Genomic DNA, 288,358 nt, shown 5'->3' with positions numbered 1-288,358 from the left:
AGTCAGCCTGGAAGATGAAGATTAAGAGGCATGAAGGACAAATAAGATATTCCACATAAATTTAATAGAAGTTGCAGAAAGAAAAAATGGAGGAAACAATTTTTGAATACAGAAAGGTTGAGAATTTTACAAAATTGATGAAAGATATGAATCTGTAGCTTTAAGAAGCATGACCATTTGCAAACAAGATAAATAACAATAAACCTGCTCTCAGACATATTATATTGAAACTACAGAATATCAGAAAAAGAAAAAGATTTTTAAAAACAACAGGCATGGTTAGCTTTATCTGTTGCTAACCACAATTTTTTTCATTGAAAAACCAGTCGTCTGGTGTTTCTATTGCACTTACATTTGAAATCTGCTATCCAAATACACTGATATCTAAGAATGTCTAGAGTTTGTTACTTTGGGGAAAAAATTAAAAATACCCTGTACTGTCTAACCTTGGATGCAATCTCAGTAATAAGAGCTGAGTAAATACGACAGGCATGTGATCCTGTCTCGCCAAGAACCCAACAAACTGTAAGTCTGCCTTAGTTTCACTCAACTTGCTTTTGCTGCTGTAAACAGCGAATAAATCAAAACTATCATTCCTCCTAGACTGGTCTATGGTAAAAGTTCCTGCTTGGCATGATGATGGCTCAGTGCAAACACCCTTCAGTTAATTTGTTGAGTGCTTAGACGGTACAGATTCAGCCCCACACGTTTCCACCTGGGCTACCAGACTCTGGCTTTGAACTGGGAAAACTGAACTAAGATAGAGAAGGATAATGCAGTTCTTCCCCGCCCCCCCCACCCCCCACCTTTCTTCTGCTTCTTCTTTATATTTCACATCTAGTGGACATGAGGCTTCTTCTCTGAATCAGGCAATCAGTAAAAATTTCAACCATGGGATGATTTACAATGCAAAGCAATGGGCTGAGAATGGGAAGTTCTGTTTCTGACTTCTTACTCTTCTGGAAATCTCTTAAATCTCTGAGTCTTGTTTTTATCTATCTTTAAAATGGTGCAAAAATAAAACCCTATCATACCGTTTATCACAGAGGAAATACAGTTAGTAGCGCTGTATTTCACAAAGGTGTGTATTTCCCATTCTACTCCACTGCAACTAAGCTGTAGGGAAAATGGAAACTGTTCATTTGTTTATTTATTTTTCTATAAACATTTATTAATGTTTCAAGTTAAAAAATGAAAAGACAATCCTTGAGGACTAATTGGAACAATGTGGAAAGATCATCCATCTCTTCCTATTTGAATTCTTGGTGAATGAGTGAGGTATAAGGGGGCATTTTCCTCAGTTGTCCGAAAGCAGGGATGCATACATGGAGCAGGTTCTTAGAGAAAGGGACTCATGCCACAAATCTACTTATAATGCACATTTCCTCATTTTGGGATTTTTATCATTTTCTCACCCTGGATGCCCCCTCTTTTCTTCATACTGTCCATGGCTCTGTTGGACTCTGACAAATATATTTCTTGAAAGGGGCAGATTATGAACTTCCCAGTTCTAAGAGGATGGATAACCAGAATAAACCATGTAGGGAGGAAGCTTGTGTCATCTTTTCCCATGTCAGGATCCTTATGCCCAAGGATGGAAGAGGTTTCCAGGCTGTCCTCTTGATCTGGAATGGAGGTTCTGCTCTGTCACCCAAGGGCCTGAACAAGTGGGTCATATTGATGTCATGCAAAGATGATTCAGTCTCTGGCCAGAGGTCATCTTGTTGTCTTTTTGGGTGAATTTTTAATAAGGAAAGATTTGACCTAATATTCATAATAGAGACATATGCAAGATTTTACTTAATCTTTACACTTACTGGCCCTCAACTCTACTATTTTCTCATCTCTTATCCATTTGCCTACTCTCTCTCTTTCTTCTCTCTCCCTCTCTCTCAAGTTCTTTGTTTTCTCATCATTTACTTAAAGTGCTAAAATCCTTTCAAAAATTGCTGTTAAATAAAAATGATGAGGAAATGAAAAATTGCTGCTGTACTCAGGCTAGGAAATGACTGGAAATTCTGACAATATCAAATAAAGATACATACATTTTACCATCACTATACATCATGCCAGTAAACCACAGCTGGTTAATGCCACACCTGTGTTTGAAAAGTAAATATTGCGGCAATCAATTTCCCAAGATGACATGGAAGTATTTTCATTCCTTACTTTTCCTATACAGACGATATGCATAGAGTTAATATTTCAGTTTTCCAGATAATAAATTATTCTACAGGGTTACATCCTTCATTTACACAAACCTTCAGGTTCTGTTTGTTTCAATACTCCCGGCAGCTGTTACTTAGGTTTTTGCTACAAAATTACTGTTTATTCAAAATCTCTCATTTGTTAGGGGATTTGCTCACAGAGCTCTCACATTCAGCTTTCAAAACATGATGACTCTTATGTTTTCTTCTTTGAGCTAAATGTTGGAGGCAGCTTTTAATCCTAACCAAAATATTTGCACAATGCTAACTACATTCCTGTGGACCATCAAAATAAGGTCTGTAGAAGAAGAAATGAAAAATGTGCATCAAACTTCATAATTGCAATTTCAAATCTTTTGGAACAAAGGATCTTAAAATTGGAGGAAGCACAAATACAGGCACCCTCTAGCTTATCATGAACAGTAATAGGAAAACAGCTGAGGTACTGAGCGCTCGCCATGGGCCAGGCCTGCTCTGAGTGCCTTCCACACTTAATCTTTAAACAACCATACGAGATAGGTAGTATTATCAGCCAGTTTGACAGGTCAGAAAACCAAGACACAGAGAGGTTAAGTCACTTGCACAAGGCCCCTCAGATAGTAGGCAAAGCAGCCTGAATTTAAACCCAGGCATTCTGACTCCAGAGTCCACACCCGAACCACTACACCATACTCTTCCTATGAAAGCTCCTTCTCCACATTAGGATATATATTTTAAGAATTTCAGTGTCAGATGTACTAGACAAAGGAGAAAGGAAAAATGCAGGTCTCCTTGCCCTGCCCTGATCCTGGTCCTCCTTTCAACTCGTCAGCCTCTCATCCCCTCTCCTTCATCCCCTCCACCTTCACAGTAAATGGGAGAAGTCCCCATAGGGCACCCACTCCATAACAGCTGCCTTTTCTATTAAAGTTTATTTAAAAGATCTGGTCTCTGTCTTCTAGAAGTTTATAATCCAAGAAACAATATAAAGAGGCGTATAAAAAAACCATGTAGGGCCAGCCCCACCGGCCTAGTGGTTAACTTTGGCATGCTCCATCTCGGTGGCCCAGGTTTGGTTCCTGGGCGTGGACCCACACCACTCATCTGTCCGTGGCCGAGTTGTGGTGGTGCTCATACACAAAAAGAGGAAGATTGGCAGTGAATGTCAGCTTAGGGTGAAACTTCCTCAGGAAAAAACAAAACAAAAAACTTGTGGGTATGGGTCGAAAAACATGAAAAAAGATTACACAGGGGCCAGCCCAGTGGTTGAGTGGCTAAGTCTGTGCACTCTGCTTGGGTGGCCCAGCATTTCACTGGTTGGGATCCTGGGCGCAGACATGGCACTGCTCATCACGCCATGCTGAGGCGGCGTCCCACATAGCACAACCAGAGGCACTCACAACTAGAATATACAACTAGGTACAGGGGGGCTTTGCGGAGAAAGAAGAAGAAAAAAATTGGCAACAGATGTTAGCTCAGGTGCCAATCTTTAAAAAAAAGAAAAAAACGATTACACAAAGTTTATTCTAAGTTTGACTGTAAAGCAATGAGATTTGCAGTGTGTAACTGATAAGCAGCCTCTGAAGGCAATTCCAAAGCCAAATTCCAAGGTTTCTGCCAACTCGTGGTGACAGCTGTGAAATGGCAGGCCACACTTAAAAGATTTGTGTAAATCTATGTCGTTATTTTACATGTCCACCTTGAATCTCAATTGGCTTTTACCTCTCTCCAGTCAATGTAATGGCTTTCCTACCTCCCCTTCTTCCTTTCATCTCCCCTTCTTCCCTTAGGCCTGCTTTCATTCCTTTTGTCCAGTATTTATGTACAGCTCCCTAAGGAGGACTTGTCTTAGAAGACCCTGTTCCAGGCACTCTGGGGGCTACCAAAAGCTGAAGGCAAAGTCCCCCTTCTCAAGGAGCCTACTTGCTGCAGGAGCATCTTTTAAAAATGTAAATCTGATACTGTACCTAATGCTGAAAACCACCTAATGGCTTTCCTTTGCTCTTATGATAAAGAACGTGGGGTCTCCCTAAAGCCCTGAGTGGATGGCCTTGTCTCCTCTCCAGCCACATCCCACACACTATTCCCTCAGTTCACATCTCTCCAACCTTTTGTCAGCTCCTCAAATGTGCCAATATGGGCTCTCAGTTTTATGATTTGATAGCATCCTCCTGTGCCATTCAGAGCCCTTATCATAAATCGCAGATGCATGCTCCTATGATGACTGATCAGTGTTGACCTCCCCCACTGGACTTTAAATTGCGGGAGTGTGGGGAGGAGGCTAGAGGTCCCCAAAGAGATAAGACAGAAATCTCAGCTGAAGTCAGATTGTCAAGAGTTGCCAAGGTGCCAGACTGAGGAAAGTGGACATTACTTTGTATGCTTTGGGGAGTCATTAATGGTTTTGAACAAGGAAGCAAGGTGACCAGAGGTGTGCTTTAGGAGTAGAGTTGAGTCTAGGAGCAATAAGCAAAATGAGATGGAGAAAAACAGAGCAGGGGCCCATTTAGGAGGCTGCTACTAAAGCCTGAGTAAGAAATATGAGAGGCTTCACAAGGGTGATGGGAAAGAGAAGGAGAGCACAGTTTCAGGAGACTTGGCTAAATCAACATTTGATAATCATTCAAATGTGGGAACTGAAGGATAAGGAGAGTCCAAAAAGACTCCAAGTTTTCCAATCGGGATGTCTTAACAGTTTAAGTGACGTCATGAATAGAAATAGAAAAGTAAGAGGAGGAGGCTCCTTTGAGGAGAAGATGATAGAATCAGTTCTGGAATTGTTCAGCTGGAGATCAGCCTGGGTGTTGGACATACAGGACTGGAACTCAGAAGAAAGGTCATGGCCTGTGAAGAAGATGTGGGCGCCATGTTCACGGAGATGGTCCTCATAAACAGGAGGAGGAGGAGGAGTAAAAGGAACAGAAGCAGCTAGAAAGAAGGACGAGCAGTCGGAGAGAGAGTGGAGAATTAGGGAAGCCAAGGGAGTCAGGGTCTCACGTAGGAGGCCATGATAGTAACGTCAAGTGCTCTCCCAAGAGCTGGAAGAGGATGACATGTGAGAAAACCACTGAGATCATCGGTTCCCGGAGGTCCGAGAGAACAGTTTTCCTGAGTAGCATTTTGAGAGTAAAGCCCCATTGCAGGGATTTTATTAAGACTACATAGGTCATCAAAGATTCCGCTGCCCTCTGCCACTGGGCTTTATTTAATTAAACAGGGCAAACAGCAGTATTGACTTGACCACCTGCCATGAACCGGTGCTGTACGCTATTTTAATTATTTTTCACCACAGTCTTGTGAAGAAGATATCTTCACTCATTTTAGTATGCTAGTATCCATTAGTATATTATTTACAGCTAAAAATGGGACTCAGGGAAGTACTTTAACTTGCCCAAGGACACACAGTGAGTAAAGCCGCCAGACTCTAAGTTCCACAAGGCAGGAAACAGGAATTTTACTCACCACCATCTATGCCTGGATAGCAACGCATGGCATATGGCATGATTTTTCAGATGAATGAATGAATGAACAATTGGTGAAGTTCATCATCAAAATTAGGTCTGTTTAATTCCAAAGTCCATAAGCCTTCCAGATATACACAGCTGCCTCTCACACACTTATTCCAACAGAAGAGATTGTCCTATTGCCAATTTCTTCAAAAATCTCTTCAAAAACAAGCATGAAGAAGTTAACTTTGTGAGAGATGTTATTTCTGAATAAAAAGTTGTGGTTGTAACTCCACTTTGCAAATTACCTGGCTGATAAATCAATCAAACAATCAAGTCAATCAAAGCTAAATTAATCTTTAAGGCAGTTTTGCTTTCTATAGCAAGTGTATGTCAAAGCTTACAAGCAAGTAAATATGTATCAAATTTAAGAAACATGTTTTATGAAGGAAGCACCCCTCGCCCATCCCAAGAGTCAGTCATGGGCCAAATCGTTTCAAATCATAGGAGACAACTTTTCATGTACTTTTCAGAGGAAATGATTTTCCTAAGGTGACTTTCCTTCCTACGTATTTCAGAAGACAATTCCATGGGAAATAGTGATCACATATCTGAAATGAATTATTGGAATTAGAAAGGAAAGAAATTCAAATTTAACTTCTGTAGGATATAATATTTGAGTCTTTTTAATGAAAATACTTGGAAGGGGCATTTCCTAAGAAGGAAGATTTGAACAACAATCTATTTGCTTCTATTATAGGATGCTGGCATCGTACTGATTTTCAGCTCCTTCCATTTAGTCCAAATTCAGCTAGGAGCTGGGAGGCTGGATGGTCCATTAAAAAGCATTATGGATGAAAACAAATTTCAGGTCAGCCTCTAATTAAATGTAGGCTGGATAATCACCTAGACCTTCTAAATAGCAGTTTTCTCATCTGTAAAATGGGATTAAAAGTGCCTGACCTAAAGATAAAATCAGGCAATATAAATATAAAATTGATAAGAAATGACAAAGAACTACACAAAAGCAGTCTCATCATCATTGCCTCTTCCTGAAAAGATGCTTCTAAACCATTCCCATCCAAACAGAAGAACCATCCTCAAGTAGTCACGTTGTTCTTGGGTTTTCTTTGTTTCATCATCTTACGAAAAACAGAATTGAGTGGCTCTTCAAGAATTCTCCAGGCAAGGCTGCCCGCAAGCACCCTGGAAAGAAAACAGTCTTGGCTCATCTTATAAAGCTCTAGAATTGCAGGTGTCTGCCTCCTGGGAGCTCCTAGATGGTCCTGAGATTTTGAATCCTCATGAAGCTTCTAGATCACTTATTCTCTGTAGATTTAACTGTATGATTCTCCAATACTGATGTGGAAAACTCCATTGGTACCTTTCCCAACATAAAACTCAAAGAAACCAATGCCAGGATTAACTTCAGGAGTATCTTTCAAACCAGGAAGGCCTCTGAAACCTGGAGTTTGTTCTGTGACTCCTTTCAGAGGGATGAGCTTAAACTGCCGTGTTCTTTCTCTGGGTCCCACCCTCAGCTAAGGATATGGTTGGAAACAGGCCTGGTTCCCAAGAAGCCAGTTTCCTTCTTACTGGCTGAGCACGGAGGCCGCTGTCTCCCCTGGTGCTAGAAGTCAGTTCTCCAACCTTGGGCTAAAGTGGATAATGATCTCTGATCAGGGCCTCCCCAATCGGGACACCCCCCGGATGGCTCTGAGTGCAAACTTAGACGCTTAGAGGGTGAGAAGGAGAGGAGAGGTAGAGCATAGAGCGCCACTGCAAAGTCCTGGGTGAAGTCCACAGTATTGGGTCCCAGGTTCGAATTTGAGGATTACCAAGAGTACAGTCTCAGGGCAGGGGAAATGTCTGCCAACAAAAATAGTGCTTACCATATGTTTATTCAACACTTCTTGTGTGGCAGGAACTTTCAATACATGATCTCATTTAGTCTTCATAATAGTCATAGTCATACTATGTAGAAACGATAGTACCTTTTTTACAGATGAGTAAACTGAGACATAGAGTTTACACAAAATATTTATTAGCACTTATTATTCTTCAGAAACTGGGAATATAGTGATGAGTACGGCACATTATTGTTGAAGAGCTGCTGGCCGAGAGAAGGTCAAATAACTAGCCCAGTACATTGTCACTGACAGGATTTAAGAGCCAGAATTTGAACATAGATCTGTTTGGCTCAAAGTCTTCCTATTCTGGCATCCAAGACCCCACTGGCTTTAATTCACTCATTTGTTCATTCATTCAGTCAACAGTAAAATATTGAGCACTTATGTTCCAGGCGCTACGCCAGGGGTAGAACAGATAAAAGGATGAGTCAAGTGAGGCAGAGTTGGTTCCCATCTTCATGGACCTTAAACCCTGTCGTGCTGGCGTGGGGACTGCTCACGGGGAAGAGCTGTGGTCCCTCCACCCTCAAGGAGCTATAGCCCTACCACCAGTTTTAGGCTGGTTCTCCAAGGCCCTCGTTTATTCCAGTTACATGAGGCACCACAATGGGGACATTTCTAGCTGATTTTTCTTTCCATTTATGGACAAAAACATTTTCTTTGTTGGAGAAAATGCCGATTCTGGAGAGATGAGATCATTTATAAATGAGAGGAATATAAGGAAATAAATGAAATTAAAGGGACAAATTTCCTGTGTTTTCCAAAGTGGTTACCTCGTGAGCTCCAGCCTCCCGTTCTCCGTGACACAGATCCTCGAGGGCTGAAGGTAGACAAAGGACTGGCTTTGTTCTGGGGCTGCGTCAGAGCCTCCGCTGGACCTGCTCACATCATTGTGCCGTCAGCTGCTTACGCGTTACTTGGGCTGAAATCGTACTTCTCTGAGCACGTTAACAGGATTGTGTGTGGCGTGTGTGTATATATTTTATTAGCGTGTGACTGACGGCGTCGATTCTTGCCGTCAACAGCGGGAAGCCTGTCTCTGCGTAAACGTCCTGCTCCCTGGTGCAACCAAAGGGGTTAGCAGCCCCCCAGCTCCATCTGTTGACTACTTTAGGCAACTGTCATCTCCTCTCCAAGAGCCCTCTTTAGCGTCCCAGAGGCTCTCCTTTTTGTTACACTTTCCTTTAGCTTTTGACTTGAGGATTAATTTTAGGATGAAATTTTGTATGACTAACCCTTCATTGCAGACAGTGTAATTGCATTTTTGTCCTTAGCATCAGAAAGGAAACGACTGATGCCCTTATTTCCTGTTCGTATCAAAGAGGAAAGCTGATGTTTGTGTGATTCAGGCTCCTGGTAGGAAAACTGCAAGCTTATCACATCTATTACTTGTGTCACTTCTGGCTGCTTCTTGTAGTCTGTCGTCCTATCTCCTGACTTTACCCACCCTTCTGGTGTCCCAACAAAGCCTGAATACCTTCCGCCCCCTGATGGCTGCATCTTCCCTCATTTGGGGGATCTGTCTGAGGATGTCTCACCATAGCACTGTGTTCTCTTAGTTGTTTAGCCAACTGTTTTCTGTAGTTCTGCACGCCAGAAACTCTCAAGCCAGTCAAGTATTTTGATGTATGGATGAAAAGATATCTACCCACCTCAGCCACTGCTATTCCACAACAAACAGGTTCCAGTGACGAAGCTGGAAATTTTTTTTAAACTGCTTTCAGATCAAATTGAGCTTTGATAGATTGGGTTGCCAGATTTAGGCCTGATAACACGAGGGAAAATTCTTAGCCTATTTCCTGGCACAAACCAAAATTTAATAAGTGTTTATTTCCTTCCTCCCTTGGAAGAAGGCATCCAGCCTGGACTGTCCAGAGAGTCTCCATTCTTAGATCTGCGTGAGCCTGTACGCATGTAAGGGGAGGCAGGCTCTGTGCGGAGGCATTTCCGCCTTTCCAAAGAGCAGTCTGACAACCCAATATGCGGAATTTGGGGGCTCATAGAATCCGGGAGCTACAACAGCCCTTAGAGAGAATCTCTACTGAGTCTTAGGTGATTCAACAGGCTTTAATTAGATTAGTAAATTTAAAAATAATCAGGCAGCAAGATGATGGTCACTGCTGGAAGATCCATCTTGGCTTTTTCTTGAACACAGTCTCCAGTAAGCTGACTAGACTATATATTGGCTTATTGGGCTACTTCTCCCGAGAAAGGATCCACTTCCCTTGGATTCACCTACTTTGATATATTTGTTGCTTTAAAAAATAGCCACTGACTTAGGGTCGTCCTTAAAGAGACACTGCAAGTCCCTTGGGAGATCCTATAACTTTTCAATTGGGACTACTTCCCTCAGAAGTGACAGCACATCTGAACACAGGTATGCTGAAAAGGAGGCAGCTTGGTGTGGGGTGAAGAGCGCAGGCTTTGGAGTCAGGTACACCTGGGTTTGAATTCGGAGTCTGGCAATTTCTGGTTGTGGGATGTAGTATCCGGGAAGTCATTAGCTTCTCTGACCCTTGCCTTCCTCACCTGCAAGGGACGAATGGTAATACCCATCACTGGAGATTGCCGGAGAAGTTACGTGACTTCATGTATACAATGTGCCTGGCATACGATAAGCACCCAGTACCATTTGTTTGTATTCCTTGTTGCACATTTGAACGTCACTGTATCAAATGGGCTCAAAAGATGTTTTATTAATTACCTGTCACATCATTGAGAGTGCCAAAGGATTCAGTAGAAGGCTTTACTAACAACATTTAAACTAAATTTTTTTCCAGCCTTGTCCACACCCACTGGCAGAAATAGATTTCCTAATAAATGCAATAAAGAAGGCAAAAGAACGACACTTTTAAGTTATCTTAAATGATTGAGTTCCACTTCTGCTGTGCAACTAGATATGCCTTGCCTTCCTCTGTACTGTATCTATACAATATTTTCTCTTTTAATTTGCCATCATCTTTTGAGTACCCATCATGTATTTCATTAGGTGTTTTACATAGATTTTTCTCATTTAAGACTCCTGATAATCCTACGGAGAGAGTGTCATTTTTCAAATATTACAGATGAAGTTCAGTGAAATTAAGCGACTTTGCTGAGATGACACAGGCTTGCATCTCCAGATTTTGGAGGATGTGTGTATGTGTGGGCCTCTGAAATGGGGCATTTTTATGTGCATGTCACTGACTCATGTGTAGCAGGCATGCACTGTGAGTTCTTTTTCCCGTGACGAAGGTGACTGGTACAGGACAGATATTTCTTGGATAAATGAACCTTCTCCTTCTCATCAGACCTTACTTTTAATCAGCAATGTGTCTTTGTGTTATAGCTAGCAAGGTCAGTGGAATGGAATTTCTCCCTCTAGGTGAAGATTTCACTTTCATTTTTGTTGCTAAGCGTGCAGGCTGAACGGAAGGATCATATATATTCGTTTCTTACTTACAAGCTGTATATTGTCTGGCTGTTGACTACTCCTCCAGCCTCCATGATCACTGCTCTCTATTAGGTTCCTTACAATTCTGGCCATCCTGGACTTCTTCTAGTTCTTGGCAGCACCATGCTTCTCCAGCCTTGGGGTCTTCACGTGCTGCTCCATCTGCCTGGAACACCAGCCCCTTTCTAAAGAGTTGAATTCTACCCGCTCTTCAAATCTTAGCTTAAATAGAATTTTCTCCAGGAAACCTCCTTGACCCTCTGTTTTGGTTATCAATTGCTGTATATCAAACCTCCTCAAAATGTGGTGGCTTAGAATAGCCATCAGTCATTTGCTCATAAATCTGTGATGGAATTAGGCTTGGTATGGACAGCTCATTTCTGCTCCAAGTGGCATTGGCCGGACTAGCTTGGCTGAGGCTGGGGGATCCAAGACAGCTTCAATCACATGACTGGCACCTCAGCTGGGATGGCTGACTGGCTCCCACTCTCCCCACAAGATTTCTCCAGCTCGACTTCTTTTCACAGTGGTTGGCTGCCAAGAGGGTAAAAATGGAAGCTGCAAGTCACCTCCAGAATGACGCTTGGCAGTCCCATGGTGTCCCTTCTGCCACATTCTACTGACCAAAGCAAATCACAGGGCCAGCCCAGATCAAGAGGAGGGAAAAGACACCCATCTCTTGGAGTGGCAAGTGCTTAGAGTTGAGAGGAAATGCTGGTGGCCATCTCTTCAACAATCTTTCACACTCTTAGACTAGATTAGTTCTATCATATGGAGCAGCATCCCCTTCTCTGTAAAACTAAGAGAACTTGTAAGTACTTATTCAATGTCTGCCTGCATTCTCCTATCACCTCCCACACCAGCCTGTAAAATCTATTAGAACAGGAATACTGTCTGTCATCTTCGTTGCTAATTATAAATATGGAGCGAAGGAAAGAATGTGTAGGAGCATACTATAGTCCAGGCACACAGTACAAAGCAGTTATCACATATGAAACAAGTGTAGTTTTCCTTTCTTGATGATCATAAGCTTGGCATTTAAAGTCATGTGGCACTTCCTCTCCTCTGGAAATACTGACAAGCATCTCACAAGGATTGAAATTTGATGATCTCTAAGGGCACAGAAAAGCTTACAGTGCTTTACAGAGTTTGGAAAATTCTGATTTCTCTAGGAGGAAGAGGCAATGATCATGTTGTCAGCAATCTTTCTTAAAGTTATTGTGACATGACTTGTTTTGGGTGCCTGGAAAGCTGTTAGTGCCTTAGAATATCTTGTCCTGTTGATGTTTGTCAGAAGTGGCTGTTTTGGAAACATATTGGAAAATCCCTTCCCTGTCCCCATCTGTCTTTTTCATTCTTTATATTAACAAACACCAGAAGGCGATTTCAAGAGAACAGCAAAACCAAACATGGCGATGCAGCGTTCTTGGGAGTTTGTTTTAGAAACTCCCATTTCAAATGCTAAATTAACTGCAGGCTTATGAGGGGAAAAGAGAAACTTCTTAGAACCAGGGGGAAAAAACCGAGTAAGCCAGGCAAATCAATCAATGTGCATTTCTTTTGATGTTCTTTTCCCTGAAAACAGAACAGGATATGAGGCACAGGGAAATTGGGACTTTTTCAGCCAGAGCAAGACTTGAAAAATCTGTTTTTGACCTATGAGTCATTGGATGCACAGATGCCAAATCCGGAGCCTCGTGGGTTCTGCCCATCTCCTTGGCCTTCATCTGCCTGAGCAACTGAGCTGGGCCAAGGTGGATGACAAACAGAAATTGGATTATCAGCCACCCTGGCATTATGTCTCTTACATTCCTCTCTATATTAATTATGTGTAGGTGCCAGGAGTGTTTGCAAGCATTTCTAAGAGTAAATGAATTCCTATTGACAATAATTGTTCATTGTTATTTTTTTAAAGCAGCTTAGTAAGAAAGAACTCTGAGTTGCTTCAAATTCCCGTAAAAAAAGGATGTGTATATATATGTATGTGTGTGTATATATATACACACATATATAATCTTTCTTTTTCAGCAGATTGGAAAGATAGTCTGGAAATAGAAGAATGCAGGCAAGCCTGGACTCATAGCCTCATAGACCAAACACTCAGCATCTCAGAGTTGAGAGTGACATGTTTTCATTTGGATTTCTAGGCCTGAGTTCAGCATTTATTTCTTTATAAATACATATAAACAAAGTCTCTAGGCAACCATCATGAAATAAAAGCAACTAGTTCTGAAAAGCAGAATACTGACTTTTATTTTATTCTTCTTTGCTACTTAGAAAATCTCTCCCACTCTATACCCACCAATTGCCCCACACACATTCCTCCCCCAAAACACCAGTAGTTTACAGATTTTTTCACCACTAAAGAGAGAAAAATTTCTTGAGTCCCAACATAATAAGCATCAGAACCAAATGCCTTCATGAAATTCTGTCAGATAGCATCTTAAATTGATGAGTCTTTCCAACTAAAACATAAATCGAAGAATGCAGGAGTTTCCATTGGCTTCTGGCACCATCTGCCTCAGCACAGATTTCATTGCTACACAGTTGCCTAGCAACCTGCTCCCAGTCAGCCCCACTCCTTCTTGCTCGTTTCTTTACACTGGTCCTCCCAGGTTTTTCTCTCTTTGTTTGCTCTGTAGTAGCAGGATCTGAACACACAATGCTGCAAGGATGGCTCAGAAGTTGTTCAGGATAATATTGTGGCATCCTTCAGTGCTGAGCTGCAGAGTCTCTCCCTCATTTGGGAAGTGATGACGGCCACTCTTATTTTGAAGCAGGGCAGTGACAAGATCAGAGCTAGCTCCTGCTTAGGAAGTTGAGGGATAACGGACCACAGTGATGACTATGGGAATGGAAAAGAGGGTGCAGAGGAGAGCCACAGGCTGCAGTAGAAGCAGTGTCAGGCTGTGAGGGCCTGGAGATATCAAAGGTGCAGGCATAGCTTCAGACCTGGGGCTATCTACAGAAGCAGCGAGTCAGGAAGATATGCGGAGAGAAGTCTAAGTGCCAAGTTGGACACAATGAATCTGAAGTGTCAGAGAAACAGAGAGGCCAAGATGCCCACATTTTCCCCAGAGTTCCTCCAGGAGTCCTGTCACTAGAGGGACTATTCCAGGAGCAGGTGCTTTACTAGGTCACTTCCTTGAAATCACAAAGATACTGTGAGGAAGTGGACACATTGGGACAGCTCTTAGTGACTTCCTCGAAAGCATCACTATGCTACCACCTGCTCACAGAGCCGTCACCCAGGCTGAGGCAAGCATAGCGCCTCCTCCCGTTGGCCCCGTGATTGGTCCGCACCGGGGAGGGGTCTTTGGCTGAGGAATCAAACTCCCTGGAAGTGTCTTCAGTGGAAGTTCAAAGAAAAATTTCTCTATCTGGAAAGACGTAAGTCTAGAACATTCCCTGCCATTGAATGCTGCCCATCTTCAGAAGGAGAGAATGAAATCAATATTCAGAGGTAAGCAAAGATGAGAACTTGACAGAGAGTCCTGCTGGTGATCCAGTCCCTAAATCCAGCCAGCTCCTTTGCTGGGCTACATGAGCTAATCCTAGAGCCCCTTTTTTGGATTAAGCAAGTTCAAGTTGGGTTTCTATCACTTGCAGTTTAAGGAGTCCTGTGTGGTATCATATTGCCATTTTGATTTTACAGACAATATAACTGATGCTCAGAGAAGTTAAGTAAATCCCTTGTGATCACAAGAACACGTGTTAGGGTGGGCATGGCTTTTGAACCTGAGTTTGCCCGGACTGCAAAGCCAGTGTTCCTTATACCAATTTGCCTCCTGACTAGTCCTGCAACGTGAAACTCAAGACACAAATAAACAAACATGTTTTGATTTCTGCACATTGTCCGCAATCTTAGTGAAGCCATCTGTGACATTTTTAAATGCCTGATGCCATGGAAAACAGGAGATATACTCATTTTACAAATGCTCTCCATTCCTCTCCAGATGGTGACTCTTCTGCCTGCTCCAGCTTTACAAGCGAAACACCTACTTTCAACTTGGAAAGAATCGTTGGACAGGCTATTTGCAGCCTGCTACTTAAAGGGAGTGGTAGAGAACTTTGTGCTTTGAGGCAGAAATCCCCACTAAGGACCAGGGGTGGAGATGCGGAAAGGCGCTTTGATTGGGGCAGGCTTCCACCCTCCAGCTTTCGAAGAACAGGAACTGACTCAGAAGTTGAAGAAGGTGTGGCTGGGGATGTGGCTGTTGTCTAAGCTCACAAAACCTTCTCTCTAGAACATTCTTAATAGCATGCCTCAGCTCCAGCAACAGGCAACCTCTGAGCCTGTTCATTCCAAATTTCAGATTCACAGAGGACAGGTACTGCTTGTCACAGCACAGCTCAAGGGACACTTCTAAATTACTCACCACAAAGAGGGCCAGGGTCATAGAGATCACCTGGGGCCATGGGGGCCAGAGGAGGGAGGGTGATGATGAGTCAAGCAGTCATCCCCAGAGATGTCCACTACAGCATGGTGGTGGGCCCTGGAGGTGGTGACAAGATACTGTCACCTAGCTCTGCAGGCAGGGTCATAGGAGGACCAAGAGATCATGGCAGATGTTATGTGTTTGTGAGCAAATGTGGGACAACGTGAGGACCCAGGGGGATGAAGAATGAGGGAGTCAATGTGGTGAAATAACTAGGGATAGTTATCAGTTACTCAGGCACATGTGCATAGTCCTGTCCTAAGCTCTTACTGACACTAACTCATTTAATCCTCACCACCCCCCATACAACAAGCACTACTGCATTGTACAAGTGAGTGAAGCAAGGATGGGCCAAGAGACTGATCAACTCGCCCAAGGTTACATGCAGCGGGGAGCGATGTCTTGGCTCTGAATCCAGACAAGTCAACTCCAGAGGCCGTGTGCCTTACCAATATTTCACTCAGCAAATGAGGCAATGAAGTATGGGTTATTGCTCTTACAGGAGCCCCATTTGCAGCCACAGATTACAGTTAGGCTTCCTGGGGGCATTTGATTTGTGTTTTGTTGTTGTTTCAGATCAGCTTTATTCACCATTTGACAAAATGTATCCAAGGAGTAGTTTAAACTGAATTACTTAGAAATACTTCACTCTTTGGGATCCACATACGTCATTACATATGAAACTATTCACATCCTTGTGGTTAGAACAGCCTTTCTCTATTATAACCGACCCTTTAATAATAACACCAGTCATGTTCCATAACATGCAATCAAATGGTCTGTCCCAAGTATGGATACTTAACTGTGTCATACAGGTGTGAGGCTTGTCCAAAGCACACCGAAGTGTGGATGTCGGCATTCACATAACCACCCCATCCTTTCTAGAGGATGGCTTGGTGTACATCTGTTGATGTTTTGTAGTTATTTAGAAGTTTTCACTATTGTTGCTTTGAGTTCTTACTCTAGCATTCTTCTTCTTAACAGTCCAAATAGCACTTACTTTTGAACTAGACCTTAAGTCATGCTCATGTACACCTGCTAGGGTAATTCCTAAGCCAACAAGTAGGGCTTTTTATACATGCATCCAGAATCAGGAATGGGACCAGAGGGTGAAGCAGCAGCTTGTACAAATAGGTTTTTAAACAGATCAACCACCAGAGGGAGCCAAAAAGAAACGTCTTCCCGGAGTGGAGCAATGCAGGGTGTTTACATTCCACGTGAGTCGATGAATAAAGTCTTCATCCAAGAAGGAATATGGTCTTTGGCTACATTTCTGTCATGAAGATTTGCCGTAGACTTCCTGCATGTTTGGCTAATTGTATTTTCTCAGCTCCCCTTAATTATACAGACCAGATGCTTTGTGACTAGAAATAAATACAAAAAGAGAAAGAGCATCAAAGACAAATTGTCTATGACAAAGAGTCGTAAATTGCAAGAAAGCAACAAATTCAGCAATCTAGTCACTGTCACGCCTCGCTTGCTGCAGCCCATCTTCTCCATTCAATTAGCTTTAGTACTGAGTGTAATGGTGAGCATTTTTGAAAATTGGAGACAAAGTATTTTGGTTGTTTTCTTTTCTTTTCTTTTTTGAGTAAGCAGTAAAGGAAAACATCAATGCTAATTTCCAAATCCTTTAATGGAAAAAATCATCAACTGGAGAATGCGGTACAGAAAATCCTTTGGTAACACTCATTTTTTAAAATTAATTTTTAACTATGCAAGGAATACATGAATATCTTCTCCTTGTTAAAAAAAAAGAAAAGAAATTACAGGTATGGTTCAAGTAACCTTTGAACAACACCCACAGTCTGCCCACAACACTCCATCTCCCCAGAGGTAATCATGATTTCCTATTAGTACGTTTTCTTCCAGACTCTGCTTACTTATGTAGGTGATGATACTCCATCTGGAAAGCATGTTTCCCTTACACTCTTCCAAATAGCCATGCTTATGTGAGGCCTTATCAGAGACTGTAAAGGGCACTGGACTTGGATGTGGTAGGCCTCCACTCAAATCTCCCCTCTGTTCCCTGGTATATGGCTGACCTTCGGTAAGACACATAAATGTTCTGCAGACGGGGTTAGCAAATCCTTCTTCAGACACTGGTTCATTCATTTATGCTACAAATATTTATTGAATTCCTACTAAGTTCCAGGCAACTGACAAAAGCTCTGGTCTAACGTAGCTTGCAAAGAAGGAAACAATTACAATATAGCATGAAAAGGAGCACGTCACAGGAGTACTGGATGCTCTGGGATCACAGCACCCAGGAGTCAGGGATGGCTTCCTAGAGGAGTGATGACTAAGCTGCGATATGAGTGATAAGAAGGAATTAATTGGGCAAATAGAAGTTTAGGGTGTGGGACAATCTGTGGGGCTTTGAGGAGGTAGAAGTAGTTCTCCAGGCAGAGAAAACATTATGTTCAAAAGTTCATTGGCTATAGAGAATGAAATACATTTTAGGTTTTTTTAAAAAGCTCAATAAGCTAAAGTATGGTTGAAACAGAGAATTTGAAGGAGATGTAACTAGAGATGACATGGGAGAGCTGGGCAAGGACCATAAGATACCGTGTGAGGGAGTCGGGGCTGGATCCCGTGGATAAGGGAGAGCCACTCAATGTAACTGTGTGCATGCTGTGTTCAGATTTGTCCTGGAAATTGTAAGTGCTAATAATATTAGCTATCATTAACATATTATATTCCTTTAGCCAACATAGCCTGCACTGTCATCAACAGTGATTTCTATCTAAGAACCAATTTTCAAGAGAAGAAGGAAAAGAAAGAGAACGGTCATTTGGAATCAATACTCCCTCACTAGAACCCTCCATCCCAGGTGTACCTGTGTAGTCCAGCTGTGACTTTCATCTTCTTCCTTCCCTGAAACCAGAGACCTGAGAAATGAGCAAAGGGGAAAAGACAGGGAATTCCACCTAGATGCACAGAATGCAGAGATGCAGGGCTCCAGGTCTTCACTGGTCCTATCCTGTGTGTGAATTTCTGCTGTTTAGCTGACCCCCTGGCAGTGGCATGAATGGGAGCTTTGGGATAGTGAGGCCAGGCTCCCTCAAGCTTTCACCTGATGCCTGGATCCTTGCTGCTCTCAGGATCTGTTTCAGCACAGGAACAGGAAATAGAAGGGAGAAAAGGACTACAATTTGTGCTGTGTGTTCCTGACAAGCCCACTCCTCCTTTCTCCTCATTACCCTCTCCACGTCTATGTCTTCATCGTAAAAGTGTGGGGAGGATGGGAGGGCATGAAGATGATGATGGACATTATCATCTTTTCTAGCTCAAACATTCAATGATTCCCGCATTTGGTAAACCTGCCCAAAAACAGCTTGGTAAGAGCCAGCATCTCTTTGATTTCCTCTGGGAAAATTACTGCTTTTGTAGGCTGTTAGAAAGCTCACTGCACTGGTCCCAGCAAGCTGTCTACCTGGGATGAAGCCACAGAAACAACCAGCAGACAGACAGAGATAAAGTGTCATGGGACCTTTTGAAATATTAATTGATACATTTTCTCTTTTCATCATTAAAACCAGACCTGGCTTACTGTGCTAAGGAAGGGAAGACACAACGGAATCCTAGGAAAACAGTTCCATTCTTGGCTTTGAGTTCTGAGGGTCTTCAAGTCATGGCTTCAATTGCAAGAACCAAGCAATAGGATGGGAGTTGGGGAGGGGTAGATTTTCTTGGATTCAGAAAGCTTAGCTTTAAATATCTGGTGCCAAACCTAGAGGCTTCAGAGCCTAGAACAGAGGTCAATAAACTCTTTCTGTAAAGGGTCCAATAGTCCTCATCTCAATTACTCAACCTGCCATTGTAACAGGTAGCTCACAGAAAATAAATAAACAAATGGGTGTGGTTGTGTTCCAACACTACTTCATTTACAAAAACAGGCTGCAGCCAATTTGCCACATGAACTATAGTTTGCCAACCCTGGCCTAGAGTGTATTTCAAAAACCAGAGAACAGGGAAGAATAAGACCCTTTTGTGGTCTAGGAAAAAGTCTTAGGGTGGATTAGAAAAGGAAATCAAGAAAACTCAAATGTTAGCATTGCATTCATCTTTTCGCCCTCAGCTCAGTGTTGAACCTGGGTGGGAGACAGAGTTGTTAATAAATTTTTGGATAGTCTTGGAGATTTGGGAACATAGAGTCTTGTGCCCAGAACATTCTGCTTAACTGTAGGAGGAGACAGTCCAAAGAACACCCCACATCAACATAGGACAGCCACAGGCAAGTAGGAGAGGCAGTGCAGTGGATTTAGCAGAGGGGATCTGAGTCAGCCCTCCCACAGGACAAAGGGGAAATCTGAACTTTCCACACACCCAAGTAAGGGTGTGGAAGGTGGGTCTGGAGAGTCCTAGGCCAAGAGGATGGTGAGGAATGAGGTGAGCAGACCCTGTAGCAGATCCAGGAGGTGGACAGCACAGAGGGCAATCACCTTGGCTGGAGCCAAGTAGACTCTTGGTCAGCACACCCAGCTCCCAGAGCAGCCCTGAAGACATGTTTTGCCAAGAGAAGGGACAAGTAACATCAGTTGTGGATGTCCAGGGAGAAGAGCCTGCGGAGGACCAATGCCTCTTCCCTGACACCATCGTGTGTATGATGATACACAAACTCTTCACCTTGTATTCCTTCTGGGCGGAAGGGAAGAAGGGAAAAGAGGAATGCAGAGATTTCTGAGTATTGAAGCCAGAGAGATGTGTTCTAAATCAGAAGTGGTGGAATTGGCAAGATTAGCTTTTCTACCACAACCTGAGAATGGGGTCTTTGAGAACTAAGCTAAGTTCAAGTACAGGAAAACAAACTTACATTTGGGAGCATCAGACTTTGTGACTGTGAAATTGAACCCCTCTACTTAGGACAAGAAGAGAGAAATAAAGCAAGAGCATGAAAAAGTGGGCAGCGTTAGAACCTCAGAGACACGTATTTAAGTCTGTCCTGGGTTCAGCTCACATAGACTGTCACCCCAACCCCGTTATTGAGGCTCGATAGCGTTTGAAAAGGGCAGTTTTTGAGCAGAGGGTTGCAAGGTCCCAGAAGCTAAGATGTAGGGTTTTTCCTAAGTCCATGGGTGTGGCTGCCCTACACCTGCAGGTGTGTCTAGCCTATGTCAGTGTCATCTCTTCAAAATAAGCATTGACATCTCAGGGGTAGAGATGCAGGGAAGTCCTGAGTGTCTGTGATCTAGGGGGTCCCAACACATTTCTTTTCACAGCTTCTTATTTATTCCCAGGGTAAGTGATTATCCAGCATCCGACAGAGTGCTTGCCTGTAGTATTTGAGAGTAATTAATTAGTTAATGAATACCTCTACCATTTCCTCCTGGTTCAGTTACTTGCTCGTCTTGTCATTGTCCCATAGCAATTATCAAGGTGCATTGTAATTATTTGTTAAGCTGTTTGTCTCCCTTGATGAACTTGAGAGCAAGGAATGTGACTTCTTTATTTTTATTGCTTCAAATTTATCTAAATAGATAACATGTGAAATGAATTTTGAAATATTCAATCACTGTTCCTGAGAGAGAAGCTGGAGTACAGGGAGATTCAGTGGCTTGCTCAGAGTGGGACCAGTCATGGCAGGGAGGCTGAGAGTGCCTGTTTTCTGCCAGCCATGTGGTGCTGTATTTTCCCAGCATTGTTTCACAATCTATTAATTAAATACCTAGACCATAAGCTAAAATGTTAAAGACATCTTCTTCGATGAAATATTTATAACATTTTAAGGTATATTTGTGTTTTCGTTCTATCTCAGTATAATTCCACAAGAGGACTTTCAAAATTTGGGTTGGTGATTAACACTGAACTTTGCACAGAAAATGCACAACTGACATGAATTGGTTGGTGATAAATAAGCTGCTCCATCACCAGGAAGAGGGAGTGAGTCTTTACTGCTCAGAGAGAAGATACTATAAATCCTGCAAACGACAAGGCAGTTTTCATATTACAATGAGATGCCTATGTTAAATCAAATAAAGAACATACAAAAAGAAGCAGCAGCAGCACAGGCAACATAGAAGAAGGCAAAACTCAACCTTCACCAAAAGTTACGACAATTTTTGTTGAGAGCATAGCGTTGACCTATCTCCAGCATCTGAAAACAGTTTTCACCAACTACAATAGTTAGTGGTAGAACTAGATGATAAATTAAGTTGATGGCCCACCTGTATTAGTTTTCTATTCTTCCATAACAAATTACCACAAACTTAGTGACTTAAAACAACACAAATTTATCATCTTACAGCTCTGGAGTCAGAAGTCCTAAAATCAAGATGTCTGCAGGGCTTCATTCCTTCTGGAGGGGCTAGAGGGGAATTCCTCTCTGTGCCTTTTCCAGCTTCTAGAGGCCACCTACTCTCCTTGTCTCATGTCCTCTTCCTCGAATCACTCTAACCTCTGTTTCTGTCATCACATCTCTTTCTGTGACTCTGACTCTCCTGTCTTTCTCTTATAAGGACCCTTGTGATTACATTTGGACCACCTGAGTAATCTACAATAATTTCCTCATCTCAACATCATTAACTTCATAACAACAGCAAATCTTTTTGCCATGTATAGTAATATAGTCACAGGGATTAGGACATGGACATCTTTGGGAGGGAGTATTATTTAGCCTACAAGCTCCATGACATAATGATGCCAGAACCTGAGCAAACGTGCCACAGAGGACCTCCCTTGATCTGCCTGACCCTGGATGAGAAACTCAAGGTCTGGACCAATTAGAAAAACAGGCATCTTGAGTGCTTCTCATCCATTCCTTTCCCCTTGCTCCACCTCATTCTACATTCAGTCAGAGATTGCCAGAACACGATTAGAAAAGAAGTGAGATTGGGACTGGGGGACTAGCAGAGGCTCATTCCATGCTGGGAAATGTGTCTCCTACAAGTAGAGTGCTGTGGACAGAGCTAGTGACCAGAGAAGCCTAGTGGAAGTGCATTCTGGGAGTTGTAGGGTGGCATGTCCTAGCTCTGTCAGAGAATCTGAGAACCAAGTAGTGAAGATAGGGATGCAGCCTGCCTCAGGCCAGGAGAACTGCTCAAGATAAATGACAGCTAGATAGGGAATTGTGCACATTGCCCTGCCATCCATCTAAGGAACTGACAAAAGGCTTTGGTGTCTCCTTCTGGTTCAGCTTCTTTCAGTCTGGGAGTTCACATATACTGTCCAGAGAGATCTTTTCATATTTGAACCACAAATGAGAGCTAAATTCAAGTTCAATGCTTTGGCATTCTTAGGTCCAAGCAAAACAGGGAATAAAGATTTCCATTTCTGGTACGAAAGGTAAGGTAACTAGGACAAATCCACCCACTGAGGACAACTAAAAAAGCTGAACTTTTTAAAAAAGCACCAAAGAATCAACAGGGTAATGATAATTGCCAGGTTCAAATCTAGGAGAGGATAAGAACCAGGAGAGGTAAGTCTAGCATTCAAAGCTGTCTTTGTATTGAGGGTATTTGCTGGTACAAAGAAGAGCTGAATACTGAGTCCAGCAGATTTCCACGCTCAAAAAGACAGAAGTCAAAACCCAGAACCCACCAAAAATATATACTGTGTTAAACCATCCTTTCCTTAATTTGGAATCCCAAAGGGACATAGCTGCAAAATAAGGTGAACTGGAAGAAAACCTTGCAGTCACCTGCAGCCTAGTTTTATCACACCTAGATAGTTGAGGAAAACTCAGGACTTGAACTTAGATGAAGGGAGCCCTAGACTAGTAATATCCCTAGGCCCCCAGAATAAATGAAAATAAATAAATTATAAATTAATTAATTAATTGAATAAAGCAATAATAAATGATAATGCTCTCAAGATGAACGTATCCTCATCCTAGGCCTCATATTATTACTACAGATGACATTTCAAATACAATGACCAACACATAGTGAAAGATAACCAGACACACTCAGAAACCAGAAACCAGAAGCTCAGAAACCAGATATTGTAAGTAAAAATGAGCAAAAAGACCAGACAATAGAAATAGATGCACAAGGACCTAACTATTGGAATTTCCATATGTGAACTATAAAACAACTATGCTTATAATGTTTATAGAAATAAAACACAGGCTTAAAAGTTTCCAAGCAGGGACTTGGAAATTATATATAAAGAGTAACATGGCAGAATTGAAAAAGAACCAAAGAAAAATTCTATAATTAAAGAATGAAAAAAGCAAAATTAATAGCTCAGTAGAAGGGTTTAAAGTAAATTATATGTGGCTGAAGAGAGAATTGGCAAACTGGAAGATGGGAGAGAAGAAACAGACCGCAGCACAGAGAAACAAAGAGATGGAAAATGCAAAAGAGAGAATAAGGGACTCTAAGGCTCCAGAAAGTCTAACAGGTTTTTTTCTGAAGTTCCAGAAGAGGGGAGAAATGCAGCAGAGGCAATATTTGAAGAAATAATTGGGATTTGGCTGGCATCAGGATTCCTGAATATTCCATCAGAGTTAAGTTCTCAAAGCATTCTGAGAATTAGCTGCCTGGTTGACCCAGAGCACACAGAGGTCCTCTAGGGGGCAGTGTTGCCTAATGCCAAACCCCAGTCTGAGCATCTCAGATCTGAGAAAGCCCGAATGCTTTACACTGATGGAAGAGGAGGCAGTTAGCTAGACTAACAGGGGAAAGAGTGTTCCAGTCCAAGCAAGATGCATATGCAGAGACTGAAAGGCAGAAGGAGGGGAAGAGACAGAGACTGAGAGGGAGAGAATGTAAATGACTCCTTCTAAAAATAGAAACAAGTTCAGTATGTCTGGGGCACAGAGGCAGATGAGAAGATGATAGAGAAGACCCCAAAAGAATAGCTGGAACCAGAAGAGAAAGAACGTCATGGACCATAAGGGCATTTAGGTCTCATTTAGGTCTCAAGTGGTGCTAGGTCCGTGCCCAGGATCCAAACCTGCAAATCTCAGGCCGCTGAAGCAGAGCTCACAAACTTAACCACTATGCCACTGGGCCAGCCCCCACAATATGATTTTTGATATCTATACATATTATTTGTGTACATGTATTTGATTGATCCCCAATGTTGGAAATAGAGGAAGACTGCCACAGATGTTAGTTTAGCGACAATCTTCCTCAAACAAAAAGAGGAAGACTGGCAAGAGGTGTTAGCTCAGGGCCAATCTTCCTCCCACACACACACACAAATATATATCATATTGTATAAGATTCATTTTCTTTTTCATGCTTTTATCTTTTAAAATTTCTATAATTAACATGGATTAGTTTTGTAATTAGGAATAAATCAATCAAAAGTGTTTAGAGTTTATGAAAACATCTACAAAAATATATAAAGAACACAAGGAATACATTCCAAAAATAGAAATTATGCAAGGCAGATGCTTTGGTCATTACATAATAAAATTTGAAAGTAATGTATGTATAAATGGCTACGCCCAGGAAGGATGAAAGTAATATCACATTTTATTTATTTCTCAAATTAATTAGCACCAGTTTGAGTCCCCGCCTTTGAGACTGCTGCAAAGTCCTGGCTTTCTGCTTATCCACTATGCTTATCCCTTGCAATCCTCCAAGGAGTTCATTTTAGGCAGTGCAAAAAGGGAAACTGGCAGACTTTTATTCTCAAGAAGAGAGGAATCCTCGTTTCTTTAAGCCTGCTGCTGCCTTTGCCACAGTTGCTCCTTGCTTCACAATGCGCTTTTGCCAGCCTGGATCTTCCTCTATCTGTCCTGCATTGCTGGTCCCTATGTGTCAAGGTCGTGCTGCAACAGTCATGTCCTTCAAAGGGGAGCAGCATTGTGAGCAAGCCCATTTCTTCCGTGTGAAACTCATGCCCCTTACTTGGGCCCCAGTACTGCAGCTCTTAGAATTTGGATCTTTCTGTCACCCAGAGCCAATTTTCTCCAAGATCTGACCACTCCAGAAATGTTTTGCAAAAGGGGGCTCCATCATCCTCTCTTCCTAAAACCAGTCTCTATTGCTGGGCCTGAACACCACACCAAGCACTGGTGTGCTTTATTTTTTCATCCACCATACACCCCACCAAACCGTCCTCCTGAAATTAAAAGTTCATCACGTCCCTTTCTTTTACAGCAGGACTTGATTACCTAGGATGAAGCGTCAACTTTAGAAATACAAAGAGAAGCCTGTCTACCCTCAATAGGGGGAGGGTGGAGAAATAGTTTCCATTCTTTCCTCATGAGCTACTATTCCCCAAGGACAGACTAGAAGATTTTCTGCTAAAAGAGAAAAAGAAGTATAAAGATCAACATAGCTATAAAGATTTAAAAAACTGAAGAGAAAGAATCTTGGACAGTTAGGAAAAAAACCCATAACTCTCTTAAATAACTCCTGGGGGGAAAAAAAAGCTGAAACATAGTTTACAAACAACAAAACACTCTTATCCAAAATTTGTAGAATATCATCCAAGCTATGCTCAGAGGCAAATAAATATATTTAAATGTTTTCATTTTTAAGCAAGAGAAAATAAACTCAAATTAACTAAGTATTCAACTTAATAAAATAGAAATCTAACCTAGGCAAACCCAGAAAGTCAAAGTTAATGTATTAGAAAACAGAGAAATTGTAAGCTGTTTCAAAGCCTGTCTTTTTGCTGGAAAAAAATAGCAACAACAGTAGTTACAACAACAAAAAAAACTCCTCTAATAAATCTAATTAGTGAAAGGAAATAAAGCAGAATAAACATAAAGCATTAAAAAGGAGAAATAAGTATAGATAAATGTAAAAACTTTAATAGGATAGATTATTTTCTAGGAAATGTAAATTATCAATATTTATTCAAGATGTTGAAAGTTGAACACACTGTCACATAAGAAATTTGAAATGTTTCCAAAGAATTAGCTGCAAAAAAACAGTTGAGAGCCAGATAGATGTTGCCAATTCCACACTATGTGAATTTCCTCAGAAAACAAAAAAGGGTAAAAAACTTCCCAAACCATTTTGCAAAGCCAGCATTATCCTAATACCAAGATCTGACCAAAATAGCAACCAAAAAATGAAATTATTTATATATATATTTACATCAATTTATATATGAGTAAAGGTACAAAAATCCTAAATAAAATACTAGCTAATCAAACTCAACCATGTATTCAAAAAGTCTATTTTAGTTTTAAAAAAAGCCTATGCTGTAATACATTTCAAAAAGAAAAATAAAAGAGATCAGTTCAATATGTGTTAAAATGGCATTTGATAATATTCAAAACCTAAAGCTGGCTTAAAAAATGTTTTGGTAAAATAGAAAAAGAAGAATATTTACTAAATATAGTATAGACAGTATAGGATATAGAGTAAATGGAGTGTATCAAGCCACCAGCCAAGAGCACACTTAACGAACACTGGAAGCTTTTCCTCTGAGATAAGGAATAAAACAGAGCTACTCGTTATCACTCTTCTTACATAACATTAATTTGAAAGTAAGTATAATAAGGAAGGAAAGGCCAGCGCAGTCAGAAAAGAAAGGAAAGGAAGAGTTATTGGAAAAGAGATAAATTTATCATTATTTTCAGACTACATCATTTTCTATCTGCAAAACTTAAGGGAATTAATTTATTATAATTAATAACAGAATTTAGTAAAGAATCAAGAGATAGAAGAGAGGAGGATGATAGGGAAAGGGAGAAAGAAGGGGCAATAGCAAAGGAAGGAAAAATACAGGAATAAGAGAGAAACCATTGGCTTTGCCTTGTCGTAAACAGCAGACTCTAAACTCTCTTCCCACCGTGGGAGGTCTAACTCAGTAAAAGAAGATGATTTTCAGGGATCATTTATTTATTGAGTGCATTTCATGAACCAAGAATTGTTTTATGTAGTCTTCGTGAGTGTCGGGGCATTTTTGACTGGCTCAGTTGGGACTCAGATAACGTGAACAGAGAAAACATCTTCATCCCCAAGTCCCAGAGTCACTTTGTGCATTTTACTCACATACCTGGACATTTATTTGTGTAACTGGTGGTTGAAAGAGGAATTTGGGTTGAAGGGAAAGGATGAGCAGGATTTTTCTGGCTCCTTAGATAGGGTTTAACACAAGAAATTGATCTATATTTTTTTAAACACTTGGTGAACTCATGGGCAAGGGGTTATGGCCGGAAGTGAAGAAACTGAGAGAAATTTTTGAGGCTCTGGGCACAGTCTGAGGTATTTCAGGGCTCAGGGAGTAAAGGGGCAAGAATTGGGGAGGATATTGTCTTCTCCTTCATGGAAACCAGCATTGCTCTGACACCCATCAAGAAAAGGAAAATTTGGAACATATATAGGGATAACCTTGATAGGAACATTGGCATTCTTGTGAGCAAGACAGAGTTTCACCTAAGTGACTGGGGAGCTGTAGATTTGGATAACTAGGAGCCAGAGAAGAAAAGCGGGAAGACACTGGATGGTTACCACTGGAGACAATCTCCTTCAAGCCCTTTCCTTTTGGACTCCTAGATATCAATGTGATACACTTCAAGGACACTAATTTCCGGTACTTCAGGACTGTAGAAAACTGACACACTGGTTCTAAAATTCATATGTTAATGCAAAATGTCAAGAAAAATGAAGGGAATCTTAAAGAAAAAGAACAAGTCTAGAAGACTTGAACCCCAAGTTATGGCAATCAAGACAATGTGGCATTTCCAGAAGGACAGCCAAACAGACCAATGGAGCAGCATGCAGACTTGTCCATGAACAGAAATCTAATTTATGCCAAAGAGAATGGTACAACATCCTTTTCAGAGGGGAAAGGATGATCTTTTCGATAAATGGTGCTGGATGAACTGAACATCTAATGGGAAAAAAAAAATGTATCTTGACCCCTACCTCACATCATAAACAAAAAGTAATTTCAGATGAATCACAGATCTAAATATGAAAGGTAAAATAATTAAACTTTGAGAAGATAATGTGGAACATCCTCATGACCATAGAGTGGGCAATGATTTCATAAACAAGATACAAAAGGCACTCACCATAAAAGAAAACATTGAAAAACTGTACTATGTGAAAATTAAGAATTTCTGTTCATCAAGATACATCATTAGTAGACTGAAAAAGCAACCACAGAGTAGGAGAAGATATTTGCAATACATATATCCAACAAGGACTTATACATCCAAATACATAAAGAATCATACAAATCAATACAAAAAACACAGATGACCCAACAAAAAAGTGGGCAAAAGATTTTAACAGACATTTCACAAAAAGAGAATATCCAAATGCTCAATAAACATATGAGAAATTACTTGCTTTCCTTAGCCATGAAGGAAATGTACTTTAAAACCACTATGAGATACCACTACACACTCATTAGAATGGCAAAAATCAAAATGAAAATACCAAGTATTGGAAAAGATGTGGAGCAACCAGAACTCTCAGAGACTATTGTTGGGTGTATAAATTGGCTTCAATCACTTTGGAAAACTATTTGGCGGTATCTACTAACACTTAACCTATGCATAGCCTATGACCCTCTAATTCCACTTCCTCAGGCATTTGCTCAACGTATGTCTGCCAAAATAATGTGCTAGAATTTTCATAAACCATATTATTCTTAAGAACCCCAACCAGAAAATTCACTACGTATCCATTAACCAAAAATGGGTAAATAAATGATGGGATGTCTGCATTATGGAATATTACATGGCAATCAAAATGAATGCTCTGTTCTACTACTATGCAACAATAAGGGTGAATCTCATAAATATAATGTTGAGTAGAAGAAGCTGGGAGAAAATGATATCTACTATATGATTCCATTTATATAAAGTACAAATTCAGGTACAACTAATCTATGCTGTTAGAAGTCAAGATAGTGGTGACCCTGGAGGGTGGCCAGTGACTGGACAGGAGCATGAGAGGACCTCTGTAATACTGGTGTCTTCTGTTTCGTGATCTGAGTGCTGGTTACACGGATGTGTTCAGTTTGTTAAAAATCTATTGACTGCATATTTATGATATATGCACTTTTGAGTAGGTATATTATACTTCAGTAAATATTTTCTAAATGAAAATCTACGTGACCTTATTCTGTAGTCACAATCATATGTTTGAGCTACTATTATGTCCACTATACAGACGAATAAATTGAGGCTCAGAGGAATTAAATAATTTGCACAAAGTCAAAAAGTATGTGGTAAAGCCTGGACAGGAACTGAAGTCTGTTGAAATCCAAGGTCATGCATAAAGATTGCTCTACGGGGGTAGCAATACTTATATCAGACAAAATAGACTTTAAATCAAAAACTGTAATAAGAGACAAAGACAGGCACTGCATAATGATAAAGGGAACAATCCAACAAGAAAATATAACACTTGTAAATATCTACACACCCAACATAAGAGCACCTAAGTATATAAAGCAATTATTAACAGACATAAGAGGAAAAATAGACAGTAACACAATTATAGTAGGGGACTTTAACACTCCACTTACACCGATGGATAGATCATCCAAACAGAAGATCAATAAGGAAACACTCGCTTTAAAGGACACATTAGACCAGGTGGACTTAGTAGATATATACAGAACATTCCATCCAAAACCCAGAGAATACACATTCTTTTCAAATGCCCATGGAACATTCTCCAGGATTGATCACATATTAGGCCACAAAACAAGTCTCAATAAATTTAAGAAGATCAAAATAATACCATGCATCTTTTCTGACCACAAAAGTATGAAACTGGAAATCAACTACAGAAAGAAAACCAGAAAAGCCACAGAAATGTGGAGCTTGAGCAAAATGCTACTGAACAATGATTGGGTCAATGAAGAAATCAAAGAAGAAATAAAAAAATTCCTGGAGACAAATGAAAATGAAAACACGATATGCCAAAATCTGTGGGATACAGCAAAAGTGGTTCTACGAGGGAAGTTTATAGCAAGTCAGGCCTACCTCAACAAAGAAGAAAAATCCCAAATAGACAATCTAAAAGGGCACCTAAAGGTACTGGAAAAAGAACAACAAACAGAGCCCAAAATCAGCAGAAGGAAGGAAATAATAAAAATCAGAGCAGAAATAAATGAAATAGAGACTAAAAAAAAATACAAAAAATTAATGAAACCAAGAGCCGATTCTTTGAAAAGATAAAGAAAATTGACAAACCCTTAGCTAGACTCACCAAAAGCAAAAAGAGAGAAGGCTCAAATAAATAAAATCAGAAATGAAAGCGAGATTACAACGGACACCTCAGAAATACAAAAGATAATAAGAGAATACTATGAAAAGCTATACGCCAACAAATTGAATAATCTAGAAGAAATGGATAAATTCTTAGAAACATACAACCTTCCAAAACTGGACCAAGAAGATGTAGAAAATTTGAATAGACCGATCAGCAGTAAGGAGATCGAAACAGCAATCAAAAACCTCCCAAAAAATAAAAGTCCAGGACCAGATGGCTTCCCTGGTGAATTCTACCAAACATTCAAAGAAGACTTAATACCTATCCTTCTCAAACTCTTCCAAAAAATTGAAGAGGAGGGGAGGCTTCCTAACTCCTTCTACGAAGCAAACGTTATCCTGATACCAAAACCAGACAAGGACAACACAAAAAAAGAAAATTACAGGCCAATATCACTGATGAACATCGATGCAAAAATCCTCGACAAAATACTAGCGAATTGAATACAACAATACAGTAAAAAGATCATACATCATGATCAAGTGGGTTTCATTCCGGGGATGCAGGGATGGTTCAACATCCGCAAATCTATCAATGTGATACACCACATTAACAAAATGAAGAATAAAAATCACATGATGATCGCAATAGATGCAGAGAAAGCATTTGACAAGATACGGTATCTATTTATGATAAAAACTCTAAATAAAATGGGTATAGAAGGAAAATACCTCAACATAATAAAGGCCATATATGACAAACCCACAGCAAATATCATTCTCAATGGAGAAAAACTGAAAGCTATCCCTCTAAGAACAGGAACCAGACAAGGATGCCCACTGTCACCACTCTTATTTAACATAGTATTGGAAGCCCTAGCAAGAGCAATCAGGCAAGAAAAAGAAATAAAAGGGATCCACATTGGAAAAGAAGAAGTGAAACTGTCACTCTTTGCAGACAACATGATTTGATATCTAGAAAACCCTGAAGAGTCCACTAAAAAACTTTTAGAAATAATAAAGGAATACAGTCAAGTTGTGGGATACAAAATCAATGTACAAAAATTGGTTGCGTTTCTATACACTAACAACGAAGTAGCAGAAAGTGAAATTAAGAATACAATCCCATTTACAATTGCAACAAAAAGAATAAAATACCTAGGAATAAACTTAACGAAAGAGGTGAAATATCTGTACACCGAAAACTATAAAACATTGTTGAAAGAAATTGAAGAAGACACAAAGAAATGGAAAGATATTCTGTGCTCTTGGATTGGAAGAATTAACATAGTTAAAATGTCCATACTTCCTAAAGCAATCTATAGATTTAACGCAATCCCTATCAAAGTTCCAACAACATTTTTTACAGAAATAGAACAAAGAATCCTAAAATTTATATGGAACAACAAAAGGCCCCGAATAGCCAAAGGATTCCTGAGAAAAAAGAACAAAGCTGGAGGTATCACACTCCCCGATTTCAAATTATACATCAAAGCCATAGTAACTAAAACAGCATGGTACTGGCACAAAAACAGACATGCAGATCAATGGAACAAAATTGAGAGCCCAGAAGTAAACCCACAAATTTATGGACAGCTAATATTCGCCAAGGGAGCCAAGAGCATACGATGGAGAAAGGAGAGTCTCTTCAATAAATGGTATTGGGAAAACTGGACAGCCACATGCAAAAGAATGAAAGTAGACCATTCCCTTACACCATGCACAAAAATCAACTCAAAATGGATTAAAGACTTGAATGTAAGACCCGAAACCATGAGACTTCTAGAAGAAATCATAGGCAGTACGCTCTATGACATTGGTCTGAGCAGCATATTTTCAAGTCCCATGTCTGACCGGGCAAGGGAAACAAAAGAAAAAATGAACAAATGGGACTACATCAAACTAAAAAGTTTCTGCACAGCAAAGGAAACCATCAACAAAACGAAAAGACAACCAAACAATTGGGAGAAGATATTTGCAAACCACATATCAGATAAGGGGTTAATATACAAAATATACAAAGAACTCATACAGCTCAACAACAAAAAAACCAACAATCCAATTAGAAAATGGGCAAAAGATCTGAACAGAGATTTCTCCAAAGAAGATATATGGATGGCCAACAGGCATCTGAAAAGATGGTCAACATCATTAGCTATCAGGGAAATGCAAATCAAAACTACAATGAGGTATCACCCCACTCCGGTCAGAATGGCTATAATTAACATGACAGGAAACAACAAATGTTGGAGAGGGTGTGGAGAGAAGGGAACCCTTGTTCACTGCTGGTGGCAGTGCAAACTGGTGCAGCCACTATGGAAAGCAGTTTGGAGTATCCTCAGAAAATTAAGGATAGATCTACCATATGATCCACCTATTCCACTGCTGGGTATTTATCCAAAGAACTTGAAAACACAAAGGCATAAAGATACTTGCACCCCTGTGTTCATTGTGGCATTATACACAATAGCCAAGACTTGGAATCAACCTAGGTGCCCATCAAGGGACAAATGGATAAAGAAGATGTGGTATTTATACACGATGGACTACTACTCAGTCGTAAGAAATGACGAAATCCAGCCATTTGTGACAACATGGATGGACCTTGAGCGTATTATGCTGAGTGAAATAAGTCAGAGGGAGAAAGTCAAATACCATATGATCTCACTCATAAGTAGAAGATAAAAACGACAAAAAAAACACCCCACAACACATAGCATTGGAGATTGGACTGGTGGTTACCATTGGGGAAGGGGGGGGGAGGGCAAAAGGGGTGATTAGGCTCACACGTGAGGGGATGCACTGTAATTAGTGTTAGGGTGGTGAACATGATGTAATGTACACAGAATTCGAAATATGATGTACATCCGAAAAAAATAAAAATTAAAAAAAGAAGATGAAATAAACATATTTATAAATAAAAAAAAGAATAAAAAAAAAGAATGAAAAAGAAAGATTGCTCTAGCCTTTTTAAGGTTCTGTTGGATCCTTCCCAATAACCTCCATAACTCGATGTCTTTTCTCTATCTATCTTTTCTACCTGAAGTGCCCCTACCTCTCTACTTTACCAAGAACATTTCTGCTCAGTTTTAAAGACCAGCTTAAGTTCTCCACCTCTGTGAAGTCTTCCCTTACACCTCTGTCTCCTTCTCCATCTCTGGCTATTTGTAATAGGGATTCTAAACTCAAATGCTGACAGGGGCACAGTGGGTATTGTAAGCGAGGGGAGCAGCTGGGTGTATAATAGGGAGAAGTGAGGACTGGGGCAAAATGCAGAGGGCAAACTCCAGCTAAAGAGAATAGCAACTACTCAGTTCCAACCAATTGCTGTAACTCAGGAATACAATATCAAGAAGCCAGAAGTCTGGATTTTTATATGAAATCTTCCTTTTAAATATTGTTTTTTAAAAATTAAAACCAAACACAAATTTAAAACACTGTATCAGAGAACAGAGCATGTCTGAGGGACAGATTTGGCTTTGGGTCCCAAATTTGCAACCTCCATTTAGAGCTTGGCAAGGTCAGACGAAGTCCAGTGGACTAATAACTGACCAACTTCTTCCCTGGGGCTTTTGCCTTGTCTGTTCTGGAGATGCTCTTCAGATACAGCAGACAAGGGTCACTTACTCAATTTTCAAGCTTTCATTCTTCTCTCCACATACTTTCCCCAAAACCTAGGAAAAGAGGGTGAAAGAAACATTTTGGGTCCCCCTAAAGCCCACCACCATGCCTTAATGTCCCATGATGTACTCACTCCGAAACTCTTCCTCATTAGTGGGTTGGTTTCCCAAGGGAACATGAGAGAAAAAATGAGGCAGCATTTGAAATTGAATGGAACCTGCCACACTGGGGCAGTGTAACTGCATCCTGCTGGCCATCCCTAACCTCCGGGGCTTCCATGGTCCCAGCCCCAAATCCCTGGAGAAGAGCCCTACGCGATGAATGAAGCAGGCAAAAAGAGGGAGAAGCTTATAGAGGGCAAAGCATGTGTTTGGGACACTATGATCTCTGGCTTAGGACAAAAATTGAAGTTGAAAATAGCTAGATCTGTGTTTTGAGAAAGGATCCAGAGGGAGGTTCAAGAATAGAAGAAAACTTATTATCAAAGATTTTATTGGTGTTTTTCCCTTGGGGCTTTCAAAAGGAGTAGTTTCCTTTTATGAGTTAGCCAGCTAAACATCTTGTCACAATGCTGCTGTGCTTTGGAAACAATCTAAGTGAAATCTGCTTTTATTAGCCACAAACGTTTCCTTTCTTTTTTTTCTCTTCATTAGAAGGGAAACTTAATAAACAGACCTGAGGCTACAAAGTGGTCATTTCCAGAAGTGTGATATTAGGCCAATTTTTTGGAAGTCAGAATGCATTTTTGCACAAAACCAAAGTGATGTCTGAGAATTAGGTTTTCATGATGGTAAAAAGAACCTATTTAGCCCAAAATGAAACTAAAATGTTAATTTTACAACTAAGAAGAATAGAAATAACATTGTCCTAAAAGAGAATAACTAAGAAAACAGCAAAAAAATTGAATAATTCCATAAGCTTTTATTAAATATATGCTTTGCGAAAGATGAAGTTGATTTGAGTTTGACGTTTAGCAGATCGGTTTAGTTGGGGGAGAGGAACAAGAGCTTGATGACAATGGGTGGAGAGGAGGAGGAGGCAAGAAAGTAGAGCCAAGTGAGATTGTTCTCTCTAGGAGCTGGATTAGCAAAAAGGAGACTGTTGCCGTGATAGGTGGAGAAGGATTCAGGACCAAGGGGGTAAAGCCACTGGGGTCGTTTGAGTGTGCTTTTAGGCTGTTAGAAAGAAGCCAAGACAGAAGAAGAGACAAAAATACGGGTTAAAAGGGTGTAATCGTTGGATCTCTGTTCTGGTGGCAAAGATTCTTAGTGGCTCTCTGCTGTCTGATCTCTTCCTATCTTAGTAAGAGAACCTTGATTTTAATCAGGATACCAGTGCATGTAGCTAAAAGAATACATTCTCCAGCCTCCCTTGCAGCTAGGTGTGGCCTTATGACTAAGTTCTGGCCAACAGGATATAAGTAGAAATTTTAGGTGGGATATTAGGGAAATTGCTGACTCAGCTAGGAGGAAGCTCGTTTGTCCTCTCTACTGGTGAAGCATATAAATATTAAATACATAATTCCCACACATTATCTGAACACATGCCAAAGTGTAATTAATTCATTAAAGACGGGAGCCAGCAAAATGACAAAGCTGGTTCGGTAGGGAAAAAAGATATCCTAGAACAAGAATGCTGAGTTAGAGACGAAAGTGGTAAATCTTCTTCAAGGTAAGAAAACCATCTCTCCTGAAAAAAATTCATTTGCATCTTTTCAGTTTTTTACAAATTAACATCTGAATTTTAGAGTCGGAACCCTAATTAACAATAAGTAAAGAGTAAGTCCTTCTTCAAGTGAGAGGACCCTTGGGGGAACTTGACGATGCTCTAGTATGACATTGGCAGGATACACAGTCATCACTTTGCTTCATTTCCAAGTTTTGGGTAATTTTCCTGAACACTACTTTACTTCTGCCTGCTGTCTGGAATGCAGATGATGCAGTGGCTGGAGCTATAGCAGCCATGAGGATGGAAGCCCTGAACGGAAATGGCAGAGCAGAAAGGGAGAAGGAGCCTGGGTCCCTGATGACTGTGGAACCACCAAAACAGCCCTGCACCACCTACTTCTGGACTTCTTTTATGAAAGAGAGAAATAAACTTCTCCCTTACTTAAGCCACTGCTATCTTGGATTTCTCTTATGTGCAGCCAACCTTTATCTTCTAAAGGGCTAGAGGCAAACAGAGAGATAAATAATTATTTAGATAATGCTGGAAATCCAGTGGACCACAGCACTCAGTGGGGTTGTCAACAGGCAGGGATTCAGGCAGGGAAGCCTCTTAGTAAAACCTGTCAAACAAATTATGGATGATTTAGGGGTTTCCAGACTGCATACAGAGAAATGCATTGTTCATACTAGTGAGTAGTGATGGCTTTACTATAACCTTGAAGAAGAACTCACTAAGGACTAGAGAGGAACTGATAAGTTATCCACAAAACCTTAGGATGATGACACCAAATGGGAAGTCAGAATATTCATAAATTTGCTCAAGTGTTCCAAAAAGCTTAATTTTCTCAATATAATCTCTCTTTGGAATTTCATGCTATATATCACTGTATACCATGTATAGTATTACCTTATGCAGTATATGTACCTTACATCTATATGTTACTATCGCTCAATACACTCACACTTATATATTACTCCACAGGACTGTATTCCCAAAGTCATCTTTAACCTACTATTATGGGTGACTTAAGAAATCTGGGAGGGTAATTTTGACTGTGTGTGGCTTTTGACTGTTCCCTGATTTAAGAATCCATTTTCCACCCTGAGATGTGATTCCACTGTAGAGAAGCTGAAAGGGGATCTAAAAAAGCTCCGAGGGAAGCGTAGAAACAGAAAAATTTGTTGGCTAGGAAGTAGGAAATTAAGCAAGCTGCTCTAGGGAATGGGTTTGGGACCTGACCAAGGACTTGCAAGATGATAAGCAAGGGAATATGCTTCAGCCTCATACATGATTTGGCTCCAAATTGGCATCCTCTTCCTCTCTCTCTGTTTCGAGTCCCCACCCGGGGACCTGAGGAAGACAAGCAGTTATGTATTAAGCCTGTCCACTCAGAGTAAATACAGTTCCATCCATAAATAAGATAACAACTAGCAAGTTGTACAATTTGATTTCATTTGGCTAAGAGCCGAAGTTTTAGTCACGTGTTTTAAACTTATTTTAGAATTAACTTCTCCTCCTGGTGCATAGTGGGCACTTAATAAATGTTGCATAATTGCCAGAATACAAGGAATTGCTTTGTAGCTGTCTGATTTTGCAGAAGCCATTGTTCAGAAGAAAAACTCTTCAAGAAAAAAGTCCCTTAAATGGCAAAGATTTCACCTGTCCCCCAGCTCTGAAGACCTTTAGAGTTTGCAAATCTGTTGCTGCTGGTTCTTCTCTCACTTCTGAGGGCAGAGCTTCCTCTTTCTTAAACAATACTTCCTTTTAAGTCAAAACAACCAGGGAAAGGTGTCCTGAGAGAAAAGAATTGAGCATGAACGGTCCAATCTTACATAACATATATTTTTATACCACAATTTAAACCTCATACCGGTTTTCTTTAGTGTCTATATTTATTTTGGAGAGGACCATATTTTTAAATCACATGCTGTGCTGAATTGCTCTCCACTGTCTAGTCCTCCCTGGGACTCTCTGATATCATCAGGGTGGGTGGCTGTGTTCCGGTGTTCAGCATTCACAAATGCTAATGAGGTAATGCAGCATCCTTTGTGGAGAGACACTGGGAAGCACCCTTTGTCTCCCTCTGGGTTTTAGACAATGATCAAATCAAAAAGAAGGCAGGAGAGGCTGGCCTGGTGACACAGTGGTTAAGTTCACACCTTCTGCGTTGGTGGCCTGGTGTTCACCAGTTTGAATCCCGGGTGCGGATATGGCAAGGCTTGGCAAGCCATGCTGTGGTAGGCGTCCCACATATAAAGTAGAGGAAGATGGGCATGGATGTTAGCTCAGGGCCAGTAAAAAGAGGAGGATTGGCAGCAGATGTTAGCTCAGGGCTGATCTTCCTCAAAAAAAAAGAAGGCAAAAAAAAAAAAAAAGAAAGCAGGAGGCAGAGTCTGGCAGCAGCCTCCCAGCCTTGGCTGCCTGTTCTCATGAGCAGGGAGCTCAATTTCTTGGTAGCTAAGGGAGGTTAAGCTCAGTTTGCTATAAGAGGAAGAAAGTCATTTTTTTCTGCAGAAAGTAAACTTCTTCAGTAACTAAAGAAATTTAGTTGAGCCACGATGGGGGAAAGACTTCTTCTTCAGGACACAGGCAAAGGCGACCCTAACTGGAGAATAGACGGAATTTAGGACATTGAAGCCAGACCCAGTGAACTTAGTTTGAACTGTCTCGCAAAGTCTTCACATATGAAACTTGTACCCAGCTTTTGTGACAGTAGGCAGCTTTTACCCATGTTAGCCTCCATGCTGTTGTAAGAGTGCTATTGATGCAACAAAGAGGCCAGCATTTTGCCTCTGAGCTACAAATGTAGAGCCAAATCATCTTTATAGAGCTCCCACTATGTGCCAGACACCGAGACTAGCATCCAAAGAGAAGATCCATCTTCAGAGTTAAGAACCTCTAAACAGTGTCAAGCCCTGGAGTAGCTGTGAGAAAGCTGGGAAGCAGTCCCCCTGCCCCCACCCCCTCCAGGGGCTTGGCCGCTGCAGTCTGTCTGGTTGGCCTGTGGCGCAGGTTGGGGAGCTGGAAGTGGGAGGTGAGGGGCAGGACTCTTCCTCAGAAAGGGAAGCGATGTGAATGAACGTGATAGATTAAATGTAGTGCAGTGATGACCAAACCTATATGCAGATGAGGAGCAGAGAAAAGGGACGTTGGTGAGGAAAACAGAAGCCACTGTCCATGGAAAGAAGATGACTTGCTAAAGGACAACAACACACTTTTAAAAGAATTCTTTTATAAACCCTAATTTTTTTTATAGATTTTATTTTTCCTTTTTTTCCCCCCAAAGCACCTCCAGTACATAGTTGTGTATTTTTAGTTGTGGGTCCTTCTAGTTGTGGCACGTGGGATGCCGCATCAGCATGGCCTGATGAGCAGTTCCATGACCGAGCCCAGGATTCGAACCAGTGAAACCCTGGGCCACCGAAGCAGAGCACGTTAGCTTAACCACTTGCCCATGGGGCCGGCCCATAAACCCTAATTTTTAAAAAATCTATACAAAACCAGTAAAATAAAATCCCGAACCTCAGAAGCTTCATGTGACTGAAAGGCAACTGGACAAAATCATTTGGGTGTTGTCCTGTTAGCCTACTCCTTTGCTCTGCTGCCAAGTGCATAGGTGGGGAGGGGAGAAGGGGTGTGGTGTTGGTCAGGTTCACTAGAGAGGAAGGGTGACAGGCAGGAACAGTGGGGGAGATGGGGAGGATAGTGTGAGGCCCCTAGGGTGTACTGGGGGCTAGAGAAGAGTTGAGGACAGAGAGTTTAAAGATTAACCATGAATTATGATTTAGATTATTTTACATTTTTGGAGATGTGAGTAAACCTCAAATGCCTGTTTGAGCAGTACTTCTTCAGATAGGAATGCATTCTGAGACAGCACTGTGGGTCGTGATTCTGTAAGTAATCTCCAAACAAGATCATGAGGCTGTCTTATGGCCCTTTGTGAGCAGGTTAGATTGAGGGAAATGGAGTCATTCTCTTTGACTATTTCAAGTACTTTCTTTGCCACCCCAGACCACTCATGTGCCAACTTCTTCATAATCTACAAATTATTACCGAAGAATGCATCCTACTTTTTATTATTCAATTGAAGTTAAGGATTTTTATGCAAGGCAGTTTTCCAAGAATATAGTCATAGTGAATATAAAACTCCACTATAAGTCCTGAATTAAAAAGTGGCAGTCAAAAGCGATGGAGACCACATAGCAAATAAACCAGATGTGCGTATGTACACCATCTCTTAAACATGCTGCAGTTGATATGCAGATGTAAATATCTGCTAATTCAATATGTAAAAAGTTTCAAGCAACAAAACAGGATCTTGTAACCTGTCTGCAGGAAGCTGTTCTAATGTAGCAGAGAGTTTGTTGAAAGGGCTTCATGGAATCGATGAGTTTTCAAGTGTTTGCAGAGGGGAGCACGAAGAACTATTCAGCCTGCTTCTCCTGTCATATCACCAGCATTGACAGAAAGATATAATTTGCAATGGATGTAATTAAGAGGAAAAGTCAGCCACATAAAAGAAATGAAAATTCTATTTTCTAAATATTTCACTATTTGATCTAGACTTGAAGGAAACAGACCAGGCGGTTTGAAGGCAGAGATAAGGGAGATAAATTTTCAGTTCTGTGCTTTTTCAATTCCAGAGAGTATCCATTATCTATCCTCTTTCTACAAGACTGGTACTTTTTTTCAATATAACAGATTTATTAAGATGTGATTCATATGCCATACAAGTCACCCATTTAAAGTGTACAATGCACTGTTTTTTAGTGTTTTCATAGTCTTGTGCAACCACCAATTTTAGAACATTTTCATCACCCCACCCACTCAAAAATAATCCCATGCCCATTAACAGATACACCTCAGTTTCCCCCAACCTTCTCCCTAGACCTCGGCAGTCATTAATCTACTCTGTTTCTACAGATTTCCCCATTCTGGACATTTCATATAAATAGAACCTTACAATATGTCGTCTTTCGTACTGGCTTCTTTGACTTAGCAAAATGTTTTCAAGGTTCATTCATGTTGTAGTATATATCAGTACTCATTTTTTATTGCTAAATGATACTCTATTTATTGTATAGATAAACCATATTTGATTTATCCATTCATCAATTGATGAACATTTGGGTTGTTTCTACTTTTTGGCTATTATGAATAATGCTGCTATGAACATTTGTGTACAAGTTTTTGTGAGGACATATATTTTCATTTCTCTTGGGTATATACTTAAGAGTGGAATTGCTTGGTATTATGGTGTCTGCGTATTTTAATCTTTTGAGGAACTGTCAGGTGTTTTTCCAAACTGGATGTATCATTTTACGTTCCCACCAGTAACGTATGAGTGTTCCAATTTCCTCGCAATCTTGGCAAGACTTGTTTGTCTTTTTGGTAATAGCCTAGTGGTTATGGTAGATTGAAAGTTACATCTCATTTTGGTTTTCATTTGCATTTCTCTGATGGCTAATTACCTTGAATTTTTCACGTGTTTATTGGCCATATATAAATCCTTTCTTTGGAAAAATATTTATTCAAATCCTCTGCCCATTTTGTAATTGGGTTAGTTGTCTTTTATTATTCAGTTGTAGGAATTCTTTATATATTCTGAATATAAGTCCCTTGTCAGATATATGATTTGCAAATATTTTCTTCCATTCTGTGGGTTATCTGATGGTGTCCCATTGAAGCCCAAAAGTTTTTAATATTGATGAAGTCCAATCTATTATTTTGTCACTTGTGCTTCTAATGTCATATCTAAGAAGATTTAGCATAATGAAAAGTCACAAAGATTTACTCCTATATTTTCTTCTAAAAGTTTATAGTTTTAGCTCTTGCATTTAGATCTAAGATCCATGTTGAGTCAATTTTTGTATATAGTGTAAGCATCGTATTGACTGCAGCTATACAGTTGTACCAGCACAATTTGTTGAAAAGACTTTTAAATTGTCTTTGTACCCTTGCTGAAAATAATTGACCATAAATGTGAGGGTTTATTTCTGCACTCTCAATTCTATTCCACTGATCTATAAGTCTATCATATGCTAGTACCACACAGTCCTGATTACAGATGTGAGTCCTCCAAACTTGTTCTTATTTTTCAAGATTAATGTTTTTCATCAAATTTGGGAAATTTTCAGCCATTATTTCTTTGAACTTTTTTTTCTCCTTGTTTCTTTCTCTCCTCTCATTCTAGTACTCCCAGTATGCCTATGGTGGTGCATTTAATGGTATCCCACATTTCTCTGAGTATCTGTTCATTTTCTTCATTCTTTTTACTCTGTTCTTCAGATTGCATAATCTCTGTTGATCCATCTTCAAGTCCGCTAGTTCTTTCCTCTAACAGTTGAAATCTACTATTGAGACCCTCTAGTGAATATCTCATTTTGGTTATTGTATATTTTAACTCTAAAATTTCCTCATGGTTCTTTTATATATATATATATACACACATATATGTATAAAATTTCTTTCTTTATTGATAATCTCTTCGATGAGACATTGTCATTATACCTTCCTCTACTTCTGTAAGCATGGTTTCCTTTAGTTCTTTGAATATACTTATTGTAACTACTTTGAAGTCTTTGCTAACTCTAACAACTGGGCCTTTTTCACAGGCAGTTTTGGTTGCCTGGTTTTTGTTTTGTTTCGTTTTGCTTCCTATGTATGGTGCACACTTTCCTGTTTCTTTGCATATCTTGCAACTTTTTACTGAAAATTACACATTTTAATAACATATTGTAGCAATGCTATATACTGATTCTGCCCTACCCGTCCCTGGGGCTGCATTTTGCTTATTTATTTGTTTAGTAACTTGGCTGGATTATTTTAGGGAAGTCTATTTTCCACACAATGTGAAGCCTCTGAAGTTGCTCTTCGGGGCACAGTTTGGGCATTTGCACAGTCACCCTGAGAGGACCGTGGTTATAGCAGAGCTGTCTTTGACTATCCTTTACCCTGATTGCCCTGTTAAGCTGTCTGCCTTTGTTGGTATCTCATCCAGCTCTTAGGCTCCATCAATTGCATGTTGGTTGTGCTATTGTTTTTGACAATATCTTGGTACATAAATGGCTCCAGACTCCTTTACAGGAGTAGTTTTTGAGGTTTGTTGCAATCTTAGGAGGGTTCTTCTTAGCTTTCTCTTTCCCTGGTTCTCTCTGGCAAACTTGCTGGCTTATGGTTTAGCTTGTTGTTCTCATGGGGCTACCAGCCTCCTCTTAATTGCTTATCACCACAACCTCCATTGTTTTCAAGAGCACCCTTACACATGAACTTCCTCACACTCTGTTTCAAATAATGTTGGCTTTGGGGAAAGTTCTCTGTTCTTATGGGCTGTTTTTCATGGGAAAAATCTCTTAGCCACTGCCTTAGGGCTGGTGGCAGTTACCGTGGAACACTTCTCTTAAAGTGACACTTCTGCTTTATGAGCAGCATGGTGGGCAGGAGCAGTAGCCTCTGGTCTTCTTGGCTTGCCACTCCCAGAGTGGAAATTTTGCCCTGTAGCAAGCTGGGGCAAGGGCAGTTGGGGTCCAGTATTCTTGACCTGCCAGGTCTAGCGGGTAGCCTAGTCCTACAAGTGGAGGCTGTGAAGGAAGCGAGCCCCCAGTATCTAAGCTGCAGTCACCTGGGATTTAGCACCTGGGGGTTGAGAAATACTGGGAGCCTGCACTCCAGGAAAGATACCAGAGTCCTTGATTGGGACCTAGGGCAATAGGAGGGAACCTCGTATTCTTGGCCACTCTAGCCTGGCGTGAAGCTCCCACCACACTGAGCTGGGGGTAGGGAGAGGCAGCGAGCAGGTCACAGCTCAAGTGCCATAGACTCTCCCTGTTCTTACTGAGATTTAGTAGATTTTCTTGAATAAATGATTTTTCATTTGCTGTATGCCCTCAGGGCAATCTCCAGAGACTTTAAATGGTTGTTTTTTTAAAATAATTTTTGCCAGTTATAGTTGTTTCACTGGAGAGCAGGTCTAAGAATCTTCTCCCACCACAATTCTGAAACTGGATCTCTGGTACTTGGATTTGGTATTTTAGCACAGAGGAAAACACAGTTCAAGTCAGATTGGGAGCCAGAGAAAAGAAATGAGAACTTGGAAGCCAAAAGGAATCAGTTGGTCAGGTTACTTACCTCCTGGGGATTTTGTGGTCCAGCTCACTCCAGAGTTAGACTCCTTCTTAGCTGAACCAGCACAGCAAAGCTGTGGGCAGTGATGTATGACAGCCTAGCCCCATTGTGAGGCATATGATGTTACAGCCAGCTTGCTCTTCTCTCCAGAGGCCAGAAAGGGAGTGGACTAGAGAGATAAGGCACAAGTGGGGTGGGGTGGGAGCCTTAGCAGGCCAGGAAGCAGAGAAGTAGGACACGAATGGGAAAAATCAGGGACTGGGTCTCAGGCTAGCAGCTTTTGTTTGTAAAAATATTCACTTGCCTACTTAAAGACTGTGTCAAGCAGTAGTATCACATAGTTATATTTTGTAAACTTCCACTAAAGAATGGAAATTCTCTCTGCTACTAGTCAAAGAAAAAGAAAACAGAAAATAGTCCAAATCTAGCCACTTAAATTATTTTTTTAAATATAGAAATTAGTCCAGTAAAAAAGAGATGAGACAACTAAATATTAGCTCAGGTCATTTGTAAAAGAAAAATATATTAAGATATTAGTTAAATATATTTTAGCATGCCCAAAAAGTAGATTACTATGCAATTATTTTTAAAAGATATTTGTCATATATCAATTTTATTTTTTGATAAATAATAATTGTATATATTTAAGTTGTACAATGTGATGATTTGATGTATGTATACATTGTGAAATGATCACCACAATCAAGCTAATTAACATATCATCACCTCACGCAGATTTTTTTTTGTAGTGAGAACACTTAAGATCTACTCTCTTAGCAAATTTACAGGTATATGATATAGTGTTATCAACTATAGTCACCATGCTGTATATTAGATCTCCAGAATTTATTCATGCTGCATAGTTGAAACTTTATACCCTTTGACCAACATCTCTCTTTTTTGCCCACCCCCAGCCCTTGGTAACCACCATTCTACTCTTTGCTTTTATGAGTTTGATTTTTTTAGATTCCACATATGAAATCATGCAGTTTTTGTCTTTCTGTGTCGGACTTATTTCACTCAGCATAATGTCTTCCAAGTTCATCTACGTTGCTGCAAATTGCAGAATTTCCTTCTTTTTAAAGGCTGAATAATATTCCTTTGTGTGTGTGTGTGTGTGTATCACATTTCTTTATCCATTCATCTGTCAATGGACACTTAGGTTGTTTCCATATCTTAGCTATTGTGAATAATGTGCAATAAACATGGAAGTACAGATATCTCTTCAAGATACTGTTTTCGTTTCCTTTAGATAGTCAGAAGCAGTATTACTGAATCATATGGTAATTCTATTTTTAATTTTTGGAGGAATCTACATACTATTTTCCATAATGGCTGAACCAATTTACATTCCCACTAACAGCGTATAAGAGTTCCCCTTTCTCTACATCCTCACCAACACTTGTTACCTTTTCTCTTTTTGAAAATAGCCATTCTAACAGGTATGAGGTGATATCTCATTATGGCTTTGATTTGTGTTTCTCTGACGACTAGTGATGTTGAGCACCTTTTCATATACCTGTTGGTCATTTGTATGTCTTTGAGAAATGTCTATTCAGGTCCTTTGCCCATTTTTTAATTTTTTCTTTTTTTTTTTTTTTTTTGCTATTGTGCTATTTGAGTTCCTTATATATTTTGGATATTAACCCCTATGAGATATATGGTTTGCAAATATTTTCTCCCATTCTATAGGTTGTCTCTTCACTCTGATGATTGTTTCCTTTGCTGTGCAGAAGATTTTTAGTTTGATGCAAACCCATTTGTCTATTTTTGCTTTTGTTGCCTGTGCTTTGGGGGTAATAGCCAAAGAAAATCATTGCTCAGGCCAATGTCAAGAAAAGCTTTTTTCCCTGTTTTCTTCTAGTAGTTTTAGAGTTCCAGGTCTTATATTTAAGTTTTTAATCCATTTTTAGTTGATGTTTTTATATGTTGTGAGATAAGGGTCCAACTTAACTCTTCTACACATAGATATACAATTTTCCCTGCACCATTTATTGCAGAGACTATCTTTTCCATATTGTGTGTTCTTGGCACCCTTGTTGAAGATCAGTTGACCATATATGCATGGATTTGCTTCAGGGCTCTCTTTTCCGTTCCATTAGTCTATATGTATGTTTTTATGTCAGTACCATGCTGTTTTGATTACTATAGCTTTGTAATATATATTGCAATCAGAAAGTGCTATGCCTCCAGCTGTGTTCTCCTTGCTCTAGATTGCTGTGGCTTTCAGGGTCTTTTGTGGTTCCATATGAATTTTAAGATTGTTTTTCCTTTTTCTGGGAAAAGGTCATTGTAATTTTGATAGGGATTGCATTAATCTGTAGATCGCTTTGGATAGTATGGACATTTTAACAATATTAATTCTTCCATTCCATGAACATGGGATATCTAATAAAATATTTGTCACATATTGTTAAGTGGACAGACAGGTTATAAGTCAATATGCATAGTAAAATCTGATTTTAAATGTATTTATGCATATCAAAAGTACTGGAAGGATAATAGCAAAAACAGCTCCCAGAGCATTTTATATCCATTATTCTATATAATCCTCACAAAAAGCCTATGAAGAAAGTCTCATTGTTATCTCCATTTTACAGATGAGGAAACTGAGGAAACAAGAGGTAAAATAACTTCTAGGAAGCTGTCAATTTGGGACATATATCTAGGTAAATCTGTATCTAAGCCAGTGTTAGTTCCACTATACTACATTGTTTCCTGATGTACACTGAATTGTTAATACTTACTATCACTGAATAGCAAGATAATGGTTGAATTTGATTATCTTTTTTTTTAAGATTGGCACCTGAGCTAACATCTGTTGCCAATCTTCTTTTTTTCTTCTTCTTCTCCCCAAAGCCCCCCAGTGCATAGTTGTATATTCTAGTTGTAGGTCCTTCTGGTTGTGCTATGTGGTACGCCACCTCTGTATGGCTTGATGAGCAGTGCCACGTCCACACCCGGGATCCGAACGGGTGAAACCCTGGGCCGCTGAAGCAGAGCATGTGAACTTAACCACTCAGCCATGGGGCCAGCCCCCTGATTACCTATTCATTATGTCTGCTTATGTGTACTTTCTAATTTTCTACAATGAGCACTTATTGTCTTATATGATAGAAATAAAGTCTTAAATTTTTTATTTTATTGAGGTCATAATAGTTTATAACATTGTGAAATTTCAGTTGTACATTATTATTTTTCAGTCATCATATATATGTGCCCCTTTATCCCTTATGCCTACCCCCTAAGCCCCTTCACCTCTAGTAACCACTAACCTGTTCTTTTTGTCCATGTGTTTATCTTCTACATATGAGTGAGATCATGCAGTGTTTGTCTTTCTCTGTCTAGCTTATTTTGCTTAACATAATACCCTCAAGGTCCATCCATGTTGTTGCAAGTGGGATAATTTTGTGAAAGTCTTAAATTTATTTTCAATTAGGCTTAGAATAATCAAACATAAATGGGATCATATTATACAACTTGATTTTTTTTCACTCATTATGTCTCAGATATCTTTTCATAAGTTTGCATATAGATATAGCTCCTTTTTTAAAAAACCCAGGTGGCTTTTAAACATATGATTTTTGAATTTTATTTTTATTTAATTTTATTTAATATTTTTTTGTGAGGAAGACTTGCCCTGAGTTAACATCCATTGTCAATCTTCCTTTACTTTGTACATGGGATGCCTCCACAATATGGCCAATGAGTGGAGCAGGTCTATGCCCAGGATCCGAACCTGTGAACCTGAGCCGCCAAAGCAGACAGCGAGGAACTTTAACCACTTGCCACAGGGCCTGCCCCAACATACGACTTTTTTGCACACCTTCTTTACCAGACAATATTCAAATTGGAGACATCACTTGTTTAAGAAACTGTCGAATGATAAATATTTGTGTAAACAAACGTAAGATTCTCAAGAGCATAACAAATTTCTTCAAACCTTAGTGTCTAAAACAACAAACAGTTATTTCTCACACAGTTTTTGAGAGTTTGGAGTTTGGGAGCAGCCATTCCAGCTCAGGGTCTCTCATAAGGCTGTAGTTGTGCATCGTCCAGGGTTGCCTCCTTTGGAGACTTGACTGGGGCTACAAGATCTGCTTCTGAGTTCACTCATACAACCATGGGCAGGATGTTTCAGTCTCTTTCCACAGAGCCCTTTCTATAGGCCTAAGCACAACATGGCTCCTCCCGGAATGAATCATCCAAGAGAATGAGAGTGAGAGTGACCAAGACAAAAGCTTCAGTGTTTTTTATAATCTAATCTCAGGAGGGACATCCCATCACATCTGCTGTGTTCCATGGGCCACACAAAGCATTCCTGGGAGCAGATTACAGGATGTAAATACTAGGAGGCAGGGGTCATTGTGAGCCATCTTGGAAGCTGGTTGCCACACGTCCCAAATCCCTAAAACAGTGAAGAAGCCCCCCAAACTCTTGCTAGATTGGACTAAACCAACTGGTGGCTGGCAATTCAATCTAGATATAATGGTCCAAGACTTTGAAGAATGATTGGTTAGGTCCTTCAAGTTCAGTTGTCAATTGCCTCATACCTGAGTAGAGTTCAGTGCACTATGGTAACCAAGGAATTGAAAGGAATGAAAATATGACTGTGTTTGAACTAAACATACTACATTTACATACCAGGTTACTAAATGTGACTGTAGACACAGGAATGACTAATGGCAATATGTAAATCACACAGGTGTTCTCCTGCTAACCACTAATCCTTCCTCACTTAGAATTAGTCAAGTCTCCCACCTATGAGCGGCTAGAAGTCAGATCTTGGCCTGGCCTGGCTCTGGCTGACTTTGTTTTGTACTTCTTCCTCCCACTTCTGTCTCCACCAACACTTGCATCCCATCATTATCTTCGGCCAGTCTTTGCCTTCTCAAGCAGTTCTGTCTTTAAAGGAATGCTGGTTGCAAGGGTGTTGCAGTCACTGTGTATTTACTTAAGGCTCTTTTCTGCAGTTCTTATCTTTCTACCTCATCTCTCACCATAGTCCCTTCTCATGGTGCATGTTCTAGTCACCAAAAGGTCCTCAAGAGATCTTCAAACACACAGTATGGTTTCACGTTTTCATGCCTCAACATATGCTCCCCTTTCTCCAGGAATGTCATTCCTGGGTCCTTTTCCACCTAGCAAATTTCTTTTCACCTTTCGAATCTTCACTTAAGCATTGTCCCTTCTAATGAAATTTCCATGACTCTCCAGGGCCTGCCTTATCCCTGTGGCACACCAGGACAGAGTAAAATCACTCTCTTTTCTGGATTATTGTTGGAATTTGTACTTGTTTCAATTTCTGAATCATTCTTACTTACTTAATGGTAATTATTTTTTTTACACATGCATCTTCCCAAACTGTGTGCTGCTGGAAGGCAGACTGTACTTTTACCCCAACACCTATCCTCAGTGCCTACACTATAATACATTTTCAATAAATATTTCAACCAATGAACTGGGGAACTGAGAAACTGCATGCCTGGAAACTGGAATGCACTGCTAAGTGAGAGACACCTCTGGTTCTAACCTGTTCTGTTCATGGACTTACTTGGTACACCCCATCCCTCTGTGGGTGGCTCCATTCCCTACGTGCTAGACTAAATGCTGGGCTACATCAATCTTTACTGCTTCTTCTGAGGATTTTTGCCTCTGTTTCTGAAGGGGTCACTTGCCTCAGGTCTTCTCAATTCCGAAGGGCTCATTCTGGTTATACAGAGAAACCAGGGAGTGTGATGTGGTGATTAAACATGCAGGCTTTGAAATACACAGATATGGGTTTGTTTGGTGTGTGATGTTGGAAAAGTGCTTGGGAAAATAGGGGGAATAATACTTCAGCTTGTTTTGAGGATTATATCAGTCAGGTCATGGCAGGAAATTGATTTCACCCCAGGTTGTTCAAACGAATAGATTATTTACAGAGGCATGAGCAAGGATGAGGGAACAAACAAGGGTTAGTGAGGCACCCAGAGACTAACAACAGTAGGAAGCCTTTACCATCCCTTAGGCTGAAAGGACAAAGGGAGAAACAGTTACTTGAACGCACTGAGAATTGGAATCGTGGCGAGGGGGTGGGGCGTGAGGGTGCTATAGTGTGGAGGGACATAGCTAAAGCTGGAGATGCAGCCTGAAGAATGGAGGGAATGAGAAAGAATTATCCCAGCGATTCTCTCAACCTCCTTCCAATCGCCTGCAGGTGTTATCCATTGGACAGAAAAGGCAGTCAGGAGGCAAGCAAGCCTGGGAGGTGCAGCCTGCAGGGTTCAGTTTCCTGGCACACAAAGCAGAGAAGAGATGGCTTAGAGAAGGTGTTGAGTGGCCAAACAGAGGCTAGGCAGCACAAGGATTAAAACAGAAAATGTATATCCTGTACTTTCCACAGGACCTGGCACATAGTAAATGCTCAAGAAACAGTAGTTGTGGTTACTCTTAGTATTACTAGGCTGTGAGGCCAGTGGGTGTTCTGCTTACACCTGATGCCCCTCTAAGCAAGAGCCACAGGAATCTGACTTCCTTGTACAAAGGCCTTGCTTTTATAATGCGCTCTCTCTGGTCTGTTCAGTCTCACAGCTCTGTTCCTCCTGAGACTCTAATGATCCAGTCTCTGTTTTCATCAGGTAAATTAGACTGTTTGACCTGTCCCCAGGTTTGAAGCAAGAAAAAATTATTACTAAGCAAAGTTTCTTGAAGAAAACTCTCCATCTGGGCACCACATACCCCTTTCTATTTGGTCAGTTTCAAAGACTTTCCTTTTTCCCTTGTGAAAGATGACGAGTGGAGCCACAATTAAAATGGAGCCAGAGCAGCCATTTCAAAGGAATTGCCTTACACACCTGTATCTTCCAAACTGGATCAAACCACCAACATTCCAAGAAGTCAGTAAGGACAAGAATATCCTGTTGGTAAGGACTGAGGAAATTGGACTTTGCTGATGACCGAATTGCTAACCAATCAATGAAGTACAAACTGAGCCTTACCCCCTGCAGCACCAATGAACTCTTCTTTAATACAATTCACCTCATCTCCCTCCCTTTTTCCTATAAAAACCCTGAGGCCCTCTCCTCTAATTGGGACACTATTTGGGTTTCTACCTGAATTTGTGCTCCCTGAATTTCAATTCTTCGATCCCAAGATAAATGTCTGCCTCTCATTTTGGCTCTATATTTTTAGGTTAACACTCTCTTATCTAATGAGCCCAGACTAAACGGCCATGCTAATAGAAACTGTTTTGCATTCCAACTGTTGCTGCTCTAGCATGAAACACAATTTCGTATGGCTCAAAAATGTTTTTAAAAAACCTTTACCTCACCATTTTTCAGCTTGCTGTCATCTGTCCTCTGCTTTGCCTTCACCTCTGTCACTAGTCCAAGGCGTCGGAGGATCTGATGCTCCCTACCTCCATTACTGCCTCTAATCACTACTGAGACTGCCAACTCCATTCTCTTCCTTCTCTCACTTTTCTTCCCTCTCTTAGGTCTCTTGTCACGTTTCCTTCTCAGCTTTCCTGCTAGAAGGCTGGCCTCTTAGTCAACACTGCCAGCCAATCAAACTATTCCTGTCCTTCTAGGAGGCAAACTGATTCATCATCACAGGTGAGATAAAATCTTTGGTTCTTTGACTCTTGGCTGCTAGTTTCTTGCTCAGCGCCCAAGGTTTGAAGTTTCTGAAAGGCTGAAGGTGATCACTAACCTCCTTGCACTGTATTAAAAGTCGTGCATTTTGGTCAAGTGTGTGCCGCAGGCAGATAGTCAGTGAAGTGGGTATGGTTTAGGAAAGCAAAGAAACATGACTCTAGGTCACAGTCTTAGGTGGAAAACTCTCTCCTCCACCCCTTGGGGTAGGAATGTGAACCGAGATGAAATAAACACTCAATCCTTTTGGAGCCAGGTACTAGATACTTCCAAATAGCCGGCAGTTCTTGGTGGGCCCTCAAAGGACTTCTCCTATTCTGTGCATATTGAGCTTCAGGCGCTCAACGGTTGAATGGGGACAACCTAGCAAAATTGTACTAGATCTGAATTGACTTTTTGGGTCCAACAGACTCATTGACAATTGACTCTCTGAGGTCTCTCCCAAAGAACACAGGAAGCCATGTCCCCTGGTGGGCTAAACCTGTGAAGGGGCCAATTTGTATACTGGCACTTAAAATTTTTAAGTATTAGTTCTTTGCAACAGGAAACTAGGTCAGGTTTTAGAAATCATTGAATCTTAACTATAAAATGAAACTATAGCTACAGGAGTAAATTTCTTCTCTGCATTTGAAGTGAGAGAACTTCTGATGAATGAAAGAAAGAACTTTTTAAAGTTCACTTGGGTTTTTTTTTTTATTGTATATCTCTAATGTAAAATAAAGTGAATGCTGAATATTTCTTATTCAGTATTGTGTTGGCTCAAAAAAACCCACAAAACCCATGGGCCCTACCGTTAAAAAACAGAAAATCTTGATGGATAAACAAGATATCAAGTTAAAAAATTATTAGAACAATTTAAAACCAGATATGTGCATATTTTACGGATCTAAATATTGGCTAAATAATTGAGCCTAAACTGTGTGGTCCTTAAAATATGTACCTTGGATATTATTAATAGCACATTAAATGCATGAATTTCATCATTCTTTATCTATTGACTTTGAAAACTTGTAATTTGAGAGTATGTGGAAAACAATAGTGTATATTGTTAGGATTCAATTCAAGGTATAAATTTTGTCATAAGAACCAGGCAGACAGGATTTAATAGGATTAAGCGCAGCTTTCAAAGTAAATTCTGAAAGGAACAAAGGAAATGGTCTTCACACAGTAACAAGTCAATTCACAAGCCATTGATATCTACCCAGCTTGTCCAGGACTCGGCTTTTGATGATCTAAAAAATTCTATAATGAATGTCGTCTTATTATTTATGAAAAAGGTCAGAACTAAGGTATGTTAATTTACAGATTAACACAGTTACCTAGACCCTCTTGCAATACCCAAGGACAAAACTAACAATAACCCACATTCAGGCATGTTTGACTAGTGAACAGGGAAGCTCATTCTAGGCAGTGTTAATCTTGTTTAATAAAAGCAGAAATACTTAAGTCAGTCACACCATCCCAGTCCTAATTTAACAGTCGGCATTTAATCTATTTCCTTCCTCATCCCTAATCAGAGCAATGACTGATGGAGTGATAAACCAAAACCATCAAAAACCAAGGTATAATTTGCCTTTTTCTTATACGATACTCATTAGTGCAATCATTTAATGAACTTAATTAACTCAACAAAATGCTCAGTGGGAGAGGTCCATAGAGGTCAACAGCAAAGGACCACTTCCTAACTCCAGATTTATCACCAAGAAAAATTTTCAACACTTGTTTGAAGGGCATTAAAAAAAAAGTCCCACCTTTAAGGTATAGAACATAAAACTCACCAGTAATTGTTTTTGCAAAGTTAAAGCTCTCCTCAACCAAACAGTATTTCTGAGAATTGCTAATCTAAAAGTTAGCTTTAAAATGGGGGGTAGGACTAACAATGCCCATCAACTAAAGGTAAATTATGGTATATTCATACAATGGAACGATATTTGGTAACAAGGAAGAGACTGTGAATACACTCAACATAAATGAATCTTTAAAAATTGAACAAAAGTCAGACACAAAAGAGTACATATTATATGATTTAATTTATATGAATTTCTAGATCAAGCAACATTAATCTATCATGATAGAAGTCAGAACAATAGTTACCTGGGGAGAGATTTACTGGAAAGGGGCATGAGGGAATTTTCTGGAGTAATGGAAAAGTTCTATACCTTTATTGGGGTTGTAGTTACCAAATCACAAACTGTATATTTAAAATCTACGCATTTTATTGAAAGTAAATTATACTTCAGTTTTTTTAAAAAAGTACTATTTACCTACTGGATCTTAAAGTATAATCTACCACCGTAGAAAGTATTTAATGAGTTTAACTATTATGAAAAACACAGGCCATTCAGAAAGCAGACATGAAGCTTTAATTCACTGTGGGCATTTCTCTGACCATTCTCTACATTATAAACTTCTCACTTCTTCACACAGATACATCCTCTATAAGACAGTTTTTCTACCAAGTACTATGTACCATACCCCCATTCCATTGACTAGTGATGGGCGTATTATAAATATCATGAGCCACTGATTAAATACAAATACAGAAGTTCATACATGTTAGAAAGTTTAAATAAGGAAAAGTTTAAGAAAGGCTAAATACCATGAAAGTTTACATGTATTCTTTAATTCCAGATATCACATCACAGTGACAACCAATTACAATAAAATCACAACTGCTTTTAGATGAGAGTACATTCAGATTTCTAACATCCAATTATTTTCATTTCCACAATGTCAACTCCACATTGCATTTTCATTTCTACAGAGAGTAGACTGGTTTTTGGACTGCAGACCAAGTTTCTTGTGTAATAATAAGAATTACTATCTTGATTATGACCACAGGAAACTAAACACTATATACAGACAAGACTTTTATTAAGTATATAGTAATATGGAACTCTTCAGTGATGGTGTCCAAAAGAAATTCAAATAGTAGCCTGAAAATGGGTTTTAGTTGCTGCTGCAGTCTATATATATTTCATTAAAAGATGAAGTCTTTTTCAAAACATTTAGAAATAAATATATAGTACAGCCTTTCCCCCTCCAAAATGCTGCCTGGAAGAAAAGTTCCAAGCTGACTTAAGAAAAAAAAAAAAAACAGAAAAAAACAAAAAACCTCAGAAAACAAACAGTAGATGATATTCTGAGGTACAATCTTCCTGAGTTTATTTTTCAACTGGAACAAGTTCTGCAGTCAAGAGTTCTACAATGCTTTAGTGTCCACAGTCCAGAGGGAGTCCTTGAACATTTAGTTCATATTCTACAGAAATCCAAAAGGACTCCTACAGACCCCTCAACTAATTACACAAGGGAAAGCTAATCATGTGTTGTATTAAAATCTATATGAATCTCAAACATAGTCATAGCCAATCTTTTAATAGTGATGATAGAATAAAAGATGAAAATACATGCACAGCTGTACACAGATCACCATTAAACACAGGAACAAAATGCCATTTGATGCATATCAAATAAGCTCTCAAAAGCCGATCTGAATATATTTATTTTCATTTACTTTGATATATCATTAGAAGGGACTGCATATAATTGCGGAGACTGCTGCAAACAACACTTGATGCTACTAAGTGTTCTATTAAAGAAGCATCAGGCATGCACAATAGTTCGTTTAAAATTTCTCATGTATATATCTTAACAGTCCTATTTATAAGCTATAATATGTTTAAAGCATTTAGTAATTTTGAAACCAAATATTTTAATTGACCTATGTCTAAGTGGGGGAAAACAAAAACTTCCTCTGCCATCTCAATGGAAGGTAACATTAAACCTCACTCCCCAAATTGATATTTAAACTTATTTTATACGTCACCCTTAAGATTCCCAAAAGTGATGAAAATTCTCATCACTACTAAATTAGAAGTATGATTTCCCGGCAGCAGTCTACCCACCACACACTTACAGCACGCCAAGCCTTTGGAGATTACATGATAAGAGTGGTGCGCTGGTCGCTATAGATGACAGCAACTGAACATATCAATCCCTCCTTTTTATTATGGATCTTTTTATTTCAAACTAAATAAAGTTCTTCATTAATACAAACTGAAAAAAATCTTTTTTATTTAACATCAATGTAAGGGTAGATGAAACTAAAAATGTTTATTGTCTTCAAGTGAGTGAAAAAATAGAAAATGTTTCAATTACATTAAGTACTCAGCGGTGGGGAAGGGAGGTTGCTTAGTTCTTGGTCATTTATGGCTTAAAGCACTGGATCTGAAAATCACTTCAGGTTAAAATAAATTTATATGAATCATGCACAGATCGTATATCTAGGAAATCATGCAATAAATAAATGATCTCAGGTACACTGGAATCTTAGTGACAAAATGGGTCTGCAGGTGTGAACAGTAATGTTTCTTCCCTTTTACCAAAAGAATACGCCCAGCAAGATCCTTGCTTTCGGCCCATTCAAGAGTCTACTTGCTAGGTCATCCTGATTTTCTCAGATTGATAAAAGAAGCCAATGCCACAAGACATCTGCAATAAGGAACTGACTTGCCTCAAATGCAGGTGCTATGAGGTCCAAGCTAGGCAGAATGAAACTCTCATGATCCTGCCACCCTGCTGCAAAGTCAACCTGGAGTACTTGACTAGCTAGAGTATCAAATGGGTAAATGCTTAGAATGACCTACTGGAAATGTTTATTGTACTAGTATCTTTTAAAAATCTATCTGCCCTTTAAATCTATTTCATTTGAGAATTGCCAGGGTAAGATCCACTCACTATTCCTGGTTTTGATATGCCCCTACGACATGAGAATTGAACTGAACTACAATGATTGTAATGTCATCTCTGTACATCCGAGCAAGCTCTTCGGGAAGACTAAGCATTTTGGAGAGGCGCTCGTGATCAACAGCCCCAAACTCGTTGTTGCCCACAGCATGGCGAATGAGATGGGTTGCTGCATTCTGATCCTCAAATACCGAGGACATCTTGGCTCTCCTTTCTGTTAAAAGGCCATGCATCTGTCCCAGAGTTACCTTGTAGCCACCAACAGCTATTGGCTGTTGGTGATGCATGCCTGTTAGGTACTCACCCACAATCCTGACCACATCCTGTCTATGCATTGTCTCCCACAACCCATCAGTAGCCAACACCAGAAACTTATCCTGTGGCCTTAATCGGTGGTAAGTCACCTCTGGCTCAGCAGTGAGATAAGGAGGTGTGTAATAATTAGGAGGGATAAACTTGGTATATTCATTGTCATTCAACTGGTCTGGGCCAGATTCTATCACTCTCTTTTGAAGGTCAATGCTCCATTTGAACTTGACATCTCCAAAAGCCCTAAAAGGCATCAGCAAGCCAAGCAGCCGATCCTGTTTCACCACACTCTTGGCCTCATTCTTCGGGTGTTCCAATTTCAGTCGTTCCAGTTCTCTTTCATTCTGAGCATTGTGGTCATTAGAGAGAGTGACTGCTGACCAAGAGCCGTCCTCTTCCTGAACACCCAGCATGGCTCTGCTATCACCGGTATTGGCCACATGAAGGTCAACACCATCCACATGGGCTACACAAGCGGTGGCCCCAGAAAATGCCACTCGAAGTACCAGGTAGTTGAGGAAAGAATTGGGATCACCGACTTGAGCCTCCAAGGAGATGTCATTATCAAGCCTCTTGAAAGCATTAATTAAAGCCTCCTTAACATCAATATCAGTTGACTCCCCAGTGTTGAGGTCTATAAGCTCTTGCCAGTAAGTCCTCAAGCTGTTAAAATACAGTTTGGACGCCTCCTTACTGAAGTAATCATTGGGGTGCTTGTGCCACTGGAGAATGGGTAGCAGTGCCCGACCACTCTCCACTGCATTTTCAATCTCTAGCAAAGTCTCATGAGGTAACAAAGAGACAGCAATATAATAAAAGAGTCTTTCACTGACTGCCTGGGAACAAGCACAGCCTGCATGGCCATCAAAAACCCCTAAAAGCATCCCTCTGGTCTGCAAGCAGGTTGCTGCACTTCTCCGGTCCTCGATGGGTGCATTTGCAGGCAGCTGATTGCTGTCAAACCCAAGGACAGAACTGACATTTTTGCCATCAAATTCTGGCACTTTGAAACTATATTCATTAGCTTTCAGGATGCTGTTGACTTGAGGAGGTGTGAGGTAAAACTTCTGCGGTGTGGAAGCATATCTTCTTCCTTGGGTGTACTGCCACCAGTTGTCCTTCGGCCGGCAAAAGGTAGCATACGCAGGGTGGGATGTGTACCTCAGGCGACTTTGAGGAAGGTAAGGGGATGAGCAGCAGAGATGTTTGTGGTGGCAGTAACACGCAGTGCCATAGATTCTGCTCAGCTCACAGTTACGGATCAGAGGAAAAAACAGTTGAGTTGGTCCTGGCATGGCATCAGAGAATAGTGGCAGGCTGGAACTTCTGACTGGGATTCCTAGACAGCAAATTACACAGATACACACAGAGAAGAGTTAAGTTTCAGATTACTTAATCTATCTTTGCTTTTATAACAAATATTTACCAGGTGAATCTACGTTGCAAACCCTGTGCTGAGAGGCACTATATTTTATACACCCATGATGTACTATTTCTACAGGGTATATTCCGCTAAGCACAGCTCCCAATCATTAAGGGAGCCAGGACTGAACCGTAACCTAGTCTGTTCTCTTTTCTTCATATTTCTTTGTGCAGCACAAACTGTGCAGAATGTACAATAGATTTGGCTGGGGGAAGCTGAGGAGACGACAGTTATATAACATTAGGCAGTGGCAGTCTACCTGGCCAATTACTCTCCTCCCTATCCTTAAAAATGGCCTTAGATCTCCCATATCACACGGGGATTTCTCCCATTTATGAAGATCCTGTTTCTAGATCTGTGGTCAATTGTGAGCATTTGATACATATGTCTTTCTCCAAAGAAGTGTTAGGATACGTCCCCAACATGTATATTCATGAATTATTTTGTAAGCTATACACATACACTACTGTATTAATATAATGTTCATTATAATATATACAGAAAAAACTTTATATAATGAATAAAAATAGAAATTCCAATATTCCCTTCCTGCATCCAAGTGGATAATCTTGCAAACAATGCTTCTCTAGACCACTGTGCCAATTTGGTGAGCTTAGAGACAGAGGTCTGCCACCAACTTGCCAAATGATCCTGGAAAAGACGGCTCCCCTCTTTGAGCCTCACTTTCGTAAGCTGGAAGTGAACACATCGGAGCAGATACTATCTAAGGCCGCTTCTAGAACTCCATGGCTTTATGAAAAGCATTTGTTGAAGTGAAATACAATGCAGGCTGTATAGAAATGCAGGTTTGCAATACAAATGCAGGTTTCATTTATTCATTGTTTAATTTTACTGTGTCCTTCATGATAAGAAAGTTTAAGTATTCTAATAGTTCTAAAAGTTTGTTAGTAACATAAATGGTCTCAGTTTTGGAATTTAATTAACTTGCTAGCATTTTCCTGTTTATCAGCCATAAGGGAAAGATATAGAAATATTATTTGTATCTATTATGAATCCCAAGTAGAATTCACCCCTAGAAAAATATTTTCTCTTACATAATTTTTTTTTGGAAGATTAGCCCTGAGCTAATTGCTGCCAATCCTCCTCTTTTTTGCTGAGGAAGACTGGCCCTTGAGCTAACATCCGTGCCCATCTTCCTCTACTTTATATGTGGGACGCCTACCACAGTATGGTGTGCCAAGCGGTGCCATGTCGGCACCCGGGATCTGAACCAGTGAACCCTAGGCAGCCGAAGCTGAACATGTGCACTTAACCGCTGTGCCACCGGGCTGGCCCCTTCTCTTACATTAAAAAAAGAGGGGGGTATCTATTTGCCTCGGAAAGCAATAAATAGTGAAAATAATAGTCTAAAGTTTGGATAAAAAAGGTACAGCATTATAAAAATGAACAAAACAAAATCATATCACTGACTATATGACACTGAAAATATTCTGCCGGGCATTTATCTAGAAAATGTAATAAATGCGTATCATTAATCCAGATAATTTATGAAAAAAAAATTCCTCTTCTTCCTCAATAACATATTTCCCCTGAACTTTTGAGGTATTTTCAAAGTATTCATTTGGTCTATAAAGAAATCGGTTTTAGAAATACTTTAAATAAGGGGGCCAGCCCAGTGGCGCAGCGCTTCTCAGTGGCCTGGGGTTTGCCGGTTCAGATCCTGGCTGCAGACATGGCACTGCTTGGCGCCGCCATGCTACGGTAGCCGTCCCACATATAAAGTAGAGGAAGATGGGCACAATGTTAGCTCAGGGCCAGGCTTCCTCGGCAAAAAAGAGGAGGACTGGCGGTAGTTAGCTCAGGGCTAATCTTCCTCAAAAAAAAAAAAAAGAAAGAAAACTTTAAATAAGGGATAAATGCAGTAAACAAAAAGGAATAAGGAAAATAAAACCATTTCAGTACTAATATCAACTCTTCCTTAATAAGGTTGAACCCATTACAAAAAAAAAGTTACAAATATCATAGACAGTGTTACCTATACAGTACATTATTTTCATGTACCCTCTTTTGAAGAGTAATTTGAGAAGAAGTGATAAGTGGATTGTGAGGGAACAGAGAAAACCAAACACTGAATAACAACTGATTCTTGTTTGCTTCTGTAACAAGCACTGCATAAGCCAGTCATATGGAGCCCCTCTTGCAAGTGATAGAAAGTACCATTAACTGCACTATTTAAGAAAGGATTTGTTTACATAATTGAAGACAAAATTAGGCAATAGAAAGTAATGATTAGAATTTTGGAAATAAGATCAATAACTAAATAACCATTCTGAAATGCCGCAATGAAAAATAGGAATTCCAGAAGAACAGGACTCTATCAAGGCTAACCACTTAAATAACAGCACTTCAAACTGAATACCTGAAAGTCATCCAAAGGTGAAGTGGACATGACTGAGCCAGGAGATGTGCTCAAATGTTGGGCCGCATGACACTGGCTTCCAGACATAAACCATATCTTGTTAGGTTTGCATGCAGAAAGCACATTAACTAATTTCATGCTTTGCATAAAGATTTTCTATTACTAAAAATGTAAACAGATGGTACTCTTAATGAAAAGAAATTTCCTCTATAACTTTATATAAGCTTGCATTTGTGCTTCCATTAAAATTTAAGAATCTTACAGGGAAAAAAATATGTTTGTTTCTGTATGGAATGCAGATTGAATCAAAATACTATGGGTGTGTGTTTGGGAGGGGAGTTTCACAGCTGCACAACAAGATTTGGTTCTATGATGTGTAATCAAGAACTAAGTCCGGGGAAACCTGCACTTTCCTTAAATTCCTTTGTTTTTACAATTTTTCTGCTTTCATAGTTAACTGCAAAATGAATGAAATATTGTGGTAAAAGAACTAATGATTCATGCAGCAGATGCTTTGAATAATATGTAAACTGAAACAGCAAGCACTCAAATAAACAATATACTACATTTTTCCTTCAAGGCAAAAGTTCTCCAGATTAAAAACAAAAAAGCAGAGAGTGCATTTTATCAACTGTAACTTTCAGTTATTTAGGAGATAAGCACATGGACTGAGAAGGTATCCTAACGCCCCAACTCCCAACATGCCTTCAAAAGACAAATTCTTAGGCAAACTGGAATTTATGAAAACCCTGCTCTGTGATTAATGAATGTTCTATCATCACCAGTACAACTTATATATTCTCTCCATCAGACCAGATACCCTTGGAAGTCAAAGTACTTTCAAATGCTTTCAAAAACTATAAGCATTCAAAGACTCTGAGTATCTTTCTGAATATCCTGTGATTCAACAACAGCAAAAACCCATGAAATCAAAATTTTTACTCACAAACTTGCTAAATTAAGAAAGTAGAAGGCTCTTGATTAGGCAATGAGAACAGCAACAAGGTGCACTTGTAAACTAGAGCAGTGTCAAATTCTCAAGTAATTTCTAACCACAATTTCACCAAAAAGTTCCTATCCCATGATCCAGACTCAGTCACATTATATGCAGCATCTGAGACGGATTTGGCCGATTTTAGCAGATTTGGCTGATTTTGCCAATGACTAAGACTAACAGGAAAGGTGCACTGCAACCGGAACCAGGAGAGAGACCCATCCATTCTTACTAATGTGCTCAGCAGAGCCTGTGCCATGAAAAGATTCCACTTCATCAGTAAAGCCATGGAGCAAATTAATTAGAAAACGCTGTTACTGCACTGACTCCAGAGTTCTTTAGCTTTGCTTTCGGTGTAAATGAAAAAAATGCTATACTAGTCATTAAATGTGTCAGAACCTCGGTTTATGTAATCTGATTACATTAAACACCCTGCATCAAGACTCTCTGCGATTTTTCAGCATTTTCTGGAAATGCCTAGCCATTTCACAGCTCCCGTTATCTCTCGATGAAGGAAGAAATCGGCTTCCTTCAGAAGACACGAAGCCCCAAGCCAGCACTTTTGATTAGTTTCCTTTGTCCCTATCTGAAAACTGCACTCACTAAGGCATCAAAGCTATCTCAGTCCAGGATGCTTTTGCCCCTTTGTCTATCCGTCTCACCCCTTAATTCCACGGCGACCCACCTACAATCATCCACACACAAAATCAGTCACCATCCTTTCTGGGTACCCAACGCAGGTAGTTAGGGGAATACCTACCAATTCGTCTGGGCCCGGGACACACACACATTCTCCTGTCATCACAACACGGAGCCGACAACATCCACAACCCGCGCGGGCAGCAGCAGCGACAGCAGCACCGGCCCATTGAAAGCAAGGCAGAGATGCTCATTAGAAGAGGCGGCGGCGGGGGAGGCGGGAGGAGAGGAGGGGCGAGGTCTCGCTCCAGCCCGGTGAATGAGGCTGGGAGGGGAGAAGATGGAGGAGGGAGAAAGGGGTGGGGAGAAGAGGGAAACCAAACCAACCCACCCCGCGGGAGAAGCAGAGTTACAGCCCGAGGCGGCGGAGTCCTAGACGCGAGCAGAGACGCGCCCCGGGACCAGCCCCTACATCCAGGCCAGGCACGCACTCCCCGGCAGCGCGGCATCCTCTTCCCGCTGCCCGGGCTTCAATCCAGAAGACCAGGGGTCGCCCGCGGCGGGCTGTCCGTGGGCTCACCCCTGACCCCGGGGCGTCTAAGGAGGGACCCTCATGCAGAGACGCCGCGCCACCTGCGCCTCACGTCCCCGGAGCTCCCCCTTCCGCGGGTCCCCACAGCGCCCCCGGCACTGACAGCGGGCCCGCCCCCGCATCCCGAGCCCGCGGCTGCCCCCAGAGCCGCCACACCCGCCCGCAGCCCCGACGCCCCGCGCGCACCTGGCGCTCCGGGGTTCGTTCCTCCCCCGCCCCGGCCGGCCTCCGCACGCCCGCGGCCGCCGCTCTCTACGCGCACCGGGCGCCCCCTCACAACTTCGGGAGGCTGGAGGAGGATTCCGGACGGGGCGGCTCGGGGCCAGGAGTACGGAATACGAACCGGGCACGCCAGGGAAGAAGCCGCTTCTTCTCGACGAGGAGGCGGCGGCAGCACTACCCGGCGCTCCCTCCACGCAGGCCGGCACAACTCCCCGGAGCGAGGCCCCGCGACCCCGGCCGGCCCACTCCGCGCCCCTGCTCCTCCGGGCCGCCACCCTGCCCCGCCCGAATGTTCGGGCTGGAGCGCTTCCCGTCTTCCGATTGGCTGCGCAATGGCGGGTGGGCGGGGAGGAGGCGAGCGGAGGGCGGGGGCGGAAGCGCACCGCGCCTCTCGCCAGCTTTGTGACGTCACGGGGGTCAGACAATCCCTTCCATTCGGCGCGAGCAGCCCATTGGTTGCACGGGCCCGCCTCACGTGACCGCGCCCGGCCGCCGGTGGAAGGTGGGGCCGCGCGGGTGTTGGGAGCTAGGGGCGGCGGAGCGGGGCGGAGGTGGCCGGCCTGGCGGTGGTTTGGCAGGGGGGAAGCGCCTAGGTCAGCCCCAGCATCCCCACGAGTGCACGACCTCGGGCGCCGACTACGGCTTCGGGCGCCGACTATGCCCCGCTGGGCGGGCTTCCGCGAGTCCTGGTACCTTGGCCGGGGACTGGCCGTGCGCATGGGCGACCTGGGGGCCGAGCTTCCCCCCGCGCTTCGCCGGTGGGCCCAGGCTTCGTAGGATAGGCTGCGGGGGCGGCTCCCAGCCCAACGGGAAACTAAATTCCCTGCAGTTCGCCCCAATCTAGGATATAAGGCAGGGCAACCCGAGCGTATCTGTGGCCTCGTTCATTTGATGCTTTCCGGACTTTAGGAGCGTTAACTCGGTTATTATCATTTTCTGAACACCTCTCAGGTCCCGGAGAGGAGCTGGTCTAAACAGCTGCAAGAGGCCGTTGTGATGAAGGAATTCTTTTTCCTATAGAGTAGACGTGTGCTCACATTCTCTGAGGGGCTTTGAAATCGGTATTGTTTCCTTTGCGCTGAGTGGTTACAAGGAAGAGGGTACAATGCAGCCCACAGAAGTGGAAGGAGCACTGGATTGGAGTCAGAGGACCTCCGTCCAAGTCATTTCCTCTTTTTGAGACTCAGTTTCCGCCTCTGTGAGATAAGATTAGGCTTGGGGTGGCATTGCCATTCTGTTGTTAGAAGACATCCGGAGGGCTTCTTCACTTGCCTCCTTCCACACATATCCGCTCTTTATGGGAACAGAGCCATAAAGCCTGAGGCTTCTACAAGCTTCATTGAAGGTGATATCGGGTAGATTTGCACTTATCCTGCCTAGTATCAAACAGTGCGTTTACTTTGATTTATTAAGCATATCTGCTTGTTAGCCAATGAAGTTCCCAAAGTGATGTGGGCTGGATATAAAAACTCATGTTAACAGTATTGTGGAGTTTTATTTAATCTTGCATTATCTGGTTTTTATGTAATAAAGGAAAAACTTCATAGTGTGCCAGAAACTGGTTCTTCATAGCTCCTGGATCTTTCCAGCCTCCTCTATTCTCTAAAATAGAGGAGAGCCTTTTTGCCAGCCCCAGGCAGCCCATGGAACTCTTGCTACTCTTATGTGACCTTCATCTCAGTTTACGTGGGTCCATCTACCTTGCTTCACCCCCTTCTTTTTACTTCCTAACTGAGCTTCCCATAAATTCCTAAGTATTCATTCTCCTTTGTCCTGTTGAATATCTGATTTAGGTATCTGGTTTTCTCTTGTCTCATAGACCAGGATAGAATAAGGTGGTATAGCCTAGTGAATAAGAGCATAGCTGGAGCCACACTGCCTGGGTTCCATTCTCAGCTCTGCAGCTTATTTGGGCAACCTCGTCCTGGCTCAGTTCTCTAATATGTAAGATAAGAATAAAAACAATAGTAACTCAGGCCAGCCTGGGTGGCCTAGTGGTTAACTTCGCATGCTTTGCTTTGGCGGACGGGGTTTGGTTCCTGGGTGTGGATCTACCACTCTGTTAGTAGCCATTCTGTGCTGGTGGCCACATACTGAAAAATAGAGGAAGGTTGCCAAGAATGTTAGCTCAGGGCAAATCTTCCTCAGCGAAAAACAAAACAAAACAAAATGGTAGTAACTCACGGGTAGTATTAAGCGAGTTGATGTAATTATATATCGTGCTAAGAAAGTACATAGCAGGAAGTAATGGCTATATATGTATTAGCTATTATTAATGTTCTAAACATGTGCAGGTCAGTGTCTGTTTTAGATTTAGGACTCCTAGAAAGTAGGAAACCCAGACCCCCAAGTGCAATATGTTCTAAAGTTAGATACTAGTAAGTTAGTAATAGATTGGAGAGTCTTAGAACCTTAGGATAGCAGTTTGAAGTAATTTACATGAGGAGTGTCACTACTTCTTAGCCCCTACTTTGCAGACATGGAGACCAGTAACTGAAGCTAAGAGGGGATTTTTACAAGTTTCTGACCGAGGATTCAGAAATGAAGTTTATACTAGGCTTGGCTCTTGTCTATAAACTTTTTCCTAATGGTTGTGAAAATAAAGTAAGACTACAGAATACATTCATATCAATGAACTCTTCAAAGTTGTTACCTTGGTAGCATATACCTTACTCCACACCAACACTGCCATTATACAGAGCACTTTTAAAATTACCTTCTCAAATTGTTTTTGGATCTGCACAGGAAACCCCACCTTGTTTTACTATGACCAGCACCTTGGTTTTTATACCAAAATAGCATCGATTCTCCCATCTTATTATTCTTAGTTCTGAATGACCTGGCTATTTCTGAAAATAACACCCACTCTTGAAAAACTGGTATTTGCCACCACTAAATATAGTCAAAAGAATTTGTCATGAGTATTGAAGGCAATGCCAAGGTATTTCTGGATTCAGAATAAAGGCTCCCTCCCCAAAGTAATGGCTGTGAAATAAACTCATTTAGAGGCATAAGTTTTATTTTCTAGCTGCAAAGTTGATGCATTGATATGTATGTTATAAATAAAGTCAGAGCAACCAACTGCTTGTACCACTGGGGAAGATTCTTTAGTGTCTCAACCTTGTCTCCCCTCTGGCCTGGCTTTCTTCCTGTCTCTAGGTAGAGCTCCGTTTGGCTACCCAATAGGCTTGCTTTGAAGTGCTGTTTGTTATCACATGGCCATATGGCCAGAGCAGGGGAAGGTCCTTGGGATTGCCACTATGACCCCACAGACTGTTGTAGCTGCCAGAACACCTGTTGACACTTTTGACATTGGAAGATTTAGAAAAGTAACCCTGAGATAACCCAGGATTGTTGTAGAGAGCGGCCAGCCAGGAGTGAGTAAGGGGCTTCAAAAAGAGTATGATACCGAAAAAGTGCTGTGCAAAAATACCTATTTTGTCTACATGTATGCTTTCTGTGATACCAGAAATGCAAAAACAGTTCTTGAATGAGACCCTTAACACTGAGTCATTTTCTTGCCCTAGAATAAACCTAGAAATGAACAAGTGTTTAACCAGATTGGCCTGGTGTTCTTGTGGGCAGTTGATAAAACCTTGGGGATATTGGAGGTTAGCTGTCATAACATGGAAATGGTCCAACAAGGTCTCAGAGCCTGCCAGGAAGCTTAAAATAGACCTGCATGTGGGCCTGAGATGCTGTCAGCCTGATGGTTAGTGACTTACCGTGGCTTTTGCCAAATTCAGCAATCAGAGGGAAGAGAAGCTAGCTCACTGCACTCCTCTTTAGCTCCTGCTTCCCTACAGGTCTTGGATAGGAAATAAGTAATTACTAAGTACCTGAGAAATAGGCACTTGTTTGTTACCAGGGTTGAGTGTTGCTTCTTTGAAATTGTCATTTGGAGTTATGCACTCAGATTGAGGAATCATGTATCAGAAAGTAACGGAACATGTATTGTGGCTCATCTCCTGTGGGCCAGAGGTGGTTATAGTTGCTTTCCCATTTGTCTCATTTCGTACTTTAAAAGTAATCTGTTCTCATTGGAATTCATGAGGCCGTAGTATGTTAGAGGGGAAAAAAAAGTGAAGCTTCATTCTCTTGCAAAATTAGAGAGAAAAGTCTCCTGGCTAATAGGCAGGAAGTTTCTGAGCATTAACTTCCCCTGACAAAGAATATGAAAAGTAGTTATCTGGAGTTGCTTATTTGGAGGTTCAGGGGTGTTTAGTAGAAGACTGTAGGTCTGTGGACCTGAGACCAGCACATATTTTAAAAATCTCTGTTAGTGGGCCATCTGGTAACCACTAAACAAATAACAGGAATAAAGACACAAATTACAAATAAGAAGAAACCCAATACAGAAATTTACATACCTGAATTAGTAATCCCAAAATCATGGGACGAGAAACAAAGGAAACGCAAGAGAACTGGAAAACAAGAGATAAAATGGCAGTGGTAGGCCCCCACATTTCAATAATCACTCTAAATGTAAATAGATTGAACTCTCCAATCAAAAGACACAGAGTGGCAGGATGGATCAAAGAACAAGACCCAACAATATGCTGCCTCCAGGTAACACACCTCAGCCCCAAAGACAAACACAGACTGAGAGTGAAGGGATGGAAGACAATACTCCAAGCTAATAATGAACAAAAGAATGCAGGTGTCGCTATACTAATATCAGACAAAGTAGACTTCAAAGCAAAACAGATAAAGAAAGACAGAGAGGGACAGTATATAATGATAAAAGGGACACTCCACCAAGATGACATAACACTTATAAGTATATACGCACCCCACACAGGAGCACCAAAATTTGTAAAGCAACTCTTAACAGAACTAAAAGGAGACATCAACAACAATACAATAATAGTAGGGGACCTCAACACCCCATTAACACCAATGGACAGAACATCCAGACAGAAAATCAACAAGGAAATTATAGAATTAAATGAAAAATTAGACCAGATGGACTTAATAGATATATATGGAACACTTCATCCAATAACAGCAGGTTACACATTCTTCTCAAGTGTGCATGGAACATTCTCAAGGATAGGCCATATCTTGGGAAACAAAGCAAGCATCAATAAATACAAGAGAGTTGAAATAATATCAAGCATCTTTTCTGATCATAAAGCTATGAAACTAGAAATCAACTACAAGAATAATGCAGGGAAAGGTGCAAAAATGTGGAGACTAAACAACATGCTACTGAACAAACAATGGATTATTGAAGAAATTAAAGAAGAAATCAAATATTATCTGGAGAAAAATGAAAATGAAAACACGCCATACCAACTCATTTGGGACACAGCAAAAGCAGTCCTAAGAGGGAAATTCATTGCAATACAGACTCACCTCAATAAACAAGAAAAATCTCACATAAGCAACCTCAAATGACACCTAATGGAATTAGAAAAAGAAGAACAAACAAAGCCCAAAGTCAGTAGAAGGACGGAAATAATAAAAATTAGAGCAGAAATAAACAATATTGAAACAAAAAAGACAGTAGAAAGGATCAATGAAACAAAGAGTTGGTTCTTTGAAAAAATTAACAAAATTGACAAAAGAGAGAAAAAAAGAAATCTCAAATAAATAAAATTAGGGTTGAGAGAGGAGAAATCACAACAGATACCAAAGAAATACAAGGGATCATAAGAGAATACTATGAAAAACTATATGCCAACAAATTGAACAACCTGGAAGAAATGGACAAATTCCTAAACTTGAATCAGGAAGAAACAGAGAATCTGAATAGACCAATCACAAGTAAAGAAATAGAAACAGTAATCAAAAACCTCCCCAAAAATAAGAGTCCAGGACCAGACGGCTTCTCTGGAGAATTCTACCAAACATTCAAGGAAGATTTAATACCTATCCTTCTGAAACTATTCCAGAAAATTGAGGAAGATGGAGCACTCCCTAACACATTCTATGAAGCCAACATCACTCTGATCCCCAAACCTGACAAGGACAACAGTAAGAAGGAAAACTACAGGCCAATATCACTGATGAACATAGATGCAAAAATCCTCAACAAAATTCTGGCAAACCGAATACAGCAATACATCAAAAAGATTATACACCGTGATCAAGTGGGAGTTATACCAGGGACACAGGTATGGTTCAACATCCTCAAGTCAATCAACGTGATACACTACATTAACAAAATGAGAAACAAAAACCACATGATCATCTCAATAGATGCAGAGAAAGCATTCGACAAGATCCAACATCCATTTATGATAAAAACCCTCAATAAAATGGGTATAGAAGGAAAGTACCTCAACATAATAAAGGCCATATATGACAAACCCACAGCCAACATCATACTCAATGGACAAAAACTGAAAGCCATCCCTCTGAGAAGAGGAACAAGACAAGGGTGCCCACTTTCACCACTCCTATTCAACATAGTACTGGAGGTGTTGGCCAGAGCAATTCAGCAGGAAAAAGAAATAAAAGGAATCCAAATAAGCAATGAAGAAGTAAAACTCTCGCTGTTTGCAGACAACGTGATCTTATATATAGAAAACCCCAAAAAATCCATAGGAAAACTACTAGAAACAATCAACAGCTACAGCAAAGTTGCAGGGTATAAAATCAACATACATAAATCGGTAGCATTTCTATACACTAACAATGAACTAACAGAAAAAGAACTCAAGAACTCAATCCCATTCACAATCGCAATGAAAAGAATAAAATACCTTGGGATAAATTTAACCAAGGAAGTGAAAGATTTATACAATGAAAACTACAAGACTTTGTTGAAAGAAATTGATGACGACATTAAGAGATGGAAAGACATTCCATGCACATGGATTGGAAGAATAAACATAGTTAAAATGTCCATACTACCTAAAGCAATCTACAGATTCAATGCTATCCCAATCAGAATCCCAATGACATTCTTTACAGAAATTGAACAAAGAACCCTAAAATTCATACAGGGCAACAAAAGACCCCGAATTGCTAAATCAATCCTGAGAAAAAAGAACAAAGCTGGAGGCATCACAATCCCTGACTTCAAAAGATACTACAAAGCTACAGTAATCAAAACAGCATGGTACTGGTACAAAAACAGGTGCACAGATCAATGGAACAGATTTGAAAGCCCAGAAATAAAATGACACATCTATGGACAGCTAATCTTTGACAAAGGAGCTGAGGGCCTACAATGGAGAAAAGAAAGTCTCTTTAACAAATGGTACTGGGAAAACTGGACAGCCACATGTAAAAGATTGAAAATTGACCATTCTTTTTCACCATTCACAAAAATAAACTCAAAATGGATCAAAGACCTAAAGATTAGGCCTGAAACAGTAAGTCTTCTAGAAGAGAATATAGGCAGTACACTCTGACATCAGTTTCAGAAGAATCTTTTTGGACACCGTAACTCCTCAGATGAGGGAAACAATAGAAAGAATAAACAAATGGGACTTCATAAGACTAGAGAGCTTCTTCAAGGCAAAGGAAAACAGGATTGAAACAAAAAAACAGCCCACTAATTGGGAAAAAATATTTACAAGCTACTTATCCGACAAAGGGTTAATCTCCATAATATATAAAGAACTCACACAGCTCAACAACAAAAAATCAAACAACCCAATCAAAAAATGGGCAGGGGACATGAACAGACATTTCTCCAAAGAAGATATAAGGATGGCTTATAGACACATAAAAAGATGCTCATCATCACTAATCATCAGGGAAATGCAAATCAAAACTACGCTAAGATATCACCTTACACCCATTAGATTGGCAAAAATATCCAAAACCAAGAGTGACAAATGTTGGAGAGGTTGTGGAGAAAAAGGAACCCTCATACATTGCTGGTGGGAATGCAAACTGGTGCAGCCACTATGGAAAACAGTATGGAAACTTCTCAAAAAGTTAGAAATACCTTATGACCCAGCCATCCCACTACTGGGTATCTATCCTAAGAACCTGAAATCAGAAATTCCAAAAGTCCCATGCACCCCTATGTTCATTGCAGTATTATTCACAATAGCCAAGACGTGGAACCAACCTAAGTAACCAGCAACTGATGATTGGATAAAGAAGATATGGTATATATACACAATGGAATACTACTCAGCCATAAAAAAGGACAAAATTGTCCCATTCGCAACAACATGGATGGACCTTGAGGGTATTATGTTAAAAGAAATAAGCTAGACAGAGAAAGACGAACTCTATATGACTCCACTCATAGGTGGAAGTTAACATATAGACAAGGAGATCTGATTGGTGGTTACCAGGGGAAGGGAGGGGGGGTGGGGGGAGGGCACAAAGGGTGAAGTGGTGTACCCACAACATGACTAACAATAATGTACAACTGAAATTTCACAAGGTTGTAAACTATCATAATCTTAATAAAAACAAAACAAAACAAAAAAATAGATAAAATGTAAGATTAATATTGAATGCATGCATTATGTATTGCATGCATGCAAATGTACTGCATGTGTGAATTATAAAAAGGACTAGCTAATCTGTCGGCAGTTATCTTTTGTAAGATCAAAATAATCCATGGAGGCATAAAAAAAAATCTCTGTTAGTGGGGTATCTTCAAATATTAATGATGACATACATGGGGGAGGGGGTCAGTATTATTGTCTAGCCATCAGACAATCTGGCAAGGTTAATTTTTCATTCACTGTAATGCTGTAGATGGATTTCCCAGAATACAGAGGGTAAAAGGTGAAGGAAGGGCTTCAGGGGAACTGAGACATTAGAGTGGGTCTAGAGCACTTTTTACGATAGACAACAGGTCACGAGTGCCTCTGAAGCAGGTCAGGTCAGTCTGCAGACTTCAGCAGAAGCCCCCATGCTGTGAACTCAAAAACAGCAGCTGCTGATTTGCACACTTCTTAGAAGTTATAACTCTTTGCTTACCTGTACACCTTAACTACTAGAATATAAGCTTCTCAACGGCAGGGACTGCGTCCCTTTTATGCACAGATATAAACCCACGGTTTGGCATGTAGTGAGAACAGGACTGGTCTGGAGGTGCCCGGTGCTGAGGAGTAGGATCTCTCCTGATTTGGCTTTTCCAGGGCAGCAACCTAAGAGAGAGGTTCTGATGGGTTGAAGCTTCTTCCTTCTGACACTTACATGAGACCTCTTACAGGCAGGTCTGGATGTCCAGGGCTTGGAAACACAGAAGCTGAGGGACAGAAAGGCCAGGTTATGGCTCATAGGCGGCAGAGCCCGGATTCAGTCATCATCTGGCTCCAGCTAAGTACTCAGTGTAGAGCCCTACACAAAGTAAGTGCTTAATAAATATGGAAATGAATCAAAACAGAAGAACTAACAAGTGGTGAGTTCTTGACTTTACCCTCTGTTCTAAATGCGTTGTCTCATTATATCCTCATAACACTCACATGAGGTAGGTATATTATTGTTATATCCAGTTCACAGGAGAGGAGACTAAGGCTCAGGGAGGGTAGCTTGCCCAGGGTTATGTAAGTAGGAAGTCGTAGAACCATCTACCCCAGAGCTTGCCCTCTAAGGCTTTCTGGTACGGGGACCACTACACACAATAAGTGCTCAATGATGGATGAACTTGTTTCAAATGAAGAGAAAACTGGCATGTTGCAACAGGTGAATGCATTGTGATAAAGAACTAAAGTTTCATATTTTCATTATGAATTTGAGGGCAAACTATATCCTTAACAGTTGTAGAATTTTCACTCATGCTTATTGTGTCTGTAACCAGCAATAAATTTTGCACAGCTAAGTGTATCACCACTGAATGACCACTCTTGTCAGAGCACTGCAGGGTTTGGTGATGGTTTTTCAGGAAAACCAATTGTGGCTTAAAAAGCCTATTTTCCTTGCAAAATAGATATAAATATTTGTAGATGAATACCTAATTCATGTATTCAATTGTATGAATGGATGAGTATTCAATTCACATCCTACTAATAAACTGTACTTGGTTATGTGATGAAGTGAACAGTTTAATCTATTGAAAGCTGTAAGTTATGTTCAGTTTAAAATGTTACTTTTATTTTTAAACAGTATCATCTGGAGAGAGAAACGTTCAAGGAGAGAAAGAAGATAGATGAATTAAAGAATGTTAATAAAAGCTATTGAATTATGTGTCCAGTTTCTGCTCAGAATAATGGGCTCAGGAAGTCTCATCAGAATATTTAGAGAATTTCTCAGGTATGATATCTAGGTTGTGATTTTATCCCTTTTTAAGGATCCTGGTTTTGTGAAATGAGTATAAGTTGGAGTTAGAGAGACTGGAGTTCAAATCCTAGCTCTGCTTCTTGCTAGCTGGGTAATCTTTCCAGTTTTACCCAATAGCTTCAACATTTTTAAAATCTGAGGTGTGTTGTAAGGACTAATGGTAATCTAAAGGGAAATGCCAGATGATGGTTGGCAAATAGCACCAAGTGGTAGCACTTGTGTGAATTCTCTATTGATACTCTAACAAATTACCACAAATTTAGAGGCTTTAAACAGCATATATACCTTACGGTTCTGGAAGTCAGAAGTCTGACATGGGTCTCAGTTGGCAAAAATCAAGGTGTCAGCAGAGCTACATTTCCTCCTGGAGGCTTTGGGGGAGATCTGTTTTCTTGCCTTATCCAGTGTTGAGAAGCTGCTGCATTCCTTGGCTCATGGCTCCTTTCTCCATGTTCAAAGGGAGCAGGGTAGCATCTGCCAATCACTCTGACTCTGAAATCTTCTGCCTTCCTTTCTAGAGGGCCTTGTGATTACACTGGGCCCCCTGTGATAATCCAAGATAATCTCTTTATTTTAAAGTCAGTTGATTAGCAACCATAAATCCATCTGCAACCTTAATTCTCCCTTGCCATGTAACAAAGCATATTCACACGTTCTGGAGCTTGTGATGTGGACATCTTTTAGGAAGGGGCATTATTCTGCATAGCACAGTGCTTTACTCCCTTAACACTTGCTCATTCTTTCATATACTATTAAAGGTAAATATGAACAATAAAAGTATCTTTACTCCCAAGAAACCTCCTGTTTAGGTAGAGAGTTTAGATATATACATAAAAAAGTTAGCTGATAACATGTATGACAGTTTGCAACGAGCCTCAGGATGAACCATCAATAGGAGAGATCACTGAAGTGTGTTAAAGAGAAAAAAAGAATACTGGAAATTTTGATTGTCTATAAGAGGTAATAAGGGTGCCCCCTGCCCTCCCCAAAAGATAAATGTGATCTTAGGTGGCATTAAGATAAGAACAAAGGAGGTGATAGCCTCCCTCTCTTCTACCTTGGTGGATCTCCACCAGACTTTGAAAGGTATAAAAAACCTTTGGTGGAGGCAGAGGAGGGCAGCTAGCAGGGTGAAGAGCCTAGAATCAGAACATATAAGAAGTTTAGGGATATTTATGGTGTGGTCTTCAAATACTTAAACGAAGTGCTATGAAAAGAAAGCTACATTTATGTTTGAAAACTCTGGAGTTTGGAAAAAACTAGAATAAATGTGTAAAAGTTAGATTTAAACTCAATATGATAACTTTATATGGTTACAGTTTTGTGGAAATAGAATGAGCTACCCCTTGAGGTAATTGGTTTGCTGTTGCTGGAGGTATTCAGATAGAATCTAGATGACAAGTGTCAAAGAATGTGCTCCCAGAGCACTTTGTTCATGGCTTGAACATTGTACTTACATGCTAGTCATTTGCATTCCAGTCTCCCTGTACAAACTGTGACCTCCTTCTGGGCTGAAGCAATGTATTCATTTTTACTTGGCTCATAAGGTGCCCAGTGAATGTTGGATTGGTGAATGGATGATGCATGGATGAGGTTGAAGGTTGGGCAGAGTAATCTTTAGAGTCCTTCCAACTGTGAGACTCTCAGTTCTTAGCTAGAATTTGAACTAGGTTTAAAGAATGGAATTGGAATCAAGAAAAAGGGTGGTGGTGATGGTACATTTTAGGTTTCACAGTATAGAAAGGCCCAGAGAGGAGAGGGAGAAAATCTGAGTGGAGGAGCTGTGCTGGGGCAGAAGGCTGGTTCTTGGGGCAAAAGGCTTGATTCTTGAAGGTCTTTAATTTCAAGGATGTTGGGCTTTCTCATCCTGCAGTCTGGACCCGGGTTGGCACTTGACTAAATCGTGATGAAAGAAGAGACAAAGTGCTCTGACAATCATATACATCATGGTTCGACTGAGAATGACTGAGGGCTTGCTATCGACTGAATTGTGTCTCCTCAAAATTCATGTGTTGAAGCTCTAGCCCCCAACGTGATGGTATTTGGAGATGGGGCCTTTGGCAGGTGGTTAGGTTTAAATGAGGCCATGAGGATGTAGCCCTCATGATGGGATTAGCGCTCTTAGAGGAAGAGACACTAGGGAGCTTGTACACATTCTCTCTCTCTCTCTCTCCCCAACATGTGAGGACACATGGAGGAGGGGGCCACCTACAAGCCAGGAAGGAGCATCCGTACCAGGAACAGAATTGACCAGCACCTTGCACTTGGATTTCCTAGCCTCCGAAACTGTGAGAAATGAATGTCCGAGTTGCCTAGTCTATGGTATTTTGCTGTGGCAGCCAGAGCTGACTAATACAGGGCTATTGCCTAAATATGGGAGGAGAGAGTTAAAACTCAGAGCTAGGAAATGGCAGCAAGAATGTAAAGGAGGGATTGGATGGGAAGAAACATTTCTAGAAACATCAGTGCTTCGTGGCGAGGTAAATAAAGAAAAGATGAAAAGGGAAGGGTATCAAAGAGGCACATTTTTTAGAGGTGAGCTATAGTCCTGGTAAACTTTGCCCAGCATGATAGTAGTAACAGCAGGTACTGTTGTATGAGAGCCCATTATGGGCCAGCATGATATGAGACACTATGTATGTATCATCCCATTTCATTAAATTACCCGTGAGTGTGAAGGACTCAGCTTGTACTCCATATAGGGTCTGCTTTGGGGAGCTCCCAAGGAAAAGTCTCATTCATGTTAGCACTGAGGATGATTAATGTCTCTCAAATCATTGGATTTTCTTTTTTTAATTGTTGGACTCTGAGCTGAAGAAATACCTAACTAGGCGGGGCAGGGAGGTTGGAGGAGTTAGCAACGTTTCAGAGCCAGAATTGTGGCCCAGTATAGGCTGTGTATAATATATTATTTTTTAGCCTCTTTCCTGTTTTTTTTATATCCTCACCCTTGTTTTTCTATCCTCCCTTCTCTTTTAATTTACACTTCCTTGTATTTTACACATCCCTGAAAGTAGTCCTAAATTCATTCTGAAACGAATATACTTTTGTTTACGTTAATCCTCACTCTATGGATGAGGAAGCAGAGGCTCAATTAATTTATCTAACTTACCCCAGATCACAGTGGGTATATTAGTTATCTATTGCTGGGTAACAAATCACCCCCCAAAATTAGCAGCAAACATTTATTTTCTCACTTGGTTTCTGAGGGTCAGGAACCCAGGAGCAACTTAGTGGTTCTAGTTCAGTGTCTGATGAGGTTGCAGTCAGGCTGTCAGCTGGGGCTGCAGTCATCTGAAAGCTTGACTGGGACTGGAGAATCTGCTTCCAGCTCACTCACATGGCCTTTGGGAGAACATTTCAGTTCCTTGCCTCGTGGACCTTTCTAGAGGGCTGTTCACAACGTAGGAGCTGGCTTTCCCCCAAAGCAGGTAGTCTAGAGAGACAGGGAGAGACACCAAGACAGAAGCTGCAATATCTTTTATAACTTAGTCTCAGAAGTGACATACAGTCACTTTTGTCTTATTCTATTGGTCACACAAACCAACTCCAGTAAAATTTGGAAGGGAGCGCCACAAGGCTATGAATTTCGGGGGTGGGGAGCACTGGGGGCCACCTTGGGGTTGCCAACCACAGTGAGTGAATAATGTAGCTGAGCCTCCATGATGCTACTTTTATAAAAGTGCTGGATTCAGACACACTCAAGTGTGCTCCAGAGCTGTTTCCATTCCTTTCATCCTGAAGACTAGGTAAATGAGCACCAATAAGCAGTGAAGTTCTGGGTTTCCAGTTTTCTTCCTCTGATCCTGCTTACAATTGCCAGTGCTGCCACAATTTCATCCCTAAAGCTTTGTGTAGCCTCATAACTCTATTTAATCACTACTAGAGGTAAATACAAATTTGACCCTTAAGACAACACTAAATGATTTAACTTTTGGATACCACTAATGAGTTAAAAATAATAGCTAACATAACACTTACCTTCTCTGAATTTGGTAGGGTAAAAAATGATTATAATTTTAATTCCTTTCACTTTTTATGTTCTTTGCTTCATGGGAGATATATGTGTATAAGGGATAAAAGTTTTTGGTGATTCTGCCCCTCAAAAGACGATTCCACTCCTCATCTGTCATGTAATGAGAAAATCCATAAAGATATTTTTATGGAAGGTATTTTTACTGCATTGCTGAGCTGTAGCCAAATTTTGTCAGGGAAATAAATTAGCCCATGTTGTTTTCCTGGATTCAGGGAATTGCCAGCTTGGTGTTCAGTATTCAGACCACAGATCAATGACTCACCAATAAACCCCCTGGATAAATGAATAGAGAGGATCTCATTTGCTGCTGGCTATTACCCTACCTTTTGATGATTCTTACTCTATTCTGAATCTGCAAATTACATTTTCATTTGAAGTCTGTATAAATGATGTCACTATTAATGTTTAAATATAACCCCAAACCAACTTTTTAGCTGAGGTTGCTTTTCAGAACAATGGTATTGACTAATTATTTCAACTTTGTTTAAATTTGCCAGCCACTGCTGTGTGCTAATGGTATTTGAATTTTCTTATAACTTTCTTTCCATCTCTGGGACCTACCTCCAAGGCTTATTATGGTATGCTAGTTTGCAAATAAAATGATCAGTTTTGTCTAGGGAGAGATCTTTCTCTTCTTTTTGTACAAATTAATTTGATAAATTCTCTTAGAATGCTTTCTGTGTTCTAGGCTTTGTGCTATGTTCTGTAAATAGCAAAGGGTAAGACAGTCTTTGTGCCTTTAAGAACTTGTGGTCTAGTTGCTAGATAAACATTAACAGGAATAATTGTACAATCATGTGATATAGCAGAAGTATTCACAAAATGCTTGAGGAGAAAGAATGGGATTGGTTCTGCCTGGTGGTGGAGGGAGGAGGTAATCAGGAAAAACTTTTAAGTCAGAGGCCCCCAAATCTTGCTCCCAAGACCAGAGTTGGTCTCTAATAGAATTTTCACTGATTTGTGTCAGGGTGAGAAAAAAAAAAAAGAAACAAAGCAGTGATTTTTTTTTCTGTAAATAAATTCCATAAGCCCATTTTATGATTTTTAAAAATTCTTTAGCCTGAAATTATGTATTTACCTGTTTTTTTCTGTTGTATTGTCCTTTACTTTATGAACTCATGTTGATAACATGTATTGTTATTTGTTTTCTTTCAGTGCAAAATGGAACTTGGCAACCTAATGTCAGTCCACATTTTCATGTACTAATCATTCATTTATTGTTCTTTGACATGCAAAAGGTTAGGAGCCCTTGTTATGGACGGTTACATTTAAGCTGAGGTTAGAAGAGAGAGATGCTCGTATATATGGACGTTCCTGCCACTTGCCTGCCAGTGATTTAACCACATCTGTGTTAAGGGTAAATTAATTTGCAAGAAAGAAAAAATATATGCTTGCTTTTTAAGACTGGTTTTGAATGTTTTTCTCGCATGTGTCTTGGGGAGTGGGTGGAGGAGGTGGATGTAAGAGACACCTGTGCCCACAGTGGTGCAGAATTTGGACTATAGCTCTGGAAAGCTGCTGTTGCCAACATGAGTGCTGGTTTTAGAAGCATTTTCCCCCCACGTAAACTCTTATGGAGTTTAGATAAAATTAGGCTTGACAAATGAAAACTTGAACCTTTGTATATCCAGGCCCCTTCCACCCCCATTTTTCACAAGGGGACAGGAGAAAGAGTGAGTCTGTGTGTCTAAGCAGATCAGTGGTAATAGAGTCTTTAATGCTCCACATTGAAGGCCGGCTGCGTCCTGGATCCCTCATTCATCTCACCTACAGTAGCAAAGCTTTTCATCTATTTGCAAATGGATGCCTCTCAGGAGTAGAGCTGTATCCATAATTTTAGGGAATATGTCATCTTTGAAGAGGGATTCAAGGAGAATGACAAAGGTGGTAAAAGGACTGAATAATATCAAAAGATGTTTAAAAGACTGTAGGGATTCCCTATCTGAACTCTGGGCAGTGATCTTACAGGAGCTTATCTGCCCTGCGTTCCTCCCAGCATAAGTACTTTAAGAAATGATCAAAGATTTTCTTGAAAACTTGCTAGACAATGCTTGTAAATAACAGACTCTCTTTCTACTCTGCCTTGGATGGCAATCCCTGTGTATGGTAAAGTAAGAGGCTCTGAAGTCAGAGGATTCAAATTCTTGCTCGACCCCTTACTACTGTCAACTCACAACCTTGCCTCAGTTTCCTCCTCTCTGCAATGGGAATAATAGTTCCTACTCCATAGGGCTGTTGTAAATAGAAGTAATAAGCATGTAATAAACACAAACTACTGCTATTCATATATTTTAATTTTTATTATTGCTGTTTCTTTCTGGGAGGAAAGCCTCTCTCCTGCCCCTTTTCTCGTCTACTGTGCGCTGTCTTCCCTCTTTGAGTCTAGAGGGTCCTGATTCAAATGAACATATGTACTAGTTGATTCTTTCAGCTTCCTTGAAACTAAAGCATCTGCACATGAACAACAAAAAAATACTCTAATGTTTATAGGGCAGATCATTTATTTTGGTTAACTATCATAAATTTAAGCAAATTAATCAAAATTTTATATGACAATATTTCTATTCAAAATCATGTAGAGAAAAAATGCAAAGTATTTAAGCAAATTATACATTCTGTTAACAATCTGCAGACTTCTCTCTCCCCACAACCTTTAACAACTCAGCAATGGAAATGTTGGGAGGAGATAAGCACACCAGTGAAGATGAGATGATGGAATATTCTATGTCCTTCCTAGTTCCTGCTTTGCAAAAAAAGAGAAAGAGATACATGGCCTTGAGGAGTAGAATCATGACCTGATCTGGCACACAGGTTGTGCCTTGAACCTGTCTGCCCTGAAATGACTGGCTAAGCTGTTGGAGGTTGAGATAGAGGAGCTAAAAAGGCCCTGTTTATTCACACACTCCCGAGCAACACATTTTGTGATTAAATTAAAAGGGAGTAAGGGGGTTACATCTCCTTCTTAGAAATGTTGAATTGACCTAAGCTTGAAGAGCACTATTTTGAATCATTAATTCATTCAACCAATAATCATTGGACACCCAATGCATCCAGGCAATGTTCTGGACCCTGGAGATCAAACAGGACCAAGTCCGTGTTCTCATGGAACTTGTGATCTAGTGGGAAAACAATACAGAAAAAACTCCACAGAAATTCACAGCAGAGCCAGTTGTCTCAAGACATAGAAGCGCCCTGAGGGTGGGCTTGGTGGCTTATGCGCCGTATTCACTATGCTTAATATTCACTCAAGAGACCTAGGGCTGTGTTTTTGTGTCCTTATACTAATTACCAAAGCCGTTACTTCCAGTTAAAGCTGTGAATATTTCTGACCTCTCAAAAATGATTCACATGGCTTTGGAGATCTATTTTTGTCCCACTTTCTCAAGTTCATGTCCTTTTTCATAACCAACTGGGAAAATACTGCCCTGTCATAAGTGTAATAGTATAAGATCCATGATACTTGAGCTATTGTGATACTGACATGATGAGAAGCAAAACTTTGATTTACCTAACGTAAATTTATGCTCTAAAATTGCAGTTACCTACCTAGGGTTTTACTCTTCTTTTTTTTTTTTTTTGGTATGCCTTCTTACATTTCAGTGTAAATTTTAATGAGTCAAAAATCTTGGCTGAGGCCAAAACATGGATTATATTACAGGTGCTGGTAAAGCCATGAGAATGACCTTCAGATGGCTTGTGGTCTGTGAGGGAGGGTTGGTTTTAACCTTAACCTCCGCTACAACCCGTATGAAAAACGTGGTAAATCAAGCCAGGGCATGCTAGGTGTTGCATTTCAGCTACGGAGTGATATCTAATACCAAGTCAACTTCTGTTTTTAACTCTGGGTGTACTGTATTAAGTTAGGGACAAATCTTCCCTCAAATATCCCCTACAGGTTATTGATTAATTTTACTGGGAAAAAAATGGTACCTTTACAATGGGCGGATACCATCACCAATGAATCTAACATCATCGTTAAATGTGGTTATTGACTGGCATTATGTTCTCCCTGAGGAGAAGCCATGGGAAGTGCACAGCATCATCTAGGTAATATTCTGACCAAAGAATGTATAATCTGATCATGAGGAAATAAGCAGACGAATACAGATTGTGGGTTATTCTGCAAAGCAACTGGCTTGGATTCTTTAAGAAGGTCAATTCTGTGAAAGACAGTCGAACAGACAAAAAAGTTGGAGGAGTGCTCCAAATTAAAAGAGATGAAACAGACATGGCAGCTGAGTGATGGGGTTCTAGATCCAAAATTGAAGAAAAGCAGAGTATAGAGGGGAAGCAAGGGGAGGAAGGAGGAAAATATCTATAAAGGACGTTTGGGGGAAAGTTGGAGTAATTTGAATATAGTCTTGTTATTAGATACTCTTTTGTATTGGTGTTAAATTCCTTGAATCTGATCATTATGAAGGAGAAAGTCTTTGTTCTTAGGAGGTACATGCTGAAATATTTTAGGTGTGAAATGTCATGAGGTCTCTAACTTACAAATGGTTCAAGACAAAAGTAAACATATGGAGAGAGAGAAAGAGAGAAGGAAATGAATGTGGTGAAATGTTCATTGGTAAATTTAGTTGAAGGGAATGGTGTTCATTCTGTTCAATTTATCTATAGGTTGCAAAATTTTCAGAATAAAAATGGAGAGACAAGGAAAGTCTATGTGAGGGAAATTATTATAGAAATCTGGAATGAAAGCAAAAAGACGTAAGGAAACACATGGATACAACTTAGGTGTGACACTTGAGAGAAGTAAAGCCCAGGACGATAGAAGGAACTCTGGTGTGGGAATCACTGAGGTTATGTTCTTGTGTGTCCTCTGCCATGACCAGCCATGTGATCGTGGGCCATTTGGCTAAACTCTCTGTATTCATTTCCTATGGCTGTTGTAACAAGGTACCACAAACTGTGTGGCTTAAAGCAACAGAAATGTATCGTTCTCACAGTTCTGGAGGTCAGAAGTCCAAAATCGAGGTGTCGGCATGGCCATGCTCCCGCCGAAAGCTTTGGGGAGAATCCTTCCTTGCCTCTTCCTCACATCGGGGGTTTGCCAGCAACCCTCAGTGCTCCCCGGCTTGCAGCTGCAGTACTTCAATCTCTCGCTGTCTTCACAGGGCCTTCTCCCATGAATCTTTTCTTCTGTGATGACAGCAGTTATATTGGATTAGGGTCTACCTTAATGACCTCATCTTAAACTTGATTACAGCTGCAAAGACCATATTTCCAAATAGGGTTTCATTCACAGGTAGTGGACTTTGACAGACCTTTTTAGGGGACACAATTCAATCAATAACACTCTGCACCTTTGTTTTTCCAAATCACAAACAAGCTTGGGGGATGCTGTGGAGCTGGTGAGCCAAAATGGAGTCTGAAGTCCCTTTCTCAGAAAGTCTATTCTGTGTGTCCATCCTTCTGACAAATAAAAATGGCAAGCAATAGGATGTATTGGAGTATATGAGGAAGCCATTTGGTGTAAACCTAATTCCGCCTGACCTTGTCTGTCCAAAAGCGCCTGACCGAGGCCTGTTGAGCATGCATTGTATATCTGCTTTAGATATTCCCTATGGCAAGAACAAAGGCCCTTGAGATAAAGGTGCAACTTCCCTCCCCCTCCCAACATTGGCATTCCCTTAAGGATTAAGCATCTTTCCTTAGGCTGGGAACTGATTGCTGCCCTGACCTGTGACCACCCAGCTCGAGACAATAGACTTGCCTCCTGCTATGCCCTCCCAGATAGCAGACCCACTACCTGCTGTGTCCATCAAGCGCTGACAGGGCAATCTTGTGACTATTGTGGGAGGGACATTTCAATCATATGTGAAATATCCTGTCTGGGAATATATAACCACTCTGTATACCTCACTTCTTCAGTGTCCTTTCTTCCTTCAGGAAGAAAGGCCCCAGGCCATGGTCCTCACATTTTAGCTCAGAATAAACTCACCCAAATGTTCGTTTATAGATTGGTTATGGATTATTTTCGTCGACACTTCTAAATTCCGACATTAGTCAGCCTTGGGCAACTAAGAAGCCTGAGAGAGACTTGCTGAGGAGGAGATTTCAGGTTGTTACAGAACAGATAAGAAATGTGGCCTTTGGAAAACATGATTCAAGTACATTCTTGTCATAGCAGGCTGTTTTATTTCGTGCGTCACAGTCATTCTCTTTCTCTTTATTTTTATTTGTTTCAGTGATTGTTGGTCAAAAGTTTTCTAAGCTGAATTCCCTTCCTGTTACCCATAAAATTACATAAAATGAGATGCTAGCATTCAAAAAAAATTGTCACATCACAAGTGATTTCAGATGTTGGATAGTACACTCACTGGAGCAGATTAATGGAGGAAAATCAAGTCTCCTCTCTCTTTGTCCTTGGCTAAAAAAAGGCAAATAAGAAGAGAGGACATTCTGTCCTGAATAAGGGCAGCCGGCACCTTCAAACTGGCCTCTCCCCTCCTGCTGCCTCAGCTCTGAGTATCTGGAGGAGGAGACCCTTTGAGGCCCTTGAGGGGATTGCAAGCAAAGGAGGCAGGGGGCAGCATAAATGGAGATGAGAACTGTCCACACTCTTTCCTGATGTCCCTGTGCTTCAAAGAGGAAAACTATGTCAAAGCCGGGGAAGGAGAAAGCGCTGAACACCGAGGTGAAAGAGGACATTTTCCAGAACTCCAGGCCCCCAGTCCTCAGTGCGACATGTTGTGTACAAAGATGCATCTCCCCGCTCCTGTGTCTCCCTCTACGTGACCTAAGGTGGACACTAAGTGTATAAACCAGGACAGGGTATTGTCCCATCTGGGAAATCTCTGACTTGTGGGCAGGAAGCAAAAACCTTAGCGAAATGAAATTTTATCCCAAATTAAATTGTGCTATTTTTTTCCCCTAACTTTCAGAAATTATTTAAACAATTGATAATTTAATTACAATGTTGTTATTATGAAAGCGTATTCTATCACTTGCTGCCAATGCTAAGTAAAAACACTGGGAGTTCACACTGTGTTGTTATTATTCTGGTCTTTCTTTGCCATTCTTTCAGCAGTGGGAGTTATGGGTTTGTCAGCATTTCCATTATTACCTCTTATTTTCAAGGCCTCTGTCTTAGTTGCTGAAAATTGCACTGTACTGGATGGAAGCCTAGAGGTAATTTCCTTTAGTATTATAGCAGCTACATTCTTTTATGGTTGTGTGTGACTTTGCAAGTGATTTCAATATTTTTTATTAAAAAATTAATTTATACGTAAGTCTCAACTCTTTTTTTTATCTTGGTTATAACTCTTATCCAAGATTGGGATATGAATCATGTAATAGAAACATTTATAAACAGTACACAACTCAAGAAAGGCACTGCCTTGCTGGCAATAGAACAAGGCACGACCAGGAAGTATTGAGATGGATGCGGTGATAATCAGTCATAGTTCCTTATGGTCACACCTTGTGTCACTCCAGGATTTACAGTATAAAACAGAAGGGAAGAGAAGATATGGTGTTAAATTAAAATTTTTAATTATATATATTATACTTGGTGTAGAGATTGGGATCTTCTCGTCAAATCGTAGAATTTCTGAAGAGGACCTTAGATCTGATCTTATCCATCAATTATGGATACTTATTCCATCAATTCCACATTCCTTCTTCCACCTTTCCAACAGTGTATCAGTTATCTGTTGCTGTTTATCAAACAACCCCAAAACTTAGTGACTTAAAAAAAAACAGTCACTGAGTAGCTCACAATTCTGGGTGTTGACAGTTTGAACGAAGCTCTTCTGGTCTTGCCTGGGCTCACTCCTGTGGCTGCAGTCAGCCAGGGGTTTAGCCAGTAGCTGATCGAACATGGATTGCCTCACTCACATGTCTGGTGGTTGGCTGTGGTGCAGAGCCAACTGCACCATGTGTCCGCAGCATCTAGCAGGCTACCTCAGGCTTTTTACTGGCCACTGGGTTCCAGAAGCAGCAAATGAGGGCAGACCCCAATGCACAAACTCTTTTCAAGACTTTCTGTCACATTTGCTGATGTATCATTGGCCAAAGCAAATCATGTGGCCAGGCTCACATGCAAGAGGTGAAGAGTTAAGACTCCATCTCTCAGTGGAAGGGACAACAACACAAATGGAAGTATGCATCCACTTGTTTTTATTCATAAACTAGGGTCCCATCCTGATAGCTTCAGCTGGGATCTCCCTAGTATTCAATCTTGCCAGAAAAGAAACAGAAGGGGAGACCGTTAATGGGCTGATGTGCACAAAGGACCAAAAAACTTCTTAAGGGAAGTGAGAATTCATCCTAAGGAAAGAGAGACAGGAGAGTCACAAAGACTGTCCAAGGCCACTGAGGCAGTGATAGGGTTGGGTACACCTCAGCACAGCCCTTGTCTGTCCCTCACATAACCCCAGCACTGAGGAAAAGAGGCTGCAATAAAGAGAACAAGACAGTGTTTCAGTGAAGTTTCTAGAGAAGATATGGGGATTTAGAAGGTGAAGGGAGCATTCCTCATTTGGGCCTCCTCTGGGTGGGAGGGGCCTGAGGGGCTGAAGGTAGCCTTCTTCTGGACCAGAGTTGATGTGGGAGAAGAAATCAGCCTGCGTCAGACATCCAGGCCTTTGACACAGGCTTTGATGGAATGTCTGGGAGGAACTCAGAGCCTCAGCAGGTCAAGATGAAAGAGAGGATTCGTTCCCAAGCACACTGGAAACACCCTCTCAAGCCTTGCAGATGAACTGGGGGATGTTGAGGGATCTGAGGTTCCCACAGAGCATGCAAGGCTGGAGCCAGAGAAGTGTTTTTCTGTGACCATTACCCTAACCCTATTTCTGGCTCTGGCTCTTGTGGCCGAGGAACAGGGATTAGAGCTGCCCCTGTTGGTGAGCCCTGCTTTTTTAACTCAGCTCAGGCAAAAAGATCCATGTGTCTTAACCTCCAACATAGCTTCTCTTTGTCCTTTCTTGTCCACATCTCCTTTATATTTTATTTTCCATAACAAAAGACTCTGCTCTCCGTTATTTGACAAATAATTCCCCCTAAGCTTAAATTACTTCCCCGACCTGGGAATATTTGCACTTTGATAAGAGACATCTGATGACCCAAACTGCATCTAGAACTAAAGGAATAAATCTTTAATAGAAACGTTCAATTGTGACAGGAAGCAGAAGCGTGCAGGGGAGATGCTGAGCAGAGCAGGCCTTCTGGAGTGCCTCAAATGGCACGACCTGGGGAGCTCTAGTCCCAAGGTTGTCTCTGTGCCTCCAAGAACTGAGAGGACCAAAGGAGAGGTGAAAAGGAGATGCACCAATTTTGGAAGATGAAAGAAGCTAATGAGCTTTTATTCAATATTTTATTATGAAAAATTTCAAACATACAGAAAATTTGGAAGAATTTATACTAAACATCCATGTACTCACTACCTAGATTCTGTCATAACATGTTAATAGACTTGCTTTATGACATATTTACCCATTTATCCATCTATCAATCCTCTAATTTTTTGATACATTTTCAAAGTAAGTTGCAGAGATCACTCCCCCCTAAATACTTCAGCATACATTTCATTAACTAGAGTTTCATTTTATTTACAGTTGGTTTTTAGATATGTGCATTTTAAGCAAACATTCTGTGAGTTTTGGCAAATGTGCACAGCTGTGTAACTGAGACTCATATCAAAATAACATTACTCTCATCCCAAAATGCCTAATGCACCTTCTCAGTCAACTCCTGCTCTTGCCCACGCCCAGAGATAACCACTGTTCTGGTTTTTTTCCAACATAGATTAGTTTTGCCTGTTCTAGAACTTCGTGTAATCGGAGGCATGCAGTGCGTACTCCATCATGCAAGGCTTCTTTCTCATAGCGCGTTTCAGGGATTCATCCATGTTGTCGCTTGTGTCATTAGTTTGTTCCTTTTTGTTGTCGAACGGTGTTCCATTTATTAAATTTACCACAGTTTGTATATCCACTCTCTAAAATATATACCTGGAATAAAGCTGCCATGAACACTCTCATATAAGTCTTTCGTGGATGCGTGTTTTCGTTTTTCTTGGGTAAATACCCAGGAGTGGAATTGCTGGATCATAGGGGAGGTATATGTTTAGTTTTATAAAAAACTGTGACTTTTTCTAAAGTGGCTGTATCACTTACAACCCCTCCAACAATGTATGGCATTCCAGTTGCTCTATATCCTTGTCAACATTTTGAATTGTCAGTCTTGTTCAATTTTAGCCATTCTGGTCAAGGAGTAATGAGAGAAGTTAGTGAACACTTAAAAAACGAGGTTTAAAAAAAAAAAACGAGTATGGCAATGAAATAACCCATTATGGTTTTTATAGTTTTTCTATTTAATCTCAGTGTGTATTCTAGATATTATAAAAGTTAGAAATTATGGAGGTGGAGTAGCTGATTAAAACTTTTAGCCAATGAAAAAGTACATGAAGGTTTTCTTTTCTAAGTATAGCATTGTCATGAAGACAACACAAGAAACATAATTACTGATGCTGTTGTTTCTAAAAGACAAATCAAGATTGAATTTAGAATAATTAACTGGAAATTTATATTTTCAGAAATATAAACCACAGCTCTCAACCATTAAAAACAAACGAAAATATTATTCTAGAAATTTCTTTGTTCTTCTTTCATTAGCTGTTACTTAATGAGATCAAAGTCAATCAAATCTTATTGTTCTAGGAGGCAGAATATACTCAAGTATAAGTCACAGTTCCTGTTCTTTAGCTAGTATGTAAGTATGAATGTATTATTCAATGATGACATATAAGCAATAACTGATACATAAGCAACAAGTGCTGGAGAAGGGAATCTGGGAGCCCTCGATTAGAGAGAGACTTCAGGGAAGAGATAAGACTGAACGTGGATCTGCAAATATGGGAGGACTCAGGTGAGGATTGAGGTGGAGAATATTCCAGAGTAATCAAAGAAATACCCATGAGGGTAGATTAATACTTTACTGAGAAACTTGTTCCTTTATTAAAAGCTGCTTTGTCTTAGATCACTGTGGTGGAGACATGAGAGAACTTGTAGAATCAGAGAAATTTGAGAGGAAGAGTTCTCCCAGATGCTCCTAGAATCCCAATATTTAGAATCACTGGAGAAATCAAGTTACTTTAGCACTGGCATTGGTGAACTATTGCCAGAGAGTAAGTGAGTGGGGCGTGTGTGTGTGTGCATGTGTGCGCGCAAGCATGCATGTGTCGGAAATGGGGGCAAGAGGTGGCAGAAAGAACACAGAAGTTTTGACGAATGACGTATAACACATTTATTGATATGTATTTATTTATACACTATCTTGTTGCAGAAGAAAGTTAGGATGACTTAAATGAATACATATAATATAACTTGAAGGCGTAAATTTAAATGAGTGAAATAATTTTTGCATGAGTTTTTTTCTGCATCACTGTATTAATAACTTTGCACTTGTAAGGACAATTGAATGGTACTTACATCCTTCGACCTACATAATAAAAGCAGGTGTCTGATGGTTGTGCAAGCTGGGTTGCTTCTGGGTCACCACCTGTTCTGTGTCAGGTTTGGAATGACTTCTACAACTTCACCCATTTTGGGTTAAGGAATAGGCTTTACTGGGGAAAGGGAAAATCCATAAGTCGGAAAGAGAAGCCACAGATTCCCTGCCTCCCGTGGTCCCACAGAGAGACAGGCAAGGATGTTCTTCAAGACATGTAGTGTGGATTTATATTCCAATAGAGGAACAGTGTCCCCCCCCACCGCCATTGCTACCTTTCTATAAAGCAAATATAAGTGGCCTTGTCAGTGGAGGAATACTCAAGAACCTTGGTCCAGGCTGTCTGGATTTGGGGGCCCAGCTATTACAGGAGTTGTTGGGAAAGCAAGCTGAGGGGTCCATAGGATGCTGCGGTCCTCCTGCAGTGGGGAGGACTCTACCAGTCCCATGGGAAGCTGAGCTTAGGTGGAGCTCCTCTGCTAGGAGAAGGAGGTCTCCAGGCCCTGCTAGCTCACTGTACAGGCAACCAGAGTGGGCTGCCAGGGTCAGTTTCAGACTATTTTTCTCATCACATTTTACTTGGTGATAAGTCTGCAGCCAGGAAGCCTAAAACTTGCTATGATGGCCTTATAAGAGTCCCTTCACCTCAATGACCCTAACTAGAAGTCCTAATACTTACCCTACTCTGTAGGTGGTTAGGGAATCAGATCAGAGTGACCAGTAGCCGAACAACTAAAATGAGAGGCTGGTAACATAGCCAGCAGTATTTTTCAGCACTCTGCTTTTAGAATTAGAAGGTAAATCATACAAGCAAATGTTGGTAATTTGTCCAAAATGTACCTTCCAGAATACATGCCAGAAGCCAATATAAATTCAGCCTATTCTTCTTGGCCTCCTAATCCTAGGGCTGAGTACAATGGAAAATCAATGATCAGAATAGTGAGCTGGGGGCATTTCAACCTCCCCAATCACCAAAAAGGAGGAATGTGGACACATGAGAGAAAGATTAGCCAAACATTTGAATCAAAAACAACAACAATAACAACAACAACAATAATAATAAAGGATGGTTGTGGCAGACACAGTTGGTTGACCACCCACCAGGCAGCCCATTTCTCCCTGCTATTAGAGCCCTAATTTTTCTTAGCCTTCATTGGCTTAGGACAAGGGCATCTCCACAGCCTAAGGAGTAGATCTTTGTTATTCTAAGTCATTGATGGTGATTCCACAGGCTTGTGATATGATTCTGGCCAAGAGATGTGAGAGAAGGCCTTCAGAGGACTCCTGGAAAAGGGTCTCCTTTTTCGACAAAGGGTGACGGTGAAAGGTGTGCCGACTTTAGAACTGCTGTGTGAAGAGCTGATGTCGAGGCTTGTGGCACCTTCTTGCACTCAGGGAGCTGCTGACAAGTCAACATTTTGAGGATGTCACAGTAGAAAGATGCAAATAACTTGGATCCTTGATGATGTCACTGAACCCTGAAACCCTGAAAAGGCCCAACTCTGGGCTCACTGTTATGTGAAATAACTTTCTTATTTTTTAGTCTTATCTTTTGAGTCAGGATTTCTCTTTCTTGCAGCCAAATATACTCCTAAGAGACGCACTCATTAAGATTTGTTAGTTTACTTTTTAACCAGAAAATGAATTAAAACACTAGCTTCTAGTAAACAAAGGACTTATTGAATAGATATGAAAGAATCTCTTTAAAAAGTTAAAAACGTACTCTAAGATATAAATTACTACAACGGTCTTTCAAAAATCTGGTTCTTGTTTTATGGCCATTCTTTTTGAAATTATTTTTAAGCATTTCTTTTTGTAATCTGTTGCTAAATTAATTCAGTTTGGTGAGCAACAGCAAAATATTAAACACAGATTACCTTGGAGCATTTTGCTAGAATCTAGCTAAGTTGTATTGCAGTAGAATTATGTTCAGCTATGCATGTTTGGAATTTCCTGAGATATTCCATATGCCAGCTGAAAACACAGTAGCCAACTCATGGCCAGATGAGCATATTATGACCTAAACTCATTGAGAGGAAGTCCAAAGTGAAGACCATCAGCATTGAATCCCATTTATTTTTTCTAGTTTAGAGGTGGCCCCCAAAAGCACAGCTTGGAGGTCCATGTACATGGTTTACCACAAGCTATAAGACAGAGAAAATGCGGAACATGACACCAGAGTAGTAGTTCTCTTGCAACTAAGATAATACGTAAAAGCATGAGCAGAGATAACAAATGCTGGTGTGGATGTGGAGAAAAGGGAACACTTGTGCACTGCTGGGGGGACTGTAAATTGGTACAGCCACTATGGAAGACAGTATGGAGGTTCCTCAAAAAAGTAAAAATAGAACTACCATCTGATCCAGCAATTCCACTTCTGAGAATATATCCAAAAGAAACAAAAACACTAACTCGAAAAGATACCGGCACCTCCATGTTCATTGCAGCATTATTTACAATAGCAAAGACATAGAAACAACCTAAGTGTCCATCAGTGGGTGAATGGATAATGAAGTTGTGGTATGTATATACAATGGAATATTATTCAGGCATAAAAAATGAGGAAATCCTCCTATTTGCAAAAACATGGATGGACCTTGAAGGCATTGGGCTAAGTGAAATAAGCCAGATAGAGAAAGAAAAAGACTGTACAATCTCACTTATATGTGAAATCTAATCAAAGAAACCCCACCAAACTCATAGAAAAAGTGATCTGATTTGTGGTTACCAGAGGTGAGGGATGAGTACAGGGGGAACTGGAGGAAGGCGATCAAAAGGCACAAACTTCCAGTTATAAGATAAATAAATACTAGGGACTCAATCTGCAACATGATGAATAGCTGACACTGCTGTATGATATATAGGAAAGTTGCTAAGAAAATAACTCCTAAGAACTCTCATCACAAGGAGAAAATTTTTTTTTCTTTTCTTTTTATTGTATCTCTATGAGATGATGGATGTTAACTAAACCTAATGTGGTAATTATTTCTCGAAATATGTAAATCAAATCATGCTGTACACCTTAAACTTATACAGTGAGGTATGCCAACTATTTCTCAATAAAACTGGGGGAAAAAGTTTAAAAAATAGAATTTAAAAAAAGCCTGAGCAGCAACAAGAGCTGAGAGGTTTGAAGCAGTTGAGGCACTGCTTGGAGTTCTTGGAAGAGGAGGACGTGGAAAAAATGGAGGCCCCAGTTAGATAAAAGAGAAAACCAAAGGCAGAGGGGGTTTCTGCCTCACTTCCAGTTTGGAACTCTGAGGGGAACTCAGTTCACCAGGGGAGGCTACAGAAGAACAGAAATGGCTATGTGGCATGGTCAGACAGAGAGAGGGCCAGCACAGGCATGCACGTGCATGCAGTATCCCATATGCCCCACTGGGGGTACACTGAGTTTTGAATGGGCAAAAAGGAACCAGATTTGGAATGAGCAGGGAGTGCAGTGCACAGGCAGATAATGTAGGTGCACGCTCAAAGGCTAGATGGAACCAGTTGCATCACCATTGAAGGCGAAGTGGGATGCTTTTGTAAATGAGATTGTTTTCCTAATTTCTTTTTCTGATAATTCATTATTAGTGTGTCGATACACAACTGATTTTTGTATGTTGCTTCTGTATTCTCTATTTTTTCTTTTGCTGCTTGAGCTTTCAGTAACACACCTAAGAAACCATTACCTAACCCAAGGTCATGAACATTTACACCCATGTTTCCTCCTAAGTGTTTTATAGTTTTAGTTCCCACATTTAGGTGTTTGATCTATTTTGAGTTAATTTTTGTGTATGGTGTGAGGTAGGATCCAATATAAAAGATATTCTCATAATTGATTTCTCTTAACCTTTTTACTCTTTCAAATGTGGCTACTAGAAAATTTAAAATCATGTTTAAAAGTAATGTGACTCACATTACTTTTCTATGGACAACACTAAAATAGACCAGTGGCAATGTTGGCATCAGAGCTATAAATGCTATAAAAATGTATTGAGCACACACAGTGTGCCAGGTACCATTCTAGGCACTAAGGATATTGAGACAATGAAGCACAGACTCTCCTCTCAAGGAGTTACAAATATTTTGTAGGAAACAGACAAGCAAACAATTCACTATGGTGGAGAATCTGATTCTCAGCTTCATATGCCTAGAAACTCAATCTTATAATTCCACAGGAAAGGCCTCCTGGAACAATGGCTGACATTTACCATCCTCATGAGAGACTGATGTGTAAACCAAACGACCACCATTTATCAGTTTTCAATGGGATCTGTAATAATAACAGCTATGATGTACTGAGCACTTACTATAAGCAGGCACTGTTCTAGGTATCTGCACGCATTATGTGATTTAGTCCTTACAATGACCTTATGAGATAGTACTATTATCATTCCTATTTTGCAGATCAAGAAATTGAGTTGCAGAGCTTTGAAATAATTTGTCCAAGGTCACACAGATGACTAGTTTCAAACTCAGTAAATATCCTCTTAACCACTACACTCTATTGCTTCTCGCCAAATGTACTGGATGTTTGTGTTGGCCACTCAGTGATTTCTGTTCCTCTGTAGGAGGATCTACATGCAAAACAGAATTATAATCAGAAGATGGCTCAGTGAGTATCAAGTCAGAGCAAGGGCAGTCAGTGACATAAATTGAAAGCCTAATAGAGTCAAGATCCACAGTAGGGTCAAAATACACCCAGTGCAGTGATGTGGCAATTGGATTTGGGGGATCATTGCTTCCCCTGGATACTGCCAACTTCTGCCTTTCTGTGCTTGTGTTTATTTTCTTTTTAATTGTTTCTGGCAGTTCCCCTTTCACTGATACAGTCCTTCTTTTGACGACGAAATACCTCCAGTCATGTTCTTGCTCTTCTTGTTTTGAGTCTGGGAAATATTTTGTGTTTTGGTTGACTGATTTTCTGCACTCTTCCACTGCGTGTTGGCTTGATTAGTCAGAGCAGCGGAGCTCTGACTGACCACACTCTGTCTTCCCTTCCCTTCTCATATCTAATCTAAGTCCTGAGATTTTTATGCCGCTACCACCATTTCTGTCATAGTAACTGAGACTAACCTGGATTAAAATGGTAGACGTTCTTGATCTTCCTGCCTAAAACTTTCCTCTCTCCTGCCCAGCCTCCACATGCATGCAGCCACCTCAAATAGCTCCAGTGTTGACCTACATCTTAGGTGGTTCCCTTTTGACTACAAAAGAAGCTCCTTCGAGTGGCATTTTAGACTCTTCATGATCTGGCCCCACCCTTATCATCAGCGTTTCTCCCCGCCTCAAATCCTCTGTCCTTCAACCACCCTGCCTTTGCTCATGGCAGTCCTACTACCTAGAATGCCTTTCCTCCCCTCTCTACCTGTGTTCCTTCCTCTGAAACCTGTATCTAATAAGCCTACCTATTCTTATAGAGTCTCCTTGATTGCTCCCTCTCTCCTGCCAGCATGACTCTTTCTCTCCTCCAGTGTGTCCTACTTTGCCAGACAGCAGGACACAGTCAGCTTACATTATGTTTAGCTCTGTGGTGATGGAAAAACCTGGGCTCTGGAGCCCTGCTTCCTCGGGGTGCCCCGGGACCCTGGCCACCTATTTGAATGCGTTTATCCCGCTATTCCATAATTATCCAGTTACTTGATGTTTCCCCATTTGACTGAGCCCCACCCTCTGGCACATGTCTGATCGCCATGGTCTCCTCGGTCCCTAGTAAAGTTCATGGCACAAGAAGCGCCCAGTCCACGTTTCCTGAAGGAGTCACAGAGGGAAGTAATTCATCCTAGTTGCTTTTCTTCCAAATGATGTGACCTGGGGAAAGTTGCAAAACCTGCCTGTGACTTTGTTTCCTTACTTATAAATAGGGGAAATACCTGTTGGTAAAGGTTACTGAGATAATGTATGTTAAAAAAAAAACCTGTAAATGCTGAGGAGGGGGAGTGAACATGAGGGAAGATCTGTGTCACACGAGTGGTGAGAAACATGTCAAGTAGCAATGACAATATTAATAATAGCTAGAACTTTTTCAATAGGGGTCACATACTAAGTGTTTTGTACCGTTATCTCATTAACTACTTCCAACTCCCTAAGGGATTACTGTACCCATCACACAGATAACAAAACTGAGACTCAGGAAGGAAAGTACTAGCCAAGTGGAGGAGCTGGGGTTCAGAGTAACACCTTAGAGGCTAAGCATCGGCATTTCAGTGCCCATCTCAGGGGCGAGCTGGTAGCTGGCTCCCGGGAGGCATCAAGCAGAAGACCTGGTCTAGGCAGGCCTCATTTCACACCTGTTCTTAATAACTTGGAAAAGAGCAGGCACAGTTGGTGCTGCAAAGGCCGGAGGAAGAAAACAAAGCAGATGTCCAAAGGAGCTGGTGCAGAGCAGGAGAGAGGAACTGGGGTTTGGTTTGGGGAAGTACAAACCAAACTAGCCACTAGCTAATCCACAGTGAGAGTAGAGCGGTCAGGAGAGAAAGGAGAGCTGGGAGGCTGAAAAGTAGCGAGGCAGGCTGATGGACAGCAACAGATACAGAGTACAGAGCAATGCTGCTCTGTAACGTGATAAGGCAACAAGAGGCCAAGGCTCTTCCGGGCAGCACTCACAAGAGCTGTTGAAGTGCAGCGAGGCCCTGCTCTCTTCTTCCTGTTTACAGAGGTGAGTCCGTTTCACAGACTCAGTGTGTGCTCACACACATACACTTTTATACTGAGCCCCATCACAAACACACACACAGACTCTTTGATTCTGAGCCCCATCAAACCTCATACACCTTTTTAACTTTCTTCTTTTCCAAGTTTTGCCTGTATGTTTCCTAATGTCTCTAAGAGAAGTTGTGGGGCTATTGCACATATAGAGGATGGGGTATAGTTCAGAGTGTATGGGGAGGCAACGAGTAAGGAACTGAATAAAGGAGTACTTGGCCAGAGTGATGAGTCAGTCCCAAGTTCCAGAAAATCTGTCCTTAGTCAGAAGCTCTGATCCTTCTGGTCCATCTAGGGGCTAAAGGCAGGAACCTGGGTTTACATATGGCTCCACCTTTTACTACCTACATAAACCTAATTATTCTACCATATCTGAGTCTATTTCCTCAACTGTGAAGTGGGAATAGTAATAACAACTACCTCATTGAGTTACTGAGAAGGTTAAATGCAAAAGGACTGCTCGTATGTAAAATCGGTCCCTGGTAAGTGGACATCAATATTCTCTTTAAATCTGCCCAGGGGTTAAGAGTGTCGTGTGTTCACAGTTTGTCTATAGGCTTCTTATTCAGATGCCTTTGGATTTTTGTAAGCCAGGCTTTGCAAAGATTCACAGATTGAAACCCATAGTGAAAAAGAAAAAAACCAGTTTGAGGGTTTTCTTTTAGAGCTGGAATAAAGTGATCCTGATTTTTGGATAGCTGGTTAAATGGGTTCAGGGATACGCCAGACTTTAGAGCCATATTTTTATGCACCTCTGGGGCACTTCTGGGCCTGCCACCATCAGGTGGGTCCTCACCACCTTGGGAGGCGCAGCTCCATGGTGATTCTTGCTACTCCCAAACCTCACTGCCTGCTGTCCTCCTGAGGCTTGAGAGTACTGTTCAAATGCGATGTGGCTGTGGGTCTGCCCATGACAAGACGAGGGGGGAGTGGGGTGAGGGGCTCTGAGAATTTCATGTTTCTCCCTCTTTCGTTAGAGGACTTATACAGTGCCAAAAGAACAGTCGGGGCACCCTCAGCTGGCTCATTCCCATGGGGAAGGGACATCTTTGGCCTTCCAGCTGGAAGGACCCTCTTGGGTCACCCAGTCCAGCCTGTCTAAGGTTCAAGAGCCAACAGTGCTTGTCTGCAATCCCTCGTCAGAGTAAGTGATAGGAGAGCCCACCCAACACCCCCAAGACCTCTCAGCCCGGGTTCTCCACTACAAAGTCCTGGGTGAACAGGGTACCTCTAGGAATGTGATACAGAGAGGCCATAGGAGATCCTTTCTCAAAGCCAAGCAAGGAAAATCAGAGAGGCCGGTCACATGCCATTCTCCTCTATCTGCAGAACTGACTAAGCAAGACAGTGAACAAGCCAAGGCTGGTCATTCTCCTGACTCGTGAACCTCAATTTGTTCTTGTAGTATTTGATTTATTCAGTTAATAACATGCTTACATGCTCCTTTTTCCTTCATAGTAAGCAGATAAATTTCTCCATAAAATGTCCTAAATGACTGTGCTTTTGAACTGTATGACCCTTTGTGGGTGATTTCTGTGCATATTGGAATGTGAACAGTGTGACAGCCCTGTTCAAAGTGTTTACTGATAAGGATTATAGTGGTATCTCTCAATAGAGAACATGGGTAGCCCCCGCCCCAGCCTCCCCTTCCCCCGTATGTGTATCCCGCAGGCCTGCTTGAGAAGCTGACCCGGTTGACCAATCTTGGAAAACTTTTCTTTACTTAGTTTTATCTGACAGAGATACTGCAATGTTTTGCCAGTTTCCACAGAAACCAATGGGGAAGACGGAGTTGCTGCTGCTCAGATATAGTGTAAGGAGATGTCTAGGTGTCCCACATAGCCAGTAAGCCATGGCTCTCTCTGGCACAGCACACTCCCGTGTGAGCTGTGCAATCCCAGGCAAGTCACACAACCTCTCTGGATATCAGCTTCCTTATTTCGGCAATGAAAATATTCATAGCTGCCTTACCTGCCTTATATGGTGGTTGTGGGGAGGTGAAATAACATTATGCATGACAAAGGGCTTCAGAGAGGCAACAAGCCCCTACAGATGCAAGTTATGTGCTGTTAAGGCTACCTGCCCTTAATTGGAGTCAGTGTAAAGAATTTTATTTCCCCAGGCGAAAACTTTGTTTCTAACTTAAAATGGTTAAATTCCATCAAGGACAATGGGACAAAGGCATCGATCTTCCACTCTCACTGACAATGGAACAGTATCTCTTGGAGACAAGTCTGAATTTTATCTGTGTACCCACTAGTACTAAAAAATGTTTCTAGACATTATGTCCTTGGATTTGGAAATCATTACCCAAAAAAGTCTCTTCCTCTGCGATTCTGCAGAGCTATTCTGCACCTACTTAGAGCTGGCCGGTGCGGAGCTCAGACACAAGAGCTCCATGGAACACCAGACGCAAGACCTACTTGTGTTTGAAGAATATTTCAGGAAAAAAGCAGGGACTTCAGAGGATGGAGCTGACAGGACTTCACTATACTGCCCAGTTTATTCACAGATGCTAAAGTTAGAAAGTTCTCTGGGCCAAACTCCTCATTTCAAGAGGAGAAATTCATGGCTCAAAATAGTTCTAATAGGTTAAGTAGTTATTTTTGGAAAACTTAGTTTTCCTGATTTCCAGGCTGCTGTTCTTCCCATTACACCATTAATAATATGGACAACATCAGCAACTGCCGGGGTCCAGCCTCGGCAGAGTCCAGGTTCCCGCGGGAGAGACGGCGTCGGCGAAAAACTGAGGGAGGGGAAAATAAAGAGGACGTGAGACTTGGGTTGGTGTTAGCAAGTCTGACTTTACTGTACACAAGTGTCGTTTATATATTTTTCAGGATTAGTACAGAAATGGTTCTACAAATATGCTCAGAGAGATAAGGAAGTGAAAAAACGAGCACAAGAATATTTATTAGCATTCCATTCTATATAGCATAAGGTTAATGATTGTCTTCTCCGCAACGAACTAGTGTTTGTTGTCTCTAAGCTAAAAGAGATAGGTACCTAGACACCTGTTGTAATTCATGGTAAAGTTAAATCAAAGAGAGAAGGTCCAGGCCTCCGGACAGGACAGCAGTCCGTCTGTTTACATCCTGGTGGAGCCATCCCTGCCTCCCTCAATCATTTACGCCGTTAGTGTAGAGGGTTAATGGGAACTAAAGGTGACTCCAGGGTGTCTTATCCCCAGGGCTATCTGCATTCTCAGCGGGCAGTTAAACATCTTTACTTTTTTGCGCCCTTTAGGGGGTGGAAGCATTCCTTTGTCTTTTTGATTGTGGAGCTAACAGTCCCTTAAGCACACTGCCGGAGAAAGTATCACTTTGTTAGTAAAGTAAAGGGCTGAAAAGCTAAGCTAAACTATATATCTTCAAGAATAAAAACAGAAATAAGTATAGACATAACCTTGCTAGAAAGCATGCATATAATTTAGAAAATATCAGGGGTGTCGGCCAGCCATTCTTCACCGAGGGGCATCCCTGCACCCCTCGGCCCTTCTACTCATTAATTATTTATTATTTATTGCTTTTAGGAGAAAACCTCTATAACATTTTAACAGAAAGCAGAAGGTCAAGAATAATATATAGATACTTCTTGATCATCCAATTAACCAGCAAACTTAGAAGGATGATGCATATATATATTTAGACAAAGAACTGGAGGGAGAAGGAAACATTAACCAGACAGAGGCCATAAACCTAATTCGACATCTTATCTGGGCAGGATTCCTTTCTGATTGTCTCAGATGGGACTGTGTGCTCCTCCAATAATTAACTGAAAAATATCTTGAAAGTTACCTGCAGGTGGTCACATTCTCTTACTATATTTAATTTTCCCAGGAGGTAGTGCCTCCCAAGCAGCCACCCAAAGGAGTGAAAACTGGAGGTTAAGAAAGGAAAAGGAATGAAGGGCAATTAGAAGCAGCACAGGTTTCAGAACTATGTGAGGGGCTGGCCGGTTATTCTTCACCAAGGGGCGACCCTGCACCCCTCGGCGTTAATCGGCTGGACCCTGTCAAACAGCCGATCAAATGATGTAGCCACGGCTCCCGGCAAGCAACCACCACAGCAGCTACTGTTTATGGAACAATGAGTGTGTGTTACACATAGTGCTAAGGTATTTACATATATTCGCTCGTTTAACTCCTGCAACACAGCAGTAAGGCAGATATTGTTCCCATTTTATAGATGAGGAAAATGAAGCTCAGAAATGTTATTACTTGCCCAAGGTCCTGGTACTGATATTTATATCAGTCCACAGTATACAGAACAAGAAATGGTATGTTTGTTGTGGTTGTCCCCGTTGTTTACATGCAACATTGTGTCTGCATTCTTAAAAAATTTAGAGGTGAAAAATCACTCCTTATCCTGAGTCTCAAGGGCCCTAGAAAATATACTCTAAATTGAACTGTCACACAAGCCTCACCCTGAAGAGCAGCCTGACTGTATATTGACAGGGATTAACTGGAAATCAGGGCGTGGCGCTTCCGCCTTCTTCCGCATGCCAGGCTTTTAGAATTCAGACACGAGATGAGTCATAAGAGAAATGTGCAGGCTTTTGGCCACAGTGGAAGTACTCATTTCCTCAATTGCTCTTCTGCAAAACACTGAGGCCAGCTATTTTTATATGCTAGAAATGTTAAAAGCATTTTTCAGTCTTAGTGTTGCTTTTAAAATAATTAAACCAACCTCTGCTGCCCCTGCTGTGGTTTCATTCTAAAGATCATACACTCAGACTTTTTCTCTTCTTGTTTTATGAGAGTTACAATGAGAAATTCTCTAGGCCTACAACTGTCAACCACCACAGTAAATTTGCCTCCTCCTTAAATTTGACATCATATTTTTCCAACTTTCATTAAAAAGCATAACCCCTCTATAAAGTCTTTCCACACTCTGGCACAAGTTATAGAGCTTGAATTTTAAAACTCTGAACATGTATTTAATTATAATTCAAAAGATCAAAGAACATTTTCCAGAAATTCTGTTCTCCGTAAAATGTTTCTGTTCTCTTTAAAACTTTACATTAAACAATGCTGTGAACAATGTCTTAAAAGCACCAGAATAAATTTCTGCTATATAAAATAAAAGCATAACAAGAGAAAGACAACAGCAGTCTCTAAAACCAGCCGAGGTCCTTTAAGCCCAAATAGAAACTGAAACTTGACAAAAAGAAAAGAAAAAAATCTTATGAAAACAATCCATTGACCGGATCAACCAATCAAACAATTGATCACTGGCTGTTATTGGAATGTAGTGATGCGGGGTCGGTGAGCTGAGGAGTCGAAAGAAAGATTTCTTAGACTCTCAAGATCTGGCAGTAGTGCTCTTTTATTTAGAGAATAGTGTGGAATAGCATGGGGACAGGACCCATGGGCAGTCAGAGCTTCTGCTGCCACCGCTTCTGCTGCCCCCGCTGGCATGGGGACAGGACCCTTGGGCAGGCAGAGCTGGTGCGTGGGGACAGGACCCACGGGCGGTCAGAGCTCCTGCTGCTGCCGCTTCTGCTGCCCCCGCTGGCATGGGGACAGGTCCCATGGGCAGGCAGAGCTGGTGTGTGGGGACAAGACCCACAGGCAGTCAGAGCTCCTGCTGCTGCCCCGAGTTGAGGGTTAGGGATAATTTTATAAGGCATGGGTACGTGACTTATTTTTACTGGAGAAAAGAAAAGATGATGTAAAAAGTCATTAAATGATTTCAGTGCAGATGGAGTCTGGTTATTGTGCGGTTATATAACTTTAGATACGAATCTGGCCATATAGATCGGCATGTAGGTGAGGATGCCCTGGGCTTCTCTCCCTGGGGCAGCCCTAATTCATACCATAAAAAAAGTCCACTGGGTCGTATAGTTTGGCATGTAGGCCAGGTCACCTTGGGCTTCTCTAGCTGGGGCAGCCTTAATCCACATCAGTAGTGCATAAATGGCATTGATAGAAAAGAGGATCGTGACATGCATTTAACAGGACATTTAAAGAGGAGAATGAGCTGTGGTAAGTGGGGTCTATATCATCACTCTTGCTTTCTTTGTCTCTTTTATGCATTTATCCAGGTGTTCATTAATTTGTCCATGCCCAGCATTTCAGCAGTTAGGGACTTGAGTCCCAACTGCAGGCTAGGCCCTCAGGATCCAAAACTAAAACTGTTATGTCTATGCCCTTGAGTAACCCTCTGTCAATTGGGAGGAATAGATGCTACATGAATTGCTACAATAAGATGTAATCACTGCCACAATGGAGACAGGTACAAAATGGAGTGGAACACAGCCTGTGTATCTTTGGGGAGTCAAGGATGGATTTGCTGAGGAGCTGATGCTTGAGCTGGACCTCAGATGCTAACTGGCGTTAGCCAGCCAAGGAGAGAAAGGGGAAGCGGGACCCCACCTGAAGCCACCACTTGGTGCAAGAGGTATAAATGCATGAAAGACCATGATGAGTTTAGGATGGTGATGTTGGTACTGGGGAAAGAGAGGAAGGAAGGCTGAACCAGTAGGCTGAGGCCAGATTTTGAAGGACATTTTATTCTAGGGTAGGAATTGGGAATTATAGGTAACTGGGAGGTAGAGAGAATATCAAGGGAGGGCCTGGCCTGTTCAGATACACAGTAGAAATATAACTTGGCTAGAAATATCAAGGGTAAGTGGAAAGGAGGGAAGCCTGGACACAGAGACCAATGAGGATTGCACGGTTACAGGGCTACTCCAGTGTATTAGTCCAGGTTCGCCAGAAAAACAGGACCAATGGGGTGTGTGTTTGTGTGTATGTAAAGAAATTTGTTATAAGGAAGTGGCTCATGTGATTATGAAGACTGAGAAATCCAGACCCAAGAGGGCCGATGGTAGAGTTTCAGTCTAAGTCTGAAGGCCTGAGAACTAGGAGAGCCAATGACGTAAGTTCCTGTCCAAATCTCCAGTCCAAAGGCAAGAGCAGACCAAGGTCCCAGCTTAAAGACAGTCAGGCAGAGAGAGAACTGCTTCTTACTCAGCCTTTTATTCCACTCAGGCCTTCAATAATTTGAGTGAGGCCCACCCACCTTAGGGAGGGCAATCTGCTTTACTCAGTCTGCCGATTCAAATGCTAGTCTCCTCCAGAAATACCCTCACAGCACACCCAGAAATAATGTTTAAACAAATATCTGGGAACTCCAGGACCTAGTCAAGTTGACACAAACTTAACCATCACACCTAGCCACCAACACCCCCACTCATTAGTTTCCTGGCCCCTCCACAACTTTGCCCCTTGTCGGCTTCCAGAGTGATCTTCCCCAAAAGCCATTGTGAGTCTGCCACTGCCCTGCTTGAAGTCCTCCATAGTTTTGGGCTGCCTTCAGCGTATAAGACAAGCTCTTAGGCAAGGGAAGGGGCATGCTCTTGCTGGTGAGGGCCTTGCCTTTCTGGTCTCCACAGGTCAGTTTCCCTGTCACCCTACATCCTAGCCACACTATCTGGATTACTCCAGAATGGGCTATGTGCTCTCTGCTCCTTTCCGCTGGCTGCACCCTCTACCTGAATACCTTTAGCCTTGTCTTTCTCTACCTTTTCTTCCCCTGGCTAACTCCTAACCAATCTTCAGGACTCATTTTAGGTCAATTCTTCTGTTGTAGAAAGCTTTCCCTGACTTCACCTCCCTCCTAGGTCTAGGTTAAGAACCATGCCCATATGTTCCAAGGCCTCCTTTTGCATGCCCCTGTTTGACTCTTGTTCCGCTGTAATGTGATAGTAACAGAAACTGCTTACCATTATTGAATATTCACCATCTGCCAGGCTCCATACTAAATACTGTATATGTATTACCTCATATAAGCCTTGCAACAACCTTTGGTGGTAGGTACTATGATGAACCCCATTAAGCTGATAAGAAAACTGAAGCTGAGAAAGGTAAAGTAGCTTGTCCAAGGCCACAACTACTCAGCAGGAGACACTGAATTCAAAGCCAGGTATTGGATTCCTAAACCTGTGCTCTTAACCACTGCACTATACAACTAGAGTTTCTTTGCCCCACACCATGTGCATTTTAGGGATAGGGATGCTCTTTATCTTTGTATCCACAGCACCTAGCACAATGCCTGGCATATAAAAAAAAAAGTTTGTTGAATGAATGCAAAAAAACAAATGAGTAGTAAAGACAAGGAGAGAAAGGGAAGTGAGAAATTGGGCAGAGCGATCGCAGAGTACTCCTTCGTGAATTTTAGCTAAGTGGGGAGAAAGAGTGACAAAGAGTCAATCGGGCCGGCCTTGTGGTGCAGTGATTACATTCACACGTTCCGCTTTAGCAGCCCCAGGTTTGCCGGTTCGGATCACGGATGCGGACAGGGCACCACTTGGCAAGCCATGCTGTGGCAGCCGTCCCACATGTAAAGTAGAGGAAGAGGGGCATGGATGTTAGCTCAGGGCCAGTCTTCCTCAGCAAAAAGAGGAGTATTGGCAGATGTTAGCTCAGAGCTAATCTTCCTCAAAAACAAAAAAAAAGAAAAAGGGCCAATAGGGTGATAGCTAGAGGGATACACAAAATTGAGGATGTGTGTGTGTGTGTGTGTGTGTGTGTGTGTAGATGGAAGGGACTTAATCACACTACCAGGCTGAAGAAAAGGAGGCAGTGAAAATAGAAAGCCTGAAGACAGGAGAGAAGGGATCCGGAGATAGAGCCTGTTCCCAGTGCTCACACGAGGAGAAGCAATCAAGCAAAGGCTGGATGATGTGAGTCAGTCCTTGGGCATCACATGCACATTCTAAGTTCAGACTTTTACCTTATAATATTTCTTGAAGGATGTATCTCCTTGAGCCTTGCATTTAGAAAGTGTTTTAAAAGTATTTATTGGTGATTGCATCAATGAATGAAATAAAATTGTATTAATCTAAACTGTTTTGCCCACATTTGCAGCTGCTCTATAGGTCAAGTCTGAAACATGCTAAGTAATGAGACTAGGCAGGACACAGACCATGAGAAAATGAAGAAGCTCTGGAGAACAGATAGTCCAAAACCCCGATTATGCAAAAAAAGAAACAGAGGCCCAGAGAGGCTAGGTAAGTGACCCAGGACTACACAGCTACTCAGTGGCAGGAGAGTCACACCTGGCCCCTGAAACTTCAGACTCAGGTGGGGTCTCATGAACCTCACCTTTTTTTATTTGGCATTATGAGCAGCATACCAACATGGAGTCAGAGAGAATCGAAGGCAACCCTTAGCTTTGCAAATGATCTGGAAAGACTACTGTGATGACTAGGAGGTAGTGCGCGTGAAGCACCTGACACATTATCTTGTACGTAATAGGTGCTCAAAAAGTGGCTGCATCTGTGTGACTCCACAATGGGTAGCCCCAAGAAAGACACCTGTTTGTGTGTGTGTTTTCACCTGCATCAAGCCGACTGCCCAGGGTAGTTCCATTGCATTCCATTCAGACTTATGGGAAAGGATCTTTGATTACTTTAAAAATAAGTTTAGAGGGCTGGCCCCATGGCTTAGTGGTTGAGTTTGACATGCTCTGCTTCTGAGGCCCAGTTACACAGGTTCAGATCCCGGGTGTGGACCTACACCACTTATCAGCCATGCTGTGGCAGCGACCCATATATAAGATAGAGCAAGATTGGCACAGACGTTAGCTCAGGGCTAATCTTTCTCAGCAAAATAAATAAATAAATAAGTTCAGCAGTCATGGATTTACTGAGTGCAACCTGAAATAGGAAAGTTTCGGTGCTCCTTCTGGGAACAGCTATACATGTGAGTTTGCTGACAAAATCCATTATCTGCATCTGTAAGACTGAGGCTCAGATCTAAGGTGAGAAGGGGTATTTCACCAAGTGCAGCCTGAGGCCCGCTGAGAAACACTGCCCTGGGTCTGGCGAATTCACCAAAGTCAAAAACACTTCCATGCCCTAGTCCCACCCTCCCCACCCCACCTACCCCAGCCTGTAGGAGGCCTTGGAGAGGCTGGCTGGCTCTGCACTATTCATTCGCCATGTTTTCCATAACAGCACTTCTGCAGTCTCCATGGTGAGAACAAGAAGAGAGAGGCCTGAGGAGGGTTATGAGAGGGGCACGGTGAGCTTGTTAGCTTGTGAGCCTGAGCAGGAGAGGTTGCAGCGTCCCTAACTTGAGAAGTTTAGGTATATGTTTGTTCAGATCCCTTGTGTTCTAACATTGCATGGTCTAAGGATTCCGTGTGTTCCCTTCTGCCCCCACAGCCACTCATTTGTTCATTGTCCTCATTAGAGCCTCTCCCACCCATGCCCAGGGCTGTGGGGGCCTCATACAAGCCACTGCAGCTGAACTGGACTTCCCCTCTTTGGGGACAGGATGTGCTCCAGGCGTCACTTCCTATCTTCCCCCTGCTTCAATCTTTCTCTTGTCTAAGACTTCTCAGCCTCAACCCTATTGACATCACTCCCAGATTCTCCTTCTTTTCTGGCTTTCATTTAGCTTCTCCTTAATGCAGTGTCTTTGGATCAACCCCCTCAGCATCATGCTGGCAGCTGAAGACAACAGAGTCCTGCCCTTGGGGCCAACCCAATGGCCAAACTTCAGGGGAGGAGGAGGGGCTTCAGATATCGTGTAAGTTCTGCTTCTGCAGCAGACGCTATTATTGCCCTCCGCCACCCCAACCACGCTATCCCTTGGACTTTAAAGTTTTAGTATTTGCATCCCTGTGCCTGAGAGCTTTTGCCCTCAACTTTCTCATGTGGGGGACTCGAATTGGCCACCCCAAGATATGTCTCTTTGGCATGAGGAATATTTTGGGCTGGTACTTTTAAAAGCTGCAGACAGGACAGAAACTCTGAAAAGCAGAGTTTACTTACCCTTTGTTAAGAAATATTTACATTGTAAAGGAAATTTCCATCTGTAAAGGTGTCTCCCTCTCTGTACCAGGAAGGAGGGATGACCTTATCTCTAGACACTCATTCATGCAGAAGGCAAGGACTTAAATCTGCATAATAACCCGACCCTTGCTTACTGTACTTTTCTGGTAATCTCCTGTAACTGACTCCCCCGATCCCCAACATCCTCCTTTGTCGTTAGCTGAAGATGACATTTAAGGTGGTGGCTTCAGCCATTTTGGCGAGTTGCTCAGGTTGCCTGAGCCTCTCCCATGTATACATGTTATAAAGCTCTGTTCAATTTTCTCCTGTTATTCTGTCTCATGTGAATTTAATTCGTTCTCTGGCTAGAAGAACCCAGAGCAGGTAGAGGAAATGTCTTCCTCCCCTACATTCAGAAGGACCATAGCCCTGAAAGCAATTCTCAATGAAGACTGATGGGAGGCGGTACACAGATACCCCAGCTCCCTCATCCCCCAGATGGTATGATTCTGAGGCATGTGTTTCACACGTGGGTTTCCTGTGGGTCAAGGTCTAGTTGCCCACTCGGGTAGCTGGTTTAGCTCACACATTATTGGCTGCCTTCTTCTCTATCGCTTTCCCACTCCCCTGCCAGTGGCCCCTGCATCTCCCAAATGAACTACTTCTGCTCAAATCTCTGTCTCAGAGCCTCCGTCTGGGAGAACCCCTATCAAGACAGTTTCAAAATTCTTTCCTTGGTGGAGACTTGGAAACAGAGCTAGACTAGAGAGTAAGGCAGCTAGGACACAACATTTAAGGAGATGCTCGCTCTCAGGGTTGTGCAAGTGGTGACCCTGCACTCTCATGGCCCTGAGAGTGCCTCCCTAAATGTGAGCCCTAGGCAATTCACTGGCCTCACCACAGTCCTGGCCCTGCTGGAGAAGGTACCTGAAGTGGCATCCAGAACTAAACTCCTATTGTCTGTAATAATCTTGCCAGTCTAGAGTTGTTTATCGTTTCATATCCATGTGTTTGCTGTTTACAGGAGTATTTTTTATTTTTAAATGTAATCTCTGACAGGGCCTGTGCTAATCTGAATTATCTTTAAATTATGCAGTATGGGACCATATGTTTAAAAATCCAACACTATGACCTTCCTTCATGTGTTCATTTATTTTCATAAATATTTAAGGAACATCTACTATGGGTGAGCAAAGATATCGTGATGCTAAAGATGCTATGAAGAGCAAAAAAATAAACAACTTTCCCAACTCTGATTCAAAAGTCATGTCATTATCAGAATTATTAATTTAAAAGACACATTTGGACGTGCTACTCCACTGACTGAAGACTTCTGAGAGACTGCATATCCTTAGGAAGGTGTCCATGATGATGGCACCTGGCTCCTGGCTCCTTTCCAGATTTATCTCCTGTCTCTCCTCTCCATTTACTGTGTGTTCTAGCCACCCAGGAATACTTATGGCCCTCTTTCTGTACTTTGTGACTTTGCTTATTACCTATGAAATCTCACTTATCCTTCCAGATTTGGGAGACGGGGCACTACTTCCATAAGACTGTCTGGATCCTTCCCTGCAGAAGTAACTGCTCTCTGAACTGTCCTGGTAACAGTTTTACACCTTTATCATGGTATGTACTATATTTCACAGCTTAATTTTTACACATCTGCTTCCAGAGCTAGATTGTAGGTAACTCAAAAGCAGAGGCCTTCTCTTTAACCACTTCCAGGCATCTAGTATGGAGCCCCTCTCAGAGTAGGTACTAAACATATCTGAAGGAATGAATATGATTCTTTTGGGAACTTAAAACCTATTAGGATATATCATCCACAAAATTGTTTCATAAGTCAGACAACCATCATTCATTTTTTAAATAAATATTTTAATAAGAAATAGTGCATAACAACTTATATTCCTCAACAGGAACACAATCCATATGGATTCCTAAGACATATTAATTAAGAATAGGTTTGGATGTAAAAAGCAAAAACAAAAACAAAAACAAATCCCCAAATAACAGAGGTTTACAGAAGATAGAAGTTTTCCACTCACGTAGCGGAGTCCAAAGGCGGGATCCAAGACTGGTGTGGCCAAAACATAACTCTCAAAGACTCAGGCTCTTTTTACCCTGCTGTATTTGCCATCCAGCACAGCCGTCACATCTCTCTTGCAGCCAGCTTGAAGGAGGAAGAGCCAAAGCAAGACATACATGCTCACCCCCACCCCACACTTTTTGAAATTTGCATACAACACCTACATCTGTAGCTCAGCGTCCAGAATTTAGTCACACGACCACATCTAGCTGCAAGGGCAGCCTGAAAATGTAGTCTTTATTTCATATTGGCCAGAATATTAAGTACCAGAATAGTAAGTATTCCATTACTAAGGAAGAAAAGTGGAAATGGGTTTGAGGCAGACAATGAGCAGTCTCTGCTCCACTTAACGCGCGTGTTGCCCAGACCTATTTATTCAGGCAGAGATGAGCTCCTGCACAATGCAGTGTGCCCAGAATCATTTGTGCAGCTAGTTGACCAAAACAATACATTTCATATGAGAAAATGTGCTCTACACTTGGTCCTCTGGAATAAACTTGGCACTCAATAAATCATGATAATTAAGGAAGAACACCTGAAATTGCTTTGGACAATGCAGCTTTCTGATTAACCTGAAATATATCCTCCATAAAGGTCACTTTTGTCATCGAGAAGGTAAAACATGGTATACATCTTCCACTCAAATGAAATGCCTGGAGCTACATGACTAGTCATTTGTTGGTGTTGTTTGTGGCATTAGACTGGCATTTTAGATCAAAACAGCAAGGCAGTATACAGTTGACTCAAGAAGCCGGAGACCTCAGGTTGGGTGAGAGTTGTAAATCCCCTCCCCCAGCATCTGTTTCTCTCCCATAAATTGGGAAGAATAATACATTCCTTCCAGAGATTTTGTGAGGATTAAATGGGAAAAGGAACATATGTGAAAGGGTTTTCAATTTTCAAATACATCATTGTTCTAAGACTTTTACACAGGAAGCTGATATCAAACCGTTTGATGTAAGAGATAAAGTAAAACACAACAGCAATTGTGCTAGGGCTAAGGAAGAGAGAGCTTGAAAAATGGAAGGGCCTCTCACATATTGTTTGAACCCCAGGGTTGGACAGCCTTCACAGAGCAGGCACATTGCCAGCATGCCAAGCCACGAGGCAGAGGTGCTGGGAGTTCTACACCACTGCCTCCAGCTCCTCTCAGATTATCTGCAGCCATCTCCTACCCTGGAGGGAAGAAAAGAGAAGGGAAAATCATCAGGGGCTAGGCTGGCCAGTGTCTGGCTGAGTGCCCCAGAGCTGGCTTGGATTGTGGAAGCTGAAGCTGGCACTGGAAAGTTCCCTCCCTGGCTAATGTGTCAGGCTACGGTATTCTGGAGAAAGCCTCAGTCCCCAAGAGTAAACATTTTGTCTGACTTCTGCTTTAAAGAGAATGTGTCGAGTGCTTCATCAAATTAAATATAATTCTATTTCTAGATTTACTTTAAATTAATGATTATTTTAAATTTTTCTAGGCATTAATAAGTTACCTTTCCAAACCAGTCATTTGAATTTACACTCTTATCAAGAAAGTGTGAGAATACTTATTTTCTTACATCTTCATCAACCTGGTATTATCAGTATTTTATATCTTTGCCACTCCAATGGACAAATAGTGATTATCTTTATTTGTTTTCCGTTAGAGCAGTTGAGTATCTTTTTTTCTATATATTTATTGGATAAGTTTTTTCTTCCTTTCCTTTTAACTCCATGTGTGATCCTTTGATCACATTTCTATTGGATTGTTCATTTTTCTTTTTATCAAATTTTAGAAGTTTAAAAATATATTAAGAAATATATATTCCTTTGTCATGTATTTTGCAAACACTATTTTCCTTGTTTGCATTTTTTCATTTCCGTTTTAATTGTGTTTTTTTCTATACAGAAATTTTAACATTTAACTAAGCAAACTGGTCAATCTTTCCTTCATAGCTTTTTTTTTTTTGCTGATATTGGTCAATCTCTGAAATTCTCAGATTTGAAATCCTTGCTCCCAATCCAGCCACAGACTAGACAGGAGTATTGGCGTAGGTTTATACTAAATAAATAATATCATTATCCCAGCCTCCACTTCCAACTGTATTCTTTAAATCAATAAAACTCAAATGTACTTTTTTTCAACTTGAATTACCTGCATTTGAAAAAAAAATTTTGGTGCCAGCCGGCTGACATAGGCAGTTAAGTTCACATACTCTACTTCAGCAGCCTAGGGTTTGCTGGTTCAGATCACTTATCAAGCCATGCTGTGGAGGCATCCCACATATAAAATAGAGGAAAATGGGCAGCAGATGTTAGCTCAGGGCTAATCTTCCTCAAAATTAATTAATTAATTAATTAATTGATAAAAAGTTCAGTGTTGGGCTACTGAAGGTGTAATGACACATAAAGGAGAGTTTCTTGGCCAGGTCTGATGTAATTAGGAAAACATTCAGGCAATACTTGAAAATACAAGGGAATAAGCAATAATAAAACTTGGCAGACGACTTACTGAACTGCCATTTATTTTCTTGCAATTTACTTGAAACCCGGTGGAATAAGACTGTGCTAACTAACACTTTGTTCCTCTGCTTCCCACAAGAGAGAGATCCTAAAGGTTTTTCAATCTTGCATGTAAAAATCATCTTCAGAATCCATTTCTAGTTCTACTTTCTCTTTTTAGCTTTCCCGGATCTTCATAGTCTTTCTTGGGCTCTGGTGCACCAATGCCTTTTATTTTCAATTCAAACTTCCTAACAATTAGAACATGGGGCTGAGGGAAGGATGGAATGGGCTGCCTTGGGAAGCCTTTCAGCTTCCCAGATTGAAAGCGTTCCAGAGAACCTGAACACCTGTCAGGAAACAGTGGGCCAGGAACTCTAATAATGAGTGGAGTTTATATGACCTGCAATACACTTTTCAAAACAAACATATTGTCTCCCTTAAGCCTTAGCACATGCATGCACAGACTCAAAAACTATTCTACAGAAGAGAGGAGTGTCTAGGTTAGAAAAATTCTTTATCACCTTATAATTTCAGCTTATTGGTATTGACCAGGCCACTTTTAACTTCTAGTTTTATCCAGTGTCAGATAGATACGTTTGCTAATTTGAAAATCCTAATGCTTAAGAAAAAAAAGAAGAATAGAAAGAAATATACATGTGTGTGAGTTTATATGCATAGAAAAATCTGGAAGGGCAAGCATCAAAACATTTTAGTGTTTATCTCTGAGACGTGAAGTTATGGGTGATTTCAATGTTTAATTTTTGTTATTCTCCATGTTTCAGATTTCCTATGAGAAAAGATTTATGTTTACAATTGGATGTCTGTCTATCTGTTTATCTGTATATATAGGTTTTTTTCCCTTGGCAGGCTGGAATACAGTGGAATCAGCAATGATTGCCAGGGGACAGGGCTAGGAATCTTGTGAGGTTATCTATATCTAGAAGAAAAGAGGTGCTAAAAACAGAAAAGGCTACGAGCACTAGGCTGACACCCAGGGCCAGGCCCACAAGGAACTATTCGGGGAAGTCAGTTAAGGCAGCAAGAATCCACGGCCCAGGTGTGGGAGAGCGAGCAGGCTGGCTCTCTATCATACAATTTGGTTTTAACTCAACAGAAGGAAAAATCTTCTCACTCTCAGAGCTTGTTGAAAACCAAATGGAGATCACCATAAAGAGTGATCTCCAAATGGAGCAAGAACGCTCATGGTGATCCATTGGGGTACAAGACGCAAACAGATTTTGAGTCCCTTCCACTCTCGAAGTGTCGTAAGGAAAGAGCAGCAGTTCCACCACATGGAGTGCTGACAGAGGCAGCCTCACTCCTCAGCTGGCTTTCAGTTGTTGTGATGTGTAGCGTGTCAGATGTACCCAGTGAGGATGTTATCTTGATGTAACTAAAGTAGTCCCAACAAAATGCATAAGTGGCTTAAAATGATTCCTGCAAATAACCATTACAAGAGCAAGAGAACACCGAGGAAATGGCAGAGCTGGCCCTTCTCCAACACTGAGAGCAAGCTGTTTGTCAGCCCTGTTACGATCTGGCTAGAAGTGGTCCAACATAGCTGAAATTATCAAAAAGACTATTTGAAATATGAATTTGCATCCACTATCATTAATAATAAATCAAGCAGTAAAGGAATATTGTGTCTTGAGAGATTAGCTTCTGAGAGTAGGAAGCCATCATGGTTATCAAGACATTTAAATGCTCAGCATTCAGAGCATTGTTAATAATAGTATAATTATGATGAGAGCAAAGTGGGTGGATAACATAATAAAATCAAATGCAAGATCATTTCAAAAGCCTTCTATATTTTTTCTTTATCGCATCATTTTTATTTCTGTCTTTATATCTGTTTTAATAGTACCTGTATAGAACTGCACACATGCGTAGAAGTGTACCTGATTAGAAACATAGAGTATATTACTGACAGAGGGCCTAGTGCTGCATAGGACAAGACAGTGGGTTGCACCCCAGCGATCACCCCACTGATCAGACGTGGAATCTCATATATATCTATTAATAGGAGGGAAAATAAACAGTTTTCTGGGCTTAAAACTAGGAGTCAGGGAGATAATGAGTTCCTATCACTGGAGCTGTTCAGACATAGGCTAGAGAGATGGTTATTTGATTGTACTGCACAGGGGATTCCAGTAGCCTTTGGAGAATTGGACTAGATGACTTTTAAAGACTTTTCAACCCTGAATTCTATATTCCCATGATTCTTCTCTTTCCAGTGTATTTTAGTTCAACTTCTTTCACGGAGTTTATCCCATTCTGCCTTTTATTATGTTGATTTATGTATGTATTTATCTCTTCTGATAGATTAAATTCTTTGAGGGCAGAAGTTATTTCGCATTCTCGTTGTATCCCCAAATTACCTGAAACCATGCTGTGCACATTGGAGATATTCAATAAATGCTTGTCAATTTAAATAGTAAAATGTTATTATCTTTAATAAAGTGAAAAGTATTGTCTCACTATTTGGGGAATAAAATAAATGGAATACCAAAGAAAGCAGTAGAGGAAGTTGTTCAGAGGCCTCAGATCATTTTTGACATTGACCGTAGATCATTTTTAGGATTGAATGCACCGCCATGTATTAAAATGTTGCCCTTGCACAAAGACAGTGGGGCTGCCTCCTCACAACCAGGTCAGGGCACTGCATGGGGTTTTGCTTTCCCAGTGATTATCAATCCACATGTGTTTACCAAGCAGTTATCCTGTGTCAAGAGCTGTGTTGTACACTGTGAGGATTAGAAATAAATAGTTATATGGTTTCTGTTCTCAAAGAGCCCAGAATTTAATTCAGGAGACAAAGGAAAAGACACACTTATGAAGCGAAGAATGCTGAAATACCAGATATTACAACATTGGAAACTGGTTCCAACTGAATGCTCTAGGGCTCCAGGGACAGGAGAGTCCCTGTGGGTGGGAGTGACTGGGAAAAGTATCTGGGGGAGAATGGCTTTGAGCAGGTCTTTGAAGCACCAACTGCTTTGGTACCTGATGAGAACAGTGTCTCCCATCAGGGGTCAGCCCTCTTTTTGTGAACCATCTTGGATTCTGCTGTTAGGATTCTGGGTAAAATCTGGGTCACAAATCCAAGGGCTTCTTTGCCATCAGAATCATTAACAATAGCCTTTGTCTGCTGCTGTGATAAAGCCCCCATCTCAGTGTTTTTATCTATAAATGTGGTGAATTCTGGTTGACCTGATGTCAAAAATTCCTTCCAATTATAAAAAATTTGCAATTTTATGAGAAAAGAGAATTTCCTGAGAGAAGGACAGATCTGGGGAACTTGGCCTTGCCTGGTCTGTCTAGGTAAAGCTTGAAGAAAGAAACAAAGCCCTAGAGATTTGTGGAGGAGAACACAGTAGGATGAGGAAAGCTGAGCTGCTGAGTGACCGTTGGGAGGCCCTGCTGCCTTGGCCACGCCGCGGGGTCTCCAGCATGGGTGGCCCTGCGGAAGCTGCTTGGCAGGCTTGTCCTTGCTAACCAGGCCTGGTCGTCCCTGGGCTCTGCAGGAGCTGCAGTGCTGCAGCCACAAAGAGAACTGATTTAGTTTTGTCCTTCAGTCAGATCCATCTCAGCTGCTAAGCACAAGGGCTCAGTGGGCACAGACTCTCAAATGACCGTTTCTGGAGGGAGGCTTTGCCATTAATGGTGAAGAAAGTAAGCGACTGTGAGCACAACAGACACAGGACAAGAAGACCTTAGGCAAGCTGTATCACTTTTCTATTTGTTGAAACCACCTATCAGAGATGTTTTGCTTTTCATTTTTTCATTTAACAAGTACTAATTGAGCAATATCTATTCATTTAGGTAACTACTCATCAAGTCATTAATTCAACAAATTTATATGCATGCTCTAATACATCAGGCACTGTGCAATATATGTCCAATGTAGAGACCAAGACCACCCTGTCCTGCCCTCCAGGGGATAGCAACTCGTGGGAAAGGCAGGAGAGGACCCAGCCATTACAAAGCACTGTAACAAGCAGATGCCAAGGGAACACAGAGAGCAGATACTGTCGCTCATGGCTAGGAATCAGGGAGGAATTCCAGGGCTGGGAAGCCTTGGTTAAATCTGCAAAGTCTAATAGTGGATAGGAGACGAGAACCTGGGCAAAGGGACCAGCTTATGCCAAGGCACAGAGGCACGTATGATGAGTTCTTCTATGAAATTCATTCACTCAACCAATTTTGAGCATCCATTATGTGCCAGGCACTGGGGTAGAGCACTGACCCCAACAACAAAGACCCTTGCCGTCATGGAGCTGATATTCTAGCAGGGCAGACAAACAAGAAATAATAAACAGAATAAATAAGTAAAGCATGCAGCATGTCAGAGGGTGAGAAGTATACCAAAAAAGGAAAGAAAGAAAAAGTAGAGCAGTGTAGTGAGGATGAGCAATGTCGAGGGCAGTTTAATGCTTCTAAAGGGCAGGTGCAAGTCAGAGCGAGTGGGGGACCACCCTGAGTTGCTCCTCCCCCGTCCATCTTCCAAACTTTTGCCTGAGTGATCCTCCTGAAATCAACCATGTCACTCTTCCGATTAGATCATTCGTTAACTGTCCACTGGTTTCAGGTTCAAATATAAACCCTTTAGCAGGGTACATGTGGTCCAGCCTCTGCCCACATCAAGCTTCACTTCTCCTGGGGTTGTGGATGTCCATTGACTGCCTCCCCACCATCTATTTCCCCCTTTGCACTTCCCCTCAGCCCAGCTTCAAGCAGAAGCTAATCCACATATTCCACACCCTGTCCAGAGTAACTGATTATGGGGGCATCAGATTTAAAGTGATCCAATTAGGCTTGTGCCTGGAATGCTGGGGTAAAGAGCACTTCTCCTGCTCTGGATCATGTGGTATGCAGAAGTGAGACCAAGAACTGGAGTAGATGTTTTGCCTCGTATAGAGAAAATCAGCCTGAAGATGAACTGGATGATAAAAGGAAGAGACTGGCAGATCCGGAGCCAGAGTCCCAACAACAGAGATGACACGTGAATATCTGTGGTTCTTGAAGCCGCCTCAGCACCACCTGGCAATGGGTTAGAAAAGCACCTTCTCAGGCCCCACTCCAGAACTGCTGAATCAGCAACTACAGGTTTGGATCCAGCAGTCTGTGTTTTAACAAGCCCTGCAAATGATTCTGATGCTTGTAAGATTTGAGAACCCTGACCTACAGCAGTTACTTCAGCCAATAAATCTGCTTTCTAGTTTAAGTGAGTTTGAGTTAGGTTTTCTGTTACTTGTGTCACCTGCACCTTGAACCAGTAGGATCAGGTGGTGTAAAGACAAACATGACTTCATTTTTGTCTCTCACTGCCCTTGTAAACCTGCTCAGTGTCGGCAGTCCTCTTTCCACGTGGGGAAAGTTTGAACAGGCTCCATAACTTTTCCATCCCTTCTTCTTTTTTTCCCCTCTATTTTGTATATTGTAGTAAAATATACATAACACAAAATAAACATAAAATGTACTATTATAACTATTTTTAAGTATACAGTTATGTGGCATTAAGTACATTCACGTTGTTGTGCAACCATCACCACCATCAACCTCCAGAAATTTTATTTCTTCTCAAACTGAAACTCTGTACCCATGAAACACTAACTGTCCATTCTTCCTACCCTAAACCCTTGGCAACCACCCTTCTACCTTCTGTCTATGAATTTGACTACTCTAGGAACCTGATATAAGTGGAATCATACAATATTTGTTCTCTTCTGACTGTCTTATTTCACTTAGCATAATGTCTTCAAGTTTTACCCCTATTGTAGTAAGTGTTAGAATTTTAACTTCCTTTTTAAGACTGAATAATATTCTATTGTATGCGTATACCACTTTTTTAATTCATTCATTGGTCGATGGACACTTGGGTTGCTTCCCCCTTTTGACTATTGTGGATAACACTGCTATGAACATGGGTGTACAAATATCTGTTTGAGTTTCTGCTTTCATTTCAGAGAAATTCTTAGCACAAATCCACTTCACAAATCCTCTGTCGCTTTTTACTCTCTTCCTTTGGAATGAGGAGATTTTAGTGTCCTGAAATTGGTTTTGGATACTTGGAATATTTTCTCTTGCGTCTCCAAGTCTCAGGTAAAATGTACAACTCAATTTCCCATTATACAACTGAAAACACCTGAACCGTTGCTGATCTCTTGCAGTAATTCTTTAAATATGAGTCATAGCCCTATCCTCCAAGAGGAGAGGAAAGTCACAAGTGTTCAGACACGGCTGAGTGCTGGGCATCAGAGAAGGCCTTTATATTTTTTATGTCATTTAATTTGTCTAACAACTCTGCCAAATGAGGATTCTTACCTTCTTTTCAGATGAGGAAACTCAGCTTCAGAGAAGACCACTTAGTATGTCTAGGTCCCACAGCTAGAAAATGGAATCCAAACAGAGGCCTATTGGTCTGCTAAGCACTTCCATAATCTTTGCATCCTTACTCCAGTTTTGCATCTAACTAAAGAGCCAAAACTGTGAATGAGTAGATTCTAGAGTGCTGATCGTATGTTAAACCTCAGGAAAGGGTAATACCAGTGTGTGATACTGATTGGAGAGTAGTCTATGATGAAGATTGGACTTGACCAGGACCTTGAAGAATAAGTAACAGTTAGGTGGTAAGAAGTTAGAAAAGAGGGCATTCCTGGTGTAAGGACTATATTGGCAAAGGAGGGAGGAAGGAGTAAGTATGGAACATGTGAGGGAAACAGACTGGACCTGCCTAACTGAATAGAGGGTGCCCAAGTAGAGGGAGAGCAGTGGGAGATAAGGTTAGGTCAGAAGGGTCTGTGCACATTAGAACAGAGCTGGAAATGCAAACAAGGTTTTTGAAAGCATTATGGCATAACACGTACAGCATGGAGTAAGACTTGGACTTGAATCTCTACCTTGTCCTAACTTGTGAGATCTTGAGCTATTTAAGTGATTTAAAGACACTGATCGTCAGTTTCCTTACCTGTACTATAGAGACCATAATCTGTACGCTGTACCGCTGTTGTAGGAATTAGCAATGCTATATGCATAAAGTGTTTGTCCCTGGCCTGACACATAGTAAGTGCTCAATACGTGTAGGGGCTGTTGCAATCGTCACCATCATTATTATCCTCATCAGTGTATTAGACGGTAAGAAAGCACTGGAGATTCCTAAACACAGGAGTGGCCAAGCAGAGGTGCTGTTTTAGGAAGACCTGTCCAGCAGCAGAATGCAGTCTGGATTGCTTAGGGCAATACTAGAGGCAAAGGGGACTATAAGAGTCTCCTCAGGTTACTGGGATGTGAAAGCTGGGGCTAGAGTCAAGTGGGAGGACCTGGAATGGCGAGGAAAGAGCAAACTCTTTGATGGAAGAGATGGCAGAGCTCGCAGAAGCTTGGAAGTGAAGCATCAAGGAGAGAAAAGAGTCCAAAACAACACCAAGTAAGAGAGATGAGGAGTAGGATGGGAGCATCATGTGGTGGACTAACAATAAAGGAGGAGAGCTCATTGCCTGGGGAGTGCAAATTCCACAGGGAAGCGACTACTGTCAGTTCTGGGCATGTTGGTTTGAGGTGATGATAAGACACTAAAGCAAGACAAAACCATTTCGCTTCCATACATGGGGTGAGTGGGAACTGATACCAGGGAAAGTGGGCAAAAAACAGAGTCCTTGAGAGAGAGAGCAAAGCAAGAGTAGATATGGGTTGAATGAACTAGCAACAGTACTCCGTACAAAGAACTCTCCTTGTGTGAAGCTGGTAACAGAAAAAGAATGCGCTTCTTTTGCTGTGGAGGCAGCCACAGAGACCCAGGAACCACGAGACTCTTCATGGCCATCCTTTGCTTATGTCCAATGGATACTCCCGCACTGGGCAAAGAGCCAAGTGGTCAGCGCTCGTGGCAGAAGGAGGGAAGGCAGTGCCATGCAAGGTCGCGGGTTTCCACTGTTGTGGAGCTCTGATCCTTTGTCCACATATGCCTCCTGTGTCAGTTAATAGAACATAAAGATAATGTAACAGATCCGAGTGCTAGGATGCTGACATTCAGCCTATATTCTACTGGAAATTCCCTAACACTTCTAGGTCGCCTGCACGCTATTCAGAACGTTTTTCTTGAAAGTGTTAATGTGGGTCCCCAATATTTTAACTGTGACTCATTATTTTTAAAAACTAAAATGGAATTCATTTGATTTAATAATGGTCAAAAGTTTTATTCTTCTTAGCTGTTTTTTTAAAAAAATCTTATTTCCACAAAAATTACCTAATGCAAGAGTTATTCTCAGTGTGAAAGATTTCTTTTGATTTTGAATTATGTCTGATTATTTCTATGTAAATCTCAGTGTTGATCGTTTCTCCAGGGAATGAGAGCACCAGAATGTGGGTACATTTATTATTTGAGTGAAATGCCATGCATCAATCATTGAATCCTTGATATGCTTCCATCTTATTGCTATTCTGAGTTCAAGCACATTGTAAATGAAAGTTTTTAAATTTTATACAAGCAATACAATGTCTCCAAAAGTGGCTTCTGGGTGGGAAGGGAGGTGGAAGGAGGAGATTTTATTCTTGCTTTTGTTGCTGGGCTGTACAGATGCCCAATGCCAACTTGAGAGTTTGTAAGTGCAAACAGATAGCAAGCCTGAAACCTGAAATGTTCACACCGTCAGATTTTCTGTCTGGCACACGTTGCGTTATCCTGAGCAGGGAGCCCTGGCGAAATAGAGCAGCAACCATACAGAGGAATGTTTTGATTTTTATTATAGAATCCACATAAAATTTAAGATTTACTGAAGGTGCTCCTTTTAGATGCTCCCATTTCCCCCAGCATTCTCTAACATAAAAACACTGTGGTATGTTTACTTAGCTCCTCTTCCATTAAATTGTCAGTTCTATGAGGAAGAAACCACATCTGCCTGGTTCACCATTCTATCCCCTGGACAGTTCCCGTGTTACCTCGTACTCTACATGCAGTACATTTTTGAATATCTAAATCCATGAATGACAGCAACAAACTGGTTCATTCGACTAGTTACATGAAATGTGAAGGCATATTTCTTGATTATGTCAATACAATCTTTTATGCCACCTTTTGTTTCATCTTAGAATCATATAAACGTAGTTATAAAGGCCTTTCATTTAGTGCAGTGGTTTTCGACTTTAGATGCACATTGGGACCATCGGGGAGCTTTGTGAAGTACTGATGCCTGAGTCCCAGTCCCAGAGCCTCTGAGGCCTTTGGTCTGGGATGGGGCCCAAGCACTGGAAGACTTCAGAGCTCCTCAGGTGATTCTAGTGTGCCGACAAAGTTGAGAAGCACTGATATTGCAACCTCTTACAGATAAAGAAGTAAAGGCCCAGAGAGATTAACCGACTTGCCGCATGTCACACAGCTGGTTAGCGGCAGAAGACAGAAACCCAGGTGCTCTGGCTCTCAGACCAGAGTCCTTCCCACTATTCCTGTGTTTTTCAATCTTGACTCATTCACAAACTACTTTATTATTCAATGTTTTCCTTTAAAATGACTCCCTTTTTAGCATTTGACTTATTTGTTTTAAAACAAAACTTTATATCATTTGATAACTGGAAAATCTGTTTCACTTGCTATACATAGATGACAACTAAACATAAAAATAATGAAATAAAACCTTACTAAGTTTTAGCTAGATAAAATTGCCTGCTGAAGACTCTCGGCCTGAAACTTCTCTCCTTAAAAAGAAAAGTAAGTGGAAGAGAGGAAGAAACATGTAACTCTCATTAAGTTGAGGCTTTCTCCTTAACAAAAGGATTGAAAGAGAACTGAAACAGAGGGACTTTCCGAGTATATGAGTCAGATAATAAATTATGGAAGAATTCACTAATTCTTTTATTGGCTCATAAATTCTGTGTCCACAGAGCACCATTGATAATGGCCTCGAATGCATGGCGGCCTCATCACACACTCTGTAAAAAGCCATGCCGCATGCTTAACTGGAGGCACGATTGTTTCACTGCTTTCTTTGCGATGGCTGTCTAATGAGAATGGTTAAAGATCCAAACACATTAAGGGTAGAATTTTGGCATAAGAAGAATTGTCTACAATGGAGAAGAAAAGAAAAACACAGATCTTTCTTTGATACACAAAAAAGGAAAAACTCACTAAGCACTTCTCTAATTGAGTTTAAGCTCTTTACAAATGATTAAGTTATCAAGTTCTGATGCTGATTACAAACCAATACACATTCACTAAGTGCTCTTTCCAGGCAGAAAAAGCAAAAACACTGGGTGGGATGAAAATAGAAGATAAGAAGGGGCTGAAAGACCCTGCTGGGACTCAGCTAAGTCGAATTCAATTAGCCCACATTTCCTAACACAAATTTTTATTTTCTGACACAAAAGTTATCTTAGTGGACATACCTCAGTGGCATGGACTAGTGATGTAGGACAAATCATGTGGAACACAAGCCTGATGCATTATTCTCCAAGCATTATTCCATAACGAGAAAACGTTTGCTGGAACAATCCTTATACTTTCCATAACACACAAACTTATTGGCACTTGTTCGGTTTCTTTTTGGGGGGCTGAAAATATCTTTGTCTACCTTGTGCTGTTTAAAAGTTGTCTAATCAATGTTGGCCTAATGCTCATGTCATTCCTGCAAAAAGCCAGCTGAGATCCTTGGCTCTCTCAGGGGCAAGTTAAAATACAGCCCCCTTCCTTTCAACACGTTGGCTAGGAAATCTACCCTGCCAGGAACTAAAAGGCTTTAATTTTATGAATCATCAAAGCCTTTTCTTATACATGATGTGGAATAACCTTTTCTTCTCAGAAGATCTGATCCAACAGCCTCCCAGACCCCAGGATGTCATCAAATGGCATGTGCATGGTGTGCCAGAAGAACAAAGGGGAAAACTATTCACAGCTGAACTGCACATTGCATAACACCCTGTATTAGAAAATCGCGACCCATAAAACGCTCACCTACTTTGTGTAGTTTAAATAAAGCAGAATGGTGTTCCTTTTTAAAGGACTGCTTTACAGTGATCTTCCTGTCAGAATTCCAATTATTCTATGACTCAGTGGGTATATGTCTAGCTTTTTTTAAATTCTTTTTTTGGGTAAGAATGTGAAGAAGTTTTTATGAGCAGTTTGTAAAGGAAGTTTATGTAATAATGATGAGCTGCATCAAATACAAATATATTTTATTTCATTATTTGAAATATAATATTTAAAAATAGTATTTTAGAAATTGAGTCTTACCTATAAAAATGATAAACATTTTCTTTGGTGCATTTGAAAACAAAGTAATTCACTGCTCCTTAGGAATTAACTGATATTTATGGCAGGATTGAGAGTATTCAATATTCACCTCTCTCAGGCCTTTGGACTAAGATTTCCATAGAAGAGGAAGAATCAAGCTGAAATTTTTTATATGTGAGAGATTCACTTTTCCTAATTTTCACAAAACTTAAGCATAGGCACTTTCTATTTCATCTGTTGCAGAGACTGGCCAGCTGCTCGATACACCCACCACCACCTTCTCCTGACACACAGCTAGACTACATTTCCCAGCCCCTTATGCAGATTAGCATGACCTTGTAACTAATTCTGGCCAATGGAATGGGTACATAAGATGCACTCACCTTCAGGACGTGCCCATAGAAACTCTCTCTGATCCCTCTGGATGGCAAGGATCCAGGTGAGGATGCTGAGGCCAGGTCACAAGATGAATGGCCACATGCCCATCATAAATATCCATAACACTGAACTTTGAGTAAATGAGGAATAAACTTTCATTGTGTTAAATCACTGAGATTTTAGAGTTTTCCACTTTTGTGTTAAATCACTGAGATTTTAGAGTTTTTTCATTTTTGTTGTTGTTTTTAACAGTAACTACTAATACATCACCCATTGTCCTTTCTTATCTCCTTTGGTCTTCTTCTGCTTTCCTCTTTCCCTTCCTCTTACTATCTTTTTTTCTTTATCATATGATTAGGTCTTCCTGATTTAATAACCAAACCAAATTGCTTTTATTAGATTTAGGATTAGGGCCTTAACAGTGTTGAAATAATAAACAGGCTCAATTTAACTAGGAGAAAAAGTTGAATCAATTCAACTTTTAAAAAAGCTTACATGTTAAATATCTAGGGTAATTCTTATTAAACTACTTTTTGAGTAAATGGGTAACATTATTCTAGTTTAGAGATCACATAACAGTCTCATTGTAACTGGGACAAATGTGGTTATCTCAGTGCTAATGACCCAGCAGATGCGTACACGACAACCATCTTCTGATGAGGAAAACCAATGTGTATGGACTTGGAAATAGATATTAGTCTAAGCTCTCAACCAACTTTCTTCCTATGAATGGCACTGTGGCTCCCAGTGGTCAAGAATGGACATTCTAACAGTATCAGGCATCTGTAAGAGCAGGCTAGCAAAAGGGAACCCTTGTACACTGTTGGTGGGAATGTAAATTGACGCAGCCACTGTGGAAAACAGTATGGAGGTTCTTCAAAAAATTAAAAATAGAACTACCATATGTTCCAGCAATTCCACTTCTGAGTATTTTTCTGAAGAAAATGAAAATGTTAATTTGAAAATATCCATGCACCACTATGTTCCTTGCAGCATTATCTACAACAGCCAAAATACGGAAGTAACCTAAGTGTTCACTGGTAGATGAATGGATAAAGAAGATGTGGTATGTATACACAATGGAATATTAATCATAAAAAAGAATGAAATCTTGCCATTTGCAACAACATGGACCTAGAGGGTATTATGCTAAGTGAAATAAGTCAGAGAAATACAAATACCATATTATTTCACTTATATGTAGAATGTGAAAAACAGAACGAATGAACAAACAAGACAAAAGAGAAGCAAACTCATAGATACAAAGAAGATACACTAGTACACAAACTCACAGATACATAAATACACTGGTGGTTGCCAGAGGGGAACCAGCGGAGAGATAGGCAAAATAGGTGAAGGGGATTAAGGGGTGCAAACTTCCAGTTATGAAACAAAGAAGACATGATGATGTAACGTACAGCATAGAGACCATAGTCAATAATATTATAATAACTTTATATGGTGACAGATGGTTGCTAGACTTGTTGTGGTGATCATTTTGTAATGTATATAAATATCAAATCACTATGATGCGCACCTGAAATTAATATGGTATTGTATGTCAATTACACTTCAATAAAATAAATAAATTTTAAAAAAAAGAACAAGCCAGAAAAAATATTAGTAGTGCATATGACTGGGTGAGGAGGCTTCTAAAAGAATGAGAGTTTCAAAGTGGCTCTAAAAAAAATCCAAAATAAAAATTCCATCTGATCTTGTGTAAGCTGCTTTCTTTCACTCTCAATATGGCAATTAACCCTTCACTTTCTCTTCTTGCTCCAAGTTGGTGATTCTCAAACTGAGCTCAGTGAAGCCCAAATTGAGTTTCTGCATAAGCATTTATTTTTGTGTGTAAGTGGGGATGATTCCTTTGCTTTAAAGAGTTACAAACCATTTCTTTATACATCTTACCTGGACATCACATCTGCTCTCATAGTTTTAGTAACAGAAATACCCAAAAATGTCCAAATCTGAATCTACAGAACACCTCTTTTCTGAGCCTTCTACTCATAATGCCGCTCACACTTCATCATCTCCACTTGCTGAGTGCCTCAGAGCCACCTCTTCACAATATTCCTGAAATAGAATGCACGATCCTGCCTACCCTTCTTCCTACATTAATGACATCACCATCCACCTGACTCAACAGAAAACTCTGAATCATTCGGATCCCCTTTCCCTTCCCTCCCCACTTCCACTCAGTCATTTGGTCCAGTTTGTAAATTGTGCTAATTATCCATTAAATATGTCCTTCCTCTCCCTCCTCATTGCCACTGCCTTAGTGTAGGGCCTTGTCATCCTCTTTCATCTGGATTATCAGAGTAGTCCCCAGTGGCTCTCATATCATTCTGCCCCTAGCTCATTGATTTTTCTGAAATACAGCAGAAATCAGAGTAGTTAATATTTACTTTTATCTTGGTAGTTAACAAATTGCTTTCATGTACATTATCATATTTAAGTATCACCGCATTCCAGCAAGAAGACATCGTTGATCTTAATTTAGAACAGGAATTTGAAGCCGTAGAAAATTGTCTTGATCAGGTGTCCTCAAAAAGTCATAGAGCTGTGTTTGAACCCGAAAGCTAAAAAGTTTATGCTGGTGACGTTAACCACCCTACCAAAAACACATCAGTCCTTGGCTTTCAGACCTTCGATTCCTCCCGACTACCTACAAGAGAAAGTCCAGACCTTCTAGCACGTTGAAAAAGGCTCACTATAATTGTGCCCCAGGGAGCTTTAGTAGTCGATAGTGGTAGTTAATTTAGTAGTTAACATTCCAGCTCTGGAGTGAGAACCCAAATTCTAGTGTAAGAGAAACTCATTAAATGTTTGTAAATTGAACAAAGCGTTATTTCCCAAACAAGTCAGACTGATCTTTGGGGCTACTGCCCTGTAAAAATTGTGGGCTGGGCACACAAGAGGGAAGAAACCTCTAATCACTCCTTTTTGGGGCTCAAGTCTTATGACTGAATCTTATGATTTATGACTAAGGGTGGAAGGGAGAGGGTTATGACTGACAGGGCCACTTTCCTTTATCCTTGCCCCAGCTTCACTATGGGACAAACCAGAGTGAATTGAGCATCTCAAATTCTGAGCCAGAGGTTTGAGAAAGAAGAATCTGGATGGAGTAAGCGAGTGGAGCAAAGGTTGAGGTAAAATGCTTGAAGAGAGTTGAGGCAGGTGTTATAGGGTGGCGGGGCGGGCTCTGAGTGGGCAGGTTCTGGGAACGCCAGATGACTGGGGTGGAAAAGGAAAGCGTTCTCTTGCGCTACCTTCTTGTATCTAGGTGTATGTGCACCAGATAGCTCTTTCTACTCATAGAATCTGCTTGTCGCTCTTCTAAATGGTTAGGACACACTTAAAAGTTTACAGTAGAAAATAATCAAAAGGTCCAAGAATGGAAGATGGGTAGAGAAAGTTTTTACAGAAGACTATTGTAGGGGAGGAAAAATAATCTTCCCTTTAGCCTTCCAAGTTCTTAGCTGAGAGGCCTGTAAAAAAAGACAGATTGACAAGAGAAAAACAAATAGAAGTTTATTAACACTAACATCTCATGTATGCATGGGAGATACCCAGGGAAAAATGAGTAATTCCCCACGGTGGCTTAGAATTCAGGTTTAAATACCATCTTAATAGGGAAGAGGAGGGAGGGTGTAGAGCTCTTAGGGGAGATGTTTAGGAAAGGTAAATGGGCCCTTAAAAGAGTAGATGAGAGGTGTGGTAGTTTGCGACAAAGTTTGTCTGGGGTGGCACTGACTTCTAGTCTCCTGGCCTGAGATAAGAGTCAGTCCTCCCGGGCTGGTGAAACTCGGGGAAAGGGATCTGTGACAACTGTGTTCTTTTTGAGGCTCTGTCTTTAGGCAGATGAGAGGAGTGCAGAGAAAGCCTCTCTCTGAATTTACTGTTTTTCAAGTACCTACAGTTCAAAATAATCAATATACCAAAGCAGCATATTTTGGGGTGGCCTGTCCTGAACTCCTACCGTCATGTTTTGGGGTGGCATATTCTGCTACGCTTCACTATTTACTAATGTGAAATGATATCCACAATATATAGTTGAGTGAAAAAAGCAGGTTACAAAAAAAAGTGTGCACAGTCGTCTCAACACATAAATGGTGTATACTGTATATATATATATTGCCACAAAGACAGAAAAAAATATAGAATGGTACACTTTAAGGTGTTAATAGAATTCTAGGCACTGAGGTTAGATACAGCAGCAAATAAAACAGACAAGGCTCCTACTCATGAAGGGTGTATTCTCGTGGAGAAATACATAATATTAAAAAATAAACTAACAAATAAATATAAAATATGTGCCATATACTGTTATCAGTACTGGGGATACAATTTCATGAACAAGATAGTAGATAGGGCTGCCGTCCTGACAGAAGTCTCAGTTCTTCGGTGGAGGCAGACAGGAAAGGTTAAGTCAATACCAGGATCAATGGTATGAAAGGGGAAGTGAGGATGCTGTGGGGATGTAGGAAAGGGACACTTGACCTGATCATGGGAGAGCAGGGAAGGCTTCCTGAGGAAGGAAGTCCAAGCTGACAGCCGAAAGATGAGGTGGGAGTTTGGCAGTTGAAATAAGGAGAGCTTTGCAGAAAGAGGCCATAACAGGTTTGAAGGCTCAAGGAGGAGGAAAGGCGGGAGAACAGACAGACATACTGGTTGAATGACCAACAGATTCATTCCAAGAACTTAGTCTGGAGTCTCTGGGGCTTAGGGTTTGAGTGTGGATGGAGCAATGAGAAGAGAAGAAGCTGAAAAGTAAATAAGGGCAGACAGTGAAACCATATTAAGGAGTGTTTGGACTTGACCTTGAGTGACCTCTCAAAGTTCATCACGAGCAATTCAAGGGATCAGTAAATGGGGTTAGCCCTAGTGTTTACCTCTTTAGGAAGAAACCATTTAAAAAAATAATGATATCTAAAATCATTTTCTGAAGAATATTTAATCACATGGAAATATGCTTATTTTGTGTAGTTTTTTTAAAAAAAGCAGGCTACAAAAGAAAGTATGTAGCATATAATCCAATTATGGAAGAAAGTGTAATATGATATATATTATTTAAAGTGTAAAGAAAAATGTCTAGGGGATTATGCTAATTCAAAAATGCAATTTGTGGTTATCTCCGGTGATGGAATTATAGATATTTTTGTTTTCTTTTCTTCGTGCTTTCCTGTATTGTTCAAAATTTCTACAATGAATATATATTATTTTTATGATCAGAAAAACGATTTAAATGCCTAAGAAGTGTGATTTAGAGACAGAGAGCCGTGCCCTAAGAATCGGGAGTCACCAAGCATTCTAATGATATGAAACAGATATAGGCAACTATTCGGTGGGAAAAAACCCAGACTCAACACTGAGGGCTGAATAGGACTCAAGTGCCCATGGGTTTTATTCACATTTTTTCTATAACAATTTGAATTGTAATCTGAGCAGCACTAAAGGAAGCTCTGCCCATCTTTTGACAATACAACACAAATTTCCCTATTGGCAATAAGTTTCACCTGTACAACTAATACATATGCACATATTTTTGCATGTTTAAGCATACTATTTACATGTGATTTAAACCCATAAGTCATGCTTATACGAATTCTGAGCACACTGGTTGCACTGGACAAGCAAGGTGAACAACTTGAATTATATCCTGTCTCTATTAAACTATTATCAGATCGGCGGTGGGTGTCCTGAGGAGGCTTTAATCCCAGCTCTCCACTGAGGGGCTTGCCAGAGACTTTGGGCCAACCACACAACTGCTTAGGGCCTCAGTTTTCTGATCCACAAATGAGGGGGGTAAGCTACTATTGCTAGGCCCACTAAAGTCTGTGATTTGGGGATTTCTTTCTCCCCGTGGTAAAACTTGACAATATTCTAAGAAGATAATGAAGCCCGAACATTCTTTGAATACAAATAATCATTATTCTACAAGTTTTACAGAAAAGGCACAATTACTACTTTAAAAAGCAACACAGGGGCCAGGCCGGCGGCACAGCAGTTAAGTTCACATGTTCCGCTTCGGTGGCCGGGGTTGGCCAGTTCGGATCCAGGGTGCGGACATGGCACCACTTGGCAAGCCACGGTGTGGTAGGTGTCCCACATATAAAGTAGAGGAAGATGGGCGTGGATGTTAGCTCAGGGCCAGTCTTTCTCAGCAAAAAGGAGAGGATTGGCAGCAGATGTTAGCTCAGGGCTAATCTTCCTCAAAAAAAAAAAAAGAGGAAAATAAAAAGCAATACAGGGGACAGCCCCGTGGCTGAGTGGTGAAGTTTGCATGCTCCACTTCAGAGGCTCAGGGTTTCTCATGTTCGGATCCTGGGTGCCGACATGGCACCACTCATCAGGCCATGCTGAGGTGGCACCCCACGTAGCACAATCAGAGGCACTCACAACTAGAATATACAACTATGTACTGGGGGGCTTTGGGGAGAAGAAGGAAAAAAAAAAAGAAAAAGAAGACTGGCAACAGATGTTAGCTCAGGTGCCAATCTTTAAAACAAATTCAAAAAAAAAGAAAGTTTGGGCTCTGGTGGGACCAAAAAAAAAAAAAAGGAAAAACAAATACTGAATCTGCTTTTACATTCTGGAAGGTAGAAGAGACAAGGCTGATCTTTTCTTCGAGAAATATCTGGTGGGGGCTTTTGGTTATAAAAGGTGGACTCTGCAAGGCACATGCTGCATAGAGAGTTTGAGAATCAGCACTGGCAGAAGGAGAAAGGTTTAGGAACCCTGGGGACTCCAAGAAGAGGAAAGTGGGCGATGATCAGGGTAGAGAGGAAAGCAGGTCCCAGTAGCACACAGCAGCCAGGACCTGGAAGGACAGACAGCAATGTCCATTCCCCATAGTGCAGAGTCGGCGGAAAGACTGAGAACAGGAGGTCTGATATTCAACGTGGCGTTGTTTTCCTATCTGGGGTATGGTGTAGCCCCTCCTCTGTTATTCCAGAACTTCAACAAAAGCTTAAAACATAGTTGACTAGTGTTCATAGTGCTTTGGGGAATGAAGGAAGAGGGGTGGGATCCCCATGGGGTGAAGCGAGAACTGCAGGTGCAGGAGGCGAAACGAGAAGGAGGATTCGGGCAGAACCAAAGTGAGAGGCGACTTCGAGAACAGAAGCTACCGTGCCTCCCCCATACTCTGGTCCTCTGCTGTGACACGTCCCCCACACAAGTGAGCACATGCACGTGCGTCAGCGTGTGCACACACCACACACACAAGCACGCACACACTCGTGCACACCCTGCCAGGAATCCTCAGAAATACTGGAAGGAGGCAGGACTTCTCATGATATATGGGTCAAGAGCTGGAAACTCTTTTCTTCAGAATTTTATATGACAGGGTACTCTCAGAAGATTGGAAGATTGGTTAATGGCTTTCATTCAAATGTATAATTCTTAGAGAACATATTCTTGTTATATTAGTAAAATGTAACCTCAGTCAGCTCAATTTTTTTTCTTTAAAAGACAGTGGCAATTTCCACTGGAAATTGGAAATCACTCCTCCAATTGTTGGCAAAATTTTCATCAAGCTTGGCTTCTAGTTTGAACTCTTGCTTAGTCAGCTGAGCTCAATTCACACCTTGCAATCACAAGCGCTCCTTAACCTGGCTGGCCGTTCCTTCAGCCCCAAGGACCTCTGTCTCCCTTGGGTTTTTCCTGGGATCCTTTCACTTCATAAGGCCCAAGCAAGTGCCTCATCAACAACCCACTGACACGGGCCAGCTCCCCTCACGTGTCTTTGGGGTTTTTCATTTAAATGATTGAGTTTTGGCATTAGATGCTGCACATACTCCCCGATTTGGAGTGTGTAAAACTAGGAACACTTAACATGTGACTATAACACAGTAAATATACAAGATGAGGCTTGGATCTCAAGGGTCTGTTTTTATCCTGATTTTACTCTGCTAGCTTCCATGACCACTACAAGCTAAAGGAAGCTCCAAACCCTCTGTTTGCACTCTTACTTCTGTCACTTGTAAAGACAAAGTTTAAAGTATGAGACCATGAAACCATTCTGTGAGCCAGGCTTTCTTTGGTTATTCATGAAAATATGTGAGCAAATACCTTTTTTTTGAAAAAAAAAAGATTGTCACCTGAGCCAACAACTGTTGCCAATCTTGTTTTTTTCCTGCTTTTTCTTCCCAAATTGCCCCAGTACATAGTTGCATATGCTTTTTAGTTGTGGGTTTTTCTGGTTGTGGCATGTGGGACGCCGCCTCAGCATGGCCTGATGAGTGGTTCCATGTCTGAGCCCAGCATCCAAACTGGGTGAAACCCTGGGCCACCAAGGTGAAGCCCGTGAACTTAACCACTCGGCCACGGGGCCAGCCCCAGCAAATGCCTTTTATGTGTAATGATTATAAGTGTAACAAGATGGAAAAAAAATTCTGTTAGCAACTGGTACTGGAATTCCTCCAAGGGAGAACTTGCCTCCCTTAGGAAAATGCCTTTCCTGCCTGGGGTAAACGCTGGGTCTACAGAGGAGGAATTTGGCTTGTTATTCTGCAGGGACTTCCCGTGTGAGTCTAGGAGGGAGGAGGAGAGGAAGGAAGGGAGGAGGAGAGGGACACAGTGAGAGCAGAGATGTTGGGGGCTGTGCCATGATTGGGGCCCCTAGAATCTTCAGAAAATTACAGAATGCTTGGTGTGATTGCATTTCTTATGGAAACCGTGGAGGGATGGAAGAGCCAACCAGCTAGTGCCTATGCAATCAGACGGAGGAGAAGCTCCTGGCTGCATTTGAGGGATATGTCAGCATGCTCAGAGAGACAGAGGAATAGACCTAGTGAACAGCAGGTGAGGCAGTGCAGTGAGCATGAGTACTCAGGAAGTGAACTGGGGTGGTTAACGAAATGATGCACAGACGTAGAACACATAAAGGAAATCTCATGATTTTCAGGGCAGACTTGAGTTAGAGAGCTTTAAGAAGGCAGCTTGTCCTCTCCAGCAGGAACATAAGATCCAAATCCTTATAGGAAAAAGAGAAATGTGCCTATTGTCTCTTCTTAAATGGAGTGCAGACATATCTGGAAACTGCATCATAAAGTGGACTGCTACAAAATCAAGCCTATTTTCCCTCTAGGAAAATTATTGTAACCGAGTAGCATCCTGACGAAGAACTCAAGAACATAACCAACTGACATGTCATAAAAGCAAAGATAAGTATAAACTTATATAATCACTTAAAACTATAAATTTATTTTTAAGTTCTATAAAACAGGCATAAATGTAATATACACATAATTTTTTTTAAAGGTTAGCACCTGAGCTAACATCTGTTGCTAATCTTCTTTTTCTTCTTCTTCTTCTCCCCGAAGACCCCCAGTACCTAGTTGTATATTCTAGTTGTGAGTGCCTCTGGCTCTGCTATGTGCGATGCCGCCTCAGCATGGCCTGATGAGCGGTGCCATGTCCGCGCCCAGGATTCGAACCGGCAAAACCCTGGGCCACTGAAGCAGAGTGTGCAAACTTAACCACTCGGCCATGGGGGCGGCCCTACACATAATTTTATAAGAGACTCCAATATGCTAAAAGTGTATAGTTGTAAAAATAACTAGTGTAACAAATTTGACATGAAATCTGTTAATTATAATAAAAATTAAACAATAATATTTTGTTTGCCTTCTTAGCACTTAAATGTAGTTTTATGGGATAAGAGTAACCCTTAAAGTGGCTATTCAAGAAAGTTTGAGCTAATGCCTTCTCTTCTCTTGTTAAATGTCCCTGAATTAAGCAATGCTGCTGGAAGTCAGTCTAATTAATGAAAAGTTCCCTAAGTGGGGCTCGCCCCAGGGTCAGTGGTTAAAGTTCTCGCGCTCTGCTTAGACAGCCTGGGGTTTGCAGGTTCAGATCCAGGTGCGGACCTACGCCACTCAACAGCCATGCTGTGGCAGTGTCCTACACACATATTAGAGGAAGGCTGACACAGATGTTAGCTCAGGGCTAATCTTCCTCAAGCAAAAAAAAAAAAAAAAAAAGAGGATTAGCAACGGATGTTAGCTCAGGGAGAATCTTCCTCACACACACACAAAATTTCCTTAAGGATCTTTTGCTGCTCACTTGTTTGTTAGTCTTGTTGAGGGTGATGATGATAATGATGGCATCTTCTCAGAAAACACCAGATAGCATATTTAGAAGCAAGCAGAGAGGAAGATACAAGAGGAGGATTCTCCACTGTGTCATTGAATATTGATTAGGCTGCTGATGGTTACATGAGTTCTTAAGCGGGAGGACATTCTGGAGGGGATCAGGTGAAATTAGTTCATACTATGGTGTAATTAATGTGGAATGACTGGGAAGTAGTTGTTTAGGGGTATTTTATCAGTCAGGATTGCATTAGGCTGCATGTAACAGATATCTGTCTACAAATAGGGGTTTAGAGTTCCCAGTAACAAGAAGTGGAAGCAGCCTTCGACTGACACAAATGCTCATGATAGCCATCAAGGACCCAGTCTTCTGTACGTTCCTGCTCTGCCTCCTCATGCTTGAGCTCAAGATGACTTCTATGCCTCCAGGCATCATGACCACATTCCAGGCAGGAAGAGACGGAGAGCAAAAAGTGTCTGCCAGCTAAGTTTATCCCTTGTTATGAGGAAATCAGTAGTCTTTTCAGAAGCCCCTTCTAATGGACTTCTGCTCACCTCTCAGTGGCTACCATGAAACATATCCACCTACACAATGGAAACTGAGCACATTCCATCCCAAATGTAACTAGTGTTCCATAGTAAAGAAGGGGAGAACGGATATTGCATAGGCAAGCAGCAATGTTCTTCCACAGGTTGATTTATTTGGGGGTAGTAATTCAGGGCTTTGTGGTGGTATGCACCATATTACAGGTCATGTTCAAATGTCAAGGTCATTAACATTTTTTGACATACATTGACTGAGTTTAAACTGATGTACTTCTTACAAATCCTGCCTGCCTGCCCTCTCAAGGTTATTTTCCATTATTTAAAAACATCTATAACTAAATTTGAGATTAAATGATTTGTCCAAGGACGAGTGGGCTCAATCTGAACCTTAATTATCTTCATCCAGCATTTTACCTGTAGAAAGTTATCAACTGTGGATCATGGAGTTAAAGATAGAAGAGGCCCTAGAGATCGTCGCAACTAAAAATGATGGAGCAAAAGCCCAGAAAGCAGAACCGATTTAGCCAAGGTCCAGCTCCCAATGGAGATAGCACTAAAACCCAAACCTGCTGACTTTCAGTCTACTATACTTTCTACTACTTTCACAAATCTGCCTATTAATTATATATCTAACCTTGAACTCATTTCTTTCATGAGGAAGAAGAAATGAGTCACAGAGCTTTCACTCAATCTCCATCCATTTCTTTCCTAAACCACTTCTTATTTATAGGGCTCCTCAGGACAACCCTAATTACAGGGCTTGTTACGTTATGGACTTAGATACATATATCATGGAATGAATTATATTTCCAAAAATGGTGGAATTATATAAATAAGAGCCTGTTATGATCCACTTAGTCTCTGACCCTTGAGTTTATTCTGTGTGCAAAGCAATTAGCTTTAAGTATTCTTCACTATTTTAGTTGTCAAGCCTTACCATCTAGGAGGCCAAATCGACACCCTCCTTTGATATCGTGATTTTGTCTGGGAAGGCTTTATGTGCACACCCAAGTGGCAGACCGGGAAAGGACTTGGAATGCATGGGGTCCATCCTTTCCCCTAAGGCAGATGAGCCTTCTCTGCATCCCAGACTCATTGCTGTAAGGCATCTGTAGGAAGACCTGAATGACAAAGAGCCATAATTATTTAGGCAGCTCTAAATTATCTGAAAGTTCTTCCCTTTTTGGAGCTGAAAACCACTGTTTCATAGCTTCCATTCACTGATTCTAGTTCAGTCCGTGGGAATTTTATGGATGTTAACTCCATCTTCCATGGAACAAATATTTGAAGAAAGCCATCATGGTCTTGGTTAACCTTTTTTCAGTTCCTTCTGTTACTCTTCCTGGGGCATCTCTAGATCCTTCATCATCCTGATCACCGCCCTCCAAATAAAATCCAATTTATTGAGGCTCCTTAGAACCAGGTACATTCAGAACTAGACACAATACCATAGATAAGATGTAAGTGGCACACAATAAGGCCATTTCTTCCTTTATTTTGGATACTCAATAAAAGTGGCCTTAAATTGCATTAACAACCTCATCCCAGTGTTGTTCCATATAGAGCTTCTTGGTCAGTTGAAGCTATTACAGTAGTCCCCCCTTATCTGCAGTTTTGGTTTCTGTGGTTGCAGTTACCCTCTGTCAACCATGGTCCAAAAATATCAAATGGAAAATAACAGAAGCAAACAGTTCATAAGCTTTAAATTTCACGCTGTTCTGAATTGTGTGACAAAGTCTTTCACTGTCCCACCCGGGACTCCCTTTGTCCAGTGTACCTATGCTGTACACGCACTCCCCACCCATCAGTCACTTAGTTACTTAGTAGTCATCTTGGTTATCAGATTGACTGTTGCCGTGTCGCAGTGCTTGTGTTCAAGTAACCCTTATTGTACTTGATAACGGCCCCAAAATGCAAGAGTGGTGATGCTGGCAATTTGGATCTGCCAAAGAGAAGCCATAAAATGCTTTTTTTAAGTGAAAGGGTGAAAGTTCTCTACTTAGTAAGGAAAGAAAAAAAATCATATGCTGAGGTTGTTAAGATCTACAGTAACTTTTATTAGTATTACGCTATAATTGTTCTATTTTATTATTAGTTGTGAAATCTCTTACTGTGTCTAATTTATAAATTAAACTTTATCACAGGTATGTATGTATAGGAAAAAACATAGAATATATAGGGCTCAGTACTATTTGAGGTGTCAGGCATCCACTTGAGTCTTGGAACGTGCCCCTTTGCAGATGAAAGGGAACTACTGTACTCTTTCTGGAGCACTGTTGTTTGGCTTGGTCTCCTCCTCTGGACTACCCTATCGACACTTACCTCGGGTATACCACAGATGCATTCTAATAAGGAAGCATGTCACATTAATTTGTTTTGTGGTTGTCAAAATACTAATTCAGTCACTATTCAGGACTACATCCATTGTGCACTTACCTATTCCAGGCACTGTGCTCACAACTTTACATCTATTATCTCCTTCAATCCTTACAGCAATCCCCTTGAGACAGATATTATCCAGTTTACAATGAAGAACAGGCTCACAGAGGCGGAAGAGTCTGCCTATGATCACACACACAGGATAGAGAGAAGTGGAGAATTCAGGTCCAGGTCTCTCAGAATTCAAAGCTTTTGCTCTTAGCCGCAATTCCACTCTGCCTCTTTGTCCTAAGCTCACAGAAAACCAAACATGGGGATTTGATGAGTACTCTTCCTGCAACTTTATAATAACCATGGAGAGCGGACAGAACAAGAGAAATGGGTTTGGAGTTCTGGGTTGGTTAGTATCTGGGACAGATACTCTGGTGCACAAAATATCATAACCTTTTACCCTCTGGGGGTTAGAGCTAAAGTGGTCTAGTAAATTCCAGAAGTGTCACTGGAAATGTCAATTTAGCGAGTCTCCCTGGCAGCTGGCATTGCTGTGCTTGTCTGATACAAGGCAGCTAGAAAGGATACATGGAATGACACACAAATATTTATTAAAATACTGGGAATCAAAGTGCCATGGAAGTACTAGCTACAAACATTTTTAAGATACTGGACATCAAAGTGCCGTGCAAATACTGCTACAACTATTTCCAATCAGAGCTGGCTTGAGAAAAGTTCAATAGTAACATAAGGGGAAAAAGCTCTATGATTTATTTTAAAACTACTTTTTAAAAAGCTTTGGTTTGCTAACAGCTGTTTTTTTCTGCTGCATCAGTTCTGTCCCTTAGCTCCTCACAATGAGGGTGGCTACAAAAGAAAATTGCCAATGTGAAAACACGATCAGAATAACAGCCAACTCCCAGCAAGGAGTGGACCTTCCCCAGACAGGATTGGGGCACTGGCTTTGGCTTTGTGTTCTGAGGTTGGTCTTTCCTTCTAGACAATGATCCTTTGAAACTCTGTGTAATGATGGCTTTGAGGTTCCAGAAAATGAGAAATGTTCAGTGGGCAGAACCACACCTAGCTAGGTAAGACAAAACAAAATTTGGCTCTGGTTGCTGCAATGGGGAAGGTCAAAATCATGAATTAGATGGAATTGACACTTAGTTTTTTCTTGTTTTGACACTATATGCTTGACTCTAAGCAAATCCTTTTTTTTTTTTTTTTTTTTTAAAGATTTTATTTTTTTTCCTTTTTCTCCCCAAAGCCCCCCGGTACATAGTTGTGTATTCTTCGTTGTGGGTTCTTCTAGTTGTGGCAGGTGGGACGCTGCCTCAGCGTGGTCTGACGAGCAGTGCCATGTCCGCGCCCAGGATTCGAACTAACGAAACACTGGGCCGCCTGCAGCGGAGCGCGCGAACTTAACCACTCGGCCACGGGGCCAGCCCCCAAATCCTTTTTTTTACTGTTGGTCAGTTCTGTCAAATGGTCAGTGCAGAGCTGCTGTAAACAAAGTTGCTCCCACCACATATTGTCCCTTTTATCTGGGAGTGTTTGCCCTCATTCCCACTTCGTCATCTTGGCTGACTTTTGCTCATCCTTTACATCTCAGCTAAAATAGTCCTTCCATGAGCCTTTCCAGACTACCCAAACTATTTTAGGTATTTTATGTTTTGTGTTTTTGTATCCTGTGGGTTTTCTTTTTAGTGCTTTTGATAGGCAGAATAATGCCTCCCTTCCCCCCGCAAAAGATATCCACATCCTAATCCCCAGAATCTGCAAATATGTTACCTTACATGGTAGAAAGGACTTTGAAGGTATGATTAAGCTAAGGATCTTGAGATGGGGATTATCCAGTGGACCCAATGCAATCACAGGAGTCCTCATAGGTGAAATAGGGAGGCAAGAGATTCAGAGCCCGAGAGAGATTTGAAGATGCTACACTGCTGGCCTTGGAGAAAGAGGAAGGGGCCAGGAGCCAAGGAATGCAGGTGGCCTCCAGAAGCTGGAAAAGGCAGGAAAGTGAAGTCTCCACCAGAGCCTTCAGAAGGAGCACCACAGCCCTGCTGACAACTTTATTTTAGCCTGGTGAGACCCATTTCAGATTTCTGATGTCCAGAACTGTAAGATAATAAATTTATGTTGCTTTATGCCACTAAACTGTGGTAATTTGTTACAGCAGCTATAGGAAACTATTTATTACATTTGTATTTATTTGTTGTTCTGTCTTTTCTGTTCAACCACAAGCTCCATAAAGATAGAGGCCTCCACATCCTTAGCATCTAGCACAGTACCTGGCATTTGTAAGCACTGATAAATATTTGCAAATTGATTATGCTCCATAGAAGCAAGGAGTAATGGCATCATGAGATCTTGCCCACCAGCTCCTCGCTGTAATAGACAATAACCCCAACCAGAGTACTCATTCATTCTTTCAAACATTTACTCTTATGTCCACATGCAATGCTGGACACTTGGCATCACAGTGATGAGTGTGGTCTTTCCTTTAATGATGAGTATTGAATAAGTGGCGCCACTGGCTACCCAGGAGCTTCTTTTTCTTACACAGTTGTGCCAAGTGTCCAAAAATTGATTGTGGTGATTGTGGGATGAAAAAACACAAATCCTCGGTGGAAAATCTTGTTTGTATTTGCTCTGTCATTTGTCAAAAACAAAAACTGGATTTATAATCGGAAGATGTGTATAAGAAAGTTGTTTGTAAGTTCAAATAGTTCCCGGGACGTTGTTTGAGTAAGCAGCAGTTCAAAACAATTTTGACCACTGTCTGTAAATTTCACCATTCTCTCTCAAAGGAAGAGAAACAGGTACAAGTTAAGGGTCAGCAGACTGGTGGAGACCAGATCCGGGGGCAGTCCATAGCTCTCTCTCAGGTCAAGACCGTATGTGATTGTTTTTCTGTTTTTCTGCTTCCGTCAAGTAAAAGAATAAATATAAGAGATTCAGACTAGAAAATTGATAGCATAATAGTACTAAAAAGTACAAATACTGTGCAAACAAAATATAGGGGGAAAACACACACACGTGTATATAATTATACATGTGGAAAAACATCTCATAATCTTGCTTAATAGGGAGGCTCACTCAAAATAAAAACAACTCTAAGAACGTAAGAGAAGACAGTGGGCTTCATGGTCTGTGAAACCATATTGCCTTTTGGTGAAGGTTTAAAGTTGCCACACCAAAATATATAACATACAGTATTAGCATACAATATAGTTCTATTACATAATATCGTATATTGCATTATGATATATTGTATATCATGGTACATAAGGAAAATGTCACATAGAGTCCCACTGGGGAAGATTGCATTTGTAAAAGATGTATTACATACTTTGGATAATAGTTTGATTTTTTTAAAAATGATTTTAATGTAAATGTGTATTTTGTTAAAATGGGGGGAGGGGGTTCCATAATCATTAGATAATCTGCTTTTTTTTGTTTTTGGAAGCATGACCTCTTTTGTGACCCTCTCCCTAGGAGGTAGATGAAAGTATATTTCTATTTTTAGTATTTCCCAAACCTGAGCTGAAAAACCTCAGCACTACATACAGAGTAGTGCACTTTATCATCTGAGCTACCCAATGCTCTGGGGCAGTAAGAGGAGGGACAGGAGAAGTGAGGCGTGGCGACAAGGTAGCGAAGTGAGGGGAGAGGGAGCACAGTGTCCTCAGGCTCTGCAGTCCTGTGAGCAAACTGCTCTGAGGAAAACCTTCCGAAGAGCTCAGTGTGCGCTCTACTGCCATCTGCTGTCACCCATGGCTTCAGCCAAACAGAGAGCAAAGATGTCAAGTTTTCATGTCTTTAAGATACTTACAAAATAGTCCAGTCGAAAGTTAGATTAAGACTAATCTCTTCACTTTATGTAATAAACGTAGTATGAAATTCATTTGCTCCACATCTTTATCATCTCTTCGTATTTTAAGTTTTTTGATTTTAGCTGTTTGGGTGGTTTTGTAGTGAGTGGTATCTCTTGATTTCATTTTGCATTCTCATGATGGCTAAGGTTGAGAACTTTTCATATGTGCTTGTTGGTGATTTGGAAACCTTCTTTTAAGAGATGCACACTTTAGTCTTTTGCCCACTTTTCTATTGGGTTGTCTGTCTTTTCCTTATTGATTTGATGAGTTCTTTATTCTGGGTGAAAGGGCTTTGTCCGATATATGAATATTTTTCCTCATATTGAGGTTTGCCTTCTCATTCTTATAACGTTATCTTTTGGTGACCAGATTTCCTAATTTTGATGTAAATTGCAAATTTACATTTATATTTAATCTAAATCTACATAAGTGTAAATTTCACGTAAACTGTAAAGTCCAACTTACCAATGTTTTTCTTTATGGTTAGTCTGTTTGGGGTTTTGTTTAAGAAATCTTGGCCTACACCAAAGTCATGAAGAAATTCTCCTATGTTCTAGAAGTTTTATCATTTAACCTTTCACATTTACATCTACCATTTATCTGAAATTGATTTTTGTGTAAGTAGGGGTAAAGATTCAGTTTTTTTGATTGTGATATTCAATTGACCACTGAAAAACCATCCTTTCTTCACTGCACTACATGCCAACCTTGTCCTAAATCAAGTGACTATATACCTGTGGATCTGTTTCTAGTCTCTATTCACTAGTCTTTGTTCCACTGATCATTGTTTATCCTTGGGCCACAGCCATGTATTTCTCCTGTAATAATAATTATAATACAAGCAAAGCTATTTTCTGAAGCCCCCGGATTGCTTTATGTTGGGTGGTTTGTCTCCTGCTACTTCTTACACTCCCAGCCATGTAACAGTATCTTAATGCAGGCTCTAGTAAGACTAATCTGAGTCTCCCTTTCAGAATTAAACATTAATAGGACTTACTACCACTACACTACATAGCTGACATGTATTTACCATGTGCAAACACTGTACAAACATTAACTCATTTAATCTTTCCAAGAACTCTGTGAGGGAGATACTATTATTCCCTTTTAGAGATGAGGAAATTTAGTCACAAGGAGGTAAGCAACTTGCCCCAAATTACCCAGGTAGTAAGTGGTGGAGTCAGGACTTGAATACGAGCGGTCTGGCTCTAGAGTCTGTGCTTTCATCCACTACCCTTTGCTGTCTCTTTTATAGTCAGTGTATTTTCTTGTGAACCATGACGTGCAGCCAAGCACTAGTGGGTGGGAGTACCAGTCTCCTAGTCCACAGACCATCAATTATTCCAGAGCAATTTCACTGCAGACCATCCCCTCTTGGCCCTCTGTCCATTCACTCACTCTTTGGGGTACTGAAGATTCATTTGAAGGTAAGCTGGTAAACTTAGCTTGGTTAAACTCTCCATACACTGGCTCGATGTAAAAACCCTTAATGACATGGCTCTTGTTTTCCTTTCTAATCTCATCTCCCTCCAAAACCTCCAAAAGTACTGTTCTGTGTTCTTTCATGATGGTCAGTCAGGTGTGGCTACAAGAGGAGACAAAGGAGAGGCTCAGGAAAACAAGGTTTGTTACAGTCACAGGTTCTAGAAACAGGAGGAATGCCACACTCAACAGGCACCACAAGCCATGCAGAGCCACATGGGGAAGCACCAGTGTTGGTCAGGAGGCAGAAGGACAGGTGCAAGGAGAGAGCCTAGGCCAGGCCTTTGTTAGTTCCTGCATTTCTGCAGGAAAGGCAAGGCAGAGCAGGGCAAACAGTTTAGGATTGGCTAGCTTGAATAATGACAGCACGCACTAAGCTATAGGAGTGGTCCCTGGTCGCCTGGTACCTGGTCCTGCGATAATTAAGACAGAGGAATGCTGCCTCCTGGGGTGGACAGGCCAGACAGCAGGTTCGGATCTGGACTGGTTAATTTGCATATCCAAGGCATGCTCCTGCCTGAGCCCTTTGCCATCTCTAAGAATTGGCAAGTCCCAGGAAGGCAGTCTTTGCCTAGCCAGAAAAAGATTTTAAGATGTCAAAACATTGTAACATCCAGAAAATTTAAAAAGGATAAACAATACATGTACCCTGTATTCAAGCTACCGTGTTACCCCACTGCTGTGTGCATCATCTCGGAGCAAATATCGCTCCTTGCTTTGACTGCACTTGTCTTGTTTATCTTTACATCTTAGAGGAAATACCACTTTTCTCAGGTCAAAGCTCTGATGACCACAGAGGCGCAGTTAAGAGCTTTCCCCATATCACACCCTGGTGGCTATAGCACTTTTCAGATCACTATAATTATTCATTAAGATACCTATTTCCTCTACTAATCGTAAGACATTTCTGAGGGGCTAGAGGTAGAAATATTGTTTGAATGGACATATAAATGAATGAGCAAATGAAAGAAACTCTCCCTTCCAGAAACAATATTCCACTCTCTTCCCCATTTTTCTAATCTGTACCATGAACCATGTCTACAACATGGTGTGATGACAACTCCTTCTTGCCTCCTTTCGCCGACGGCTGTGACCTCTGCCAGGGCCTCTTCCAGGTGAGGCTGGGATGGCTGAGGTAGAAGTGAGGCCCAAAATTTTCATTGGTCCGCTACTGAGATCAGTAATCTGAGTTTTAATATGATGGAACTAAGTTATTAGCAAGATGGAAAATATATTTGGAGGTACATATTTTAAACTAAAAAATTATAAAACTTCCAGTGTTCATAGTTTACTCACTGTTATAAGTCTATCTCAATGAATTGATCCTTACAAATGGTAAGCAAAGAGAATTATTTCTATTGTAGAGATGCAGAATAAACCTCAAAGATGCCAAATGATTTGAAGTCCCAAAGCTAGTAAGTGACAGGAGCAAAAATTCCAATTCAAATCCAGGGCTTCTGTTACTAAATTTGGAGTATTTTCCATTAAACCAGGCTGATCCTCAACTTACATTTATTTCCCCTCAGCTGATATTTGTCAATATTTACAGACAACACAAAGAATACATGTTTCATGCTTGCAAGCACTGAGTTATGGTCATTTTGAATGCTTCTCGATCTAGGTAACCAGCAAAACCTTCTCAACAGATAGTTTGTTAGGACAGCAGCTTCAGAGAAGTAAGCAAATATAAACATCTCATAACAGAGAGACTGATCTGCAGAATTATTTTAGTGGCCTATGCATTTCTAAGGAGGAGACAAAGCACATGGCAGCTTGTAAAGAACCTCTAGGTGAACCCAGACTTTGTTTCATTATGAAATGATTAACAGACTTATGAAATGTTTCTAAGTAATTAGTAAAATTAGGGATATAAGATGCAAAGTACAGTGAGTTTGTGCTACAGAAATAAACAAAAGATTATGGATGTCATGGAAAATTAGGCACATGATGACAAAATTTAAATTGTGGTAATATCAACATGAGAGTCAATAGTGTATGAAAATCTGAACACATTATTATGTATTTAACCAAAATAAAAATAATATTGTACAAAACTAGTTTAGAATGATTTTTTAAATGTCTTTCCTTTCTCTGTTTTAATTTATCAGCAGGTGAGCCAACTAATCTTATTTTTTTTTAATTTCATTTAAAAACATTCACACTAATATTAACTTCTCATATGTGGAATGAGAGTTGAAGTTCTTTCATATGCTTCTGAGTAGGTGGTTTTAAAAATCCATGCTGGAACATTTATTTTTCTCTGCAGCTTTTATAAAGGCATTTCTATACCGTGACCCTTAAGAAACTGGAGTTTCAAATACTCGACTTATTAGCCCTCCCTCTTTCTCCTCAGTCATCCTCAAGATTCAGGGAAATGTAAAAGATTCAACTTTGGCAATGGCTGGGGACCCCCGCTCCAACAGTGCTGTACTCTTAAATGCTATTTCATGAAACACATATTACTCAAACAGGAAACAGAAACACCAAATGTTTTATTTTATACTGTCAATTCAGAAATATAATAATATTTATATAGTATTACATTTAATTATTTACATAGCATTAACACAGAAGGCAGTAAGAAATGTCAGTTTGGGGTTAATGACCGTTACACTTGAAATACGGTGTCTTTCAAGTTCATGGTATACAACGAAAAGGATTATTAAAGAGTATATTGAAGAAAAATCATACCATGGAAAATTATTACCTACATGGCTTGGAGTTCACATTAATTATATTCTGAATCTTAATATTCTTTTTCCTTATTTAAAAAAAGAATATATGCCTAATGACTTATGCAGCCTAAGTTTGCTTTCAATAAATCACCTTGTTAATAACATGACAAGCTACAGTTCCTTATTTACAATCTTTAAACAGAATCGAAGAACAAAACCTTGGGACTGCTTTTAAAATTTTAATGAAAAATGCATATATAATATAATTATTATAAAATAATCAACAGAGAAAAATAATGGGGACTGTTTCGATTATTAAAAAGTGTTATGCTAAAGCAACATTTAAGCTTTTTTTTGCTATCTAATTTATGAATTGGTGAATTAAATACCATACATACTGGGAAAACATTACTTTCCATTATATCACATTATATATTCAAAAAGCAAGTTACATATCCACAAGTTATGAAAATAAATCTCTGTAGATTAAAAAACAAATAAAAATAATTTGTATTACAAGTTTTAAAAAATATGGCAAACTACCCTGATAATCATGACTTTTTTTTTGCCATAATTATATCGAGTCTCTAAGTTATCTATTCAATAAATTAAATCAGAAATCTTTGATCCACCAATGTTTTGGATGCCAAATTCTTCTGTCCTACTGTATTACGGACAAATCTAAAAATCTGGAAAAAAAGTCAAAACAATTCAGGATGAAAAAAATACATATATAAAAGAATTAAGTATGCACATCAATTAAAATATCTAAATTAAACTAGCTAATTCTCTCAACTATTTATTTTCATGTATTGGACATCTGAATTCCATGGTGATATACAAAATTATTTCAAGACTATTATCACCTTTCATAATATTGAAGCAGTGTATGTTCCTGTTTAGAATGTATTTTTATAAATTAATAATACAAATCCTCTCATGTTCACAGGAATACACTGTTAAATATCTGGCAAGGCAAATTTCCTCTAAGTCTAAAAGCTATGGAAACATCAAAAGAACTGGTAGGGATAGAATTTGTTCATAATTCTAGATTTCTATCAAGGACTAATAAACTATATCTTACTAACTCATATACTTCCTTTACATAGTGAGAAATATATGGGTGATGGTAATAACATTTCCAGAATAAATTAGTCATTTCTTGAAATCTCCATTTCAGGCTCCACACCCATCCATGTAGTTGTCTTTTACCCACATAGGCAGGGAACGTGTGAGTTACAAGTTAAAGTGGCTGAGCCCTGAGCTGGATCTCCAGTGCCTGCCCTTATGTAACGTCAACATCTGGTGCAGAGGGTGAATGGGACTCTAATTACTGTTCACTTCTGATATCTAGGAGATTGGCAATTCAAGCGTCTTCCCACTAGATTCCTTTCACATTTGCTCAAGCAACTTATGCCCACCACAGGACCCCAGTATTTCATTGACCCTGAAGGAGAATGCATAATGAGCTTGGCTGAAACGTTATGTCTTTTTTTGGTGGGGTTAATCATATTCTAAACTTTTACAAATTCCTAGTGAAAGTAGATATTGTTACTCTCGGCAATAAAAATAAGTATCTGCTTTCAACATATTTCTTTTAAAAGAAACCAAGAAAAAATTTTAAAATTTACCTCTTGTTGTAGGTATGTAAGGAAGGCTGCTAAAATAAAATTCTGGTAAGCCAAATCCACAACACAGAAGAACAGCAGATCATAAATAAGAAGAGTGGCTTCATTTCCATAATACAGAACACTGCTGAAAGAATAACTTTCATCTATTTAAACAAAAAATAAAGCAATTTATAAGATATAAATTAGAAATTTGAAAACAGAAAAAAACTGTGATAAACTTCTGGTGATAAAATTGGATATTTAAAAACAGCATACTAGAAACTACTACTTATAATACTTCAGGGCTTATAACAAAAGAAACAAAGGGTATTAAAACTTGCTAATCTAAAAGGTTAGTCAAGGAACTCTGCTCACAAAAAGCAGTTTTAACATTCACATCAAGGGTTGGTAATTGCTAGCACTGCAAGCATACAGTCAACACCTTTCAAAGATCAGGTGATGAATAGCCTTTTTCTATTTGTTTATACAATGAAAGGCTAGAGAATCTTAGAAAGATTCTCTTAGATAGAGTAAGTTAAAAAAGCAAAACAAAACCAGCAAGGACTGGAATGGTACCTAGTGTGCTATGATTTGTGTCTCAAATAGTCCCTTAAGGTTCTGCTCGGAGACCTCTCCTCTTCTCACTCCACAACGAGGGGTTCGTCCTTTGTGGGATGTGAACACCCTCTTAAGATTCTGACAAAAGCTAGAGACTCTTTCACCGGAGGGTAAGAAAAGTACACATAGACGAATCTTGTGCACAATTTCAGGGAGGTCCAGAGAACCACTTAAGCTGTCTATGGATACCAAGTTAAGAATTTCTGTTTGATACAAGGGGATGTCTGCCATGCTGGTAATGTTCCTTTTTGATCAGTGTGCTAATTACAGGCATACATTCAGTTTGTGAAAATTCACTGACATTTAAGCTATATCCTTACAAAATACACACATCTGTATAGATATTATACTTGTGTATCTACTTAAAAAACCAAGCCTGCTCTATATGCTCTTCCTGGGTGATCTTTCACTGCCATTGCTCCAGCAATGACCTCATTTGATGAGACTTCTCAGCTCATTGTGTGCCTTTACTTTCTCCTAAGATCCAGTTCCTTACATTTAATGCTTTACTTGACATCTCTTCCTAGATGTTCCAAAGGTACCTCAAGGCAACATAATCAAAACTAAATTCATCCTCTTTCCCTCATAACCTGGTCCTCCATCTGCACTCCCTGTCTTAGTGAAAGGTACCGCCACAAACCACCTAGTCATACAAGCTGGAAATCCGGGTAATTTTTGACTACTCTTTCTTTCCCACCCCCTTTTTTCCTTAACATCTCTGGAAATCCTTTCTTCTTCTTTATTCCCATCAGTACTGCCTTAGCTCATCTTCTCATCATCTCCCAATAAAGATGAAGATGATGATGATGGTATTATTATTAGAAATAGTAACAACATCTCTTTACTGGGTGCCTACCCATACCAGGTACTGGTACATAACTGCTTCTTTATACATGGTAATACATGTATAAACAAAACAACCTTTAGAGGGTTACACTTAATTTTACAGACAGGGCATTAAAGTTTAGAAAGGGTAAACAATTTTCTCAAGTTCACAAAATCAGTAGACTCAGATTTTGAATCCAAGACCAGAAGACTTTGAAAGCTATATTCTTAATGACTAAGCTACATTGTTATAGTCTTGCATCTCTTTAACTCAACCTATTCACTACTGCTAGAGTAATTCATTCAATTTACAAATCAGATCTGCTTAGGACTTTTTGATCACATCCATGTTCATTAGCAGTGGTTTCCAAATTGTTTTGATCATGTATCCCTATCAGAATAAAACGTTGAGGATGCATCCCACAATAGGCATATTTTATTAATTACTACTATATATATTACACATTTAAAAATATATAAATTAAGAATGATGGAATTGCGAATACACACATAGACATTCTAATATTTTATTCTCAAAGCTCCATGGCTCAGTCTCCACACCTCCTGTGGGAAAAAAATTAAAAAAAAAATTTTTGGAAAAAACTGCTCTAAAGGATAAGGCAAAACTCCTTAGGGTGTCAGACAATGCCTTTGGGATTTGGTCTCTGCCCTTTTTATCTTCCATGCACTCTTTCCCACTGTCCCACTTCATGCCAGTCTTCAATTAGAAAGTTCGTAAGTGCAAAATGCCCTTTCCCCCTTCTGCACAAATGTCTTTGCCTCTCTTCCCTTGACCCTCCTGTTTGACAATAGTAACTTATTTTTAAGACCCAGTTCAAATTCCTCCATGTTGCCTCTCTGGCTTCACCCTGTGTCTGGTTAGATTTTCTACTTTCCTTTCTATACCCAGTATAACCTGTGTCTGCACGGACTTCTATCCCAGCCTCGTTCTACTCACCCATTCACATGCCTACCTTCCACAGTCTAATAAAGAAGATGCTCAAGGGAGGGACCATTGGTGTGGGTATCCCAGGACTGGCCAATTCAATTAACACGTGGATACATGATATCTAGGCCAGGACAGTGATTATACCATTTCCATTCTTACCAAGCCATACAAGAGGTTATCAGTCACATTAAAAGTGACAAATATACTACTTTTTTAGTGATAAGAAACCAGGTTTAGTTACTATTCCTGTCACAGATATCTGTGATTTTTAAGAGTTTGGATAAAATGAAAAATTAAGTGTCAAAAATTAATCACAAATGTTATTCTTCTTTAAGTGTTTCATAAGGTTGCCACTGAATGAATAAAATCTAAATTTTATGTATTTCTTTTACTATCTCTTCTATGTGTATCATTGATTTTGAAATCCAGCTTTTTGATTTTCTTGTAGAATAATTATCTTTTATATATTTGTTTCTTGCTACATGACATAATAAAATGGAACACAGAAAACTACTGTAATTCCATGAAGCTAAGTCCATTATGTTTCTTTGTTTTTATATAAAATTATAAAATCAAAAGAAAATTAATAACTATAAGCACTTTATTTTTCAAACTTTGAAAATAGTAATCAAGTTCAGCAAAGGCATTTGAAGGATACCATTGTAAAAGATGCTTTTTTCCATTGGTTCCATGAATTCCATTCCAAGAATTCTTTCAAGAAGCAATTTATCCTTTATAAAGTAGTCCATTTCCTTATGAACCTGATATAAAAAGCCAGAGATATTTCAAAAATAGCAGTGAAATAAATGCTTCCCAATTTTTATAAAAGTCAGAAGGAGAGAAAATGAAAAATGATAGTACACAAAGAAAATCTGTTCTTCAAAAAAGACTGAATTTACTACACTGGGCTATGTAACAAAATTCTCTTTAGGAATGTTTTAAATTTTAAATGCCCATAGTAGTATTTAGGGTTAGATATACTGAAAATCAATTTCTGAACAAACTTTTCAGTAATACAACCATAGCATAACATATAATGAATAATGTAATATTTTGATAACTAACAAAATTTCAGTACAGACGTATTTTAAGGTGATCATCATTATGCTAATAGATATGTAAAATATTATTTTACTTTTATATAATATAACTCTATCCTTAAGGCACAGTATTAATTTTCACAGCCGAAAAAAAGGGGGCAGGGCTCTAAACCCACTGACTTGGTTGACTGAAGAAATAATTGACACTCCTGGTTAATTTTTTAAAAATTGCATCTGATTCTAGCTTAAATAGAAATGCTGACATACATACATGATCGATGAAAGAGCCAAGAAATTTATTCATAGTATGATATGCTTTTATACTCTGCTCAAAAGTACTTGCTGATGAACTCAATAGTCTAGCAGGGCCATTTTTCTAATATGAAAAAGAGAAGAATAAATGGAACATGCCTTATGTTCTTGTTATCGAAATAATATGAAATATTGGCAAATTACATTTAAATTGTACTTTATACAAACCCTTGTTAGTGTCTCATGAATTCTGTCATAGTGTTGTCTCATCTGGCTAGAAATTGCAATCTGAAAAGTCTGACCGTCGGTGTTTGGCACCAAACCTCTCTGGCTACACAAACTTTCCTGAAAAGATGTAAATTAAGATCAAGATTATGAAAATTTTGTCTATCTCAAAAAGAAAATACAACATTTTTCTTTTAGTTGGTATCATATATTACAAGATTTGGAAGCCAACTGAAATTTTACTGGAACTATCTTTGAGATAAAGAGATTCTAACATTATCCAAAGTTCCCACTCCCCTCTAGGTTTTACTAATTTCTATTTTGTCATACTCCCTTGCAAGTCTTTATATCATCTCCTTTACTCTGCCCTACTTTTAAAAAAAAGTCTCATGCTAAGTTCATTGAATATTGATATTCTTAGCTTTTCTTTACAATTAATTTTACTGCTCTTTAATACATAGCAAAAAGTCTAGTCTTAGAATTAATTACTTTTATAAATGGTCTTTTTTGTTTTCTAAACACTTTTAAAACGTTTCCTTAATTAATTCCAAAAGGTAGTGATACATGACTGAACAGTTAATGTTACAGACCAGATATCCATTTCAGGTCTCCTTGACATGACGTGAATCTTGACCACCATAAAACATGTAACGTTTTGCCCTACCCCACACCTAGCCAATTCCCATTGGTGCTTCAAGGTTCAGCTCAAGTATTCTTGCCTCCATTCTCTTGCCTTTATTTGCCTACTCCAGAGCCTAATATTCTCCTTCTTTGTCTAAACCTCATCTTCAAACATAATATAACACTTGGTTTTTCTACTGATTTAAAGGACATCTATGCGTAGTGAATTTCTCTATTTAAAAAAATGTTTTTTTTCCTGATTAAAAAAGCACATGCTATAGACAGGTACAAAAAAGAAAAGAAAAAAAATCACCTATGCTATCAATACCAAGAGATACAGGTATTTTAAGGTATTTCATTTCCAGTTCATTGTCTAAGCATATACATATAGACGGCACAAAACTGGATCACAACGATCTCTTTTTCACTTAACATTAGACATTGAGCACCTGTCCATGTCATTAAATCTTCTAAGAACATGATTTTTAATGTCTAAGATTTCACTGTATAGGTAAATCAATTAGTATTCTCTCATTTTTACATATGTTTTTGCCCTTATAAATAACCCCTGTGACGAAGATCCTGAACCTAATTAGCTATTCACATTGCTAATTATTTCCTTGAGTTAGATTCACAGAATTAGTGAGTATATTAAGAGAGTAATGAATTCTTAAAAAACTCTTGGCATATACTGTCAAACGCCCTCTACAAGGTTTGTAAAATTTCTCTGAGACCAGTAGTTTTATGGGTGCCCATTTTACTGTCCTTGATGCTATTAAGCATTTTTCCCCTAAAGTTTGCTAATTTGAAGACAGTAAACCTATTATTTTTAATTCACTTCTTTCATTTTTTATGAGTTAAACATTTTTTAGAGGTTTATTAGTCTGTTCTATCTCTTATTTATGTATTTTAAAAAATCTTTTTGTCATTTTTCCATTGAGGTTTTAACTTAGTGTTTGCTTATTGATTTGCATGACTTTCAATACTGTTATCAATATCTTTGTCATATTTACTATGAGAATTTTACCCTAATTGATTATGTCTTTTATTCATATAATTGTTGGATATGTAAATGTTCTATACTAATAAAGTAAAATCGACTAAGATTCTCTTTTTGATGCTTTGTACGTTTTATGCTTAGAATGTCATCTCCCAATCTGAAACATTCTTTTCTAGGTTTTTATAGTTTTGTTTTTTACACTTAACTTTTCAATTCAGGTGTAATTTCTAATAGTTAACCAACTGATTCAGTTCAATGTATTAAGTAAATCATTCTTCTCCGAGAGGCTGTTATCATGTATTACATTCTTACAAGTCATAGGTATAGCCCCTTAATCAGTAAATCTTCTTGGTTTTTCCTCTTACATATATATTTTTACTTTATAATTCTCTCATGGAAGTTTTCTAATGTACATAATAGAATAATAATCCATCCATGACTCAACTTCAACAACTGCCAACATTTTACCAATGTTATTTTGTCTATCCTCCCAACTTTTCGTTTTTCTTTCAAAGCAAACCCCAGATAACATGTCATTTCATCTGTAAATACTTCCATATGTATCTCTAATAAGATCTTTAAAAAACAACATGCCATTTTCACACCTAACAAAATTAACCCTTCTTAACATAATTTAATTTTTAGTCCATTAGATCTCTCAGATTTTTTTCCCAAAGATTTTTTATAGTTGGTTTGTGTGAATCAGGATTCAAACAAAAATCTACACATTGTATTTCATTGTTTTGTTTCTTAAATCTCTCTTACATGCTAACAGTTCTTCCACCCCAGCCACCAGCCCTCCTTTTCTGTTCATGCCTTTGACTTGCTGGAGACACTGGGTCATTTGTCCTGTGAGACATTCTGGACCTGGCTGATCGCTTCCTGTGGTATTATTTCATTTGTCTCTCTATCCCCTCTATTTCCTGTAAACTGGTGGTTAAATCTAGAGGCTTGATTATATAGCAGGTTCAATTTTCTTAGGCAAGAATATTTCATGGGTGATGTTATGTACTTCCTACTAAGTCATAACAGGAAGTGCATAATGTCAGTTTTCCTAATTTTCACTTGTAGTAAGATTGAGCCACTGCGTTCAGATTATGTTAACCGGATTCCTCATTATAAAGTGCCCTATCAACCTTCACTTAATTGTTTTAACATCCATTGATGGTTATAGCCTATATGCATTAATCTATTAGTCTTTACAAAATGGTGATTTTCTAACTTAGAATTCCTTTTACTTTCTTCTATATGTAAGAACTTTCCCTCATATATTATTTGGTTACTCTGAAATACAGTCCACATAGGAACACAGGATGAAATTTGATTTTTTTCCCTTTATCAATGTTCACGGTAATGAGTTGGTACCCTAGCAACTTTGAAAAGTACTCAATGAGGATTTTTTAAAAATACTATTACAAATCCTAGATATCTAAGAAAAGAGAACCCATCTCTCAACTTAAAAACAAAAAAGATGTAAAATATATTCATACCGCTTCTCTTTTAAGATTCATATTCATTTCTTCCATATTAGTATCTGCATGTCCATGTACTGATCTACCATGAATGTAATATCCAAAACATTTGTGGGACAACAGAAACACCGATATCTATAAAAAGAGAAGGATAAGGAGCAATTAGCAACTTACCTAAAAAACAACAAAAATTAAGTTTTTCTTAAAATTGCTTCCTTTCTCTCAAAATACTAAGGGTTGAATTCTTTGAAGATATATAAAGAGAATAATAAGGTAACAAACGATAATGAGGTTATTAAAAAAAGTATATGGAAAAGAGATTGAAGATATTTTCCAAGAAAGGAAGAAATAGGGTTGACATATAAAAACTATTCAGGGAGTCTGGGCTGAGTGAACTATTTGGTGGCATAAGGAAGTCATAATTAAGAAAATGCAAATAAACAAGAAAAAACTAAGGCAGTAACTATTAACTTGTAACTCATCGTAACTTTCTGGGATGTACAACCAGTGGAAATTAGACTAAAAATCCAATCATATCAAATCACTTTTAAAGCCTCTCTTAATGGACTCATGACCTTTAAAAAGGGGAATAACAGTTGCAAGATACAGTCAGAAAGTACTTACATTGCTCATACAGCATAAATCAACAAACTGTCGAATTTTATCTTCTATAAATCTCTCATAAAAGACAGCAAAGAACACGATCTGAAACATTAAGCCAAGTTCATGCTTATTAGCTTTTAGGATTTAATTTTCTTTTATAGCCACAAGGTAGTTATCTTAAGAAAAAACAAGTCCCAACCAAGAACACATTGGTCTCTAATGGTTCCTATGGGATAAAATCCTACTTATCATTTCTGATTCTTCTGTCAAAGGAAGAACGTTTTGGAATTGTGTTAAGATTCATTGAGGGAGCTTATTTTGAATTTTAAAAACTTTTCTATGCCATTAAAACAAGATAGGACAAACAGGACGAAAAGAAAAGAGCTTTAAAAAATTTAGAATCAACCAATGTAATGACCAGATTTATGTCTGGTTCTGCAATTCTACCCATCTCCTAAATTCCAAAAGCCGTTAAAGAAGTTGCTCCTTTTCAAATTAATCTTCTCTGACAGAGTAGCATATAAAAAGCATATATGCACATATATGCGCAGACTGTGCCTGTGCCTGTGCAAGCTAATACCTGCTTCTACCTGTCATGGTAAAACTTCCCCCTTAAATATTCATTCCCCACCCAAAATAAAAGACACCTGCTCCCCTTTGTTTCAGGAGGCTCAACTTTCGAAATGATTCTGTGAGGTCTCCTATTTGCTGCAAATAAATTCTACTTCGTGTGACAACTACTTCTGGTGGAGGCTCTGATACTAACTTGCTAGGAAAGTGAACCCACTTTGGTTTGATAACAAGATGGTTGTTGCTGCCCCAACAATCCTTTCCCCTTTCTTCTTAGTGACAAACCCCTCCTTTGAGTGGGCACACTGCTGCCCAGCTGAAAGATGACAGTGCAGCGAGGTGTGGCTATGTGACTAAGATCTGGCTAAGCAGACGTTGAACAGCACTTCTGAAAAGGCTCTTAAAGAGGAGAGGGCGAGCTTTTCTCCCCAGACTCCCTCCTGCAACTCCATCAGCCATTATGGACCATGAGGTGACCTTAGAGATAAAAGTCCTGAGTGCAGAGCAGAACAATAGGCTTCTGGGTTCTGACAGCAGCCACCACGCTGGCCCTGCATCATTGACCTCTGCTCTTCTTTCTCATGGGAGAGATAAAGTTCTCTTTTATTTCAGCCACTGCTGAAATATGGAAAGCTTCAGATGGTATCCTTTAAATTCTCTACATCCAAATGAATCCTATCTATTCACAAAAACATATTGGTATGTATACAAAATAAAATATTTTCTTACTATTATTCCGATGATAAACATCAAACCCCATACTCATTTGATCCTACCTATTTCAAATTCTAATTTCCCTTTCTCTTTCTTTTCTGATTATCAAATTCTCTCTCACTAGCTCTATCACGGTAGCTTCAAGTCTGAACAAGTCTTACCAATTTAAAATAAATGGAAACTTAAGAAGTCTATTCGCAGGTTACAGAATGCCACTTGGATCCATTTCTGTAGGAATTTTGGGATTTCAATCCCAAAAGATCTTTAAAAATAAGCTTTTTAAGGCAGTATTGATTTGCCAGGTTATAGGAAGTTTAACTTGGTCTATCCAGAGGTCCCATCTTTATTTGTTTATTTAAAAGTTAAAGGAATTTTTAATAAAACAGAAAGGCTCCTTCCATTCATAGGCGTGTCTGGAAGCAAGACAGAAGTACAGATATCAGAGTTAGTGCTTTAGCTGCTGATGCTTTCTTTTCTTTCCTTTCATTCTTTTGTTTTGTTTTGTTTTTTAAGGTTTAAGAAGATTAAGGAAGTAAGCATAGAAGAGATCCTCTGCTAGAGCCATGGCACCTGAGGTTGAGAAAATTTATTTTTGGTTTCAGCTATTCCAATGAATATTTCAAAGAAAATCTCACAGGGTACTGGCAATTTGAATGAGATTTAATGATATATTAATAAGTGTAAACAATAAGCTATATTTTAAAAGAAAAAATATTAAGGGAAGCTTAGCCATCCCTGTAGTTTTATACAAAGTAAACTAGGAATCCATCCTATGACTAGAAAGCTGCAGACTGTCAAAGACCCTTCAGGGCACCACTCCTGATAAGACAGGAACTCTAAAGTCAGATTGCCTGGGTTCAAATTCCAATTCTGCCAATCTCTAACTGCATGACTTAAGGCAACTATTTAACCTTTCTGGGCCTCCGGGTCCTTGTCTGTAAAATAAGGATACTAACAGAACCTATCTCTGAGGGCTATTACAAAGATTAAGCAAGTTAACACATATAATGCAATTAATTAACACAGTGCCAAGCTTATAACACTACGTAAGAATTAGCTATCAGCTACTATTATTATTCTTGTGGTCACCTTTTTTCTGCTACAGAAATCAGGACGTGAGTAATATCTGAGGATAATTAGTATGTAAACACAGTTATAATTATAGAGAGGCAATGTTGCTTATGCATAATATAATCTCTTGTTACCTGTATAATTCCAATGACTAGCCAAAGAGCAGAAGACACTGCATATCTCAAAATGCGGCTATAAGGAGCTATGTAGCTAGATGGGCTTCTGGAAAGACTAGAGGATGAATCCATTAATGCTAAGTTCTTGAATCCTACAACCTGGAGTAAAGAGGAAAAATAATAATTTAAACAGACATGGATAAAGAAAATTCTTCCAGTCTGAAAATGAGACACTTCTGCCTATTTCTTACCTTGAAAAACTAAAATATTCAAGTTTCTACCAACAGAAGAAAATCTAGATAAAAATAATTATCCAGTATTTTAAATAGAAAGTATTTAATAAAAAATATTTAGTTAGTTCATTTGGTATTCTCTTCAATATGCCTAAGGGCCAAATATAACTTTATTATCATATACACTGACAAAACTCAAAAATTTCTGCCAAAAGAATAAAACTTTCTTCAGTAAACTACCAATGAACAATCAGCATTTCATAAGTTTTTAACATATGCCAGGCATTATACAAAATACTTTTCATACTTTAAAATAGTATTTTCCAAAGTATCTCTTGAGAAGAGAGATCTTCCTTGATAAAAGGAAGACATGGTTAAATAAGTTCTGCCGGTATATTATACTCACTTCACGCCTTCCACTCTCACAGAATAAAGGCTCTGGGAAGTTTTATGGCAGAGGAATTCTACATGACTTTATAGAATCCAGTGTTTTCAAAACTTACTTGACTATAAAACTTCTTTCTCATGCAACATGTCTTAAAGCTTTAAAAAACACTGCTATAAATGAATTTTGGAGATATTGTTCATATGTCCCAGGGACACACACATTCTTCTCCTAACTTTAAAAAAGGAAAGGAAGGAGAAAGGAAGGAAAGAAGGTAAAAAGTAGGAAGGCAGACAGAAAGACATAAGAGTTAATAACTGATATCTAACTTTATTTAAGCAGCTAATTCCCGAGAAAACCTGTTACCCATATGAAGTTTCCATATTTCAGTCTCATATTCAGTACTGAATACTTCCTTTAACAATTCCAAACAGATCCATGAAATAACTGTAAGAGATCATAAGCACGTACCCATTCACTGTATCTGGTTCAGCTATAGCCCCAGCTCTTAACACAGAACACAGTCCATAGTAGGTATTCAATGATAATTTGTTGGAAAATTTCAATCTTATAATAGTGGGTCTAATACAGAAGCGAGAATATGAGTCACGGAGGGAGGGAGCTTTTTCAAAATACAGATACCTAGAGTTGGTTCAGAGCTACTGAATCAACCATAATCTCTAGGAGTGGGGTGAGGCATAGGTATTTTGAAAAAGCTTCCCAGGGGATTCTGCTACAAACCAGTGGTTTAAAAGCCACTCTTTAACTAGAGTAGTCAACTTCAGAGACAGAAAGTAGAACGGTGGTTGCCAGGTGCTGGGGAGAGGGGAAAATGGGAGTTGTTGTTTAATGAGTACAGAGTTTCAGTTCTGCAAGATGAAATGAGTTCTAGAGATTGGTTGCCCAACAATGTGAGTGTACTTAATGCTACTGAACTATATATTTAAAAATGGTTAAGATGCTAAATTTCATATTATGTGTATTTTACCATGATTCTTAAAAAGCTACTCCTTTTTAATGGCTTGATAACAATAGTTTAACCTTTAGAAAACCCTTCCACTGACATGAAAACATGAAATATTAAATTAATATTTATGAGTACCCATAAGTTGCATAGAATTAAGTCAAACAGTTTATACCTCCAAAAGGAAGAGGACAGTAAGTACTTGAAAGAGTGGATTAATTTTTCTCACAGTCTGAATTTCATTCCATTCGTTTGCTACAAAATATGTTCTCCATATGCTCACAGGAACGGTAGCACTCCGAACACCACCCTCACCTGGCCAGGAAGATAAAATGAGTAAAAGGGTTTCATCTTCTTTGCTCTGCAAGGGTAGCAAAAGAATTGGTACAAATGGTTATTTCAGTTACCTTCAACAGCTTTAAGAACCTTTCCTTTAGGTCGCTCCCAGTCGATAAAGAATATATCTATGGTAATCTGGGATATGAGCTTATGTAAAAATTGCAGAGCCTGAGAAAGACAAACAAAATACCTAAAAGTATCTGCATTAAGCCTGCTTATGAAACCAATACTGATTCTTTAAGAAACAAACATACCATAATCACAAAAACGTATAATTTTCACAAATGACAAATAAAGTTAAAATACCATTAGGGGATCACTAGAAGCTCATCAATATGAAATCACAAAATTCACAGAATTTTTATACACATATTTATTCACTTTCCCTTCCTCCACCTTTCTTTAAAACAGAAATATGAAAAAAGGAGACATACTACCTCCTCCTTATAGGGGCCTTGCATAATTGACTCTCCCAAGAGTTCCAAAAGCATACTTTGTTTTCTAGATCATCTGACTTCTTTCTAAGTAAAGATATTTTTCAGCCGTAATTTGCTTGCCCTAATAAAAGTTTTAAGATTCTCTGTCTTCTTTCTATTTCTCGTATTGAGATTTTTGATTAAAAAAAAGTGTTGTTGAAACACATCTTTTTCATTTACAGAAGTAATATGTTTGAACTGAGGCATTCCTCACAGTAGATGCATTATTGATTAAACAAAGGACAAAAATCTAAGTAGGGGATGGTTCCCCTCTTCAAGGAGCTCATGGATCAGGGGGAAAAGCAGACACTTAATCATCACAATACAACGGGATGAGATCTACCACAGAGGCGTGTAAAGAGCTTCACATACATTGGCAGAACGATGAAGTAGGGAGAGGGCTGCCATGGAAAGAGGAGGAAAGGAGTATAGAGACAGAGAAAACAAATTCTAAGATATCAGCACTTTATCCAGGGTGGTACCTTCTACGCTCAATTATCAGAGACAAAATTCATGCCGGAAGGCATTTTGTCCTTGTTGTGAACGCATCATCAGACTTTAAAGAAGAAAGTCACAAAATAAAATATCATTTTATCAAATTAGCTATGAGTCATGTTAATCCAAAAATATTTATGGCTTCTTAGGAGAAATTATTTAAGGCAGATTTTCAGAACGAGCTATTATAAATAAAAACAGACTTCCTATGTAAAACAGAATAATTCATGCTTTCTTTCAGAATCAAACTAAATTTTACACCAAAGATGTTGAAAGCATTTTAATTTTAAAGACTTATGAGTTTATTAGCAGGTCTTCTAAACTCGGTAACTTCTCCTTTGAAACCTACCTTCAGAGCAAAAGCACACCCCACATAAGTAACAAAACGTTCTTCCTGAGCAGGCCTTGGTAGCAAAACAGAGACAGACTTCTGTGCCTATGATAAAAATTATGCTGTTAAATATGACCATACAATGTTTTCACTAAGTACAATTTATAACCAAAAGAAAGCATAAGTGAGGGAGGTGGTGACACACTCAGTAAACACAGCATACTCAGGGATGGTGAGTTTCACATTTTTTTTAATACTCTTGATCGGAAATACCCACAAATAAAAATAGTTCCTTTAAAAAGAAAGCTTGCCAGTTACTCAGGTATTGGCATTTAGGTTAAATTCAGAAACTCACTTACTTTGAAGAAAATAAGCCAATAAAGACCTGTTCCCACGGTGATGATAAAGAAAACATTGGCCAGATCACCAGCATAGTATACCAAGAATTTCATAACTGTCTGCAATTTAAAAAGAGAATTAAAGCTGTTATAGATTCAATCTATTTATACCATCACTTTTAATAACATATTATCTACCCAGTTTCTCAAGCTTGAAGCCTCATTTCATGTATCCAAGGGTCAGGTAGGAAGACCAACTGCAGACACTTCCTCGACACTTTCTGGTCCATTCCCAGTAGCCTCTGTCTTATTCAACTTTTCTCATCTTTCACCATGTAAGAAAGTTAGAAATGCTTCCTAATTTTCTCCTAGTTTGGAACCATTCTCCCCAATCTATCCTCTTTACTATCACAAGAGTTAGCTTTCTAAAATATAAATGTGATTGTCACTCTCCTTAAAAATGTACAGTGGCTCCTCACTAAAATATAAATTCTTGACTCAGAAAGTCCTTCACAACCTGGACCAAAACTAACTATTTGTAGCCTCATCTGCCAGTTCCAACCACCTAATAAATGATTAACCACTCCACACTGTCATCTCAAATATTTTGTGGAACAAAATGGGCATTTTTCATCAAACTTTCCTCCCTTCTCTTTGGCAAACTCTTGTGAGCTCTCAGGGCAGGACCATGTCTGTTTGTGCTCACTATCACATCTCCCAGCGCCTGGTAGAGGGCCTGGCATTCAGACAGCAGGCCCTCAGTGACTATTTGTGGAATACACAGATAACCCAGCTTAAAGTTCACTTCTCTGGGAAGCCTTTCTTGACTATCCCAAACAGTAAACCAAGCCCCCTCCTCCAATTCCTTGGCACATTGGCTTTGGAGTCAGGAAGATACCCAAGCACAAACAAGTTACTTTGTTGCCTTTCTCATGTTCATAATGAGCTAAATGGAAATACCACCCATTACTGAGTTGCTGTAAAAATCAAATAAATAGAAAATTTATTTAACCTCTGCCACAATTTCATCATGTGTAAAATGGAAATAATAATAATAAAAACCAACTTCATAGAGCTATTGTAAGGATTAAATGAATTATACATGTAAAGCTTAAAATAGTGCCTGGCCTGCCCCATGGCCGAGTGGTTAACTTCGCGTGCTCCACTTTGGCGGCCCAGGGTTTTGCCAGTTCGGATCCTGGGCCTGAATATGGCATTGCTCGTCAGGCCACACTGAGGTGGTGTCCCACATGCTACAACTGCTACAACTGAAAGGACCCACAGCTAAAATGTACAACTACGTACTGGGGGGATTTGGGGAGAAAAAGCAGGAAAAAAAAAAAAAGAGGATTGGCAACAGCTGTTAGCTCAGGTGCCAATCTTTAAATAAAAAAAAAAAAACTGCCTTGTGCATAATAAATATTCAATAAATGGTAGATAAAAATAAAAACAAAAACAAATATAAAAAAAGATTAAATGAGAGGTAAAATTATAAAGTTAATGGAATAAAACATGGAGAATATCTTTTTGCTCTTGAGATAGGGAAGGCTTTCCTAAACAAGATCCTAAAAGCACATGCCACAATACGAAAAACTATTCAGATGTGACAATATCAAAATTAAGAGTTTTTGTTAACCAAAAGAACACATAGGTAAAATAACAAATGGGTCACATTTGGAAAAGAAATTTCAACATCAAAAACCAAAAGGGCGGGGTCAGGCTAGTGGCATAGTGGTTAAGTTTGTGTGCTCCGCTTTGGCGGCTCAGGGTTTGCTGGCTGGAATCCTGGGCACAGACCTACACACCACTCATCAAGCCATGCTGTGGCGGCATCCCACATAGGAGGACTAAAAGGACTTACAACTAGGATATACAACTATGTAGTGGAGTTTGGGGGAGAAAAAAACTAAAAATAAAAAAATGAGGAAGATTGGCAACAGATATGAGCTCAGGGCCAATCTTCCTAGCCTCCCCAACCCCCCCCCACACCCGCCAAAAAAGCATAGCTTTAAAAAAAAGAGTTCCAGTGATCTAAGTCTGGATGTGTTCCCGATGGTGCTGGTGGGGTGCTGACTAGAAAAAAACAACAAACCAAAAAGGGATTCATATTTACAAAATATAAAAAAAACTCCTTTAAATAAATAAGAAAAACTGGAAACCTAATAGAAAAATGGGCAAGGAATATAAACAAGCAGTTCACAGGAGGGGAGACCCAAATGATTAATAAAGCATATGAAGAATAATAGAAAAATGAAAATTAAACTCAACAATGACATACTACTTATACTACCATTGGGAAAACATGGAAAGGCTGGCAAAATATCAAGCGTTGGTGAGGATGTGAAGAAACAGGAAGGGCATGGCGGATGGGAGTGCACGCTGACCTACAGCAGTGTCGTGGGGAAACGAGGCAGGCATATGCCACTCCTCATTATACTACTTGAGAAACTAAGGCAACTTTTTATTCATCCTCTAGCTGGGTCTTATTGGTAGGATATAAAATAATCAAAAGATAGAAATAGACTTTATGAACTCCTCAGATCATACTTGCAAATCAATCATGGGACTCCCAATGCGCCTCTTCCACCCGGCTGTCTTCAAAAGAGACGATAAAACAGCTAGTCCACCCAAAACACCCAACGCAATCTAAAGAAAAAAAACAGAATATTTTGGAATTTATGTAATTTCCTTCATCAATGTCCAAAAACACTGTAAATAGGGGCTGTCTCATGGTATAGTGTTTGAGTTCGGTGTGTTTTGCTTCAGTGGCCTAGGTTCACAGGTTTGGATCCCAGGCATGGACCTATATCACTTGTCAGCCATGCTGTGATTGCAACCCACAAACAGAGTAGAGGAAGACGGGTGTGGATGTTAGATCAGGGCTAATCTTCCTCAAGGAAAAAACGAGGAAGATTGGCAACAGATGTTAACTCGGGGCTAATCTTTCTCAGCAAAAAACCCCAAAAAAACAGTAAACAGAAAGTAAGGAGGTACTCAAAAAACTGTGGTGGAGGGTATGCTGAAAGGACATAGGGACCAAACTGAAGGAACTCCCAATGGCCAAATTTGGGAAAATTTGAACAAGAAAACAGACAGTAATGGATTATAATCACCAGAATAAATAAATATCCACAAGTTCACACTGATTTAAATAAATAATTGAATAAATAAATCAACGTGAGCAAAGAGATAGCTCTTCTTTACAGTAGAATTCCAATTAACAAATATAGAAGAAATGACAGAAATAGAAAATCACCATCAGCTAAATATCACAGTAATACTTTTAACAGGCAAGAATTATCAATGGATGCAAAAATGAGAAGGCAAAAGAATAATGAGTAGCAGGATATTTGTGCAATCTCAAAGTATCTCCCCACAACATATTTATTAATTATAAATGGAAAAACCTGTACAGTGGAGAGCTCTGCAGACACCATCTCAGCCACATGATGAACGGGAACATCACCAGTAGTAAGACACACTGACATCAAGTATCTTCTGATTTCATTTACTGAGAAGGGCACAATACCATTTCTGTGGTATCTGTGCTAAAATTATATTTAATCATGGGAAAATAAATTGACCAATACTCTTCAAAAATCTTAGGGTCAGTCATGAAAGACAAAGAACAACTGAGCAACTGTCACAGATTGAAGGAGACTAAAGAAACATGACAGCTAAAAGTAACATGCAACTCTGATCTGGGTTCTGCAACAAAAAAAGGATAATGAAAAAACTTATGAAATTCAATGAGTACTTAGATTAGTTAACAAGACTACATCGATATTAATTTTATTGATTACGATCATTGTACTATGGTTATGTAAGATGTTAACAACAGTAGAGGCTGGGTTAAGGATATATGGCAGATCTATTTTCACAACTTTCCTATACATGTAAAAATTTTTTGTGTGTGTGAGGAAGATTGGCCCTGAGCTAACATCTGTACCAATCTTCCTCTACTTTTTGTATGTGGGACACCACCACAGCATGGCTTGATGAGCAGTGTGTAGGTCCACACCCAGGATCCAAACCCACAAACCCCAGGCTGCCGAAGCAGAGCATGCAAACTTAACCACTATGCCACTGGGCCAGCTCCCAACTTTTTTAATTAAAAAATATGCTGTAAACATTTTAACAGGTTAAAATAAACTCACATCTGTCTGGACATGTGCTTCTCCTTGATTCATTTCATATTCAACTGAGAAAGAAACCTGATGTTTAAAAGAAAGCAAATCAGCCATACTGAAATTATATAATACAAACCTACTTTTACTATAAAAATGCATTTGTAGCTAGATTTTACCATAAATGCTGTACTTTTAAACTAGCGATATTCCTAGAGCTGATCCTTACTTATACATAAATGGATATGCTTCTGGGAATTATTCACGCTGCTGTGACTGCCCCTTTTGAACACACACTAAAGAAAGAGAGGTTACTTACCAGCAGTCAAACCAAACTAATCAAATTTCATTTTCTGATAGGTTCCTATAACTAAGAATGTGACTGATGTTGTGTACCAAGAATTCAGCAACTGGCTAAACAATAATACCATAAGAAGGAAAGTTAGTCAAAGGGCTGAACAAGAATCTTAGGGAAACCACTACATTAAGAGAAAGAAGAGCTATAAACGGTAGGAGAAACAGGACCATGAGAGGCAGGAGAGGCATGACATCTAAGTCTGACCACGGTCATAGGTAGGGAGTTTCAGGAAGAAGGCAGGCAAGAGTACAGTGTCAAATGTTGTATAAATGTCAAGTTAAAGAAATAAAGCCAGTGTGTGTGGAATTGCTGACCTTCACAAAAGAGGTTTTTAAAGAAGCAAATCACAAGAGTCAGACAAATGGCAAATGATGAAAGAGTAAATGGCCAGGAAATCAAGCAGAGATATAGGACAGAAAGCTAAAAAGCTGGCAGAACTGAGGAAAAATCTTATAGTTTGGTAGTTTGAGTTTAGTTTGTTTTTGAGAAGGGACAATCAGAAAGGTGTTGTAAGCAAAGGAAAGGGACCAGCAGAGAAACTGGCTGAATAAGGAGTTGGAGGTGAAACAGGATATTGAAGAAAGTACTGTAAACAAGTATAGAAGATTAGCTTAAGAGAAGAGGAAAGGACCTTTTTTCTTAGAAACAGGAAGGATAATGAAACAGAGATTCTCAAGAACTGAAGAGGAAATGTAAGGAGATTCATATTGGATGGCCTTGATCTGCTCAGTAAAACAGGAAGGAAGGTTATTTGCTTTTGGTGAGATGGCAGAGATGTAGCCAGATGCTTAAAACTAAATTTTGCAACAGCTGTCATGAGAAAATAAGGAATGATGAAAGAACTGGACATTCTACAATTGGAATGAATTTGAGGTGGACTTTGTCAGGATAGTTTCATGATTCTCTCAACTCTTCTTCTATCACTTATTTTCTGATTTGTCAAGACTTAGTTTGGAATATTTTGGACAGGAAAAATCTTTAAAGAAAAGACTCAGAAGTTTTTTATATTAGAATAAATATAGTCTTGGTTACCCAAGACTTGGTTACCCAGGAATGATCCCTCCAGGAAATTTTAAACCAGGTAGTCTTTTGTTGTTTAAGTGTGTTTCTGGACGTCCTTCTCTTCTCATTACAGTCTATACAAGCTCAGGCAATGGAAACTAATTTTAGCATCGAATTAGGTAATACAAATGAGGATGTGAAATCTTTCAGTGAAAAGTTACGTTATGTGCCTACTCTTTGCTTAGTGAAAGCCTGAATCCAGTACAGCTTAATGAAAGCCTTGTACAGCAGCCAAGTACAAGCACAAGCACGAGAGACAGACCAAAAGCACTGGCTGAAGAACACTAAAATTCAGAAAAGGAAAATAGTAGACATCAAAAGCTATTAGTGAGTCTTGGAGGTAAGGAACGTTTACCCTCAATTCTCATGTTTCTAGAGTGGGAAGGGAATATCTACTTATTCTCTGTAAGGAAAAAGTATAGAACGATTACCTCTGGTTTGGAGTTCTACCTACCCTTCTTTCACTTACCGTTCCTCAAAGCAGGGATGCTTTATCTGACTGGTGAGGTGGAGAGGTGGAACTGAGAATGTGTGGCTTAGCCTTTTTCAGGCTCATTCTCTTTGGTGTAGCCTATCTTTAGGGTGTACACAATCTCTCTTCCATACACAGGCCCTTCCAGGTAGCACAGGGCTTTAGTTCTTTGGTTAAGTTTAACTGAGCTGGGGACGTAACAGGAAGCCTACTTGGCTGGAGGTCCAAACTGCATTCTCTAGTTCACTTTAACACTACTAGTTCTAAAGCTGATAATCTGAATCTTCTTCTGCCCATTGAACTGTCTTTCTCTCAAGAGGCAATACTGGTGAGAATAGAACACACATACCCACTGTAAAGTTTGAGCTCCTGGTTTAATTAGACAAGGAGAAAAAAATCTTAACAGAAGCAAGGTGGCCAAAGAGGACAGGAGCAGAAGCTGCATATCTCAGCATACCCCAGGATCCCAAACAGGGATGCCCAGCTGCTGGTGATGCTGTCTACTCAAAAGCTTAATTCTCGCTTTTTGATACTCAGGATCCGTAAGAACTCACCTCTTAACCTTATTAGTAAAAAATAATTAACACCTGACTATATAAAGTGCAGAGTTTATTTAAAACTTGAAAAAGGACTAATTGTCCTTTGACCATAATGTCAACTGCATCACTATTATATTGACACAAATAGAGGCACTGATTAGTAAGGAACTCACCTTCACAGACTGGCTGTTGGGATCTTTGACATCAATATCATTGTAAGCAATGGTAATTAAGGGAGGGTAGATGTTTCCATTTTTTGTGTTGGGTACAAGGTGGATGCTGTTTAAAAGAAAATACATTTTTAGTCATAAATACATGTAGGCCCTTAAACATACATTTAACTTATTTCTTTCAAATTTAACACGGATAGTCTTGATGATCTCAGAACTAACTAGTTAATAAGGACTAGGGAAGGTCAAATATAAACAAACAGTAACAACACAAGCTATCTTAAGCGGTCAAAACTTTAATATTAACATACACCCTCCAAGACAGATTAGAAACTCTTCGACCTATGTAGGTCCTATGAAGTTTACAATGAAATAACTGAAATACTGCGAACCACCTTTGAGGAATACTCAAAAGAGAAGTGTTATATGAAGTCTAGAGAAAGGCAAATAATATCTTGATTTTCAAAAGAGATAGAAGAATTCTTAAGAAAATAATGTGCCATATGTGGTAATGTTTATGGCACATAACAGTACTATTTTTGGCTGAATTCAATGCATTAGTAACATACAGTTTGTAAACTCAAAAAGGAAAGTGCCAAGCATGAAGGGCCAGAATGTTTCAACAAGATCAAGTCAGGCTTGACTAGTGTCAAATTTGTTTTCACTAGGCATACTACATTAGCAGATTGAGGGAATGCTAAAAACACAATACATTTGGATTTCAGAAAGTATATTACAAAGTTTCTGTACTGTCTACTTCATAAGATTGTTATGAAAAGCAAAGTGAAAAAAATAACATATACTGAGGTGCCAGACTAATGTAATATAATGGTATTGACTTTTATCAGTGTATTCAAGGTACACACCATAAAATACTGGAGTGGGAAAGTCGGATAAGTTCCTAGAGGAATCTCACACTGGAAAAGAAAGAAAGAAAGCTGCATGGCACAACTTTAAGGTAAGGTCATCATTAAAGTATCCTAAGAAGAGGGAAGTGTTGATAATTACTGAGGGTCAATCTAGAACAGCAGCTATGAAAGGAGATGAAGACAGCCAAGGCCTGCCTAATGCAATCACCTGCCAGGCTCTTCTAACACACCTGTTTCAGCCTGCTGGGATTCTCCTTCCTTCCAGCTCTCAACTCATTCTAACTCAGCAGGTCTAGAGTGAGGCCTAGAACGTGAATTTTGACAAAACTCCTCAACCTCTTCTGATACAAATCTCCCCTTGGCTCCTCACCTCTATTGGTGTATGTCAATCTATACAGATATCTAAAAAAACCTTATGTATTGTTCCAATTCAGTTGTCCTTATTGTTTTCATCTGATAACTACTGATAAACACTTCCATTAAGAAATTCATCAGAGTGATGTCAGCAACATGGCAGTGTGAGCTCACCCGGGACTCTCTCCCGTCCAAATTACAACCAAAAAGAGCAACTACTTTCCAACCAAAAAAAAAAAATCCTAAGAACAGAAATCGTCAGAGACCCTAAGCAGCCAAATGATGGAGGGCGGAGAGGCTGCAGCTGCCCTTGGAGGAGCTGGAACAGGGTAAGAGAGAACTTCGTTCCCTCCCCTAGAGACTGGAATCGCTGCTGCGGGTGAGGAAGGGAACAGGGGAGGGGCTGCGCATCCGGGGATCGTCCAGAAGTCCCATCGCCCATGCAGTGGAAATCCTCTAACAGGGGAAAGCTTTCGCGTGTGGGGACCCCATTAAGCCAGGGCCGCAGGAAACCAGAGAGTGAGAGCTGATCCAAATCCAGGTCAGCACATGAGAGAAAGTGCCCCTCCTACCCAAACCCACGCTGTGTGCCACCATTGCAGCTGAAGGTAGAGGGCTCTGAATGTGTGGCTCTCGACCCCCATCTAGTGGTGACAGGTTGTAAGTGCAACAGAATAATAGCATCATGCACAAAAACCGCTCCTCTACCATCCAGCAATTTATAAATCTCCAGTCCACAAGGAAAACAATAAAAACACAGAAGTATATCCTGAGGACTTGGAAATAGGTAAACTAAGTGAAAATGAGTTCAAAATAGCTATCATCAAAATATTCAATGAGATAAAGGGAAATATGGAGAAACAAGTCAACAAGTTCTGGAGTTACTTCACAAAAGAGATTGAAACTATAAAAAAGAATAAATCAGAAATACTAGAGATGAAAAATACAATGGATCAGATGAAACAGAATACGGATTCCCTGAATGCCCATCTAGACACCATGGAGGAGCAAATTAGCATAATCGAGGATAGACAGGCTGAACAGCTCCAGACAGGGTAAGAAAGAGAACTAAGAATTTAAAAAACTGAAGAAAATCTCCAAGAAATAGCTGACTCAATGAGAAAATGCAACTTAAGAATAATCAGAATTCCTGAGGGCGTGGAAAGAGAAAATGGAACAGAAAGGGTGCTCAACAAAAGAATAGAAGAGAACTTCCCAAATCTACGGATTCAGAGAGAAATGTGTGTGGAGGAAGCTTTCAGATCTCCTAGATTTGTCAATGGAAAAAGACCTAGTGCAAGGCATATAGTAGTAAAAATGCCAAAAATGAATGACAAAAAAGAATACTCAGGGCAGCAAGGCAGAAGAAAATAAGCTACAAAGGAACCCATATCAGACTTTCAGCGGATTTCTCTACAGAAACCTTACAAGCTAGGAGAGATTGGAGTGACATATTCAAAACTTTAAAGGACAAAGATCTTCAGCCAAGAATATCCAGCAAAAATATCCTTCAGATATGAGGGAGAAATTAAATCTTTTCCAGACAAACAAAAGCTAACGGACTTCATAGCCACAAGACCTCCACTACAAGAAATCCTCAAGAAGGCTCTCATACCTGAAAAAAGAAAAAAAAGGAGAAAGGGGTCACAAAACAAAGAGTAGGGAGACAAATAGAATCAGAATAGGATAGCAAATATTCAACTATAGCATTAGGATAAAGGGAAGTAAATCACCAAAGCAAAGACAATCTTATCACTCTAACCATAAACTCACAACACAAGATGGAATAAGAGATGAAAATAATAACTTAGGAGGGGAGGAGGACAGGGACTGAAACAGTCTAGGTTAAGTAAGTAAGAGACCACCAGAAAATGGACTATGATATACACGAGATTCTGAATACAAACTTCAGGGTAGCCAATAAGCTAAAAAACAGAACAGAGACACAAAACATAAATAAGGAAAAATCTAAGAAACCCAGCATAAGAAATTGCAGAAGTCAATGGGTAGGCTAAAACACAGAGGACGAGAAACAAAGGTAACGCAGGAAAACTGGATAACGAATGACAGAATGACAGCATTAAGCCCTCATGCATCAATAATCACCCTCAATGTAAATGGATTGAACTCTCCAATAAGAAGACACACAGTGGCAAAATGGATTAAAGAACAGGATCCAACAATTTATGGCCTCCAGGAAACAAACCTCAGCTCCAAGGACAAACACAGGCTGAGGGTGAAGGGATGGAAGACAATACTCCAAGCTAACAGCAAACAAAAGAAAGCGGGTGTCACAATACTTATATCAGACAAAACAGACTTCAAGATAAGGCAGGTAAACAGAGACATAGAGGGCCAATATATAATGATCAAAGGGACACTTCATCAAGAAGAAATAATGCATATAAATATCTATGCACCCAACATGGGAGCACCAAAGTTCATAAAGCAAAAATTAACAAACCTAAAAGAAGATATCAAAAATAACACAATAATAGTAGGGGACCACAGAACCCCACCCACATCAATGGACAGATCATCCAGACAGAAAATCAACAGAGAAACAGTGGAGCTAAACGAAAAGCTAAAACAGTTGGACTTAATAGACATATATAGAACACTCCATCCAAAAACAGCAGAATACACGTTCTTCTCAAGCACGCATGGAACATTCTCAAGGATAGACCATATGTTGGGAAACAAGGCAAGCCTCTAAAAATTTAAAAAAATTGAAATAATAACAAGCATCTTCTCTGATCATAATGCTATAAAGCTAGAAATTAACTACAAGAAATAAGCTGAGAAAGGCACAAGGATGTGGAGACTAAACAATATGCTATTGAACAAGCAATGCATCATTGAAGAAATTAAAGAAGAAATAAAAAAATAACTGTAGACAAATGAAAATGATAATATGCCATACCAACTCACATAGGATACAGCAATAGCTGTATTAAGAGGAAAATTCATTGCAATACAGGCACATCTTAACACACAAGGAAAATCCCAAATAATCTTAAACTACACCTAACCGAATTAGAGAAAGAAGAACAAACAAAGCCAAAAGTCAGCAAAAGGAGAGAAATAAGAAAAATCAGAGCAGAAATAAATGCTATGGAAACAAAAAAGGCAGTAGAAAGGATCAATGAAACAAAGAGCTGGTTCTTTGAGAAGATAAATAAAATTGACAAACCCCTAGCCAGACTTACAAAGAAAAAATGAGAGAAAGCTCAAATAAACAAAATCAGAAATGAAACAGGAGAAATAACAACAGACTCCACAGAAATACAACGGATTATAAGAGAATACTACGAAAAACTATATGCCAGCAAAATGGATAACCTAGAGGAAATGGATAAATTCCTGGACTCCTACAATCTCCCAAAGCTTAGTCAAGAAGCAGCGGACAAGTTGAACAGACCAATCACAAGGAAAGAGATTGAAACAGGCATCAAAAGCATCCCAAAGAATAAAACCCCAGGACAAGATGGCTTTCCTGGGGAATTCTACCAAACTTTCAGAGAGGATTTAATACCTATCCTTTTCAAGCTATTCCAACAAATTAGGGAGGATGGAACACTTCCTAACATATTCTACAAGGCCAACATCACGCTGATACCAAAGCCTGACAAGGACAGCACGAAAAAGGAGAACTACAGGCCAATATCGCTGATGAACATAGATGCAAAAATTCTCAACAAAATTTTGGCAACCTGAATTCAGCAATTCATCAAAAGGATCATACATCATGATCAAGCAGGATTCATACCAGGGACACAGGGATGGTTCAACATCCACAAATCAATCAATGTGATACACCACATCAACAAACTGAGGAATAAAAACCACATGATCATCTCAATAGATGCAGAGAAAGCATTTGACAAGATCCAACAGCCATTTATGATAAAAACTCTGAACAAAATGGGGATAGAAGGGAACTACCTCAACATAATAAAGGCCATACATGACAAACCCACAGCCAACATCATACTCAAGGGGCAAAAACTGAGCGCCATCTCCCTGAAAACAGGAACAAGACAAGGATGCCCTCTATCACCACTCTTATTTAACATAGTACTGGAGGTCTTGGCCAGAGCAATTAGGCAAGAAAAAGGAATAAAAGGAATCCAAATAGGGAGGGAAGAAGTAAAACTCTCGCTGTTTGCAGACGACATGATCTTATATATAGAAAACCCCAAAAAATCCATTGGAAAACTTTTATAAGTAATCAACAACTACAGCAAAGTTGCAGGGTATAAAATCAATTTACATAAATCAGTAGCATTTCTATACTCTAATAATGAAAAAACAGGAAAAGAACTCAAGAACACAATACCATTCACAATTGCAACAAAAAGAATAAAATACCTCTGGGTGAATTTAACTAAGGAAGTGAAAGACTTATACAATGAAAATTACAAGGCTTTTCTGAAAGCAATGGATGACATAAAGAGATGGAAAGACATTCCATGTACATGGATCGGAAGAACAAACATAGTTAAAATGTCCATTCTAGCTAAAGCAATCTACAGATTCAATGCCATCCCAATCAGAATCCCAATGACATTCTTTACAGAAATTGAACAAAGAATCCTAAAATTCATACGGGGCAAGAAAAGACCCTGAATTGCTAAAGCAATCCTCAGAAAAAAGAACACAGCTGGAGGCATCACAATCCCTGACTTCAAAACATACTACAAAGCTACAGTAATCAAAACAGCATGGTACTGGTACAAAAACAGGTGCACAGATCAATGGAACAGAATTGAAAGCCCAGAAATAAAACCACACATCTATGGACAGCTAATCTTCGACAAAGGAGCTGAGGGCCTACAATGGAGAAAAGAAAGTCTTTTCAACAAATGGTGCTGAGAAAACTGGAGAGCCACATGTAAAAGAATGAAAATTGACCACTCTTTTTCACCATTCACCAAAATAAACTCAAAATGGATCAAAGACCTAAAGGTGAGACCTGAAACCATAAGGCTTCTAGAAGAAAATGCAGGCAGTATACTCTTTGACATCAGTATTAAAAGGATCTTTTTGAACACCACGTCTTCTCAGAAAAGGGAAATAATAGAAAGAATAAACAAATGGGACTTCATCAGACTAAAGAGCTTCTTCAAGGCAAAGGAAAACAGGATTGAAACGAAAAAACAACCCACTAACTGGGAAAAAATATTTGCAAGTCATATATCTGACAAAGGCTTAATATCCATAATATATAAAGAACTCACACAACTCAACAACAAAAAATCAAACAACCAGATCAAAAAATGGGCAGGAGACATGAACAGACATTTTTCTAAAGAAGATATATGTATGGCCAATAGGCACATGAAAAGATGTTCATCATCGTTGTGCATCAGGGAAATGCAAATGAAAACTACACCAAGATATCACCTTACACACATTAGAATGACAAAAATAACTAAAACAAATAGTAAAAAATGTTGGAGAGGTTGTGGAGAAAAAGGAACCCTCATACACTGCTGGTGGGACTACAAACTGGTGCAGCCATTATGGAAAACAGTATGGAGATTCCTCAAAAAATTAAAAATAGAACGACCATATGATCCAGCTATCCTACTACTGAGTATCTATCCAACGAGATTAAAGTCAACAATTCCAAAAGTCCCATGCACCCCAATCTTCATTGCAGCATTATTTACAACAGCCAAGACGTGGAAGCAACCTAAGTGCCCATCAACAGATGATTGGATAAAGAAGATGTGGTATATATACACAATGGAATACTACTCAGCTGTAAAAAAGAACAAAATCGTCCCATTTGCAACAACCTGGATGGACCTTGAGGGAATTATGTTAAGTGAAATAAGCCAGATAGAGAAGGACAATCTCTGTATGACTCCACTCATATGAGGAATTTAAACATGTGGGCAAAGAGAACAGATTAGTGGCTACCAGGGGAAAGGGAGGGTGGGGCGTGGGCACAAAGTGTGAAGGGGTGCACCTACAACACAACTGACAGACAATAATGTACAACAGAAATTTCACAAGATTGTAACCTATCATTAACTCAATTAAAAAAAGAAGACATTCATCATAAACATTTTCATTTTCCCTTATACTCCAAGCCTAATTTAGTGCATTAGACACTTGTTTACCTCAGTGATATTTGGGTAGCAACTCGCAGTAATCTTGGCTGACTTGCTAAGTCATTTTCTCGTCCACTTAGTGCATCCACTAAGAAAATGCGCCGAGTCAGAAGCCACTTACTAGCACTATCATCTTTTATCATAAAAAGAAAAAAAAAGGGGGACATTAAAAAAATACCTTCAAATTGTTCAAGATGGCTCTCAAGGAGAAGTTCACTGAACAAATTTAAAACAGAAAATTAGTACATTTTGTTTTGTTTTGTTGTTGCAAAAATAGCTAGTGCTGTAAGAAATTCCTGGTAACAGCCTTCCTCACTTCACTTGAATGTCTTCTGATTTGATTTTGCATCAATTTGAAGGATTTTCCCTGCAAATTACCTGAATAAACAGGATTTTATAATATGGGAAACAACAAAAGAAACTAATTTGTCCAAAAAGCAGTTGGAGTACACGTTGAAGAAGCCTCAGTTTACAGTTCTACTAATTTTTATCAGGATATATTTCTAGCCATAATATAATTTCTTAACAAAAAGTCTGATATATTGAGTAAAAATATCTAAATATATCAGCAATCTTACTGTTTTACTCTTTGGCATGCTATATAAAACCACATAAGAGAGAATCCATGACATTCCTTATATCTATGGTTTACTAAATTATCATGTTGGTTGGCTTATTTATTGGTTTTAGCTCATAGAAAGAGTGGTATGTATGGATATCTTACCTTGGTTCACAAATATTTTATTGTGTTGAAGATTTAAGTTTAACACAGGCACAGCCCAAATATATTGGTGTTGATTTTCATTAGTATATTCAAGGTACACATCATAAAACACAGGAGTTGGAAAGTCAGCTAAGATCTTAGAGAGAGGAATCTCACACTGAAAAATAAAATTAAAAATAAAAGCATCCCAATTGAAAATTAGAAAGTATATTTATTTATTTATCCTCAAAAGAGTGTTTTATTAATTTTGTAAAATAAAGTATCTTTAAACTATCTTATTTATATGCATATCCCATGTGCCTTCCAAAACATGAATACTATAAATATGATTATCTTACAAGGGTCAAAAAACTAACAATAAAGAATTGCCTGGTTCTCCTCCTACAATCCAGCTGCAGAAGGTATGCCTTCATTCTCACAGTAAGTATACAGCAGCGAAAGGTTTAAAAACTCCTGTCATATGGATTAGGTCCTAATTCTTTCTCCTGATGTACAATGCTAACTATAATTTGGCTCTCCTTAATAGAGCCAGGCTTATCTCCCACTGCTCCCTACCAGTCTATGGTCCATTCATACTAATCTACTTGTAGTCCCTAAATATGCTACACCATTCTATGTCTGACATTGCAAATGTTGTTTCTGCCTGACAGTCCCTTCCCCACTGTGTTCTCCTGACAAACTCATATTCATTCTACAAGCCCAAGTATCACTCACTCTGTGAAGCCTTTCTATACTTCCCCAGGAACTGCCGATGTCTCCTCCTTTGTATAATACCTTGTACATAGCTATTGAACAACACATCACATTCTTTGCAATTCTTTATCTATATAGCTATTTTTCCTATAAGGCTGTGAAGTACTTGAGAGGCAGCCAGGTTCAATGAAAAACCATGTTTTTTTAAGCCTAAAAGAATACTGGCTCCACAATTTACTTGATGCAAGACCTTGAGTAAATGACCTAATCTCGCGGAGCACCATTTCCACATTTGTGAAGCACAGATATGTACCTCACATAGTTATTTCATGGATCAGATGAGATGATAAAATGCTGAGCACACAAGAGCAGGCACTTAACAAGTGCTGATTCTCCTAGCCCAAGGTGGACACATAGCAACATTTCTTTTTTAATAATATATAAGTCATTTCTGATAATAAAAGTAAATTCATGTTCATGACAGAAAATTTGGAAAATATGAAAAAGAAAAAAAGTTACCTGTAACTCCACCATCCAGAGATAACTACTGCTACAAATGTTTATTTTCTTCTAATCTGTTTTCCTTCTTGGTGTTTTTCATTATGGTTTTAACAAAACTGGAATTACGGTTTTGTTCTATGGTATATGTATATGCATTTTATCAAGAAGTACTTTTGTAGACTAGAGAGTATCTTTCACAAGTTTAATGGCTCATAATATTCCTTTGTACCATACTGTAATTTCAAAATGGGTTACCAAAGGAAGAAACCTCAGGGAGGGAAGCAGAGAGGAAAGTATAAAGAGAGAAAAGGAAGCATTTTTATTTGTTACTGAGGGGTAGAGGGAGGAGAGAGCAATAACATTTCATTAGTCACTAAAAATAAACTAATATTTTTACTTTATTCCAAAATGCTCAGAAGTAGGCATTATTTTTAAGATCTATATGCCAGAACCAAACAAACAAGTGATTATCAAAATCTATCATTATCTGATGTTTAAGACTTTATAGATGACAAGGTACTCTCTTCATGCTGATTAAATTAAGGTTTTTCTATACCCAGACAATAAAAAAATATATCAAGTGAAATTATTCATTACTATAAAAAGATTTCCAATTTCAAAAATTCAAAGGTTATTCCAATTATTGCTAATATGAAAAATGAAGCTAAAATACAAAATGTCTAAAATAGTTCAAACTTACATTTTGTTGATAGGTTGTTCCAAAAGAATAAGCAGCATTTAGTCTTGTCTCTGTGTCTGGACAAAGCTACAGCAAAACAATACGACTGATAAATATCTTTCACAAATGTTTTCTTTGCTTATAGTCAAGGGTTCTCAAGCCCCAACATGGACATATACTTTATACAATATTTAATGTATTAAGGGTATGAAAAGTCAAGGGAGCATCTTTGTTATAAAGTCATAACTTACCTTTGGAAAAATTCCTATCTAAAGCACAGGAAAAAATCAACTGTAGCATGCAAACAATTCAAGCAATAATCTAGTCTTTGACTCAATCAAAAATAAGGCACATTAGTAATTCTTTAGCTAGAATCATGCTCACCTGTAAAATACCTCCTTCTAGAGTTTGCCACTTGAGAAAATTTCCTCTTACATCATAGGAAGCAGCAACAAACTTCAGTTTTGTATTCTGATTAAGGAAAAACAAGAATAAAATAATGTCACATACTCTGAAAGTAATATAACAAAGAAATTTTCATTGTTGAGTGATCCTTTCTTTTTCCAGAGACCAAATGTTAAAATCAACTGTCATTACTTTGAAGCAAAATTAATCTAAGCATCTGTATGACTAAACACACCAAAAACAAATGAACTGGGATTTTTGCACAAAAATTATTTCAGAATTAAGAGGCAGAGCTAGAGACAGATAACCTCCTTTCAAATCTGTTAAATGTGTGTGTGTGGAGGGGGTGAGTAAGGGAGGGAATAATCTATTCTTTCATTCTAGAAGGTTAAAAAGTTGGAGGTGAGAATTTGGACCTGTGAAGTGCTGGGGAAATGGCACACAGTCCCAGTCAATCTTTGGAAGCCCTTCTTAAAAATGCAGAGATACAGAAGGACAGAGATTATTTTGCATTTAGTGATGAAAACTACCCTTCCCAACCCCACAAGTACTACTTGCTGCCATAACCACATGATCCAGAGGTATCCATATACTCAAGTAAGACAGTCAAACTATATTGTTTAGTTCCTATAAGAAGCTGATATTTGGATTTACTCTAGTCATTAAATTTTTAAAAACAACCTAAAGAAGTAAGAATTATGACCAGTAACATTCTTATTACCATTTAAAATTGTAAATCAAAACGTAGTTATCCTTTAATAGTATAGTGACTTGTACCTGGTTTTGATCTTTAAAACTGAAATTTGTAGGAAGAGGTGTAGTACTGAGTACTTGAGGTGCTAATCCTAGCTGGTCTCCATAGAACAGCCATGGAAGATTCTGTCTCCTATAAACAATTACAATTGTTTTTATAATGGGGAATATTTCTTAGTATATATTTGTGAAAGTAACTGCACTGAATTTGGTCAAAATGACATTTTAGCAATCACAATATCCTTACCAAAATGAGACAGAATGAACAGTACGCAGTCCAGCAGTGTTTTCAAAGATAAACTGAAACAGTCGGCATGCATCAAAAGTGGCAGAGTCATAAGAATTCATGTTCATCACACACATATTTCCAAGAGCTTGGCAAGATGTTAGATTGGCATACAACTACAAGAGAACAATGGCAAAGAAACGTAACATGGCCCTTAATACCCTAAGCAAAAGTTGATATAGAAATTATGATTGGTTTTAATTTTATCTATTCTACAAATTGTTTTTGGGGGGTATTCTTTTACTTTTTAATACCTTTCCTCTAATTTAAGTAGAAAAGATCTTTCCATATGGCAGATGAATAATGTATACATTTTAATTATAAATTTTAGGTGAAAAAATAAAGACAAGCAATTGAACGAAGAACTAACTAAAACTTACAGCATGACATTTAAAAAAACTATAAAGTAGAATAATTATATTTGAGAGAATAATAATTTGCTTTTCTCCCCAAATACCCCCAGTACATAGTTGTGTATTTTTTTTTCAGTTGTAGGTCCTTCTAGTTGTGGCACATGGGACGCCACCTCAACGTGACCTGACGAGTGGGGCCATGTCCGTGGCCAGGATCTGAACCAGCAAAACCCTGGGCCGTGGGAAGCGGAGCGCGAGAACTTAACCACTTGGCCATGGGGCCGGCCCTGAGAGAATAATAATTTGTTTCTATATTAGAATTTACGCATATAATCTAATCCACTTTAAGTAATTTGTTTTATGAACAATAAAATAAGATCATTTGTTGAGTTTGCCCCTCAAAGTTTTTCTCAGTTTTCGCTATTACAAAAAGGCAACTCCATTTTTACAGTTATTCAAGACAAAAACATTTCAACAAGCTTCTTTCTCTCCCTTCCCATTTCCAACTTATCAGTAAATTCTGTTGGTTCAATCTTCAAAGTGTATCCAGAAGCTAAACACTTCTCTCATTTCCAAGGAGCCGTCCTTGTCCACGGGTCCACTCTCTCTCACTGGATTACTCTAACACTTTCCTAACAGGTCTCCCTGCATCCGTCCTTGCCCCAACAAAATCCATTCTTGCTAGCGTGATCCTTTCAAAACCTGAAGTTCAATCATGCCTTACTTTGCATAAAAATCCTTCTATCTCCCCTACAGTAAACTCCAGGTCCTCGCCACAGCCACTCTCTTCATCCCTGAACTCATCTCTCCACTTTCCCTTCTCATCTGCTCCAGCCACTCCAGCCCCCTTCCTGTTTCTTAAGCACAAACACACCAGAGAACTCCTGCTCTGGCACCTCTGCACTGGCTGTGGTCTCTGCCTAGAACGCTCTTCCCCTAGACAGTTACATGACTCACTTTTTTTTTGCAGGTCTTTGCTCAAAAATCACCCTCTCAGAGATGTCTGTCCTGACTGCCCTATATAAAATACCACCCCCTTTCCACTCTCTACGCCTTTTACCCTAATTTATTTGTCTTCATAGCACTTAGCACCACCTGACATTTACTTGGAATATAATTCCACAAGGGATTTTTTTCTGTCTTTTCCTGAAATACATAAACTGATTTGAGAATGGGGCCTGGAACACAGTAGGTCATCAATAAACATTTACTAAATAACAGCATGAATCAGTTTCCCCCAACACTCAATTCCAGCTGAATAAGCTTGGACACATTTCTTTCTTTTCAAAGATTGGCACCTGACCTAACAACTGTTGCCAATCTTCTTTTCTCTTTAAATTTTTTTCTTCTTCTCCCCAAAGCCCCCCAGTACATAATTTTATATTCTAGTTGTGAGTGCCTCTGGTTGTGCTACGTGGGACGCCGCCTCAGCATGGCCCGAGGAGCGGTGCCATGTCCGCGCCCAGGATCCAAACCAGTGAAACCCCAGGCCGCCAAAGCGGAGCATGCGAACTTAACCACTTGGCCACGTGGCTGGCCCCGTGGACATTTAATTTGTGTATAATAAAACGTGAAATGAATAACATTTTCTTTATGTATTCTCTTTCCGTCCACTAGCAAGGGTTTATTCTTCTTATAGAGGATGACCAAAAAGATATATCTACTTAGAAAACTTTTACCTGGGGAAAAAATGGCACCACAATTCTTCAGAATGAAATAAAATTATTTCCTAAAAATTCAAACTTACCCAACAAGCAGCTGCTGATGATTGCAAATACTTTGCAAACCATTCTGAAGTGAAAGACGCGCCCTGTAAACAAAAAGACGAATTTTAGTTTTAAGTCCAAACAAAAATTCCTTAACCCTAGACTGTTAGGAAGACATTAATATGCATATTGTTGAATAGGAAATAACTATTATTACTATCTCAATTTATCAGAAAAATAGACTCTAATGAGAATATAAGAATTCTAAACAATGTCAGTTATTAGAAATATGACTGCATTACAAAATCACATTACTTAGACAAAAGATATAAGGAAACAAAGTATGTCTATAATCCAAAAAAAACCATTATTCCCATTTCACTAATACAAAAAGCAAAAATCAAAGTGGCAAAAAAATAAAAGAAAAACTAGATCCTGACAGTATTGAACGGTTAACATTTGTTGATTTAGGATTATTATATTGTATTAAATTGGCAAGTAATTAAAAAGAAATATTTGTGAATGATTTCTAAGCAGGAGATTGGTGATATACAGTCACCCCTCCACATCTGTGCACTCCATGTCCACTGATGTGGAACCACAGATACAGAGGCCCAACTAAGGGACTTGAGCATCCTCGGATTTTGGCATCCTGGAACTAATCACCCGCGGATACTGAGGGACAACTGGACAGAGTAACTAACGTTAAAATCTCCTAAGTGGTGATTCTCAAACAATGATGAGCATCAGAAAGAAACACCTGTGGAATTTCCTAAAAACAGAAAATGGCTAGCTTCATCCAAAGCAAATGAATTAGAATCTCCAGGATGAGACCAAGCTCATGCACCGCTCTGAAAGCCGCAGATATAAGCCTCGGGCTAAGGAACCACTGTTTTAAAGCTTACCTGCACATCTTACTAAAAAATGAGGCATTGAGAAGCACCATCCAGAGTAAATTCTCTTCAATAAGTAAAAATTCTCATTTTGTAAGAGAAAAATATATGCATAGAAGGTTGAACAACATACCAAAAAACTAGTAAAAAGGGAAAGCAATAGCAACTGTGCTGGAAAATGCATATAAAACAAAGCCACAAACCATGCCAGTGATAGTATTAAAGATGCATGATCCTTTATAAAACACTACCTACATACCTTAAACCAGGAATTTAGGAAGACTTAGGAAATTTGTCTTAAGGCAATAATCTCACCAAAAGGAAAAGCATGTCTATGTTCATAAAATGTTTGATAGCAACATCTTTAATAGCAAAAAAACTAAATATTCAATGGATGTACAATTACATAAATTTCAATGCATAAACTAGAGTATTATGTGACTGTTTAAAATTATAATTATATTGGTTGAGCCTGGAACAAGGTATAGAGAAACCAAGGTAGTGCCTAAAAACTGATGGAGACGTGTCAAAATAACAGGAGCTATTTCAAAGGGAAATCCAAATTTGGGACAATTTGAGCTTTGAAAAGAAGAATAACAGTAACAGATTATAATACACTGAATAAACAAAGACTCCATGAGTTTGAAGTAAAAAAAAAGCACAGGGAGAGAAGAAATTTTCTATAAAGGAAATCTTTATAGAAGATTGCTAACTAATAAATATAAAGAGAATAATAGAATTGTGAAAACATTTTGAAATAACCAATTTAACAACTGATTTAGGCAAGAGTCATCAATGGCTGCTAAAATGGATATTTACATACTGTCAAAGCAAAATTTCAGATTAATGTATTAATCACAGTACCTTCACAACGGAGAGAAGTGGCAGACAACACTGTGACCAATCAAATTTAGCATCACCAATACTTTGACAGCCTGACATTATGGGTTCCTTATTATGATGCAATGGGCTGTACAGAACACCTATATTTTTGCAAACAAATGTTCCACTGATGATGTTCTCATCATGAGAAAACAATGAGAAAGATCCAGATTGTGGGACACTCTACAAGAAAACTGGCCTTTACTTTGCAAGAGTCAATGCCATAAGACAAAGAAAGCAAAAACAAAAAAACACAAAAGCAAAATAGAGCAAGTATCTCTGTTCTAAATCAAAGGAGACAAAAACCGCTAATTGTAATGTGTTATCTTTGACTGGATTCTGGAAACCACCTCCCTCCCAAAAAACTGGAGGGGAATAAAGGATATTATTGAACAAGTGGAGAAATTTGGATATGAACAGTGTATCAGGTAATTCTATTACATTAATTTTACATTTCTTAGATGTGATGCCAGGAAAATGCCCTTGTTCTTAGGAGCTATATAATAAAGTATTTACGAGTAAAACGTCCTATGTCGATGATTTGTTTTCAAGTGGCTCAGAAAAAAATATGTGCATGTGTATGCACGCATTTACACACACAGAGAAAGATAGAGCAAATGCGGCAAAATTAATAGTTGGCTAACCCAGGTAAAAGATATATGCACAGTGACTGTCTTATTTTTTCCAACTTTTCTGCAATTCTGAAATTTTCCAAAATAAAGCTTGGAAAAAACAAAAACCAAAGATGTGAGCTCTTTGGAGAAAGGGAATGGGAAGCCATTGACTCATATATATGGATATTCTTTACTGATTGGCAGCTATATTCCTGGAAAAGGACTGGATGCCTCTCTTGTAAAATTATACAAAAATAATTACATTCCAATTCTGTATTACTCAAGAAAACATTTGATCTGTAATGTTCTACATACACTTTCCAATCAGGAAGAGTGTATGCTATTAAGTCAATACAAGTATTTTAGTCTAGCTGGCAATTACATTCTCAACATAAACTAATAAAGATGCGTTCTGGTTTATCAATCAGTCTAATCTCTTGTGAATCTAATTACTTTGAATTGGTCCCTTAAAACCTGAATGACCTGCAAATGCACTGATAAAACTGAGTTCTTACACCTGTCTTGCTGAGGACAGGGCCAAGACAGTTATACCATCTTAGCTACATTTTGTTGACGCGTTTCACTCACTGGCTACACAAAACCAGTCTGAATAAACACCAGTTATAGAATGCCTTAAAGTCATGGACTTCAAATTTGTCCTTAGGAAAGCATCAGTGTTTAAGACCGGCATGTTTAAATGAAATACATTAGCTGAATCAGATAAACTTTAAGACTGGAACAGCCTTTCCCTGCCCACCTGCACTTCCCAGCAGAGAGGCCTACATCTGATCTACTACATAGTGGTGTGGGAGGGAGTATGTGGAGGTGGTGTGGAAGAGAGCTGTGTTACATTAAGCAAATGAGTAAATTCAGGATGAGACCCAGATTTCTCACTACTGAAGAAAGTACTGTCAAGTCTCACTACTTTCAAAATGAAAGGCTAAAAAGAACTCTGCAGTATTGCTTTGAAATTGAAAGTATCAGTATGAACTCATTTATTTTAATATATATATACAAGATAAATACAGAAACAGTACAGATATGTGTATGTATTTTCTAGTTATGTCTGCTAAGAGGGCATAGTAACCATGGTAATCTTGGTTTCTAAATATTATCATTAAGAACTTCTTAGAGAAGTGGCTGATTCCAGGGCTGAGGCAGGAAAAGCACAAGATGAGCCTGGAAATCTTGTTGTGTCAGAAGGTAAGGAAATGTTCAAATGATGATGAGAACACATGAATAAGACATAGGCGCCAACTTCAAGGGGCTTTTACAGGCCAAATCTAGGACAATTTGAGCATCAAAACAAATAATACATGTATTGGATTAAATATTGAATAGGAACCAATTGAATAGAATAGGAACCCACAAATCTATACTGTCATTAATAAACAAATAAATATAAAAATGAGAAGTAGGGAAAATTCTTCCTTATGTAGAATGTTAATAAATGTGGGAGGAAAGATAGAAACATCTGGCAACCATCATAGTAGCAGTTGATAAAGCCCAGCATTATCAGGGGAGACTAAAGCTACTACGTCAAGGTTTAGTGAAGAGGAGGAAGCCTAATCTTGGAAATTCTCTTCAAAAATACTATTCAATTACAAAGGGAAAATGGTAACTTTATAGCAGACATGGGACTTTCTGGCAAGTGATCAAGGAATTTTTGCTTGGTTTATCAAGATCCTAGATTTCACTCTCATCACGGCTATCCTCACAGCTCTCCTAATCACTCTCAATTATTCAAAGATGATTTTAGCAACTAGATCTGAGCCTATTCACCCCAAGCTCTGCTGGCATCGCTGGCATATTGGATATCTTCAATGCTCATTAACTAACTCCTAGGTAGTCAGCTAACTCCTATTCTCTCGGATTTGTGACCTCTTCAGTTCCAATTCATCCACTTACTTCCCATTTTACATCTGTTGCAAAAACTGTAAATCTATGCCACCACACTCTCATCCATAAAATAAAGAACCTGCCAGATATGAATAATCTTCATTTCTCCCATGACAACCACGTACAGGCACTTTGAGGTAGGTATTATGATTATACCCAATTTACAGACAATAAAACTGAGGTTTAGAAATGTTAAGTCCAAAGATACAAAACTAATGACTGATAAATCCAGGATTCAAATCTAGAGTCTCTGGTGCTCTGAACTCTATTATACTGCATTCTTTATAGGATCTACAAAGGAATTTTGCAGCTTAAACATTCCGAGATTCACTGAAAAAGGAATGAGCTAATGTAGAGAAGAGAGTAACTGTTATAAATTACTGATAATTATAATGCTGAGTTATTAGTGTAAGGTTTCTTAGACTGATGATTTGTTTTAAAGTGACTTACACATAAACAGTTCTCATTTTAGTCCCAAATTAATTACCAAAGGAAGAAATGCAGAAAGATCCTTAACAAGTGGAAAAAAAAATTCCAAGATACTCACAAGCTCTCCATAACGTGCAGTTGAAATCATATGTGGAGGAAAATTCCCTGTACTGCTGAAACATAATCCCCCTGTCTTCATAAATAAATAAGAAAAAAAAATCCTAGTTTATGGAAAGGTATAAGCAATTTAATTTTAAAATATACTTTATCAGTTTGATTAGCCTTACTAAAATGTTAGGTTCTGAACATGCACAGGATCTGCTGGTATTGATGAACGTTGGTTCACATCGAACACACCTGTTAATATAGCAAAAATAATTTTTAAAACATTAATGAATTACACTAAACCTAGTTTAATCGAGAACTTGTCTTCATAAATGCTGGATTAGTATACATTAATTCAGCTAAGCAATTACTTGTAATAAAGTAAACAAATTAAAAATATTAACACCAATTTGAATAGTTCTATACCACTCTTTGGATTACAAGGCAATTTAAAAATAATGAAATTAACCAACAATAGGAGAGTATTCTTTCAAAACCACTTGGAATGTATAAAATAAATAATACTGAATAGCAAAGATGGTTAAGTCACTCAATTGACAAAAGAGCCCAACAAACTCATATAAGTGAAACCAATCCATTTTTATAAGTAGTTTTATCAAATATACTCTCCTTATTTTATCTGCTACAAAGAAAAAAAGTAATATAAGCTAAAAAGATATGTTTATCTATGCCCTCATCAAATCTACAACCAATACTCTTTAAAGTCTATTCATCATCTTTATTTTATGAAAATACATTTTTCATTAATGAACGATATAATAAGAAGGAGGGCACTGGCCTACTGGGGACACTGATGGGTTTATATGAATATTCATTACTTGCAAGATGGGGCAGGTAGGAGGAGGGTCTGGAGCATGGCACAGAACTCAAACTGGGTTTGGGTGGTAGTGAAGGGGAAGACTTAGGGATCAACCCGGCAATCAGTATTTGGATGCTACAAGCCAGGTCAGCCTAAAAGAAAAGAAGATCCAACACTAAGTATCCCCAGAAGAAACTACTCAAGTATTTTCTATCTTAAACTTTGTAATCAAAGAGAAAACTGTGCTTAGAGGGAAGTCATCAGGTAGGCCTCTAAAAAAAGTGAATAAGTTGAAATAGGGATAATGTGTTTGAGTTAGAGAGAGGGAAGGGTGTATGTGTGTGATGTGCATATACACATGCATAAAAGAGCAACAGGAAGTGATAGAAAATAGGGCTATAATCAGGGTACCTGGGTTATTATAATTACTACTATATTTATTAATATGCTTTTTTATATAACATGATAATATATAGAGCACAGTACCTGGCACATAGTAAGTATGCTGCAAACAGAAGTTACTGTTATATACTATATATCACATTATAGATGATGTACAAATTATATAATAAATAAAAATAGCTACAGTAGCCCCCTCTTATCCATGAGGGATACATTCTAAGACCCCTGGTGGATGCCTGAAACCGTAGATAGTACTGAACACTATACAGTCAAGGGCCACATGATGACATTTCAGCCAATGACAGACTGCATATATGACAGTGATTCCGTAAGATTAGTGCCATATAGCCTAGGTGTGTAGCAGGCTATACCATCTAGGTTTGTGTAAGTACTCTCTGTGATGTTTGTACAATCATGAAATCACCTAACGATGCGTTACTCAGAATGTATCCCCGTCATTTAAGAGATGCATGACTGTATATACATGCTTTTTCCTATACATACATACCTATGATAAAGTTTAATTTATAAATTAGGCATAGTAAGAGATTAACAACAATAACTAATAATAAAATAGAACAATTATAACAATATACTGTAATACAAGTTACCATAGATCTTAGCAACCTCAGCATACAACTTTTTCTTTCTTAAGTCAAGAACTTTCACCTTTTCTCTTAAAGGAAGCACTTTACGACTTGTTGTTGGCATATCTGAATTGCCAGCACCACTACTCTCGTACCTTGGGGCTATTATCAAGTATAATAAGGGTTACTTGAACACAAGCACTGCGATGACAAGACAGTAGATCTGATAACCGAGATGGATACTAAGTGACTAATGGATAGGCAGTACACATAGTGTGGATACACTGGACAAAGGAATGATTCACGTCCTGAGCAGAACAAAACAGAAAGGCACGAGATTTCACTACTCAGAACTGTGTGCAATTTAAAACTTTTGAATTGTTTATTTCTCGAATTTTCCATTTAATATTTTCAGATCACAGGTGACTGAGGATAACTGAAACAAGGAAAGTGAAACTGCGGATAAGGGGGAACTACTGTACCTTTTGCTGAGCACTTACTCTGTAGTGCTATACTAAGAACTGTACATATTTATTTCTGAGCTGTCATAACAGCCATAAAATGGGTGATCTATCCCCACTCCAAAGACAAGGAGACTGACTTAGTGAGCTATCTAAGGTCAAACAATAAGAGACTGAGTCAAGATTTGAACCCTATTCTGTCTCATTCTCTGGGCCTCAGCTTCTTTATCTGCTAATGCTACTTCTATCCTTCCTTGGGTTTTTGTGAGGAGCAAGTGATATGATGGGAAAGTACTTTACAAAGGTACAGATCCCACATAAATATAAGATGATATTAAAAAGGTTAGCACCCAGCACACTGCTTACCTGTCTCCTAAAGCATTTGCTACTGTAAAAGAGTTTTCATTTTCATCACAGAGTTTACAAGTTGCTTGAGACAACAATGTTCCGTTAACATCTCTTTCCACTAAACAATTAGAAACAAAATTAAGATGCAACTCACAGTCAACATATAAGCTCCTATATACTTAGTAAAATCCATTTGTAATTATTATTCTAATAATTCTCAAAACACCTTATTTGCGTAAAAGGCATGTCAAGCACTTCCATAATAAAATATAGAAAAGTGAAGACTTCCCCATTCCCACATAAAAAAACTGAGACTAATTTTCCAAATCATTAATAATAAACTAATATTTTTTCCTTAAAAGTTTTCTTACCTCTCACCTGTACATTCCTGTTATACTAGGTATGGGGAAACAAGTATTTTCTTAGACTGCTGATATGTTTCTGCAACTTAGAGGACTTTTGGCAGTATCTATTAAAACTTTAAATTCACATACCATACAACACTACAATTTCATTTTTAGATACCTACCCTACAGAAACACTTGCACATGTGTATGAGGATATTCATCAAAGCATTATTTGTTAGAAAACAACCTAAATATTTAAAACAACGAAATGGTGCTATATCCATACTATGAAACTATAGAATGGATTAAAAAGAAGGAGGTAGATCTAACAGGTCATATTAAGTGAAAAAAGTATGCTATAGAACAATATTTTTGGTGTGAAACATTCATAAAAATACCACTTACATTTCCTGTGACCATAATGTCTATCTGTACATTAAAAACAGGAAAAGAAAAAGATTCTAGGAGGACACACTCTCACACACACCCCCACACCCCCAAATAGTAACAATCACTTTGGGGCTGAGGGAATAATAGAGAATCTGCATTGGGGAAAATGGTCAAAGATCATTAGTCCCAATCATGTTATCCATAATGTTTTAAGTTTTTGCAAGGTAGTAAAAATAATTTTAACAAAAGGTGAACAACTTGTTCCTTGTGCAGTCATTCTGTTTCAGGGGATGCCATTTACTGAAACGGAGTTTAGTTTACTGACTATTTACTCAGGCCCCACTACTTAGTCTCTCTCTTCTTTTCTTCTCATGCTCCACATTAAAAAAATGATTAAAATTAAAAAATAAATCTGCAAATCCTGACAGCTGTCTCTTCCAAATATATCCAGAATATATATTATCTCTACCTCCACAACTACTCCCTGGGCACAGTGGCACCATCTAGCATCTGAACTTTCACAACAACTTCCTAACTGGAGCCCTGGTTCTACTCTCCAGGCAGTAGCTAGAGTGAGCCTTTTAAAAACTAAATGTGATCATTTCACTCCTAGGAAAATCTTACGGTGGTCTTTCCTCTTCACACAGGGTAATTTCCAAGGTCACCATCATAGCCTTTTAAAAGGCCTTACATGATTTGCATACCATCACTCCCAACTTTTCAGACCCACTTGCTTCTGCTTTCCTCCTCTTTTGCTTCAGCCACATTAGTGTACTTGCTGATCTTTGAACATGCCAAACACGCCCCCCATCTTAGGACCTTTGCACTTGCTATTCCTTCTGTTAGAATGAGTTCCCCAGGCATCTACATGGCTCTGTCCCTCACTTCCTTCAAGTCCTTGCTCAGATGTCACCTTTCCAGAGAGGCATTCCATGATCATCTATGTAAAATAACACCCTGCTCTCCCCCTTTCCCTGCCTTATTTGTCTTCACAGCACTTACTATCACCTGCTAAGTACTCAGCCACTTGTTTACTGTTTTTCTCTTGCCACAAGAATTTTTTTTTTGCCACAAGAACGTAAGTTTGATTCATTGCTGTATCCCAACATCTAGCACGTGGTGCTCAAACTTTTTTTTAGTTAGAATGGTTTAAAATTGGGAGGTTTCATATAAAAGTTTATATTTCTGGCATTTCTTAAAAAATAGAAAAATCTAGCTTCATGGGACCCATGTTCTTACATGACAACAACATACTGGAGTTGAACTGGGGCTAGCTATTGCCCTTTAGCTTAACTGTCTTTCTGCTAAATAAAGTTTTAAAAATTTATTTTAAAATTTAATTTTTATCAACAAATATTTATGAATAAATGAATAAATATGACGACACTTCTATAAATATTTTCAAGGATAAGACATATAAATGCATACAGCATTCCTGGAAGAATATAAAAGAAACAACAGTGGTTACATTTGAGGACTGGGAATGGGAGTGGGGGTAAGAGGGAAAAGGACCTTTGGTTTTTATTTTGTATTTTTCTATACTATTTAAATTTCTAACCACATGCACATATTACTTTAATTTTAAAAAGTAAAATTTTGAAGTTGAAAAATGCAGATACATGTATTTTTAAGCAGTAGGTCTCTATGTGCTCTTTTGGAACTATCTCCAAAATAAACTGCATATAAACACTCCAAAATATTTTCATTTATACAAAAAAAACTTTGCAAGCAAAGAGAAGTAACAATTACCTTAGGGTAACTTCTGGAAAATGAAATAGGTGGGGAGTGCAGACTTTCACTTCTCATTTTATAGCCTCAAGAATTATTTGATATTTTTAATGATGTGTACTTACTGTGTTAATAATTTTTCAATAATTATTTACCTGATAAGGGCAATTCTCTTCTTCTACTAGAAATGGGATGAGTTGAGAGAAGCTGTGCAAGAAGTGAAATGTACCCTCTTTCTGTTCACTCTTCCACTCCTTCCCAACCCCTCTTACAAACCCATGAAGAAATTAACAGCACAAGTTCAAGGCAGCTCTAAGGAGCTCACACCACGGAGAATTTTAAGTACGTAAAAGTAGCCTCCAAAATAGTGAAATACTGTTTGCACAGCTGATTGAACCTTAAGGGGTCCTGGGGTCAGAGCCACTGTTTAGACCCCCTGGAATCCAGCCTTTATTCTCAACAATTCACTAAAACTGCAACTTTAACACCAGTAATTTCTGACTGTCAAAAGTCATCTCAGTAACTCAGTCCACACTGACTTCTCCACAGCATTGAATCTATGGACCATCATTGCCTTCACTCCCACTTAGAAATTCTGGAGATATTTGTGACTTTTCCCTTTTCCTCATCCCCATATTCCATCACTCATCTAGGTCTATTATCACCCTTTTAATGTTTCTAGCATCTACTCCTTTGTGTATAATTTGTCTCAACTCTGGTTCAGGTCTTTATATCCTCATGTCTACAGAACAGCAACAGTCTCTTCAGTTCTCCCTACTTCCAGTCTTCCATTTCTTAAACGTAAACGTCATGAGGGCAGGGACTTTATTCCTGCTTACTAAATTCCGTTAACTGCGTTATCCCTTGTGCCCCTGGACAATGCCTAGCACATAGCAGGCACTCAATAAACATTTGTTGAATGAACAAATACAACAGATGGCTGCCAGATTAATCACTCTCCTGTTCAAAACTTTCAGTGAAACACCTATGCCTACAGAACATCCTACCATTCAAAGCCTTCCACAGTCTGGACCAATGCTCCTGGCAAAACGTTATTCTCATAGTCCCTACACTTTCCATCTGGATGCTTACATTTGTAATAATACCCTTACTCACACTGTTCCTTCTGCCTGGAATGTTCTCCTCTCTTTTGCTACCTTTAGAAACTCTATTAATCCTTCAAGGTTCAGCTATTATACTGCCTTTTCCTGAAACCTTCTCAAACAACCCTGGTTGAAGTGAGTTCGTCCTTATACAGCATTTATTGTCTATAGTGCACATTTGATGATTTAATATATGTGCCCCTTGTGAAAATCTTTTATTGCTATCTTGCTCTGCAAACTACTTTTCCATATGCATGTCCTGCCTTCTAACTAAATAAATTGATGGCAAGGATTTTTATTTCTTTAAAAAAATTAATTTTTGAAAAGGTAATGCATAAATAAAGTTTAAAAATAAAAGGCACAGAAGAATTTAAAGTGAAAATTAAGTCTCTTCCCAACCCCTTTCTCCCAGACACCCAGTTTTCCATTGGAGGCAACTATTGGAGGCAATAGTTACCAGTTTCTTGTGAATTCTTCCAGATATAGGCTATGCATAAGCACATATGCATACGTAATCTTTTTTAGAAAGCATAAATGGTAGCATACCAAATACATAAAACAGTACCTATGACAACCAGCAGGTACTCAACACATATTTGTGGATGAATGAACTTCCTATACCTTGCTTTTTTACTTAATATACCTGGGATTTCTTTCCACAGCAATAATTATAGAACTGTGTTATCTTTCTATAGCTGCATCCTACACCATTGTATGGATCTACCTTAGTTTATTTGACCAATATTCTCTTGACAGACTTTTACATTGTTTATAATCTTTTGCCTTAGGAATAATGTTGCAATAAAAAAAATGCATACACTTCTGCAGACAAATATTTACCTGTACTGGGACAAGAAATTTCTAGATGAGGGCCACCAGGCAACAACCTGCATTTAATAAATATTGTCAAGTTGCTCTCCAGAGAGGTTGCACCAATTTCTAGTTCCCCAATATAAAATGAATGATTGTTTCCCTGTCTCCTGTATCCCTTGGAAACACGTTGTTAAAGTTCAAAAAGTTTGATAACAAAATCTGGTAGGTCAAAAACAAAATTTACTTTAAAATTTTAATATTATACTTACTGAGTAAAGTTGAGGATTTTTTTCATGTTTAATTATTTTTTTCTCTGTGAATATTATTCATGATTTTTGGCCATTTTTAAAAATCAGTTGTTCAGGGGCTGGCCCGGTGGCGCAGCTGTTAAGTGCGCACGTTCCGCCTCAGCAGCCCAGGGTTCACCAGTTCGGATCCTGGGTGTGGACATGGCACCGCTTGGCAAGACATGCTGTGGTAGGCATCTCACATAGAAAGTAGAGGAAGATGGGCATGGATGTTAGCTCAGGGCCAGTCTTCCTCAGCAAAAAAGAGGAGGATTGGCAGCAGATGTTAGCTCAGGGCTAATCTTCCTCAAAAAAAAAAAATCGGTTATTCATCTTGTTCTAAGTTATTGTAGAAGCTTTACATGTAGTGCAGATTGCAGAACTTAGCCCTCTGTCTGTTGTATGTATTATAAATTTTCCCTAGTTTGTAGGGTTTTTTTCTGGTATTGCTTATGTTTTTCTTTTCAGGTGGTATTTTTTTATTTTTATGTAGCCAAATTTACCAACTTTTCCTTCTGTAGCTTCCAGGTTTTTTCACATACTTAGAAAACTTATTCCACACCAAGACTATAAAATGTTTTCCTATTTTTTATGAACTTTCATAGATTCATATTTAATACTTAAATATTTTCTTGACCTGAAATTTAGTTTTCTTTAAGGAATAAGATGGAAACTCAACTTAGTATTTTCCCAGTTTCCCCAACACCATTTACTAATTAGCCTTTTCTCCATTGATATGAAATGTCACTTTTATCACATACCACATTCCCATATGGAGTGAATCTCTTTGGTTTTTCTACTTTAAGTTTCATCCATCAGTATGTGCTACCCATATGCCAGCCATACATTATTACAGTAGCTATAAAATGTACATAATATTTGATGGGGTTGTTTCCTCTTTCCTTTTTCGGAATGTTCCTGGATTTCCATGTATTTTTCAAGACAAACTTCATTTATTAAAGCCTACCTTTGTGTCTCTTGGTAACACTCTAAGTTTTCTTCAATTAATTTATCTCATACATTTCTCCTAAAGTTTATGCTTAGGCATTTTTTTCTTTTCTGTAGTTACTGTAGATAAGATCTTTTCTTCATATTTTCTAAAGGACTGTTGTTCAGATAGAATTTTTTGAAATTAATTTTGTATCCAGGAACCTTTACTATTTACAATTTTTAGTGTTTCCCTTGGGTTTTCTAAACACATAATCAAATCATTGGAAATTAATGATGTTTATCTTCTCCTTTTTAAATACTCTATGATCTATTTCTTTCACTTAGCTAAGAGCACAGTTTACATTTTTATCTGGGTCCTGACACTAACAGAAATGCTCATAATTTTTCCCTATTAAGAATCATATCAGTTTTTGAGTTGAAACATATATTTTATCATGTTAAGGAAGTATCCAGCTAATCCTATATCATTAAGAATTATTTTTTTTGTTTACTTTTTAAAATTGAGGTTATGATAGTTTACAACCTTGTGAAATTTCAGTTGTATGTTATTAGTTGCCAGTCATCTTATAGGTGCACCGCTTCACTCTTTGTGCTCAACCCCACCTCGCCCCTTCCCCCTGGCAACCACTAATCTGTTCTCTTTGTCCATGTGTTTGTTTATCTTCCACATATTAGTGGAGTCATACAATTTGTCTTTCTTTATCTGGCTTATTTCACTTAACATAAAACCCTCAAGGTCCATCCAGGTTGTTGTGAATGGGATGATTTTGTCATTTTTTATGGCTGAGTAGTATTCCATTGGATATATATACCATATCTTCTTTATCCAGTCATCAGTCAATGGGCACTTAGGTTGCTTCCACATCTTGGCTATTGTGAACAATGCTGCAATGAACATAGGGGTGTATAAGTCTCTTTGAACTGCTGATTTCAAGTTCTTTGGATAGATACCCAGTAGTGGGATGGCTGGGTCATATGGTATTTCTATTTTTAAGTTTTTGAGGAATCTCCATACTGTTTTCCATAGTGGCTGCACCAGTTTGACTTCCCACCAGCAGTGTATGAGGGTTCCTTTTTCTCCAAAACCTCTCCAACATTTGCTATTTTTTGTCTTGGCTAGTTTAGTCATTCTAACTGGTGTAAGGTGATATCTTAGTGTAGTTTTGGTTTGCATTTCCCCGATGATCAGTGACGATGAACATCTATTCATGAGCCTATTGGGCATCATATAGCTTCCCTGGAGAAATGTCTGTTCATATCCCCTACCCACTTTTTGATCAGGTTGTTTGATTTTTTGTTGTTGAGTTGTGTGACTTCTTTATATATTATGCAGATTAACCCTTTGTCAGTTACATGATTTGCAAATATTTTTTCCAGGTTGGTGGGTTGTCTTTTCGTTTCAATCCTATTTTCCCTTGCCTTGTAGAAGCTCTTTAGTCTGACAAAGTCCCATTTGTTTATTCTTTCTATTGCTTTCCTTGTCCGAGAAGACACAGTGTCTGAAAAGATCATTTTAAGACTGATGTCAAAGAATGTACTGCCTATATTTTCTTCTAGAAGTCTTATGGTTTCAGGTCTTATGTTTAAGTCTTTGATCCATTTTGAGCTTATTTTTGTGAACGGCATTAGAGAATATTCTACCTTCATTCTTTTACATGTGGCTGTCCAGTTTTCCCAACACAAGAATTATTTTTTTAATCAAGTAAGGCTTTTTATTCTCTTCCCAATGTCTGCTGTTGTCTTAAACATCATTAAATTTTAGACAACAATAATAAAAAATACTATTAAGAAATCACCAAGCTATTTCAATTAATGTCCTTATCAAAAACAAACACAGATGAAGATTCATCACTACTATTTCATAATCTATTTATTACCTAAAATATGGCCAGTGGGACAGTGGCATTTGCCTTCTGCAGTTAAACCACTAGGGCAAGAAATGCAGTTCCAGCCATCTCGAGTAACACCTTTCTAAATTAAAAAAAAAAAAAAAAAATTATTTTCTCCTGCTTAATTGATCATATAAGTTCAAAAAGCCACAATAGTGTATAATTAGCAGTCAATATTCAAATAAATCATAAACATATGAACTACATAAAAATCTCCTGGATAGCCAATTTGTGCTTATATTCCAAAATTAAGCTATACATTATTACTATGTATTGATGACTATTAACTCTGGCTAACAGTTCTTTCTTTTTCATGATTTTCAGTTCAAATGAGTCCTTCCTTTTATAATTAAAATTATCACTGAGTCTTTTCCACTTATAAAGAGAAAACACAACAAAATTCACCAAGGTTTTATCAATAAATAGCCCATTAATAGTTTAGTCTTATTTGTTCTAAAATAATTATTCTAATTTTTAAAAATTCAAATACATTAGGTTTTAAAAATTAAGTTATGGGGCCAGCCTGGTGGCGTAGTGGTTAAGTTCATGTACTTTGCTTCAGGGCCCAGGGTTTGCAGGTTGGGATCCTGGGCACAGACCTACACATTGCTCATCAAGCCATGCTGTGGCAGCGTCCCACATAAAAAATAGAGGAAGACTGGCACAGATGTTAGCCCAGTGACACTCTTACTCAAGCAAATAGAGGAAGATTGGCGATAGATGTTAGCTCAGGGCCAGTCTTCCTCACAAAAAATAAATAAATAAATAAGTTCTGATTAAAAATGGGTGAGTTTTATGGCATATAAATTATATGTAAATATAAAGTTGTTAAAATTAAATTATGACATTTCCTTCTACCCATTAATAGTTTGCACTAATAAAGATTTTCAATAAATATGACATCATTAAAAATTGGGTTATTACATTATATTGTTTAGGAAAAACCTGGGGTAAAAATATAGTAATTATAATACAAACATGGATGTAACCAAAATTGATAGAAAACAATGACAATAACAAAACAATGCCACAAATTATTTTAAATTTTAGTTGAAAAGACTGGATATATCAAGAAATGCTCTTATATTTGGCACTACATTAATATAGGACTATTAAAAAATTATGATAGCTTTGTAAAGTCACTGAAAAATAAACCTGCTTTGGCACCATTTCATATTAGTGACATTTTTATCATTGGCAATTCAGCTGGGGTCAATATTTTTAAAAATATAAAATAATTATCAAAATGGTCATCACATCTATAAGTACTAGCCATAAATTAGGACAACCGGTAATTTTATATTAACTTCCCAGATTGAATTTTTTTTAATACAGATAATGAGAAGAAACATTACTATAAAAGTCAGAACTGGCACACAGAGACTCCTAATTACCCAAAATGATGGAAAATGTATTTCTGTTAATTAAGAATCATCATTTACAGTAACTATTAGTTTACTAACTTTCAAAAATTATGATATAATAAAATGACCAGAATACAGCAACAAATATTATTTAACATATTTAGTGATGCAACTGGCATTTCATGGACTTATCACACCTTAGATATCATTATGAACACGAATTATCATATAAAACTATTGACATAATAAGTCTAGGATACTAAATTCATTCTGTACCAAAGGATACACACATCCCATATTTGCTCTATATATGTATCATTTATCTATTTTTCTTTATATTTGAGTTACTCTAAGAAGAAAAATAAAGACATACAAATTTTCACAGCTTTGTGGTTTTTTGGATTCCAGATTTTGAAAACCAAAGCAATATATTTCTGTTTTTTCAAAGTTTGCATAAAATTTCACTTACCTACCAAAATTTATTCAAGTAAAACCAAAGTTAGCTTAATAATTGCAAAGTTTGTGGGAAAATATGAGAGTGCAGCATTGTTAAAGTTTAAAAAATAAAGACATTTAATTTACTTTTTAATAGTAAAATTATTTAAAAATAAATACTCCATACCATGTTTTCTGGGCACTTTTTACAAATAATATCAGGTCCTCCATTATTAGAGATCACCTGAAATCCTGGTAGACACACACATGAAGTTCCTAAAAAGAAAAGAGTCAACTTTGACCTTGGTAAACAAAAATAAAACTCCAAGATTCTGAACCTTTTAATAATTCTTAAGATCTTGAAAAGTAGTATATTAGTTACGAGCAAGACTCTAGAGCCAGTACCTCTTGGCTTCAAATGCAGAAACATATTTCTAGGGTTCTAATCTTGATTCTGCTACTTAGTTGTGTGACCTTGAGCAAGTTACTGAACTTCTCTGTGCCCTGGCTTCCACTTGGGTAAAATGAGGACAACAGTATCTACCTCACAGGGTTAGTATGAGTATTAGTTACGTATGTTATGTATTAGTTAAGTATGTATATGTATTAGTTACATATTAGTATGTACAGGTCTTAGAGTATGTCTGCCACACAGTAGGTATTGTGTTTGCTATCATTTTAAGTGCGAGCATAACTAATCTATTAAATTATTGGACTATTAAACTAATAAACTATTGATTTATTGCTATGGGAAATTTTACATTTCTATTTCACCCAAACATACACATACACTCAATGAATTCAAATTTACTTTGTCCAAACAAAACCTTATCAGGAAAGTCACCTTGATTCAAATAAAAAGCACTGTTTTCCTTTGTTTGGACAGATAATAAACACTATAAAAAAAATAACTATTGAACTTGCTGGATAGGTACGGATGTCATTCTCTAAGAAGACATAAGGTGGAATAGCACCCATAGGAATCTATGTGATAGAATGCATATGACATCTGGGTTCATAGTGATGAAACTAACACCTTACACTGGAGAGTCTGTGCAATGCTTTCTCATTCATATTTCCTCAGCTGAGGAGCCTGACCTGTCCTATACCATGAATTACATGAGGATATATCATATTTGAAGATGGCAGCAAGTAAGTACTATGGGTGACTAAATTGAGATTAAAAATATCTTAGACTTTAGAATATGGGAAAAGTCTTATTCTGAGCTGTGCAGTGAGAACTACAATCAAACGATGGACGTAACAAGAAAAAAAAACTTAAAGCTTAATCTAAAGAGATTTTAAGGGCAATTAGTAATATTCAACAATAAAATGGATAAGTCCTAAGGAAATCCATAATATTAAGAACACACTATATAGTGGAAATACATAGTTGGAGACTCAGAGCAAAGAGACACTTACAGAGTCTTCCAGTCTCAATGTGGGGGACACAGAAGACATTATAATCTCATCTGGGCTCCCATTTCCCAATCTGTAAAATTAGATGATTGGACCTAATCATGGTTAAGGTCCCTTCCAGCTCTTAGCTCTGGAATTTGAAAAGCAAGATAAAGGGCTGTTCAGGGCAGCCGGTGAAGTTCATACGCTCCTCTTTGGGGCGGGGTTCGCGGGTTCCGATGCCAGGCATGGGCCTACGCACCTCTCATCAAGCCATGCTGTGGCGGCATCACACATACAAAATAGAGGAAGATTGGCACAGATGTTAGCTCAGCGATAATCTTCCTCAAGCAAAAGAGGAAGACTGGCAAAATGTTAGCTCAGGGCCAATCTTCCTCATCAAAAAAAGAAAAAAAAGAAAAAGGCCTATAAAGTTCACAAACACTAATTTGCATTCCTTCCCCAATCTGTCCTGTCTCTTGCTCCTCTGCACCTCAGATTACTTCTCTATTTCTTCTCCATCGTCGGTGGGCGGCTTTCCAGGTGCCTCCCTAAAGACCCTTCGGACAGGAGTTGGAGACTGGCGCCCAGAAATCAATTACTGGCGAAGGCTCACGGGGTAGCGGACTCGGGAGTCCCCAACCTCGTTAGCGTGCAAGCTGCAATGTTCCAAGGAGATTCTTCTCTCAGGGGCAAGCGGTTAACTTTCCTGAAACATTCTTCCCGCAGCCGCAAACGCGTTTCCGCGACGCCGGGCTCCGGGAGCCGCGCCGCGGCGGGAGAGTGACTGTGGCCGGGCCCACCCCGCCCCGCCTCACCTCGGTTGTCCTGCCGCTGGTTGGCTCCACACGAGACACAGGACAGCGCGGAGATATCGAAGTACTGGTTGTGGCCGCACGTCTCCGGCTCCTGGAAAGGTAAGGAGAAGGTCTGGGCCTGTGAGACGCGAGGAAAGACCAACAGGAGGAACGCAGTCACAGCCGCGGAGGGTAACGGCAACCAAGCCGCCATGTCCGCTCCAGCGCCGCTGCCGCCCGTCACCATGGTGCAGACGCCGGCGGCTGTAAGCCCCATCAGCCTCTGCGGCGAGCCGGCAGAGCCGATTGGACAAACCCCGCCTGGGGTTCCAGCAGCATCTGCCTGCGCCGCCTGGTTGCTAGGTTACCAAAGCCGCAGGAAGCTGCCTTGTCTGAAAAAGCGTGGGTTAGAGGCATGCTACCCCTGGATCCTGCAGGCGCGATGGGCTATTTAAAACCTTTGTTTCAAACTCTGGGACGCGACCCATTAGCGGGCCGTGAAATCAATTTAGGAGGTCAGGAAACAGCATACCACAGCAAAGAAAGTATCTGATTGTATCACAAAATTAAGAGTAAGTATTGTTTCATTAAACTGCTGAATGATATTTACATCAGAATTTATCCAGATTAAGTCTTGGTAAGGGAGACATTCCGACAGTGTATTTGTCAAAATATATTTGTCAGAAAGGTGGGGAAAACACCGATTTGAAGTATGCAGTGCTGGAAGATTGGCTCAAGCACAAAAAAAAGATCTTCCTGCCAGACCTTTCTTTGTGCTTCTACTTTCCTTGTTTTGAACATAGGAAATCATGTATATAAAATGAAATAATCTTTACCCCACTTGTTAGTAAAGAAGGAACCTCATTTTTTAGATCAAATTTACACATACGTAAATGTTGTCTTTCAAAGTAGGCACCCATGGAGGCTGTTAGCCCCAAAACATTTTAGAATTACCTTCAGATCCAGTTTATAGGTCACAAAAGAAAAATTTATTCCTTAACATTTAAGTCTCACTTCTGTTTTTGTTGTATTTTGTTTGTTTGAGTATTCTATTTTGTCCTCCTCCCCCCCTTTCCCAGTAAAATCACCCAACAAAATTTTGTCACCTTTTTCATCAGTAGTAGCTTGAAATGACTTTAGGCTTTCTCAAAAAAACAAGTTTTGTAATAAAAATGATGATTTGTCCCTATTAAGGAAAACGCACACACACATAATATTCTCAATGCATGTGGAAGATGCATCTAAGGAAGCTACATAACTTTAACAATTAGCTACCATTAGGCCTAGTGTTTCTCATGTGACCTTCCCCCAAAAAACAACATTCACTCAGTCACTAATATCTATGACACAGGAGGTGTATGTTCTGCAAACTCTTCCTTAAAGAGGAATTCTAAAAAGTGTTTTTTGAGTAATTACTGTGTTGTTGGAGTGTCTAATTTGAAGTGGAAATCACTTACCTGAATACAATTTTTTAAAAAACGTGTGACTATATAGATGTTAATGGGGACTCAGAAAGGGTATGGTCAGAATAGTTGAGATTAATCTGCAGAAGCTTCCTACAGGTGGATTTTAACTCTAGTCTTCCTTAATGAAGTACATACTGTTATATGCTCAGTAGAAGGGATTAGGGCAATAATATTTACTCATCACCTACTATATGATTAAAGCAATAAAAGAGTTCCCATTCATAATGGTCTTCTTTGTGTCCCACACTATGCACTGTGCTAGGCACTTAACAGCATTAACCTTAACTCTTTGTAATAACTCTTTGAGGGAATACTATCCCTTTTTTGTATCCTTTTATCAAAAAAACCCTGAGGATCAGAAAAGTTACATTTTAGGAAGTGGTGAAACTAGAATCTATCTCTACCTGGCCAACTCCAAAACCTGTTATCTTTTTACTCTATTAAGAGGCTTCTTTGTGGAATAGGTAGAGAAAATTTTTGGTATATTCTACATGTAGGACAAGCCTATTGTGTTTAATTAGCAAGATGATATTGCCATAATATACCACAGACAGTTGAACGATGGTTATCTAAGACCTTTGGGCACTGCACCTAACAAAACTGCCCCAAAGAGCTAAATAGAGAGCTTATTTGTAGGAGAACAATTCAAAATAGACACAGTTAAGTTTGAGATAACTGTAAATACTATAGATTTGTCTGTATAAATTGCCTACAAGGATGGGAGAAAGAATGTTAGCTAAAACTGTTAAGCATAAATTGGGACTGTATCTTTAGGGATATTTTTGCTGCAGGTAATGGAAGATCAGGTAGTTTAAGCCAGTTCACAACGGCTTAAACAAAAACAAATCTGAGAAGTCTGGAGGTAGGTGGCTGCTGGTGTTCATTCAGTGATGTCAGATAGTCATCTCTGCGGCCCTCTTGGCTTTTCCCTCTTAGTTGCAGTGTGAATGCCTTATACCAAATATCAAAATTCAGATTTAGGATGGGAAGAAGGAAAGGAGCTGAACCAGAGATGTTTTCTCTGTCTCTTTAATCAGGAAAGCTCATATTTTCTCTACGCCATGTATTGTGCTAAACTTCTTATATACAGCATTTCAGTCTTTTTAACAACCCTGTAAACAGGTAGTACAGTTATCCCCGTATATCAAGCTTAAAGACATGCCAAGAATCATCCAGCTAAAATGTGGAAGAGTTATACATAGAAGTGGATGTGACTCAGAGAACATGGTTTAATGTCAGCTTAGGAAGAAGGGTACCAAAAAGAGTAAGAGAATGGGTTCAAAGAAGATAACAAATGCTTATTGAACACCTAGAATGAGATGGGCACTGCATCATTCTTTACCTACATTATCAAAATTCATCCACTCAACAACCTTATGAAACCTGTAGAATTGTTATCATCTCAGTTTTATGTGTGATTAAATGGAGGCACAAAGAGATTTTTAAAAATTTACCTAAATGCACAGCTTATACTTTACAGACACAAACTTTGAATTATGGCATTTTAACTCTTGGGGCTGCTTAACCACAATGCTATGCCCCCAATAGTATAAATGCTGCAAAAAAGTCAAGGAGGCTGAGGATGGAGAAAAAGTCTTCAGATTTGGCAATTAGGTGATCATTAGTTACCTTTTTGAATGGAGTTTCGTTACAGTGGGGGGTAGAAGCAAGCCATAGAGCAGTAGTGAGAAAGAATAAGCACCAGATATAAGCTATTTTGAGGAACTTTGCATTGAAAGGAAGTCAAAAGAAGCGACTGAGCTAAAAGAATTTTTACTTTTTTTTTAGGATAAGGAGAATGTAAGTGGAAAGGGAAGGAGTAGTAAAAGAGAGGTTCAAAATAAAGAGAGGAATAATTGACTCTCTCTTGAGCTCCTGGGAAGGGGTCAAGAACTTGGATATAAGAGTGAGAGAAGGACAATCTCAGGGGAAGAGAGTCATTCTTTCTCAGATTGGAAGGAAAGAGGAAGATGAGTGAAGCCATAAAGAAATCCTGGGCTGGGGAGCAGAGAAATTGAAGAAAATCAGTTTCTCAAGTAAAGAACATGGGTAAAAGTAGGAAATATTTTGAAAAGGCAGAGTGAATAATTGGAAGGGAAATCATTTAGAGATGAAAATTGGCAGCAAGTCTAGATCTTGGCTGCAAGGCTAGAGCATGTTGGAGCAGGTGCAGATAGGGGATGGGCCAGGAAATTTCTAGGGTCAAGGTGAACAGTTTGTGGAGAAAATGAGTGTAGTTTGGTTATGTTGAGCGAGTTACCTACTTAGGTAGAGAGGTACAGCAGAAATAGAGGTAGAGGTCTAGTGCTTGATGAAGAGGTTGGAACTAGAAATGGGAATCATCTGGAGTGTTCCAAAGACTATTGTGTTTTGAATCTCCAAGCTGAGTTAAGACAGGCATAATCATTAGGAAAGAGAGCCGTAGGCGAGAAGTAAGAAGGTAGCTCATCTTTGGCAGGCAGTTCAATAATTTTTCAAACATTTATTGAGCACATGTATGAGTAGACACTTGTTAGGGACAAGAGCTATCATGGTGCTTTTCCTCTGGGGTCTCATAATCTAGTAGAGAAATAGACATGGAAACAACCCATTAAAATACGTTCAGATAACTACTCTAATTGAGACTGTAGAATTGGAAGATGGGATTAACCATGCCTTAGGGAATGGAAAGTCACAGAGAAGGAGATATTGTAGGACAGGACAGGCAGAGGGATAAGAGGGACCAGAGTGAGCAGGCACACTGGGGAATGGTATGTATCCCTGTATCCCTGAGGTGTAGGGTGAGTGGCCAGTGGCAGGAGATGAGGTTGGAGAAGTAGGAAGGAATAAAAATGAAGGCTCTTGGGGCCGGCAAGGTGGCGTACTGTTTCAGTTCGTGGGCTCTGCTTCAGCAGCCTGGGGTTTGCCAGTTTGGATCCTGGGTGCAGACCTACACACAGCTTATCATGCCATGCTGTGGCAGTCATCCCACATATAAAATAGAGGAAGATGGGCACAGATGTTAGTTCAGGGCTAAACTTCCTCAAAAAAAAAATAAAATGAAGGCTCTTGAATGCCTATATTTGTCTACGATGTTTTCAAGCTTGTTAAGACTCTAAGTTAGGGAATAACATGATCAGGTTTGAATTTTAGAAAATATCTTGGAAAAGAGGTATATGGAAACCTCTAGAGATAGAGATCACTTGGGAAGCTAAAGCAGAAGTCTAGGGTCTAAATTAGGGCAATGGAAGAAGGGAGAGGCAGGAGAGGATGGATGAAATAACTGTTTAGAAGGAAGAATCATGAGAATTTTATGACTTGGACAGAGGATGTAAAGAAGCAGAGACAAGGATCCCTCCCAGTTTCTAATTTGGTTGGCTGGGTGGATTGTGACATTACAGGAAGATAAGAAATACCTGAGGCCAATAAAAGCCTCTTACTGAATAAAGAAAAAAAATTAAAGGTAGAAATTAAAGCTATAGCAATTATCTAATATGTTGGTAGGAGTTAGGGCCATGGATAATAATTGATATTAATTGCTTGCTTTCCATGTGTCAGTCACTGAAATATCTCATTTGATAAAATTGGGACCATTATCATCACCTTTACTTTACAGATGAGAAAACCAAGACTTAGAAGGCATGTATGACTTCCTAAGGTCACACTCAGATCATGATTCTGACCCTGGCAATTTGATACCAGAGCCCATACTCTTAACCCTGATTCTTTACTGCTGCTCTGGAATCTGTAGATGTGCTTTCCTGAACATTAATTTTTTAAAAAGGGATTGGGCCAGCCCCAGTGTCCTAGTGGTTACAGTAAGTGCTCTCTGCTTTGGTGGCTGGTTTGGTTCCCAGGAGCAGACCTACACCACTCATCTGCCAGTGGCCATGCTGTGGTGGCGGCTCAAAGACAAAAAATGGAAGATTGGCAGTGGATGTTAGCTCAGGGTAAATATTCCTCAGAAAAGAAAAGGGAAAGGCAAGTTAGCCCATGAGGGGATTAATTAACTAAAATATTACAAAGAACTTGAAGAAAAAATTCAAAGTGTAGAAGCAGAGATTGTGGCCAGAAAGGGGAATTAGTGAGGTCAGAATCTTACAGTTGGGGCTCTTTGTATGGTGAGCCATGCACTCTTCCCCAAACTCCAGACTCTTAGTGCCAATGCCTCCTAGATATAAACAACTGCTGCATCGCATTCACTATGTTTCAAGCTGAACTTGGCTTCCATGATGGAAGACTCTATTGGTTTTCCTCCAGGTTATTCCTAAAATAAACTTTCCGGTTATTCCTGCTCTCTGCCCTTTGTAGGCTCAGCCACCTTTACTTGGCTATTAAATATGGAGTTCCTGAGGGTCAGTCTAGATTTTTCTCTCTTCTTATTCTTTGGTTTCTCTCCCAGGTGATATCAACCATGTCCATGACGTCAATGACCACTTTTTGCAGATGACTCACATATTTATATATATCCAGGCCAAGTATCTCTTCTGTGCTCTGAACCAGTATTTCTACTGTTTGCTTGAAAACTCCATTTGGGTGGAATAAAGCATCTTTAATTCAAGGTGTCCAGAAACAATTTATGATCTCCATCCCTTCCCCTGCCCCCAACCTTGTCCTCTGCCAGTGACCTCTCTCTCAGTTAACGGCAACATCATCCAACCTGTAACATAAGCCAAAAATCCAGGAGCCACTTTCAATGCTTTCCTTTCCTTCACCTTCCCATTTCAGTCCATTAGCAAGACTTCTTGATTTTTATCTTCTAAATATCTCTTGAATTTATGTCCCAAATATCCCTTGAATTCTTTTATTTTTCTTAACCTCTACCATTGCTACCACTAAAATGCTATCTTCTCCCATATGAATTACTACAATGACCTATTTTACAACTTAATTTTTCAATTTTAGGCATTATCAGTTGACTGCCTGCTATGGAAGATGCAGATTGCTTTCTACCACATTTTCCAAACTTTTTCATCTTCCTAATATATTTATTTAAAAATTTCAGAGTATTAATCACTTTATATTATTATGACTACTTAAATGCTATTCACAATTGCATCATGTACCATACAATTTGTATCTTTTGCTTATGTGAATAAGTATCTTCTTTGTGTCTTTAGTTATTATGTGCTATCATTAATTAATTCCTAAATTCTCCCTCAGAGCTATTAATCTCTTTTCAATATAGTTAGCACATTTACTAGGTGCAGGTTCTCCTCCAAGTGCTTTTCTTTTTTTAAAGATTGGCACCTGAGCGAACATCTGTTGCCAATCTTTTTCTTCTTCTTCTTCCCACATCCCCCCAGTACGTAGTTGTATATTGTAGTTGTAAGTCCTTCTAGTTGTGCTATGTGGCATGCTGCCTCAGCATGGCTTGGTCAGCAGTGCTAGGTCTGCACCCAGGATCCGAATCAGTGAAACCCTGGGCTGCCAAAGCAGAGTGCGTGAACTTAACCACTCGGCCATGGGGCTGGCCCCATCTTCCAAGTGCTTTTAATCCTCATCATAGCCCTTTGAAGTAGATTATGTTATCCTCAATTTATAGATGAGGAAATTTAGGCAGAGAGAGAGCCAATAAGAACTGGTATTAGGATCCAGGCAACTATGTTTTTTTTTTTCAAGGAAAATATTTTTATTCTTTTTTATTGAGTATAATTGACATATAACATTATATTAGTTTCAAGTGTACAATATAATGACACCATATTTATATATATTGCAAAATGATCACCAACCATAAGTTTAGTTAACATCTGTCATGATACAGTTACAAAATGTTTTTCTTGTGGTGAGACTTTTAAGATCTACTCTCTTAGCGACTTTCAAATATGCAATACAGTATTATTAACTATAGTCACCATGCTGTGCATTACATCCCCATGAGTTATTTATTTGGGGACTGGATGTTTGTACCTTTTGACCCCTTCACCTGTCCCCTGCCTACTCCTGCCAGAGGAGGATGTTGAGCATCTTTTCACGTACCTGCTGGCTATCTGTATGTCTTCTTTGGAAAAATGTCTGTTCAGATCTTCTGCCCATTTCTCAATCAGATTGTTTGTTTTTTTGCTATTGAGTTGTGTGAGTTGTTTGTATATTTTGGATATTAACCCCTTGTCAGATATATGATTTGCAAATATTTTCTCCCATTCAGTAGGTTGCCTTTTCACTTTGTTGATGGTTTCCTTTGCTGTGCATAAGCTTTTTAGTTTGATGTAGTTCCACTTGTTTGTTTTTGCTTTTGTTGCTTCAGGCATCTATGTTCCTAACCACTGTGTTATGCGGTCTCTCCTCAAGGGAGTAAATCAAGAATGAAGAGAATATACAATATTAACCTGGAAGAGGGAAAGGGAGTGATATTAAAGAGTGATCTCAAGTTTAGTGGATTGCATATCCTCTTTCTTGCTTTACTTCCTTATTTGGGTAGAGCACATTACTTCAGCAGCTGCCTGAGAAATGGTGCATAAGATGTAAACTTTTGAGACTTTGCATATCTGAAAGTCTTCCCTCACTCTTACTTATGGAATTCTAGTTTGGAAATAATTTCCCCTCATAATTTTGAAGGCACTGCTCCTTTTTCTTTAGGTTTCTAACATTGCTGTTGAAAAATCTGCTGGCATTTTGATTCTTAATCTTTCAATGTGCGATTTGTTTTTCATTCTATGAAGTCTTTAGGATGTCCCTCTGTTCTCATCTTTCTTTCTTTTTCTTTTCTTTTTGAAGATTGGCCCTAAGCTAACATCTGTTGCCAATGTTCCTCTTTTTTTTCCTCCCCAAAGTCTGCTACCTAGTTGTATATCCTAGTTGTAGGTCATTCTAGTTCTTCTATGTGGGATGCCATCTCAGCATGGCTTGATGAGCGGTGCATAGGTCCCCACCCAAGATCTGAACTGGCAAACCCCAGGCCGCTGAAGTGGAGCATGTGAACTTAACCATTTGGCCATGGAGCCAGCCCCTGTCCTCATTTTTCTTAATTTTACAGTTTTATATGTTTGGGGGTGTTTCATTATCTTCTTTTGTGTTGACTACTTGTTGGACCTTAATTATTCCTTTGAAGATCTCCTCTCCTGCTTTGGTATTTTTTCTGGATACCCTATTTTTCAGCTATTAGAACTTCTAGACTTTTCCTCTAATTTTCTTATATTATCTTTTCCATTTTCCCTTTTATTTTGTTTTGCTCTACTTTCTCGAAGATTTTCTAAGCTTTCCTTGTCAAACCTCCCCTTGAACTTTTCATTTCCACTGTTATTATTTCAATTTCTAGAAGCTCTTTTTTGTTTTTGGACTATATCTTATTTAACATCCTAGTATTCTTTTATGGGTGCAATATTTTACCTCTTTGAGGACATTACTGATAGTGTTTTAAAGTTTTCTTTTACCTGCATAATCTCTGTTTCTTCAAAGTTATGTTTTGTATCAGAGGATTTCCTCATAAATCTGATGACCCTTTGCTATCCATGTATATGTATATTATACCTATGTAAAATATGCATATTAGAGTGGAGCACACTGAAAAGTTAGTTGGAAACTCTGCAAGGGTAGGTGGGGTTTTTACTGGGCTACAATGTGTAAGGTGATTTGCCTGGGCTGTTTCATAGGGCATTCCCCCATGTCAGAATTTTTTATTTTTTTCTCCCCTTTTATACTGATCAAATTCCCCAGGAACAATCTTATCCTTGTAGTATTTAAGCCTGGCTTCCAGGTTTAGCAGAGAACGAGGGTGTGAGTTTCATCATACAGTTTCATCATTCACATAATGCCCTTCTTTTATATATAGAACTGCTGATCTCATCTGTACCTGTTGTCCTCTAGTCATACTCTCTCCAGATAATAAGCCTTCAATCTTCCTCTATAGTGGGGGAGAGATAGGTTTCTTGGTACTGGAAGGAAACAGTCTTTTTTTTTTTCTTCCTGAGGAAGATTAGTCCTAAGCTAACATCTGTTGCCAGTCTTCCTCCTTTTTTGCCTCAGGAAGATTAGCCCTGAGCTAACATATGTGCCAATCTTCCTCGACTTTATATGTGGGTTGCTGCCACAGCATGGCTGACAAGTGATGTAGGTCTGCACCAGGGATCCAAATCTGTGAACCTGGGCTGCAAAAGTGGAGTGTGCTGAACTTAACCACTAAGCCATGGGGCTGGCCCCAGGAGGGCGTCTTAAGTGCATGTCTTTAGTGCTTTATAAATTGATATTCAACCAACTCTGTTTTCACCTCCTTCCCCAACAGAAGATATTGAGGCCACCTAAGCCTTCGAGGACTTATTTGGTGCATATCAGGTTGCTTCTTAGCTTTTCCCACTGTCAATTTAGGATCCAGCCCTCTTGGATTCACAAAAGAAATGATCACCTATCCATCTGCTTCCTGCTTGCAAAGTTTTATTGTTGTTGCCTACTACCCTATTATCTTCATTCTTGTCAGTTTTTGCTTCTTTTTAAAGTTCCTTTTCTGTTATCTTATTAGGATTTCTGGAAGAAGTGGACATAAATACCTGTGTTCAAACTGTCACCTTAAACTGGAAGTCAAAATAACCTGTTCACTTGTCTTCATACACATACTTTTGCCACCCTCTAATCCATTCTCCACACCTCAGCTGGAGTAATCTTTTGAAATGCAAGTCTAATATGTCACCTCTCTGCTTAAAATAGTTCATTGGTTTGACAGTGGAAAGTTCCAGGTCTTTAACATGAACTGTAACCCCCAGCAGGGTCTGACTTCTTCCTGCAGCCTCTCATTGTCCTGTGCACTCTGCCCACACTGGTCTTCTTTCAGTTCTCTGAATGGTCCTAAGCCTGTGCACTTCTCTGCCTGGACCACCTGCCCTTCCTCCCCCTTCTCAGCAATTTCTCTTTACCTTGTTAGCTCCTCCTTCCTTCCAGTTCATCCATCACTTCTTTAGGGAACTCCCCCAGCCTTTCGTGTCCAGGCCAGGCCCTCCTATGAAATATTCTCACAGGACCATGTATTTCCCTTTGTCTTATCCCTGTTGTAAATTTACATTTAGTTGAATAATTCTTTCAGTAGTTTTTCTCTCCTTTTCTGGAATTCAAGCTTCATGAGGTCAAGGATTATGTCCATTTTTGTTCACCGTTGTCTCCTTTGCACCTGAGTCATGCATAATACATTGTAAGCATTTAATACATGTTTGTTGCAATGGAAAAGAATAAATCCAAACCTGCTTCATTCCTTCATTCTCTAATTTAGTGTCATCTTCCAAACTCTAAGGGGAGCTCAATGCTGTCTCCCCTCATTTCATCCCTGGGAAGGGGACAGAGGACAATGTGAGTTAAGCCTGGACCAGAGGCCTCTGGCCATAGTCCTAAGGGACAGAATTTTTGTGTGTCCACATGGCAAGGTGTCAAGCAGACACCATGTCTGCAGTACCATGCACCAGTTACCAATTCCAGAGGAGGACTCCAAACACTTCTGCGTATTGCATCTTGGTATCAGAGTCACCAAGAAAAAATGCAGTCAAGCATTGGATGGGACAATGCTTTACTTACAAAGAGAAGAGACAGAGCAGGATCAGCTTCAATAGTGGATGTCAGTCCCCCGTGCTCAGTGGGTCTCTCCTGGCTGCTGACACAAGGCAATTGGCATATGTGCCACACCTCTCTCATGTTGCAGTGGAAAGAACCCTGTCCCCTCTCCTCAGGGGACAAATATAACAGTGGGGTTGGCCAAGTGCCATATGAGGCACGTGCTTTAAACAGAGACAAAAGAGTACTCACTGAGCCTGAAACAAGAAAAGATATTCTCACACATGGTGATAAACCAGGCACAGTCTGTGTGGGCCCTTTAACTCCAGGTAAGGAAGCATTCCAGACCCAAAGCCCATTCTTATGCAGCTGAGTGGGGGCTGAAAGACTGCTTGTATGAGACTGACTTTTCCAACACAAGGTCTTCTGGATTCTCTTTTTTTGTTTTTCTCCTTATATTCTCTCTTTGGAATTTCTCTTTAGATTCTTAGGTTTTCCTCTTGCTTCTTCCTTTTGCTTAATGTACCTGGTGCTGGATGGAACCCAGGGAAAGGAAGCCTATGCAGCGGGAGACATTCTGTCTCACATGTGGTCCTGGCTCTTCACTAGAAATGGGTTCTACACTGAGATTTAGGGGCCAAAACTTCATCAGTAAAACACAAGATTTTATCCACTACCCTTTCTGCATGCCTCCTTTGTTAACCTATAGCATCAATAGAATGTTCAGGATCTCAGTCTCCTCCATTTTTCCACCATAGGGACAGGACTCCCCCATTTATCTCAGGCAAGCAGTTATCCAAGTTGGAAAGCTGGGGGTCCTGTTCCATTCACATTTACCACACATCATTCAGTTGTTGACTCTGTTAAATCTCTTGAATCTGACTTCTGTCACACACAACTAAACAACCTCTTTTATTTAATCAGCAGTGTTCAAACCCAGCCCTGGTGGTCTAGTGGTTAAGATTCAGTGCTCTCACTGCTGCAGCCCCAGGTTCGTTTTTTGGTTAGAGAACCACACCACCTGTCTGTCAGTTGTATGGTCATACTGTTGTGGCTGCATGTTGCTGTGATACTGAAAGCTATGCCGCTGGTATTTCAAATACCGGCAGGGTCACCCATGGTGCACTGGTTTCAGTGGAGCTTCCAGACTAAGACAGACTAGGAACAAGGACCTGGTCACCCACTTCCAAAAAAAATTGACTATGAAAACCCTATGAATAGCAGGGGAGGATTGTCTGATATAGTGCCGGAAGGTGAGAGGATGGTGCAAAAAGACCCAGCAGGGTTCCGCTCTGCTGTACATGGGGTTGCTAGGAGTCAGAATTGACTCCACAGCGCTAACAACAGTGTCCAAAAAGTGTTCCAGTGATCCCTAGGGGTTTTGTAGATGTGCCTCTGAGGACCACTGTAGGGGACAAAAGGGAAAGGAGCATGCAGGCCACCAAGCAACATGTAAGATTTCATGTTATATGTCTTTCTTGGTGCTTTACTATGTGCTCTTGATGTTCATTTTATCTGCATAACAACCCTACTGTTATGTTTATTTGATAGATGAAGAAATTGAGGCACAGAGAGGTTCAGCAAGTAAAGTGATACAGCTAGCAAGTGGCAGAGTTAGGCTTGGAACTATGATATTCTGATTTCTGAGCTAGCCTTCTTGATTTCTAAGTTATGCTTGATTTCTGAGTTGTTGTGTGTTAGGGACTGTGCTAAGTGCTTTACAAGCATTATTTCACTTAGTCCTCATAATGGCCCTGTATGGTGGGTCCTATCTTCATTCTTCAAATGGAGAAGTCTAAGGATAAGGAATTTGTCCACAGTCATGAAGTGGCAGGGGTGGGATTTACATTTGGATCTGCCTGATCCAAGAGCCCACGGTCTTAATCCCTATGCTCTAGACGTCCTCCTGTGTGTGGGATGACCGGCTGCATGTGTGCACTGTCTCTTCTGCTATAGTGTGAACTTCTTGAGGAGACTGTGAGTTCTTCACCTTTGTCTTGCAGCAGCCTTCTCAAAGTGCTTGACACACACTCCATGCTCAATAAATACCAGCTGAATTGAATGGAAGTCAAGGTGTGCAAGAGGTTCTGGGAGTTAAGAAGGCTGAGGAACTCTGAGACCAAGTGACGAAAGGCTGTTCTTGTGGATGTTGAGCTAGGAAGGGCAGCTGAAAACTGTCTGATACCAAAATTATTCAGGAGGGTAGGTAGTGCTGTAGTTGTGGTAACACACTTGGGGAGGCTGACTACTTCCCAGGCAGAGTCACAGAATGGCCATGGCTTGGTGTGGTTACCATATTTCATGGTATAGTCTTCTGTTTTGCTGTTCCAGAAACTTAGTCTTTCCTTTGTTCTCCAGAATGGTTAGGTTTTTATGTTGACACTCTAAAGGCTCAAGAAACTATTCAATAACCAGAATACAAAGTAGTTAAGCCCACTTACCTTGACTGGAATTTTCTTTTTTTGATTGTAATGGTATGGTCATCTGAGAAATGCAGAAGGCAGACTAGAAAAGACAGGCCTTCACTATAGTGTCTTGTTTGGAGAAAATCTGCGTGGCTAGAAGGGGATGGTCATTTCAGAACAACAAAGGAGGCTGGCAGTACCTAAGTCTGCCCAAGGGAAGGAGTTTGATCTAAGCACACTTGTTCAGATGAGCCTTATTGCAAGTGCTCATTAAATGATGATAGCTGTTATTTTTGTTAAGATGGGTGAGAATGCTTCCAGGTACCTTTAACTGAGAAACACTTTTTGATCTTAGGTAAATCCCCACGTTCTGTTTCATGCTTAGCGAACAACCCTCTGATCATTTGACTTCATACAGAGAGCGTATACAGCCAGGAAAGTGCTGATCAGCCTAAGTTGATCTCAGGTTCACTTTATTAGTGTTTCTTCCTGTCAATTAATATTCCCACTATTGACATTCTGAAGTATTGCTTCTGTCTGTTTGTTTAAAGAAACTCTGCCTCCGGGGACAGAATCCTCCCACTAAGTAATACAGAGTAGGGTCTTTAGGAAGCAAACTACCAGGGTTCAATTCCTAGCTTGTACTATCTATATAACCTTGGGCAAGCTATGCAATATTTTATGCCTCAGTTTCCCTTATTTGTAAAATAGGAAAAATAATAGTACCTACTTCTAAAAGTAGTTGTAGAATAAAATGACATCATGCACAGAGCCTTGTACATAATAAACTCTCAATAAATGTTAGCTTTTAAGTTCAGTTTCCTGAACTTGCCAGGCCAGGACCAAACTTTGGACTGTGGAGAATAATCAAGGTAAATTCTACCTAGTCAATAAGCCTGGCTCCCTAAGATGACATTCTCTGCTTGTCTATGGATCACCTTGACATTTGAAACAAGGCACTAATACTCAGATATTTACATATATTAACTCATTTAACATTTCTGGCAAACCTAAGAGGTAGGTACTCTTATTATCCCCATTTTACAGAGGAGGAAACTGAGGCATAGAGAGGCTAAGTAATTTGCCTGAGTAAATGGTGGCTCTCACTCCTAGAACCATCTTTTATTCACTTATTAAATTACCTTTTTTTTCCTGACAATCATGTCATTAAATTAAAGAATGGGTATTTTGCAGTGAGAGAAGGGTTGAAAACTCATTTTTTCTCTCATCTGTAACAATGTTTTAAAGATGTAGTTCTACTTTCTTAGTGAGCTTTGCAGCCACCCATAAATGCATCATGTAGTTATAAAACATGGTGGGCTGCTTTGTTATTTGCAAATAACAAAATCAAACAAGGTTGTCCACCAGTTATTACATAGCACGCATCACAGAACATGCTATAATTGTGCTTTTTACTTCCGAATTTTCAAGATTGGTTTATCTGTTCTCATTTTTCGACAAACCAGAAGGTAGGAACAACAAATGTATAAAGGTACTTCTTCATAAAATTATTGTTTACAAAATCGACTAAGTATGCATTTATTAAGCCCCCTGGGTGTTCGCACTGCATCTGACGAACATCTAAGGTAGTAAAAACGAACATTTCTGTGGCCTTTTAGAGTTTACAAAGAGCCTTTCAGAAGATGCTTACAGCACACAGTAACTGCAGCGCTGAAAAGACAAGGAAATCGCTTTTTCCCTGCCTTTGCATCGCTTTCCTTAACTCCTGGAAATTACGAACGTTTTGTCTAGTATACTTGGGCAAGCTTCTCATTACCGCAACGGGTTTACTCTTAACTTCGTCGCGGAATCTCTTCTTTCTCTGGTGGAGCCTTTCGGGTTGGCTGGAATCTGAGCATGCGCAGAAGCTCAGCAAACCGAGGGCGGGCTGGCGCGGTGGTGGGCGCCACCTCCCCTTGACAACGGGAAGCGGGTGTGTCAGGGCGCGTGCGCAAACGTGGCCAGGGCGCCGGGGTGGTGGGTTACGCCTGGAGAGCGCATGGGCAGACAAACTGTACGTCCGTTTGTCCGGAGCGGAGGGGAGAGTGGGCGCCATCTTCTAGGCTCACGGAGGGCTCCACCTGTTCAGGGGAGGTTGCTGCGACAAGAAGTGTCCCCCACCCCCGGCGTTGTGTGTCCGAGTCAGCTGCAGTGGTGTGTGTTTACTGCCAAGTGCGAAGCAGTTACCCTTGGGGCGTCGGGGGTGAGGAGGGGCTGGCGACGGGGACGGAAGGACAGGGAAAGGCGGGGCCGGCGGCTGCGCCAGCAGCTAGCGTAGCTTCTGCCGTTAGGGCACTCTCTTTCCTTGCTCTTTCCTTTCTAAACACCGACTCTCCCGTCAGCCTCCATGTGGTGTTTTGTGTGCGCTTCCCAGTCTTCTTGAGTGAAGATCTCGAAGGATTTCATAGGTATATTTTTCTTTGCTATGTCATCGTAGTCAGTGGTGGCAGAAAAGCGCTGAAGGCCCGGCTGGTTAGGCTTGAGAGGGGCCAAAGTGTTTCAGTTAGATTTGAGGGCAGTTCCCCCTCTGACGAATTAGCGTGGAATGTGTGCCCTTGGGACGGCGTAACGGAAAGGCATGGAGGTTGGGCGGTCTAGGTTAATTTGAAGGCTGAATTTGGCTGAAGGTCTGGCGACAGCATCGGATCTCACGTAGCAACTTTGGCCTGGCGCGAAAGAAGGAAGCTCTGAGCCCTGGGAGTGTGGACAAAGGCTTTGGGCTATAGAAGCGCTGCCTTCGGATGATCCCCGTTTGAAAATGATGGATGTGATGGGAAATCCTGTGCCATGTGGATTCGTCTTCGTTTACAGTTCCTGTTGGGGACTATGGCTCTGTCTCGTCATGCCTTTGATTTTTATTTTGACCATCTACGTTTTAAAAGGATGAAAGGCAGATCATCATAAAGAATAATTGTGGACTGGGATAGATCATTTTCTGTAGGGGAAACCCATGCGTTTATAATTTGAATGTGCTTCCTCATAACATTGGGTTTTAAGAAGTAGTCGCAGTGGTATCTCCCTAACCATGTCTAGAAAATGACTTAAAATCAAATGGATCTGAGAGAGTACCTATTCAGGTTTAGCCTCCCTCGTGTTTCCTTCTCAATCTTGTTTAGAAGGTGCACATTTCATATTGTTTAGTGATAATGGTGATCAAGTGGGATGAATCGTTGGATAAAATCAGCAAAATTATTTAAAATGAGCTTATTTATTTCAGCGACTTGCCCTTAAATGTGCTTTTAAGGACCCACTTCCTTTTCATAGGTTAGAAGTTGTAACTGATCACTGTCTTTAAATCAACAGAGTCACGAAAATACTTTTGTTGCCTTGCTAGGTAGAAAAATTTTAAGTGGAGAGTACTTTTCCTGTGTTTTGATTTGTGTGTAGTGTTCTTAGAATTTGTGGGGAATTTACTTAAGGAGATAACATGGGAACCACAGGAAAAGTGCTCATTTTGAGAGCTGTTCTCTCTTGGTGATCTCCTAGGTGTGTTATTGTAATGGGAAAAATGGTACATTAACCTACTCAAGGGCAAAAAAGTTTAAGTATTAGTTATATTTAACTGGCAAATTAGAATAATTTTTTTCTATAGTCTGCTTGAATTGGAATTCATGAGATTTGAACTCATGGAATCACTTAGTTAAAATATTTTTAAGTTAGGGAGGATAAATTACTAGAAATTTTTTGACTTTGACTTATAATTATTCCTTTGAAAGGTCCCTGACTTTTTTGGTAGATATGTTTGTGTTCTCAAGGTAAATCCCTTTTCAATTTTTTAAAAAGTTTAGGAGGGACAAAATTATGTGTATCTTACACTGCTTTCTAAAATATTTTAAAAGTAGAAAAGGAACTAAGTCGATTTGCGTAGGAAGGAGTCTTGGAACTGTAGTGTGGACAGCGAGTCCAGAAGTCATTTCTAGTTTTTGGTAAAATGTTGGTGTGGATATTGGTTTGTGGAAGAAACTAAGCTTATACTCTTTTTTTTTTTTGGTACCATACAGATTTTTTTTTTAATTTTCTCTTTTTAGAGCAGTTTTTTCGGTTCAGAGCAATATTGAACAGAAGTTAGAGAGATTTGCCATATGCCCTCTGCCCTGACACATGTGCTGTGCAGATATGTTAATAGTAAACTTCATTAATATTTTTAATACCAATTTGGCATTGATAATTGAGATGTAGACTCTTCCAAATAATTTCTCACCGTTTAGCTTGTAGTTTAGGACGTTTACGGACCCTTTTTAAAGGAAAATAAACCTTGCATACCTAAAGAATATGTTTGCAGACCCCACTTGTGGAAGAGTGGTACTTAAGTGTAAGTACTAAATGAAAGCAACATTTATTTGCACACTAAAAACATACATTTACAATTATTAACTTAGCAAGTGTTAAAAACTTATTTACTAAGACTACGTTATATATTGTTAGTTTGGGTATCTCTGAAAGTATTAGATGTAAATTTCCTTAAAAAAATACTAAGTTGAGGTTTTTTTCAGTAGTTAACTCTGATAATCCCCAAACATTCCAAATTAATCTATTTTTACTATTCTACTTTGTATTTGGATTTCTTCTGTAGAATGCAGGACAGTTTTTTGAAATGGAAAAAACTTATTAGTATAATAAGATTCTTTACTTATTTGAACATTTCTAATTGGCTTCAGATGAATTTTAATAGTAATTGTTTTAGGAGTTTACGATAAGCAGTAGTAGAGATTTTTATTTTTAGGGATGTTTTAGTATTTGCCTTAATTATATTGGAGTCAGGAAGTTTGGTTCTGTGGAAGCATGAACCGTATATATAGAACTTATCATCACCATTGATTTAGGTTTAAAAATTGATTTTTGAATTTGAAACATTATTACTGTGTTCAGTTATTGTATCGTTTTGAATGGTTGCCTTATTAATTTGATTTGATCTTACATTTTGAAAGGGAGGAGAATTGCAAGAGTTGGACATAGTAATGAGCTAGGTGTTTGGTCTTTTCATGAGCGGAAGTGATAGAAAGTTTTTTGGGAATTTTTGATGTTTTTAAATTGTTATTTTACTTGTAGAACAGTTATCTTTTTTAAAAAAATGGATGTAAAATTTATATACAGTGAAATGCACAGAACTTAAGAATAGAATTCATTTAGCCTTGATAAATTTATACATTCACTTAACCAATACTCCAATCAAAATATCTAGCTTTTCCATCACCCCTTTCCTCTTGCCACTTCCAATCAAGGGCAATGGTTTAATTTTCAGAAGGTTTTTTGTTTTTTAATTAATTTGCAGATGTCTGCTTGGAATTTGTGCCTCCTTTTTGCTGAGGGATGATTAATTTTCCTTTGGAACAAAGAAGACCATTTTGTAATGCCCATAGTTGTGGTTCCTTATGTTGCTTCACTTTTAGTAGGTACTTCTGAAGTGAATATCCTAATCTGGCGTTGTTTAAGATCAATTACAGGGTCCAAGGATTAATTATATTTCATTTTCTTTCCACAGTTAAGTTGCTTTTACAGAATTAACAGGTCTTCAAGAAATTTTTAAAAAGGTAAGATATCCAGAGCTTAAGGCTTTTCACAGAGGCTTGACAAAAAAATGTAAAATAGAATAGTACATCTAGGTACACGTGGCTTCTGTACTTTATGTCTGACTAGTGATGCACTAGGGGTAGGCGATTTATTATCATGAACAGAAGTTATATACTGACCATAGATGGCTTTTCTTAATATGTACAATTCATCGTGGTTGGTAAAATTCTTTAATACACAAAGCTCTCTCCCATGTTTCACTAGAAGATATGTTTCTAAGTGAGTCTGAAAATAGTTTGGTCTTGTTGTGAAGCAGCACTTGGCAGACTTACAAAGATTTGATATTTTTGATGCTCATACTGTATAGGATAGGTGATATGAAATGTTTCTTCGAAGTAGTTGGTTTATTTGTATGTTTAGGTGGGAGAAAGTTTACTCATTTTTTTTTTAAGAATTAGAATATTTTTGTGAACTCGTATCTTGTTTTCATTTATAAATGTGGAAGAAGGTAGGAACCATATAATTATTAAGCTTAGTTTGGGATAAGGTACTTAAAAAATAAGACTTGCTATTATGTGTACCTTTTTGTCTGCAGGTCATTATTGCTGTGGTTTGAGCTCAGCATGGCTGTAGTCATCCGTTTACTGGGGCTTCCTTTTATTGCGGGGCCTGTGGATATTCGTCACTTCTTCACGGGATTGACTATTCCTGATGGAGGAGTGCATATAATTGGAGGGGAAATTGGGGAGGCTTTTATTATTTTTGCAACAGATGAAGATGCAAGACGTGCCATAAGTCGTTCAGGAGGGTTTATCAAGGATTCATCTGTAGAGCTCTTTCTTAGTAGTAAGGCAGAAATGCAGAAGACTATAGAAATGAAAAGAACTGATCGCATAGGAAGAGAGCGACCAGGATCTGGGGCATCAGGGGTTGGCAGCTTCTCTGATTTTGTTGAGGCTATTAAAGAAGAAGCAAGTAATTCTGGATATGGCTCTCCGATTAATCAAGGTGCTGGGTTTCATACTAATGGTACAGGACATGGTGATTTAAGGCCAAGAAAGACACGACCGTTGAAGGCCGAGAATCCTTACTTGTTTCTACGAGGTTTGCCTTACTTAGTAAATGAAGATGACGTACGTGTCTTTTTCTCTGGTTTGTGTGTGGATGGAGTAATTTTCTTAAAACATCATGATGGCCGAAATAATGGTGATGCCATAGTAAAATTTGCTTCATGTATTGATGCTTCAGGAGGTCTTAAATGTCATAGAAGTTTTATGGGTTCAAGATTTATAGAAGTAATGCAAGGCTCAGAACAACAGTGGATTGAGTTTGGTGGTAAAGCAGTTAAGGAGAGTGACGTTCCTATGAGAACTGAAAAACATTCTCCACCAAGAGGAATTAATGATAGACATTTTCGAAAACGATCTCATTCAAAATCTCCCAGAAGAACACGTTCTCGTTCCCCTCTTGGATTTTATGTTCACTTAAAAAATCTGTCTCTAAGTATTAACAAAAGAGATTTAAGAAATTTCTTTAGAGATACTGATCTGACTAATGAACAGATTAGGTTTTTATATAAAGATGAAAGAAGAACAAGATATGCCTTTGTGATGTTCAAGACTCTGAAAGACTATAACACTGCTCTGGGTTTACATAAGACTGTTTTACAGTATCGTCCAGTTCATATTGATCCAGTTTCTAGAAAACAAATGCTGAAGTTCATTGAATGTTATGAAAAGAAAAGACCAGTGTCAATAGAGAAAGACAGACTTGGACATGTTTCACAAAAATACTCTCAAGGAGGCTATTCTGGCCAGAAACTGTGCATATATATAAGAAATTTTCCATTTGATGTTACAAAAGTTGAAGTGCAAAAGTTCTTTGCAGACTTTTCTCTTGCTGAGGATGACATTTACTTGCTTTATGATGACAAAGGAGTTGGTCTGGGAGAAGCATTGGTGAAATTCAAATCAGAAGAACAGGCCATGAAAGCTGAACGTTTGAACCGACGAAGATTCTTGGGGACAGAGGTATTGTTAAGACTTATATCTGAGGCACAAATGCAGGAGTTTGGTGTAAATTTTTCCTTGATGTCCAGTGAGAGAATGCAAGACCATTCACAGTCATGTGAGAGAGATGATCATTCCCATTCATTTGATTCAAATGATCCACCAGTATACTTAGTTGGCCCTTCTGAAAACTTCAGGCATCAGGAAGAGGACTTGAGGCAACTGGACAATTTCAGACATCCCCAGGGGGATTTCCGACAGCCTGATAGGCACCCTCCAGAAGACTTTAGGCATTCCCCAGAGGACTTCAGGTGCTCCCCGGAAGACTTCAGGCGCCCTCGCGAGGAGCACTTCAGGCAGCCTCCTGAGGAGGACTTCAGGTGCCCTTGGGAGGAGGACTTCAGATACCCTCAGGAGGAGGACTTGAGGCACCCTAGGGAGGAGGACTGGAGGCGGCCACCTGAGGAGGATTTCAGGCGGCCTCCCAAGGAGGACTTCAGGCGACTCCCTGAGGAGGACTGGAGGCGGCCCCCAGAGGGAGACTTCAGGCAACTACCTGAGGATTGGAGGCGGCCTCCTGAGGGGGACTTCAGGCGGCTTCCCCCAGGGGAATGGAGGAGACCACCTGAGGAGGATTTCAGGTGGCCCCCTGAAGAGGATTTCAGGCGACTTCCAGAGGAAGACTTCAGGCGACCTCCTGAGGAAGACTTCAGGTATTCTCCTGAGGAGGATTTCAGGCGTTCTCCTGAGGAGGACTTCAGGCGGCCACCCCAGGAACACCTCAGGCGGCCACCCCCAGAATACCTCAAGCGGCCACCGCAGGAGCACTTCCGGCGGCCACCACAGGAGCACTTCCGGCGGCCATCCCAGGAGCACTTCAGGCGGCCACCTCAGGAGCATTTCAGGCGGCCACCCCAGGAGCACTTCAGGCGTCCCCGAGAGGAAGATTTCAGGCACCTACCGAATGAAGATTTCAGGGGCCCTCCCGATGAAGACTTTAGACACCCTCCTGATGAGGACTTCAGGAGCCCCCCGGAGGAAGATTTTAGGTGTCCTGATGAGGACTTCAGGCGGCTCCCAGAGGAAGACTTCAGGGAAGGTCCAGAGGAGGACCCTAGACTTCCTGACAATTTTAGACCTCCTGGTGACGATTTTAGGAGCCCACCTGATCATTTTAGAAGTCATCGCCCTTTTGTGAATTTTGGTCGCCCAGAGGGTGGCAAGTTTGATTTTGCAAAGCGTAATATGGGAAGTTTTCCTGAGGGGAGGTTTATGCCTGATCCAAAATTAAATTGTAGTTCAGGTAGAGTAACGCCTATTAAGATAATGAATCTTCCATTTAAAGCTAATGTTAATGAGATTCTAGACTTTTTCCATGGTTATAGAATCATTCCTGATTCAGTTTCAATACAGTATAATGAGCAAGGATTACCTACAGGGGAAGCCATTGTTGCTATGATAAACTATAATGAAGCTGTGGCTGCTATTAAAGACCTAAATGATAGGCCAGTTGGTCCACGCAAAGTTAAGTTAATTTTGCTCTAAAGAGCATTTCTAAATTCAGAGTTACCTCCCCACAGTATTGATGCAGCAAATGCAGTTATGGTTTTTTTAAAGTGTTTATTTTTAATTATCTAGTGAAAAATATTTTAATTTTGACCTGTGAATAGAACAAATGTAAATAGAGTGTGAATCTGGTTTTCTTTTGCTTGCAAATTGCCGTTCACTTTTTCTAATTTAAAATTATATATGCCTTTTTTTTTTGGGACAGTGGGAGAACTAATTCCCTGAGTGCATTAATTTTTGTTGCTGTCCTGGGTAAACCTCAAGACTTGTATAAAGTAGAGCTGTATTTGGGGAAGATAAATTTTATATTCACTTTTGTTCCCATTCTGTAGTCTACATCTTCTACTCACACTGTATAAGGAAATGGTCAGTGACTGATTGTTCAGGTTTAGCATTTTCATTGCTAACTGCCTGCAAAATTAATGCCCTCTTCTTTGTCTGAGATATTACTGTGTTAAGCCTCCCATTAATAATAAATAGTTCAAAATGGACAGACTGTGAACTTGAAGTTTACGCATGTAAAAACCTTAGGGGATTCTTAAGTTTCCATGTGCATAACTTTGGAAAGTTTTATAAAAATAAAAAAATTGCAACTGAATAGACCAACTAATTAACTTTATTTGTATTTGTATAAAAAGAAAAAAGTTTCTTTTGGGAAGGTTTTCAATAGCTACATTAAGCAATATTTCTGATAGGAGGACCAAACATTCTATAATAGTGTAGAGTGCTATGTGTAGTTTTATGGTTTCTTCAACATTTCATCAACAAAACTGATGAGATTAACTCAAAATACGTAAAAGACAAAAAATAAGAAAGTAATTATAGGTACGAGAAGACTTTCAGGCTTATGCTGGGAAGAATCTGATAAATGGATATAGTTTGTGTTTCTAGGAAGAATTTACTGGTAATTCCTATAACTTGTATTTTTTTTAGGTTCTCATTTTTTAATTTCAAAACTTTGTATAAAAATAAGACTTTTGAGAGACTGAATTTTGACTTCTCTGATAGTCAACCTTTAATGTAGACACTTTGCAAATACTGGATTTGATTTTCTGTACCCATAATAATAACAGCTAACATTTATTGGGCACTTACTATGTGCTGGGCAGTATTAGGTGCTTTACATGCGTAATCTCAATATTCCCCAAGAAGCGTAGAGTGTTCTTTACCTCTGTTTCACAAATAAGATAGTGAAGTTCAGAGTGTTTAAATAACTTGCCTTAAGCCATAGCTAGTAAATCATGGAGCCAATTTCAATGCAGACAGACCAATGACTCCAGTTTATGCTTGTAACACTTTTGCCTACTACCCTTGTTAAATGATATTTTTAATTTTAGACCCTGCTAAAAATATTTTCAAGAGTAAATATTTTCTTACCTCCATTATTGCTTTAAAAATAGCATTAAAAAGATAAAATTTAGTATGTTCATTGTTAAAAATGAAAAGTAACTTAAAATATGTTTCTATATCCAGAGTTTCTCTTAGATACTAATATTATATATTGGCTTCTAATTTAAAATTGTTCATTTTATCAAACATAATTTGACTTTGGTTGGCCTTTTATAGTTTATATAAAGTAAGTTTTTCTCAATTTTATGATTCAGAGACTTCCCACATTGAGCAAAAAAGAAGAAAATTTGAATTTATATACAGTAGTCATTTAATACTAGGATAATGTAGCAGTAGAACACTTTGTCAGTACTTACCCAATTAGTACTATAAATATTTTGGATTAATCTTAAGTGATTTAATGAAGTCCATGAGAAGCCAACTGAAGTTTCTGTGTGTGTGTGTTTTTTTTAATTACAGTGACTATTCTACTTACTAGTAGAACGAATAAGCTGGTAAATTTGGTTCAAAAAGTGCATCAGTATGGCTCTTTAAACTAGTAAACTCATAGCTAGGAGAATGATGAACTGTAATCTCTAAACCAAGCACAATGAACAAAATAGGAAGAAATGATATTTGTAATGCTCAAAGATTATATAGATGGTTCATTTGACAGCCTTCTTGAGGAACGTATGGAAGACTTAACACTTCTCAAATACATATCACTAAAAGCTAAGATGAAGCATAAAGTGAAATATTTAATGTGGAACTGCTTCTCAGACTAGGCTAGGGTGGGATGGTGGTAGTAGATAAAGAGTCCAACGATAGTGAACACACGCTTTGTAGTTTAATTGTAAAATTAATGAATTGACATAAAAAGTAACTTTTACTGCATAATCTATCAGTTTAAGCTTTTTTAAATAAAAAGTTTTTTATAGAAAGCTGGCTTATACTGGTTGAGAGCCATTTTTGTACATCTCTTCTCGACTCTCCCTTCAGTGATATGTTAATAAATTAGCCATGGAAGGAGTATTTTCACCATGGAAATTGGCAAGTCAGGGCATTTTCCACCCGAGGCCAGTTTACCAGCATGCCACCAATTTCAGACACACAGAATAGCATACTAAATCCTCATATAGTCATCACCCAGCTTCAATACCAGTTTTCCTGTTTCCTTTCTCCTACTCCCAGATACATCAGGTACACTAGGGGCATACTGGTTCTCTAGTTTAACACCCAGTGGCATTTTAATTATCTTAAAGCCAAACATGTTTATCTAGAAGGTATCTGAAAAATATAGATGTCTTGAAAGTAAACTCAATCCCATAACCAAGAGACAGGTAAGAATCGTTATATCAGGAGTGCACTTTACCACTTACTGAGAACACTCAAGACCAATGGCTCTTGGTCCATCTATCGCCTCTTAAGCAGTGACCTTGTCACCTTCATCTTTGTAGTAAGTGTTAGCTATCATTTATTGAGCTGCATTAGATACTGTATGTTTATGATCTGTAATATATGAATTAACCATATCATTTAGTTTCAATAATCTTAAACCTATTTTGGAGATAAGAAACAGAGGCCTGTAGGCTAAGTAACTGCTCAGGTTGGTGCCTGTTTTCTTTTACAAGGAAACTAAAAGATTTTACATTTTTAAAGGTGATTATATTTTAAATGGTTATATAATATGTAGTAGCCTTGATTTTTGTCTTATCAGCCCACAAATTATAAAAATATTTACCATCTAGCCCTTTAAGAAGAAGTTTGCCAACCTATGCCTTGTCTAAAAGAAACTTAATTCTACATTGATGAAAGTATTGTCATTTAGAATATTGCTTTTGTCCTTAGAATATTTCTTTGAGGTAAGCAGGGCATATATTTTATATTAGATTATTGTTAATTGCTTCATATATCAGGCACCGTTTTAACTTTACAAATGGGGCAACTGATGCTCAAGAGAAGTGAGTTGCTTTAGTAAACAGCAAGAGAAATAGTATAACCCTGCTTTTTCTCCCATCTACACCACCAAATTTAAATACTGAGAAAATAAAAATGCAATGATAGCCTCAATTTCTTAAGAATATCAGTTTATTTAGGGTTCTAAAATGTTTTGGATATTTTATTTAAAAAGTACTGAAGTAATTAGGACCATTCTTAGGAAGCAGTACTTTGTTAAGAACAGAACCATAAATAACAAAGTCAAAAAAGCTTTCTAGAAAGTCTGTCTTTTTCTGTTATGAATAACTGCTTTTTGTGGTTATCCCAAATGATTTTATAAATTTGATAATTTTTATATGCCTGACTGGGATCCATGAAATAACAAAAGTATAATTCCCCATCCAAAGAAAAGCATCAGACATACTGAAAGGCTATTAAATTGTTTTATATTTTTAGGAATAAAAGTGACTATAAACTTTCATTAATTACATGGTAGTTTGGTAAAATTTTTATAGAATTTTTAATGATTTATGGTTTTCCATGACAGTTTCTTTTCTTAGGCAACAGTCCACCAAATTACAGCTTTCCAAAAGTTGTAATACCATGGTAAAATGCTTTAGTATGACAGCAGTCTCAGGTTAAAACTGGAATCAGGCTGAATGTGACTTTCCTTTTAAAGCTAAAATTTATGCTTTACACATAGTTGTAAAATACTGATATCCTAGGGTCCCATTAATTTTAATCAAGAGTGATTACACTCTTGTTGAAAAGTAAATTTACGTATCAATGAAACTGTATGTTATTGTAAAAGTGAAAAGAAAAAGGAAAAAAGAAAATGTCTTTTTGATTAAGTCTTTATGGAATAGAATTTGTATTCAATCAGAATGACTATCTAGGACCCTTTTCTGGTGATGAAAGAATGGTATCTTAACCTAAAAGAAAAAAGTGGAATTGTTAGATCTTTTCTTTTGTCATCTGCTTACTATTACAACCTCAACTAGGTATAGTGCATTAATATGAAATAATTTTGAAATATATCATCTTTTTAAAAAAAATGGAACCTGTACAAAAAAGATCACATATGCTAGATAGGATGTTGAAATGAAAGGTGTGTAATATTTTTTAAAACCTTCATTTTGGTCAGCATAAAATTCCTTTAATTATTTTTCCATTTCCAGTAGCGTTTCATTTTGAGGTTTAAGCTATCAGGCCAGTTTTATAACTCAGTAATTCTGGATTCCAGGTTATTTGAGATGAAAATGGAAATGTGACGTTTACTTAAGGAAATTAATTTTCTTCTTCTGTAACATCTAAGTCTTCATCTTCATCATCATCATCTGCTTGTTGATCCTTTCTTAGTCGACAGGTGGACACCTGTTAAAAGTTAACACATTTTAAAAAATACTAAAATATATTTTTACATGCTTAGTATCTTTTTTAATATGCCCTTATAAAGAAATGTCCGTAAGTAATAATTTTTAGTAATGAAAATTTCCTATGAATTACTGTATTTTAAAGTTGAAAGTAGTCTCAGTTTTTTCATTCATTTATCATGTTATTTTTTGAATAAAATGTGAAATTAACCATTTGATTGTAGTTGGATACCAGTACTTCAATAACAAGTACTTTAAGAGAAAGTAGAGTCTCAGTATACTACGAATGTCAAAAATATTTTAGGCTGAACAATTCTTGGGTCAGAAAACAGGTATCTGAGAATCATCAAAGGGATGGGAAAACACAAGGATATTTGAACTAGGCAGTTGAAATTTGGCTTTAAGTCTTGACTGTTGCTACTTGGGTCATCTTGCTTCAAATCTTTCTGAGGGTGTTTCTACCTCCCAGGGGACATTTGGCAATGTTGGAGACAGTGCTGATTGTCACAACTGGGGGTGTGTGTTTGTGTTACTGGCATCTTGTGGGTAGAGGATAGGGATGTCGCTCAACATCTTTACAATGCACAGGACTCCCCTCCTCCACACAGCCTGCCCTGTACCAAATTATCTGGCTCAAAGTCAATAGTGCTGAGGTCGAGGAAACCCTGGAATAATGTATTCCAAAGTGCTACAGAGATGTTAGCTCACTTAGCTCTAAATAGTCAAACAAAACTTTGTATGTACTATAACACTAGATTTATGGAATTTATGTGCAAGGCACTTAATGGTGGAATAATAAAAATAATTTGGTTAGGGGGAGAGATGCATAAATATAAAGTAGTAAATAAATGGTTAGAGGAGAATCAAATGAAAATAGAAGGTATTGGATCAAATTTACCTAAAAGTTATATTTTGAAAATATTTTGCTCAATTTTAAATTTGGAAGGTTAAATACGAAAAAAGGCATCTCTCTAGATCAGGAGTTGGCAAGCTATGGCCCAGTTTGCCTCCTGTTTTTGTAAGTAAAGTTTTATTACAACAGCCATATTGATTTATTAATGTATTGATTATGGCTGCTCTTAGTTGGGACAGAGACCATATGGCCCACAAAACCTGTTATTCTCTTTGTGGCCTCTTAGAGAAGAAGGTTGTTGAGCCCTTCTTGTTCTAGATACTAGGTAACTGTGACTTTCTGGATATAGAAGAAATGAGAAAACTGGCTCTTTACCTAAAAGATCTCTGCTTCTGGATCTATGATAATGTTCGGCAAAAGCCCTTTTTAGGTATAATTTCCAGTAAGTCATGATAGTGAGATTTATACCCTCAGCAGTTTGACCTCAGAATCAGTGCTCTTCATACTATTTGTTGGTAGTACCATTGAGTTGATTCTGACTCCTGGCCACCCTGTGTACAGCAGAGTGGAACCCTGCCTGGTCTTTTTGCACTATCCTCTCACCTTCCGGTGCTACATCAGACAATGCTTTGCTGCTATTCAGAGGGTTTTCATAGCCAATTGTTTTGGAAGTGGGTGGCCAGGTCCTTCCTAATCTGTCTTAGTCTGGAAGCTCTGCTGAAAGCTGTCCACCCTGAGTGACCCTACTGGTATTTGAAATACCAGTTGCCATGCTTTCAGCATCCCAGCAACTCGCAGCTGCCAAAGTATGACAACGGACAGACAGGAGGTGTGGTGTTCTGACCAGGAAATGAACCTGGGCCACAGCAGTGAGAGTGCCAAATCTTAACCACTAGACCACCATGGTTGGTTTTTCATAGTTCAGAGAAATCTAGATTAGAAATCTCGATTAGCATTCTTCTGTCCTTTCCACCTCTGCTCTCAAGTATTCTGCTTTGGAGAGTAATATGTATTACAATATACGAGATTATATAAGAAATAACAGCTGCATCTACTACAGTTTTGTCATTTCACGTAAGGGTAAGAACAGGAGCTGCACCTAATAGAATTTTCTGTCATTTTATGTGAAAGACGGTAAGTTACATGAGGTCATATGACTTAAGGGAAACATTTTTAGTATTGAACAAAGGCAGCAACTCAAATTGCTTTAGATTACTGTTTCTAGCTCACCTGTCCTGTTCCAGATACACACTTAGCTGACAGTGATCTCTGAAGAGGTGACTTCGAATTTGCTCTTACGATATCTAAACGAGATGAATAATCTGGTGGATACAGAGAATTTCGGAAAACCTGTTGCAATGATAAAACAACATTATAGGTAGATGGTAAACAATGGAAATCTAGAAAGCCATGTTAAGTTCCTCTTTAGTTAAGATTTTTTTAAAGCAGCCTCCCTTCCCCGGGGCCAGAATCTCAATTATTTATTGTAAATGTAAAACAAAAATTTAAAAAATACAAAAACATTTTAAGTTGGAAAGATGAAAGCTCAAAAATCCTATTTGAATCATGTAAGATGATGGTGGGTCCTGAAGCAGTCACTTCAGAACTTTTGCTGGGGCAATGTGAAAGTTCTTACCCTCAAAGAATGCAAGCCAGTAGGGAGGTGCAAGTCATAGCTCTGATTCTTTCTGTTCTGCTTATTTTCCACTGACTGATTTAACTTCACTGCAGTACGTTTATGGTACATCACATACGAGTAAATTGGAGCGACTGTAATTTATTGATTATAGTCTCACTAGGATTTGGAATGTCATCGTCAGTTCTTTTTCCTTAAAGCAGCAGTTGCCAGTCTGACCACTTTCTTAAGCCTCCCTATCTATATCTTATCTTTTCTCCCATTTCTCTAACATACAGACCAACAGGTAAAGTTATCAGATGTTAATTTCTTCAGCTTCCCTCTTTTTCCTCAACTCTTCACCCCACTCTTTTCTTTTTTTAAAGCAAACGTCATTCTCATTCTTCCCAAGATGCATTTTTCCTTCATCCAAAACTTCAAACTAAACCAACAAACAAAAGTTTTCTTTCTCCACAGGTTCTCTCCCCCAGCAAACAAGCTCAAGATCAATGTTTTTTAAAAAAATTACTTCAAGGTTCAACTTCATTCTTTAAAAAACTCAAATATTCTACTTCTCCATTCATCTGTCAACAAACTAGTTAGGCTTTCATCACCTTCCACTGAAATTGCTCTTGCCAAAAATCACCAAAGTAATCTTTTTGTCTTTCTCTTCACTGACCTTGTCCTGAAACTTCTTTTCCACGTATGCCATCACTAAACTCTTTTCATGTGCTACGTGCCCTATTTCTTCACATCTTTTCTATTGCTTACACCTTAAATATTTTTAAAGGGTTTCCCTTAGGCCACTTTTCCTTTTTTGATACCTTCCTTTGAAAGGTCTTATCTACATGGTGTTTAATGGTTACCCTTCAACCAGTACTCCACAGACGGTCTTCTTAGAGGCATATTTATGCTTCCAACTACATTTTGTTCTCTTAGACCAGCATGTCCAACAGGACTTTCTGAGATGATGGAAATACTTGCTGCTCTGTGCTGTCCAAAGAGAACACATATAGCTACTGAGCCCTTGAAATGTGGTTCATATGACTGAGGAACTGAATTTTTATTTTCAATTTAACCTTAAAATGCCACATATGCCTAGTGGCTACTATATTGGACAGTATAGCTCTAGATTCATCTTTACAATGAAAGACATTACCATACACTTAGCAGACCAGGCTAGAAGCCTGGGCATTCTCCCTATATTTCTCACCTGAGGTACTTCTATTTTAATTTATTAACTCTACACATCTTTCCTTATACCTTACTTAGAATTGTCTTACTAAAATATGATTTCTCTATTAAAAAAGTTTGTGGCTCCTGACTACCCAGAGTCCAAATGCCTTAGGTGACATCCAAGGCTTAAGATCACCAGACCTACCCATCACTCTTCACTTCCAGCCTATATACAGAACATGTTATACTCTGTCTTTGGATGCTGATTCCCCAGCCTGGAATTCCAGCAAACTTACTCATTCAAGAGCTGAGTCAAATGCCATCTTTCTTCTGCCTTCCTGTATTCTCTAGTCAGTAGCTCCTGTTCATACCCTCAGTACAGCTGTCATCTCACTGTTGTGCAATTACCTATCTGTCCCCACAACTAGTTTTAAGTTCCTTTGGAGCAAGGAGCCCTGTTTTATCTTTGCAATTCCTCCCAGTTTAAGAGAGTCACTTGGTAAATAAATGATAACGATATGAACTTAATCCCCATGTTTTGGGGAAAAAAGGAGACTCAAAACTAGGGAATGTCTCTACACATTTCTTTAAACCTTAGAGACGTGCAGGACGCAAAAGGAATCAAGGGATGAAACTTAACATGAGAGGGCAATTCAGGCATGCTAATTAGGTTATTTAACGGGTTACTGAGGACCCAATCATATTTTGGTGCCTGACATGGAACACTGGCATCATGGTATGATATAAAAACTAGACGACTTATTCATCCACTGGTATTTTTAAGGGAGGTATTTTTGTCTTTTAACTTTTCCAGCAAAGACGAAGTTAAAAGTGGGAAATGGAAGACAACATACAACCCTTGGGTTGAAAGTCTAAACCAGTTAAATATTAAAATTTATTTCTTACTGCAAAACAACAGATTTACAGAAATATTAGTTTACTGGCAATAATGCATTTTTCAATATGGTCCAAGATCTCTTCTAGGAATGAGTCTCAAGATGTGAATATGCTCTGAAGTGATTACACAGAGGTGATCTTTTGAAGGGGAAAATGGGCCTGGCAATACTTTTTCTGTGAAGAACAAATAAGGTAAGATGGTTTGTGATAATACCTAGATGCCTAACTGCAAAAAAATAGCTGCTGCCAGAATAAGTCTCAGCTGCAAAAAATTAGCTGCTGCCAGAGTAAGTCTCAGCAGTTCTCATAAAGCACAGACTACCTAAGAATAGCAAGTTATTTCTCTACCCCTCTGCATATTTTCTCTACTTCTTTCTAAGAAACCTTGTATTTAAAGGATTCTTCCTCTTCTTGGTACCTAATTGATAAAATTTTACTCCCCTGGTCCCACAACTCTCCCCAGACTGCTCTCCTCTCCACAATTTCTATATGGCATAATAGTAACAGCTTACGTCTATAACTCATTATGCCCCAGGACCTCTCCATATCAATCTGTACCCTCCACCTCAAGTTGTTGCCAGGCATCCTCCTATTCATTCCTCAAGCTTCTAATTAAGAAATCATTCTTTTATTCTCCAGACTAGTATTTAGAATCCTGCATCACATAAACTCACAGCACACTATATTTCTTCTTTATGGGACTGGTCACATTATAAAACTTAAATAGTTCCAAAGTATATTTTTTTAATGTCTGAACTCCCTGGTAGATTTTTAAGTTTCTGCTTTGACAACTCAGACCATTTCTAACTTAGAATGCTAAATTCTCAGCACTCAAAATGGGGCCTGGCAATATAACAGGTGCTCAATAAACAGTTGATGAATGAACATTTTATGAGGTAAGTACTAGAAGTCTCTACATTTTAGAGATGAGGAGGCTCAAGTGTGAAGTTCACTGCTCAATATTGCCCCACTAGAAAGTGGGGAAGTTGATACTCAAAAACATCTACCACACAGCCCTGAGATTTTTAATTTTTTATAAGTCTCTCCTCCCACAAGCTACCTAGCTAGTTGATCAGGAGTAGTAAGAGAAGTTATAAAAGAAATGGTGTGACAAAAACGATACCTAGGATCTCTGGAATGAGAAGGAAAATCCTAGGGCCCAAAGGGCTTGAAGGAACTGTAGTATCAGTTAACAAATGTCATGTCAAGGTTATTGGAAAAAGGAGAATGAAAATACTTGTAAAAGGGACTCCAATCTTGTGGGAAAAGTGGGGGATCAATTTTGAACCTGACACTCAATGCAGGAAATGGTTCATGTCACTCGTCAAGAACCACACTTCTGGCAGTACAGTGCAGAGAGGGTAAAAACAGTGTCTGTAGTCAGACTTTTGGGTTTGGCTCTCAGCTACATTACCTACTAGCTATGGGACCCTCTAGGAAATTTCTTAACCTCACTGTGCCTCAGTTTTCTCATCCATGGAAAAGAGGACAATAAGTTCTTTTATCAAAGTTGATAGAAGGATTAAAATAATAGAATTAAAATGCATAGATCAGTAGTTGGTCCAAAGTAATCACTCTATAAACGTCTGCTATTTTTATTATTTTACAAATGACAGATAAAACCTTAATAATCTATTTTTAAAAAAAGAGGACATGGAAAGGAATGAAAATTAAGAAACATTAGCTTTAGTATTTGGAAGGAATGGACACTTAGGAAGCCATCTATTGACAGAGAGTTAATAGCAATATGATAATGTATGGATAACATGTAAAACTGAGATCAGGTTTTGGCATTGGAAAACAGATATACACATACTAAAACATGTACCTTTCTTCATTTTAGTCAAGCTATAATCTGCTTTTACTGAATTAAGTTTCCTGGAACCAGCAGAGTAGTGGGAAGGCCTAGGGGATCTCTTTATGGATAGCGAAGTTAGTAAAAAAAAAAAAAAAAAAAATTGAGGTAATTTTCAAAATTGTCAAATGGCAGACATTCCAAAATTCTATCACTTATTAATACAGAATTGTGGTTATATCTTGAGAGTCCATGGGTGTTTTCACTTCTACTGTGGAGATAATATGGACAAAGTATGTCTTGGCTCTTTGATCTATATCAGCAAAAATACTCCTGTGTCTTTTTTCCCTCTTTTGGAAGGTAAGAGGGCAGGACATTTACTCTTCAGATGTGCTTGTTGAAGCTAGGCTTTGATATTTAATTGCTCTAATGTTAGCTGGCCAATCAGATTTATTTGCATTTAACTATCAGTACAAAACAAGCCTTATATATAAACCTACATTTATTTCATAGCTTACTGACTAAGTCACACAAAACTGGTTAGAATCCTGATTTTGCTATTTCCTAGCAAGGTGGCCAGGGGCAAGTTAAGTTACTTAAAGTCTCCAAACCTGTTTCGGTAGTTCTGTACAACTACAGGAAAAATAAATAAATTGCTGTAAAATGAGAATAATAATAGCATCCACCTCACAGGATTGTTTGAGGAGTGAATTAAAAAAATGCATATAAAGCTTTGGGTACTGGGCATGGCATAAACACTCAAATGTTAGTTCAAATCAATATACGTTATTTTTAGCACACTTAAGTGATTATATCACCAGTCAAAATGATACAGTATTTCATGTAATGGCTTTAGATTATATTTTACTAGCTATTAATAAATTAACTCTTGGAACTTTACTGTGGTTAATTTGAAAAGTTAAAAATAAATAGAAAATCGTAAAAGTTCAGCTATTTGGGGCTGCACACAATAACACATCCATCGTAGTGTTCTAATTTAAGATTATTTGACCCACGAAAACTAATGCTCTTTTAAACATTTCCATATTAACAGAAAAACTGAGCTTAGACATAGTCCTACCTCTAAATCTTCTTCTTCATCAATCTTTTGTATATTTTGATAGGCAGCAGTGTAGACTTCTAAAGCTTTGCCATGAAATAACATTTCGATAGTGATAAATTCTGAAAATATAGTCTAAAAAAAATAAAGATTTGAATTTAAACAATCATAAAAATGGCTTTGTGAATTTAGTAAATTTATTCCTTACTATAGTCTTGGCTTTTTACGCAATACCGAGGTGTGTTTTCTACAGGATACATTAAGTACAAAAGACAACTGGAATAAAAATAGCTTCAAAGACCTGTAGCAGCCCTTCAAATTATACAAAGTGTTTCCTATCTCACCATTTACTTCCCTCTTATTGTTCTAGTCAGTTCTTCCATTTATAACTTGTAATTGACATTTGTGATTAAAAAAGATCTGACTTCAGCATATGTCATTATGTACTATTACCACATGCCTTATGTATTAGATAAAGCAGCTCAGTTCAGAAGCTGGTATTTTAGCAACTCCAACTGATGTTTAAAGAATAGAATGCTTTTTAGACAGGAGTTATATCCCATTGTATTTCTCACTATATGTTACTTATCTTCTCTAATCACGAAGGGATTCCTTGGTAATAATGACATTCCTACCACTGATAACAGCACCATACATTAGCATAGAGCATTCCAGTTTACAAACATATGACTTGCCCAGTGTTGTTCACAGCTAGAATGTTGAGACTTGGATCTGATTCTTCAAAGGTTATAGCTCTTGCTCACTGTACTGTGCCGTTCTTGCTGGAATCAATCATTTTCTTCACAAATAAACTGTGCAGGTAAACTCTTATGAGCATGATGACAACTTATGATAAGGAAGATCATGAGCAAGGAGAATGAATGAAGATGTGCATGTTGATCTAAGCAGGGGTGAGATAATGGAAGGCAGGGAAAGGATACAGACCAGGCACGTTTTCAATAAAATAGGATCTTATCCTTTTGTTAATTATTTTGTCCCTTATCAAAAATAAAAAATTAGAGTATTAATATAGAGAGAAGTGGGGAGAATGAGAACAAGGGAGAAAATACTCAAGCACTGTCCTTAAAAGAGAAAGACAGAAGAGATGAGATAGGCTAAAAGGCAACAGTCAAATACCCATTTCCCTTCATTCCTGCTTTCCTGTGGTGACCACCCATATAGGAGCAGTCCGGCACTTTGGATGGTAGCCATACAGATATCCCTCAGTATTCCATGATTTTTTTCCCCTCCATCTCTATTCTTTCTTAAGGATTAGAAAAATATTTAAGGGAGTACTAACAGGTTTTGGATCACTACTCAATGGAAACAGAGCTGTAGTTGACAGTACCTCTTCTGGGCTGCCAAGCACATATGTTGGTTTAACTGTAAAGATGGGGCTCTGGGATAAGAGACTTATAACTATGACTAACAGTGACCCTTACTATCACTTCATATAGGTCACAGAGGGCTCTGATATACTGGCAACTGACTACACTAATAAACAGCATTATGCCAAGATACAATTTTGGATTTCACACCAAGAATCTCCAGATACCAAGGAATACCTGAGAAGTGGAATGGCTTTTGGCTAGGGCTGGGACTTACTCTCTTAACTGTCAGTCTTCCTAAGATAGTTGGCTAGCTAGAAAGGACTCAAGTGAAAATAAAGTTAGATATCTATCTTAAACCATATGCACAAACTATCAGATAAAATATTTAAATATTTTAAAAATCATACAAATATTAGAAGAAAATATAAGCAAATATTTATATAATCTTGAAGAACAAAACAACTTTTCTAAGTGTGATGCCAAGGCAGAAATGAAGACCAATAGATTTGGCAACAAAAATAAAACTTTAAGGTGGCAAAAACATGAGGGCCGGCCCCGTGGCTGAGTGGTTAAGTTCACGGGCTCCGCTTCGGCGGCCCAGGGTTTTGCTGGTTTGGATCCTCGGTGCAGACATGGCACCACTTGTTAGGCCATGTTGAGGTGGCGTCCCGCATGCCACAACTAGATGGACCTACTACTAGAATATACAACTATGTACTGGGGGGATTTGGGGAGAAAAAGAAAAAAGAAAAAAAGAAGACTGGTAACAGTTGTTAGTTGAGGTGCCAATCTTTAAAAAAAAAAAAAAGTGGCAAAAACACACCTTCAGCAACAAAATGGAAAAATACATTTGCGACATATCTTCTCTTTAATATAAATGGTTAATTTTCTCAATATAAAGAAATTTTACAAATTAGTAAGAAAAATGCCGGGGGCTGGCCCCGTGGCTGAGTGGTTAAGTTCGCGCACTCTGCTTCGGTGGCCTGCTGTTTTGCCCGTTTGGATCCTGGGCGCGGACACGGCGCCGCTCATCAGGCCATGCTGAGGTGGCATCCCACATACTGCAACCAGAAGGACCACAACTAGAATATACAGCTATGTACTGGGGAGCTTCAGGGAGAAGAAGAAAAAAAACGATTGGCAACAGATGTTAGCTCAGGTGCCAATCTAAAAAAAAAAAGAAAAATGCCAACACTCAATATAGGCCAAGAACAAATGTAACTTACTAAAGAATAAAATGTCATTAAATATATGAAAAAATATTCTGCCTCAACAGTAGTAATAATGTACATTAAGATGATACTGATTTTTCACCTATCAGATTGGCTATTATTAACAGTATTCATCGTTACATTGGGATGCTCATGCAGGGTTTTGTAGGAATGTAAACTAGTTCAAGCTTTATGGACAGAAGTTTAAAAATAGGTATCAGAATTGAAAATGTATGCTCTTTGAATAAGAAATGCCACATCTGGTCATTTATCCCAAAAGAATAACTGGGCCAGCAAAAAGTCTGATGTTCAGTGATGCAATGAGATGTAATTGCAAAAATAACCTAGATGTCCACCAATGAGGACTAGTTAAATAATATATCCATATAGCAAAATACTATGAGGACACCAAAAAGGATGATACAGATTTGTTTCTTAGCACAAATAAGTCCATGATACATTAAATTTAAAAAAGGGATGCTGGTCTGGTCCCATTTAAATATAACTACGGAACTAATAATATCACCTTTCTCATAAGGATGTTGTGAGGAGTAAATGAGTTTATCCACATGAAATGCTTAGAATGTGTGACACAGTCAATGCCTAAGAAATGTTGTTATTATCACCATATCTCTTGTGTATAAATGCATAGAAAAAAAAATCTGGAAGGATGTAAACCAAAATGCTGATTATTTCTGAGTAGTGGGATTATTACATTTTTCTCAATAAATTTATGAAAAAAATTATGGTGATTTTATAAAAATAAAGCTATTAAAAATTAAATTTAGAAGATGTTTCTTACCCATGTCAGCTACTTCACCACATACTGAATTCCTGCCCCTATCTGTTCCAAGAGTGACCCCTGGTCAAGATCCTTTTTGTAGGTCTGAAATTCCCTTGACATACCATGTAACATGACTTTTCCTATTACATGGGAAGCTAATGGGATTGCGATTTTTCTTTGACATTCTATAAACTAAGTTTCATACCGACTTTTCTCAAATTTTTTGCAAGGTTCCTGTGAAAAGTCTTTGTCTAAAAATTGTGCTACCTTGCTGATTAATGCTGCTAACAAAAGTCAGATGGACTTGTTGATTAAACCCCATCTCAAACACAGTAATACAGTTATGACTAGTGCCCACTACTGGCAATCATTTCTGGCCCCATGGAGGTTGGAGAAGGAGCCAGAAGCTCTACCCCCATCTGAAGCAGTAGCCTGATAACAGGTAAGAATAAGAATGTTCTAAGTCTGGTTCTTCCAAAATATGAATGGCAGCAACAATATTCACTTTTCCAAGAATTTGTCTCACAAAAACATTTGTGAGACATGCTAAAATTAACATGGCAATATCTGAATATTGCTTTTATTAGAAATAAGGGAGGGGGGCGGCCCAGTGGCACGTTGGTTTAGTTTTCATGTTCTGCTTTGGTGGCCCGGGGTTCGCCGGTTCAGATCCCGGGTGCTGGACATGGCACCATGAGGCAAGCCATGCTGTGGCAGGTGTCCCACATAGAAAGTAGAGGACGATGGGCATGAATGTTAGCTCAGGGCCAGTCTTCTCAGCAAAAAGAGGAGGACTGGCAGCAGATGTTAGCTCAGGGCTAACCTTCCTTGAAAAAAAGAAGGGGGCAGTGATGTAACCCTTTTTGACTAATCTTTGAAGCTTTTGGTATGGGATTTGTGCATCCCTCTTTATCATAAAAGATCTCAAATGAGGCCTCATGTGGAAAAGAAACAATCTGACGGTGAGGAGGAAAGATATACAGGAGATTCAGAACCCTCACAGACTCTGGTATTGATCTCTGGAACTCCCATTTCTGGGAAATTGCTAGAGTCATGGGGGCCTGCATTAAAAGTGTGGGTTGTCACAGATGACATGATCTTGTCTGTAGAAAATCCATGGAAATCTATACTAAAAAACTATCAGAGCTAATGAGTTCTGTAAAGTTGCAGGATATAAGATCAGTGTATAAAAATCAATTGTATTTCTGTACATTTGCAATGAACAATCTAAAAATGAAATTAAGGAAACAATTCCATTTATAATAGCATCAAGAATTATAAAATACTTAGGAAAAAGTTTAAGAAAAGCAGCATAAAATTTATACTATGAAAACTACAAACATTGTTAAAAGAAATTAAGGAAGATTTCAATAAATGGAAAACCAGTCCATGTTCATGGATTGGAAGACTTAATCTTAAGATGGCAATACTCCCCAAATGGATCTATAGATTTGATGCAAACCCTATCAGAATCTCAGCTGACTTTTTGATAGAAACTGATGAGCCAATTCTAAAATTCGTATTGAATTGCAACAGATGATCACAAAAAAAGCAATCCTAAAAAAGAACAAAGCAGAAGAATTCACACACCCTGACTTTAAAATTTATTACACAGCAATGTTAATTAATCAAGACAGGGTAGTACTGGCATGAGGATAGACAGATCAATAAAAGAACAAGAGTCCAGAAACAAAACCATGTCAACTGATTTTCAACAAGGGCACCAAGACTATTTATGGGGAAAGAACAGTTTCTTCAACATGGTGCTGGGACAACTGGATTGTCACATGCAAAAAAATGAAGATTAACTTTTAGCTCACACCATATATAAAAATTAACTCAAATGGGTCAAAGACATACGTAACAACGAAAACTATAAAACCATTAGAAGAAAACATAGGGGTAAATATTCAGGATCTCAGATTCGGCAATGGATTTTTAGATATGATGACAAAATCACAAGCAACAGAAGAAAAAATAGATAAACTAGACTTAATCAAAATTAAAAACTTTTGTGCTTCAAGGGACACCATCAAGACAGTGAAAAGAACCCACAAATGAGAGGAAATAATTGCAAATTATATATCTGGTAGGGACTTGTATCTAGAATATATAAAAACTCAATACAACTCAATAATAAAAAGACAACCCAATTAAATATGGGCAAAGGATCTGAACAGACATTTCTTTAAGGAAGATGTACAAATGGCCAATAAGCATCAGCAGGGAATTGCAAACCAAAACCACAATGAAATAGCACTTAACACCCACTAGGATGGCTATAATGATAAAGTCTGATGAACAGCAAGTATTGGTGAGGATGCAGAGAAACTGGGACTCTCATGTAATACTGATGGAATGTACAGTGGTGCAGCCGCTTTGGAAAACAGTCTGGCAGTTTCTCAAATAATTAAAGACAGAGTTGCCATATCATTCAACAATTCAACTAGGTATATACCCAAAAGAAATGAAAATATATGTCCATACAAAAACTTGTACATGAATATTTATATAATTAATTATAATAACCAAAAGGTAGAAACAACCCAAATGTCCATCAACTGATAAATGGAAAAACAAAATGTGGTAATATCCATATAGTGGAATATTATTCAGCCATAAAAAGGAATGAAGTACTGATGCCTGCTACAATATGTATGAGCCTTGAAAGCATTATGCTAAGTGAAAGAAGCCAGTTAAAAACCATGTATTTTATGATTCCATTCATATGAAATGTTCAGAATAGCCAAATCCATAGAGACATGAGATTAATGGAAGTTGCTTAGGGCTGGGGTGGAGGGGGTCAGGGGAAGCAGGGGCTAAAGTGCACTAGGTCTCACTTTCAGATGATGAAAATGTTTTAAAATTCAGTGGTGATGGTTGCACATATCTGAACACACTAAAAACCACTGAGTTGTACATTTTAAATGGATGAATTGTATGGTATATGAATTATATCTCAATTTTTTAAAAACTAGGTTTCTTCCTGTCTTCCTTTTTTGTGTGATCATCAAGAGACTTCCCTCTTCCAGGGGCAAAGAGAAAAGTTTGGCAGCTCTTTTCTTCTCTGTGCACCCTCCATTATGCAGTCCCTCACTCCATGTCCTGTTGCTTCAGGAAATAGGCAGTAGGAATTGTAGTTGGGAATTTTGCACTCTTTCTGCCCCAGTTTTGTTATTGGTAATGCCAGGGAATTAAAAACACCTGTAGAGGTAGCCAGCATGCAGGTGGAACATTGAAGTGAACCCACCAAAGATCACAGGCACAGACTGCCATAGGTAAAGCAAATTTTGTAGGCATGAGGAACAGTGGTGGAGCAAGGACTCAGACTCCCACCACACTAAAGCAGCCGTCAGGTGGCAATGGAACCAGGCAGACCTCACAAGTCTCCATTCTCATCTTTCAGGTTAAAGCTAATTATTTTAATAACCTTCCTTCCTCTCTCTCTCAATTTAAGGAGGATGTCAGCAATTGTAAAATATTATACCCTGCCTATACTCTCTTACCTCAGTAAAAGGGTTTGTCTCAGGGCAGCTTCCTGAGATGCTCTTCGCGAATAGCAATCTACCATTACACAGCAGGGTGCGGAATGAATTGAGAGGCTTTAAAAAAAGAGTTTTGGTCTTCAGGACCTTTCAGTCTGGCTATCAAAAACATCAAAGTTCTGAAATGCTTTGAAACTATGATAGGAAATTTAAAAAAATAAACGGGGCAAATGAATGTTGTTTCATGGATTGTAGAGAGGAATGATATAATTAAGTAGTAGATAATACTTAGTTTATTGATAAGAACCTAACTTATGAAAGCAGGCCATTTTCTTTGTTAATGGTTGTAAAATGACAAAAATACTTTAAAGCTTGTTCCAGGAAAATTTGCAGTGAGCCAAAAGGGATCCTTAAATGATTTGTTTTAAAAGACATAATATGGTCACAAGCAATCCTCCAAATCTTTCCAAAATGCCTATGAAAAAGTCACTGAAGACCTTCTGAAGCACATGATCCCAAAAGTTTTAAATCTCCTACTTTGTTACAATACAATAAGGCAATTCTTCTTGTGACACCATATCATGGTGGATGCAAGTTTGTTTGGTTGGCTACTCTTAACCTACTTATTTAATAATAGGTAGTTATTAGAAAGCTTTATGGTATAAAAATTAATGATAGTCTATTATAATGGAAAGAACATATTTCTAAAATACATGATTGGTTTACATATCAGATATTTGGCTATGATACTTTGGGTAAGTTGCTGTATTTTTTATACAATATATGGATAACACCACCTTATTCTCATTAGGTTGCTGTAAAGATTAAAAGATAATTTGTGTAAAGTACCTGGAACAGTGCCTGATACATAAAACATACCACATGATAGCTCCTTTGATTAAATAGTATTTGTGATAAAAAGTTGACTATCTGGCCTCTGGTTGGGAATGTAGTCCCTTTACATACCATTGTTTCCATAAGAAAATAACATTTGATATATTTTTATTTATGATATCTTTTTCACACAGACTATGGCCTAAAAAAGTCAGAGTAATTTAAATTTTTCATAAATTTAAATAAAACAAAAACTAAGTTTAGAAAACATGTTTTAAACCTTAATAGCTACTTTATTACCTTTATATCCTTTATTTTCTGCTTTTCAAAATTGTCAATAGTTTCCTCCAGGTGACGAGTTGTTCGGGTAGCATCCATTGTAGCTCTCTGCAATTCGGTTTCTGCCTACAAAAGTATTCCCCAAACAAAGATACAAAAAAATCAAGTCAAAATCCACTCAACTGAGTCTATGTGTAAATGCTACCACTGCAGTACTGGCTTTTTGGCATAACAGTGTAAACTGTTCAATAATGTATTTACCACATGAGATAAAATGATCTATATAATTAGCACATGCAGAATAAAGAACTTTAAATCTACTAAGTGACATGATTCATAATCTCAAATAAAAGAAAACAAAATTTCTTCCCTTTCTTTCTACACAACCATTTTTTCCCTGTATCACCCTTGGATGATTTACTGTAAAACATTTTCTGTATTTTCTACTGCTTTTACCTATTTCGCTGTCTGTGCCACTATCCTTTTACTTCTCACTCTCTCTCCCCTTTAACCCTTTCTCCCCAAAAAAGAAAGAACCTGTGACTTAAGTACTTTCAATTTTCTATTTCTCCAAATGCATTAAATATTTCTAATTCTGTAATATCCCAGGTAGAAAAGAATATACACTAGAAATATTTATTCCAGCATGGGGTTTCTATTTGTATATTCTTATAAGCTAACAATATCATACTGTTACTATTTTGTTAATGCTTATTACAAAAAATATATATATAGTAACTAATAAATTAGCTGGCAAGTCTAATGCTTTGTTTTATATACTCTAATGACAAGTACTCATACTATCTAGATCTGTGTTGTACAGTCAATATGGTGACCGTTAGCCACAGGTGGCTATGTACATTTAAACAAGTTAAAACTAAATGAAAATTTAAAAGCTGGTTCCTCAGTTACTCTAGTTGCATTTCAAGAGCTCAACAGCCATATATAGCTAGTGGCTACAGTTCTATAAAGTGCAGGACATTTCTCGTCTAATGATGCATTTCTCTTAAAAAAGTATCTCATCCAGGGGCCGACCCAGTGGCGCAGCGGTTAAGTGCGCACGTTCCGCTTAAGTGGCCCAGGGTTCGCCGGTTCAGATATGGCACTGCTTGGCAAGCCATGCTGTGGTAGGCATCCCACATATAAAGTAGAGGAAGATGGGCACATATGTTAGCTCAGGGCCAGTCTTCCTCAGCAAAAAGAGGAGGATTGGCAGCAGATGTTAGCTCAGGGCTAATCTCCCTCAAAAAGAAAAAAAGTATCTCATCCTTTAGGACAATAGTTGCCCAAAAATATTTAAAATTTTTTGTTAAACAGTAACATAGAGATTTTAAAAGACGTAGTCCAATTTTCTTATTAAATTCTTTCTAATAAAGTTTCATTTCCTATGCTAGTATTGCATTTACTCAAAAGTATCACACATCATCATTCAATAGTTAATTCATGGGAAAAATCTGCATTTGTCATCAAAGTTTTGTGACATCATATTCTGACATTCAGCCCTGGCTCTCTTTTTCAAGAAAATGTAGAAATTGAAATAAGTAAAAGGGTTTACTATAAGGATCCATCTCTTGACACACCACTTTATTACCCACCTGTGACTGAAATTTTTCATAAAGGAAAAAATACATTTCAAAGAGAACAATTTGTTTCAATAAATTCAAATCATATACTCTTATAGAATTATATACTTTTGCAATTAGATTATACATTAATTACATATTTATATTGTATATACTCTTACAATTAGGTTAATTCAAATATACAATTTCAAGATACTAAGCATTTAAAAATATATTCATTTATACCTGCGTGTATATGTGTGTATATTTGCCATATAGGATGTAAAGTTTTTAAAAAACATACAAACTTTTAATCATAACCAGCAATCAAAACTAATACTCTGTACAGTTATTGGGCTTGGGATTTTTAAAATATAACTTCATCACAGGAAATTCAAAGTAAAATAGAGCTCCTTTAAAGATTTATTAGCATGAAAAAACTTCTCTTATTTGATGCATGTTAACCTTTTACTAATGATAGTATTCAAGCAGACTAATTTCCTAATACTGTCTATTACATGTGACTCACGCAATTCTTTACTTGTTTCTTCTTCCTTTTGACTTTTGTCTTTCCTCTCCCCATTTACTGATAGTTTCATTTTAAACTCTAGAAGGGTAAGTAGCGTTGGCTAAACTAGAAAAGAATGGGGAAGCATAAGCCACAGCTGGGACGTCTGTAACGTAATCTACCATCCTCTGGCAACTACTATCCATTTCTTGAAGTCTGAACTCCTTTTTACTTCAGCACAGCAACTCACCCAAAGTTACACAGCTATTTTTAGCAAAGAGGATACAGATTTCTATATCTTTCTTTTGTTGAAGATTCTTCAAAATCCTATAATGTCCCAATTTGAGTAGGAAATGCTTTTGATTGAAATACTAAGCTATGACTGAATTATCAGTATATTTAATCAAATTAGTCACAAGTGCAAAATGGCTTATAAAAAAGTGAGCCAGATTAGTGTTTTTCAAAATATGTTATAGGAAGCTTGTTCAGAAGCCACCAGGGGCCTTGAGGGCTGAACTGGCAAAGCCCTGGGATGATTCTTTACTCCATCTTCTGGGGCCAGGGCTATTCCATTATATTTTACACATTGAATTTTAATGTGCTTCTTTTGAATAGTCAGCTAAAATTTAAGGGTCTATCCTGGTTAATATTCTATGATGCTATGATTGAATATTTCCATATTTATACTGAATACATTTATATGTAGGGATTGTCTTTTATTTTCTAGTCTCAGGTCATTAAAATCCACTGAAGTCACAGAGCTTTCCCAGTGAGCATAGCAATTCACCGAGAGCAAGAATCTACTCAGTTGTTGCATTTCCCCACATGTGAATCCACAGACCTGCTTCATCTACCATAAGACACCTCCTCCACACCACTGTGTACAGCAGAGCCTCTAAGGCAGACTTAGGAATAGCTTCATTTCTGTGTTGAGTGTCCTTACTAATACTATCTCTGATTCAATCTTGCCAACCACTCAGGAGTCCAGATGTGACATTTTTTTTGCCTTTATACACTCTCCTCCAAACAAAACAACAAAATTTTCAACTCTGGCTTAATTCTTAAAAACTACTGACATTCCCTCACCTCTGCGTTTGTCCCTAGTTGTCAGTCATAACTTCTCCAGCAGTCTCTGGTTTCTCCAACTTGCTTAAAACCTAGACTCTGTAATCTCCAGTTGGTGGATCTTAAGCATCAACTACTGTCTAGCTGTTCCTGTTCCAGCCTCCAATGGGCAATCCCAGCCCTGTGGCTGCCCATTTTTGTTTATTACAAAGTTGGGCGTATGTACCTTTGGTCCAAAGGAAGGAGGACCAGGCAAGTGACGCAGCCCCAAATCACTGCTCAAGGGAATCCCCTCAGGAATGGAGGTGTTCTGGAACCTCAAATGCCCCCAAAGAGCCACTCCTCATGTGGTTTCTGGCTGAGCTGGGCAGTAAAAACCTTAAGGAAGTAGGAAGGAGACATAGGAAGGAATGGGAAAAAGAAGCAGCTGGATAAGTTAGTACTTTGTATACAATTGCACCTATCCCAGAGGCTCGCAATTAGCCAGGCACTATTTTCTCTTCTTTTGTTTAGTAATGAACAAGGCACGTTCTAATTTAAAAAACAGGCATTCTTAACAGAAGAACCTTGTTACAGTAGACACTGCCATATAGATCCTTTGTGTCCAGCTGTGGACCTCAATTATACTCTTCAATCTCCTGAGGGTCTTTGGCTGGAAGTCATATTGTGAGTTTCATGGTGTTTTTTTTTTCTTTTAAAGATGAAGGGAATTATACTGGGGAAAAAATGATTTTTCCTTCCTTTTCTCAAAAGCAGGGCAGAAAGGACATTGATACATTAGAATTAATAACAGACCTTTAAGTTAATTTTATAATTAATAGTCATCATGTGAAAAAAAATCTCAGAATTTTAGAATTTACTTTGTATAAAAACATCTACATTTATAAGTGTTTTATTTTTTGTATATCAATTGTGGAAAACAATAAAGGAGATTGAATTAGGTGGTGTATTCTCTTTAAAATTGGCTAATTTTTATAGTGAGAATTCATAAATGCATGCATTTCTTTTCAATCTTTATATTCAAATTCTGTACACATTTAAAAGTATAAATGCATAATTTCCATATATATATTTCATATTTCATACCTTACAAAACGTCTTTTTAAAGACCAAAATTCAAAGGATACAATAACATGTCGGTCAGATGGGTTTCGCTGACGTGTTCTTTCTAACTGAGTTAACTGTTTAGCTTCTCGATTCCTTGCTGTTAATGTTGCTTTGAGGTCATCCTGCAAATAAGCATTTTTTTGCTAATAAAAATCTGATTTAAGAAATAAAATACACACACACTGTTTTAAGAATGAGAGAACACTCCTTGTTTGATTCAGGCATTACCACAGCAATACTACTGCATAATTAGTGTGTGTCTTTGTGTGTGAGTGTGTGCACACGAGTGTTTAATATCGTCTCAAAATAATGACACAATTTCAACGCAAAACTATAACCATATATATGCGTATATATATATATATATATATATATCTCTCTCTCTCACCACACACAAAATATCTTGATTGTGGTGGTAGTTACATGTGCATACACATTTGTCAAAACTCAATGAACACTTAAAATGAGAGGATTTTAGTGCATATAAATTATACCTCAATAAAGCTGATTTAAAAAATAGAACTTTAGGGATGTAATGTATAGCATGGTGACTATAGTTAATAATATTGTGTTGCATATTTGGAAGTTGCTAAGAGAATAGATCTTTAAACGCCTCATCACAAGAAAAAAAAAATTTCTAACTGTATGGTGACAGATGTGAATTAGACTTATTGTGGTGATCACTGGACAATATATACAAATATCAGATCAATATGCTATACACTTAAAACTAATATATGTCAATTATACCTCAATTGAAAAAAATAGAATTTTGTCATACTTATTTTTAGTCATGTTATTGTCTGCTTTCAAACAAAAATACAAACTTATATTCATTTAGTAAAATGATTTCTGTCCATATATTCTTCATGACTATAAATATGACATATTTTAATGTTCCCATAATAAACAAAATAATGCTTTATGTTGCTATAGTAGTTTACTTAGTAAGCTCAATAAAAAATTTCATTCTCAAAGTTCTAAGAAATAATGCTTCAGAGTGTGTAAAAAGAATGAATAAACATTAATTTGTACTTTTTATTAAAAAGACAATTATCGGAAACCTCATACTCTTTGCCAGAATACCTAATAATAGAAGAAACAAATGAATTTACTTACTCGTTTCATTTTTACAATGGTTCCATAAGCTTTCAAAGGTTCAACTACTTTGGCTTCAAGTCGTTCAACCTATTGAAAATTATTATAAAATGTAACTGAAAAGCAACACATACATATCAAAATTTAAATTCTGAAATAAATCCTGTGCTGTTTAACTTGAACATAATTACTACACAGATTAATATTTTAAAATTTTTAGATTAAAATGTCACAGTTATCTTTATAAATAAAAGAATCATGAGAAATTGATAAGACAGAATCTAAACTCAAACACATTAAAAACTGTTACGCTATACAGTAACAATAAAAGCAGAAAAGCAGCTGGTGTGCAATATGACAAGAAAATGTCTCGGGTTTCCAAGGAGCTCATCCTTGCCACACCATCATCTCTGTATTACTTTTCTATCTTAAAGTAGTAGTTTTGGGGTAAGTTTTAAGACATCTCAAATTTTAATACAGCTTCCACTTTCAGTGTGTTTAGCACAGTGTTGGATACTTTACATACTTTATCTCCGAAATACAATATAGCCCAAGTTTCCAAATAAAAAAATCAAAGCTGAAAGAAATAGCTCATTGGAAACATTTAAAGCAACATAACCCTCAAAGGCAAAAAAGCTTAGAGACCACTGTATTAAGTGCAATTTTTTTCTGAGAAGCCATTTGTAGATTAGAAAAGCTTAGAGAACAAGATAAATGGTCTCAGGCTTGCTGAGTTGTCAAACAGTATGGTTGATCTTTCTTTTATTTAGAATTAAACAGTTTTTCTTAAACACTACAATTTTTATCATCACATTTTGAGTAATTCTTCTTTTACTAATAGCACTACTGAAAAGCACTGAAGAAAAGGATTTGCTTTAAAGGCAAGTATATAAATATAGCACACAAAAAATAAGACTTCGACAGTAAAATTTTCTTTTTCAGGATAGGTAATACAAGGTGACACATATTTAAGTGTTTAAAATGAACATATATTACTTTTGTAGAAGGAAAAAGGCTTTTTTTGATGATACATGTTTATATAATCAGTGAGTACATTGCATATTGATTTTTCTTTAGTTTCTGTCAACAAAGTGCATATGAATGTTTCATTTTAAAAGATTTTAGGAAAATGAAGAAAATCAATTTCTCATTGAGCATTTAAATATTAGGAATCCTAAAATCAAAACCATGAATATTCAGGATAGTTTACTCTATACCATTTTGAATAATCCACACACTGACTATGCAGTGTGAGATCATCCACGTCTTTTTTCTGTTCTCCTTTTGGTCGCCCACCTTTTGCTAATTGTTCATTAGCACCTCCACTGTTTGGTAAGCAAGGGAAACAAAGAGGAGAACAAGTGTACATGAATTCACTTTGCTATTTGATAATAGCATAAAAGTTTCCTAGAAAGGGACATTGAAATTAGTGGCTAACACAGGATTTTAGGATTATCTGTGAGTATAAATTTTTGAAATAGTAAATCCCCAGTTATGTATAACTGAGAGTTGCTTATTACAGAAAAAACATCATATGACAAGAACCCAACATTTTCCCAAAAAGTACCTCTAAATATAATTACTACTCAAATTTCTGTATGAATAGCTGTAATAGGTTGGAAGATCATTATCCTCATTTTGTTTTTGTGGGGTTTTTAAATCAAATTTCTGTTTCAGGCTTTAAAAAAGGATCAAAAGCACTGATGAGAAAAGCAGCAATGCAGCTCTAACTGGACAACTTCTTACAAATTAACTTGTCTCTTGACATCTAATGTAAATATAAACGAAGTATTTATAAGGTATTAAAGGAAAAAATGGACTTTTAGAAAGAAAACAATTACAAGACCACCTTCTTCCCTCGCCGGCAAAGCAAAAAAACTCCAAAAGTTTCACTGCTGGTTTGAATCGATGATATAAACCAGTTCCTTTTTTTTTCTTCAATGAACATTGGTCAACTTTCCAGAGCAGGGAAGCAGCAAGGATCTCTTGTCCATTTATTACTTATTCACTCACATTACTATTCCCAACATCTTCCATCTCCACACATACTTTAAAATATACTTACAAGACACAAGTCATGCTCCTTTTCTTCCCCATGGGTATACTATGTTTACGCCCCCTGTAAATACTCACCCCTTGGCCAAAAGTTGGCAAAGGACGTGGAGAAATTCAGGACTTCAAGACACCCTAAAGTTTAGTTTGAAAACGGTAACATCACGGGAAGCTTCCCTTTAATAACTCTCTCAGTGTTACAGATTTGAAAATGTACGTTTATCATCAAGTGTGTGTTCGCCACTGCAGTTAGGTAGATTACAAGTGCAAGTCTTCAGGGTTCCCTCATCCACTACTTCAGGGCTCATTCACAACAATGACGCTGTGACCTCACTCCATACCTCTGCTTGTCGATAATCCTGAAGTTTGGCAAACTCATCAGCAAAGTTTTTCAGGCCCTGCTTTAAATTTGGGGTCTCCGTAGAGGCATACACGTTGATTTCATTCACCAGGAGGTCTGCTTTGTCTCGCAGTCTGGCAGTTTTCCGTACATAAGCAGCAAAGATTTGGCACAGCTCCCCAAAATGCTTCTCCACATTTGTCACAGCATCTTGCAGTTGTCTGGTTTGAGCGTCTCTAGAGAAAAAGGTGACACAAAACGCAAATCATTCTCATTAGAGAGGAGATGGCTTCCGTCTTCACGTTAATTTGATACGCAAACATTCCTGGGGCATTTCGCAGCTTCTGAGGCGCAAACCATCAACAATCCCACCATTTCCCGAGGCGAATACCCCTCCTCTAGCCTGGCCTCAATATCCCCACCGTGTAGGCGCACTAAGGGGCCCGGCTCCGGCTGGCCGCGCCGCTGCGAGGCGGTGGCTGCGAGGGCCGCTCCGCGCTGCGCGGCCTGGGCGCCCGGCTGCCCCCCAGGCATCTGCACCGCCCGCGGCCGTGCGGGGACCCGAGCCCGGCAGAGCGGGTGGGTGGAGCCGGCCCGGCCGCGGGCGGCCCCGGGGGCTTGCTGCAGCCCAGGGAGGTAGGCCCCAGATCGCAGCGGGGACGGTCCAGCCCTCGGCCCAGCGTCACGATTCGGCACGGAAGCCCCACGGAGAAAGGCTCCACTTCTCCCACCCAAGCCCTCTCGTGTGGCGGGCCCTGAGCAGCTGGTGCCCGGAGCTGTTACCGGTTTTCCAAGACGCGCCTCAACATCTTGCCTCGCGCACGGCCAGGGCCCCCGGGCTGGGGCCCAACAACCGAAGCTCCTAGGCGCCCGGGCGTGCGCCAGGGCGCTAGCCGCCGCCGCCGCCGGGAGCCCAAGAGCCCGCCCCGCGCGCCGCCGCGCCGACCCCGGCGTTTCTATGGCAACCCCGCGCGCCCCCGCGGTCAGAGCCGGCGGCGGCGGCGGGAGCGCGGCGGGGGGCTGGGGAGAGCGCGGGCGTGGGTGGGGGGGGAGCCGAGCGCGGGCGGGGGCGGCCGCGAGCGCGGGCGGGGGGAGAGCGCGGGCGTGGGGGCGGGCGCGAGCGCGGGCGGGGGCGGGGCGGCCGAGCGCGGGCGGGGGCGGGCGCGAGCGCGGGCGGGGGGAGAGCGCGGGCGTGGGGGGGGGGCGAGCGCGGGCGTCGGGGGAGCGCGGCCGCGGCAGCGCTGGCGGGGGACCGGCGCGTTCGCCCGCGCGGTCCTGCCCCCCTGGCGTGTGTGGAACGTGGCGGAAGCCGGTGGCCGCTGCTGGGCCTTCCCTCCTCCTGCAGCGCTGCCTTCCCAGCGCCCGTCCCCGGCCCTTTTCGGGCCGGACTGCGAGCAAATGAGGAAAAGAGCCAAACGGTAACCAGGCGGGAAACGTAAAACCACCCCCCAGTGGGGGCTGCTCCGCTTAGGCGACATCGAGTCTTAGGACATGTGCTCAGTTTGTCCGCCTGTCTGTGAGGAATCTGAAAATGTGGTGTCTTGGAAGCTGCCTTTGGAAAGAACAGTGCTTACCGCCTCATCTTTAACTTTTCATTTATTCAGCAAATGTTTTTGAGTTCCTGTTTTGTGGAAAAGCTTGTGTTAGACGCTGGGAATAATGCAAGGGTAAGAAGAAGAGGCCTCTATCCTGAAGGGCCCTAGAGTTTGCTGGGGAGACAGACATTTAAACTGCAACAAAACCCTGAGATAAACAGGAGACTGTTGCCCTTGAACACCCATTCCTTTCCGCCCTCTTGGTCCTCGGCTGTGTGACTCTTCTGAGTAAACTCCCCTGGGGCTAAATTCAAGATTTATCGCTCTTCAGAAGCCTCCCTTGACAACTCCCACCTTTCACTCTTGCAGACCGCGTTAGAGCCCCCTCCCTCTCTAGTATATTCTGTTGGATTTGTACTGTCTCCTGTAGTCTAGACTGAGCTCTTGGAGGCGGAGGAAATGTAATTTTGGTCTTGTGGTCATAAAAGTTCGTTTTGGACAAATGGATGTCCCCAGTCCTTTGTTACTTTTCCTTTTTTTTTTTAGAAAGGTTAGCCCTAGCACCAATCCTCCTTTTTTTTTTTTTTTTTTTTTTGCTGAGAAAGATTGGCCCTGAGCTAACATCGTGTCCATCTTCCTCTACTTTATATGTGGGATGCCTGCCTCAGCATGGCTTGCCAAGCCATGCCTAGGTCGGCACCCAGAATCTGAACGGTTGAACCCCAGGTGGCCTAAGCAGCGGTGAGAACTTAATGGCTGGGCCAAGCTGGCCCAACAAGCTGGCCCTGCTTTGTTACTTTTCTTATAGAAGTCCTCTTACTCTCTCGTGTTACAATGTATACCCCTCTTCTCCTCTTGCCTTCATTCAGCAGGTTATCTTTTATATGCCTGGTTAATTCCAGATATTATGCTGGGCTCTGAGCGTGGAGTGGTAGCCTAAAATCAGAATAGTCTTTCCTCTTACAGAGCTCACAGTCTGATCGAAGGGATAGACACCAAACAAATACATGTGAAATTGCAGCTGAGATATGTGCTACTGTATCAGCTTTTGCTGTGTAACAAAACACCATGAAACCTAGTGGCTTACAACAATCCTTTAGCTAACTCTGGATTCTGTGAGTGGACTGACTGGTTCTTCTACTTTGGGTCTGCTTGATTGGTCTCTCTCATGCTTTTCTGGTCAGCAGGCAGGTCTGCTGGTGGCTGGAGGAGCTACAATGGCCTCACTCACAAGTCTAATGATGGGAAGGCTGTCAGCAGGGGCAACAGAGGCAACATGTTAGTGGCCACTTTTGCAATTTAACTCAGGTACTAAGAAAAGTACATGGCACCAAGAGAGCATGTACGTAATACACAATTTTCATTTGAACTAGTTGGGGAAAGAAATTGATTGAGACAGTAACATTTGAGCTGAGATCCAAAGATTGGAAAGGGGTTAACTAGGTGAAGAGGGAGGGAAAAACAGTCCAGAGAGAGGGATAGTGTAGGCAAATTGTCCCCCCGCCCCATTCCCACCTCTACCTAACTTCCATGTCTCAGAAAATGGTACCACCCCCCAGCTGATTGTTTAAGTCAAAAACCTAGGAGTCATTCTTTCTTTTCCCCAGGCACACTGGCAATTTCCATCTGTTCCACCTCCAAAGCATATCCTGCCTCGTTCCTTCTTCATTTTTTCTACATCAGCATAATCCAAGCTACTATCATCACTCACCTTGACTGCAAATCTTTCTCACTGTTCTCTTCACAGCCACAGTTACACATTGCAATGCAAAATCAAAAATGTAGATCAGATTATGCCAACCTTTCAAAGCCTCTGCTAAATGACCTGAATGTTTGTGTCTCCCCAAAATTCATAAGTTTAAATCCTAACTCCTAAGGTGATGGTATTAGGAGATGGGGCCTTTGTGAGGTGCTTAGGTCTTGAGGGTGGAGCCCTCATGAATGGGATTAGTGCTCTTACGAAAGAGACCCCAGAGAGCTCCCTAGTGCCTTCTGCATGTTACACTGAGAAGATGTCTGTCAATGAGACAGAGGCTCTCACCAGGCACTGAATCCGCCAGTGCCATGATCGTGGACTTCCCAGCTTCTAGAACTGTGAGAAATAAATTTCTGTTTTTTCTAAGCTACTCAGTTTATGGTATTTTTTGTTATAGCAGCTCAAATGGACTAAGGCAGACTCACAGTGTGCTTAAAATAAAATTTTGAATCCTTACTCTGCCTCTTAAGGCTGTATCTCATTCTTGCCTATCCATCTACCTTCTCTCACTGCCCCACTGTGCTATAGCTACAATATCTTTCTTTCTGTTTGTAGCATATTTCAAGCCCATTTCAGAGTCAGTTTTGTGTTTGTTATTTTCTCTGCCTAGAACATTCGTTACTCAGATCTTCACATGGTTGGCCCCTTCTTATCATATAGCATTCTGCTTAAAAGGCACCCACAGAGTGAGGCTTTCTCTGATCACCTAGTTATTATCATATTACCCTGTTTTGTTTCCTTTGAAGCAAATGTCATTCTCTAAAATGAACTTGTTTGTTTATATGCTATTTCTGTCTCTCGTGAGTAGAATGTATTCTCCATGAAACTAGTCTATCTTGTTCACATTATATTCCCCATACCACCACAGTTTTTGACTCATAGTAGGAATTCAAGAATTAGTTGAATTTATCAATGAATAGGTGAGTGAGTGAAAACCCCACGACATGGAGCATGGTGTATGTGAGGAAATGGTAGAAAACCAATGAGGCTAGAGTGGAGGAGGTTGTTACCTGATGTGTGATATAGTTGGAGGGGTAGGTATGGGCCAGGTCAGAAGGACATTTTGGCCATGCTAAGGAGTTTGGTCCTTGTATTATTCAGGATTATCCAGAGAAACAGAGCCAATAGAAAGAAAAAAATAGGGGCCGGTCCAGTGGTGCAGGGGTTAAGTTCACACGTTCCGCTTCTCGGCGGCCTGGGGTTCACCGGTTTAGATTCCAGGTGCAGGTATGGCACTGCTTGACAAAAGCCATGCTGTGCTAAGTGTCCCACGTATAAAGTAGAGGAAGGTGGGCATGGATGTTAGAACAGGGCCAGTCTTCCTCAGCAAAAAGAGGAGGATTGGCAGTAGTTAGCTCAGGGCTAATCTTCCTCAAAAAAAAAACAAAATGTATATATGGTTTTATCATAAAGAATTGGCTCATGTGATTATGGAGGCTTAGTCCCAAGGTATGCAGTCAGCAAGGTGGAGACCCAGGAGACCTGATAGTATAAATTCCAATCTGAAAGCTGTCAAGCTTAAGACCCAAGAAAGGCTAATGTTTCTGGCTGAGTCTGAAGGCTGGAAAAAGCCAATATCCCAGATTAAGCAGTCAGGTAGGAGGTGTTCTCTCTTCTTCGACCTTTTTGTTCCAGTCAGGTCTTAAATTGACTGGATGGTTGCCCACCCACATTAGGGAGGGCAATCTGATTTACCAAGTCAAATGTTAATCTCATCCAGAAACACCCTCACAAACACACCCAGAATAATGTTTGGCCAAATGTCTGGGCATGCTGTGGTCAAATCAAGTTGACAAAAACTAACCAACACAGTCCTTGTCTTCATATTGATGTCTTACAGCGAGGACTATCTTAGTTATCATGTAACTCGTAAATATTTTAGCAAGTGTGTCATGTCTAGTATAGTAATTGTTGAACAAATGTATATTGAATTGCACTCTTTCAGTCTCCACTCAATATACGGAATGAATAGGTTCTAGGAACCCTTCTCCTGAGATCTGGGCTCTTTGTCTCCTGTCAACAGACATTTCAAAACATGTATCAGCACAATTGTTCTCAAGTCTTTTCTCTGCTTAGAGGCACTTTTCTTTCTTAAAGGCAACGCTTTCTCATAGGACACATCATCTCACAGAGGGGCTGGGTGCCTGGGGAGGCCTCGTGCCCTTGGCCAAGGTCACTTGATGAGATATTAGGAGAGCTGGAATTAAATCCTTTGTCTTCCCTCTCCAGTGCTCTTTCCCCTATACCAGAACGTATCTATCTTTCTTTTTCTCTCTCATTATGATCTTTTTTTGCAAAGTTCTTAAACAAATGTAAACATAAGTAAATTACTTTAGGTTCAATGAATGCCATTCCATATGTGGAATAAGGAGAGTGTGTGTCAATGATCAATCATTGGGTGCCACGTTCCAAAGTTTCTGGAAATTATCGTTCCAGGTTATAAGCATTATAACATGACTTTGCAGGACTTTTCTTAAGCTAGTACTGACTTTTCTTAAACCATTATATGTTATTTGTATTTATATTGTGAAAACAGCACAATCTTATTTTGTATAATATTGAATGAATTTCAATTTATTTAGGATAGTTTAAGAAAGGTCCGGTGGAGACAAAGAGTTAGATTAACTTCACTCATTTATTCAGCACTACTTACTGAGAGCTTGTCATGTACCAGGTGCTGGATTTACTGTTCTTTAATCCAAGTGCTCTAAGGTGGAAGGAGACAGCAATACACATAGCTGGATCATTTTTTGGATTTTCTTCTAGTCTTATTTCTTTGGAACTTTAGAGGCGATGATGTAGTTTAAATTAGGTTATTTTATTTAAATTATGTTGTTATGTTGTTAATCTTAGCTTTCTCCTTCCCTCTCCCTTTGTCTCATTTTAGAAATGAAGAAAGATGTTAAATGATCAATAGTGATATATTGTATTTATTTGCTATTGTTTATGCCTGAACAATATAACGTCACATGAAGTTGTTTCAGGTTAAGTAGCTTAAGCAAATTGTTTTAATGCTGATACATAGAAATAAAACTTCTCTCCAGCAGAAGATTTAGTTTTTCCTTTGTTTGGTTTTGTTTATTTTTTGCTCTTTCAATATTTGAAGGCATATAGGGACTCCCTCTAGTGGCAAATTTAGTACTTAAAATTATTTGGTCAAGCACCAGAAGCTAAGGGGACAAAAAGAAACTGTCATATCTCTTTTATGACCAGTTTTTAAGCAGAAATCACCTATAACTGATTTTCTTTTTAGTATATTAAGGAGGGAGTATTATTAAGTGATAAAGCACATGGGTTTTGTTGGGCTCTGAGATCTCACACCTGGATTTAAAGTCTGGCTCCATCACTCTCTCAAGGGTCAGCGAGCTTCAGAATCACCTGGAGGGCAGGTTAAAACATAGCTTCCTAGGCCCCAGCCCCAGAGTCTGATTCAGCAAGTCTGGAGCGAGAGCCAAGAATATGCATTTATAACAAATTCTCGAGTGATATTGATGCTGCTGGTCCAGGGACCACACTTTAAGAAGCATTGTCCTTGACTCCTAGAGTGATGAAATTAAGCCTTATATTCCTCAAGGTTAGCCATAAGGTTGTTGTCAGGATTAAATGGAGCAGTAGATGTTAAGTGCTTATCATGGTACTTGACACAGTAAGTTCTCCACAAAGCTTAGCTCCTATTAATGTCATAGATCTGTCAGTGTTTTCTGATTTGGAAAACTCAAAAAATAAGGCAGAACTTTTTAATAATATTGTTGTTGAGCTAGTGTTGTTAGCTAAGTTATATCGGTAATTGTACTTATGATTAAGGTCTTTGTGGTTCACACAGCACTAAGCCCTATTAATATATCTATTAGCATCTATCTTGTTACTAATATATTAGTCTTTTTGCATATTCCTTTGAAAAAGTAATACAGAACAAAACAAAACCAAACCGACACACTGGGGGGTATGTCAAAGGGATCCAGGGGCCAATTGAAAGAGCTCCCGATGGCCAAAGCTGGAACAATGTAGCAAGAAAAGAAAGTAGTAATGGATTATAACCCAAAGTAAAAATTAAATGGCCCTGAGGCCATGCTGAGATGAATCAGTGTGTGAATGAATGAATGAATCAATAAATAAATGGAGAAGACGAGACAAATCTCCCATGCAGGAGAATTCCAAATAACTTATGTAGATACTCTGCCCTCAGAGAGGTGGAGTGTAGCTACCCATTTCTTAAGTGTGAGCAGCACATAGTGACTTCCTTTCAAAGAAAGGGGAAAAAAAGAGTAACTTTACAGTGGAGAAACATGACAAACAGCACCTCAGCCAGGTGATTAACGTCAATATCAACAGTGATAAATCATGTTACCAATATGTACCCTTTATGTGATATAATGAAAACGGCATATTACCCTTTGGTCTTCCTCCTCAAATTCCATAACCCAGTATAGTCATGAGAAACGGACCAGAAAGCCCAGTTCAGGGACATTTTACAAAATACCTGACTAGTACTCCTCAAAACTGTCAAGGTCATCAAAAACAAGGAAAGTCTAAAAAACTGTCGCAGCCAAGAAGAGCTTAAGGAGACATGACAACTAAATGTAGTGCAGTATCCTGGATGGGGTCCTGGGACAGGAAATGGACATTAGGTAAAAACAAAGGAAATCTAAATAAAGTAAGGAAAAAAAATAAAGCAAAGCTCTTTAACTTTTAGAGAAAAATTGATACATATTTATTATAAAAAGTTCCATTGAAACTTGAGGAGCATAATAAAGAAAAACATGCCAATGCTATATGCTAAAATGTTAATATTAGGTGAATGCCTTTCTAGATTGATCTGTTTTTCTAGATTGATCTATCTGACAGGTAGAGGTAGAGCATATATATATGTATATACACGCATATAGAAATATGCATATATATATATAATAGGCATGAAGACAATCTTATAAAGGTAGGATTTTGTGTGTTTAAAAATTTTATTTTGGGCATTATTTAATTTTTTTTACATTATGAAATATATCAAACACACAGAAAATGATTAACTGAGCCCTGTATATTCACTGGGCAGATTTTACCGTATTTTCTTCAGATATTTTTTTTACAACAAAATATTTTTCATTTTTCAGATAAAGAAAGCTGCTTAATTCAAATGAAAACATGACTAGATTTAAAAGCGGGAAAAAGAAAAGACATTCACAAGAGTGATATGATTTACAATATGTAGGTAGAGCTTTTGGATAAAACAAAGTATTGCTTGAACAATAGAAAATTAGAAATGTGTAACAATTTACTGTTTGTTCTTTTTTATTTTATTGAGGTTATATTGGTTTAAAACGTTGTGTAATTTTAGGTGTATGTTATTATATATCAGTTTCTGTATAGACTGCATTGTGCTCACCACCAATAGTCTAGTTTTTATCCGTCACCATACATATGAGCCCCTTTACCCCTTTCGCCCACCCTCCCCACCCTCTTCCCCTCTGGTAACACTAATCTGTTCTCCTTGTCCATGTGTTTGTTTCTCTTCCTCATATGAGTGAAATCACATGGCGTTTGTCTTTCTCTGTCTGGCTTATTTCGCTTAACATAATACCCTCAAGGTCCATCCATGTTATTGCAAATGGGATGATTTTGTCTTTTTTTAGGCCGAGTAGTACTCCATTGTATATGTATACCACATCTTTATCCATTCATCAGTTGATGGGCACTTGGGTTGCTTCCACATCTTGGTTATTGTGAATAATGCTGCGATGAACATAGGGGTGCATAGATATATTTGTAGTTTTGATTTCATGTTCTTTGGATAAATACCCGGTACTGGGATAGCTGGATCATATGGTATTTCTATTTTTAATTTTTTGAGAAATCTCCATACTGTTTTCCATAGTGGCTGCACCAGTTTGCATTCCACCAGCAGTGTGTGAGGGTTCCCTTTTCTCCACATCCTTCCCAACACTTATTATTTCTCTTCTTGTTAATTATAGCCATTCCAATGGGTGTGAAGTGATATCTCATTGTAGTTTTGATTTGCATTTCTCTAATAATTAGTGACATTGGATATCTTTTTATGTGCCTGTTGGCCATCTGTATATCTTCTTTGGAAAAATGCCTGTTCATATCCTTTGCCCATTTTTTGATAAGGTTGTTTGTCTTTTTGTTGTTGAGTTGTATGAGTTCTTTATATATTTTTGAAATGAACCTCTTGTTGGATACATGATTTGTAAATATTTTCTCCCAGTTGGTGTGCTGTCTTTTCATTTTGTTTATGATTTCGTTTAGCTTGTAGAAAATTTTTAGTCTGATGCAGTCCCATTTGTTTATTTTTTCTTTTGTTCCCTTGCCTGAGTAGACATGGTATTTGAAAAGATGCTGCAAAGACCGATGTCAAAGAGTGTACTGCCTATATTTTCTTCTAGGAGTTTTGTTTTATGGTTTCAGGTCTTACATTTAAGTCTTTAATCCATTTTGAGTTAATTTTTGTGTACGCTGTAAGATAATGGTCTACTTTCCTTCTTTTGCATGTGGTTGTCTAGTTTTCCCAACACCATTTATTGAAGAGATTTTCCTTGCTCCATTGTCTGTTCTCGGCTCCTTTGTTGAAGACTAGTCATCCTTAGATGTGTGGTTTAATTTCTGGGCTTTCAGTTCTGTTACATTGATCTGTCTGTCTGTTTTTGTGCCGCTACCACACTGTTTTGACTACTATAGCTTTATAGTATATTTTGAAGTCAGGGATTGTGATACCTACATCTTTGTTCTTTTTTCTCAAGATTGCTTTGGCTATTTGGGGTCTTTTTTGTTCCACAGAAATTTTTGGATTCTTTGTCTTATTTCCATGAAGATTGTCATTGGGATTCTGATTGTTGCACTGAATCTGTAGATTGCTTTAGGTAATATAGATATTTTGACTATGTTTATTTTTCCAATCTGTGAGCATGGAATATCTTTCCATTTCTTTTTCTTTCTTTTTTTTTTCAGGAAGATTAGCCCTGAGATAACTGCTGCCAATCCTCCTCTTTTTGTTGAGGAAGGCTGGCCCTGAGCTAACGTCTGTGATCATCTTCCTCTACTTTATATGTGGGATGCCTACCACAGCATGGCTTGCCAAGCAGTGCCATGTCTGCACCTGGCATCCGAACCAGCGAACCCTGGGCACCGAAGCAGAACATGTGCACTTAACCACTGCGCCACTGGGCCAGCCCCTCTTTCCATTTCTTTATGTTTACTTCAATTTTTTTTCAATAATGTCTTATAGTTTTCAGTATATAGGTCTTTCACCTCATTGGTTAAATTTATTCCTAGATGTTTTGTTCTTTTTGTTGTGATTGTATTCTTGACTTCTCTTTCTGCTAGTTTGTTATTAATGTATAGAAATGCAACTGATTTTTATAAGTTGATTTTGTACCCTGCCACTTGTGCTGTACTTGTTGATTATTTCTAATAGCTTTCTGGTGGATTCTTTAGGGTTTTCTATATATAGACTCATATTGTCCTCAAACACAGAGAGTTTTACTTCTTCCTTTCCAATTTGGATACCTTTTATTTCTTTTTCTTGTCTAATTGCTCTGGCCAAAACCTTCAGTATTATGTTGAATAGGAGTGATGAGAGTGGGCACCCTTGTCTTGTTCCTGTTCTCAGACAGATGCCTTTCAGTTTTTCACTGTTAAGTATGATGTTGGCTGTGGGTTTGTTATATATGACCTTTATTATGTTGAGGTATTTTCCTTCTATACCCATTTTACTGAGAGGTTTTATCATAAGTGGATGTTGGATCTTGTCAAATACTTCTTCTGCATCTATTGAGATGGTCTTGTGATTTTTATTCTTCATTTTGTTAATGTGGTGTATCACACTGATTGACTTGCAGGTTTTGAATCATCCTTGTGTCCCTGGTATAAATTCCATTTGATAATAGTGTATATTCCTTTTAATGTATTGCTGTATTTGATTTGCCAGTGCATTTTGTTGAGGACTTTTGCATCTACATTCATCAACAATATTGGTCTATAATTTTCCTTCTTTGTGTTGTCCTTGTCTGGTGTTGGTATCAGGGTAATGTTGGCCTCATAGAATGAGTTAGGAAGCATTCCATCTTCTTCAATTTTTTGGAATAGTTTGAGAAGGATAGGTATTAAATCTTCTTTGAATGTTTGATAGAATTCTCTAGAGAAGCCATCTGGGCCTGGAGTTTTGTTTTTGGGAGATTTTTGATGACTGTTTCAATCTCTTTTCCTGGGATTGGTCTATTCAGATTCTCTATTTCTTCTTGATTCAGTTTTGGGAGGTTGTATGAGTCTAAGCATTTAGCCATTTCTTCTAGGTTAAACAATTTGTTGGCATATAGTTTTTCATAGTGTTCTCTCATAATCCTTTGTATTTATGTGGTATCCATTGTAATTTCTCCCTTTCATGTTTAATTTCATTAATTTGAGCCTTCTCTCTTTTTTTCTTAGTGAGTCTGGCTAAGGATTTGTCAATTTTGTTTATCTTTTCAAAGAACCAGCTCTGAGTTTCATTGATCCTTTCTACTGTTTTTTTTTTTTGGTCTTTATGTCATTTATTCCTGCTCTAATTTTTATTATTTCCCTCCTTCTGCTGACTTTGGGCTTTGTTTGTTCTTCTTTTTCTACTTCTGTTAGGTGTAGTTTAAGATTACTTATTTTAGATTTTTCTTCTTTGTTGAGGTAGGCCTGTAATGCTATAAATTTCTCTTTCCGAACCACTTTTGCTGCATCCCATAAGATTTGGTATGTTGTGTTTTCATTTTCATTTTTCCAGGTATTTTTTATTTCTCCTTTGATTTCTTCATTGAGCCAATGGTTGTTCAGTAACATGTTGTTTAGTCTCCACATATTTGTGACTTTCCCAGCATTTTTTTTCTACTTGATTTCTAGTTTCATAGCATTGTGGTCAGAAAAGATGCTTGATATGATTTCAATCTTCTTAAATTTATTGAGGCTTGCCTTGTTTCCCAGCATATGGTCTATCTTTGAGAATGTTGCATGTGCACTTGAGAAGAATGTGTATTCTGCTGTTTTTGGATGGAATGGTCTATATTTATATCTATTAAGTCCATCCAGTCTAGTGTTTTGTTTAAGGCCACTGTTTCCTTGCTGACTTTCTGTCTGTCTATCCATTGATGTAAGTGGGGTGTTGAGGTCCCCTACTATTATTGTGTTTCTATCAATTTCTTCCTTTAGGCCTGTTAATAGTTGCTTTATATACTTTTGTGGTCCTGTGTTAGGTGCATATTTATTCATAAGTGTTATGTCCTTTTGGTGGAATGTCTCTTTTGTCATTATATACTGCCCTTCTTTGTCTCTCATTGTCTCCTTTATCTTGAAGTCAGCTTTGTCTGATATAAGTATGGTAACACCTGCTTTCTTTTGCTTGCCATTTGTTTGGAGTATTGTCTTCCATCCCTTCATGCTGAGCCTATGTTTGTCTTTAAAGCTGAGATGTGTTTCCTGGAGGTAGCATAACGTTGGGTCTTATTTTTTAATTTTATTTTAAAGATTGACACCTGTGCTAACATCTGTTGCCAATCTTTTTTTTTCATTTCTTCTTCTCCTCCCCAAAGCCTCCCAGTGCATAGTTGTATATTCTAGTTGTAGGTCCTTCTACTTGAGCTATGTGGGATGCCACTTCCGCATGGCTTGGTGAGTGGTGCTAGGTCTATGCCCAGGATCTGAACTGGTGAAACCCTGGCCCACTGAAGCTGAACACACGAACTTAACCACTCAGCCAGGGGCCAGCCTTAGTTGGGTCTTTTTTGAAATCCATCCAGCCACTCTGTGTCTTTTGATTAGAGAATTCAATCCATTTACATTTAGAGTGATTATTGATATATGAGGGCTTAATACTGCCATTGTATCTCTTGTTTTCTGGTTCTTCTATATTTCCATTGTTTCTTTTCCCTTGTTTTTCTGACTGCCATTTCAGTTTGGTGGTTTTCTGTGATGGTTTTCTCTTTATTTACAATTTGTGGATCTGCTCTGATTTTTTGTTTAGTGGTCACCATGAAGTTTGTATAAAAGATCTCACAGATGAGATGGTCCATTTTCTGACAGCCTCTTATCTCCATTAGCCTAAGCAGGTTTCGTCCCTTTGCTCTTCCCCTTTTGAGTTACTGTTATCACAAATTGTTCTTTTCTGTGTTGTGAGTTTGTGGCTAAATTGAAGTGTTTATAGTAATTTAATTCCCTTTGTATTTTATGTTATAATTAAGTGTTTACTGACCTATTCTGATATAGATCTGCAATTTTCTGATTCTGTCTGTCTATTTATCTCCTTGCTCAAGGTTTTGTAAACCTTTGCCTTTTTGTTACAGGTAGGAGGGCTTCCTCCATCATTTCTTGTAAGGGAGGTCTAGTGGCAATGAACTCCCTCATCTTTCGTTTACCTGGGAAAGCATTTATTTCTCCATCGTATCTGAAGGATAGTTTTGCTGGATAGAGTATTCTTGGCTGAAAGTTTTTGTCTTTCAATATTTTGAATATATCATTCCATTCTCTCTTATTCTATAAGGTTTCTGCTAAGAAATCTGCTGAAAGGGGTTTCTTTGCAGGTTATTTTCTTCTGCCTTACTTTCCTTAATATTTCTTCTTTGTCATTGACTTTTGCCAGTTTTAATAGTGTATGCCTTGGAGAAGGTCTTTTTCCACTGATTTAATTAGGAGTTCTATTGGTTTCATGTATTTCTAAGTCCAGTTCTTTTCCTAGGTTTGAGAAGTTCTCAACTGTTATTTCTTTGAACAAGCTCTCTGCTCCTTTCTCCCTCTGTTCTCCCTCTGGAGTACCTATAATCCTTATCCTGCTTTTCCTAATTGCGCTGGATATTTTTAGAGAATTTTTTCATTAAAAAAAAATCTAAGTTCTCTTTCTCCACCTAAAACATTTCTATGTTTCGATCCTCTAAATCACTAATTCTGTCATCCATAATGTGAGCTGTGTTTTTTATGGATTTTAGATTATTTTTTTATCTCATTAATTGTGTTCTTCATATCTAGAATTTCTGGGGTGTTTCTTTCTAGAGTTTCAATCACTTTGATGAAGTATTACTTCTGCTCATTAATTTTATTCCTGGGCTCATTGAACTGTCTTTATGAGTTTTCTTGTAAGTTGTTGAGTTACTTTATGAAAATTATTTTGAATTTGTCATTTAGACTATAAATTTCTGTGACTTCAGTGTTGGTTTCTGGAGACTTGTCCTTTTCCTTCTGCTCCAAAGTGTTAATGTAGTTCTTCATGGTGTTTGATGAAGTGATCCTGTGCCAGCACACTTGTGGTAGTATTAGGTTGCAGACTCCACCTGCCACTGGTGGGGGGATGGCAGGAGTTGTGTTTTCTGATCCTGCTCTGTCTGCTTGAAGTTGTGCAGGTAGGGCTACTCTGTGTTCCACTTGGCCAGCCACAGCTGCTCTGCAGGTTGTGCTTATGTGGGCAGGGCCTCTGCGCTGGGTGGGTGGATTGGGCACCATAGATGAGACCTCTGTGCTTGGCAGGGGACCTGCTGAGCTGCTGCACACTAGGTGGGAGGGGCAACTATGCAGGGGCTGAATTGCCATTCAGTGGGTCTCATGGGCTGCTGTACTCTCTAGTCGGGGGGCGCCTTCTGAATGGGCAAGGTACCTTCTCACTTGCACTGCACCAAGGGTGAGGGGCACCCAGGCAGTGGCTGAGCTACCACTTGGTGGTTCTCCTAGGCTGCTGTGCTCCACTGGCAAGGGAGCCTTCTGAGAAGGTGAGGTGCCTTCTTGCCTGTGCTGTGTTGGGGCGAGGGACACCCATGTGGTGGTTGAGCCACTACCACATAGGTGTAGAGTGTTCATCATGTATGGGGCTGCTGTGGCATGTTGGACACTCCTGCAGGCTAGGCTGCAGCTCCAAAAGCATTTGCGTAGGCCAGGCCATCCCCATCTCCTCTTACAGTTGCACACAGCTGCTATGTGAGGATCTGTGAACTGGCTCACTGCTGCCAAGGACGGGGAGGGGTGCACTTACTTAGTTCTGCTGCCTCTTGAGGATCCAGTCCACTCACTTTCAGGTGTACAGCTGTGTGGATCTCTCAGAAGTCCTGTTGTGCTGTGCAGGAAGTCCTCTGCTGGTTAGTACATGTCCATTTAGTTGTAACTTAAAGGGGAGAGACTGAGGGAACAACTCACTCTGCCTTAATGCTGATGTCACTCCAGAATTTCTTTCTTTTTTTTTTTTTTTTTATTAATGTTATGATAGATTACAACCTTGTGAGATTTCAGTTGTACATTTTTGTTAGTCATGTTGTGGGTACACCACTTCCCCCTCCGTACCCTCCCCCCACCCCCCCTTTTCCCTGGTAACCACCAATCAGATCTCCTTCTCAATATACTAATTTCCACCTATGAGTGGAGTCATATAGAGTTCGTCTTTCTCTGACTGACTTATTTCGCTTAACATAATACCCTCGAGGTCCATCCACATTGTTGTGAATGGGCCAATTTCGTCTTTTTTTATGGCTGAGTAGTATTCCATTGTGTATATATACCACATCTTCTTTATCCAATCATTAGTTTCTGGGCATGTAGGCTGGTTCCACGTCTTGGCTATTGTAAATAATGCTGCAATGAACATAGGGGTGCAACGGACTCTTGAGATATCTGATATCAGGTTCTTAGGATAGATACCCAGTAATGGGATGGCTGGGTCATAGGGTATTTCTATTTTTAACTTTTTGAGAAATCTCCATACTGTTTTCCATAGTGGCTGTACCAGTTTGCATTCCCACCAACAGTGTATGAGGGTTCCTCTTTCTCCACAACCTCTCCAACATTTGTCGTTCTTGGTTTTGGATGTTTTTGCCAATCTAACGGGGGTAAGGTGATATCTTAGTGTAGTTTTGATTTGCATTTCCCTGATGATTAGCGATGATGAACATCTTTTCATGTGTCTATTGGCCATATTCATATCTTCTTTTGAGAAATGTCTGTTCATGTCCTCTGCCCATTTTTTGATCGGGTTGTTTGTTTTTTTGTTGTTAAGTAGTGTGAGTTCTTTGTATATTATGGAGATTAACCCTTTGTCGGATAAGTGGCTTGTAAATATTTTTTCCCAATTAGTGAGCTGTTTTTTTGTTTCAATCCTGTTTTCCCTTGCCTTGAAGAAGCTCTTTAGTCTGATGAAGTCCCATTTGTTTATTCTTTCTATTGTTTCCCTCAACTGAGGAGTTACAGTGTCCGAAAAGATTCTTTTGAAACTGATGTCAAAGAGTGTACTGCCTATATTCTCTTCCAAAAGACTTATTGTCTCAGGCCTAATCTTTAGGTCTTTGATCCATTTTGAGTTTATTTTGGTGTGTGGTGAAAAAGAATGGTCAATTTTCAATCTTTTGCATGTGGCTGTCCAGTTTTCCCAGCACCATTTGTTGAAGAGACTTTCTTTTCTCCATTGTAGGCCCTCTGCTCCTTTGTCGAAGATTAGCTGTCCATAGATGTGTGGTTTTATCTCTGGGCTTTCAATTCTGTTCCATTGATCTGTGGACCTGTTTTTGTACCAGTACCATGCTGTTTTGATCACTGTAGCTTTGTAGTATGTTTTGAAATCGGGGATTGTGATTCCGCCGGCTTTGTTTTTCTTGCTCAGGATTGCTTTAGCAATTCGCGGTCTTTTGTTGCCCCATATGAATTTTAGGATTGTTTGTTCAATTTCTGTGAAGAATGTTCTTGGGATTCTGATTGGGATAGCATTGAATCTGTATATTGCTTTAGGTAGTATGGACATTTTAACTATGTTTATTCTTCCAATCCATGTGCAAGGGATGTCTTTCCATCTCTTTATGTCATCGCCTATTTCTTTCAAGAGAGTCTTGTAGTTTTCATTGTATAGATCCTTCACTTCCTTGGTTAAGTTTATCCCAAGGTATTTTATTCTTTTCGTTGCGATTGTGAATGGGATAGAGTGCTTGAGTTCTTTTTCTGTTAGTTTATTGTTAGTGTATAGAAATGCTACTGATTTATGCACGTTAATTTTATACCCTGCTACTTTGCTGTAGTTGTTGATTATTTCTAATAGTTTTTCTGTGGATTCTTTGGGGTTTTCTATGTATAAGATCATGTCGTCTGCAAACAACGAGAGTTTTACTTCTTCGTTACCTATTTGGATTCCTTTTATTTCTTTTTCCTGCCGAATTGCTCTGGCCAGCACCTCCAGAACTATGTTGAATAGGAGTGGTGAAAGTGGGCACCCTTGTCTTGTTCCTGTCCTCAGAGGGATGGCTTTCAGCTTTTGTCCATTGAGTATGATGTTGGCTGTGGGTCTATCATATATGGCCTTTATTATGTTGAGGTACTTTCCATCTATACCCATTTTACTGAGGGTTTTTATCATAAATGGGTGTTGGATCTTGTCGAATGCTTTCTCTGCATCTATTGAGATGATCATGTGGTTTTTGGTTTTCATTTTGTTAATGTAGTGTATCACGTTGATTGACTTGCGGATGTTGAACCATCCCTGTGTCCCTGGTATAAATCCCACTTGATCATGGTGTATAATCTTTTTGATGTATTGCTGTAATCGGTTTGCCAAAATTTTGTTGAGGATTTTTGCATCTATGTTCATCAGTGATATCGGCCTGTAGTTCTCCTTCTTTGTGTTGTCCTTGTCAGGTTTGGGGATCAGAGTGATGTTGGCTTCATAGAATGTGTTAGGGAGTTCTCCATCTTTCTCAATTTTCTGGAACAGTTTGAGGAGAATAGGTATTAAGTCTTCTTTGAATGTTTGGTAGAATTCTCCAGAGAAGCCGTCTGGTCCTGGACTCTTGTTTTTGGGGAGGTTTTTGATTACCGTTTCTATTTCCTTACTTGTGATTGGTCTATTCAGATTCTCCATTTCTTCCTGATTCAGTTTGGGGAGATTGTAGGAGTCTAGGAATTTGTCCATTTCTTCCAGGTTGTTCAATTTGTTGGCATATAGTTTTTCATAGTATTCTCTTATGATCTCTTGTATTTCATTGGTATCTGTTGTGATTTCTCCTCTGTCATTCCTGATTTTATTAATTTGCGATTTCTCTCTTCTTTTCTTGGTGAGTCTGGCTAGGGGTTTGTCAATTTTGTTAATTCTTTCGAAGAACCAACTCTTTGTTTCATTGATCCTTTCTATTGTCTTTTTTGTTTCAATATCGTTTATTTCTGCTCTTATTTTTATTATTTCCCTCCTTCTACTGACTCTGGGCCTTGTTTGTTCTTCTTTTTCTAGTTCTGTTAGGTGTCGTTTGAGGTTGCTTACGTGAGCTTTTTCTTGTTTAGTGAGGTGAGCCTGTATTGCGATGAATTTCCCTCTTAGGACTGCTTTTGCTGCATCCCAAATGATTTGGTATGTCGTGTTCTCATTTTCATTTGTCTCCAGATAATATTTGATTTCTTCTTTAATTTCTTCAATGATCCATTGTTTGTTGAGAAGCGTGTTGTTTAGTCTCCACATTTTTGCACCTTTCTCTGCTTTTTTCTTGTAGTTGATTTCTAGTTTAATAGCGTTATGATCAGAAAAGATGCTTGATATTATTTCAACTCTCTTGTATTTATTGATGTTTGCTTTGGTTCCCAAAATATGGTCAATCCTTGAGAATGTTCCATGTGCACTTGAGAAGAATGTGTAACCTGCTGTTTTTGGATGAAGTGTTCTATATATATCTATTAAGTCCATCTGGTCTAATTTTTCATTTAATTCTATTATTTCCTTGTTGATTTTCTGTCTGGATGTTCTGTCCATTGGTGTTAATGGTGTGTTGAGGTCCCCTACTATTATTGTATTGTTGTTGATGTCTTCTTTTAGTTCTATTAAGAGTTGCTTTACAAATTTTGGTGCTCCTGTGTTGGGTGCGTATATATTTATAAGTGTTATGTCTTCTTGGTGGAGAGTCCCTTTTATCATTATATACTGTCCCTCTTTGTCTTTCTTTATCTGTTTTGCTTTGAAATCTACCTTGTCTGATATTAGTATAGCGACACCTGCTTTCTTTTGTTCATTATTAGCTTGGAGTATTGTTCTCCATCCCTTCACTCTGAGTCTGTGTTTGTCTTTGGGGCTGAGGTGTGTTTCCTGGAGGCAGCATATTGTTGGATCTTGTTCTTTGATCCATCCTGCCACTCTGTGTCTTTTGATTGGGGAGTTCAATCCGTTTACATTTAGAGTGATTATTGAGACGTGGGGGCCTACCACTACCATTTTGTGTCTTGTTTTCCGGTTTTCTTCAGTTTCCTTTGTTTCTCGTCCCATGGTTTAATCTGTTCTGATGTAGAGCTGCTACTCTCTGTTGTTGTCCTTCTACTTATCTCCTCTGCTCTTGGTTTTGTAGCCCCTTTCCTTTTTTGGATTTTTCAGGAATGAGGGTTTTCCTGAGGATTTCCTGAAGAGGAGGTTTTGTGGCAATGAACTCCCTTAATTTTTGTTTATCTGGGAAAGTTTTTATTTCTCCATCGTATTTGAAGGATATTTTCGCTGGGTAGAGAATTCTCGGCTGTAGGTTTTTGTCCTTCAGATTTTTGAATATATCATTCCACTCTCTTCTAGCCTGTAAAGTTTCTGCTGAGAAATCTGCTGATAGCCTGATGGGGGTTCCTTTGTAGGTTAGTTTCTTTTGCCTGGCTGTCCTTAATATTTTCTCCTTGTCGTTGACTTTTGCTAGCTTCACTACTATATGCCGTGGAGTTGGTCTTCTTGCATTGATAAAGTTTGGAGATCTATTGGCTTCTGTCACCTGAAGATCCATCTCCCTCACCAGATTTGGGAAGTTCTCAGCCATTATTTCTTTGAATAGGTTTTCTGCCCCTTTCTCCTTCTCTTCTCCCTCTGGTATACCTATAATCCTTACGTTGCATCTCCTAATTGTGTCTGATAATTCTCGGAGAGTTTCTTCATTTCTTTTAAGTCTTGCTTCTCTCTCCTCCTCTGCCTGCAACAATTCTATATTGCCATCTTCCAAATTGCTAATTCTTTCCTCCATATTATCGGCCCTACTGTTCAGAGCATCTAGATTTTTCTTAATCTCCTCTATTGTGTTCTTCATTTCCAGTATTTCTGTTTGGTTCTTCTTTATCGTATCAAACTCTTTTGTGACATAGCTCCTGAACTCGTTGAGTTGTCGGTCAGAATTCTCTCTTAACTCAGTGAGTATTTTAATGATGGCTGTTTTGAAGTCATCATCATTTAGGTTATATATCTCATTTTCTTTGGGATTGTTTTCTGTGTATTTGTTACTTTCTTTCTGTTCTGGAGATTTAATGTATTTTTTCATATTGCTTGATGATGTTGATTTGTGCCTCCGCATGGAGATAGAGTTTAGTTGCTCCTTTCACTTGTTTCAGCTGCTGCGGTGGGGGGAGCAGCTGTTTATACTTCACCAACCAGGAACCCTGTCCGTAGTTGCTAACTGGGCCTGGGCCCCTCTTCGTAGCCACAGTGGCCCTTTGGATTCCCTCCTCTGCCGTGGGGGCCGTCACGGGGGGCTTCAGGCTGCAGGTGCCTACTGTTGTTGCCCACCTAGATGCGCTCTCTCCTTGGGGTCTGCAACGGTGTTATGGGCTTTTCCAGCGGCCAGGGGTGGGATCACTTTTATTTGTCGCTCGGTTGCTGTCGGCACCCACCAAATCTCACTTGTCCTCTATGGGTCGCAGGAGAGCTATTGGCATCTTCTACAGTCTGTGGTTAGTACACCTAGCTATGCTGCTTTTGCCCTGGGGTCTTCCAGCCTTGTGGCTGGCGGCTGGGTGCCTTCTACTGGTGCTGTGCAGAGGCTTTCCCTAAGGCTTCTGTGAGCCTGTAGGGTTTCCCCCTAGGCTACTAAGCTGGGTCTCTGGAACTCTCTCCAGCCCCAGTCCTCTCCGAGATCTCCGGCAATCCCTAGCCTCACCGGGTGGGCAACGGCAGCTGGGGGTCGCCCCGCCCTCTGGGCTTCTCTCCGGGCCTCTGCCGGGAGCTCTGAATGCTCAGCGTGGCCCCTCTGCTACCGGCAGACAGAGAGTTTTGTCTGCTGCCTGGGGGAGCTCCGGCACTTCCCCTCCGGGTCGCCGATCCGGCCTTTGAAAGTTCCCCCGCCCCGGTCCTCTCCGAGATCTCCGGCAATCCCTAGTCCCACGGGGCGGGCAACGGCAGCTGGGGGTCGCCCTGCCCTCTGGGCTTCTGTCCGGGCCTCTGCCGGGAGCCCTGAGTGCTCAGCGTGGCCCCTCTGCTACCGGCAGACAGAGAGTTTTGTCTGCTGCCTGGCGGAGCTCCGGCGCTTCCCCTCCGGGTCGCCGATCCGGCCTTTGAAAGTTCCCCCGCCCCGGTCCTCTCCGAGATCTCCGGCAATCCCTAGTCCCCCGGGGCGGGCAACGGCAGCTGGGGGTCGCCCCGCCCTCTGGGCTTCTCTCCGGGCCTCTGCCGGGAGCCCTGAGTGCTCAGCGTGGCCCCTCTGCTACCGGCAGACAGAGAGTTTTGTCTGCTGCCTGGCGGAGCTCCGGCGCTTCCCCACCGGGTCGCCGGACCCGCCTTTGAAAGTTCCCCCGCCCCGGTCCTCTCCGAGATCTCCGGCAATCCCTAGACCCACGGGGCGGGCAATGGCAGCTGGGAGACCTCCATGCCCTCCGTGTCTCTCTCTGGGACCCTCCGGGCGCCCCGAGCACCAGGCCGGGTCTCCCCGCCAATGGCGGGGAGAGACTCTCCCCGCGGGCTCAGGTGTGCAACTCCAAAGTTTCCCTCTGCGTTTAGGAGTAATTGCGGGGGGTTTAAGTAGGGTTCTGGTCACCTGTTTCCACCGTCGCTCCTCTGTTGTGTTCTCGCTCCTGCCCTAGATGTGTGTGGATCCTCTGGGGGCGTCCGTTGGAAGAAAGCCGCTTGCGGGTACTAGGCTGCCCGTCGGGGTCGGAGAGTTTTCACCTATTTCCACATCCTCCCGGAGGAAAGTCCGTCCGCCTTCCGATGTATAGTCGCGTGGGTGTCTCAGACGTCCTGAGATGCTGTCTGGATATCCTTTGTCAAACGATAAGTGTCCAAATAATTGTAGACTCGAAGGGCGAGAGACAAAGAGGACTACTCACGGCGCCATCTTGGAATTCCTCTCCAGAATTTCTTAATAAGCAAAAGTTGTAGATAGTTAAAGCCATACCCCTTCATCTTGTTCCCTCTCTGCCTTTTTCTCATGATAATCACTGTCTTCAAGGTGGTGCGCGTTCTTTCCATGCCTGTTTGTATGCTTCTACTTTAGATGTTTGTATCCATTAATGACATAGTATTTTTTATGTTTTTAAATTTTATATAGCTGATATAATGGTTTACATTCAGTTTTGAAGTTTACTTTTTAACACAATGTTGTTTTAGCGATTTATCCATGTTGTTACATTTAATGCTGTATATATTTCTATTGTATGAATAAATCACAGTGTCTGCATTCTTTGGTCGAATATTGGTTGTTTCCAATTTTTCTTGTTACAAAATATGCTGCAATGTTTATGTACTTGAGTGTCTATATAGAAATGGCTTGTCTTTTCATGTAGTTTGTAATAACTTTTGTAGAACAGAAGTTTTTAATATTAGGTCTTTAATCTAGTTGGAATTTATTTTTGTGTATACTATGAAGTAAGGATTTAATTTTATCTTCTTCCATTTGTATAACCACTTGTGCCAGACTGATTTATTGAGTAATTCATTCCCTCCTCTATCCCAAATGATTTTTGTTCCTACTTCTGTCACATACCTAGTTTCCGTACATAGGTTAGCTGTTTCTAGGCATTCTATCCCATTGGCCTATTTGTTTATGGCTGGGCCAATTCTAAGCCATTTTAATTAGGGATATTCTGGATGGATCAAAGTACTTGAAATCAAGAGAAACTTGTTTGTAGATTTGTAAGATAAATCAAGTTGGCCTTAACATGAAAAAAATTTTTAATGGGTGTAACCACAGTTTATTTTCCTAAGTCACCTTTTTTTGGACAGCTTTGTTGAGATGTAATTTACACACCATACAATTCACCAATATAAAGTGTACAATTTAATCATTTTTAGTATATTCACAGAATTGTGCAACCATTACCACAATCAATTTTAGAACATTTTCATCACTTCTACACATTAGCAGTCATTCTCCATTTCTCCTCAATCCTCCCACCCATAGGTAATCAGAAATCTACTTTCTGTCTCTATAGATTTGCCTCTTCTGGACATGTCATATAAATAGAATCATACAATATGTGGTCTTTTGTGATTGACCTCTTTCACTTAGCCTAATATTTTCAAGGTTCATTCATGTTGTAACATGTAACATTTTTATTGCTGAGTAATATTTCACTGTATGGATATACCATTTTGATTTATCCATTCATCAGTTGATAGATGTTTGGAGTATTTCCACTTTTTAGCTATTATGAATAATACTGCTATGAACATTTATGTACAAGTTTTTGTGTGGACATATATTTGCATTTCTCTTGGGTAAATACCTAGGAGTGGAATTGCTAGATCATATGGTAACACTATGTTTAACCTTTTGAGGAACTTCCGGACTGTTTTTCAAAGTGGCAGTGCCATTTTACATTCCCACTAACAGTGTATGAAGGCTCCAACTTCTCTACATCCTTGCCAACACTTGTTATTTTCTGACTTTATTGATTCCAGCCATCCTAGTCTAGGATTCTAGCAATCCTAGTGAGTATTAAGTGGTATCTCATAGTTATTTTGATTTCCATTTCCTTGATGGCTAATAATGTTGAGCATCTTTTCATGTCCTTATTGGCCATTTGTATATCTTCTTTGGAGAAATATCTATTTAGGTCCTTTGCTCATTTTTAAAAATTGGTTCTCTGTCTTTTTATTACTATTATGAGTTCTTTATATATTCTAGATACAAGTCCCTTTTCAGATATATGATTTGCAAGTATTTTTTTTTCATTATGTGGATCGTCTTTTCATGTTTTTGATGGAATCTTTTGAAGTACAAAAGGTTTTAATTTTGATGAAATCCAATTTATTTAATTTTTATTTTGTTGCTTGTGATTTTGGTCTTATGTTTAAAGTAGGCTTTGTCTAACCTGAGGTCATGTAGAATCACTCATGTTTTCTTCTGAGAGTTTTATAGTTTTGGCACTTACATTTGTGTCTATGGTCTATTTTAAGTTAATTTTTGTGTATGATTTAAGGAAGGGGTCGAATTTTACTCTTTTTCGTGTGAATATCCAGTTATCTGAGAACATTCATTGAGGATACTATTTTATTCCTCACTGAATTGTCTTGGCACTGTTGTTGAAAATCAGTTGACCATTAATGTAACGATTTATTTCTGGATCTCAACTGTCTTCCACTGATTTATATGTTGATCCTTATGCCAGTGCTCCATTGTCCTGATTACTGTCATTTGAAGTCAGTTTTAAAATTGGGGGAAGAATAGGATATTTTTAAGATGTTGTTTTTAATTAAAATGTTAACTTTAGTTTTATTGAATTTAATGACAGAGAAAAAGAAAACAAAGTAGAACATAAAGATATCTTGAAATTTAGAAAATAAATGTTTCTAAATAAATTTCCTATTCCACAAGATGTTAGTTCCAAAAAGATCTTGCTAAGATTTTTAAAAAGGGAAGATTACAGAAGTCATTAAGAATTGAAGTTTTTGTAGTTCACTTTCATATTCTGTGCTTAGCTCTCTGCCATGAAAAATAAGGAAATTAGTATCTTCATACTCCCTATCATTTCCCTTTCTCACACATGTTTTTCTTTTTTTGAGGAAGATTAGCCCTGAGCTGACATCTGCCACCAATCCTCCTCTTTTTTGCTGAGGAAGATTGGCCCTGAGCTAACATCCATGCCCAAATTCCTCTGCTTTATATGTGGGATGCCTGCCATAGCATGGCTTGACAAGCAGTGTCTAGGTCTACACCCGGCATCTGAACTGGCGAACCCTGGGATGCCAAAGAGGGACATGAGAACTGAACTAGTGCACCACTGGGCTGGCCCCTCACACATTTTGTTTTTATTAGTAATACTATTATTTTATATTATCAATGTTACTAACAATATATTTGAAACTATAAAGCATATAGTGGTTAGTCTTAGTTGTACATTTACGATACTTCCTACCAGTCTATTTCATCTAAGTTGTTGACTGTATAAAGTCAGAGTTGTGTGTAGTGTTCTCTTATTAGTATTTTAATGTCTGTGGAGCCTGTGGTGATGTTCCCTCTTTCATTTATGGGATTGATAATTTGTGTCTTCTCTCTTTCTTTCTTGATGAGTCTGGCTGGAGATTTATTAATTTTATTGATCTTTTCAAAGAGCTAGCTTTTGATTTCATTTGTTCTCTCTCTCTCTATCTCTCTCTCTTCCTTCCTTCCCTCCCTTCCTCCCTCCTTTCCTTTCTTTCTTTCTTTTCTTCCTTCCTTCCTTCCTTCCATCCTTCCTTCCTTCCTTCCTTCCTTCCTTCCTTCCTTCCCTCCTTCCTTCCTTTCTTCCATTCTTCCTTTCTTTCACCTCCTGCTTGCTATAGGGTTACTTTACTCTTCTTTTTTTTTTCTTTCTGGTTTCTTAAGATAGAAGGTTAGATCATGGTATTTAGACTTCTCTTCTTTTCTAATATATGCATTTAATGCTATACAATGCTATGTACTTTTTCTCTAAGCACTGCTTTTGCTGCATCCCACAAATTTTAATGTGTTTTTATTTTCATTCAATTCAAAATATTTTCTAATTTCTCTTTGGCTCCCTTTTTGACTCATAGGTTATTTAGAAGTATGTTGCTTAATTTCAAAAATTTGGGGGGATTTTACAGATATATTTCTGTTACTGATTTTCAGTTTAATTCTGTTATGATCAGAGAATATACGTTTTAAGATTTCAATTCTTTTAAATTTGTTCAAAAAAATTTTTAATGGCCCAGAATATTGTCTCTCTTGTTCCGTATGTTCTTGACAAGAATTTATACTCTGCTTTTGTTGGGTTGAATGTTCTATAAATGTTAATTAGGTCAAGTAGTTGATAGCATTGTACTACAGATTTTCTATAACCTTACTGAATTTCTTTCTGCTTGCTCTGCTCATTACTGAAATAGGAGTGTTGAAGTCTCCAACTGTAATTATAGATTTGTCTATTTCTCCTTTCAGTTCCATCAGATTTTGTTTCATTCATTTGAATGGGTGTTGTTAGGTCCATAGGTATTTAGGATATGTAGCATAATGTTATGTCTTCTTGGTGAAATGACCCTTTGATCGTTATGTAATATTGCTCTTTATCCCTGGTACTTTTCCTTAATCCAAAGACTATTTTTTCTGATATTAATATATCTCTCAGCTTTCTTTTTATTAGTGTTAGCATGCTATAACTTTTCTCTTTCTTTCTCCTTAACTTATCTATGTCTTTATATTTAAAATGAATTTCTTATACTGGCATATAATTAGGTATTGCTTCTTTATCCGACCTGACATCTCTGCCATTAATTGGTTTGTTTAGACCATTTACCTTTAATGTAAATATTGATATAGTAATATTAAAATATACCATTTTGCTGGTTGTTTTCTATATATTCCATATTTCCTTTTTTGGAAGACCTGGGTCCTACTGTTTCTTTATGTCTTTGTTAATGTCCTGTGTCAGGGCTTACTCCATGTAGTTGGAGTATATTTTATGCCTATGATGGGGAATATCTTGAATGCAGGCTGACAATTGATAATTTTAAGAACTTCCCGGATGATTCTAATGTGCAGCCAGGTTCCAGCCTCTGGGAAGATCCTGAACTAGAAGTAGCAAATTCTACTTTCACTGGTTTTTCATGATATTTCTCTAAGCTGCCTATTTATTCTCACCTAGTTTCTCTAAAAATTTAGGGATAAAAGGGGGAATTCCCAGGATTTAGTTGAACTCAATATTTTCCTTCATAACCATTCCTTGGATGAAAGCATGGGATTATGATCCAGTCTTGGCTGAAACTTTTCAAGGTTTATGACATGATTCAGTATCCTTTACTATGTTTTGCTTTTGCTTGTAATCATTTAGCAAGTTTTTACAACTTTGTTTGTTTGCTTATTTTGTCAAATATTGGAGGGAAGGGATTCTGTGATCCAACTCCATTCTATCATTTTTGCCTGGAAGTATTTATACTTTTTATTGTATTATCCTATTTTCTCTAATCCTCACAATAACTCTGTGAATTAGTTGTTGCAACAACAACTACTACTGTAGTTATAGATTTCCTTGTTTTACAGATTTCTAGGTTTCCTCATTCACAAAAAGAAGACAATAATAATGCCCACCTCATATGTTGCTATGAAGATTAAATGAAAGATTGTATGTAAGACATTTTGCACAATATCTAGAAAATAATAAGTGCCCCATGAATGTTAACTAATAATAATTGTTGCATATTAAATATTATGACCCATGAATATGAGGACAATAGTTATATTCTCCTCAAGTCCCATTAATTTCATTTCTTGGGCATATTAACTTTTTATAAGGATAAGATTAGATATAAATTATCATTTTTTTCAATAGAAATTTAAAAATATTCAAACTGCTATATTTTGGGCTTACTTCATAACTTTTTTTTGTCCTTTAGACTGGAAGATTATCTTTCTCAATTGAAAAAGCCTATGTTAGCAACCAATCTTATTTCACATTTTACCTTCATAGTTCTGTCCCGATGAATTTTTTTCTTTATTGATTTTCAGTATTTGTATGAGTTTTTCTGAGTCTTCACAGATACTTTTAGTGAGCAGTTGGATTTTTACTTAGGCAATGTATTACAAGTGATTGCAGCCATTATTCTTTCAGATGCTCCAATTATCTAAGAGTTGGCCAGTGAGAACCCCTGCAGCTGGCTCCTGTGTTTGATGTGTTCCTACTTTTCTTAAATGTGTCCTAGGTTCTAGCATAAGATGTTCCAGGCTCACTTTGTACTTTCTCCTCTCAAGACTTGGAATTAGCCAGTTTTCCAAGGAACAGCTAGACATCACTTTAAACTGAAAACTTCAAATTCCTTATTGAAGCATTCTCTCGAGATTGTTTTGGAATAGCTGGCCTGCTGAGTAAGGAGTTGAAAGCACTTATTTTGATTGTTAGCTGTAATTGTCCTTAAAACAATATGTTTATCTTTTTAACAATATAATATCACAGGCAAAAACTGGGTTAAATCATAGCTCCTTGTGCTCTTATACTTTTGACATAAAGTAGCAAAATTCTAAAATAGCCTCTTTGAGATAATACACTATTCTTGTACTAGAGACACTTCTATTCCATGTAACATACTCACAGGCTTAGCCTAATGGGAAGAAAAAGTAATGTTTCTTCAGATCACTGCTTTTTGGAACTACCTCTCATTCTGATAGTTAGCAGAATCTAATAAATGCAGTGTTTATATGACAAATACCAAGGAGTGAAAAGTTGACTCATTTATCAGAATGTGTCCAGATCTATATTCTGGAAGTAACTGAAGCATTTAAAGAATTTTCAGAAACATTTACTTTCTATCTAGATGATGCTATAATATCACAGAAAAATAAATGACTATTTTCATTATTAAAAAAGAGTTTACCTCAAACTTTTATTTTCTTTAAAAATTATCATGTATTTTTTGCTTTGTTATTACTGAAAAGGTTATAATACCTCTTTTTGATAGCCTGGAAAATGCAGATCCATGTTAATTACTCTCTATCTGATACCTTATACTTCTCGTCTGTAGCGTTGCTCACGATTCTAAGTAAATTCTTGACTGTATAATGAGTACTATTTGTGTCTGTCTGTCCTGCTAGCACATAGACTGTATGTGTGCAGATGCCATGCTGCATCATTCACCACTGCATGCCCAGGAACTAGTGTCTTACATGTAATAGATGGTCAATAAATTTTTGTTGAACAAATCATATTTGCTAAAAATATTTTTCTCAAAGTTTTAATTTTGCCTCTTAAGTTCTTGGTTTCAAACAAACAGATAATTACATTTGTGTGGTCCATTTTAGTGATATCTACCATTGTAATTTGCTTTTACATTTTGAAAGCCCTTTCCCAACTTGTGATCAATCAAATATTCACCTTTTCTCCCCCATAGCTTTTATAAGGTTTCATATTATGTAATTAATTTCTTAATCCTTCTAACATTTATTTCATTCTAAGTTGTGAGGGAACAGTGTTGTGGGGCCAGTATGGCATATGTCTAATTAGTCATTTTCCCCAGTATCATTGATTTAATAATATATGCCTTCCTTGATAATTTGGGGCCCCATGTATTTCTTTTCCTCTTATTGCTCTCAAGGAAGCTTCTCTAACATATGCACCTAGAAATGGGACCAGAATCCTAAATCACAAAAGTGTTCTTGACCCCATCCCTGCTCTTCATTTTGGCATATTTTGCTCCAGGAATGTTGAATTTGCCTGGAATGGTGATAACAATCACCAAGTTTTTGGCCAAGTTTGAACTCTCAGCTGGTGGTGTGTTGCCAAGTGTCCCCTAAGAAAACAGCTTCCATGTTTTTAAATAGATAATATTCTGGCCTTGTGCTTTGGGAATTGCATTAAACAGCAGGCAACAGGGGCGAGAGTGGCTTAGACAAGATAGAAATTTATTTTTCTCCCTCAAGGTAAGCAGTCCCTGGCTTGTATGGAGGCTCCACAAAGTTATCTGGAATGCAGACTTCTTCCTTTGCACCAAGATACCAGTGTAGATATTATGCATAGATGTTTGGCTTCCAACAATTTTTGGAATGGCTGAAGGGCAAAACAGTCTTTCCCTAAAGATCTGTCCCCCCGTAAGGAACTTTTTAAAAGTCCCACACAACAACTTTGGCTTACATATCATTGGCCAAAAGTCAACCACAGGACTATACCTGGCTGAAGGAAAGCCAGAAAATGTGATCTTTTAGCAGGAAACATTGCTTATCTGGATAAAATTGGGGTTCTGTTAATAAAGAAGAAGGGAGGAATGAATCTAGTGTGGACAATGGCAGTTTCTGCCATGGCTACTCTTTGGATAGGCTCTGCTTCATAGACTGCTCCATTGTGTAGGGATTTTGCATTTACCTAGAAATCTTCCCAAAACATCAGGAGTTTCTACAAATTGTTTATAATGGCTCCTACGACTTTGGTCTCTCCCCTCCTTTCCAGGTAAGATAAGCTCATGGGAACATGGCTAGGTTCAGGCCTCTGAGCTCTAGGTACTGTTCCAGAATTAAGCTTCTGGCTTTACCCCAAGCTTAGACATCTTAGTCTGGGGCAGTCTACAGAGGCATGGCTAGTTGACTATTCTAAGCCAATATCTCCCTTGATTCAGTTTTGACTCTTCTATTGCTATCTTCAATGAGGTTAGAGAAGTTCTAGTTTCTTCTCTCCTCCCATAGCTGAGCAAACCCTTGGGGAAAACTTCTCCCTCCTGAGTTTCAGCCAGTGACTAAATTCTCACTTATGTCCTTGAGTTTTAGAAGTGAGATTTGTTTTCTCTTCCCCATGTTTCTGGGCATCTCTGCCTGTATCCCCTCTGTTACCCTGGGAGCATTGGCTTACATTCACCTTGTCCCCTAGAATTGCGTTGATTTGTCCAGAGTACCCACACTCATATGCATCTCCTAGAGTGTTCTGGGGATTCTCTCCTAAAGCTAGGCTGCCGATGCACCACTGTCTATATCAGTTCTCCTAACCTGCAGTGTCAGCTGAGTAGATGCCAACTATAGCTTTTGGGTTGCTGTTCCAACTCCCTTTAAAAATGGACTCTCTCCGTTCTCCTTTAAGGGTTATCTGACTCTTGGAAAGATGAGTATTGAGATTCTTCTAGATGAATATTGAAATTCTTCTTGGTTAGCCAAGGATCTGAGTAAATTGGACCTCTCTGCGGGTGCCTAGCCATTCGGATCTTGAGTATCCCTAGAGTTGACTAGTTGTACTCTTCTTCTAGTATTTATTCACTCATTCAACAAATATTTATTGAAGACCTAATGCCCTATGCATTGAGTTGAGCACTGGAGATGCACAATGATGACAAGACAAATATGTTAGCTCCTCTCATACAGTTTCCAGATTAGTGGAGCTACAAACAAGTAAACAGGCAATTGCACAGAAATGTGGTAAGTGCCTTGATGAGGGCACATATCATGTGCTATGGGGGCACAAAAAGGTAAAGAAAATCAGCAAATCCACTCTCAGCTAACAGGTTGTTAGATTCTTTATACCCTTCCTTTTGGGCAAAATATCGAAGGGTCTTCCTTTATGTAGACATAGACTCGGCCACTCTGGAATGGAGTCTGGCTCTATCACTATTGTTACATGATAGAGCTGATGATAGAATACATCTAGGGAACTAGTACACCTTCCCATTTCTATGTTAGACATTGGTGGATTCTGAACTCACATACCTATGAACTCTTCTTGGACACAAACTACACTGGTCAACAAAGAGCTTGGTAGGGGCCTACAAGGACATTTTGGAGATCAGCAGGCAGTGAATTCTCCCACCATCACATCCCCTTTCCACAATGTTAGGGAAGTCTCTTCTGGTTGGCTCCCTCAAAGTTTCTGTCCAAGCTTCACCCTGACCTTCTGGACTTCACAGCCCTGATAACATCACTGTCAATCATTTTACTGATCATTGCTATGTGGCTTACCAGCTCTGGTCTGCCCTGTTAAGTCTTTCTTCTGTAGAATTTCCTGGCTCCTCAAACAACTGTCTGCCCACTGGACAACTTGGCTACTCTCTCAGCAACCGTGTTATGGTCATTTTTCTCATTTGTTCTCAAACTTTCTTTTGGTAAATATTTCCTTTCTCTTGGCTAAGTTTTAGATAGAATAATTATATACATGTGAATATATATATATCCTTATGTGTGTATATATATATATGTGTATATATATATGTGTATATATATAGGGCTGTGGTAATTATTCCATCTAAAACTCTAGCTAATAGAAAAGAAATATATACATTTGGCCTTCTATATCTGCAGGTTTCACACAGTGGATTCAACTAATCGTGGATCGAAATTTTGTCTCTCGGTAACTGTGGTTGGAACCAATCCCCCGTGGATACTGAGGGATGACTGTATATACTTTTTCTATTAATGTGAAAACACATGACATAAGCCTATTTTTTTAATGGGATTGTACTACGTAGGCTGTTTTGTAAGTTGTTTTAAAAAGTATTCACAATGTACCTTGGAAATTTTTCTGTAACAGAATACCAATATCTATCTCATTCTATTTAATGGCTATGTGGTACTCCATAGTATGAATGTTCCATTATGAATTAACCATTAACCTATTGTTGGATATTTAGGTCACCAAACATTTGTTGCTATTACAAACAATACTGAAGTGAGCATCTTATATCTTATAAACGTGCACAAGTATGTGCAATCTGTAAGAAAAATTCCTTGAAGTTGAACTTCTGGGTTAAAAGGTTTAAAGTGTAGATTGATAGTGTTAAATTGTCCTCCAGAAAGGTGTTGTCAATCTCTACTCCCTACAACAGTGTGTGAGAGACAGTATTAGTTTCTTTACATCCTTGACATTACTGTATATTATCCATCCTTTGAATTTTTGCCAATAGTGAATAATGCTTTCTCATTGTTTTAATTTGCATTTCTTTGAATAGTAGTGAAGTTGAGCATCTTTTTAAATACACATTTTTTTGTCCTTTTAAAAATGTTTCATTTGCAGGTAATTTCAAAGTTACAAATATAAAAACAGTAGAAGGAACATACATGGATCCTTTACCTCAGTTCATCTATTGCTAACATTTGACCCCATTTGCTTTATCATTTGTGCTCTTTGTGTATGTTTGCATAGGTGTGCATGTGCCATGTGCATAATATACCAAACTATTTGAAGGTTACATATATTATTGTCCTTTACTCTTAAATATTTCCATGCATATTTCCTAAGGATAGGGATATTGTTTTTTACACAACCACAATGAAGTTGTCAAATTCATCAATTAATAATGATACTTTAGTCTATCATTTGTATTCCAATTTTGGCCATTGACCTAATAATATCCTTGATAGCATTTCTTCCACTCCAGTAAAAGATCCAGTCTTGGGTAAGATATTGCATTTAATTGTCATGTCTCTTTAGCCTTCTTTAATATGAAACATGTCAATAGCCTTTCTTTGTCTTTTACAACATTGGCATTTACTAAGAATGTAATTCTCCCAGGCTCCACTTTCTTAGCAGAATGTTCATCATTTTGTGCTTGTCTGATGTTTCCTCATAATAGACTGAGGTTATGCATTCTTGGCAAAAATACCGCATAGTTGATGGTGTGTCCTTCTCAGAGTATCACATCTAGGGCACATGTTGTCCATCTCTTCCTTACTGGTTATGGTAATAGTCACATGTGAAGTCTTCAGTGTGCATCTCTTAGATATTAAGTACTGGGTTCAAAGATAAGATAATTCCTTTGCTAAGGAGATTACTGTCTAGGAAGGAAGCAGAAATGTAAACAGGAAAAGGAAAATAACATCTATTGAGTGCTGTAATAGAGGTATGAACAATGGAGTAACTAAATCTCCCTTCCAGGGTAACTTTGGCCAGGGAAATCGAGGAAGCTTCACAGAGATAAATTACTCCAGAACAGGGACTCTGCTTATGGATATTTCTGTCCTGTATAGCATCTTGCCTTATACTCATTAAATAAGTATTGAATAAATGAATGAAAAACATCTATATACCTCAAAATAAAACTGTCAAAATATGGTACATAAATATATTTGATTTTATCTCTCTTTTTAGCTCACCATTGATTACAGAATTGAATATTTTAGACACTATGGAAATATACTTACATACTGAGAGAAAATGCTCCTAGTAAATTATGTGCAAAAATGTGGTTTATAAATTTATGATATGATATAAGCTTTTCTAATATACTTGTAGATCCAGTTAGAGACCTGGATTACAAAACTAAAATATGTACAGAATCATAGATCTTGATGCAGAAAAGGATTTCAAGAGTGTGTCCATTTCAATCTCTTCTCTTCAGGTGAGGCCAGTTTTACAGATGAAACCGTGGGGCTCAGGGAACTTTAATGACTCGACAAGGTCAAAGTTACATAGTTATCAAGGAGTCTATAGCCATGCTCCAATACCAAGCATGTTTCTGGCAGTAATTGGTGCTTAATTCATGTTTGCAGAATGAATGATGTTCTTTCTTTCCTGTGAATTGTGTTTTCCACTGTTCACACTGAACTTTTAGGAATCGCTATGATCACAGTTTCTATTTATGGGTTCCAAGAGTCACAGCTAATCCTTCAAGTCATATCTTGAAGTCATAAGTTTGGTTGGCGTGAACTAACACCATTGTTTAATAGAAATATAAGATGAGCCATGTTTATGAGTCCTGTAGTAGCTACATTAAAAAAGTTAAAAGAAAGAGTGAAGTTAATTTTCATAATATATTTTATTTAATGAATATATCCAAAGTTTTAGCATTTCAATATGTAAACAATATAAAAATTATTGAGCTATTTTACATTTTTTCATAATTTCTTAGAAATCCAGTGTGTATTTTGCAGCCCATCTAATTCTGGACTATCTACATTTAGCCACATGTGGCTAGTGGCCACCACATAGTCCACACAACACAATGTGGTGTGTGTGTTGAATAGTGCAGATCTAGAATGACTCTCAGTAATCTATCTTTATGCTTTTCATTGCTCAATGCCAGCTGCCAAAAGACAAATGTCCCAAAGGAGGGTTTCTTCTTCTACCAGACCTGACTTTGACATAATCTCAGGGTTATAGGTGCAGATCTTTATATAGCTCTTTCATAGAACTGCAGAATTTTGGAGAGGAATGAGACACTATAGTAGTACTCTAATAAAACACACACACGCACACAACCACTTGCTTCTCATGCTTATGGTATCAACAGCTAGTTGTGATATTTTCAGAATTAGGTCATGGATAATGTGTTTATCTAAGTTGATCTCCCTGTTCCTTTTATAGATTGATACATCACAGCATCAAGATAAAACTGCTTACTCCTAGATTTGACGGGAAGAAGAGAAGGTAGCTTTGGTGGAAATGACATTCAGATTTTAAATTCTTTATTTCATATGTTGATAGGGAATGTTTTTCTTGGTTGGCACTAAAGCAGAAGCTTTTAATAAGATCATTTCAAATTAGTGGGTAAAGATGATTTTCGGACAACTGAGCGCACATCTGTAGAACTGTAAAGTAATACAGTTGGATCCCAGCTTTACTTCTATTCCAATATAATCCCACGTGGAACTAGGACGTTGTGTCTCATATATTAGTGGAGTGCAAAATTGGAGAGCAATTTGGCAATCTCAACTTAAATTGTATGTTTCCACCTTTAGGAATTTATCCACCATATATATTCTACATGTGCCCAAAGAAGTGCTTAAAATGTAATTCACTGTAACAATTATTTATAATAGCAAAAAATTAGAAAACAAGCAAAACTTCCATCAATTGGCTATCAATTGTATTGTCTAAATAAATTTCGATACATCCATACAATAGCTTATTATATATTCCTTTAAAAATGAGATCTCTCTAATGTCTTGATATAAAATTCACTCTAAGATATATTGTAAAGAAAGAAAAGCAAGATACAGAACAGTACATAGATCAGGGGTCACAAACAATTCAACTTGCTGCCTGTTTTTGTAAATAAAGTTTTATTGGAACACAGCCTCTCCTATTTGTTTACATATTGTCTATGGCTGCTTTTGTGCTACAATGGCAGAGTTCAGTAGTTGCTACAGAGACTACATAGACTGAGAAGCAGAAAATATTTATTATCTACCCTTTAGAAAAAATCTTGCTGAGCCCTGTGTGCTGCTGTCTGTGTTACATAACTTTTACTAATTAAAAAAGAATATTAAATAATTGGAAATTATCCCACTTCCAACATATAAACCCTTTCACAATTGTAAACCTGAAAATATTCTCAATGCATATTTATTGAAATTATCTGCTTTTAAAGAGGTTACAATAAAAATCATCAAGGATACATTTCTACAAGATTTTTAATCTGATCAATTCATGGAAGGAAATTCTATTTCCTATGATGAGATCTGTACTGTGCAAACAAGAGCAATTGGAAAGGTGGAAAAGTTGAATCCCCAAATTCATCATTTTTTATACAGAGTAATTGGTTTGAAGATTGTTTTTTTCCTTGAACTCACTATAACAACTGCTTCGCCTCAGGCAATTTGGCAGAGTAGTGTGAGTTACCAGCCGCAGAGTAACTAACATCATAAGGTCTCAGAGTGAGAAGACTGGACACGATGGTTGTTAAAGCCCAAGGCCAGACTAACAGTCTATCATTCAGGAAGCTCTGGCCTTCTTGTATACCATGCCAGCATGCTTACCTGCTGGATTCATTGTCTGGCCTTTGAAAGGGGTGGCACACCCAAGGCTGGGACAGTCTGTTTAGATAGCATTCTGTGGCTGTTTTGCCCACTCTAGGCACTAGGCTGGTGGCCATAATGCTAGCTACAGTCACTCAGTTCAGGTTCCCCTTCTTATTACCAGGAGAGATTGTTTAATTTGAAATTTCAGAGTCATCAAAAGAATTTGTTGAGAGGAGTTGCATCCACACTGTGGAATGCATTATACTTAGATAACCAGAGATCCTAAATGTAACCAGGGAACTGATATATATGTAACAAATTTGTAATAATGTCCAAGCATAACAATGGGGTGACTCTGGATTAATGTTAAATCCTTCTCATCCGGGTTGTCCTTATGAGGCTGCTTAGCTAGGTTCTCTTCTGGCCCAAGGCTGAATACTTTTCTTCTTTTGCCATCCCAGTTATGGTCAGCCTCCCTCTATAGCTGGTGCAGATTGTTCCAATACACTGATCTATAAAACTTTTCTTTTTAATTTAACATAGCACTTTTTATAATACTTTGGATCCTCACATAGAAAAGGGACATAGTTATCTCCTTGATGTCTCTGACTCTCATTTCTTTGTATTTCCTGGTTCCTTGCTTGCTTTGATTTTGGCTTATATACCTATAACAACCTGGATTATCTACATATAACAACCTGGCCTCTGTTTGTCTGATCCCCATTCTCACTGGTACCCTACCTCTCAGATTGTAGCCTTGCCTGGTTCAAACCAAACCAAACCAAACCAGAAACTTTTTATTAACACCCATAATCATAAACATGGCTCTTGTACATCTAAGAGTGTCTCAGCTAATAATTATAGCAATCAATCTCTTTTCCCCATCATAAGCACCCTATGCTCCTCTATGTTCCCTGAATACTCTGTGCTCTTTCATGGTTCTGTTTCAAGCTGTTCCTGTGCTAGAACATACCCTGTGCTCTCTACCCAAAGAGTACCTCTCATCCCAGCTCAGTTGTCTCTGACTCCCCTGAAGAGATTTACACTCTCTCATTTTCAATCCTTAACATTTTATTCTTAATTCTATTACCATGTTGAAATTATTTGTTTTTGTGCTTACTTGTTCCTTGATTGAAAATTGTGCAGTAGTCATTTTGTATACCATGCCCCTTGAACAACATCAGGCATGGAGTAAGTCTACAACAAAAGGTTGACGAATGAATGTGCTGTTCTTGAAAACTCCTTACAGCTTTAAGCATCTAAGGGTCTATGAATATCAACAAAATTATGGCAGCAAATTCATTCAGTAGCAAATATTTATTAAGTATTTACTATCTGCCAAACTCCAACATGGTGCTTGGCATGCATCAGAGAACAAAGATCCTTGTGCCCTTGGATTTTACTTAGTGAAGAGAGGCAGGCGAAGAATAATAGACATGATAAATTATCCAATTCTATAGTATGTTGGAAGGTGATAAGTGCTACCACAAAAGAAAATATAGAGCAGGGTCAGAGAGATTAGCAGCGCTGGTGTCATGGTGGACAACTTCCAGTTCCTCACTGTTGCTTCTAAGTATGACATCTACTAATATTCAACATTTGAACCAAACAGTTGAAGCACTTCATGTGCTCATTTAATTCTCAGACTAGCCAAATGAGGTAGGTGCTATTATTCCTATTGTCTTTGTTAATACGGATTAGGAAATGGAGAGAGAGTTTCAGGAACCTGACTAAGGCCATGCGGCTAGAGCATGGCAGGGTAGGATTTGGATGGAGCCAGTCTGATCTAAAAACTCAGGTTCTTAGCCAGTGTTAATGAGTGCCCTGACTTCTCGGGGAGGTGATACAGTTCCTAAATTCTCCACTTCACTTTTTAAATTACAGTAAGTTTTTCTTTTAAAGACAGTAGTTTTATTGAAAAATAAGAAATCTCTTTACAGCCAGGGGGCAGCAAATGATTGCTTTTGAACTATGTATAAGGCAAATGAAAAAATACAGACAGATTTTAAAACTGTTTAATAAGCCCCCAAATAAGAAAATGGAAGTGTTCCCTGGCCTTTTCTTTATTCTTTTAGAATAAGATTAATTACTTTCATGCTAAAAGTAACATTTAAAAAATTACTTTAAAATAATAAATTTACAGAAGGAATATCACCGTCTTGATCTGAATCTTGGTCTATCAGAATCTCTAATATTTTTCCACTTTGATTTTATATTTTAAGATGCCAGAATACATATATTCTTTATAAATATTTTAATTGCTGTTTTCACAACTAGAGTATGGAATAAAATGGGTATTTATGCTCATACAGTCTCAATTAGAAATGAAATTTAAAATTCACATCTATAAAATATTTTTTAAAGATTCAAAAAAGAAGAAAGTTGTGTGGAAAAATGACCACCAGCTTACATATTAATCTAGGTTTGCTGAGTTGTGAAAAGGTATATCTGCCAGATACTGTCAATGAAGATTTGGGGGTACTTTTAGAGCTTTTTAAAGGGCTAATATGTAGAATAGCAGAATGGGGCATCTGGTCTTTAAGGACTGTTAATAAATAGCAACTCAATAATTCTTAGATAACCTAATGGGAAAACTGAGACTTAGATCTTATTTTTCCAAATCAAAATGAAAGAATAGGAATTGTGGCACAGGATTCCTAACATTCTGATGACATTAGTCTTAAACCGGAGGGAATTCATAACTCTTTATTGACCATCAGGTTAACACCAACCCAAAGTGAAGAATGTAAGCTTTCCCCTTCCAGAAGGGCAGGGGTAACTGTGGGTGAAGAGAGGAATTAGGCCAGCCAGTGCTGAAGCCAGGATCGGGGCAGAACATTAGGTGACTTTACAGCCTAGACTGCTGGGTTGGGACATGTCCCAGCTCCTGCGAAGCTCTGACCCAGGCTGGGTTATCTGCTGCAGCAGCCTAACAAGATGGTCTTACCACGGGGATTGGGCTCCAGTGACCCTGCTCCGAAGTGTCTCCTCTCAGGAGGCCACCACTCAATGTTGCTTTTTAAAAATTCAGAACAACATCTTTAAAAATAGTACATATGCTTGAAGGAAAACACATTATACTGTCAGTCATTATTAACACTTTCAGGTATCTGATTTCCTCAGCTCATTTTCTTCAGAATCGGGACGATTTGGCTGACTCCCAGAACTTGTTTTTTAGGTCTTATTTATCAACCCCTTCCTCCTGGGGCCTTCCCTGACCTCTCTCTTCCTCTCCCACAGCCCACTGGGTGGCATTACTGTGACTCTTATCACACTGTACCATAATTGCCTGTTTGCTGGTCACCCCTCAGTTGAGGCCAAGCACCCTGTCGTATTCATGTTTGAATCACTCTTGACCCTAGCACATGCCTGGCACAGACTGAGTGACTGAAAGAAAGGGGGTGGGAGGAAGAAAGGGTTGGAGGGATAAGGACGAAGAGACATATTTGTAGCAAGGGCCCCTGCTGAGGGAGGTAAAGCATAGATTCTGGAAGTAAGAAGGGGTGATTGAGGTCAAGTCAGAGGCCTACAGTTTGAGGGTAGGGAGCCTTGAAGGACAGCATAAATTTCATGATATTGTTCAATGGTTGTTTTTTGCCCAGGTGGGAGAAAATAATTATCTGGACTCTTCTGGGTTCTAAAGTAACAGCTGGTTGCCATTTCCTAACTCTTCTCCCACCTCCATTTATAGGGCTTTATATTTCACAAAGAACTTTCTACTTTTTCTCAAATAACAAACATAAGAAGAGGTTCTTTTCATACATGCATTCGAAGAACTGAGGAAAGTTCTAGGCACAGGGAAATATATTTTTAGTAGGTGTCCAAACATATTTGACATATAATATAAATATTGTATAATATTTATATTTATAAATTTAACTATATATACATATATTTGTATTTCTACATACTATGTCACATTTATATCTCCCCCCTGTTTGGGTCCTAAATCTAGGTGGCCTCATGGGTGCTGATTCATTGGCCCACATGCTTTGTACAGACTTCTCTCCGATTTGAGCTCCTCTATGGATCCCATCATAACCCCAATCCTCCCTTACCCTGCTTGCTGAGCTTTCCCAACTGTGTTACTGTATTGCC

At 39.1% G+C, this 288,358-nt stretch overlaps 4 protein-coding genes and 3 long non-coding RNA genes across 24 annotated transcripts; 3 read left to right on the top strand and 4 right to left on the bottom strand.

Moving 5' to 3' along the window:
• Window positions 1–37,229: 37,229 nt before the first annotated feature.
• Window positions 37,230–43,984, bottom strand: LOC139085078 (uncharacterized). The gene is made up of 2 exons (XR_011543105.1): window positions 43,919–43,984; window positions 37,230–37,584 (listed from the first exon to the last, which is right to left on the bottom strand). It is a non-coding gene; the product is annotated as an uncharacterized lncRNA (long non-coding RNA).
• Window positions 43,985–53,889: 9,905 nt separating this feature from the next.
• Window positions 53,890–63,250, bottom strand: PDP1 (pyruvate dehydrogenase phosphatase catalytic subunit 1). 5 transcript variants are annotated; one of them, XM_008534910.2, is made up of 3 exons: window positions 62,976–63,210; window positions 62,162–62,196; window positions 53,890–57,943 (listed from the first exon to the last, which is right to left on the bottom strand). In XM_008534910.2, exons 2-3 carry the CDS (start codon window positions 62,190–62,192, stop codon window positions 56,286–56,288), a joined length of 1,689 nt encoding a protein of 562 aa, XP_008533132.1. In that variant the 5' UTR covers window positions 62,193–62,196; window positions 62,976–63,210; the 3' UTR covers window positions 53,890–56,285. The 5 variants fall into 5 exon arrangements, with proteins under 5 accessions (XP_008533132.1, XP_008533134.1, XP_008533133.1 ...); XM_008534912.2 differs by having other exon boundaries at window positions 62,819–63,171; XM_008534911.2 differs by lacking the exon at window positions 62,976–63,210 and adding an exon at window positions 62,432–62,796.
• A 31,714-nt stretch (window positions 63,251–94,964) lies between these two features.
• LOC103560682 (uncharacterized) lies at window positions 94,965–177,333 on the top strand. 2 transcript variants are annotated; one of them, XR_547260.2, is made up of 5 exons: window positions 94,965–95,190; window positions 107,545–107,648; window positions 154,243–154,304; window positions 166,054–166,163; window positions 177,081–177,333. It is a non-coding gene; the product is annotated as an uncharacterized lncRNA (long non-coding RNA). The 2 variants fall into 2 exon arrangements; XR_011543103.1 differs by lacking the exon at window positions 154,243–154,304.
• LOC139085077 (uncharacterized) lies at window positions 125,225–134,842 on the top strand. The gene is made up of 3 exons (XR_011543104.1): window positions 125,225–125,331; window positions 131,274–131,353; window positions 132,563–134,842. It is a non-coding gene; the product is annotated as an uncharacterized lncRNA (long non-coding RNA).
• Window positions 143,028–197,927, bottom strand: TMEM67 (transmembrane protein 67). Of its 7 annotated transcripts, XM_070630653.1 has the most exons (28): window positions 197,614–197,873; window positions 195,585–195,673; window positions 193,587–193,680; window positions 186,109–186,208; window positions 183,655–183,724; window positions 183,486–183,560; window positions 178,692–178,754; window positions 176,553–176,707; window positions 176,330–176,438; window positions 175,532–175,618; window positions 175,169–175,234; window positions 173,275–173,431; window positions 172,560–172,683; window positions 165,209–165,314; window positions 162,635–162,691; window positions 161,025–161,123; window positions 158,499–158,597; window positions 158,158–158,244; window positions 156,906–157,005; window positions 156,674–156,813; window positions 154,935–155,075; window positions 152,467–152,547; window positions 151,861–151,977; window positions 148,753–148,869; window positions 148,544–148,648; window positions 147,891–147,993; window positions 144,862–145,004; window positions 143,028–143,919 (listed from the first exon to the last, which is right to left on the bottom strand). In XM_070630653.1, the coding sequence occupies exons 1-28, from the start codon at window positions 197,867–197,869 to the stop codon at window positions 143,839–143,841; spliced, it is 3,021 nt and encodes a 1,006-aa protein (XP_070486754.1). In that variant the 5' UTR covers window positions 197,870–197,873; the 3' UTR covers window positions 143,028–143,838. The 7 variants fall into 7 exon arrangements, with proteins under 7 accessions (XP_070486754.1, XP_070486755.1, XP_070486757.1 ...); XM_070630654.1 differs by lacking the exon at window positions 156,906–157,005 and having other exon boundaries at window positions 156,674–156,859; window positions 197,614–197,927; XM_070630656.1 differs by lacking the exon at window positions 148,544–148,648.
• Window positions 197,928–212,831: 14,904 nt separating this feature from the next.
• RBM12B (RNA binding motif protein 12B) lies at window positions 212,832–220,600 on the top strand. 6 transcript variants are annotated; one of them, XM_070630649.1, is made up of 4 exons: window positions 212,864–213,070; window positions 213,259–213,324; window positions 216,399–216,447; window positions 217,023–220,600. In XM_070630649.1, exon 4 carries the CDS (start codon window positions 217,051–217,053, stop codon window positions 219,979–219,981), a length of 2,931 nt encoding a protein of 976 aa, XP_070486750.1. In that variant the 5' UTR covers window positions 212,864–213,070; window positions 213,259–213,324; window positions 216,399–216,447; window positions 217,023–217,050; the 3' UTR covers window positions 219,982–220,600. The 6 variants fall into 6 exon arrangements, with proteins under 6 accessions (XP_008533124.1, XP_070486750.1, XP_008533125.1 ...); XM_008534902.2 differs by lacking the exon at window positions 213,259–213,324 and having other exon boundaries at window positions 212,832–213,070; XM_008534903.2 differs by lacking the exon at window positions 213,259–213,324 and having other exon boundaries at window positions 212,937–213,119.
• A 2,801-nt stretch (window positions 220,601–223,401) lies between these two features.
• CIBAR1 (CBY1 interacting BAR domain containing 1) lies at window positions 223,402–248,755 on the bottom strand. 2 transcript variants are annotated; one of them, XM_008534905.2, is made up of 9 exons: window positions 248,478–248,640; window positions 247,696–247,930; window positions 245,324–245,392; window positions 244,225–244,326; window positions 241,558–241,563; window positions 239,984–240,088; window positions 232,060–232,173; window positions 226,726–226,845; window positions 223,402–224,643 (listed from the first exon to the last, which is right to left on the bottom strand). In XM_008534905.2, exons 1-9 carry the CDS (start codon window positions 248,501–248,503, stop codon window positions 224,557–224,559), a joined length of 864 nt encoding a protein of 287 aa, XP_008533127.1. In that variant the 5' UTR covers window positions 248,504–248,640; the 3' UTR covers window positions 223,402–224,556. The 2 variants fall into 2 exon arrangements, with proteins under 2 accessions (XP_008533127.1, XP_008533129.1); XM_008534907.2 differs by lacking the exon at window positions 232,060–232,173 and having other exon boundaries at window positions 248,478–248,755.
• Window positions 248,756–288,358: the final 39,603 nt, after the last annotated feature.

This window comes from Equus przewalskii, chromosome 8 (genome assembly GCF_037783145.1).
Source record: "Equus przewalskii isolate Varuska chromosome 8, EquPr2, whole genome shotgun sequence".
NCBI lineage: Eukaryota > Metazoa > Chordata > Mammalia > Perissodactyla > Equidae > Equus > Equus przewalskii.
This window is presented reverse-complemented; position numbering and strand designations above follow the sequence as displayed.

Excerpts from the sequence above, each read along its gene's own strand:
- CIBAR1 (XM_008534905.2), bottom strand. The coding sequence starts at position 248,503 with ATGTTGAGGCGCGTCTTGGAAAACCG. Across the intron at positions 244,327-245,323 it reads CCATTGTAAAAATGAAACGA|GATGACCTCAAAGCAACATT; the intron begins GTAAGTAAATTC and ends GCTTATTTGCAG. Across the intron at positions 224,644-226,725 it reads GTGTATCTGGAACAGGACAG|GTGTCCACCTGTCGACTAAG; the intron begins GTGAGCTAGAAA and ends AACTTTTAACAG.
- TMEM67 (XM_070630653.1), bottom strand. The coding sequence starts at position 197,869 with ATGGGGCTTACAGCCGCCGGCGTCTGCACCATGGTGACGGGCGGCAGC. Across the intron at positions 178,755-183,485 it reads CTGCACGTTATGGAGAGCTT|GGCGCGTCTTTCACTTCAGA; the intron begins GTGAGTATCTTG and ends TTTTGTTTACAG. Across the intron at positions 158,245-158,498 it reads ATTGGCTTATTTTCTTCAAA|GCACAGAAGTCTGTCTCTGT; the intron begins GTAAGTGAGTTT and ends TTTTTATCATAG.
- RBM12B (XM_008534902.2), top strand. The coding sequence starts at position 217,051 with ATGGCTGTAGTCATCCGTTTACTGGGGCTTCCTTTTATTGCGGGGCCT.
- PDP1 (XM_008534910.2), bottom strand. The coding sequence starts at position 62,192 with ATGTGTGTGTGTCCCGGGCCCAGACGAATTG. Across the intron at positions 57,944-62,161 it reads TCCCGGGCCCAGACGAATTG|GAATCCCAGTCAGAAGTTCC; the intron begins GTAGGTATTCCC and ends TTTGCTGTCTAG.